The 242,002-nt window shown below is 36.2% G+C and overlaps 14 protein-coding genes across 26 annotated transcripts in view; 12 read left to right on the plus strand and 2 right to left on the minus strand.

The window, feature by feature from the left end:
* Positions 1-17,861, plus strand: part of usp19 (ubiquitin specific peptidase 19) — a 28,704-nt gene extending 10,843 nt beyond the window's left edge. The window contains exons 7-26 of one of the 5 annotated variants that reach the window (XM_051096131.1): positions 1,639-1,795; positions 1,871-1,942; positions 2,039-2,154; positions 2,717-2,934; positions 3,012-3,204; positions 3,292-3,425; positions 4,122-4,280; positions 4,628-4,738; positions 5,008-5,118; positions 5,242-5,343; positions 6,105-6,245; positions 6,330-6,448; positions 6,546-6,689; positions 7,087-7,415; positions 7,498-7,611; positions 7,695-7,911; positions 8,001-8,153; positions 10,353-10,519; positions 10,605-10,780; positions 11,554-12,368. In XM_051096131.1, the coding sequence (XP_050952088.1) occupies positions 1,639-1,795; positions 1,871-1,942; positions 2,039-2,154; positions 2,717-2,934; positions 3,012-3,204; positions 3,292-3,425; positions 4,122-4,280; positions 4,628-4,738; positions 5,008-5,118; positions 5,242-5,343; positions 6,105-6,245; positions 6,330-6,448; positions 6,546-6,689; positions 7,087-7,415; positions 7,498-7,611; positions 7,695-7,911; positions 8,001-8,153; positions 10,353-10,519; positions 10,605-10,780; positions 11,554-11,835 (3,215 nt within the window). In that variant the 3' untranslated portion in view covers positions 11,836-12,368. Of the gene's footprint in view, positions 1-1,638; positions 1,796-1,870; positions 1,943-2,038; positions 2,155-2,710; positions 2,935-3,011; positions 3,205-3,291; positions 3,426-4,121; positions 4,281-4,627; positions 4,739-5,007; positions 5,119-5,241; positions 5,344-6,104; positions 6,246-6,329; positions 6,449-6,545; positions 6,690-7,086; positions 7,416-7,497; positions 7,612-7,694; positions 7,912-8,000; positions 8,154-10,352; positions 10,520-10,604; positions 10,781-11,553; positions 12,369-16,974 lie in introns of those variants that run through there. The other 4 variants (XM_051096130.1, XM_051096132.1, XM_051096134.1 and 1 more) reach the window with 4 other exon arrangements.
* Positions 17,862-19,664: 1,803 nt separating this feature from the next.
* si:dkey-32e6.3 (uncharacterized) lies at positions 19,665-24,520 on the plus strand. The gene is made up of 5 exons (XM_051096383.1): positions 19,665-20,335; positions 22,529-22,923; positions 22,998-23,158; positions 23,241-23,373; positions 23,458-24,520. The coding sequence occupies exons 1-5, from the start codon at positions 20,077-20,079 to the stop codon at positions 23,626-23,628; spliced, it is 1,119 nt and encodes a 372-aa protein (XP_050952340.1). The 5' UTR covers positions 19,665-20,076; the 3' UTR covers positions 23,629-24,520.
* A 512-nt stretch (positions 24,521-25,032) lies between these two features.
* lrrc23 (leucine rich repeat containing 23) lies at positions 25,033-28,276 on the plus strand. 2 transcript variants are annotated; one of them, XM_051096388.1, is made up of 8 exons: positions 25,033-25,141; positions 25,281-25,444; positions 26,386-26,495; positions 26,584-26,846; positions 27,059-27,189; positions 27,271-27,407; positions 27,526-27,724; positions 28,176-28,276. In XM_051096388.1, the coding sequence occupies exons 2-8, from the start codon at positions 25,322-25,324 to the stop codon at positions 28,215-28,217; spliced, it is 1,005 nt and encodes a 334-aa protein (XP_050952345.1). In that variant the 5' UTR covers positions 25,033-25,141; positions 25,281-25,321; the 3' UTR covers positions 28,218-28,276. The 2 variants fall into 2 exon arrangements, with proteins under 2 accessions (XP_050952345.1, XP_050952344.1); XM_051096387.1 differs by lacking the exon at positions 25,033-25,141 and having other exon boundaries at positions 25,157-25,444.
* Positions 28,277-29,903: 1,627 nt separating this feature from the next.
* Positions 29,904-44,024, plus strand: tktb (transketolase b). Its single transcript, XM_051096380.1, has 14 exons — positions 29,904-30,178; positions 33,546-33,663; positions 33,763-33,876; positions 34,148-34,245; positions 37,499-37,690; positions 37,861-37,988; positions 38,094-38,290; positions 38,417-38,581; positions 40,202-40,358; positions 40,450-40,580; positions 42,304-42,387; positions 42,623-42,719; positions 42,927-43,046; positions 43,187-44,024. Exons 1-14 carry the CDS (start codon positions 30,075-30,077, stop codon positions 43,357-43,359), a joined length of 1,878 nt encoding a protein of 625 aa, XP_050952337.1. The 5' UTR covers positions 29,904-30,074; the 3' UTR covers positions 43,360-44,024.
* Positions 44,025-44,928: 904 nt separating this feature from the next.
* tnnc1b (troponin C type 1b (slow)) lies at positions 44,929-46,758 on the minus strand. The gene is made up of 6 exons (XM_051096394.1): positions 46,582-46,758; positions 45,967-45,997; positions 45,697-45,843; positions 45,488-45,602; positions 45,258-45,394; positions 44,929-45,171 (listed from the first exon to the last, which is right to left on the minus strand). The coding sequence occupies exons 1-6, from the start codon at positions 46,603-46,605 to the stop codon at positions 45,140-45,142; spliced, it is 486 nt and encodes a 161-aa protein (XP_050952351.1). The 5' UTR covers positions 46,606-46,758; the 3' UTR covers positions 44,929-45,139.
* A 4,954-nt stretch (positions 46,759-51,712) lies between these two features.
* si:dkey-32e6.6 (extracellular matrix protein 2) lies at positions 51,713-71,858 on the plus strand. Its single transcript, XM_051096381.1, has 9 exons — positions 51,713-52,019; positions 53,527-53,591; positions 53,976-54,408; positions 54,539-54,654; positions 56,385-56,517; positions 57,564-57,721; positions 57,815-57,954; positions 68,246-68,572; positions 71,309-71,858. The coding sequence occupies exons 1-9, from the start codon at positions 51,869-51,871 to the stop codon at positions 71,484-71,486; spliced, it is 1,701 nt and encodes a 566-aa protein (XP_050952338.1). The 5' UTR covers positions 51,713-51,868; the 3' UTR covers positions 71,487-71,858.
* A 9,189-nt stretch (positions 71,859-81,047) lies between these two features.
* On the plus strand, positions 81,048-109,034 carry bgnb (biglycan b). The gene is made up of 8 exons (XM_051096385.1): positions 81,048-81,355; positions 95,481-95,758; positions 100,854-100,966; positions 103,680-103,893; positions 104,021-104,131; positions 104,360-104,453; positions 107,506-107,644; positions 107,722-109,034. The coding sequence occupies exons 2-8, from the start codon at positions 95,512-95,514 to the stop codon at positions 107,917-107,919; spliced, it is 1,116 nt and encodes a 371-aa protein (XP_050952342.1). The 5' UTR covers positions 81,048-81,355; positions 95,481-95,511; the 3' UTR covers positions 107,920-109,034.
* Positions 109,035-110,455: 1,421 nt separating this feature from the next.
* Positions 110,456-128,429, plus strand: b4galt3 (UDP-Gal:betaGlcNAc beta 1,4- galactosyltransferase, polypeptide 3). Its single transcript, XM_051096382.1, has 8 exons — positions 110,456-110,825; positions 111,037-111,113; positions 113,284-113,759; positions 116,092-116,327; positions 116,519-116,709; positions 120,236-120,358; positions 122,180-122,284; positions 124,971-128,429. Exons 3-8 carry the CDS (start codon positions 113,498-113,500, stop codon positions 125,290-125,292), a joined length of 1,239 nt encoding a protein of 412 aa, XP_050952339.1. The 5' UTR covers positions 110,456-110,825; positions 111,037-111,113; positions 113,284-113,497; the 3' UTR covers positions 125,293-128,429.
* A 141-nt stretch (positions 128,430-128,570) lies between these two features.
* cfap126 (cilia and flagella associated protein 126) lies at positions 128,571-147,358 on the minus strand. Of its 2 annotated transcripts, none has more exons than XM_051096390.1 (5): positions 147,261-147,358; positions 130,326-130,388; positions 129,432-129,509; positions 129,125-129,322; positions 128,571-129,038 (listed from the first exon to the last, which is right to left on the minus strand). In XM_051096390.1, the coding sequence occupies exons 1-5, from the start codon at positions 147,294-147,296 to the stop codon at positions 128,781-128,783; spliced, it is 633 nt and encodes a 210-aa protein (XP_050952347.1). In that variant the 5' UTR covers positions 147,297-147,358; the 3' UTR covers positions 128,571-128,780. The 2 variants fall into 2 exon arrangements, with proteins under 2 accessions (XP_050952347.1, XP_050952348.1); XM_051096391.1 differs by lacking the exon at positions 147,261-147,358 and adding an exon at positions 130,495-130,564.
* ccnq (cyclin Q) lies at positions 130,540-138,693 on the plus strand. Its single transcript, XM_051096389.1, has 5 exons — positions 130,540-131,047; positions 131,169-131,352; positions 131,442-131,574; positions 133,092-133,310; positions 138,023-138,693. The coding sequence occupies exons 1-5, from the start codon at positions 130,930-130,932 to the stop codon at positions 138,110-138,112; spliced, it is 744 nt and encodes a 247-aa protein (XP_050952346.1). The 5' UTR covers positions 130,540-130,929; the 3' UTR covers positions 138,113-138,693.
* A 1-nt stretch (position 147,359) lies between the features above and the next one.
* Positions 147,360-221,395, plus strand: atp2b3b (ATPase plasma membrane Ca2+ transporting 3b). Of its 7 annotated transcripts, none has more exons than XM_051096379.1 (23): positions 147,360-147,530; positions 158,698-159,333; positions 172,645-172,842; positions 177,168-177,425; positions 177,682-177,807; positions 182,048-182,173; positions 184,970-185,023; positions 185,362-185,403; positions 185,985-186,149; positions 187,666-187,880; positions 188,103-188,345; positions 188,528-188,769; positions 188,872-189,106; positions 189,189-189,368; positions 189,485-189,572; positions 191,367-191,473; positions 191,739-191,930; positions 194,489-194,702; positions 194,975-195,186; positions 197,675-197,782; positions 200,884-201,066; positions 205,352-205,438; positions 216,407-221,395. In XM_051096379.1, the coding sequence occupies exons 2-23, from the start codon at positions 159,105-159,107 to the stop codon at positions 216,821-216,823; spliced, it is 3,921 nt and encodes a 1,306-aa protein (XP_050952336.1). In that variant the 5' UTR covers positions 147,360-147,530; positions 158,698-159,104; the 3' UTR covers positions 216,824-221,395. The 7 variants fall into 7 exon arrangements, with proteins under 7 accessions (XP_050952336.1, XP_050952332.1, XP_050952329.1 ...); XM_051096375.1 differs by having other exon boundaries at positions 205,352-205,505; positions 216,407-216,565; XM_051096372.1 differs by lacking the exon at positions 205,352-205,438.
* A 4,269-nt stretch (positions 221,396-225,664) lies between these two features.
* LOC127154692 (ninjurin-2) lies at positions 225,665-226,076 on the plus strand. Its single transcript, XM_051096396.1, has 2 exons — positions 225,665-225,857; positions 225,943-226,076. The coding sequence occupies exons 1-2, from the start codon at positions 225,665-225,667 to the stop codon at positions 226,074-226,076; spliced, it is 327 nt and encodes a 108-aa protein (XP_050952353.1).
* A 5,612-nt stretch (positions 226,077-231,688) lies between these two features.
* haus7 (HAUS augmin-like complex, subunit 7) lies at positions 231,689-239,224 on the plus strand. Its single transcript, XM_051096386.1, has 10 exons — positions 231,689-231,780; positions 232,206-232,321; positions 232,424-232,491; positions 235,012-235,073; positions 235,311-235,393; positions 235,515-235,724; positions 235,809-235,914; positions 235,997-236,212; positions 238,577-238,688; positions 238,773-239,224. The coding sequence occupies exons 1-10, from the start codon at positions 231,724-231,726 to the stop codon at positions 238,832-238,834; spliced, it is 1,092 nt and encodes a 363-aa protein (XP_050952343.1). The 5' UTR covers positions 231,689-231,723; the 3' UTR covers positions 238,835-239,224.
* Positions 239,225-240,265: 1,041 nt separating this feature from the next.
* si:dkey-93l1.9 (uncharacterized protein LOC562339 homolog) lies at positions 240,266-240,702 on the plus strand. Its single transcript, XM_051096395.1, has 2 exons — positions 240,266-240,469; positions 240,569-240,702. Exons 1-2 carry the CDS (start codon positions 240,277-240,279, stop codon positions 240,700-240,702), a joined length of 327 nt encoding a protein of 108 aa, XP_050952352.1. The 5' UTR covers positions 240,266-240,276.
* Positions 240,703-242,002: the final 1,300 nt, after the last annotated feature.

Below are 242,002 nucleotides of genomic sequence, written 5' to 3' on the forward strand. Positions count from 1 at the left end.
CCGGGACAGTGTTGCCACCTTGTGGAACAACTGATTACTGCAAAATAACTTTAATGCGCATGTGCGATTTGCCTGTACAAAGTGGTTACAAAAATCGGGTTGTGCGTGGTGTGGCGGGACGAGCAAACAACAGACACAGTGGCCTCGGAGAGGCTTTTATTAAACATAATATAAACAAAAGTGTCCAAAAAGGGGGGAATAAACGTGTCCAAAAATAAATAGGGCATCTGGTGTCCTTGTCGTGCTGGGGGTTCCTTGAAGGAGGGGCAATGTTTGAAAGGGAAGGGTCCAGGTAAGGGGCGAAGTCCGGCGGCTCTAGGGGCGGTGGCTTTGTTCAGCGGCTATGTCCTCCTTGGCTTACGGTACTTCTGGGGGATTCTCATCACAGTGTACTGTTCTAATGACGAAATTTGCGTCATGCACACTGTACACTGTTCCTCACATACGTGTGAGCCATTAGTCAACTAATTGGACATTTATATTAATTTAGTCACATAAATATTTACTTGGGGTGCCATTTATAGCCTATTTCACACTCAAGAGCACAAGTAAAGCTTACCACAAAGCACCGGCAAAAGTAATGACTATGATATTTTAACCATTTAAATTGGTGTTTAATTGTGATTTCACTTTAACTTTTAAGTGTATAATGTTCCTATTTGAGCATAAACAATATCTGACATTTATACACAAGCACTATAGGCGGTTTAGCGAATCACAAAACACTGGGCCAGCTAACCAATCTTATTTCTGAGGGAGGGCTTCTTAAAACCAGGAAATCATTGGAGCGTTCATAGGAGAAGAGACAGAGCGGTGTAGAATAAAGGTAAATTTTGTGGAAAAATAGTTTTTTTAAAAAATGAAACATTAACACATGTTGCACCCCATAATCAAAATCAAGCCTAGGAAAAAAAAAAAAAGTCAACCACCCCTTTAATAATAAACTAGTGTTATCTGGTTATGCTTGAATTACATAATGAGACTTTTTGGTTACGGCTTGAATTGGTTAGATTGAAAGTAGACATTTCAAGCTTTCTATAGATACGTAGCTTATACATTGAATTTTGGTTCTTTTTTTGTGACACACTCCAGTTCACAGAGACTGAAACAGCAGAAATTGCATCCCGTTTGTTTTCTTTACTTTACAAAAGCACAACATTTTGTTGATAAGTGTGCACAAATAAACGTATACCCTTTATGGTTTCAAATGATTTATTATTCTTATCTGTGTGAACAAAAATGACTGCTATTTGTTTCCACTGTTATAAGGATAAAATGCTAGTGCTTGCGCTGGTGCCTCCCTGTCATGCAGTAAGCATGCTAAAAGCTCCCACACTCCACACAAATACTTGGATATGTGCCTTATAGTGCACATTTATCTTGGTTAACATTAGAGCGAGCAGCCATGTGAAGTTGCTACTACTTACATGTTTCATCTTCAAATGATAATCCATATTTGAGGTTGATGAATGATGGAATGGCATTTGGATTTCCTGTCCAATGTACTGTAATTACTTCAAGGACTAGCCATTAACATTCTATCTGTCAGATGTTTTTCTGTTACTAACTGCCTGTTAATTTTTAGTTGACTGAGCGTCGTCTTAATATATTTATTTCTTGTGATTGATGTGTGTTAAGGTCCGGAGCCGATGGTCAACTTGAAGTTAGTGAAGAATGACTCGTATGAGAAAGGGACAGACCTGATGGTTGTTAATGTCTACATGAAAGAGATCTGCCGGCAGACGTCCAGGGTGCTGTTCAGGGAACAAGACTTCACTCTTATCTTCCAGACCAGGTGAGAGAGCCATCCACACACTGTGTCCAGAATAAAATTTTCAACTCTTACACTAATTGTTGAAACTGTCCACAGTGATCCCAACTTTTTGCGCCTTCATCCGGATTGCGGACCAAACACTGTCTTTAAATGGCAGGTTAAACTCAGGTGAGATTTTCTGATGGGCATCCTAATCTCCATTAATTCACTGGTGGTCAAGTGTGTGTTTCTAAAGGTTTTTTCATTGGTCTGCTGATGTTTCAGGAATCTAATTCAGCCAGATCAGTCCAGCTATGCCTTCACTCCGTCCCGCATTGACATCACCCTGAAGAAAAGACACAGTCAGCGCTGGGGGGGTCTGGAGGCACCTGCCACACAAGGTCTGCTGCCTGGATTCTATTTGCTTCTGAGCAGTCTTTAACAACTTACAACTTTGTCTACATTCATGATTCTATATAAAACTCAACATCACTATATAAACAGATTGTCACAGCTCTGGAGTAGCAGCTATATTTGAGAGAAGGCTATGTAGAGCAGTGTGGATCAAGAGCCTGGCACTATCACAAGAACACATTGGCACATTTGGCTCGACCCTGTCTCACATTCATATTGAGTTACTGGATAACTGTAGTCACATTCCTCTTTTTGACCATGCCCTCATTTCAACATGTAAACAAAAACAGTCTGGCTCTTTCCAGAGTAATCATCTCGTGTATGCTTCCTATCAAACGTCAGAGCTCTCTGAAAAGATCAAGCAGTGTCTTGTGACACTGAATAGCTAAAATTCAGCTTTGCAACCAGAAAAAAATACATTTTAAAATATATTTAAAATATATTAAATTGTAATAATATTTCACAGTATTACTACTTTTTAATAATGGTGAGCAGCCGTGAGTTTTGGCTGCTAACCACAAGCTCTATTCTCATCTTTTTAAGGTGCAGTGGGGGGCGCCAAGGTTGCTGTGCCCTCCAGCCCTTCCACGCTCGAAAAGAGCCAGCCAGGAAGCAGCAAGCATGCGCTTCCTGCTAAAGAAGAACCAAGAGTGGGAGAAGAGAAAGCCAAACCCCCTCGAGCCGCAGAGGACTCGGGTCTGGATGCTGTAGCCCCTCGCTCAGTCTCCGAACACATGTCCCTAAAACAGGAACCAGCTGTTGCTACGGTATTAAAAAGTGCATTGTTTGTTTGTCACATATGATCATCTAGTGTTCCATAACTGGTCCTTTTGTCTGTCCACAGCCTAAGCCCACCTGTATGGTGCAGCCCATGACTCACACTCCTCCTGCAGGCAGTGAGAGAGCTGAAGAAGTGGAGGAGAAGAAAGTGTGTCTCCCCGGCTTCACTGGACTGGTCAATCTGGGAAACACTTGCTTTATGAACAGTGTGATCCAGTCCCTCTCCAACACACGGGAGCTCAGGGATTATTTTCATGGTCAGTTGCATTTTAATTGATGAGATTTGCTGCTTTTTCATATGGTTGTGTGTCCGACACAGGTTTTGTGGTGTTTGTTGTTTCCAGATCGGGGGTTTGAGTCAGAGATTAACTGTAATAATCCATTGGGCACCGGTGGACGGTTGGCCATTAGCTTTGCTGTTCTGCTTCGGGCGCTGTGGAAGGGCACTCACCACGCTTTTCAACCCTCCAAATTGAAGGTATCCATCCAGGAACAGAACTATCCTATACCATATCTTCTAGTTTCCCATACACTACCAGTCAAAAGTTTTTGAACAGTAAGATTTCTAATGTTTTTTAAAAAGAATTCTCTTCTGCTTGTCAAGCCTGCATTTATTTGATCCAGAAATAAAGCAAAAGCAGTAATATTGTAAAAAAATGTTACTATTTAAAATGACTGCTTTCTATTTCTATTGAAATTAATGCTTTTATTTAGCAAGGATGCTTTAAATTGCTCAAAAGTGATGATAAAAACATTTATAATGTTATAAAAGATTACTATTTCAGATAAATGCTGTTCTTCTGAACTTTCAATTCATCAAAGAAACATGAAAAAAATTCTACTCAGCTGTTAATCATAATGTTTTTTGAGCAGAAAATCAGAATATTATGATTTCTGAAGGATCATGTGACTGGAGTAATGATGCTACAATTTCAGCTTTAAAATCACAGGAATAAATTACATTTTAAAATATATTCAAATAGAAAGCAGTTATTTTAAATAGTGAAAATTTGACTCTTTTTGTACTTTGGATCAAATAAATACAGGCTTGGTGAGCAGAAGAGACTTCTTAAAAAAAAAAAAAAAAAAAACATTACAAATCTTAAAAACTTTTGACTGGTAATGTATGTAAGTAACCCATAATGACCAGGTGTTGTTTAATTTCTCTTCATAGGCTATAGTTGCTAGTAAGGCCAGTCAGTTTACAGGCTATGCGCAACATGATGCTCAGGAGTTCATGGCTTTCTTGCTGGATGGGCTGCATGAGGACCTGAACCGCATCCAAAACAAACCATATACAGAGACTGTTGACTCAGACGGCCGTCAGGATGAAGTAAGCTCTTGTTTTTGTCTCAAAACATACTGCAAATAGCATGTCCAAAAGTCTGAGACCACACTTTCATTTTGAGATTCAGAAACTTGTTTATATCTGATAATTAACATTGATAATTGGCATTATGTTGTGAAATAAATAGGAAATATTAAAGAATTTGTGACAATTCAGTGTGTGAATTCAACTACCAAGACCAAATGAATAAAGAAAGAAACAGATCTGAAAGTCATGTAAATAAAAAAAAAAACTTTATCAAATTGTTTGTGTTGTGTAAAGTGATAAGTTGCCACAGGAGGCTTTTTCCATGATAATAAATCTGAACGTTGCTCTTGTTTATGGTTTGGCAGGTTGTTGCAGAAGAGGCGTGGCAGAGGCATAAAATGAGGAACGATTCCTTCATTGTTGACCTCTTTCAGGGCCAGTACAAGTCAAAGCTGGTGTGTCCAGTGTGTTCTAAGGTAATACATCAAGAGTTGTGATTCAGATTCATAAAGACAAATTCAAAATTGCCTGTGTGAACAGCACATTTTTGTATTTACATTTTAAAGTAGTTCTGGTAATTTTATGACAATTTACTGGTATTTCTGATTGAAAGGGGCTAATAATACAGGAATTGATACTGATCCAAGTCATCCCTGCTTTAAGCCTTCCATGTGTTCTGAAATGTTTATCACTTTTCAGTATCTCTTAGCAATATGGTTATCTGAGTTTTCTTTCCTTTTTTCAGGTTTCCATAACCTTTGACCCCTTCCTGTACTTGCCTGTCCCCCTACCTCAAAAGCAGAAGGTGCTCACTGTTTTCTATTTCGCAAAAGATCCTCACAAGAAACCAGTCAAGGTACACAACTTTTTGACGTTCCTAAGCAAGCCTGTGCACAAAGGGCTCAGTCTGTTTAGCTTTATTTAGAAGGACATTTTTGTTTATTAATATTAACTAAATCTGAATTATTTGCTTGTGTAGTTTTTAGTCAGTGTGAGTAAAGAGAACTCAAGCACGACCGAAGTACTGGAGTCAATATCTCGCAGTGTGAGGAACAAACCAGAAAACTTGAGGCTGGCAGAGGTATGATGATTCTATTCTGAACACTTCATCTGCTTGTTTTATCCATGTTTTTATCATAATTCCGATTATTTTGGTCAATATTACAGTGTCAATTATTAAGCATTAATCATCATTAATTTATGTAAAAATCTTAAACCTATATATTTAACATTTTGCAAACTATATTCACCATATTACAGTGCCAGTAACTGTAAAGGTATATGACTCTCATCATGGCTAAATTTGAAATTTTCTCCTAAATATTTCTAAAATCTGAATTATATTTCAATTTAAACATTCATTTTTAAATACAGACTAAATGGTATTATATTATCTTGTATTATATAATTTATTTTTAAACTAAAGTTTATCAAATCAAAAGATTTAACCTAGGCTCTCAGGCCAATTCCAATGTTCATTTTTTACATAATTTATTAGTCAGAATTTTGTCTCTTCATAAAAATATCCTTTAAATGTAGGTAATATTTTATAATATTTATAAACAAAAAAATAAAAATATTTTAATTTTAATATCTTAACAATCTTAACAATAAAAAGTGTGCCTTTTTTTCAGCAGTAAGATTGCGAACTGGAATATGCAATAATAGTTGAATCTTGATTATCTAGTTTTCATAATTGTATGAAGCCAAAATCATGACTGAAAATAAAATTTTATTAATCGTCCAGCTATGACGTCCTGTATGAATGTATCGTAATGATTTGTGACATTCATAAATTTTATTCTTCAATAATAGATGTGTTCCCTCAATATTTTCTCTCAGGTGGTGAAGAACAGGTTCCACAGAATCTTCTCACCGTCTCAGTCTTTAGACACGGTGACGTCCAGTGACCTGCTCTTCTGCTTTGAGGTGTTGTCAAAAGATCTTGCCAAAGAGAGAGTGGTGCTCCTGAAAGTCCAACAGGTACACTATTTCCATCACTCTAGGTTGTGTGGATTTTCTTGACTTGAAACAATGTATTGATTGTGTCCATTTATTGGTCTTCAGAGACCTCAGGTTCCAAGCATCCCAATCACAAAGTGCGCTGGCTGCATGAAGCCTCCTGCCTCTGATGACGAGAAGCTCAAGCGCTGTACTCGCTGTTACCGAGTCGGCTACTGCAATCAGTGAGTTTCCATCTGTTTGTTAGAAGTACAAGTTTAGAATTTAGAGACTTTCTTTGCCTTGGCTGTTTGGTGTTAAGTTTCTTCCCTCTAATTGCAGGGCCTGCCAGAGGAACCACTGGCCCAATCACAAGACCACATGCCGGCCCAATGTGGAGAATATTGGACTGCCGTTTTTAATTAGTGTGCCTGAGTCTAGGCTGACTTACACCCGCCTGACACAGCTTCTGGAGGGCTACTCTAGGTATAATTACCTCTTCAGTACACGCGATTTGTGAAATAATTACAAAATGTAACCATCATAGAGTGAAAGCTTATCATTTGTACCTTTTTGACTTGCCAATTCAAGTGATTCTAAACCATTCCAGCACAAGTAGAGGCGAAAGAGAACTCAATTTGGTACTCGGGGCCCTGTCGCGCGCACACAAATACATTCACACGTTTCAGACAACGTGTGAACACTGAGTGGATTCCTCATCCGCATTTGTCTGTAGTTATTATAGCATTTACTTAAAAATTATTTGTTTGTTTGATCGCATGAGCTATTTTATTATTTTAGGTGATTTCAGCAAGTATGCACACAAAAAAGTAAAATCAATAGGAACCATTAGCAATGTGTAAACCTTCATTTCTGTGTGCAGGTATTCTGTCAATGTGTTCCAGCCACCTTTCCAGTCCGGTCGGACGTCTCCAGAGGCCAGCCTGTCCCGTGTTGACCTGACCTCCATGGCGAGCAGCGTCTCAGAGTGTCAGGAGCCAGAGGAGGAGCTGTCATCTGCGGCAGAAGTGGAAAACCAAGCAGAGCAGGCTGACTCTGGCACAACCCCACCAACAGAGACTGCATCTATGATCTCTGCAGCAGGTGGAGACACTCTCTCCAGTGACTCAGGCTGCTGTGAGCTCGCCACCAGCTCTCAAGATTCTTTGGTGGAGAAAGAAACGTCATGTGAAAAGGCTGTTAAACCAGAAGGTGAGTTGATGTGAAGGGCACTGTTTGCTAAAGTTTTTATTTGTTTTAAAGTAATAATCCATTGCTGTTTGTTCTTTTGTAGCTGTAGTGACCGGTTATCAGCAGCCCTCCGAGTCAGCGACTGGAAGTGCATCTCAATTCTTCATCACAGTTTTGGATTCAAGCCAAAAGGAGGACAGAAAACTTGAGGATAAAGGTCAGTAAGTTTTTGGAGGAATGTGTTTTATAAAATGCTTGTGTTGGAGCAGCATATCTTCATCATCCCCATGTCACCTACAGGTGATGCGGTACTGGAGCTGCCTGATGACTGCACGCTGGAGCTGGTGTGGAAAAACAACGAGCGGCAGAAGGAATATGTGCTGGTGCGCTCTAAAGAGCTGGAGTTTGATGATGACCCTGGCTCTGCTACAGAGACATCCAGGGCAGGACACTTCACCTTAGAACAGTGCCTGAACCTCTTTACCAAACCTGAAGTGCTGGCCCCCGAAGAGGCATGGTATGGACAAATGTGTCAGTTTCAGTGTGTGTTGAAATTACATCATAAATGTGATTGGATCACTTATGTCTTCTCTTGTTGTGGTTCAGGTATTGTCCTAAGTGTCAGCAACACAGGGAGGCCTCTAAACAGCTGCTGCTTTGGCGTCTTCCCAACGTGCTCATCATCCAGCTCAAGCGCTTCTCGTTTAGGAGCTTCATATGGAGGGACAAGATTAATGATATGGTTGATTTCCCAGTCAGGTACACTGAACTATACTCTTCTCATTGATGGTTACTGGCACAGGGGTTTAAAAGTGTAGGGTCTGTAAAATGTTTTGTTTTTGTTTTTGTTTTTTTTCACTAAGAATGCATTTTTTAAACAAAAATATAGTAGAAACAGTATTATTGTGAAATGTTACTACAATTTAAAATGACTGTTTTCTATGGTAACACGATATAAATCATATTATGCCACAAAATACTATTTAAATGTGAATCCTGCATGTTCTGTGTCTCTCTGTGAATGAATGGCACAAATGCGCTGTTTAATTTACTACACACATACTGAAGAGAGCGTGACGTTTGCCTCTGTCGCCTCAATATATGAGCACATAAACTCAAACATAATCTCTAGAACTGCTCTTACTTTGTAAGCATGTTGCCTTTTCTTGTCATTTACAAGAATCATTCACAAACAGAAACTTAAAGGTCTTCACAGCAACCCATCAAAATGAAATTTCGGTTTAACTTGAAGAAACTATGACAGAAATACATTATTTAATGTAATGATAGTACTACTACTGCTAATAAAATTATTATTAAAACATTACTTTTAAGGAATATTTACCAGTAAAATTATTTACCACAATTTATTTACAAGAAAAAATGTAAATGCACAACACATTATTTCTGGAAAAAGAAATACAATAATAATAAATTAGTGGTGTTGTTTTTTTTTATTTTTAATTAAAAAAAATATTTAAAGATGCTTTTGATTTATTAAGTTGAATGAAGCCAATAAAATGAAATCCAGAAAATTTATTAGCACAGAATTTGGTAAAAATAAAACTAAATTTGAGAAAGGAAAAATAAAACTTATTTCATAGAGCTTTAGAACTGTAATTTTTGATAAACTTTTAATAAATTGCTGTAAAAAAGTTTTGTGATCTCTATTAGTAAGACATGCTTTGTGATTAAAATAAAATAAAATAAAATTTAGCCATTAAAACGAAAAAAAAACAAAAAAATGGAATTTGGGAAAAAATAAAACGGAATTTGGGAAAAAATATCAGTATTTATTTGAAATAGATATATTTTTAAACAAATGTCTGAACTGTCACTTGATCAATTTAATGTGTTTTTGCTAAAAAGTACTGATTTCTTTTTTCTTTTTCTTTTTTTTTCACTTATTTTAGTATTGAGATTCTAATATAGTTTTTATTAATATATTTAATGTTTTATTTTTTATATTTTCTATTTTCTTTTTTTAAGGCACAAAATGTAACATTTTTTTAATTAAAATATCCAAAATACACTAGAACAGTGTTATATATTTTGCTGACTTGTGTACTTACATTATCCCAAATGTTTCCAAAAATGTTTAAATCCAGAGAAATCGAAATATTAACTAGTGTCCCATCCCTTGTCATTGTGTCGCCTGCCAGTGACGTCATACACCCTCGATACTGAGTTTTATTTTGTAGAAAATATGTAAACACCAAAGACGTTTTATTATGTTATGTTTAATTAGACAGGTAACGAACACCCAGCGTAGTATTACAACAGAACTTTCAACACATTTAAATGTATCTAGTATGATAAAACAGAGCTGCTTTACCCCACATATGCTTGACTGGAAAGAGCAAAAGTGGTCGACTGTGGCATAATAAAAGCTCTGCTGTTTTTCAAGCTGTGTGTCAATTGATCTCTCATTAGCAATCGCTCCAGCAGCTTCGTTTCGCATCCTAGGCTTTCAGCCCCACCCTGCTTTTTACTACAGTGACGTTAATAAATCTTTAAAACATTAGCTCATCCATGAACATCTCTGTCAGAGTCCATCAAATTGCATCAGTTGTGGGGATGAAGACAACAACTCCCATGATTCCACTCTCTGTCATGCCATGATCAAACTATGCCTTTGTTTCTTTGTTTGTTTTAAATATGTGCCCTCTAGTGGCAAAAAATTACATACTGTGCCTTTCAGTTTCAGAAATTTTGTCACTTTTATTATTTTTTTAGGTTCCCAAAGAAGCTGTTCGTAACCTATAGCTGACTCCTTAGTTGTTTAGAACAATTTTTTTACGTAAAGCTGCTTTGTAATGTGCCACTACAAAAATAATCCGATAGTTTAGGTGAAGCAGTATGAACTGTGAACTTGTCATTTAGCTGAGTAGTATTGTTTATTATCCATGTTTTATAATGGATGTTTTACCTAGACTTTTCTGTCCTTTTACTTTTTAGAAACCTGGACCTGAGTAAGTTCTGTATTGGTCATAAGGATGACATCCAGCAGCCCCCCATCTATGATCTCTACGCTGTGATCAACCATTATGGCGGCATGATCGGAGGACACTACACAGCCTATGCTCGTCTTCCCAGCGACAAAAACAGCCAGCGCAGCGACGTCGGTACGAATGAACTCTTCTAGATCAATATCATCTCACCTGATATTGAGGAGCGAAACACCTCACAGTCTGTCACTTATTTTTTCAGGCTGGCGTTTGTTTGATGACAGCACAGTGACAACGGTGGAAGAGAGTCAGGTGGTTACACGTTACGCCTACGTGCTGTTCTACCGCCGCAGGAACTCTCCGGTAGAGAGGCCGTCTCATTTACTGGGGCCCCTTGGCGCCGAATCCTCTGCTGCAACCGGCGGTGCTGCCAGTCAGGTGAGCTCAACACCTTCTCATGTCACTGCAGACCAATGGAAAAACAGTTTAATCTTAGTGGAGCAGATATACTGGTTCATTAAAGTTGCAAGGGATTGGGTAACATTCCTGGTGGATTCTCAACATAAAAAAAGCGGTATTTCTCCATCGTTAATTTTTTAATGAGCTGTCTCACAGAAATGCTCCGACAACATCAGCTGATTATAATTTAATTAGCTGTTTCATGAGAGATTATGTTCTAGAATATAATCACCTTGCGATATCTAACAGAGTCGTGGCAAATAGATGAATCACGAAGCATCATGGGCATTTGATGAATTGTTAGAATTTCTTTGACTTCTTTCTGGTTATTTCTGTTCATAATTTGCACCAAGTTTCTTCACATCTTTCGTTATCGGGTCAGCTGAACGTGACCTTCGTAAAACTTTGAATGCAATCTAGTAACATCAGGGTCTTTAAAAGATTAGAGTGTATGGTCCATCTTTAAAGCTCAAACTGGTGATTTATGGGTCCAAGGAAACATTTTGCCTTTAATTCAGTAGATATATCAGTTTAGATTGTTTCAAAAAGCTATGATTTGAAAACGAAATGCTACTTCTGGACATGAAAAGACCTTTTGGGGTCTTTTGCATGCTATTTTGTGTACCCATCCACCTGAGTGTGTCAAACTGGAGCAGTGAGTTCTCTGGTACTCAGTGTAATTGCTGATCTACGGTGGATTGATGAGGCAAGGCCCTTTCCCAGAAGCTGACACAGGTTTCCGCCAATCGCAGGCGTCTCTGATATGGCAGGAACTGCAGGAGGATGAGGAGGGGCAGCGAGAGGCCTCTTTTCGGAGCCTGTTCCGCCCCGGTCTGCGTGGAAGAAGAGCCAGGACGAGGTCGGAGGAAGAAGAGGAGGGCAGGGGAGGGCATTCTCAACGCAGACGAGACCGCATCTCAGATTACTCTGATGGCGAGCGTCTGAGATATTTCATCATGGGCACTGTGGCGGCTGTCCTAGCCTTGCTGTTCAACCTCATCTATCCTTTGTTATACTGGTCCAACTGGGTTTAATTTACTAGTCACCGCAGCTGCAGACCCTTTAGCAGAAACTAAAGATTTGCACTTTGCGTTTTACTTTGCATTGCACTGTTAGTCATGACTCTTCTCGTGGCAACTTCAATGTTATATAGCTTGGGAGTCTCACAGCCATGCTAGTCAGAATTGTTCTTTTTTTTCATTGTCAAGAATGGTTCATAACACTCAGGAAAAATGTCTTGCATAAATATAAATGTATTTAGTAAATGCATTTAATGGTTGACAAATACGAGCAGTTAGTAGGACACTTTCTTTTTAGCCAGACTTGAGATTTTATTTAAGATGTATGGCCAATTAATAAATCAAAACTTAGATTAGAAATATTTAAGGGATCCAAAACAAAAACCGAAAAATGAAAATTGTCATAATTTGCTTACTGCAGGGTCAGAAATTAACAAGGGCTTGTGGCAAAAATGTCATGAAAATAAACACAAATGCTCCTTAAAAAAACAGTTCACTTCCAGAACAAAAATTTACAGATAATTTACTTACCCCCTTGTCATCCAAGATGTTCATGTCTTTCTTTTTTCAGTCTGGAAAACATTTCAGGATTTTTTCCATAATGTGGACTTCAGTGGTGCCCCCGAGTTTGAACTTTTAAAATGTAGTTTAAATGCGGCTTCAAATGGCTCTAAACAGTCCCAGCCGAGGAAGAATGGTCTTATTTAGCTAAACAGACGGTTATTTTCTCAAATGCTCGTCTTGTCTAAGTCTGTCTCATCTTTTTCCGGTTCAAGACAGTTAAGGTATATCTCAAAACTCCCATCTTATTTTCTTTTCCAGCTTCAAAATCGTCCTACATCACTGTTTTACCTTTTGTGTAAAGGGTGTTTGATCTTTTTGCATGTTCACTTTGCAAACACTAGGTTAGTACTTCTGCAGTGATGTAGGATGATTTTGAAGTTGAAGGAGAAAATTAGATGTTTTTCGACATACTCTAACTGAACTGAAGAAAAAAAAACAGGCAGAAGCTCAGGTAGACCTAGACAAGATGAATGTTTGAGGTTAAAAAATTATATGAATTATTTTTTTATGTTATGTTTTTTTTTTTTTTTTTAAATAACTGATCATTTCGCTAGATAATACCCTACTTCCTCACCTGGGATCATGTAGAGCCCTTTGAAGCTGCATTTAAACTGCATTTTTGAAGTTCAAACTCAGGGGCACCATTGAAGTCCACTTTATGGTTAAAAATCCTGAAATGTTTTCCTCAAAAAACATAATTTCTTTACGACTAAAGAAAGACAGACATGAACATCTTGGATGACAAGGGAGTGAGTACATTATCTGTAAATTTTGTTCTGGAAGTGAACTACTTTAATTTTAAGACAAAGCACAATTAAACAGTGTATTACAGCTGTCACACTTAAAATGAAATGTAAAAATGAAAAGTGTCAATTTGCAGAATTACATTTAGATTCGCTCACACTGCATCAGATTGCATTGGTCAATGAGAGGCGCTTAGATTAGTCAGGGCTGAAAACGCAGCAGCTGTTGATGAGTCTGCACGATCATGAATTCCCTTATCATAAACGACACAGTAGATATGATGAAAATAAAAAAAATAATTTCTTAGTTTCAGTGATTATAACATGAGTTTTTACATAACTTGTGCTAGACTTGGCGCTAACGTCATGGACCGACTTGTTTGGCTGTGAAGCCAGAATGTGACGTGCACAAAACAAATCAAAAACGGTTTATATTGTTTTCTATATCGATATTAATAATCATTATTACAATATAAAGAGCCGTAATCTACAATAATGATTTTTGTCATAATATTGCAGCCCTATGAGCTCCTGGTTTTTACATGTGTAATTTAAATACAATTTTAAACAGTCTATTGATATTGACAATGGTTTAAAAATATTGATTAAAGTAATTGGGTAAATTTAAGTATTTGACATTAAAGACAACATAGTATGATTTTTATAATAATAATAAGGTGGTTATAAAAATTGCCCTCGTGAATGTAAGAAATGCCCTTGGAAATCAATTCCAAATATTGCCCCTTAATGGAAAAATGAATTTCTGACCCTGGCTCAGTGTCATGTTCTTTCAATCCTGTATGGCTTTCTTCTTCTGAACTTAAAAGAAGATATTTTGAAGAATGTTGGTAACAAAACCGTTCTCATTGTTGTGGTATTTTTAGTTCATACAGTGGGAACCAAAGCTGTTTGGTCACCAGTGTTCTTCAAAATATTATCTTTTATGTTCATACAGGTTTAGAAGGACATGAGGGTGAGTAAATGGTGACAGAATTGACATTTTTGGTGGACTATCTTTTTACCATCTGCCAGTCAGCATTGTGTATCAGCTGTAGGTTTTTTAAATAATACTTAAATGCCTCTAAAAACAGCATAATGATAAAATCTGTGGTGACTTTTTTTTTTTTTTTTTTTTTTTTTTTTTCTTTGTAGGTCTGTTATGTTAGATTTAAAGTCAACATGAGTTTAAAGTTTACTGTACTTACTAGGTGTAGATTTCTGGTCTTATAATACATGATTCATGAGTGCATGCTGTTCCCCAAGAAAAAAATTTTTTTTGTTTTGTTTTTTTAAATCTTTGGAATAAAAAAACGTACTTTTGTTAGTTTCAGATGCTGAAGGTAAGGGATAATGTACAACCGCTTTGCATCGGGCTGCTGATAACCCTGTCAGGCTTTATTTTGCGATAACAACCGGCTGGAAGTACATCGTCCTGCTTATTACACGGCTGCTTGCCACAAAACTAAATCGGTAGACACAGATATTTAAACTCAAATATTCCGCAAAGAAAACAGTTGCTAGAAAGTGGCAAGGGTACAGTCATACTACTTATTACATGGCATTTCACCAAACTGTTTTAAAATCTTACCAGTTTATTAGTTATCTTACAATCCAATCCATTGTACAAAAAAATCATTGCAAAATGGCAGCAGCTGCGTTTGTATGAAAAGAAAGATAGCGAGTCTGTGACACCAGGATGACATAATTACATGTTTGTACAGAGATTATTGGTTTGACTTTTAATACATTATTAACCAACCAAAAGCAAAGCTTCCATGAAGAAAAAATGTTCCCAGCAAGCGAATAGTGCCGATTGCAGTTACCCGGATGAGCGTGTGTTAATTAGTTTATACTGGTTATTATTGGGGAATAACATGTCTTGGAATGTGGTGATTGACTAATCAGACTTTAGTATTGAATCAAGTATGGCTAGATGGTGATTTTATGCATTGTTTAGCTAAATCATTCATTCTGACCGCATTCTGTAACACCCACTTTTTGCAGTTTGAAGTCAGGTTCTGTCTTGAAATGTTCTTCCTTCTTCTTCTTCTTCTTCTTCTTGTTTATTATGTCATATAATAGAAGTAAATTTCATGTTGACTTTAAATCTAGATTGGTAGAGTCCTAAACTATATTTTTGTGGAAAATCTTGCTACTTCATCTCACATGTTTGTTGTTCTTTGTTTGTTTTTTAGTTACAATTCTAAGACATTTTGTTGGTTTTATTTACTCATTTTAACCACTAAATGACTCTTCTGTCTTAATGAATGAATCAAAATTGTTTAACCCTCTGGTGTTCTTCATGTTTAGGAGTCACACTCATGGACTTCCCCATCAAAAGAAACCAAACACCTAAAATGATTTTTTTTTTTTTTTTAATAGTAAAATCAATGTTATTATATTTTTGTTCATTTTTTTTTATTATTTACTATTTTGTATTTTTTGTGGGAGTAGTATGGTAATAATTAATATTTATGCAATAATTGATCCATTTTCCCCATTAAGATTATTATTAATTTAATTTCAGGTTGAAATAGAGATAAGGCCTTTCATTACAGTGGGTGATTTATTAATTTTGTTTAACACATTTCCAGAAATTCCAGATGTTCATTAATGTCTGAGTGAGTTTTTGGAGTTTAACGCCTTCATTGCTGTGTCCTTTTTTCCTGTTTTGTGGCTGAAATGTTATTTGAATTGACACACTTGCAGAAACATGCTTTGTTATAGTCATATCAGTTTGTGTGCATGTTTATTTTGTAGTCTTGATGTTTTAGGGTCACCCCTTCATTGCTATGTACTTTTTTCTGCATTGAGTCTGATTTGTAGATTCTACATGCTTCTAAACTTCTGTATTTTTACCAATTTCCCATTCTAATCTATCATTTTTGACCACAAAGGCCACAAGTGACTCAGTTTTTTTTTTTTTTTTAATTGATTACTTGGCATTTTTTAATAATGCTCTCCATTTTATTTAAGTGCCATGAAGGTCACCAAGTTTTTGTACCATTCCGATGAAGTTACAATTTTTAAAATTTCAAAACGTAAAATTCTTATGTCAGAACTGACCAAAGAACACCAGAGGGTTAAAAACTGTTTAACCAGTTAACCTTTTTGTGAGTCAGCAAGGCAGATCAGCTCAGTACTGTACTTCTGTACCCAACAAGGGAAACCAGTGACTTCTTTTCTCCCCTCTACCTTCCACCATCGATTCAAAGCCTAGTTTCACATGTTGTGATTGAGATGAGATCCACATATTGTAAAAATGGTACTTCGGTTTTTGGCTATATGGCAGTTTCAACAGTCTCAGGGATGCTGGTGGGCTATAATGGTTGATTTTTGCCGTCCACACTACAAAGCCTAAAGACATTTGGCTTCTGTGAATGCCTCAGCTCTGGACACCATGACCGAAAAAAATACCATCAGATGTTGTTATTGTACCTCATTAAGGTCATAGGTCAGGATTATGTCAAGATGATGTTTGAAATGATACTGCTTCTAACTGAATGGTAAATGTTTGGGCACAGGACTGCATTATGCATGTATGTTATCATTTAAGCAGTAAATTGAATATGTTTGAGTAAGTGATTTTTATTTAAATATGATCTTAAAATGACAGAATACTCATGTTATTTATGATGCTGCACAATATGTCCCAGCAATAATTGAGACCACTTTAAATGCTGCTCAACTGTAATAGTGCCTGTATCACGCTCTTCATAAACAATAAATAATTCAAGATGACCCTGTCTTCAAATCACTCATTTGAATTAGTTGAATGTTGACGTTCATGACTCCATTCAGAAGATGCATGAAGTTTCTCCCTTTATAACGGTGGTTTATTTTACAGGCTTCTAGCCAGACACTGTTTGGGACAGACCTGGACCCAGACGGACCTCCTCAGTTGAGCACGGAAGTGACCTCTGACATGTTTGCACACTCGGGAGAATGTGCCGCCCCGTCCTACAGCAGCATGGAGGAGGTGGATTGAAACTTGACCCAGTCAGGGAGACTTGCTTCCTCAAAAAAAGAAAAATAAACATTAGTACTTACAAGTGGATCTAGCATGGCAAAGGTGCTCAAATTGTTTTTTTTACATTTGCAATGTGGACATAAAGGCTGGGCGTACATTTCCAGTGCAAAGACTGTTTGGATGCAGTAAGATGATGCTTGAAGACTAATCCTGCACCACATTCACATATAATTCCGCAATTCTGGAAGGTGCACACATTGAAATACACTGTCATAAGAGGAAGCGCACAGATCTCCAAGGGGTTTTTTATGTATATGTAAACATTTTAACACCTAGAAATTATGTAATTCACAACATCACACGGTAGGTTTCTAATACAATGTTTATCTTGCTTGTATTTACACGAGGTGTTCCTTTGGTAAAGTCAATCAGTGAGTGCGATCAACATGGTTGGTTTGGATGCACGGAAGAGTTGTTTGTTTGTTCTCACTGAAAAGTCGCCTGGCCTGATGTGTTTCTCTGTAAAGAGTCTGGAGGTGTTGTGTAAAACTTTTTGCAGGTGTTGTAGGTGAAGTTTTAAGTGTGGACAAGGTTGTTTGGAAGTTGTTGTTTTTTTCTCCCTCACACTCAGGCCATTACTCATCTTGATGTCCTGTTCTTTCTTTCTCAGACAATCCAGTGATTGAAATTCTTTTGTTTTACTCCATGTCGGATCCTGTGGAAATGCAAAAGCTTGATTGATTGAGATGCATGTTGACCTGCAATAGCCCTAGTACTGTGTATCATATACCATCTCTTTTGTTTTTCTAAGTTTTGAGTGGATTGTCCCGTTTCTCCATTCCTTGTTTACGTGTTGGACTGCATAGCAAGCAGGAACTGGGGATTTGATCGTAAGAATGCTGCTGTGAATAAAACAAATGGTTAATATAAATAAAAGCCTTTTTTGCGTAACAACCTTAAATGCTACTGCTGTATGTGCATTTCTCACATGTTCAGTTTAGAAGCAAAATTTTGTAATTAGCAGGTGAACCTCATGAAAACATTCATGTTTCACTCCAAAATCAAAAAGAAATCATTTTACACAAAGAAAATGTGACCTCAAGTGTTCACAGTCACAATTGAATGAATGGGAAAGACTAACAAAGCGAAGTTTTTACATTTGTGTTAGATACATTCTGTTCACCTTATTCTGCGATACCGAAGTAAGGGTATGGGCAGGACTTCCGGTTCATTAGCCGCGAATATCGAGAATAATAACGTCGTGCAGTAAATGGTGAAACTGTTCGCACTACAAACCAGTGTTAATAACATAGACTGTAAAAAAAAACACATGGACGTAGTGTCCGTGACGTCACCCGTAGGTTTCTGAAGAGCATTTTTGAAGCTTTTAGTGGGCGGGAGTCGGCCGTCGCCACCTTGGAATGCGTCATTGCACGTCACTCCCGGATAATCGAAAATGGGCAAATAGGCGGGACGTGGGTGGAGCTGGTTGCTGAAACCACGCCCGCCTAGCGCGACGGTGGTGACAGCAGCGGCAATCCACCTGTCACTTAAGTGGCCACGCCCTAAATTATGCAGAACTTTAAGGCTTAATATAAATTAAACGGATGAGTTATAAAAAATTCACCCCCCTCACAGATGACATGAAGGGCAAAATTAGCGATACAGACCAAAACCACTTTTTCTAAACATATTCTTTTCTGCTGTGAAGTTGGGCATTTTAAAATGGGGAGTCTATGGGATTGACTCCCTTTTGTCTAGCGGCCAGTCGATGAATTGCAGTTTTAGTCACTTCCGTGTTGGTTTCAAGAGGGAGACCAAGAGGTTGCCACTTGGTTAATAATTAAGATAATATATAAAAATTATATGGTAAGACAATTTGCAATGTAAAGTAGCAAAATGAGCTTTTTTTTACAGCTAAATATATCTAGACGCGAATGAGACTGGAAGCCACACCCACACAAATTACAAATGGCCACGCCCACTCTTACGGGAAAAATAAGGTGGATATATTAAACATAATTCTGAACAGACATACACTGAAATGAAGGGGTAAGACTGTCAAATATACTTATATTTTTTGTCAGTTCTTTGCACAACGGCTGCTTGTATTATTTAATGCAGTGTTTATGATGGTTATGTTGCACATTTATTTATTTATTTATTTATTTTTTTGAGACACTAGAGACAAATTACTTGTTAGACTTTACTAACTCTTTAACGAAAATTAACCATGGTTTTATTATAGTAAAAGTGTAGAAACCATGTTTTTTGCCGCATTGACTACCATTTGTATAACCATTGTTTTACTACAAATACCATAGTTAAACTATGGTTAGCAAGACCATTGTTATTTTTTTATTTTATTTATTTATTTATTTTTTGGTCTTATTTGTAGTAAAACCACGGTTCATTTTCGTAAGGGCTTTGAACTCCCGATAACAATTATGTATGATTTCAGTCAAAATTTGTAATGTGGGCCCTGCACTTAATATTTAGTGAATTAATATAATCGTACGAGACAAATATATGACGCATATGTCGATATTCAAGGTTAAAATCAACTTTTTAATAGTCGTCAGGAGGAGAAGGAAGGCAGCGGTAGGTGGCGCTGTCAGTCATCCGTAAAGCGCTGCAGTCCTGCTCTTTCTCGCGATATTTGACACTGACAAGGAAGTCACGCTGTCATTCCTAAAGCCGGTTTTAGAGCTCAGCGTTTTTCAGTCAAACGCTCTTTCTTAAACGAATGCAGTCATAATTGACTGCTGTACAGATCGAGAATGAGAGCGTCACGTGTCAGGCGGTTTTTCCATTGACTGAGATGCGTGTCATCCGCCTAAGTCACATGGAATGTGGACGGATTCACCAGTCATTCAGCGCCAGAGATATTTATCCTCGTCTACACTTAAGTATCTCTGCTTTGGTTATACTTGAATAAGTATAGTTTTAAATATACCTTCATACTGACGTTGTAGCACCATGTATAACTCGGAGAGGATCCCTGAAACAAGTATCGATCAGAGGGAAACTAATGGATGCAGAAACGGCGTGAACTCTGACGGGACAGATCAGTATAAAGACCCCGCTGATTCAATCCCAAGCAGACCTTCCAGAAGAATCGTTCTTCACTTTGATCTCAACAACACAATCCTTGTATCTGACGCAGTCACAAGACAAGGAACTGTAGCTGCTCTTGAATACTTCCTGTCCACGGTGACCTGGGGGCGCATGACAAAAGGTAAGACCACTTACCTGAAGTTAGAGGTTTCAACTTTTACAGACCAGAAACTTTCAAGCCTAAACACTTAAAGACTAAAAAACCTTGACCCTCTAACACCAGATTTTTATTTTTATTTATTTATTCTAAAGTATCACTGTCTTATATTAGCATTCTCTATTTTTTTCTATCTAATTGTTTTTTATTTATTTATTATAAAATAGCACTCTCTAACACTAGCATTCTATATTCTTTCTATTGTATCTACTTGTTTTCTTTTATTTATTATGAAAAAAAATTACCTTCTACTATTAACATTAACATGCTTCTCAACGCCTTGTTCAAGGTCTTGTTTTGTCCAGGTGTACTATTGCAGTGCTCCCTTGGCAGGTCTTCCAGCCGGTTCTGTCAAACCTTTACAATTAATCCAGAACGCGGCTGCAAGATAAATTTTTAATGAGCCGAAAAGAACGCACGTCACATCTTTAAAATAGTTTATCAATTTGCACTGGCTACCAATAGCTGCTCGCATAAAATTCAAGGCATTAATGTTTGCCTACAAAACCACCACTGGCTCTGCACCCCTTTACCTAAATTCATTACTTCAGATTTATGTGCTCTCTAGAAGTGTTCTGCAAGTGAACAGCGCATTATTGTGCCATCCCAAAAAGGCACAAAATCACTTTCACGCACTCTCTGTTCTAATTCTATTGTTTAAAAGAAAAAAAACTTGCCCCTTTTAGACTTGCGCTCTATTCATTTAGCAACTACTTGCATTCTATCTATTTGTTTTTCTTTTTATTTATTATACAATTAACAAAAAGCAAAAAAAAAAAAAATTCTATTGTTTTATTTTTATTATATAATAAAAAACTGAAACACTTGCATATCATTGCTCTTTTTTAATCATTGCTCTTTTGTTGACGCAGATTTTGATTGCTTTTGTCCTCATTTGTAAAAAAAAAAAATCTACTTTGTTTTCTTTTTATTTATTATAAAAAATTACCCTCTAACATTAGCGTTCTCTGTTCTATTTCTATTCTATCTACTTGTTTTCTTTTTATTTATATTTTAAAAAATTACCCTTTAACATTAGCTTTCTCTACTCTTTTTCTATTGTCTACTTGTTTTCTTTTTATTTATTATAAAAAATTACCCTTTAACATTAGCGTTTTCTACTCTTTTTCTATTCTATCTATTAGTTTTCTTTTTATTTATTAGAAAAAATGACCCTCTAACATTAGCATTATCTATTCATTTTCTATTCTATATACTTTTCTTTTTATTTATTATAAAAATTACTCTCTAACGTTAGTATTCTCTACTCTTTTTCTATTTAACTTATTGTTAAAAAATTACCCTCTAACATAAGCGTTCTTCATTCTTCATTCTCTACGCTATTTCTATTCTGTCTGCTTTTATTTATTATTAAAAAAATGCCCTCTAACATTACCGTTCTCCATTCTTTTTCTATTCCATCTACTTGTTTTCTTTTTCTTTTTTTTTTTAAATACCCTTTAGCATTAGCGTTCTCTATTCATTTCTGTTCTATCTACTTGTTTTTTTTATTTATTTAAAAAAATCACCCTGTAACATTAGCATTCTCTACACTTGTTCTATTCTATCTTTTATTTAATATAAAAAATTGCCCTCTAACATTAGCATCCTCTACTCTCTTTTTATATTTTACCTGCTTGTTTTTTCTTTTATTATTTTAAAAATACCCTCAAACATTAGCGTTCTCTAATCTTTTTCTATTCTGTCTACTACTTTTCTTTTTATTTATTATAAACATTACCCTCTAACATTACCGTTCTCTATTCTTTCCTTTTATTTATTACTTAAAAAAAAAAAAACTTGCTACTAGTACTGCATTAGACTAACTAGGACTTGTATATGAGTTTATGTATACATATTTTAAAATTTGTATGACTTTGTGTGTGTATTATTTTGCTTAATTTATATTATTACAATTATAAAATATAGTACAATGCATTATGCTTATAGAAAAGCATGTGTGTTTGTGTAAATATGGGATATATATATATATACATATATATATGTGTGTGTGTGTCTAAAAATAACAAAATGCTATGCATCTTAAAAAGAGTGTTCATTTTTAAATGTTTGCTCTTCTTAATATTGTAGTCCATACAGTGGCTGTTTTAGATCATGACTCAACACCTTTGCTCAGCATCATCTCTCTGTTCACAGGTAAATGGGAATGGCTGTCAGAAGCACCATCTCTGCTCCAGCCTTGTGAGGGCGCCATCACGTACTACTCTCAGTTTGGGCGAGTGGCAGGCTTTACCACCGTAGGCCCAGGCCGACGTTTCCGGAAGGTCCTTGATGACCATCTAGAGCTACTCCGCTGGCCGTCTGACCTACCTGCAGACAAAGAACTTTCTGTTAAAGGAGAAGATGGGAAGCACTATCACTGGATCCTCCCATCCTTCTTCCAGATGCTGCAGGACTTGGCTTCACAAGGTGTGGAGTTCTCCATCCTGTTCCGTACATTTGGCACAGACCTGCCCCGTGTTCTGAATGCTGTCAAGCGTACCATAGAGGAGGGCTCACATCCGCTCTTCCCTGACCTCCCAGCTCTAAAGGTATTTGATATGATAAAGTAGGTTTTTGCTGTCCCAAATAAACCAACCCTCATTAAGACTGTCTACTTTCAAAGCTGAAGGTGAACATGACTCCTGGACGCATTAAGTGCAGCAGTAAAGGCACAACACTGATTCGTGGAGAAGAGCACGTATCCACAAGGGATGGAGAACGGCATGTTTATCAGTATCTGAGCTCTGCTGAAGGTCTGGGTGGCTTCCAAGACCACTTTGACTGGTGAGGAGCCACTTGAAGATCTGAAAACAATGTTTTTTTTTTTATTGTTTATCATTATCAAGCCTTTGTTTTTCCTAAATAGGTGGGCACGGAACACATACTCCATTTTAGGAGGAAAACCGCTCTGGATTGACCCTTTTGACCCTAAAGTTCAGCATATCTTCATTGATGACAACATTCGGCAAAACGATGAGGACACTATTGTCCATCCTAAGGTATTAGATGTATATTTTCTTATCTCCAGATTGACTGTCCCATTTGTTTCACTCATTTCACTGTACACTGACCTGTTTCTGCAGGTGTTTCTGGACCCTGAGGGCTTGCAGACTCGAACAGCCTCCACATCGGAGCTGTATGATCTGTGTCTGGTACAGAACGACCTGCTGAAGGCTATTTCTGAGCCTGGATATTTCACCCGACGCATCCAGATATGCATGGAGAACTATGAGGGGAACATCCAAACGGGATAGCCAGATGAAGCTCATGTTATCCAAGGAAACACAAATTATGCATAAACACAATCCTATGGTGTACGCAGATACGTTCTCTGTTGCAAATTAACATGTTTACCTAATGAAGGATGTTCAGTCCATACATCCGTATTGATATGACCATCGTAGTCAGAGGTCATACTGGGCCCCTGAAGATTTAACAATCATAAACAGCACATGCCATAGTGTATGCACACATTATTATGGTCATAAGCATTGGCAGCTGCCTCCTAGATCTATTTTGTTATATGTGCATGTAAACTGAGGAATGAAGATGGTTCAACCAACCGTATTCTCAGGAACATTCAGGGGTAGTTTTTTAATGTTATTTATTTTTGATGCATTTAAAACAAATGTTGAATTTGTAGACTTTTTTTTGTGCACTGACACTATTAGAGTTTGAAGCTGATACTAACCAAAGCAGAATTTGCTACTGTTTCTTACATGTTAATTGGATTGAGTTTCTTAAAGTTTACATTTATGCGGTTTTACACATTATGTGATTATTTAAATCACATATTGCAGTTACATGCTGAAGTGTCTGCATCCTCCTTTCTAGTTTTAAACTTCTGACATACGACTTCTGGTTTCTAAAACAATGTCTAATCATATTCAGATTTCCCAACAATAATGTGTTCTGATGCCTTTGGAATGCAGTTTCACCACTCTTAATTTTGCATCCATTTCCTCTCATTGTCATTGGAGGATGTTAATCTACTGAAGCTTGTCATTGCACAGTTACTGCTTTTAGTGTGTATTGTTATTTAATGCATTATTTATGATGGATATTTTGAAGTAGGTTAATTTGTTGATTTATTATGGTAGTATTTCCATTTGGAGAGAGTTGCAAAAATAAATTATTTGAACTTTATTGACTGGTCACTGGGCTGTGTTGATTGCCTTTGTATTTACCCTTGTGAAAAAACCAGCATATGCTGGTAGGTATGTTTTGATGCTGGTTTATGCTGGTCTTTAGCTGGTTTAAGCTGGTCCTTTGCTGGTTTTTGCTGGTCATGTTGCTGGTCAAGGACCAGCATAAACCAGCTAAGGACCAGCTTAAACCAGCATCAAAACATACCTACCGGCATATACTGGGTTTTTCACCAGGGTATCGTTTGTTTACATACGTTTGAAACGCTCTTTTCTTACGTATTTTCTTGTTTACGTCTTATTTTATGTCGAAAGAACTTATAATTGGGGATATTGAATAGTTACTAACATTTAGTTTAAAAAAAAAAAGTCATCAAAACAAAAACAAAAGGTAACTTAAGGTCGTAACATGACTGAGGTATTGTTCGCTAGCTTGTCCCCTTATTTCAGGTTTTGTTAATATTTGTAATATAGGCATTTAATTTGGGTATATAATTGATAAATATTCACATAGAAGAGAAATATGAATCATATGCATATGCCACAACATTTATTATGGACATTTAGTACGGAGACGCACGGTGTTACTATGGTAACGGCTATAAACACGATTCAGCGCAAGGTGGGTGACAGAAAATATGTTTAGGTCTACAAGCTGAAGTAAATTCTTTGTTAATTCATTGTTTAAAGTTAGCTAGCGTGCTGATGGTCATGATTGTGAACGAATTGATTCATTTAAACGGCGAATTGTTTGTTTTAAGCTGTTAAAAGCTGATTAACACGTAACCGAGAAAGAAGAAGAATGTCAGACTCTGATGAAGGTGAGATGTTGAAAGCAGAGACCGAGGAAGAGGATGAAGAAGGACAGGGAGAGAGAAATGATCTTGAAAGAAAAGAGAAGGAGATTTCAGGAGAGGAGGATCAGGTAACCCAAATTTACATCAAATAACGTTAACAGCCAACAAGGAAGGTTAATAAAATTTTGTTTTATAATGTATTTTTATTTTATCTTTTTAGGTTATTATATATACAACGTAAACTGAAAATTAAATAAATAAATAAATAATTTTCTCATGCCATTAAAGGGATAGTTCACCCAAAAATGAAAATTCTGTCATTACTCACCCTCAAGTCGTTCCAAACCAACACCTTTATTCATCTTCAGAACACAAATTATTTTTTATGAAATCCGAGAGCTTTCACTTACGAAAATTAACCATGGTTTTACTACAAATGAAACCAAAAAAACATGGTTACTATAGTAAAACAGTGGTAGCCACAAATTAACCATGGCTTTGCTACACTAACCATGGTTTAACCATGGTATTTGTAGTAAAACTGTGGTTATACAAATGGTAAACAATACGCCAAATGAACATGGTTACCACACTTTTACTACAGCAGCACAACTGACACGATCAAGGACCAGAAAGGTATTAAGAACATTGTTAAAATAATACATGTAACGACAGTGATTCAACCTTAATTTTATGAAGCTACGAGAATACTTTTTGTGTGAAAAAAAATAATAAAAAAATAACAACTTTATTCAGCAATCTCTGCCGTGTCAGCTTTGTGCACAAAAGTATTCTTGTAGCTTCATAACACTAAGCTTGAACCACTGATGTCACATGGACTATATTATCAATGTTCTTATTACCTTTCTAGGCCTTGAACATGGTAGTTGTGTTGCTGTCTATGCAGGGCCAGAAAGCTCTCGGATTTCATCAAAAATATCTTAATTTGTGTTCTGAAGTTCTATGGTCTTACGGGTTTGGGATGAGTAAATAATGACAGAATTTTCATTTTTGGTCAAACTATGCCTTTAAGATTGTCCATTATTTTCTTTTTTGACTTTATTGGCAGCTACATCCCTGTCCACTTACCCAGGACATGATGGCGAAAAGCTTGTCCTTATTGTGTCGCACAGAGAACGGTCTGTCTCACGCCTATGTCCGACTTGACCTCAAAAGCAAGTAAGCTTGTTCCACCATACTTCATACACATTTACTGTATCTCAAGTATAAGTTGAACATAACCAAATTTGGTTTTCACCATAAACAGGGGTCTGACAGACATGTCCTTGCTCAGCTCCTTCATCCATCTGCGCTACTTGGACATCTCCTCCAATCATTTATCAGACTTCTCTCCATTGGCTAATCTCACGCAGCTGCTGTGGGTGAAAGGAGATGGTAACCTGCTTCAGAGATTTGAGGGTCAGCCGTTTGGCCAGCTCACTTACCTACAGTGGCTCAGCTTTGCCAACAACCGCCTATTTGTTGTTAAAGGCCTTGGAGGCCCAGCACTGGAAACCCTCAATCTCACTGGTTAGTTAGGTCCATTAAGTAGGTTATTGTACTTTTACAGTGACAGTGAGCTCTTTGTATACTCTTGTACTGACCACATACATGTATTTAGCTGTATGTAACATATGCGATTCAATAATGTGATTAAAAAAATGATGAGCTGGCATTGTCCTCATTTCATTGTAATCTGCACTAGACAATGTTAAGCTTACATTTCATGATATATTTTTTAGGTAATGGTATCCAGACCATGCAGGGCCTGGAATATCACAATCTGACCAGTTTGGTGACCCTTGAGCTAAGAGGAAATTGTTTGGAAACTACAGATGGCTTTTACCTCCCCAATTTACGCCATTTGTATCTGGTATGTTTATTGTAAATAAAAGTACACGATTCTAATTTTCTTTAATAAACTACCATCTTGCACTTTCACCCAACTGTTTAGGCTCAGAACAACATAAAGCGATTGGAGGGTTTGGAGAAGCTAGAGCGTCTCAACACTCTTCACCTCAGAGATAACCAGTTAGAAACACTGGATGGACTCAGTCCCAACATGAAATGTCTACAGTATCTCAACGTCAGGTAACAGAAATACATTAGCACCAAATTTGGCATCTCAGTCTGAAATTGAGTAACCAAATGAGTGTCAGTAAATAGAGTTATATTGCCACTGTCCAATAAACCTCTTTTTTAACTTAAGGGGGAACCTTATATCGTCTATGAGGGCTTTGCGAACTCTAGCAAGCGTGGGGCAAACACTGAAGGCCCTTGTGCTCTTGGACAACCCTTTAGCGAAGACTGACGACTACAGGCTGTATGTGATCTCACATCTCTCTCAGCTGGAGCAACTGGACAAGGATCCCGTCACGGCTGGAGAGAAGTCTGAGGCCCAGGAGAAGGTGCAGAATCTGTTTATGGCATATTGTGTGGTTAAATTGATAGCACCCAAAAATTAAAATTCTGTCATTAATTATTCACCCTCATGTCGTTCCAAATGCATAAGACCTTTGTTCATCTTCAGAACACAATTTAAGATATTTTTTAATGAAAACTGATTTCTTTACGCTCTGATGTCACATGGACTATTTTAACCATGTCCTTACTACCTTTCTGGGCCTTGAACGTGTCAGTTGCATTGCTGTCTATACAGGGTCAGAAAGCTCTCAGATTTAATCAGAAATATCTTAATTTGCGTTCTGAAGATGAATAAAGATCTTACAGGTTTGGAACAACATGAGGGTGAGTAATTAATGACAGAATTTTCATTTTTGGGTGAACTATTTATTTAATCTTCACTGTTTTCGTTTAGGTCTATCAGACAGTATTTTCATTCTAAAACACCTTTTTTAGGAATTTGAAGATGAATATGCTGAAGATCAAGAGGAGAACTGAATAAGCTGTGCTACATTAAATGTACTTGTACATATAATTTTATATTCAATAAACTCTACAAACACAAAAACTCCTAGTTTAATTTCACGTAATATAGTTCCTGGTTTGATCTTTATAGCTGTAGCTGTTGGTAAAAATGATACTGTCTAGTACTTATCACTAGATATGATAACAAGGTTCATTTCACTGTAATCCAACACCTATTGTGAAGAAGACAAGTAAATGTATTTCTTAGTGACCTAATTTAACAAAAGAAAATTGTCGTGTTAAAAGAAACAAGAAAAAAAATGTGAATAGAAACTGGGAGTTTAGACAGCCTTTGTTTACATGTGTTTTATTTTTCTGCAGTGTCACACACACTTTGGTATTCTACCAAGAGATAGCAAGAAATGTCACTTCCTGGTTGTTCATACCCACCCACATTAAAGGGGCAGAGCCACAGTTACAGAGCTACAGCTTTCTTTTGTAAACTGTTAGCCTGATACAGGAAACAATAGTTTGGTTTTTTAATGGGACCACTTATTTAACCTTTAGACAAAATGGTGCATTAAGTAAAAAAGTTTGTGTATGTTTTATGTTGTTGTATCATATTTGATACATTAGGGTTTTATGGCTCATAAGGCCTATAATGAAAATATGGAGCTCACAAACAAGGAGGAAAAAACACAACAGTTATATTCAGAGGCCCAAACTAAACAAAAATGCAATTTTGTGTAGATTTATGTGGCAATAAGGATGAAATTCTGATTGCTTATTATAATGTAAATATCTTTATAACAGTATAGCAAACAACTATATATCTCCCAATAATATATCTTAGTAAGATGACAGCTTAGTTTTATGATCAAAGCTCTGTAGTTTTGTTTGTGAGGGGAAAATATGTAATGCAATACAATGATGATTGAGAGATGTTAAAAATGCATCTGTACATTATTTTCTAAATGAAGAATGTAATACGTATGGATAATCAGGTAAACCTAAGTTGCTTGAAATATAGCAATATAATTATTAATATAAATATTACGTTTACTTAATAAAAAACAATGTAACACTTTACAATAAGGCGTCATTTGTTAACATTAATGTATTAACTAACATGAACGAACAATGAATTTATTACACTATTTGTTATTTTTTAATGTTAGTTAATAAAAATACAGTTGTTTATTATTCAAAGTGCATTAACTAATGTTAAAAAACACAACTTGTGATTTTAATAATGGATTAGTAAATGCTGAAATTAACATTAAGATTAATAAATGCTGTGGAACTATTGTTCATTCTTAGTTAATGTTATGTAATGTAGTTAACTTAAATTAGTGTATCAAATACAATACAGTAGGTTTAAATGGGGTTAAATCACTTCCGCACTTCTTTCCTCAAGACTGTCACGATGACTCGACGAATCATTGATTCAATCAGCTACTCCTTCAGTGATTTTAGCAATCGTAAACATTTAATCATTGTAACAATGTGTGCAAATGAAGATTTTACTTAAGCGTCAAAAACCGAACTCAGTTCTGTCTCACCCTTATCTTATACATGTGAGATTTATTACAACACACAGAGCTCTGTTTGTCTGCGGTCTCTCTCCCGATCTGGCAACTTCTCTTCTGCTGTCCTCTTGCGAAAAGCGTTTCGTCCAATGGTTCGCTTTATCCGATGAGTTGACAGCTGACGTAACGCCTCACTTAAAAGCTACAGCGCACCACGTTACCCGCGTCCCACACCGTGCTCGCCTCTGGTGCTACTGCGTTTATCTTAGCAATTACAGATTAACGTAGTATCAGAAGTGTTTATTTTTCTGAGTTACAGCACTCGCGTTCATTCCATCGCATTTCCCCACACTGCTGAAACATGAGCTATCACAAACCCGACGAGAAAACTCTGCAGGCCTTGAAAGACATCGCTAACAAGCTCAGGATTCACTCCATCAAGGAAACATGCGCTTCAAACTCCGGGTAACATTTTCTGCACTTACTGAAATGCATTCGTAACGTCTTTCTATAATGGTGAACGACAGATTAGCAACTGTATGCGTGCATTTATCTCATTTGTCGTGCAAATGTTCACTTTACGTTTCTGCATAACACGTGAACTTGGCGAGGGGGCCGGGCACATTGCCGTTTCTTATTAGTTTTGAATCATTCGACCTTTTAAGCTATTGTAAGCGAGTCATCAGCCTTGGACTATTAAACGACATTATTTGACAGCTTTTTAGCCCATAGTGGCCTCCAAGCGATGACCAGTGAAAACTGGCTTAGCTCTTATCGCCACTATAATTAGCACGGGTATGAGGGAGTACGTGGTTTTCTATAAACTGTAATTTTAGTAAACTTTCAAATTAACCATCAGGTTTAACTTCTACGTACCACGCGCTGAGCTGCAACTGATTAATTCTGGCAAATGTAAGCGAATTGTTCCTTTGAGTCGGATCTTTTCAGAACGGTTGTTCTGCTGAATCAGTTCACACACTCGATTCAAAAGAAACGACTCCTGACTCGCTGAGTTAATTAACTAACGCTATTATTTCAATGCAAATTATATTTAGATTCTAGACGATTTTTTTAAATCTGTTGAATCATCGACTATCACCCTTTTATACATACTAAACGATATACAAATTTATACATAATAAAAACAACACACATTTTATATATATATATATATATATATATATATATATATATATATATATATATATTATTATTATTATTATTATTATTATTATTTTTATTTATCTTACTTAAGAGCCATTTATATTACAACTAATGGACGTCACAGTAGTCATTTAATGTTGAAAAATATTAAATATAGACAAGTACAAAATGAGAATATACAGTTAAGTACTAATACAATATATATAAAAAAAAATGAGATAGTCATACAAGTAGCGTAAAAGACACATATAGACTTAGTACGTTTCGCTTTACTATTTTTCAACATAAGCACTAACTAAATATAATGTTTCATATCTATCTGGAATAAAAAGTTGGGTAAACCGCGTGATATGTTTACATTTGATTTCGTTGAAACGAGCGCGTAATGCCACGCCGGGTCAAGGCAACGTGATGACGCAATTACGCTGTGCCGCAAAAGGAACTTGTGTGAGCCGGTTCTTTAAAGCGAACTGTTCGAAAGAACCGGTCTGTGAAAGTGATTCGGATTCCCATCACTAATTAATTTATCCTGCGAGGTCGCGACAACGCGCTTCAGCTACAGGATGTCACGTGGAGGTGTGTAGATCTCGTGGTATCCGTTGAGCTGTGGGTTAAAGTGTTGTTAGGCTCCGTTTAGTAAATCAAATCAGAAGCGCGCTTTATTCAAGCATGTGGCGATAAGCAAAGTTCAAATGAAGTTTGTGTGAAAGGAAAGATTTGCTTTGGCGTTACTCAATCTCTGCGCTGAAGTTCTCTTTTGTGAGGCTGACCACTGGATTACCACAGATGGTCATTTCTCAACATGAGCTGAAATAGAAGAGCGGAGTTTCTAAACTTGTAGGGGATACAAAGGCTGGCTTATTAGATGCATTTATTATGTTTTGTAGGGGACACCGATTGTCAGAGGGTTAATTTGTTACAGTTCTCTGCACACGCCCTTGCTGGCATGTAACAATCTTTTATTCATTGGAAATTTTGTAAAGGAATTTTCCTGAGTGTTGAAACTTACCTGATACTATTTGTTTTACTGTTATGACACTTCCTCTTTTTTTCTGTTCCTTCTCATTTCTGTTTGGGTGTTTGATACCAAAGGGTTTTTTTTTTTTTTTTTTTTTCCCTCTTCAATTTCTTTAAACAAGGCAACAAGGAAGTATTGATCATTACTCAGACTTTTGTCTGTACCTTGTACAATCTAATCCATTCTGAAAGTGATCAGTAGAGATTTATTTCTTAACACCTTTTCCGTTTTCTTTATTTCAGCCTAAATGAGTCACTGTGTAGGACAAAGATGGTAATTCATCAGTGGTGTTTTGTTTAGTGGATAATTAGGAATATGCTGAACAATAATGTAAAACTGCATGTATTTCCACTCACAATAAAATTATAACAGTTTTTTTGAACAGGCAGTTTTGTGACTACTCAATTGCATGAGTGCTTTACAAACTTTGAAGGTTGTGTTACTTTAAACCACTTTGGGAACAAACAAACTAACAGTTGTACTGCGTCTTCAATTCTTGTTTATCTTTCAATATTTAGTCTTCTGTATGTTTTAACAGTGTGTTTCGGCTTAATGTTTTGATAGTAACCAGTTATTTTTATTTTTATTTTTTTTAAAGCTTGGTCATTTTGTATGGAAGCCTGTTTTCACTTCGAAATATATATATTAAAAATATATTTTTTCTCAGAATTTTGAGTTTAGATCTGTCAGTTCTCACTTTTATTCTCACTTTTAAGTCACTTCAGATTTGTATGACTTTGTTTCTTCCATATAACACACATTTAAAAAAAAAATGTACCTTTTAAAATAACTTTTCTATTTGAAGATATTTTAAAATGTAATTTGTTCTTAGGACCATTACTCCAGTCACATAATCCTTCAGAAATTATTCTGATTTGATGCTCAAAAACATGTATTATTATTATATTGAAAACAGCTGAGTAGATTTCTTTCAACAGAAAGTTCACAAGAAGAGAATTTATGAAATAGAAATCTTTTGTATCTTTTTATTTCGGATAAATGTTGATCTTTCCATTCATCACAGGATCCTGAAGAAATTTATTCAACTGTTTTAAATATTGATGATAATAATAAAAAAAAATGTTTTTTGAACAGGAAATCATCATATTAGAATGATTTCTGAAGGATCATGTAACACTGAAGTCTGGAGTAATGATGCTGAAAATTTAGCTTTGATCACAGGAATATTAAAATATTAAACATTGTACTTTTTGCTGTACTTTGGATTAAATAAATGCAGGCTTTGTGAGCAGAAGAGACTACTTTAAAAGCATTAAAAACCTTACTGTTCAAAAACTTTTGACTGGTAATGTATGTGTTACGGTTTGAGTCCGTAACCTATTGCACCGATGTGTCTTTATTTGAATATTAGTGGCTACAGCCTTTCTGATCGTTGTATGGCTTGTATATGATGAGTCTGGTTTGGCAGTAGCCAAAGTCATTGATTCTGATAAGGTTTATTACTACAACTCAAACCCCAATGATGACAGTAGCAACTTTTGCCCTTTAGTACCGTTTGCATTCGTGTTCAAGTTTTGAAGTGGAAGATAACCTGCATGTTTGATTGGTCTTTAACATTCAGCATGTTTGAGCTGATGGTTAATGGTTGATGGCTGGATTGATGATACTGATGCGTGTTTCTACTTGCAGACACCCCACCTCATGCTGCAGCGCTGCCGAGCTCATGTCAGTGCTGTTCTTCCACACCATGCGCTACAAAGCCGATGATCCCCGCAACCCCTGTAATGATCGTTTCATCTTGTCCAAGGTGTGCTGTCTTTCTATTAAGTTTTGAGCATACTTGCAATTTTGTTGTCTTAAAGTTTTAGAGATTAAATGTATTCCACACCTCATGTTACTATTTTAGGGCCATGCTGCTCCCATCCTTTATGCTGCCTGGGCAGAGGCTGGATATGTGAAGGAGTCTGAGTTGCTAAACCTGCGTAAGATCGACTCTGACCTGGAGGGTCACCCCACCCCTGTGAGTAAGACCACCCCTGTCACCACATATACACTAGCTTTCAAACTTTCAGTGTGCTTAAAAAAGATTTCCTCTTATCAGTGTTAACAGTTGTGCTGCTTATTTTTATTTGAACATCATTTATTTGAAATGGAAATCTTTAGTAACACAAATTATATTGATATGTATGCATCATTGCTGAATAAAAGTTTTAATCTTGCTGACATAGTGTATCCGCTCTTTCACATAACCATTTATCATGCAGTTAACCTCACTTTTTTGTTTATTTCAGAAACTGGCATTTGTGGATGTGGCGACAGGCTCACTTGGCCAGGGTTTGGGTGCTGCCTGCGGTATGGCGTACACTGGAAAATACTTTGATAAAGCCAGGTACTTACATTCTCCGCATTATTTGGTTCCCTCTTTAAAGAGCAGGTCATGGGTTTTCGAAAAATATCTCTTTTGCAGTTTGTAACGTAGCTATCCTTCAGTGTAAACAGTCTGCAAAGTTGTTAATCAAAGAAGTGCATTAAGCATAAAGATATTGTCTCTCAAAAGAAAGAGTCGACTCAGAATCGCCTTACAGAGTCGTTATATATTTGAATGTTCTGCCTGATCTGCGTCACTGGGTAACATATTAGCACAATCCCCGCCGGCCCACAGAATCCGAACAGTCTGACTTGCCCACAAACACTTCTGCTAGTTACTGTGTTTACATCATGTCGAGAAGATGCTGTGTTCAGCGATACCACAGTAATACAATTCAAACCTTTTGTTTTGCTCCTCATTTTACTGAGGACTGCTTCTCTAATCTTGGCTTTTATCTTTTTTTGGCTTCTAATCTTTTTTAATTTGGACTAACAAGCATCTCCAAACCACAACCTGTAAGTACGATTGATACGTTATGTGTACATTCACAATTGAGTGCATCATTGTGAAATTGCTGTATATTTTGCTGCACCGGCACTTATGGGGATTTTGCAGGGAGTAAAAGATGCGGGAGAGAGAGAAGATCGAGTTAACATTAGTTAGGCTGGTGCGCCTGTGATATAGCTGTTCTGATTAAAGGTTAAGACACAGCACCTTTTTTCTGTTGTTCATTACAGTAGACACATTTTGAATTACAAACTGTATTGTTTCATCCGTTAGTCATGTTAGCACTCGGCTAGTCTCAGCCTCAGACGTCACGCCCACGGAACGTTGGCTAAACGTCTGATGCATATGGTACACTTAACTGGAAACACTTCAGGAATGTCGAAGTCGTCATCTGATTGGTTGAATTTTATCGGATTTCCGGGGGACGCGAGTGTCGCGTTTATTTTCGGTCCGCCGGGAAACAAAGCGCAGACGTGTGATTGCAGAAGAAAAACTGTCGTGTTTACATGAGTGACAATGAGCATTTATCAAGATCAGCTAAACGTAGGATTCTCAAAAGTATGCGAGGTTCACGGCATAGACTGTGTTATACGTGCACGAACAGATCAATGACTTACTGCTTGTTTTCTTCTCCTTCTTTGATTTTCTATGCTGACTGACTTGTTGCACGCCGGTCTGTTGTTGTGGGGACATTTCCACGCCCCGAAACGTGACGCTGAACGAAACGAACTGTGATTGGTTGTTTGACATGTCAGTCAAACGGCCTTATGGGCGGGCCTTGGCCAAAGAAAGCTGCTATGAGTTCCAGACCTTCAGCCGTCAGTCTGAAGGTCTGGCTACGCGAGACTAGCACTCGGCTAACATATCCACCATTATTGTTTTAAGTGTTTACGGTTTAGCAGCTAAACTTTAGCTGTGACCACGATTCGCTTGCATGTTAAGCAATATTTTTTTGTCATTATTTTAAGAACTGATTGGAACACTATAGTATTGTTTTATGTAAAGGTGCATGCTAGGGTTGCCAGGAAAACCAGCTTTCAAGGGAGTCCCTGTTAAAAAAAAAATCACGTTCTGCGGTGTAAAATACATGCTTTTTGTGTGGGTTCCCCTGGTAAATCTGCGTTCCAGGGGTAAATATGTTACCGGCTTCAACTTGTGACATCAAAAATAACCGTGGAGATGGCAACACAGATGGTAGCTTCACTAACTTGCTCAAGTTCCTCTCTTTGTGCTAGTCACCAGGCTTAGCCAACTGACCAATCAGAGCAGAGTCAGCTTATGGAAGGGAGAGGTTTGCAGACCTTAATCTCAGAACTGCTTGAATGAACCGTTTCGAAATCGTGGACAAATGACTCCCATGTATAAATATATATTCTGGGAAAATTACAATGGTTTGTAACACAATATGAGGACATTTAAAAAAAACAAAAACAAAGCAAAAACAAAAAAAAAAAAACACATGACCTGCTCTTTAAATGAAGTTACTCCACAGATTATCTATTTTATGCTATGATCCATTGTAGGTGTGGACGAAATATCGAAATATAAGATTTTGATCATAAGCCATTTTATTTCACAGAAACTTTTTAAAGCAAAAATAACTATCAAAAAAAAATTAAATAAATAAATATTTTATTTTTATTTATTTATTTATTTATTTATTTATTTATTTATTTATTTATTTATTTATTTATTTTAGGTCTTTATATCAAAATTTGATAGCATAGAAATTTCATAATTTTTGTCACCAATGTCAATATCACCAAAAACTAATACTAGCCTAAATTAAAAAAATAAAAAAACTACAGTAGAACAAATAAGAAATGCTACATACACTGTATACAGTAATCAAATGTATAAAAACTCTGGATAGTCTTCACTCTGTAAATTAAATGTATATTTCTTATTAAAGTTTCAAAAGTGATTTTGTCAAGAGCAGTGAGATTCATTTTTGCTGTTGTCTGATTAACATGAATGACAGACAGCAGGAATACTTGACTGCTGTCACTTTAAGAGCTTTATTTAACTGTTGAAGTGTATAAAGTGTTAAACAACTCGGTTCAACGCCCATGCTAAAAATGCACGTAAAAAACTTAAGTGCTCAACTAAGTGGTTAAAATTCTTTTATTGGTTTCAGTTTCTCTTAAAATTTGTTTTGGTTAGACTTTTATATGTTGTTTATTACAAATAATTTTTTTTTTAACAATTTGTCTATTTCTTAAATTTATTTTGGTTGGACATTTATGTTGTTTATAACGAATGTCATTATAATTTGTGATTTATTTCAGAATTTGTATACATACATTTGTACTATAATTTTATAGCTGCTCATAACTTTGCCCCCCCATTATAGATTTTCTGGCGACGGCCCTGAAACTGCGCACACCTTTCTGTCAGTGCTCAGAAACAGTCTCTCAGACAGCACGTGCATATCACTGCTAATTGCATTTCAGTGCATTAAGATCACTTGTTTTTAAACCGCAATGCTTAATGTATGCAAACAATAGGTTTTCGTGACCGAGACGATAGTCCAGTTTGCTACTAGTTGATACATTTCTACTGGTATATCGCCCACCCGTAATCCATTGCTACATTGCTTGTTTACACCAAATTAAACATCTCATACTAGTATGGTTCCTAAACGAGGTTTTGCTCTCAGACCATAGTAATAATTAAATAAGTGTTGGACAGGAAGACTCCAATAATTTCTGCTAATCCTTTGATGCTGCGGTAACTAGATGTCTGTCTTGTCTAATTGTCTCATTAGCTACCGTGTGTACTGCATGCTGGGAGATGGTGAGTGCTCAGAAGGCTCGGTGTGGGAAGCCATGGCTTTTGCCTCCTATTACAAGCTTGACAATCTGGTGGCCATCCTTGATGTGAACCGCCTGGGACAGAGTGAGGCAGCACCACTGCAGCACAGCATGAACATCTACAAGGAGCGCTGCGAGGCCTTTGGGTAGGTCTCACGGCTTTGTTTGAGATGGTTTACTACTTGTACACAGTACATATGATAGCAATTAAATACGGCAAACACTGAGCTTTTAATAAAATATTTTTTTCAATCACAGTCAGTTTTTATCAGATATTTTGTTCAGTCACTAGCATGTAACTAATTTGTTTCTTCAGCTTCAACACTTATGTGGTGGACGGCCATGATGTGGAGGAGCTGTGCAAGGCTTTGTGGCATGCTGAACAAACGAAAGGGAAGCCCACTGCCATCGTAGCCAAAACATTTAAAGGCAAAGGACTCAAAGGTGACTAACTATATCCTATACTGCAAGACGAGCATTACATTAGTGACATCTGTTATGATTGTCATCATTCTCATGGTCTTGTGTTTTTTTTTTTTTTTTGTTCAGGCATTGAGGATCAGGATAACTGGCATGGGAAGCCTATGCCTAAAGACCGTGCGGAAGTGCTTATTAATGATCTCCTGAGCCAGATCCAGTCTCCCAATAAGGCCCTCTACCCTCAGCCACCCAATGAGGATGCTGCTCCAGCAGACCTCACCCCCATCCACCTGCTCACACCTCCAGAATACAAGATTGGAGACAAGGTGATGAACTGACGCTGTAGATGTAGAGTTTTTAAATGGTTCTCTACTTTGAGCAAATGTGTCCTGTCTTCTAAAGTTCCTCAGAAGAAGGGTCTGTAAAGCTTCTGCTTTTGTTTTCCCACTCAGATCTCCACCAGGAAGGCTTACGGTGTAGCCCTGAAGAAGATGGGCGATGCCAGCCCTCGTGTGGTGGCCATGGATGGTGACACCAAGAACTCAACCTTTGCTGAGATCTTTAAGAAGGCCCATCCTGAGCGCTTCATTGAATGCTTCATTGCTGAGCAGAACATGGTGTGTAAATGGATGTTTGTTTTTCTCTACCCCTTTACATTGATAATTAACAAGTCATGATGGTAAAGCAAAAGTATATTGGCTGACAGTGTGTGACAAGTATGTCAGGGATGAATAGGTCTGTATTTGTAGAGCACTTAGTGATAAGTTAAAGGTGTGGTGCACTATTCATAGAGCGCATTGTAAAAACCTGACCTCACCCCGTTAAAATGTCTGTTACTATTCAGTTTTCACTGCCAAGTGCTTACACAATAGGACATGATTTCTCACAATGATAGGGAATTCATTTCTGTGTAAACGTGTGATCATTCTGAGGTCAGTATAATATAGAAAATATTTTAATAAAAATATTTTGTTAAAATACACACTACCAGTATTTTTGAACAATAAGATTTGTAATGGTTTTTTTTTTTTTTTTTTTTTTTTTTTTTTTTTTTTTTTAAGGAATGATCTCACCAATCCTGCATTTATTGTATAAAATATAAGCAGTAATATTGTGAAAGTTTTGCTATTTAAAATAACTGCTTTCTATGTGATTATATTTTAAAATGTAATTTATTCCTGCAATCAAAGCTAAATTTTCAGCATCATTACTCCAGTCTTCAGTGTCATTCAGAAATCATTCTAACATGCTGATTTGCTGCTCAAGATACATTTTATTAATATTATGATCAATATTTAAAACAGTTTTTTTTATATATATATATATATATATATATATATATATATATATATATTTTTTTTTTTTTTTAAGGATTGTTTGAATTGGATAAAGACATTTATAATGACACAAAAGATTTCCATTTCAGATAAATGCTGTTCTTCTGAACTTTCTATTCATCAAAGAAACCTGAAAATTCTACTCATTTGTTTTCAGCGTAATGTTTTTTTGAGCAGTAAATCAGAATTTTAGAATGATTTCTGAAGGATCAAGTAACTGGAGTAATGATGCTAAAAAATTCAGCTTTGAAATTACAGGAATAAATTTGGAAATATTTTGACTATATAAAATTACTTTTCTATTTGAAAATTTTCAAATAGAAAAGTAATTTTATATAGTCAAAATATTTCCAAATTTTACTATTTTTGCTGTGCTTTGGGTCAAATAAATGCAGGCTTGGTGAGCCAAAGAGACTTGTTTAAAAAAAAAAAAAAAAAAAAAAAAAAAACATTAAAAATCTTTAAAAAAAACTTTTGACTGGTAACTTCAAACAGTAAGTAGCCAGGCTGTTGTATTTAGCAATGTATTTTTAATTGTTACTATAAATGTTTAAATATTACTAATTTATGTAAAATGCAAACGATGTTTGGGGTCTTTTTTCCCAGAAACAAATAATGCTTTTATTCAGCAAGGATGTGTTAATCCTCATCATGGTTTCCTTTGCCATCGTAAGAATAAATAACATTTTAAAAACTTATTAAAATAGAAAAGTTATTTAAATTGCCGTGTTTCTTAATATTACATTTTCTTTTAAGTGACACAAACAATAAAAAAAAAAAAGTCTTACTGACCCCAAAGGTTTGAATGGTAGTATTAGTTTATAACTTAATGTTTATATGCATACATTATGAATCATCTAAATATATGTATTAAATGTATTTAATTACCTTGCTATCCAGGTGAGTGTGGCCATTGGTTGTGCTACTCGTGATCGCACGGTTTCATTCGCCAGCACTTTTGCCGCCTTCCTCGCTCGTGCCTATGACCACATCCGTATGGCAGCGATCTCCCAGTCTAACGTCAACCTGGTCGGCTCACACTGTGGTGTTTCCATTGGTAAGGCATTGTGCTGTAAAAAACATGGATTCTTTGCCATTCAACCTGAAATATTTCTTCGAAATGTTTCATAACTTCCTATTTTGTCCAGGTGAGGACGGCCCCTCACAGATGGCACTGGAGGATCTCGCAATGTTCCGCGCTATCCCAACATGCACAGTGTTTTACCCTAGTGATGGAGTGTCTACTGAGAGAGCCGTGGAGCTTGCAGCCAATACAAAGGTGTGGTTTATGGCTTCCACTTGATGGTCTTATACAGGTGCTGGTCAACGAATTAGAATAATTTGAAATAGTGCAATCATTAAATTCTTTGAATGCATTGTTTGTGCAGAAAGAAAATCAGGTGTTCACCGCACCTGTCCTACTCGTTAGAGTAATCACAGAACTCGTTACCTGTAAACAATTTGCTCAGCTGACCTTTCCAAAAGGCCCATTTAGGCCATTTAACTGTGAGATTGTTGTTTCATTGAATTAGAATAAAGGAGAAACCGTTTCATTGAATTAGAATAAATGCTAGAATTTTTGTTTTCTGTGAAGAGTGTTCACTGTGCAGTATAAAGTCAGGGTTGAGTAGAGTTTCTAAGTAGTAAAATCAATCATGGGTAAGCAGCACGACCTCTCAACCGGAATAGTGGCTCAAATTCAAGCCCTTCGCCAACAAGGCTTGAGGCAAACTAAAATTGCTGAGCAGCTCGGCATCAGCCAGTCTTCCGTCTGCAAAGCTCTCAAGAAAAACTGCAGCAAGCGCACCAACTGTTCCGGCGTCCGAAAAACTTCTGCTCGCGACAACAAGCAGCTGAGAAAGATCGCAGTCAGCAACCGGTTCAAGTCCACTTCTGAGCTCACCTACTTGTGGAACAAGCAGACCGGCGCTGACATCTCCAGATCAACCACTTACCGTCGTCTGCGCGAACTCGGCTTCAAATCTCGCGTTCCAGCAGTAAAACCGATGCTGAACAAGAAACAAATGCAGAAACGGCTGAAGTGGGCCAAACAACACGGCGAGTGGACTGCTGAAGACTGGCAGAAAGTGGTCTTCAGTGACGAATCACGCTTCTGCATCTCCTTCGGTGACCAAGGTCCTCGTGTCTGGCGTCGTGGTGGCGAAACCTACAACCACGAGTGCGTGAAAAGATCCGTCAAGTTTCCCCAGAGCATTATGGTCTGGGGATGCATGTCCGCTCGGGGTGTAGGGAAACTCTGCTTCCTCAAGAAGACTGTCAATGCTGCCGTATATCAAGATGTTCTGGAAACGTTCCTGATTCCGACTGTTGAGGAACAGTTCAGCGAAGAAGACTTCATATTTCAACAGGATCTTGCACCGGCTCATGCAGCAAAGTCGACCAAAGATTGGTTCACTAGAAAACAGCTTGAAGTTTTGCCATGGCCGGCCAACTCGCCTGACCTCAATGTCATTGAAAACCTTTGGGCCATCGTCAAGCGGAAAATTCGCGACAGAAAGCCGACTACGCTGGACCAACTGAAGCAGAACATCGCCACTGCCTGGGAAGCTGTGAGTGCGGAAACTTGCGACAAGCTGGTCAAATCGATGCCGCGGAGACTTAAGGCAGTCATACAAGCCAAGGGGGCAGCCACAAAATACTGAGAAAGTGATGATTCTAATTATAATAAAAATTATTCTAATTCAATGAAACGGTTTCTCCTTTATTCTAATTCAATGAAACAACAATCTCACAGTTAAATGGCCTAAATGGGCCTTTTGGAAAGGTCAGCTGAGCAAATTGTTTACAGGTAACGAGTTCTGTGATTACTCTAACGAGTAGGACAGGTGCGGTGAACACCTGATTTTCTTTCTGCACAAACAATGCATTCAAAGAATTTAATGATTGCACTATTTCAAATTATTCTAATTCGTTGACCAGCACCTGTAGATAAAGTCATCATTATTTTGATGACTCATTATATTCTTTGACCGTGCTTTCAGGGTATCTGTTTCATTCGTACCAGCCGACCTGACACTGCAGTCATCTATGATGCTGGAGAGAAATTTGAAGTTGGCAAAGCTAAGGTGAGGAGAATTTAAAAAGACCAGAATGCTCTTTTAATATATATATATTTTTTTTATATATATATATTTTCTGTATTTAGTTACAAACTACAGCAAGGAAGGCTAAATTTGGCATCCACGCAGAACATTGTCAATTTAGTGTAATGCGTTTAGAAATGCAGTGAGCAAATGGGGCCTCCTGTTGGACAGCTGTGAAATGTCTGGTTGTTCTAACAGTTCTCTTTCTGTCCTGTAGGTGGTGCGACAGTCTGACAAAGATCAAGTGACAGTCATTGGCGCTGGAGTAACTCTGCATGAGGCACTTGCAGCACATGACCAACTGGCCAAAGAAGGTTTGTTCACCACCTACTGGCCATAATGGGACATAACATTACATTGCTATTATTATCATTAACAGTACCTCATTAACAGTTTGTGTATGCGTGTAAGTGCATATTATAGCATAGATATTAAAGCTTTGTGTGTCAAAGTTTAACTTTCTTAAACTTTCAAAGCTGTTATTGTCTTTAAACAATTTAATATATTTTCTATTTTCCCAGGTGTGAACATTCGGGTTATTGACCCATTCACCATTAAGCCCCTGGATGCCTCCACTATTGTGGCAAGTGCTCGTGCCACAGGAGGAAGAGTGATCACTGTAGAGGACCACTACAAAGAGGGTGAGATGTTTGTATTTACTAAAATACCATCAAGATTAAAGGGGAAGGCTAGCTTTTTTTCCCCCTTCCTGTTGCTTGCTATCTTTACTCCCTTGTGCTGTGAGAGGTATTTTATTTTGGTTCCTGTGCTGTCATTGTAGGTGGTCTGGGCGAGGCCGTCTTGTCTGCAGTGGGTGAAGAGCCTGGCATCGTCGTGCACCGGGTGGCCGTAACCCGTGTGCCTCAGAGCGGCAAACCGCAGGAGCTTCTGGACATGTTTGGCATCAGTGCCAAATGTATCGTTGCTGCCGTCAAGCGTACTTTCGCCAACTGAAACTCTTTGAACCACCCTGAGCTACACCCTTCCTCTTTCTCCACTCCTAACCCAGACCCTAAAGACAAGCTCACCCACACATCTTTATCATTCCAGCACCTCTCGGCTTGAGGATGTACCTAACTTCATAGTGTGTGAAAATACTCTAACGTGTGCACTGTAGTCTATACAATATCGCCCATAGCTCAGAAGTGTTTTCATTTTGCATCATCATCATCAGTTTTGATTTCTTGAGAGCTTTAAATGCTGCAATAATAGTGGTTTTTAAAAGCTCGGAAGTGTGTATTAGATCAGTTGCACTTTTCTGAATATCATTAAAACGATCATTTCACATTGTCATTTCATCTTTTCCCTATCCTTTGGCTTTGTGTGCTTCCTGTCATAATTACAAACCAGTATCATGAGATAAATTGACGATAGCTGTGATGGTGCTTTCAGGGAGTATCAAAGTATATATCTGTATTTTTTTTTTTTTTTTTACTGCTGTTGCATAAGCTATTGGACAACCCAATTTTGAAAAAAGTTGGTACATGAATGGTTTGGTTTTGGTGACTTGGAGTGTATCTCATGTTACTGAGACACCCTCACTGTTGTTGCTTGTGTAAACCAGTTTTCACTGAATTTGATGTAATGTGTTAATAAATTTAACTGCCCATCCAATATGACTAATTTCTTCTTGGTATCCATCTTATTTTTCCTGTAAAGCAGGCATGGCCATTTAAAAATCTATGGCTTCCAGTCTCATCTGCGTCCAGCTTTTTTAGCTGTACAAAACTTTGTTTGTTTGGTTTGCTGCATAATATTGCAAATTGGTGTGCCTTTCCATATTACTTTAATGTAGTATCTTAATTATGAACTCACTGGTTTGTAGTGCAAACAGTTTTACCTATTACTGCACATTATTCTCCTTAGTTTCCTATAGTGGCTAATTAACCGGAAATCTCGCCCATAGGCTTTCCTCCACGTTGAAGAGTAAGGTGGATAGCTGTATTATATATGAATGAGTTGGTTTTTCCTTTTATTTTTTTATGTAAATGGAGATATGTGACATCCTTAGTCTGTATTATGGAGAGCTTGTTTTCTTTAGCTTGGAAAGTGAAATGTTCACTATTTCTTGTCCGTCAACAAAATCTTACACAGCCAAGTGTCCTAAACAGATGCCGTGCTTACTTTGTTTCTTCTTGGCAGGTAAATGTGTTATAGAAATCGGGAGCTAGTTGTCAACCCTGGTGAAAAAACCAGCATATGCTGGTAGGTAGGTTTTGATGCTGGTTTAAGCTGGTTCATGCTGGTCCTTGACCAGCAACATGACCAGCAAAAACCAGCAAAGGACCAGCTTAAACCAGCATCAAAACATACCTAACCAGCATATGCTGGTTTTTTCACCAGGGAAGTGTGGTGGGAAAATTGCTAATGTCAATTACAACGCTTTATGTTTGTTACTGTCTAGGAGTGGCTACAGTAATAGAAAACCTCAAACTTATAAAGTCAAAAAACCCAATCTGTTTTCAATAGGATTTCAAAACAAAAAAGATAGGTGGTAGAAAGAAAAACGTGCAACTTTGTACAGAAAATGTGTTTACTTAAGCACAAATAACATTACTATTCTGGGCAGCAGTACATGAAACCAGTTACCAAATTACAGAAATATATGAAATACAGATCATTTTCTGTGCTTCCCAAGTGAGTGTCCATGTGGTGACGTCAGAGAGATGGTTTGCGTCAGGGAATGAAATGACAGGTTTCTTTTCGCGGTCTTTTGGATATATAGGCGGGATTTTTACTCAACGCCCTTCATGAACTCCAAGAACTCTGTTGGTTTTAAGAGTAGTATACAGTTAAGTGCATTCTTTGAGTGAATATTCACAAATATAACATGTTTTTGAGCGTGACTTTACCGTCGTAATCAATCTTGCCGTCGTTGTTTTTATCTCCGTCCTTCATGAGTTCCTCAATGTCGTCCTCAGTGATGGCCTCACCTGTCGACTCCAGCATGTTCTTCAGCTCGTCTAAATCAATGTAACCATCTCCATTCCTTAAAGAGACAAGGATAAAACATATCTAGTATAGTAGGTAATGTGATATACACTATGCCACAGTATGTTTTGAGAAGAAACCCAGTTCATACTTATCAAACATGCGAAAGACTTCAGCCAGCTCCTCTTCTGATTTTCCTTTGCTCTCCTCTTTCATGCAGCGCACCATCATGACCAAGAACTCATCAAAGTCCACTGTCCCGCTTCCTACAACCCACAGAGACCAATTATCAAATGCCTATTTATACAATAAACTACGCATGAATATAAAAGATATACAGCTATCTAATATTCAACATACCATCTTCATCTACTTCATCTACCATTTCCTGCAGCTCTTCTTGAGTGGGGTTCTGGCCCAGCATCCTCATCACCTTGCCCAACTCCTTAGTGCTGATACAGCCATCCTCAGCGTCCTGCACGAAGATGTCGAACGCGGCGCGGAACTCTGCCAGGTACAGTCAGGTAGCATTGCAAACATTTTATAAGTTTATAAGAGAACTGACACTGTGTTACATCACAGTACATGCAGCTATGTGTTCAAACTGATAGGTTAAAAAGAGAAACTTACCATTTTTCTGTTCTTCTGTCAAGTTCTCTACCTGTTAGGTAGAAAACAGAGCTCAAAGCTTTGCACCAGTTGACTTTGAACTAAAAATACAGTATGTTGTAAGACTTAACAGCATGTCATTCGACAGAGACTGACCAAGATCTATTCTTTACAGGAATGACAGCTGTCATTCGCGTAATGTTCTTCAGACACCAGACACCCTCTGCCCCATTGCTAAATGCTTTAGCCTCAGTGACTATGACCCTTCTCTGTTTCACCACCTATTACGGGATATGCTAAATTTAAATTTTACATTTATTTTGTTGCTCATTTTTTGAACAAATCCATTTTAATGGTGTGTCCTGTTCCCCTCAGAAGGGCCCCAAACTTGCTGTCCCGTCTCCCATTTATTGATTTAACCTTGAGAGCTAACTACGACAGTGCACAGATTGATTTCTCTGGTTGATTATTAGTTATAATGCTGAAATCTGTCATTTACAGAGAAAGGAAATGGTCAAGGATGGGTTAGCTTTTAATTTAACAGTTATTAATTTATCATTTAGCATACAGGGTCACTGTCCATTCAGGCAGCCTGAGTGGAATCAAATGCTGATAATTACTGCACTCATAACTTACCGCTGCTTTATATACATCATCCATGGCTGTCCTGGGTTTGAGGTTTTCTTTTTGAAATTAAACTGTAAACTCCTCACAGGTAATCCAGCACTGAAGCCCACCCAGCACTCCTCTCTTCACAGCAGACACAGGACGAAGAGTCCCAGGGCCACCTGCCTTGGCCTTTATTGCTGGAATGGCTGGCCCCAGAAAAGACAAAGACTTTTGTCACTCCCCTTTCCTATCTAAGAGAGCAAGGGATGGGTGAAAAAGGAAAGGGAGCGGGACAGAAAGGGGTTAGAGATGGTATAGGCTATAAATAGAGGAGGAATGTCAGAGACAACAGGCAGGAGAACTCGAGTTATGACAATAAGTCCTTGGCACTGGTCTCCCCCTGGCAGCCTGAGCAACAGCCCCATATCAAGTGCTAAACTTATCCACCGGTCACCTGCATTTGCCAATCACTGATGAGCAGTATCACGACTGCATTCTTGCAGCAGGCAGTGGTCTTATGTGTGTGTAGGAAATTACTATAATTAAAGAGGCCAATAGCACTTCTTGTTATTAAATCTTAACCAATGTTTGGGGTTGTTGAACTGACTGACTAAACATTAATAATTCCTTTGGTCAAAGAACCACATTGAAAATATGGGTGTGGATAACCAAAACTTCCCAGTGCCACTTTCCCAATGTGGTTCTTTTTAAAATTTGTGGAAAGTGTTTGAACAAAAGATGTTATGAGGTAAAAAGAATAGGAGATATTTTAAAAAATCAAGTGTTTATTTCTTTCTAGGGCTTTTTGTGCAGATGTTCTTGCTTGCATTGAAGCTCAAGGTGACCATTAGTTTTTGCACAAACTTAAGACTTCAATGGACCTTAACTGAATTAAATTAAATGTACTTTGTTGAAAAAATTAACATATGGTTAGGTGTGTTTTGAAGCATGGCGGCTGGTTTGAGCTGGTCCTTAGTTGGTTATGAGCTGGTTATAAGCTGGTCCTGAGCAGGAGCTAGTTTTTTGGGACTAGCACATGACTAGCTTAAACCAGCCCACTACCAGTCAAAAGTTTTTGAACAATAAGATTTGTAATGTTTTTTAAAGAAGTCTCTTCTGCTCACCAAGCCTGCATTTATTTGATACAAAGTCCAGCAAAAACAGTAAAAGTCTGAAATATTTTTGCTTTTTCTATTTAAATATATTTGTTATTTAAAATTATAAAATGTGATTTATTCCTGTGATTTCAAAGCTCCAGTCACATGATCCTTCAGAAATCATTCTAATATTCTGATTTGCTGCTCAAAAAACATTTTATTATTATAATCATGTTGAAAACAGCTGAGTAGATTTCTTTGATAAATAGATAAATTCAAAAGAACAGCATTTATCTGAAATAGAAGTCTTTTGTAACATTATATATGTCTTTATCATCACTTTTGATCAAATTAAAGCTTCGTTACTAAATAAAAGTATTAATTTCTATAATTTCTTTCCTAAAAAAATAAAAATTATACTGACTCCAAACTTTTGAATGGTGTAGTGTATTATGTTACAAAAGCTTTATATTTCAGATAAATGCTGATGTTTGGATCTTTCTATTCATCAAAGAATCCTGAAAATAATGTACTCAACTGTTTTAAATACGGATAATAATAATAATAATAATAATAATAATAAATGTTTCTTGAACAGCATGTTAGAATAATTTTTGAAGGATCATGTGACTCTGCAGACTGGAGTAATGATGCTGAAAATTTAGGCTTGAAATTACAGGAATAAATTACATTTTAAAATAAATTCAAATAGAAAGCAGTTATCTTAAATAGTAAAAATATTACACAATATTACTGCTTTTGCTGTATTTTGGATCAAACAAATGCAGGCTTGGTGAGCAGAAGAGACTTCTTTAAAAAACATTAAAAATCTTACTGTTTAAAAACTTTTGACTGGTAGTGTTTATCCATAAATTATTTCCTCATGTCCATTGTACATAAAAGGAATCATACGTTTTTTGCTCAACTGTTTTAGAAGGAATTCTGAATGAAAGATCAGGAGAAACATTTAATCATTCCAGTCCTAATATAAACAGCTGCTTCACTGCGGCATCTCTGCACCACAAGTTCATCTATATTGTTTTATAATTACGTCTAAAGAAGAGAACCTGGCGCTCAAGTCTTGTGCTTGAGCTACATGACAACATTTGAAAACTTATTTTGTGAAATATTACATCAGTTCCTAATTGTAAGTGACGTCAATTTCTGATCTATTTGTGTTTGGAACAGTCTTATAATTCAGAATCATTTGGAATATTTATGTTTCTACAAATCAGTCAGTATATCAAAATCAGACTGCATCAGTTATCATAGTAGGCCACATGCAGCATGAAAGCATAAAGCATCAACTAATGCTACTGTTGCTGACATCACAATGATACACTATGCTATTCTGGATCCTGCTGACCTAAATTAAGAACCACCAACTAGCCATGAACCTTTCCTTAAAAGACTATTAGAGTAAGAGATTACAAAGCACACACACGTACAATTCATAGACAAATAGCAGTATAATTTTGTATGGAAGCATAAGAATTGGGTTTATTTAGCTAAGCTTCTTTTCTTGCTTGATGATCTGATGCATTTTCCTCTGCCCATGTTCTCAGCAACTCTCTCCATGACCAGCATAAACTGACCGCAACCAGCTCATCCTGAGAACATTTAACAGCTGAGACACTGAGGTTCAGAGGGCGTGTGCGTGACAGAACAATGAGGACAAGTGGGGTTGGACAGGTCAGAAGAGCACACTCACGCCAATGTTTTACTACAGACAGACATTTGTATGAGGAGCAGCAGTCTGGTAACGTGGTTTTGCCAGATAGCATAAAATTACAGATTCTGTCTCACTCTTACCCACAGTTTGTTTGGATAGTAATACAGGGTCATCCGTTTAAAAAGGGCTTTGGTTGTCAAGGGAGAATTTTAGAAAAAGACATTTTAGAAATGAGTAGCCTACATTTTGTGCAAGTGCATATTGAGTTACTGTTTAATTAATTCTGGAAATAATTGATTTTCCTAGTAAATTCTATTTTTTTTTTTAATTTACATGTTTGAAATGAAAGGCATTTAAATAGTCTATAATTTTAGTGGTTTATACACTACCAGTCAAAAGATTTTGAACTAAGATTTTTAGGAGTCTCTTCTGCTTACCAAGCCTGCATTTATTTGGTCCAAAGTACAGCAAAAACAGCACCATTTTAAAATACTTTTACTATTTAAAATAACTGTTTTCTAATATATTTTAAAATGTAATTTATTCCTGTGATTTCAAAGCTGAATTTTTAGCATCATTATTCCAGTCACATGATCCTTCAGAAATCATTCTAATATTCTGATTTGCTGTTCAAAAACCTTTTTTAATTATGTTGAAAACAGCTTAGTAAATTTTTTTAGGTTTCTTTGATGAATAGAAAGTTCAGAAGAACAGCATTTATCTGAAATATTTTGAAACATCATAAATGTTCACATTTGGTAAATTTTAAAGCATCCTTGCTAAATAAAAGTATAAATTTCTATAATTATGCTGGCTCCAAGCTTTTGAATGGTATAGTGTATAATGTTACAAAAGCTTTATTTCAGATAAATGCTGATGTTTGGATCTTTATATTCATCAAAGAATCCTGAAAAAAATTACTTAACTGTTGATAATAATAATAACAATAATAATAATAAATGTTTCTTTAACAACAAATGAGCAAATCAAATGATTTCTGAAGGATCATATGACACTGAAGAGTAATGATGCTGAAAATTTAGCTTTGATCACAGGAATAAATTCCATTTTAAAATATATTCAAATAGAAATCAGCTGTTGAAAATAGAAATTATATTTCATAATATTACTGCTTTTGCTGTGTTTTGGATCAAATAAATGCAGGCTTGGTGAGCCTTCTTTAAAAACATTAAAAATCTTACATTAAAAAAATTTTGACTGGTAGTTTATATTATATAATATTTCATACATTTAATATAAAAATGTACATTTTTATAAATATTTTATACATAAAATTGAAATAAAATGTAAAATAAAATGTTTAATTTTGACTCTTTGTATTTTTTAATTCTTTAATAATTCTATAATAGTATACATTCAAATCTGTAATGATATCTGATATCTAATGCAAATCAGATCAAAACTTTTAAGAAATCTGAAAAAGAGGTATGAAGATGACTCAAGGTGTGCACGTACAAAAATCTGCCTCCTGTGTCAACATACACAGTTATTGCCCATTTTGTATCCCATGTTGTCTGAGCAAATTTAAACAGAGTTGCAAGGCGATATCTCGTTCTGCTGTGATACTTTATGGTGTGAATGTAAATGCAAACAAACTCTGCCTATACAATGTGACCCTGAGAGCTTTTCCATTTGTATGTGTCTGTGAGACTCTCGTCCAACCATAACTCTGGCTTTTTTTAAACATCCCTCTTTCCTCCCCCACAGATTTCTCAAATCTCTTATTTCACACTAATGAGTGAAATTAAAAAGATAGTGTTTACAGAAGTTTTATACATAACAGTATTTGAACACTGGTAAACTTAAAGCTTAAAATGTATGAATGTCATTGGTCTAGAAAACAAAATCACAAACTTTGAAATTATCGAATGCAATGACATTTTGGAATTTTAAATGTGATACTATATATAAATCAACCTATAATCTCCATAAACAAGAGGAGTGTGTAACTGTATGCTTTAAAAAAAAAACACATTGCATTTGTCTGTATGCCTGTCTGCCTCCATCTGTTTGTTTTATGAGTTAGAGAACCATGTCTTTCTCTTTTGGCAAGGTCTTTTTCTTTTTCTTACATACGTGCTAATGGCAGCATGCCAGGCAGGAACATGTTGAGGACGAGACGTGGAGCCGGAGAGAGATCTCTGTACGGGTCAGTCAGGCTGCTCGCTCGCTGCCCTCTTGTTTGGATAACGCTCTCATTTGTCCATCTCAAGTGCTACAAGGTGTGAACACTGTGTCATTGTGGCATGACGTGACTGACATTGACCATCATTCCTCTGTCTCTCTCTCTCCCAAACTCTAGTGTTTGTTGGCACAGCCGTTGACTTTATAAGGAGGAGTTGATATTTTTGTGAACTCCTGGCAGTGAAGGTCCTCGCACACGTCTAACCATGTACTGTGATCTCCTCCCTGTTTTCTCCTCCTCCTCCTCCTTCTCCCTGCTAACTAAGAGGGAATTTAAGAGGGCAGCTAGAGGTGAGCCTGCAGGTACACGGTGAGCGTCCGAACAGATCGGATCAGAATCATGCAGGCTCTTTTGGTGTTTTGCGTGTGCTTAGGAGCTTTGTCTGTGAAAGGAAACATCCTGAATGACCTGAATTCACTTTTCACATTTTCACCTGAGACTGATGTTTCACCCTCACAGCATCAACTGGTGGATTCTTCATCAGCATCAAGTGAGTAGATCAGTAATGATAGTAATTGTGATTTTAGAAAGCAGTGACAGAGAATGCAATCTAATAATGGTCAGACAAAACCATATAGGTTTTTATATAGGTCTTTATAGGTGTCTGTTATACTTTGCTCTTGTTCAGATTGTTTATTAAAGTTCTAAACTAAATTTACAGAGAATCAAAGGAAATTTGGAAAGAAAGAAATAGAGGTTAAAGCAACTACCTTTACAGTGTTTAAATAGAGTGTGTCACAAAATAGAAAAATAGAAAAAATCCTTTAAATATTTGGAAATGTGTGTGTTTGTGTGTGTGTTTGCATCTATAGTGACCTTTTAAATTATTTGAACACTTAATGACAAATCATTTAAAAAAAGGATGGATTGTATTGGATTATGGTTAACAAAATGTGACCCTGGACTACAAAACCAGTCATAAGCGGCAATTTTTTGAAATTGAGATTTATACATCATGTGAAAGCTAAATAAATAAGCTTTCCATTGATGTATGGAATCTGAGGATGCAAAAAAAATCAAAATATTGAGAATATCGCCTTTAAAGTTGTGAAGTAAAGCTCTTGAAGTCCTTAGAAATGCAATTAAGTTTTGATATATTTATGGTATGAAATTAGCAAAATAATGGAACATGATCTGTACTTAATATCCTAATGATTTTTGGCATAAAAGAAAAAACGATAATTTTGACCCATACAGTGTATTGTTGGCTATTGCTACGAATATACCCGTGCTACTTATGACTGGTCTTGTGTTCTAGGGTCACAAATATGAAAACAGATGGCTTTGTATTTATTTATTTATTTCACATTTTTTAATAACATGGTGTCAGAGATAATTTTTAAAGTTATTGTAGTTCTCAAGAGCAACAGCAGGTAGTTATTCACATTAACTATGAAAATGATCCACTATACATTAGATTACACAATACAATACAATACAATACAATACATTGGCGTTCAAAAGTTTGGGGTCGATAAAAATATTTTTGAAAAAAGTTTTTTATTTATTTGCTTAAAAATACAGCAAAAAAGTAATATTGTGAAATATTATTATAGTGTCGTATAACTGTTTTCTATTTAAATATATTTTATAGTGTAATGTATTCCTGTGTTGGCAAAGCTGAATTTAGAGCAGCCATTACTCTAGTCTTTAGTGTCACATGATCTTTCAGAAATAATTTTAATATGCTGATTGGTGATAAATTCTAAATATTATAATAGTTTAATTTACAATGTTAAAAACAGTTGTGCTGTTTAATATTTTTTGGAAAATCTTTTATTTGAAATACATATTTTTTTTTGTAACTTGTAAAAGTTTAATTGTGTCGCTGATTCGTTTAATGCATTTAATGCTTAATAAAAACATTAACTTATTTAAAAACTAAACATTTGAACAGTAGTGTGTGTATAGCTTCTTCTGTCAACAGTGCAGTTCACACGTGGTTCTGAATTCACAAATTTTGTTCATATTGTGTTGAATCATGTCTGCATTTGCAGGTGAAAAGAGAACCAATGAAGCACAAAGTACAGGGCAAGTAAGCGACACTGCCACAGATACACAGGTGAGTTTGTAATTCCAACCAATCAGGTTTCTTACATCAAATAGTTTGGTGAAATAAATGGAAAACAGTAAATATTGAATTCATGACCATACATGTTATATAGTAACGCTTGTTTGCTGTACAAGCTTCCACTGTTGTTACAGTGGAATAAGTATGTGTATTCTGGCAGTCCAAGATAGCACAACCATACCATAAATGCTAATTATAAGTCTATTTTTTCTTCCCGCCGTAATGCTCAACCTCTCATTTTCCACCTCCTTTATTCCTGTCTGTACTATTTGTCCACTATATTTAGTTTGTTTAGTTTGTTGAACGTGTTTCTGGTCATTCCTGTGTCGCTAATGGTCTTGATTCCTGCTGTGTTCTCTCTGTGTGTCCCATCAGTCAGTTATGGGGCGAGCCGAGGCTGTGTGGGTGGAGCTTAATGCTGTGTTAGAGAGATGGGGCGGAACAGCAGGGAAATTAAGCACAATCTTGAGGGAACTCAAAGAGGAGAAAAAACGCCTCTTGGACCAAGGGGAAGAGCAGAAGGTAAAGAAAAAGGTGGAGGAGGAGGAGGATGAAGATGAAGAAGATGATGATGATGAGGAAGAAGAAGAAGAAGAGGAGGAGGAGGAAGAAGAAGAAGAAGAAGAAGAAGAGGGGAAGGAGGAAGAGGGAAATGAAGAAGAGGAAAATGATGCATCTAACAGCACCTCGACCCAAGACTTACCAGAAGGCTGCCAAGTGGGAGAAAGTCGAGTATCCTGCAAGCATATTGGCTTGTCCGAGCTGCCAGTCATCACAAACCTGGAAGTCACCATACTTGAACTGCCTGGTAAGGGTCTGGAAAAGCTGAAAGATCCAACATAAGTATATGCATCACTGAGGCACTCTATAATTTAAGTTGGCTGTATCTTGTAATAAGCACAGCTGTTCGACATTTTAACCAATGTGCTGTCTTACAGGGAATAACTTGACAAGCATTCCTCCTAGTGGTTTTTCTGGACTGCCAGATCTTGAAGAGCTTGACCTAAGTTTGAACAAGCTGGACGATTCCTCTTTCGGCCTAAGTCTCTTCATGGTACTGGCATTTTTTTATCCCTTCAATTACACCAGTTATATGCCCCTATAATCTCTAAAGAGCATGTACTGTACATCAAATCTAAAAATAATTCCATCCTAGTCAGGACCTTTAAGAAGATGCAAATTAAAAGTTTCAAATTATAACTGCTAACTATAAGTCTAGCCAAGTCCGGATTTCTCAGTTGGAGACCTTGAGAAGAGACCAAACACACCACTCCCAAAGCAAACTCAGCAGCATGAAAATAGGAACCACAGTCTGGCCAGTGGAAAAGGCCACTGTCTTCTTTGGACAGTCTGTGAAATGTCAGTGAAATTAGCACAAAGCGTAAATGCTCTTTGATGAGGGACATGAGTGCAATTCTCATTTATGTGGTTCCACAAATGAGAAGTAGCTCAAGTCAGGCAGGTCTGATAGTCTGATGCAGCAGGGTACATGTACATTTGAGGTCAAAAGTTTACATACACCTTGCAGAATCTGCAAAATGTTACCAAAATAAGAGGGATCATACAAAATTCATGTTATTTTTTATTTAGTACTGACTGAATAAAATATTTCACATGAAAGACAATTACATATAGTCCACGTGAGAAAATAATAGTTGAATTTATAAAAATGACCCCATTCAAAAGTTTGCATACACTCGATTCAATACTGTGTTTTTTTCTTTTTTGTTTAATGATAGTTGTTCATGAGTCCCTTGTTTGTCCTGAACAGTTAAACTGCCTGCTGTTCTTCAGAAAAATCCTTTAGGTTCCATAAATTCTTTGTTTTTTTTTTTCAGCATTTTTATGTATTTGAGCTCTTTCCAACAATGACTGTATGATTTTGAGATCCATCTTTTCACACTGAGGACAATTAAGGGAATCATATGCGACTATTACAGAAGGTTTAAATGCTTACTGATGCTCCAGAAGGAAATGCGATGTATTAAGAGTCAACAGAGAAAACTTTTGAATTTGAAGATCAGGGTAAATTTAACTTATTTTGTCTTCTGGGAAACATGTAACTGTAGCTTCTGAAGGGCAGTACTAAATTAAGCAAATATGTTATTTAGGTAAAATAAGAAAAATGTACAGCCCTGGCTCTTAATGCATCGTGTTTCCTTCTGAAGCATCAGTGAGTGTTTGAGCCTTCTGTAATAGTTGCATATGAGTCCCTCAGTTGTCCTCAGTGTGACAGGATGGATCTCAAAATCATACAGTCATTGTTGGAAAGGGTTCAAATACACAAAAATGCTGAAAAACCACATAGTTTTTCTGAAGAACAGCAGGTAGTTTAACTGTTCAGGACAAACAAGGGACTCAAGAACAACTATCACTAAACAAACAAAAAAACATCTGTGGATCATTCAGGTAACAACACTGTATTAAGAATCAAGGTGTGTAAACATTTAAACAGAATCATTTTTATAAATTCAGCTATTATTTTCTCTTGTGGACTATATGTAAACTTATTTTATGTTAAATATCTTATTCAAGTCAGTACTAAATAAAAAATAACATGCAATTTGTATGATCCCTCTTATTTTGGTAAAATAATTCACATTTTGCAGATTCTGCAAAGTGTATGTAAATGTCCTAAAATGAAAATAACTGGACAAACATGTGCAGTTGAGGCTTTTTATTTGGTGGTAGGCACAGTGGAAACATTTCTGTGTTAACATTCACTAAGCCCAAAACAGACAAAGTCCCAAGTAGACAAGCCTTTTTTTTCTGCTCTTTTAACAGAATCTGACAAAGCTGAAGATTCTGAAACTTGATGGAAATGATCTTACAGCAGTCCCCGACTTGCCGTCCTCTTTGGAGGATCTAAAGATAAACAACAATAAAATAAACCAACTGGCTTCACACAGCTTCAAAGGTTTGTATTGTTTTCATGCCAGCTGCACAAACATGAGTTTATTTAAGGCTTTGGATTGTAATTCACATACCATTCCTCATTAAAAATATTTTCAGACAGTACTTTTGAAAAAGATGTTTGAAATTATACTCACAGGAGACATAATATAGTTTAATTTCAGTAGCTGAATAAAAGCTCTTTTATTACAAATATTGAGATCACATGACCATCCGAATATTACTGGCTTTAACTCGCTAACATTTTTGGTCACAAGATACACCTAAAGGCTGGAATATACTGCAGATTTTTTACCCTGATTTACAGTATGGACAAGTTGACACTAGTTGCCTAAGGTCTATAGTATATGATGCCTAGATTTTTTTTTCATCTCACTATTTGCAGAGTTGGTCTGTTCATATTTCTGTTCAAATCTGTTCAGATTTTAAAAGTTATGTAGTATATTTCAGCCTTAAATGTGACCCTTGACCACAAAACCAGTCATAAGGGTTAAATTGAGATTTATACACCATATGAAAGCTGAATAAATAAGCTTACCTTTGATGTTTTGTTTGTTAGGATAGAACAATATTTGGTCGAGATACAACAGTTTGAAAATCTGGAAGAATGCAAAAAAAAATCAAAATATTGAGAAAATCACCTTTAAAGTTGTCCAAATGAAGTTCTTAGCACTGCATATTACTAATCAGAAATTAAGTTTTAATACATTTACGGTATGAAATGTACAAAATATCTTCATGTCACATTATCTTTACTTAATATCCTAATTATTTTTGGCATAAAAGAAAAATCGATAATTTTAACCCATACAATGTATTGGTGTCTACTGCTACTAATATACCTGGGCTACTTTCGACTGGCTTTGTGGTCCAGGGTCACAAATAAATCAAGACTGACTGATCATTTGAACAATATTTTTAACAACTGAAAACATTTGTTGTGTTTTGTTACTTCCACACCACTAGGTGTCAGGATAAGTCTAGAATATACAGAAATAAACTGAAATTACTTAAACTGAAGTAACTAATAACACTTTTTGTTTTCTGCAGGCATGACTAACCTAAAAGTCTTGGAGCTGACAGGAAACATGCTCTATGAGAGCAGCATTGCACCCTGGGCTTTCAAACCTCTGAAGGCACTCAAGGTTTTACGACTGGATAAAAACAGATTCAGTGTTATCCCAGCCGGCTTGCCCCCATCTATAGAGGTCAGTTCTGTAACCCGGCCAATGCTCCAGTCACTTGCTTCCCTGTATAGGTTTATGGTATTTATATTTTGATATGTCTTGGTGTATTTGCAGGAGCTGAGTTTGCAGGAAAATCAAATAGTGGAAGTCCAGGGAAGGCTTTTGGATAAATGTGCTCATCTGAGGGTGTTAGATCTCAGTCGCAATCACCTAAAAGAGAACAGCTTCTACCCTGAGGCCTGGATCAAACTGCCGTGAGTCTCACATGCACTTTTTGTACATTACATCTATAAAATGTATTATATTACTATATTAGTACACTTTATAGCTAAGCTTATTGCTTCTGGAATGGTATTCTGCTTTTTATTTTGTTATGAACTTAAAATATAATATTTAATATATGCAAGATTTTTTTTTTCTAAATATGTCTTTTATGCTCATCAAAGTTCGATTATTTGATCACAAATACAGAAATAAATGTAATACTATGAAATATTACAATTTAAAATGTCAATTTTCTATTTTAATATATTTATTTAACATTACTCCAGTTTTCAGAGTCAAACAATCCTATAGAAATCATTCTAATGTGCTAGTTTATTATCAGTGTTGGAAACTGTGTTGTGCTTAATATTTTTTTTGGAACCTCTGATACATTTTTCAGGATTCTTTGATGAATAAACGGTTAAAAAGAACAGATTTTATTTAAAATAGAAATCTTTTCTAACAAGTCCCTGCTATCACTTTTTATCAATTTAACACATCCTTGATGAATAAATGTATTCATTTCTTTTAAAGAAAGAAAGAAAAGAAAGAAAAAATTCACTGACCCCAAACTTTGAACGGTAGTGTATGTTGTTAAAAAAAAGATATTTGAATTTGAAAAATAATTTGTAATAATTTGAAATAAATGCTGTTCTTTTTAATGTTTTATTAATCAAAGAGTCTTGAAAAAGTATCATAGGTTCCAAAAAAAATATTAATCAGCACAACAGTTTCCAACATTGATAAAAAAAGTAATAAATCGGCATATTAGAATGATTTCTGAAAGATCATGTGACACTGAAGACTGGAGTAATGATGCTGAAAATTCAGCTTTGCATCACAGGAATAGATTATATTTCAAATTGCAATAATATTTCACGATATTACAGTTTTTTCTGTATTTTTAATCAAATAAATGCAGCCACGATGAGCAGAAAAGCCTTTTTTAAAAAACATAAAAAATCGTACTGATCCCAAACTTCTGAATGGTAGTGTATATAGATTATCAAATTAATCAAATCATTATTTCTATTTTTTTAAATCTGTTTTTTTTTTGTTTAAATATAAAAATATGTAGTGCAAGATTTAACATAAACACTAAAAAACAGACATCTGTATATTGAGATTTCTATATAAAATATTTCATTCAATAAATTGTAATACATTTTAAATGTATATAAATATATAAATGATAAGTGTATAAATAAATAATACACACAAACACACACATAAAGTCCCTTGGTACATTTCCCCGTTAGCCACTAGATGGTGCACAAAAGACATGTTGACACGTTGAGAGCGGCCTTAACCACCTTGTTGCTAAATGTGCTGTGGCACAACACAATTCCAGGAACCTGTGTGTTCGTCATCATCAGAATGAGTTGAAGGAGGGTGATCATTTATTCTGGACTTGCTGTCAGCCTGCATCTGCCTCATAGTTTCGATTCTACCGGAGTAGATGTGCTTCTCCAAGGTCTCACATCACTCATCCTCAGGACCGTGTTATACGGGAGGCAGAAGCGACAGAGAGCCCACTCATCACTCACTCTGCCCTTTACCCTGTCACACACATTGAGTGATGGAGCGAAGTTAGAAAAACAAGCCAGAGAACACACATACCATATCTCAGCTGTTTGGAAATCCAGACTTAATTTCTTGAGTAATAAAGAATTTGTCCAGGGTCGTATATAGAGAATTACTAGGGTCTATTTTGTAATTAGGCATAAGCTCGCTCATGGATAACAGTTTGCACTTGTGTTGCGGCGAATGCAGATGTTTGGCTGGCCGCTGATTAGCCAAATGGAGCGGTTTACAGCACTGGTTATGGCTTGGCTGTGCGATGGTGCATGTGTGGGGTATGATTCATAAAGGGGTGACTGTGATGCTCAAGCATTCCTGCAGAGAGACATTTTGTTGATTTCATTTTGTAGAGCTACAAACTACAGATATGTGGTTAGCAACATCCATAGTTCTACTCAAAGCTAAAAAACCCCAGAAAAGATGCAGAAACAAACAGTAATCAGTAGTTTATTCAATAAAGGAGACCAAAAATTTAAATCCAGTCATTTACTCAACCTCCTCTTGTTTCAGACCTGAAGAAGATACATATTTTAAGAAACCTCAACGACCACTGGTCGTGATTTAGCGTTCTATTACAATGAATGTGAAATAGAGCTTTCTAAAAGGACAAAAGCACCACAGCATTAACATAAAAGCAACCTGCGTGACTTACACTTAAGTATTCTGATGTCATACAATAGCTTTATGTGAGAAACAGACCAAAGTGAATTAAAATGAGACGTTCCATTATAGCTTTCTCTGCTTCATAAGCTTTTTGTCTTCCCCCCCCCCACCATTCCCTCTCTCACACTGACTCTCATACCATCAGCAAATCATACTAATACATTATTCATCTCTAACATCTTTTACTCATTTTCTTTTCTTGCAGTTGCAAATCTTTTTGAAACGGTGCCATTCAAAGCTGGTTTGCAGGAATTCCTAATTCTCTTTCTTTCTCTCATCTGCATTACCAAAAAAGCGGACATTATCACTGGAACGGTTTCCATGGCTGTTGCACTGTTTACTTTCCAGCTGCCTTTTTAAGCTAACCTGTAATTAGCCGCAGTGAGCGTAAGTGAGCTTTGATCAGCCATCAGCTCAACTTTACAGGCTCTTTATTTTAAAAATAATGTCACATTGTCACCAAATTGCTGCTGTTAATTGTTACTATAGTTGCGTGTGTGTGCACGCTTTCACGTGTGTGATCCTGTGATCTACCCAAACACTGCAGCACCATGCTATTATCTCAGCTCAAATCTGTGAACCTCCCCGAGTTAAGGCAAGACTTTTACTGTCTGCTTTAATTTCTTCAGCCTTTATGAGTGCCTGTCAGCCCAAATAATGTCCAAATCGGCACCATGGACCCACTGTAATTCCCAGCTCCCATAACACCTCGTCAGCACTCCATTTCTCAGACTTTCTCTCATCTAGCAGCCCATATACATACATACATACATAAAGACAATATTTACCTGGATCTTATGTGTGATCCGTGTGATTTCCAGCTGAGACAGTTGGCTCAAAAAAACATCTGTGGTCCAGAGATGGCAAATTGCGTACTTCTGTGGGGTCGTGTGCCAGAACTGCTGTTGAAATGATTGGAAATGCTAACAGCTGACTATTACTGACCCTCAGCATATAAACAAAGTCACTTCCTATTAATAAACTCTTTTCCTTTTCTCTCCGTATTTGTTTCTGCATATAGACATATGCTTTAGCTTCTGTTCGGTGCCTTTATGACCTTGTTGCACCTTGAAAGTTTTGCTCGCGTGGACTTTCAATGGAGTGAGGTCTCTCGAATTATCTTAAAGATATCTTAAAGGTGCACTAAGCAATTTTTGCAAAACAATGTTGATATTTGAAAGCACCAAAACAAACGCGTCCATACCCCAACAGGACCTCGCCCATATTTTGTCCTCATTTTGGACCTAAAAAAAATGACTGTTTTCTTGATCCCGCTCCCGCTGAATTTTGGGCCATTATTGCCTGCTCACGCAATCATTATAATATTGATTATAATTTTCATTATAGACACTATTGTAAGTCTTGTTTGAATGAGTGGCTATTCACTTTAAATTTCGCACTCACTCTGTATAATGGGAGCACATCTTACAAGATCAGATATGAACACATTATCTGTTGAACTGCAAATTGAACGCTCTCTTCTCTCTATCATTACAAGACACACCACTTACTGCTGATTGGCTACAACTGTGTTTTGGGACTCGGTTTGGCACTGTGGTCAAAAGCTTTTGTCAGAAATTGCTTAGTGCACTTTTAATTTGTGTTTTGAAAGACCAGAATTTTAATTTTTGTTTGAACTGACTGCTTATACATTTTATGTGTATATTAATGTCTTCACCTCCTTGCGCTCTGTCCTTCTTTTTTAAAGTAGTGCCAGGGCTATAAAATCTAATTACAGTTTTCTGTTTCAATGAACAACCTTCATGGTTTATTTCTCTTAGAGGGGCAGAAGAACTCAGGGCTTAAAGTTTTCCATCGCTACTACGGATTTCCATCAGTTGGAAAAAATGAGGGGAAAAGAAACATGTAGCGCATTGTCATTGTTCTGCCAGCACACCAAAAATCATCTCCGGCACTGCTGCAGCTTCTCAGTGACAACATAGTGACACCGCTCGCATCATTCACAGTTTAGTAATTAGTAGAGAACACTTAGCAGAACTTGAATTTGGGTGCTGATGTTAGTAACAATTCTACTCATTCTCTGAGGTTCCACGCTTATAAACAAGACGTTAATATTAAGTGACTTACAGTGTCTGACTATAACACTGCTACCTGATTTTACTCTATTTCATAGACGAAAATACTTCCAAATAAAGTAACGTGAGCCACTGCGTATCTCTAAAAGCAAAGATAAAAATGCGTTTTTGAATGAATCTAGTGAGTCAGTGATTCAAGATTACCCATTCATAAAGATAGTCACTTGCTTCATTGTTGAATTAATCAGCCGTTCAAACAAATCAATTGAATGAATGATTCAGTGATAAAATCAGTGACTTGCCATCACCTGCTGGCAGATTTAGTTAAATTTTTAACGTATAATTTTAGTTATTTAAAATATTTAATACTTCTATATTCAAAATGTTGTATTTAAAACATTAATCTCAACATGAATTTATAAATTTAATTGCACTCGTGCCACCTCTGAGCCTCATTAAACGTCATAAAATGTACCTACAAGCCACTTTTGTGTTCTTCTGTGCCACCTCTGTACAAATCAATTTTTAGCAATACTAATTTCATATGATTGGTAATGTATTTGTCTTATTCTACTTCTTATTATATTGTTTTAATTAGATATTTTAAAAAGCTTAAAAACATAAATTTTTTAAATTTGAAATGGATTATGAGAGGCTACTTTTAATAAAATTAGAAAAATGCCCCTGTAAGTCACTTTAAGGATTCAAATATTGCCTTCATATTACTAAGACTAATTTTTGATCAGAATTTTTAAATTATTGATCAGAAGGTGCTACTAAATTTTTGAAATTAGGAGGACAAGTGCTCCTAATTACAAGAAGAAAAACTGTTCTTAAACTGGGTGTGTGACAGGTATGGCTGTGGAATGGGGTTTGGCTGAGGAAGATTTTTTTTCTCTTTAACCCCTAAGAACTGCTAATCAGACTTAGAAGTTTCTTAAAAAGTGACCTAACGTCTGCAATATGCAATCAAATGTCATGGCAATCTGTGCAACTTTGGGTTGAAGGACCGTGGTGCTCTGTGTGTTCATAAGCCGGTGTGTTTATATAGGTGCGCAAATTTTTGTACAGTGTGTGAGCATTGACGCCACAGGCCCCCTGTCATCTGGAGGGTTGTTTTGGTTCTTGGGGTGAAGAACAGGGTGTGCTGGGAGAGGGCTCCTCTGCAGGCCAATGACCTGAGACTGAGGATTTTGATGGATGTGAGGACAGTGTTGATGCGCTAGCTGGACTGAGCTTACGGGAATAAGGCAGGGGGGTGAAACAGAGGACACGCGCTGCTTGTTTTCTTACACTGGGAGACAAAAACTCAAGTTAGTGTGGTTTCACCATGAGTTTAAAATTCTCATTTCATAATGAGTTATATAAAGAGTCTCTGCTTTAGGAGACATCCAAGAACCAGCATTTGTGCAGATATGAAGAGACGCACACACATACACGTAAATGCTGATCACTCTTTTAAAGTGTGAAAAAAATACTTAAAACCTGTCCTCTGAATATTGTGAGGAAAAGAGCATGAATTGTGGCGCCACAGCTGGAGATGGTTACGCCATTGCTTGCTCTTGCTAGTTCAAATCATATTGCCCTGAATGAAGGGGCTGAGTTTAGCTGTGCCTGGGTCTCCCGCATACATGATATAACATGAGATCCAACGAAATGCGCCTTGTCGTGACAGTGGTCTTCCTGTCCTGCATGCCAGGTTACGTAAGGGCGGTTGTGCAACGCTGGCATCGGTGTGCCTGTGGACATGTGGTGGCAGCTCTCTGCTCTCTGCTTTTCATTATGGGAGAGCTCCCTGAGGATGCCCACCGTTATTGACTTGTCGGTGGGGGGAATCTGTGTGGGAACAATGTCAGTATGTAAATCTGACTCAGACATCAGAAGCCAATAATGATGAAACTGCTTTATTGTGTTCTAGAATTATGTCATTTTTTATTTATTTGTTTTTACCAAATCCCTATTTTATGGCCAAGTATGAATCTCATCAAGTTAGTGGTTTTAAGCATTTAACATTTATTCTAAAACATGGATGGAACGATAACTGGTTTAACGATAAAATGATAAAATTCCCCACGGTTAGTATTACCATTTCATATTTTAATTATCATTAAAACCGTATTCATTTACCGCGATTTGAACAACTCAGGGTAAATAAATACTATCCAACATAAAGCAGAGTTTAAATAATGGTCTCATGTGCGCACAGCACGCATGGCGAAAAACTGCACACACGCTGAATGGAAATGTAAGTCTCTGTAAATCCACTCTCTGACACTAGGTGGTGCTTATGGACAAGCGGAATTACAGCTGTTTCCTGTAAGCTCCGTGGACAAAGCAGCACTGCGATTTGGAACACTACTTTTTTAGGTATTACATGGAGCGAAGATGAAAACAAAATTCCATTAAATCCTTTCTGAAGAAAGTCAGAAACTTCAGAGGTACATTCATTTAATTAGTTCATAAATTCATTTGTATACTTCCCTCAGGACCCTTTTGACACCTCAGTTTTTGTCTGGCCAAAAAACAAAACAAAATTGAATTTGCATACCCTGCTGTAAGTTTTGACCGGTTGATGAAAAACAAGCTTGTGTGGATTCTACACATTTAAACAATTCAGATAAGGTATGTAGAATTATTTATGGAGCAGATAAATTATATATAATAGTTTATTAATCAGTTATCATTTTGACTTAACCCTTTTCTATATGTAAAGACTGAAATGTGAGGTTTACCATTTTATGAAACCTTTGCAAAGCTATATTTGAACATTTCAAAAATGTTATTAGATAAACAGTTGTCAGTCATGTTTTCATTTAAAATCCAGGCATCATTGGCAATGTCATTTTATTAGTTTTTTGTTGATTTTAAACATACAACTTGGTGGATCGATTTATGTGTCAGTACTTTTTGAATATTTCCAGTACATTTTAACAACACCTTGATAATACTGATAACTGTAATCATTTTAGTCACTATAATCTTGATAAGAAATTTTTGTACTTTTACATCCCTATTCCAAAATAATAACTCAAGGAAGTAACAATTTAAACAGTATATTATATTTGTGAACTTATGTTCAGCTGTTCTTTTTAATAGTTAAATTTGAACTATTTTTGAATTTTTCAGGTCATCAGTCTTCAGAGCTCTGTAAATACTGGTCACAGACACAGAGATTTACTTTAAATTTCACCAAGCTGATTACTCACTAAAAATTCCCACAGATCATGTTTTCATTGCATTTGAAGTCTTATTTTGATGTAACAAAGTGGTTATATCTAAGTGTGTTTACTTTTAAAGTTGTTTACTTCCTTTTCTAAATTAGACTTCTCATTAACTCTAGGGCTGCCATCGACTACAGATTTTTCTGGTCGACTAGTAGTCATTTTAAGCATTAGTCGACTAGTAGTCACACGTTTATTAATAAACCATATTAATCAGAATAATGAGCCTTTAATTGCCTACATAGCCTAATAAGCGCTCAAGCCTGCATTAATGTTTTAATAATAGTTGATAAACTAGTGCTTTTGGCTTAAGAGATGAAGTCGGTGACGCAGACTCGTCATCTCCACAGTAGTGGATGCGCCTGTATGCATGTTTCATATGGATTACATCTGAGAATATTTGTTTTCCATTTGAATTTGGTTTATTTGAAAGTAGACATTTCTATAGGCTAGATATATTTTTCAAGTCAGTATGGCAAGTATACACAGAGTTTGGAAATTTCATGCTCAAATTCACAGAGGCTGAGATCTAGAAACCGCATCCTGTTTGCTTTCATTATTTTACTAAAGCGCAGTGTTTCGTTGTTATTGTGAGTGCACATAAATAAACGTAGAGTCTTTACAGAGTCGAAAGATGTATTATTCTTATCTGTATGACCAAAAATGACAGAGTATTTTAAGAGCAAGTGAGCACACTGGCGCCTCCATCTGTCATGCCATGAGTGCGCCGCTGTTCAGCTGCACAGACACTTGAATAGTGCACATTTTTCTAGGTTAACAATAAATTGAGCGGCCACATAAGTTGCTACTACATTTGCCAAATTTTAGGTCGATGAATGGTAGGTGAGCGTTTGGATGTCCTGCCCGATATAGCTGTTAATCATCTGTCCGTCACGGACTGCATAAATTCGCCACTTCCTGTGGAATTTTTTTTATCTGCGACTAAGCGATTAATAAAATTTTGGTCAACCAAGCCTCTTCTCATTGACTAATGTTTAGTGACTATCAGGGGGTAGCCCTAATTAACATTATATTGTTCATTCAGACTGATTTGCGAATGCGGAACAGGCATGAACACGAGGCGGGATTTATCACATGAAACAATCATAGACGAACATAACCAGTCATATCCAATCATATCGCACATTTTTTTTCTGTGTATAAAAGTGTGGGTACGTGGGTCTTTTTGGCTGTAAATTATTGCGTTGGCTCTCTTGTGACAGTGGTCCGTTGCACACGTGCATATTAAAACATTTATGGATTTATTTAACAACCCAACTGTTGATGAAAATCTCTTAAAGAGAGGGAAAAATTCCCTCTATTTATTAGCATTAACACTTCCAACATTTCCAAAAAGAAGGAACGTCATGCACCTACTTATTTGTTTTTTAAGGGTCACCAGTGGCAGTCTTGACCCACTTTGTGGCCCTAGGGAAGACGGATCAAATTTGTACATTTTCCAAATATCTGACACAGCGTTTTAGACTAACACTTTTGCCTAAATGAATTATGCAACTTCATAAATTAGTAAATAAGTTTGGAGGGTTGCATTTTAAAATGCACTTGTCTCAAAAAACAGTTTGACAATTTGTGATAAATAAATAATGAATCTGACACTGTTCAAAGCAGTTTTTCTTAGTATTCAGACGCTTTCTAAAATATACATTGAGGTGATACCAATAATTGCTTTATTTTATTTTAAACTAGAACTAAACATAATGGTTCAAGCTCTTTTCTGAAACTCTGCCAGCTACATTCACCAGATTGATATTCAGTCTGCAACATCTGAAGTCTCATCTCTCATCTCAAGGTCAGTATCAGAGCATGTTGGGTGAATGAAATCCACATGAAGGTCACTGTAGCTTTTGATGTAATAATAACAGTCGTTGCCATACGAGACCCTTATTCCTCCTCAGCTCACTGGTGGACTGGGCAGCCGTCAGTGTTACGGAGACAGAGGAAATGTGCTCCTGACTCCTGCTGAGACGAGCATTGTAAACTTACACCAGCTGCCTCCTCCAGAACCCTCTTGGAAAACACAAAAGTCTCTCTTACACTAGCATGACTTTTAGGACATTCTCTCACTCGCTCAAAATCTTCCACCCCCAAACCCCCCTTGTGCTTTCACAGAACATATACACACACACAAATACACTTAACCGAAGTTGACGCACAGGCTTTTTTGGCTCTAGCTGTCTTGTGCTGGGTTAATGACCTGCCATGGGGCCCGTTCTTCGTGCAAACACTGCAGAAAACTTCACAAGCTCCCACAGCACATGAGAGAAACCCACTACATATGATGCAACCAATGTATACTAACCATCAAAAATGCTCTACCATGGTTTACACAAATACAAGTTTTAAAGACACGCTTAGGCAAGCGTGAAATTCCCATGGTCCATGCTGGTACAGACTGGTTAGAATAAGTGTGTCTGGTAACGTTCACTTTTTAAATCCATTCGCCAAAAAGATTTGTTCGGATTTGTCTACTGATATTCTCACTTCATAACATTCTGAATTATGAAGTTGTCAAAAGTATATTAATTCACAAAAGACTTACATTACTTACAGTAGCACAGGCTTTGGTATCAAAAATTGAAATCTTTTCACAGAAATCTAACTTTTTGGTATTGCAATAACCTCATTTCCAGCAAAAATAATTATGTTGTAATGTTAAATGACTTATTACTCATATTGTGATATAAGAGTTTGGTCATATTACCCACTCCTGATACACTCCATGATGTAACAACACAACCTCCGTCTGTCTGTTTTCTCAGGAAGCTGGAAACTCTTGACCTGTCCCATAACCAGATGGCAGTGGTGCCCTCAGATCTACCCAAGGGTTTGCGCCAACTCTCCCTGCAGCACAATCACATTCACTCCATTCCTCCATACTCATTGAGTCACCTCCGCCCAGGCTTACAGATCCTACACCTCTCCCACAACCTGTTAGAAGAGTACGGTGTGCTGGGGAAGTCATTTCGTGGTGTTTATCAAACTCTGGTTGAGTTACACTTGGACAACAACAGGTTTGAGAGGGTGCCACACAATATGCGCCATTTCAAGAACCTCAAGCTACTGCGTCTAGACCACAATCGTATAAGGTATGTACACTTAAGTTCTGTTCCTTAACACCATGGTGAGATATCAAAATAATAAACAGTTTTGCCAGATCAAGTAAGAGTGGTATGTTTTAAAGGTGACATATCATAAAAATCTGACTTTTTTCATATTTAAGTGCTATAATCGGTTCCCTGGTGTATCTACCAAACCAGATAACATGAAAAAGAGCAACCCAGTAAATTTTTTTGATAAGCCTTTCTCTGCAAGCTTGTGAAAAAATGAGCCACTGACATAGAAAGGGGATCTTATTTATAATAATATCGCCCCTTAATCTGCACGTTTCCACCCACGGTGCCGCTGTTCTGTTTTCACAAGCGACAACGGTGTACCAGTTATAACACCATGGCGAAAGTTCAAGCAAAGCATGCTAAGTGCTCTGTCGTTGCCTGCACAGATGAGCACAGAACACTATTTAGAGTCTCAGACTTAGAGGAGACAAGAGAGCAGTGGATTTATAGATTTATTTATTTGTATATTAAGCTGCTGTTGCACAGATGTAATATAAACAAGCGATTTCTTTCCCAGCTGTTTACCTTCACAGACATAACTGTTTTTATAACTTGTGTGTATTTTTAACATAAACTTGAGTGTATTTGACCATTTAAGCGCAACAAGACATGAAAGAGAATTTATGGTGTGTTCACCAAGATACATACATACAAAATCAATGCAAAGACGCAAATTTGAGGCAAAGAGTCGAATTAGCATCAGACGATGCGAATGATGCAAAATGCGTAACGCATTTGTCTCGAACACGCGATATTCGCCTCAAACATGAGTGAAAAATTGGCTAATGAGGCGTTCTCAATCAGTGAAGAGCTTATTGACACGTCCGGTTGTAACAGAAAATGGAAGAGAGCATTATTGTAGCCTGAAATTTATGATATAGGTATCTGGAACATAGAAAACAATTAAATCAATTGTAGTGGTAGTTGTATTTTATTAGCATGGCTACAGAGAGCTGCTGTCAACAAAAAAAATAATAATGTCAGCATATATACAATAGTAAAATGTAACACACATATTAATGCAGAATTAATACTCATCCGCCTCTGGATGGTGCTGTGAGGACATGTCGGCGTTTGGCTTTCCAGCGTGTTTGGGACTTCCACAACAGGTACAAAGCAGCATAGTTATCGCCACCATGGTTGATTGTGCAAGTGGCGCGAAAAACATCCCACGAGTAATCTAGAGCGAGCGACGCGATGCGCATATTCTTTCGCACTTGGTGTGAACACGCCATTAGTGCAGTACATGTCATTTGACAGCCGCTTTCTGTGCGCATGCTTCGGATACGTGCGCTCAGAAAACCGTATATCAGAAGTTTAAACTAATTTGGTTTAAAACGCATAATTTCAGTGCGATAGACATTAAAACCAAACAGATGTTTTTTGGCAGAGTATCTGAGTATGAGCTATAAAGGCACAGTTCTGTTCTGGAAAGGGGGCGGGGAGCAGCAGCTCATTTGCATTTAAAGAGACATGCACGAAAACAGCGTGTTATTGCTTCCACTCAAAATAGACATATTCAAAATGATTTAATAAATGATCTGTGAGGTATTTTGAGCTGAAGCTTTACAGACACATTCTGGGGACACCTGAGACTTATATTACAATATTGAAAAAGGGACATAATAGGTCATACTGTGAATGTTGTACAACATTATTCTTTAGAATAATCTTTGCATATGTTTGACTGCCTTAAAATGCCATCTAGTAAGTCATAGTGTTTAGATTCTACATGCCCATGAATGCAACCTCCACGTTCGAAACTCTCTCAGATTTACGTCAGCAATCATATCTCAGCTCCTACTTTATCCTGTTATTTCTTGAAATCCCCATTCCCTTTAGATTTTTTTTTGTTCCTCCTGCTCAGACTCTGCTCAGCTAATTTTCTTTGATCTTCTTTTAAACATTCTCTCTCATTTATTACTCACAAATTTCATTCTTTTTCTTTTGTGTTAGTTTGCATTTCAAAGGCGTAAAGGCTTAAGCTTGTCTGTACCCGCAGACTATAGTGCAACCAATATGGCAGCTGATGCAGTGAGAGCACCAAGCTCAAGAGTGAACTACATGAACTGCACTAATTAAAATATTTGTGGGCTTGCTTTAAGGTCTGCCAGTAATTACAAAGATGCATATCTCTACTCTCTAAACTGCTCTTGAATTAGTAAGGTCTAAAAACAGTCTTTAGAATCATTAACTACACTGCAGACGTTTTCTGATTAAGCATTTCTGTCCTGTTTTTAAATATATTAACATTTATAAAACAATGATACTTGAAGGGGAAAAGTTAAAGGGATAGTTTACCAAAAAATGAAAATTCTGTCGTTAATTACTCACCCTCCCGTTGTTCCAAACCCGCAAGACCGTCAGTCATCTTCGGAGAATAAATTTATTTATTTATTATTTATTTTCAATGAAATCTGAGAGCTTTCTAACCCTGCATTGACAGCAACACAGCTGACACGTTCAGGGCCCAGAAAGGTAGTAAGGACGTCGATAAAATAGTGATTTTATGAAGCTATGAGAATAATATTAGTGCAACTTTTTTCAAAAATTTCTTTGTTGTGGTACACATTTTGTTTTTAGATTTTTTTTAAAGTTTAAAAAAATAATCTTTTATAAAAACATTACAAAAGGAATGATTATGAAAATGTTATATCCCTACAATAAATGGTGTGATAGTGAATAACATGTATGGCTTTGTGTTTTCAGCTCTGTCCCAGTGAAATCAGTCTGTAAGGTCAAAAGGACTGAGGATTCTCCCCTGACAACTGTCCATTTAGAGTACAACTACATCAACGTGAATAAAATCCCTCGTGCTGCTTTCTCCTGTATTCGGGATTCCAGCGGGATCATACTGGAGCCGCAGACCCAAACACAGGGCTACTAAACAGCTACAGAAACATCACCCTGTCACTTCACTGCCTCCCCTCTGTGTCTCCTGTCAGTCAATCTCGGACTGAATACTGTAAACACCATGTCCATTAGATCTATTAATCGTGTGCATGCTTCTTCTTGAAATGCACATCTGGGTCATGTTCAGCAACTTGTAGCATAAAATACATTATTTTTTTCTTCTTGTATGTAATAAACATTCCACTTGTAAGCTAATGAAACAAGCGGGCTCAGAAATGCCTTTCACAATATTCATTTAGACTTTGGTGCATCTGTAACGATTTTATTATGTTATAATTTTTATTTATAATTGTATTATTTTAAATCTTAATATTCTGCTGTCATATTAAAACCAAGTCATGTCTAATGCTTTAATTTGAATTCATTTATTTTAACATTAAATGCAAGAGTAAGTAGATGTTTTAGTAATGTAATCCTAAATGTACGCAATATGTCTGTCAGACATGAAACCAAAGCTCACAGCCCAGGTAGGTGCAGCTAAAACAAAAATTGCAGTCTGAGGGGTACAGTATGTGACTCTTTATTATCCATGACTTTCAGGACACACTGCAGGATTTTTGAAGCCTCATGTGAACAGCTGGAGGCCTCTGAGCAGAGATGATGTTTTGAATGGCAAGGTAATGAGATAGAACTTATGAGCTGTGATGTCTGCTGAGTTCAGGTGTGAATGACGCCCACAGCTCTGAACAGGGCCCCTCTGTGCTCATTCAGCAGCACAGCCTCTGGGTAAGAACGGGTTACTTCAGTGCGATTTACATAAGTACCTCGGATTTCTCCTAACCAAGAAATCTATCAAAGCGTAAAGCGCCTCAAGATGAGTTTCTTTAAGCATCTTGCATTTCTAAATGATTTACATCAAGCTGTGGATGCCCCCAGTGACCTTGACTGATCGTTCAAAGGCAAGCTGATGGCATGACACATTTAGTTTGAAATGCATTACACTGAAGGCATTTGGGCCTGTTTAAAGTCCTTTAAAACAGACCAATCGCTGGCCATCTTGGTAATGTCTTTGGGCAGCTATAATCTACTTGAACAGTCTCCGAAAGGGGACATCGGATGGCCATTTTCCACAAGTTAGTATGATTCTTTAGGGTCTTCATGAAATGTCTGCATCATACTTTGATTAAAAATTTCTCGGTTATGTAAAACACTTGATTCTTAGTACTGTGTTGTTACTTGCATGATCCACAGCTGTTTTTTTGTTTAGTGATAGTTGTTAATGAGTCGCTTGTTAGTCCTGAACAGTTAAACTGCCTGCTGTTCTTCATAAAAATCCTTCAGATCTCACAAATCCTTTTGTTTTTCAGCATTTTTGTGTATTTGAACTCTTTCCAACAATCACTATATGATCTTTTCACACTGAGACTCATAACGCAACTATTACATAAGGTTCAAATGCTCACTGATGCTCCTGAGGGAAACACAATGCAAGAGTATTTTTTTCATTTAGTACTGCCCTTCAGAAGCTACAGAAAATACTTGTTTCCCAGAAGACAAAATAAGCTAAATTTACCCTGACTTCAGATTCCAAAAGTTTTCACTCCCGGCTCTTAATGCATCATATTTCCCTCTGGAGCATCAGTTAGTGTTTGAACGTTCTGTAATAGTTGCATATGAGTCCCTCACTTGTCCTCTGTGTGAAAAGATGGATCTCACAATCATATAGTCATTGTTGGAAAGGGTTCAAGTACACAAAAATGTTTCAAAACCAAATAATTTGTGGGACCTAAAAGATTTTTTTTCTGAAAACAAGCAAGGGACTCATGGACAACTATCACTAAACAAAAACGCTGTGGATCATTCAGGTAACAAGACAGTATTAAGAATCAAGTGTATGTAAACTTTCAAATGGTAATTTTTATCATTTCAACTATTATTTTCTCTTGTGGACTATATGTAAACATATTTTTGTGTGAAAGATCTTACACTCTTAAAAATAAAGGTGCTTTAAAAGGTTCTACACAGCGATGCCACAGAAGAACCATTTTTGGTTCCACAAAGAACCATATCTTTCTTATCTTTTCAAAGATAAAGAACCTTCTTTTGCTACAAAGAACCTTTTGTGAAACACAAAGGTTCTTTAGATGTTACAGGTTCTTTATGGAACCATTTAGACAAGAAACGTTCTTCTATGGCAGTGCGAAGCACCTTTATTTTTAAGAATGTATTCAGGTCAGTACTAAATAAAAATAACATGCATTTTGTATGATCCCTCTTATTTTTGTAGATTCTGCAAGGTGTATGTAAACTTATGACCGCTACTGTTGTGCATTGTATATCACTGACTAGAAGATCGTAGATAAACAAAGACGATATATTCACATCTTGTGAACAGTGACCCCATCAACATCTTGAGATCAAAAGAGCAGCTGGACATTCCAAATAGGGCATGCAAGCAAAAAAAAAAAAAAAAAAAAAAAGTAACATGATTTAAAAGATCACACAAGTTGGTCTCAAATGTTTCGTTGCCTGACTCAGGACAGCAGGAAAGGCAGCAGGGCTTCTGTGTGCTGTTGAAAGATAATGGCTCTGAGGTTCAAATGTGCATGATTCCTGGTGATCATTTTCCTGGAGGAGAGGTTGAATAACAGTGTGAATGGTCTGTTTGCAAAACACAATGCCTGTATTCTGTATTCTTGCAGCCACGCAAGGGGAAAAAATATTGTTATCGATATTGGGGCCAAACAGAAAGACATGAGCTAAGGGCCTGTGATCCTCTCCAGCACATCAAGACCACAGAAACCCTGGTGTCCTTCCAGCTTTGTTAACAAAATGACTTCTTAGTGCTTGACGTTCTTTGTCCTGACATTTTATTAGCAAGCATTAATGAAAAACATGCACAGTAATCAAAACAGCCTTAGCCTTTTAGGATGCTAAAGCCTTCCTGTCTTTAAGAAAGCCTGTGTAATTTGTAGCATGCTCACACACAGTCCTGCGCTTGCTGTAAACTACACTGTAGGTCAATTATTATTATTGTTTGCTTTTCAAGTCTTCTTAGGCGGCTATTTATAGACTCTTCTCCTCCTCATGAACAGTCCTTATAATCTGACAGCAAGTAGACTTATGACAGAAGTTTCAAGAGTCTAGTAATCCTACTTGTCTCGTACTTAGAGAACATAATTCATCTCCCATTAGTCACTGCACACACACACATCACACTTAATGCTTTAATTAGCAAGTACTGCTTAGAAGACACTGGTCCACAAAACTCACAGAAGCGCTACTTTATCAAAGCTAATATTGACTGGGCCTTGAACGTGTTAGTTGCGTTGCTGTCTATGCAGGGTCAGAAAGCTCTCGGATTTCATTAAAATATCTTAATTTGTGTTCCAAAGATGAACGAAGGTCTTACAGGTTAGGAACGAAATGAGGGTGAGTAATTAATGACAGAATTTTCATTTTTGGGTGAACTATCCCTTTAAGATCTATTTAGATGCTGCACACATGTGTGAAACATTCTTATATCCTAATCTGACAACTTTCCAGTGCACCATCAGGATTAAAAAGCTATCCTAGAGCAAAAACACATACATCTGGAAATCTTTTGAAGCCACACAATAAGCAGTGCGGCTCACAATGTCTATTGTAACAAAAAGTACAACAAACTGACTCTTTCTCTAACTCCCAGCTGAGCATGTAATCACACATTACCTCTAAGCACCACTGAGTTGGCCAGTGCAATTGGTTATCCGATCTGCACGCAGAATAACCGCGATTTGACATAATTGTGCAGTCATTTTGAAAACAGTGCACCACTGTCTAAGAAAGTGGCTACCGCAACTAACAAAATTCATGGCGCTCATGGTCCTGCAGGGTTTTCAGATGACATCTGAGCAATTTTAGCTTGGGGGTACAAATTTAAATGAAACAAAATGTAGTTTATTCTTAAAGGAGAAGTTCATTTCCAGAATAAAAATTTCTTGATAATAATACTCGCCCTCATTCTTTCTTCAGTCGGAAAGAAATTAAGGTTTTTGAAGAAAACGTTCCATATAGTGGACGTCAATGGTGACCGAGGAGTTGAAGGTCCAAACTGCAGTTTCAATGCAGCTTCAAAGGGCTCTACATGATCCCAGCGTAGAAATAAGGGTTTTATCTATCAAAACGATCAGTCATTTTCTAAAAAAAATGAAAACTGATATACCTTTTAACCACAAATGCTCATCTTGCACTAGCTCTGCAATGTACTATCTACGACTTCACGCATTATGTAATCATGTTGGAAAATTCATGCACGAAAAACTTCATCTTATGTTCACCTCCAACCAATGTTTTAATGTTTTTTTGTTTTTTGTTTTTTGTAAAGGGCATTTGACTTTCTTTATACATTCGCTTTGTGAACACTGGGTTGGTACTTCCGCCTACGTCACGCGTGATCTTTCCAACGTGATTATGTGATGTGTGAGGTCGGGCTGGTACAAAATGAACATTTGTTGTTAAAAAGTATATACATTTGTATTGTTTCAAGGAAATGGTCGTCCATTTCACTAGATAAGGCCGTTATTTCTCGGCTGGGATCGTGTAGAGCCCTTTGAAGCTTCATTGAAACCTTTAACCTGTTTTAACCACCATTGAAGTCCACTATTTTGAGAAAAATCCTGGAATGTTTTCCTCAAAAACCTTCATTTCTTTTTAACTGAAATAAGAAAGACATAAACATCTTGGAAGACATGGGGGTGAGTAAATTCTGAACATCTTCAGTGGTGCCTCTCCAAAATGCAGTTTAAATGCAGCTTCAAATGGCTCTAAACGATCCCAGATGAGGAAGAAGGGTCTTATCTAGCGAAACGATTGGTCATTTTCAAAGCAAATAGACAATTTATATACTTTATAACCTCAAATGCTCATCTTGTCTCATCTCTGCGATGCGCAGTCTTTGTAATCCGGTCAGTACAGTTAGGATATGTCGAAAAACTCCCATCTCGTTTTCTTCTTCAACGTCAAAATTTGTCCTACATCGCTGTTTTTTTTGTTTTTTTTGTAAAGGGCATTTGATCTTCCTTGCATGTTCACTTTGTAAACACTGGGTCAGTACTTCTGCAGCGATGTAGAATGACTTTGAAGTTGGGGAAGAAAACGATATGGGAGTTTTTCAACATACCCCAACTGTATTGAAAAACAGGATTCACACAGAGAATAGACAAGACGAGAGTTTGAGGTTAAAAAGTATATAAAATGTCAGTTTGTTTTGAAAATGACCAATCGTTCTAGATAAGCCCCTTCTTCCTAGTTTCATACAATCACTGCGGGTGACCATTTGTATGGTGGTATAACTGATCAAAAAAAACATTGTCGACTGGACTCATTAATTAGATGGCATAAGATGTGACTGGCTTAGATTCCTCCGCATGAGAACAAGAGCCCTGAGGATGCGTTTTTTCAACCCAGAGGAGACCCGTCTTATCCTTCATATCCTCTTTGGCCCACAGACAAGCACTGTTCTTTCTTTATTCAGCCTCAAGCTGTTTTCACATGTAAAGAGTGCTCTTCCATGGAAGGCAAAGCTGGTCTTCACACATCCTCACAGACATGCAAAAACATATCATAATCTCTGATTAATTTTCTGTCTGATAAGTCAGTTACTTGTATTTAGAAGAAAAACATTTTGTCAGTTGGATGAATTCCACAATTTAAAAATGTAAAGTTCAAACTCAAACAGATGTTGCTCATCAATAGTTCATTTAAAAAAGAAAATTATTGCTAAAAACTTAGACTAAGTCATGGGGAAAAAATGAGAAATGTTGCTTTTGTGAATACATGCGGTATGAAATAAACACAATATGAGGTGGCCGGATAAACAATGTTTCAGTGCTTTTTGGAAGAACGCAAAAATTCTGATAGCAAATGCAATATGCATATAATTTTTTCTCATCTTATATGCTTTTAATCATCATGTCCATTTAGTGGCTGTTCATAGATATACTATGAAATCAACCAGAAGACATAACAATGTCAAATTTACCATCCTTCCCATAGACACTGCATTAGGAACACCTTCGCATTAGCGTGCGAGGGTGATATAATACAAAGTATAGTGTTATAAATGCAGATACTTTTTTTTAAAAAATTAAATTTTAAAAAACCTGAGGATTTACGATGCTGATGACTGTTGAAATGCATCATCACAGTCTTGTGAAAAGGATCCATTGACAGCTGTACTCTTTGTACTGCAATCCAAATTCAAAATATTGTACCTCTCACCCCCTCCTAATCTGACGATACACTCAGGCAGGTTGCCAGATTGAGCACATGCAAAAGGAAGGAGCGCAGTTGACCTTTTGCAAATGGCTTGATTGACAGGCGATCTGACCAATCATAAAGCTGAATCCACCATTTTTCCGACAAACAAATCAGACAGGAGATTCACAATTTGAAAAATTGTGTGTATTGACGTCTTTCCGCGGTTGAAATAAAATATGTTCTGATGTTCATTCATGTTTATTTTGTGCTTTAAGTAAATAAAAAAATAACAGTCCACAAATCAATTGATGTGGCAATACAGTGGCAGTGGGCAGAGTCACACATATCAAAACACAACAGACATTCAGACACAGAGCACATTTTCAAAGCAGAATAACTGGCTGTAGGATTATTTTTCAGAGAAACTAGTATGTGCATGTTTCCTAAATATTACATACAGCATCTTTAACTTTATAAGTGTAAGAAACACTCTGTCCATCTGTGTTGTCCTCTTTCTGCCCTTGTCCTGTGACAGCAACTTCCTGTGTTTGTTGTTAGAGGAGCAGGAAGGGGGTAGCGTCCCATAAACCCCCCTACTGGACAGTGAACTCAAGCTCGGGGCATTCCGTTACAACGAGTGAAGAGAGAATGGAAAGAGTGAGAAACAAGAAAGCAAACAGTGTTCACGGTACAAGATTATGCACAGACATGTTCCTTACATCATTGCATTGCATTCATCCACAGTGTAGTTTTGCTGACCAGCTTCATATAAAGTAGTAGGATCACACGAAAAAGGGGAAAGATGAAGGCGGACGAGAAAGCGGACAGTCCATCATACTAAAAGATCCGTACATGATGGAGCAGATGGGGCGAAATTTCAGCTGTCACTTAAACTATGAAAAGTATCCGTACTGACATTGTAGCTCTTGTTTTAAAAATACAATTAGTGCCCTTTAGCATAAGGAGCGTGTTTTCCCTGATCGTCTTCAGAAAATCTACCAGTTTCTGTTCTCATTCCTCCAGCTGCAGTCAGTGAGTGGATGCTGGCAGTAGAATTAGCTAAATGCTGAAATGAATAACCGTACAGGTTGCCAATGGTAAATAGGAAACAGACCTGAAACACAGCATCATCATGAGCTAAACTGTGCTTTCTATAGCTCAGCATTACGTGAATTAAAAGAGCATATCCATAAATCATGATGAAGAAAAATAGTACTCTACATATTAGATTATGCAGCTCTCTACTGTCTAACGTAAGGGTACATTTTAATGTAATCACAATGTCCCCTTTCAGCCTAACGTCCTGCCTGCAGCTTTCTCTGTGCATCTGAGTGCATCTCTTTATTGCTACACTAGACCGTCTCCTCAGGAAGTGCTATACTTATGAAGCCACAACTATGTGTATCTCCACAACCTCAAACATGGAAGTAAAATACAAGTTACACTGAGTAACAGTGTTAGAGAGCTGATCAAACTGGACAAAGTATAAAAAGAGAAATAGCTGAGAAAACACAAAAAAGAGAGAAGTTTGACTCTTTGACATGTTTATAAGAATATACTTTTTTTTAAGGCTTCAAGCGTGTACACTGTAAAAAACAATTTGTTGAGTCAACTTAAAATAATTTGTAACCTGGCTGCCTTAAAATTTTAAGTTCAGTCAACTCAAAAAAAGTTTATTCAACTTGAAATGTTAAATTATACTAAGTGATAACTTAGATATTTGAGTTGAATCAACTTAAAATTTTAACGCAGCTGGGTTACTTACCCATTAAGTTTAGCAAACACAAATATCTAAGTTGTTACTTAGTACAACTTAACATTTCAAGTTGACTAAACTTCTTTGAGTTGACAAATTATTTTAAGCTGACTCAACAAATTGTGTTTTTTATTTTTTACAGTGTAGCGCTGAAACCCTATTGTAATTGTTAGAATGGCCAAGGATCAGCAATCGCCACGTAAAACTGATCAACCAGACCAAACCATAAGTCGTAGAAACTTGAAGCTTGGAGGGATGGTCTACTAAATCACCAAGGGTCGCCCCAATCAGCCTGCTACAGCCAGGGGTGCTACAGCGGTCAAAAGTACAAAATCGTTTGTAACTCCTAAAGTGTTCTTTGCAGGCTCAAGTGTCTTGTGTTGCTGAAATCCTTAGTTCATGCCAGCCCTACTTTTGCGAACTAGTCCTAGGTTTTTCATCTGAACAGAACCAAATCAGTGCAGGAAGTTTCTCTGGAGAGTGAATGTAAATTATTATCAAAAAAAGTCGAAAAAAGCTTTCGACTCTCCATCGCAAAGGGACGCCAAAATGTTCTAAAGGAGCAGGGCCACCTTAACTAAAATAGCTATAACTTTTGAGATATCTTCGCCAGACGCACAATGCGTATACAAGAGATGAATCTGAGGACACACGAAAAAAGCTGTGAAGCTTAGCGACTTGGTGGTCGCATTTTTCAACGGCGTAAATGATTGTATATTGCACAGTTTTTCACACATAAGCAGGTTATTCATATTATACGACTGACCTCCTTGTTCCGAACAACTTTGCCTCTAGAACCACTGCTGTCAATCAATCCGTTAGTTAAATAATTGAGAAGATACTTTTGCAAACTAGTCCTGTGTTTTTCACTCAATCTGAACTATCTAGGTCAATAATTATAAAAAAAATTTATATATATGTATATAGTACATTTTCCCTTCATCAGCTTGTTGAAAGAGCCAACCTTTTGCTCTCAACTTCAAAGACATAGGTTTTGACAAGCAAAACTTATTTTAACACCTAATGATTCATTTAATCTTGGATGAATTTCAGGCACCTTTAGGTGCTACATTCCTCAAAGTTAAAACTGTCTAAATAATAAGTATCTGTGCCCACAAAACATCCTCTTGATCTATAACAATTTGACTGTAAATTAAGACAAGCTCCAGTGATTGATTATAATTAAAATGATCAAATTAAAACGGTTTTGTTAATTGTACAACTGTACAATGGTAAAAATAGCACAAACAGAAGCCTAGGCTATATTTTGCTAACTGATAAACAACATATTTTCGTCATTTTTTTATTTGGTGAAGTTTCCATTTCAAATAAATAAAACTTAATAGTAAAATTAATACCTGAAAGTACAAGTATAGCAACATTAATTCAGTGTGATTACAAAAACTAGCGAATGTTTTTTGCTGGAAACTTGACAGTCACCATGGTGACATTTTTGTCAGGGCGTCAAAGCGGGAATTTGATATCCACTCTCTGACAAACAGCTTCATTTGCTTGACTGCGCTTTTAAACGTGTAGAAACTCATTAAATCACGGAACTTTAACCATGTCAGAAATCGTTTTATTAACGTGTTGTGCAATAAGACACACTAGTGAGTGCGCATCACTGTATGAGAGCGGCCGGTTGGTTGAAGTTGTGGCATTAACTGTTCAACCCACCCAAACCCGCGCGTCTGTGTGCGCCCATTTTCTCCGCGTGTAAACCAGTCCAGCTCTCCGCCTCACTGACAGATACAGGCTTGATGACCCGTGGGAGTTAGTTAGGATAGTTACAACTAGGAGACCAAGTCACGCCGAAGAGAACACATGCTTTAAAGCACAAGTAACAAACACTGAAGGTAAATACGGTCGTGGGCGCTCAGTGTGGAAATATTGCAGCCCAAATTAAGGTAAGTGTTTTTTTTAATTATTATTATTATTCATTCATTTTCTAGCTACTTACCCATTTTTGATAGTTTGCATGCTGAACCTTTGTTTGCATATATTTAAAGTTTCTGCTTAAGCTTTAGTGAGCATTAAAACTTATGAAACCAAAACCTTGTGAAACCTTCTCAGTTTAGATTTATGCATGTGCAAACTTGTTGCTCTCTGTTTATTCAGATGCAGAGAGGAAAGAGTTGTGCAGATATTGGTGTGCTAAATGATAACCTGTGTTTGGGTGGTTAAAGAATTAAGTTTAAATCCGCAAAAGAGTTTGTTTTAGTTTATGAAGAAATACACAAAATGTCAAAAAATAAGTAAAGGAAAAAAATATAAAAATAAACAATTTATTAAATAGTTTACTCACATGAACCTATATTTTCAGATAGATAAGTAGACAGACAGATAGATAGATAGATGCTGAAAATGTTAGAATGTTAGAAATTAGAATTGCCACTAAAAGAATCAAACTGATAAGCAGACAGGATAAGAAAAATATAAAACAACACTGTCTAATTCTAAGTATGTTCATTAAACTACCACGTTAAAAAAAAATAGGTCCATGATACCCCTATAAAAATCCTGTCCTTTTCTGTCAGATTTAGAATAATGTTTTATAATTTATTTACAGTAAGTTTGATTTGATTGTTTCATTTTTCTTCACGTTTGAGAGCACAAATCTATTTAATTTCCCCTCACTATCGTAGAATTGTCTACATATAAAATTGTGGAAATGGGCAGTATCTTTAAAAAAAAAAAAAACACTCAATATAACTCTTTAACAACCAGCTCTGTTGATCAGGTCTGCCTTCACTCTTTGTTGTGCCAGTCGCCACATTCAAGCAGAGCAGTAATAGACATTGCCAGGCAGAAGCTTTTTTTAGGGACTGAAGTTAACAAATTACAGTCAAGCCAGCAGTTAATTCCTGCCAAGTGCGCACAGAGCCCAGAACCACCCAATGGTTTGTCAGGGGAGAAAGTGAGAGAGAGAAAAGTAAGTAGCCTATACATGTGCATGCAACAGACGCAATCATCAATTTAGATGTTTGACTTTATTCGTGAGAAGACATCATTGGAAATCTTCATATATTTGATTGGTGATGTCAGACTTATATTGGCTGTTGAACAGTGAAAGCAAATGTATCATTAGTCTCCCAATCAGACCACATTTAATATGTCAAAGCTGTTGTTATGAAAGAAATTCTTCTTTTTAATTAATGTGACAAACCACAGATTCACTGAGGTCATGTGAGTTCACTGGCTCCCACGGTTAGTGCAGCAAACCGAACAACTTCCTCCTCCCAACTTTGGTATGTCAGTTAGAAAATGCCATAATTTAACTCTCAACATTCAGCTTCTCATGGTCAAGGCATTTTTGATTAACAATCCCACTCAAAGATCTAGAAAAAATATTTGGTTGTTATGTTTTTTCTAAAGTAGTGTTTCCTAGAATTTTTGTCTTATCCCCACAGCTCCGGAAACCAGAAATACTGTGGGTAAATAGCAAACTCGCTTATGCTGCGTTCCATTTACCTAAAAAGTCGGATGTTGGAGCTGGGAATGACGTCACACCCGAGTTGACCGCATTCCAGTGCACAAGTCAGAAAACCAAGACAGACACTTCAGTTGTTAGCAATATCAGTTAATAAAAACTCATAAAAAACAGTATTGTTCATAGATAATGCTGAAGTATCATGTCCACAAATAGTAGATGGATAGTACTGTGTGTACTGAGTTTTTTGGGAACAAAAGTGTCCAAGTCTACTGTTTCACTTAAAGTTAATGCACTGAGAAGCTATTTTGGATTCTAAAAGTCAGGGTTTACGCAGAGATTCTGAGTTCCTATATTTGGAACTCAGTATTTCTTTCTTTTAAGTACAAATAGAACGCACCATTAGTACCACATATTCTGCTGTGAGTGTTATCAGTGCACATTTGTGGAGCTTAAATGCATTACGCACATTATGTGTTCATTCCATTGAAAGGAAAAGAATGATGATTAAGCTCAATTAGCACCTTATTTTACAGTCCTGTTCCTCATGTACATACTATGTACTTATTGTAGTAATTACAGTAACTAGGTAACAACTAGGAACTAACCCTAAACCTACCCTTAAACCTAACCTCCCCTATGTAGTTACCTTATATTACCAGTACTTTCTTAGATATATATACACTGTAAATACATGTACTGTAAAACAAAGTGCAACAGATATTTTAATAAAGCAGTGTCACACTTAGCTTTTTAGACACTGTCTAGGGCTGTCCCTTAATAGTCAACTAACAATTGGTTGACAAGAATTGGCTTTGTCGACCAAAATTTTATTAGCCGCTTAGTTGCAGAAAAAAAACACAGGAAGTGGCGAAGTATGGGCAGGACATCCAAATGCTCACCTATCATTCATCCTTGCTCATATTCATCCATCTCAAATATGGCTTTTCATCTGAAAGATGTAAGTAGTAGCAACTTTACATGGCAGCTCAATCTAATGTTAACGTAGCAAATTGTGCGCTATAGAAGAGTCTGTGCGGAGTGTGGAAGCTGAACAATAGCGCACTTACTGCGCCGGTGTGATCACTGTTCTTAAAATAGTCATTTTTGGTCATACAGATAAAAGTAATACAACTTTCGAATCTGTAAAGACTGTTTATTTGTGTGCACTCACAATAACAACAAAACGTGCTTTTGTAAAATAATGAAAGCAAACAGGATGTGCTTTCTGCCGTCTCGGTCTCTGTGAACGTGAGCACGTCACTTTGAAACTCTGTGTATACTTGCCTCACAGACATGAAAAATATTTATAGAGAGTGAAATGTCTACTTTTAAATGAACTCAAATAAAAATAAATTCAAATAAAAAACAAATAGAAAGCACTAGTTTATCAATAAATTATTAAAACGTTAATGCAGTTTACTTGCTGTTTTTCCCTGACACATTCATAGTTGTAATATCTGCCGGTGCGCTGTGGCAAGCTTTTTTTGTGTGCCCTTGAGCGCTTATTAGGCTATGTAGGCAATTAGAGGCTCATTATTATGATTTATATGGTTTATTAATAAACATGCAACTAATAGTCAACTAATGCTTTAAATGAACGACTACTAGTCGACCAGAAAAATCTTTAGTCGATGACAGCCCTACTGTCTACTTTGTCGGTTTTTGCTATGCCAACATGGTGATGCTTTGTTCCTAAATGAAACGCTAAATCGTTTGAATTAATGAGTCCTTAACTCACTCATGAAAACTGTCACTAGTCACTTTCTGTCAGCTATATAATATTGTATAATAATACTGTATAATGATTTAACCAGCAGAAAGAGTCACTGACAAATCCTCAGCACTAATGCACACTGTCAGTCTGTATACAACCCAAATTCCAGAAAGGTTGGGAAGTTTTGTGAAATGCCATAAAATCAAGAATATGTTATCTGCTCATTCTCTTTAACCGTTGACTAAAGTGAAAAGAAAAATGTCCAATGTTTTCAGTGCCGAACTTTAAATTTTATTTTGTAAATATAACAAAATTTTGATTTTCATGGCTGCAACACATTCCAAAAACATTGGGACAGAGGCAAAATAAAAGAAGTGAGAAGGTTAGAGAATATCCAAATTAAACTGTTATAAAACAGTTCACAGTAAGCAGGTGAAATGGAAATAGGTGAGGATATCATGTTTTGGTATAAAAGGAGTCTTTGCAAGCGAAGTTGGATCATGCCTCTTCACTTTGTAGCAAATTACAAATTACAAAGAATTTAGGTCTTTTACCAACTATTACATTGTGAAAAGATTCAGGGAATCCAGAGAAATGTCTGTCTATGTAGGGCAAGGCAAGATACCTCAGGTGAATGTGCATGACCTTTGAGCCCTCAGATGGCATTGCATAAGAAACCGTCATGCTTCGGTGTTAAATATAGCCACATGGGCTCAGGAGTACTTCGGAAAATTGCTTTCACTTAACACATTCTGCAGATGCATCAATAAATGCAACTTGAATTTCTGTTACTCTAGCAAAAGCTATATATCAATTCTATGCAGTGATGCCATGGGGTTTTCTGGGCCAGAGCTCATCTCAGATAGTCAAAAAGATGATGGAAGTGTGTGCTGTGGTCAGATGAGTCCACATTTCAGCTTGTTTCTGGGAAAAATGTACATCAAGCTCTCAGACCAAAGGGACCATCCAGACTTTTATCAGCGACAGATGCAAACGCAAACGAGACGCCTGCAGTCCAGATCTGTCTTCTATTGAAAATGTATGACCAGTCATGAAAAGGAGAATCAGACGACGACGATCACAGACTGCTGAGCATCTGAAGCCAGATTAGACAATTTTTCTTGCAAAACTCAAAGTATTAGTATTCTCAATTCCCAAACAATTAAACATTGTAATTAAAAGGAAAGTTGATGTGGCACAGTGTTAAACATCTGTCCCATCTCTTTTTGGAGCGTGTTTCAGCCATAAAAAAAAAACATAATTTGGTTATATTTACAAATTAAAATTAAAAGTTGGCCTCTGAAACCACTGGAATTTTTTTCTTTGTACTTTATTCAATTAAATAAAGGTTAAAGAGAATGAACAGTTAACATATTCTTGATTTTATGGCATTTCATGAAACGTCCCAAGTTTTCTGGAATTGGGGTTGTATAATACACAGGCACAAACAATTGATACAAAAAAGTGAAAAGTAGAGATCAACCGATATATCGATTTACCGTTATTTTGCCGATATTTAAGGTTTCGCCATAAACAGTTATCAGTTTTGATATCGGATTCACAGATAAACGGCGTCATCTTGTGGGTGTTTTGAGAATTGTGGGCAGGATCGCAATTGATATGACTCCTGTCCTTTTTTTATTTTCTCCATTTGAAAACATTAGACATTCTACATTTATTTTGCTTGTTAGTGTTGCAGCTGATGCTTTTTATAATTAAAATATTTTAGTGTTGTAATATGAAGATTAAATTTAACATGAAAGACTGCTAATTTTCAACACTTTTTTAAAGATGACAGTAAATATATATCGGTTCTGCATATCGGTTATCGGGCACATAAACATGCAAATTATTGGTATCGGTAATAAAAAAAATCAATATCAGTCGATCACTAGTGAAAAGTCCTAGTGTTGTTGATCTTTGTATCAGCACTCTTCCCATATCATGATATTAGTGTTTCTTTTTTTTTTAATCAGCCTTTGGATATTGAATTTAAGATGACTTTTGCCATTGTCTAATCTTAATGCAGAGGATCAGTGCAAGAATAAAGCAAATATTTAACAATGCTGATTGTAAAGGTTTATTTTAGTTTTTTATCATTCAAATAAACTTTTTTTCTTTATCAAATTAAAAAAAAAATAATAGTTGAATATATTCTGTTGAACATTATAGTGTGATCTATTAATTCTTTGACATTGACAAAAACAATTGATTTTTAAATACAGGCCATTTACTGGTTGTTGGCCATAATGTAAAAAAATATATTTTTAGGAACCGGTTGTACAAAAAAATATATATATATATATATATATATTGATTTTGATAATAGGCCTTAATCAGGTCAGATACTCTATTGAATTTAGCACAGATGAAAAAAAGACTGTTAGAAATTGAGGTAACACTTTATTTTAAAGACTAGTAGCTTATTAGCACGCATATTACTAGCATATTGGCTGTTTATTAGAACTTATTAGGCACATATTAATGCTTTATTCTGCATGACTGTATTCAAAATCCCTTAACCTGATCCAATACTTAACAACTACCTTACTAACTATTAAAAAGCAGCAAATTACGAGTTTACTGAGGGAAAACTTGTAGTTAATAGTGAATATGTGTTTCCTATTCTGAAGTGTTACTGGGATAGATTTACGCTCTAAGGTTCTTTTTTTCACAACTCACAACTTTCAAACTGTTTTATTCACCTTATTTTTCATAAGAGTGGGCGCAGACATTTGTTAATTTTAAGGGTGTGGCTTCCACGTCCAGCTATTTTTAGCTGTACAAAACAGCTCATTTTGCTGCTTAATATTGCAAATTGGTGTGTCTTACCATATTATTTTAATGTATTATCTTAAATATGAACACAGTGGTTTGTAGTGCAAACAGTTTTTTATTCTTCTCTTTATTTCCCTATAGCAGATAATGTCCCGGAAGTTCTGCCAAGTTTTGTCCACTGTAAGGTTTTTTTTTTATTTTTTTTTGAGAAAGATATTTTTTCAGCTGAACAGTCTGTATGTTTGTTAAACAACAGTACAAGCCATTCAACGCACTGTACTTCTGTCCCATTATTTTTTATCACTTTCATAATCTGAATATGGTACTACCCTGTCTAAGGTCTATTGAATTTTAGTATCCCTTATAGATTTAACAAAGCCACAGTCGAAACTTTTCTAAATGACAACAGCCTAGTTATGAAACAAATCTCTGTTCTGTATGCTTTTTAACAAAACATCCTGTGAAAAGGTCAGGAACAGATGTTGATGAGCACTCTTTCATATTTCTGCACTCTGATGTTTTTCTTGTGATGTTCTCTCAGATGTTTTATCTCTTGTTTTATTTATAGATTTTATCTCACTGTATAACTCAATGGCAGACATGCCATAGCCTTGGCTTTTAGCTTTTCAACCTTAACTCTATAAGTGAGTCTTAAAGATGTACAAATCAGACTTAAACACATGCCTCACAGTGTGGAGGGAAATTCCATTTTTGGCTAATGTGTAAGTATTGTGTTCTATTATTATTATTACAGTAATCATGGGAAACATGCTGCAGTTTTCAGAGAGATCTCTGTGTGGGCACTGCTCAGTCTCTGTCATTTCTGGAGAGGCGTCTGCTGTGTGCTCTATTATTAAAATCTGACATTTAGTTAATTGCTGTCTGTCTTTTTTCAGAAATACCAGACTAGGTGGAGATTTAGACAGAAATTAATTGTTTTAATGAAGAGAAAAGACATGTATTGATGCACAAGATCAAAATATGAAAGAGCAGTGTTTCATAAGCTTATTAGTTAAATAGAAAATAAAAGAAAAAAACTAAGTCAGCTTAAAATAATTTGTTACCCTGCTGCCTTAAAATTTTAAGTTCAGTCAACTCAAATAAGTTTAGTCAACTTGAAATGTTAAGTTGTACTAAGTAACAACTTAGATATTTGTGTTTGTTAAACTTAACAGATGGGTAAGTAACCCAGCTGCCTTAAAATTTTAAGTTGAATCAACTCAAATATCTAAGTTGTCACTTAATATAACTTAACATTTCAAGTTGAATACATTTTTAGTTGACTGAACTTAAAATATTAAGGCAGCCGGGTAACAAATTATTTTAAGTTGACTCAACAAATTGTTTTTTACAGTGTACACTAGCATTCACAAGTTTAGGCTTAGTGTTTCTTGGGGTTTTTATTGCAAAGAAATTCATACTTTTTTCAGCAATGATGCATTCAATTGACCAAAAGTGACAGTAAAACATTTCTAATGTAACAATAGTATCATGCTTCTAGAATGATATTAAGCAATATTAGCTGTTTTCAGCAAAAAAAAAATTTAAGTCATTTCAACTTAATATAATTTGTTACCCTGCTGCCTTACAATTTTTAGTCAACTTGAAATTTTAAGTTACTTAATAATAGTTTAAGTGACAACTGGAATGTTTTAGTTGACTAAACAAAAAAATTTAAGGCAGCAGGGTAACAAATTATTTTAAGTTGAAACAACTATTTTTTTGTTACAGTGTTGATAATAAGAAATGTTTCCCGAGCATCAAATTAACATGTTAGAATGATTTCTGAAGAATCATGTGACACTGAAGACTTCTGCTTACCGTCACAAACATAAATTGCAATTTGAAATATATTACAACATAAAACACAATATTTCACAAAATGACTATATTTTTGATCAAATAAATAAAAACCCCAAACTTTTGAACAGTAGTGTCCATTTTGATTAAAAAACTGTGGTCAGGCCGGAGAACATTTGTTAGTACAAGTAAAAATCTGTACTTCTGGTCCAAATGGACCAGGATAAAACAGCTGGTCTTTATTCAGACGTACAGTACATCGTCTTGGCTAAGACTAAGAGAATACAGCACTTTCACTTTCACCTTACTTCTGTCCGCACGTGCTTTCTCATCTCTACCTCCACTCTCTCTTAATTTCTCTCACATGTTCATGACTTTAGGACTAACTGACATTTTGAGTGATAGAAATAGCTGTCTGCGTTCCACATTGAGAAGTATGTGCTGTGTAATTATCACCAGAAGTGGTTGTTATGTCTAGTCCGTACCATTCCTCAAATCTCCATTCTGGAGAGGACTGTGTCTTTAGACTGGATTGATAAGTGCTGTGAGCTTTGGATTGTCCACTGACATGTTTGGCTAAGGCTGTGGGATAAGATTATCTTTGTATCAGCTAATGTTTGTATGTTTTTGTCAAAGGCATCAAGATGTATGTGGCTTTTGCTTAACTGGCTGCTTTTATATAGGCACCGTTTGGGAAGTGTATTTACTAACAAGTGTGCGTGACTCAAGTCTTTAGTATGTAAGTCTCACTAAATTATAGGTCACAATTATGGCTCTGGTTCATTTTGAATCAGACTTTACCAAAAAAATGACTCTTTGGTGAGGAAGAGTCTAATCAGTGACTAAATGGATAAGTGATTTACTCTACAGTGAGACTGATGCTGTTGATGGTGACCGGTTCTTAAAGGGGTCATTGGATGCATATTTTCCACAAGTTTATATGATTCTTTAGGGTCTTAATGAAAAGTCTATAACATACTTTGGTTAAAATTTCTCAATAGTGTAAAACAACACCCTTTTTACCTTGTCAAAAACAGCTCTGTTCACAGCGACCCATTTTGGTGCATGTCTCTTTAAATGATAACACCCCGCCCTTATTTTCCTTGGGGTGACGAGCAGTTCTCTGAGGCTGCATTCGTCACAGGACTTGCTAACTAGCACATTATTAGGAAAGGCGAGTAGCAAACATTCATAAGAAAAAAACAAAAAAAAAAAACCATATACTCACTTCGGGAGTAGGCCTAAATGATGACCGCCATGTTCATTATTACATCCAAAAAAAACCTCCTCAATGGCTTAGGAGACATTCTTGTCTACTCCAGCTCTGGCGTCAAAACAATGGCGGACTGTTTACAGCTCACTCAGGGCAGGTGTATGCTAAAACACCAGTGTCAGACAATAAACATGGGAGGGGCCTGCCAAAACTACGTTACTCCACCAAGAATCAGTGAAGGGATTTTCTCTTGGTCTGGGAAAGTGGTTATGATTGATGGGGATTTAAAAAAAAAGTCACTCCATTCAAAGTAAATGAGAGACATTGACGCCCTGTGTGAATGCACTGTTACCTTGTCAGCTCTGTCCACAGTGACCCGTTTTGGTGCATGGCTCTTTAAATGATAATGAACTACTGCTCACCCCACCTCTTCTTCTGTCTGAAGAAAATAAAAACTCTTGTTGACTTTTACATCCAACTACAAAACACCTGCATTGCGTAGAGAAAATGGCAGACAGTGTACAACTGACTGAGGGCAGAAATATGCTAATATGGCACAGTTGCAGGCGGCGCCTGAGCAGTATGATGTCATACTGCTCAGAAAATCAAAACGGCTTAATAATTGACAGTTTAGGTTTTTTGGGGATTGCAAAAAAAAGGAGTGAATGGCTTTTTTTATTATTGTAGAGTGGTTGTGTCAACACACTGCTAAGACACATTTATATGCAAACACCATGTAAAAGTGATTTTTGCATCTAATGTCCACTTTAATGTTTAAATAACCATAAAAAGTCTTCTTAGAACATATAGAAAACTGGATGTTCTGAATGTAAAAGGGGACATCAGATGTCCACTTTCACAAGTTGGTATGATTCCTGAGGGTCTTCATGAAATGTCTGCAACATACTTTGGTAAAATTCTTCAGTGGTTGTGTAAAACAACACCTTTTTACCTGGTCAAAAACAGCTCTGTTCACAGTCAATCTGTTTCGGTGCATGTCTCTTTAAATGATAATGAGCTACTGCTCACTTCACCTCTCTCTTCCGTGAGATGTGTCGACACATGACACGGGAATATATCTGTATATCAGTGGTTCCCAACCACATTCACCGAAGCCCCCCAACACTGCACATTTTGCATCTCTCCTTTGTCTGAGACACACATTTCAGGTCTTGGAGTCTCTACTAATGAGCTGGTGATCTGAATCAGGTGTGATTAATTAAGGTGACATTGAAAACATGCAGTGTTGGGGGGCCTCCAGGAACGTGGTTGGGAACCATTGCTGTAAATGGGTTGGAGGTGGTCTTATTCAAATAGTTGGCAATCTACGTGGAAACCGGCTGCAAATTGAAACAGCTCGCTGGATAACGCACTTTTCGACTCAGACAGCCCATAACAAACTGGCTGTGTGTTTTCTTTTTAGCTTTTTTGACATGCCAGAAACTATACGCAAAAAAGGGAAAATTTCATCCGATGTCCACTTTAGAAAAACATTTAGAAATAACAGGAACTTAATAGGAACATTAGAAAAACATTTATATTTTTGTTAGCTGGGATGGCTTGTGTGCTGCCTTGGTGGCTTACACTGGCACACATTTTAACAAAATGAATGTTTTCCCAAATAGATTCTAAGACACTTTCTGTTGCATTTATGACAAATTTGTGGTGCCCAGTATATCTGTATTTAGCACTCCAAACAGCACGTACAACCGTATTCTGCGGATATACAAACACAACTACTGAGATCCCACTCAAGACACCTTGTTTTGTTGAGCAGCTTCTAATTAAAGAGTTTCTGCTTGGAAGTGCTGAGCGCAACAGTACTTTATCTCATAAAAACGGCACATATACTTACCAGTATTATGGTGCTTGTGTACATAAATAACGCATATAGTTTTCAAACTCTTCCATGAAGAGCAGGATGCAAGGACTTGTGTGTAATTGTGCCTCAGCCCTCTCCCCGCATTTCTCTGGCCAGTCCAAACCGGACCTTTTTTGGGGAGCACAGTATAATTTAGTCGCTATTTTTATAAATGGGTACATTTTCTTCCCTGTTTGCTTTTATTCCAGGTCAGTGGCATAAAAAACGTCTGTCGCTTTCCCACGTGTTTGACTTTAAAGTGAAAGATGGGCAGACGATATGAGAGGAGCACACATAGATGTTGGCATGCCAGGATGAAGAATGGGATTCCATTGGATACTTTAGGCTTTAATGCGTACCTTGGATGAACTGATATTTAGCAAGTGTTTGGATCGGCTACATATGGTCAGCTCTGGGAACTGTCAGCCACCGTGACAAATTTTTAATGTAAATGTCTATTTGTAGTAATTTCAAAGATCTTTTCTTGCCTCAGACCTAGACAACAAGTGTGAATGTTCACAGAAGATGATTGAGGAGTAGCCAAGGGGAACGGCAGAAGCATCCATGCTCATTACTCAGTTAATGACACAGGCACTGTGTGAAATGGCAGACATAAAGGACTCAACGGACACATTTACATGAGCAACATTTGTGTGGGATCCTTCTAAGCTTAGGAGTCTTTACTGTGAGTTTGCTATGCATAAATAGGAACTGGGGCTACTTTTTTGACACATCTCCTTCAGTTGTTCGTTTGTGACTGACAAATGTATTATATTATGCCATTATTTAGGGATAGTTCACCCAGAAATGAAAATTCTGTCATTAAAGGAAAAGTCCACTTCCAAAACAAAGATTCACATATAATGTACTCACCCCCTTGTCATCCAAGAACATGAGATGGGGGGTTTTTCGACGAACTGTCACGAACCGGAAGAGAGGTCGGGAAGAGTAAGACAAGATGATCGTTTGACAAAAAGTATATAAATTGTATTATTTTTATGAAAATAACCGATCGTTATGCTAGATAAGACCGTTCTTTCTTGGCTAGGATTGTTTACAACCGCATTTGGGATCATTTGAAGCCACATTTAAACTACATTTTGGAAGTTCAAAATCGGGGCACCATAGCAGTAAAATGCTGAAATGTTTTCCTCAAAAAACATGATTTCTTTACGACTGAAGAAAGAAAGATATGAAGGGGGTGAGTACATTATATGTGAATCTCTGTTTTGGAAGTGGACTTCTCCTTTAATTACTCAACCTCATGTTGTTCCCAACCCGTAAGACCTTCGTTCATCTTTAGAACACAAATTAAGATATTTTTGATGAAATCCGAGGACTTTCTGACCATGCATAGACAGCAAGTCCTAGAATGGTAGTAAGGCCATCAGAAGAGGAGAAATTGTTGAATAAAGTCATCTTTTTTTTTCTTTGTGCATAAAAAATATTCTTGTAGCTTCATAACATTACGGTTAAATTACTGATGTCACGTTGATTATTTTAATGGTGTCTTCACTACCTTTCTGGGCCTTGAATGTGGTAGTTGCGTTTCTGTCTATGCAGGGTCAGAAAGCTTTGGGATTTCATCAAAAATATCTTATTTTGTGTTCTGAAGATGAATGAAGGTCTTACGGGTTTGGAACAACATGTAATTTATGACAGAATTTTCATTTGTGGGTGAAAACTATCCCTTCATAAAGTTAAAGGGAGGTCTTCTTGGATTCATAGAATTGAAAATAATTTATATAAAATATATAATAATCTTAGTTGTATCTTAGTGTTTTTTCTTAAAGTTAAGGATAAACACAAAAAACAGAGTTTAGGAAACTTAAATTAACTTTCATGTAAAAATGTTCCTGTAGGTTGTTTATTTTCATTTGATTGAGTATTCGGGGTTTGAATGCTTATAATGTTGACTTATAATGTTGTTGAGGGAACATTTTTGAATGTGGCAGTAAATTTTGATGGAAAGACATTAAGTTTCTCTCTTGGGACACATGACATTATCTGACATCTGGCTCCTCTCGCTCATCCACATGTGTTTCTTCCCAGCATGTATAGGGAATACTATGGATTAAAGTGTTGCGGCTCACTTGTAAAGACAATCATCTATGATGGCAGTGAGATTAACTGAATTTTTTCCCCAGCTGGTTGGATTTAAAGGATAATTGTAATGTTATGTTGCTTGAGTTTGTGCCATGAGATATCACATTTAGTCTGAGGTATTAGGAACGTGCATGATTCAGGGTTAAAGTTCAGGATGCACAGTGTAGATTTGGGTTTAGAACAGGTGTTGGCTTTAATTTTAGGCTTTGGTCAGATCAGGTTCAACACACGGGCCAAGGTTAAGTCAGGAACTGACAGGTGGGGGGTGGGGGGGGGTGACTGAATAGGGTTTGCGGTTTAGGTTACAGGCCCATTTTTAAGGTATCAGCAGCGAGGTCCCCAGATCCTTAACCACATCTTAGCCCTGAAATGTCTGGTGACGTCACAACACTCAGCTGGAAGACATTGAGAAATGACATCATGAGTGGCTCCCCACCCTTTTAGTCACATACAAACAGAGACTGTCAGAAATATCCCCTCCTACCTCCTTCCTGTCTAATGAATGGCTTGTTTTAAGATATGTTTTAAGAAGGTCAGTTTGAGTTTTTCCACCACCGCACACCGTCTGACCAGACCTGTTCTACAGACACAGGCTCACCGCTTGTCCCTTTAGTTTGCCCTTTGCTTATTTTTTTTTAAATGTCAGCAGATGATACCAAAAGATAAACTAAAAGTTTGTTCTCATTTATATGTTTTTAACATTAGACTTATTTATGCGCTTTTACTTTTAGTACTGTTACTTTTGAGTAATGTTTTCACATGTCCATGTCAAAGCTTTTAGTGTTTCTCAGGGACGGCATGTCCAGTGCTGAATGATGTATTCATATTCAGATGGCAATGGTACAATATCCTCCCGAACCCCAAATAACAACCTAGTTCCATCCTGTTCCTTTGAAGTACGTTGTGAAAACTGTCTTAATTATTACAAACAGAGCTGAGGAAATGGGTTGCGGGCTGAACTTGAAGAGAGGACGTAAAGTTTTATTAAGTAACTACATTGTCCTTTGCGTAATAAACACATTCAGCTCCAAGGAAAGTAAAGACCTTGCATTTATAAAGGTTTATGACAATAACACACAGAAAAGACTATGTTATGTCAAATTAAATTTTGTCTCCTTCTCATGCAGGTCTGTGTGTGTAAGCCTCTGTATCTCTGCGATGGTCTCCTGCCGCTCTCTCCTGCTTCTGCTGCTCAGTGTCTGCAGCCTGACTGCTCCCTTACTGGCTCTGCCCTTTGAGCAGAGAGGATTCTGGGACTTTGCTATGGATGGAGAAGTGGGAGATCTGAAGACGGTGATGATGAGAGATGAAGAGGGTTCGGCTATGGAGGAGCTGCCGCCGGATGTGTTCTTATGCCCCTTTGGTTGCCAGTGCCAGCTCAGTGTGGTGCAATGCTCAGACCTAAGTGAGTATCTTTTAACTGTCTATCTATGTACAGTTGAAGCCAAAAGTTTACATACACCTTGCAGAATCTGCAAAATGTTAATTATTTTACCAAAATAAGAGGGATCATACAAAATGCATGTTATTTTTTATTTAGTACTGACATGAATAAGATATTTCACATAAAAGACCTTTTCATATAGTCCACAGGAGAAAATAATGACCCCATTCAAAAGTTTACATACACTTGATTCTTGATATTGTGTTGTTACCTTAATGATCCACAGCTGTGGGTTTTTTTGTTTTTTTTTTATATTTGTTCAAGTCCCAATTTGTACAAGTCCCTTGTCCTGAGCAGTTAGACTGCCTGCTGTTCTTCAGAAAACTCCTTCAGGTCCCACAAATTCTTTGGTTTTTCATCATTTTTGTGTATTTGAACCCTTTCCAACAATGGCTGTGTGATTTTGAGATCCATCTTTTCATGCTGAGGACAACTGAGGGACTCATATGCAACTATTACAGAAGGTTCAAATGCTCACTGATGCTCCAGAAGGAAAAACTATACATTAAGAGCTGGGGGGGTGAAAACTTTTGAATTTGTAGATCGGTTTAAATTTAACTTATTTTGTCTTCTGGAAAACATGTAAGTACCTTCTGTAGCTTCTGAAGAGCAGTACTAAATGAAAAAAATATGATATTTAGACAAAATAAGAAAAATGTACACATCCTCATTCTATTCAAAAGTTTTCACCCCCTTAATGCATCGTGTTTCCTTCTGGAGCATCAGTGAGAGTTTGAACCTTCTGTAATTGTTTCATATGTGTCCTCAGTTGTCCTCAGGGTGAAAAGATGGATCTTAAAATCATACAGTTATTGTTGGAAAGAATTCAAATACACAAAAATGCTGAAAAAACAAAGAATTTGTGGGTCCTGAAGGATTTTTCTGAAGGACAGCTGGCAGTTTAACTGTTCAGGACAAACAAGAGACTCATGAACGACTATTACTAAACAAACAAACAAACAAAAAAAGCTGTGGATCATTCAGGTAAAAACACAGTATTAAGAATCAAGTGTATGTAAACTTTTGAACGGGTTGTACTAAATAAAAAAATAACATGCATTTTGTATGATCCCTCTTATTTTGGTACAATAATTAACATTTTGCAGATTCTGACATTTGACTTCATCAGAATCTTTAAATATTTAAAGCAGCCAATGACAAAACAGCAACTCACACTTAAAACTACAATAAAAGGAGGGATTCTGTTGGTGTGGGCCCTAATATAGTCAGTGTTACAGTTATCTTCTAATATATATCTAGTATATAATATTGTTCTTTGTTTGAATAGGCCAATAAACATTCAAATATGTACATTAACTGTACAATAAATCATCAGATCTTTAAAATGTTTCAATTCCATATCAAAAGCATCTTACTGAGACTGTTTGACATTCCACGTCCAAACAGACAATCGTCTGTGAACATGACTGTTTGTTGTAGTTTAGTCTCTAAGAAAACTGGAGCCTGAATGGGAAACAATGAAAAATGTCTGTGTAATTTTCCATTAAACTGTAGGAGTGGTTCTGTGTTGTTTTTATGACACACACAGGATGTTTTACAGGAAGACCGTGTGAGAGAGATAGACAGAAAAAGTGAAAAGGAATGTGAGAGGGAAAAAGAGGTAATGAAGATTTGTAAGTCTTTGATAAGTGTTTGTTGATTTCAGAAGGCCGGAAATAGTCTTGTGTTGTGTCTTGTCAGCAGTACATCCACAAAAGTGATGGGACTAAAAGTTGAGGGTTTGGATAGGGGCCACTTCATTTTATTGTAATTGCTTCTAGATGCTCTTGTTTTCTTTTCCACAGATAGGAAATAACAGAGTTACAATCAAAGAGGAAACTTTCATAGTGGGGGGTAACAAATTACAAGTAATGCGTTACGTAATCAGATAACTTTTTACAAGTAACTAGTGAACTAGTGAAGTAATGCATTACTTTTTCATTTACAAGAAAATATCTGAGTTACTTTTCCAAATGTGTTTTCTCATCTCATTGACTGACAGCTTTTCTGTTTCCATGTTGAGAGAAATTGAGAGTTGTGCAGAGGCATTGTTTGTGCTGTGTGAACATGATGTTATTGTTGGTCTAATCTAGACTAAATGTGATCATGCATTTATTCATCTCACTTGTGCAAAAACAGATTCAGTATTCCTCAAAATGAATAAAAACCGCAAAATCCCAGTGAAATGTGCTGCTGACATTTAATGATTCAATTTAGCCATGCCAATAAACAAAAATGACCTTAAACATAAGATTTGTTTTTCTTTCTTTTTTATTGCTGAAGAGTGTTGAACTTTCTTCTCCTACGCTTCATGCAATCCAGAATGACAGCGTAGCTAAAAGGTTCGTTTGAGCTGTGACCTCTACCATACAGAAGTGAATTTCCTTTGGCCTGAGGCTTATTCATTTCACTTTTGGTGCAAAAGGCTTTTACTTTTACGATTGATAAGACCCTTATTTTTCGGCTGGGATCATGTAGAGTCCTTTGAAGCTGCATTGAAACTGCAGTTTGGACCTTCAACCTGTTGATTCCCATTGAAGTGCAATATATGGAGAAAAATCCTGGACTATTTTCCTTAAAAACCTTAATTTCTTTTTGACTGAAAAAAGAAAGACATGAACATCTTGGATGACATGGGAGTGAGTAAATTATCAGGAACTTTTTATTCTGGAAGTGAACTAATCCTTTAATGCTTTTTTGGGTTGTGGCGCAATATTGTAATGCATTACTTTTAAAGGTAACTTTCCCCAACACTAGAAACTTTACTGTTAACTAAACTGAAGTTTAAACTATTTACAATCACCTTGTGGGAACTTTTTTTGTCATTCAGGTAAATGTTATGCTTTTCAGCGATCATTCAATTTTCAATTCTAAATAAATAAACTGTGGATGGACAAACATGTACAACAATTACATAAACACAAAACAAACAAACTAACCACCATGCGTGTGTGCACCCATAAAGCAGATGCCGGAGCTCGCCTTTTTAGTATGTGGGAAAGTGAGAAGGCCTGGGTTAGATGTAGGCTCCAGAAATTGAATAAAGCCTGACAAAATTTGGCCAGTTTGTGTATTTTTCTTGTGCGTGGCACCAGCAGCACTCATTGAAGCTCCGCTGTAACCCTATAGTCATACTTACAAATACATGCTCTTTCATTCTCCAGCCAAGATTGACCAAGTTATGATCCTCATAGAACATTTACAGCCATTGAACTGACAGAAGCAGCAAGAACTTTAGAATTTAGAGCTTATTATTTTAATTATATGTATTCCTTTTTAGTTAGTGCATGTCTGACTGTGTTTGCATATGTGCATGAATGCTCTATGCCATGTGTTTTGGTCTTTGCAAGTGTTTTTGTTTTCGCAAATGTCATTGCATCTTTGTTTATGCTTGTGGATTCAATATAAAAATCAAAAAATACAACCCTCGCTTTAGGCGGTCCTTTCTATGCTTTCTCCCTGCGATGAAGGTTTGCTCGTAATACACTGATCCATTCACTGCGCTCTTTTATTTTCTTTCGTATCTGGAAGTTATTCTGCCATGCAGGCTGTAATTGAATTGATGGTGATGTTTATTCATAACAGATGTCCATAACTGTGTGTATATATTTAGGTGGTTATGTGCCTTCATCATAAAATATGTTCCTATTAAGGGGTGTAGATGTGTGCAGAGCTGTGGTTGGGGGGCCGTGATGAGCTGGGCTCTGGGGTTTGGCATTGTGTTTGTCAGCGGTCGGCTGGTTAAAGTCGCTGAGCACTTGTCGGTTTGAGTGGCAGGTGGGCAGAAGGCTTGGAAGGAGAACAGGAAATATTTTCAAGAGCTCACAGTATCTTAAAATGGCTTAAACTTAATGATTTCTTTTGTGTGCAAACCCTTCAAAAATGATTTGAATCCTTACAAATTAAGTCTGTTTATATTAAAATAGTCTAACCTTTATTTTATGAAGCTACAAGAATACTTTTTGTGCGCAAACAAAACAAAAACAATGACTTTATTCAGTTTGTACTCTTCTGTGTCAGTCTTCGACGTGCTTTATAAAACTAAGGTTGAACCACTGATGTCAAATGGACTATTTTAATGATGTCCTTACTACCTTTCTGGGTCTTGAACGTGTCAGTTGCATTGCTGTCTATGCTCTTGAAAACTCTTGGATTTTATATCCTAATTTGTGTTCTGAAAATGAACAAGTTGTATGGGTTTGGAACGACATGAGGGTGAGTAATTAATGACAGAATTTTCATTTCTGAGTGAACTATCCCTTTAAGGTATCCAGAAGTTGTTTTTGTCACAAATGAAAAATGTCAGAATGATTTTCTGTGGTAACTGAAGGCAGGCTGCTGTCTGTAGAGATTAAGGTTTTATTATTTAACCCAAATACATCAATATATTCCTTTGATATGCTTAATATTTCAGTGATTTTACTGTTCGCTCCTGTTGGAAGCTAGACGCCTTGGCAGTTGGTTCTCAAGAACATTATAAATGGCCGGAGAAGAACAGAGGTTGAACCCAGCTTAGTATAAATTATTGGGCTCTGCTGGAAGTCATCATGAATCATTGGCCTGATTTAGAATCTTGGACACTTCACTGCTGAAACAGACACAATGCTGGATGTGTTCTTTGATGTGGTTCTGCTGGAGTTTACATATAGTTTTGTGATGTGGTCCATGTGTAGCAAAACAACCTAAATGATTTTTAAAGTGGCCGTTTAAAGTGCTGGCAGAACATCCTCAGGTCACTCTAATATAAAGATACACTGATGCAAATATAAACCTGACACGGAATTGAAAATGCACAATAAGCACGTAGTTGGCCACAATAACTGGTTTATATCTAACTAATAGCTTGTCATAAACATCCTGTAATTGTTCAGATTTTCAATTGTGTTCACTATTTAATTCTGTTATATTGATGTCAAATAAAAAGCCCTGTCATGGGGAAATCCAGACCAGATGGTGAGCTAATGGCCCCCTCTGTGCAGACGTTTGTATACAGATCTGTATGCTCTATATCCTACAAGCTTTAAATTAGCTGTAAACATTTTGTCTCCATGTTTAGGTTTGATTGCAGTACCCAAGGAAATTCCCAAAGACACCAAACTCCTGGATCTACAGAACAACCGCATCACAGAACTGAAGGAGAATGACTTCAAAGGACTTACAAACCTCTATGTAAGACACCGATACTGATCAAAGAAATGAGAACTAGAAAGGGTGAAGGTGGCTCAAAGAAAAGCAATCAACTCTACTCTCAGTTAATAATGAGATAAGTGAGAATATATAGATGAGGCTGAATGTAAAATAAAGTGCAAGTTATGTAAAATAGAATTTTCCCCAAAACATATTATTCAGATGGGAAAGTTCATAAAACTGAATGTCTGGATGGTTTCTTGTGCTGTTCACTGATGTGTGCCTTATAGGGGCCCGTTTCCGCATCTGAATAAAAATTATAAAAAAAGGTAATTGCGACTTTTTATCTCGCAGTTCTGACTTTTTTCTCACAACTGTGAGATATAAACTCGCAATTCTGAGAAATAAAGTTGCAGTTCTGAGAAATAAACTCTCAATTCTGACTTTTTTCTTAAAATTGAGAGTTTATATCTAGCAATTTTGACTTTATAACATGCAATTACAAGTTATTTAGATTTGTTAGATTCAGAGAACATATCAGTCATTTTTTCCCTCAAAATTGAACTTTACAACTCACAATTGTGAGCTTATATCTCAATTATGAGAAAAAAGTCAGAATTGCAAGACATGAACTAGCATTTGCAAGAAAAAGTCAGAAGTGTGAGTTTTATCTCGCAATTCTGACTTTATAACACAGTTCTGAGAAAAATAATTGCAAGATATAAACTAAATTCTGATTGTGAGTTTACATTTCTCAATTCTGACTTTTTTTCTCAGAATTGCATGATATGAACTTGCAATTCTGAGAAAAAAAGTCAGAATTTTGCAATTCTGACTTTATAATTGCAAGTGTGAGTTTATATTACAATTCTGAGAAAAATTGTGACATATGAACTCAATTATAAGAAAAAGTCAATTGTGAGATACAAACTCTCTGTTAATTTTTCAGAATTGCGAGTTTATATAACGCAGTTCTGACTTTATAACTCGCATTTGTGAGCTTATGTCTCAATTATGAGAGTCACAATTGTGAGTTTATATTTCTCAACTCTGATTTTTTTCTCAGAATTGCATAATATGAACTCGCAATTGAGAAACTCTGATTTTAGAATTTGAAATTGCAAGTTTATATCACATTTCTGAGAAAAAAAGTCAGAATTGCACTGTAAAAAATGACCGTAAATTTAACGGTAAAAGACTGTAAAAATGCTACAGTGAAATCCTGTTAAATGGTTAATGGTAAATTCCCCTACTATATACGGTGAAAAACTATAATTTACTATAGTAATTTTACGGTACTATACCGTTTTTTGAAGTGAAAATGAATGTAAAATTTACAGTGAATAACAGTAAACTGACATTCCCAGAATTGCCTGCATTACATTTCAATTTTGATTGATTTTTTTTTTGTTGAAATAACTACGTTTAATCTTTTATGTTTTTTCTTATCAGTTTTGTACATTAGGGTTGTATGTTACATCTAATGTTGTTAAATGAATGTTTATTGCATTATTTCAGTTTCATATGTGTTACCATGATGGTGTTTAGTGTTTGTGTAAATGACACTGTGCACCTTCTATATATGTTAATTTTTTAAAGCTGCTTGTGATGGGCTTTGGTTTATCATGTGACTTTCTCTTCACCACCTGCTTTTGGTGGTTATCAAGTGTATTACAAAGGTACAAAACAAATTTCAGTACTTCAGTATGTTGGTTAATCAATATGTTGGTTCATCAGTAAATGAAATTACGGTATTTCAATGTAAATTTAAGTAAAACCTAATCCTGCTACCACAGGATTACAGGATTTTTTTACAGTGTGTGGTATAAACTCTCAATTGTGAGTTTATGTAAGGCAATTCTGACTTTATAACTCGCAGTTGTAAGCTTATATCTCAATTATGAGAAAAAAGAGTCAGAATTGTGAGATACAAATTTAGATTTGTAAGAAAAAAAGTCTTTGTGAAGTCTTTAAAAGAGTTTATATCTCTCAATTCTGACTTCATTCCTCAGAGTTGTGAATTTATATCACGCAGTTCTGACTTTCTATTTATATCTCTCAATTCTGAGAAAAAAGTTGCAATAACTTTTTTTTTTTACTCAGTGGCAGAAACATGCGGGCTTCCATACGTGCCAGTTTCACAGCTTGATTCTTTTGGTTTTTTATTCGCCATTGGCTGATGCAGCCCATCAAGCTCCATGTTAGCTAAATATGTCGCTGTTTACTTTAATGCTGTGGATGTAGATGGACATTTAGATTGAATATTTACATTTTAACATTAATATTTAAGTTTCTTATTTTATATATTTTACATAAGAAACAGCAAGACAAGCATGTTTTGGCTAACTCTTGAAAAATCGGTCTCTCATTTGCAGCACGCAGTACTTTACGCTTGGCACTCGGTGCAAAACAGCCTGACAGGATGTTCAAACAGTTCAAGTCTCTGAAGAAGAATGCTCCTGTAGTTTGGGAAACACACGCCGTTGCCAAACTGAATGTTTTAGTTCCCTTCTTAGAAGTCATATTATCCCCAATATTTATCCCTAATATTTACTCAGCCTTTCTCACCAAACACAATATTTGACATGGCTTGTAAAAGAAAAAAAAAAAAAAAGAACATGACATTAAGTTATAACATCATTTATAAGTCATTTGTTTTTGTGTACATATTTAATGCTCATGGTCAAGCTGTTATCAATCATCTTTTCATGACTTTCCACGAAGCAAATGCTAACGTCTTCCTGTCTCCCTCCAGGCTTTGTCACTGGTCAACAACATGATCTCCAAAGTCCACCCGCGAACCTTCACACCCCTCCTACACTTAAAAAAGCTTTATTTTTCCCGTAACCTCCTGACAGTGGTACCCAAGAACCTTCCCCCATCCCTGGTGGAGCTGCGTATTCATGAGAACCGTATTAAGAAGGTTGCAGAAGGAACGTTCTCTGGTCTGGGCAGCATGAACTGCATTGGTTTGTATGCGCGCTCGCCATTATGTGGTATAGAGGTTACAGTCTGACCAAACCATTTCCTTTTTTAGATGGAGCCTGCTGGTTTTTGTGATGGGATATTCTGTCTGATGTTGAATGCTTCTTATAGAGATGGGCGGAAACCCTATTCAGAACAGCGGCTTTGAGCCCGGCGCTTTTAAAGGCCTGAAACTCAACTACCTGCGCGTCTCTGAGTCCAAACTCACTGGAATACCGAAAGGTGATTCTTTAGAATAATCATAAAAGTCATTAAAGACTGTCAAATGATAGCCTCGTATTCACTTTCAAAAAGAACATTTGGATAATACTGTTCAATTTCTCACTTGAGTGAGCTTTAGCAATCTCCTTGGTCATAAATCACAATTTGCATGAGTTTTAATGTAATATTAAGAGCAGAGACGTGGTGCTACTTCCAATTATATAATGATGAATGTTCCTCTCCTCCTAGACCTCCCTGACAGTCTTCATGAGCTCCACTTGGACAATAACCAGATCCAAGCCATCGAACTGGAGGACCTGAGCCGCTATAAACACCTGTACAGGTGAAGCCACTCATGACTCTCCTGCATGCCAACACACAACATGCCTTTTCTCAGCCTATGGGCTCTCTATAAAGCAACAGCGCCACCTGGTGAATGAAATTTTAATGATGTGAAAATTAACAAAACAGACAAAATTAATTCAGTATAATTTTATACAAAACATTTAAACTTGTTAGCAATCAAAGGAGATTTTAGACCCTTTCTTTGTCATCTCATCCTCCTGAAAATCTATTATTCTGTGAAATCTCTTTATTTTTACTGAAAACAACTGCAGTTCACCTGGAGTCAAGTATTTTCCTCTCAATTTCACAAATATCTCAACTGCCAGTCTCAGAAGTGTTGTTAATTATAACTATTATGCTGACAAAAGCTTGCAATGAAACAGTATTTTTAAATGAAATAAAACTAACAACTTTTTTAGTAAATTCTAGAAGGGATTCGAGTAAATTCTAGTGATTAGTAGAGTTGGGGTGCTTGAACTCAGACCGCAGTTGTGAATAAACTTAAACTTGGACGCTCTCGGGTGGACTTGTACTCGAATTTGACACATACTTGGACATTTTGGACTTTTCAGAATACTGTCCAAAACAAAACATGTAACATGAAAGATAAAAGATTAAGTAACAACATAAAATTAAGATAACAACACAAAACATCTCCCACCCCAACTCAACTGGTTAAAGGATAAGTTGACTTCCAGATAAAAACTTGCTTACCCCTATGCCATCCAAGATGTTCATGTCTTTCTTTTTTCAGTCGAAAAAAAATATGGTTTTTGAGGAAAACATTCCAGGATTTTTCTCCATATAGTGGACTTCAATGGGAATTAGTGGGTTGAAGGTCCAAATTGCAGTTTCAGTGCAGCTTCAAAGGGCTCTACACAATCCCAGCGAAGGAATAAGGGTCTTATTTAGCAAAACAATCTGTCATTTTCAAAAAAAATTTAAAAAGTGGATATACTTTTTAACCATAAATGCTCGTCTTGCAGTAGCTCTGCGGTGTGCGTCTACGACTTCACACATTACATAATCACGTTGGAAAAGTCACGTGTGGTTAGTTCTACGTCTGTGTACTTTGGTTCAAAAAGGTAGGGCGAAATCTCATTCTTTCCTCCAATTTCAAAATCATCCAACATCGTTGTTTTAACATTTTTTGTATAGGGCGTCACATGTGACCTTTCCAGTATGATCACGTAGTGCATGAGGTTGTTATTTGTTGTTTAAAAGTTTATACATTTTAAGAAAATGACACTAGATAAGAATCTTATTCCTCATCTGGGATTGTGTAGAGCGCTTCGAAGATGCACTGAAACTGCAATCTAGACCTTAAACCTGCTGATCCCCATTGAAGTGCACTATATGTAGAAAAATCCTGTAATGTTTTCCTCAAAAACCTTCATTTCTTTGCAACTGAAGAAAGAAAGACATGAACATCCTGGATCACATGGGGGTGAGTTAATTATCAGAAAATTTTAATTTTGGAAGTGAACTAATCCTTTAATGACTTGGACTCAGACTTAGACTCAGATACTAGTAATTAGAGACAGTGGGATTGTCTGATGTAACACAATGTAATGCATGCAATACAACCACTATTGGTTGATATGATTGGTCTGAAATCACAGTAACAAACCAGCATTCAGCAGTCAACTTAAGCCATGGAACAAAAGACAACAAAAAACTAATTCTCATTTGGTCAATCCAACTGGCCTTAAAGGGGTCATCGGATGCCCATTTTTCACAAGTTGATGTGATTCTTCAGGGTCTTAATGAAAAGTCTATAACATACTTTGGTTAAAAATTCTTAATGGTAGTTTAAAACAACACCCTTTTTACCTTGCCAAAATCAGCTCTGCAAAAATCATCTCATTCTGGTCGAGGCTGCTTTAAATGCAAATGAGCTTTGCTCGCTCCGCCCCTCTCTTCTCTCTGTGGAGAGACGAGCCTGTTTACTTTAGCCGCATTTAGCTGCTAAACTTGCTAACTAGCACATTATTAGGAAAGGCGATCGCAAAGTTTCTTAAAAAAAAACTTGAGTGAAGCTGGATCACGAACGATTCATGCAAACATAGACGGATATATGTAGATCGGGAGGCGCATTCCCTTCACAAACAAACGTTATCTGCTGCATCTTCAGCGGCTCAGATGTCGGGAGTAAATGACAACCACTACATTCATTATTACATCCAGCAACACAACACCTCACAACACCAGAGATATTCTTGTCTAATCCCTGCTCTGGCATCGAAACAAAGAGGTTGGACTGTTACAGCTGATCTGAGGTAAAACGCTTATGTCAATCAACTATGGTGGGAGCGGCCTCTGTTGATGTGACGCCACAACGACAGGCATCTGAGAATGGCTCGATTTGAAAAAGGGAATGTTATTTTTACAGATGAATTACAAACCACTGCATGGATTTTTATCATTATAGGGTAGATTTGTACAGACATTGCCAACACATTAATGTTCAAAAAACATGTAAAAGTGAACTTAGCATCTGGTGACCCCTTTAAACAAAATGTGTTTATTTAAAAAATTATATGCCATGAATTTGCTAACTTGGGCAAATCCAGTGACAAGTTCTTCTCCTGTGTGGGCCATCCAACAGTGCTGAATCATAGATGCCCTAGAGATGCCAGAGTGAAATTTACTGCTAAATATAACTGCAATGGCACATTTCAATGTCAGCAAGTACTGCAGCTGTTTTGATATAATTTTGCAAATAACTTTCATCATTTTATTGGTATTTATATATGTACTACACAATTTGTAAGTTATATGAGATGAAAACAATAAGGAATTTAAATAAAAATATTTAAATAATAACCCTGGTATTGTTCTAACTCATGCAAATCTCTTTTTCCTGAAAAGTCCTGAATTTGCTGGATTTTTATAGTGCGGTTTGTCCTGTGGGGCTGCATTTGACCCAATGTCTGTTCACAGCATTTCCAGTCTATTGTGTTTCCACCTCACTAGATGTCTGTCACAATGTGTGCGGCCCGTCTACTGTCAGTCGCTTATTCATTGTTATGCTTGTCCTTGTTTGCCAGATTGGGTCTGGGTTTCAACCACATCCGAATGATTGAGAACGGCAGCCTATCATACATCCCTAATCTCAGAGAACTGCATTTGGAAAACAACCGGCTGACCCGCATCCCCATGGGACTGGCAGACATGAAGTATCTGCAGGTGCGAGATATCAAACTGATGAACAAAAAGCGTCCCATTCTCACATGCACGATCACTGATTTTTGCCTCTTTTTCAGGTGGTCTACCTTCATTCCAACAACATAAGTCGAGTGGATGTTAATGACTTCTGCCCTAGAGGTTTCGGCATGAAGAGGAGCTTTTATAACGGCATTAGCCTTTATGGCAACCCGGTTAACTACTGGGAGGTGCAGCCTGCCACCTTTCGCTGCGTTGGCGACCGTTTGGCCATTCATTTCGGAAACTATAAGAAATAGGGACTGGATGAAAAGACAGATTTGGGGACAAATAACAATGCTGGAAATGAAACAAAACAGAAAAAAACTTGGAGAAAGTGGGCCAAAATGGTGTCAACAAACAGTGTTTGCAAATAATTCCTTATTACGTATCTATGGATGTATTTGTTTATGAAGTCTAAGGGTTCACACAAAGGATGTTAACTATAATGATAAAGATGTAGTTTTAAGAATGGAATCACTATCAGACCACTTTTTTTCAGCTAATGAACAATACAAATATTGACAGCCAATCAGAATCCACATTTTAAAGAGCTTGAGCATTTAAAGGGGCAGGCGACAAAACTGCAGCGTGCTCATAATGAACATAACATTATAGCTATCGTTATCTTTATAGTTACCATTCTTGATTTGAACAGGCCTGAAAGAACAAAGAAAGGCGCAATAAAAATAAACACAACTGGCTTTATTAACAAAACCATAAACCATTTACAGTCAAGTCTTACCATTATCAGTACACTTTTTAAGGGCTCTTTGTTCGCTTGGCATTTTTTTATACTAGTATTATTGATATGTACTGTTATATTGTTATTATTATATATTAGTTTATGTATTATTACTAGAGAAGTTTGGATTGGATGTTGAAATGGGAAGGTTGAATCTAGGTGTTCAATTCATGGTGCTTATAATAAGTGTATCTGTGTTGTTTGTAAAAAAATGTTGCTTTCTTTTTTCTCTTTTTGTTGTGTCATTGCCTTGCTTCAGGGGTCTTATTGTTGTGGGAGTACTTTAGGGCAATGGAGGAACTTTACACAGACACAGTATAATTATGTTGTCGAGTTACATTCAGCCAAATGCCTCGTGTTTTTACCCAGCCCTTTTGGGTTCGAGGCTGATTCAGAAAAGGATTGTAATGTTATGTTGTTTTGCACAGTTTCTCTTTGAATTCCAAATCTATTCTTTGTAGCATTGTTTCTCTAATGTTTTCTTTGGCAGTGACCCTGCATGCATTTAGGCTGCAGTGCTGCACGCTACTGCATGTCCCAATAAAATATCTTTCAGCTTGACTTCAGGAGCAGAAGTGGCATACCATCATGGTTTGAAAGCTGTGACTAATAAAACTTGAGTTAACACGAGTTTGACGAGTCCAGTGAAATAAAACATCTGCAGTGCTCTTCTTGTTAAACAAGAACGTCTCCCCGTTTCTCAATAAAGCCAAATACTGATTGATTGCATTATCAAGCACAGTTCTACTTGTTGCAAACTATGTCAAAGAAACTCTAGGTTTTATACCTAAAAATAAAATACAAACTTATTAAAACAGTGTGGGAGATGTATTTATGTATCTGAGTACTTCTTTAAGCAAGTAAGCCTGTGGGTGAGTAAGCCCGGATGCGTGGCCATGTTGGAGATACTCAGATGTAAACAACAGCATTGATCGCACAGTTAATGTACAACTGAATTTGTTGTTCTGCTAATTTATGCTGTCTAAACCATAGAAAACATGTGTGGAAGCTGCTAAATCAATTAGAGAAAGGCTTAGTAAGCAGGAAAGGGTGCAATATTTTGACTAACTAAAGTTAATAGGTGGTAAAGATACATACAAGCAGTATTAATTAAGATATTAGCCTAATATTTCGCCAACCTGACCGGAAATGATAAGAACAAACACGAATGTTGCCAAGATTCTTGCCCTGGATATCCTGGTTCAGTTGGGCCAACCACAAATGTGTTTTTTGCACACTTCCCTGGTAAAAAAAACCAGCATGTGCTGGTAGGTATGTTTTGATGCTGGTTTAAGCTGGTCCTTTGCTGGTTTATGCTGGTCCTTGACTAGCAACATGACCAGCATAAACCAGCATCAAAACATACCTAACCAGCATCCCAGCATCAAACTATTTCAGCAGCAATAATTTGCTAAATTTGCAGTTCCTTTCAGTTCATTGATATTGTTTACATTCAGAGCCGCCAATATGACCGATTGATGACACGTGGTGAAAACACTCTATTGGGAAATAACAAGAAAAATAATAAACGGTAAAAATGTATGCACTACAAACCAGTGTGTTCATAATTAAGATAATACATTAAAATAATACGGTAAGACACTACAATTTGCAATATCAAGCAGTAAAATGAGCTCTTTGTACAGCTAAAAAAACTGGAGGCACTTACTGGAGGAAAAAGGTGGATGGACTATGTAAATAATAACATTTAATTTCATTAAATTTCATCCTTGCTAGCTATTTCATGGTCAACTGTAGGTGGTAAATTGGAAAGTGGAAGGATTTTAAGAATATCAGCAACTTTCCCCCCCCCATTTTCATTTTCTCAGTTGGTTTGAGCCCAATCACCTCAGCTCTATTATTATAAAAACATTTTTTGTAAGCACAGGTTAGATTAAATGCGTTTTGCTGAACGCAAACAATTTCACAGACGTCATAAGTCACGTTATAAAATCACTATAATTCACAATCAAAACGCGGATGACCTTATAATCCACATGATTACACGCCATGTCCCATTTTCATCAACTTTATAGCCTGTATCGTCATCACAAAATTGTCTGGCGTATGAAAACCGCCTCTAGTATTAAACCTGTCGTGCCTTTTCTCACTAGTAGGCAGCGCTGTAATTTTAACACAGGTATTTTAGGGCTTTTATTGTAACAGCGTCAAAGAATGCCCGTCGATAGCGCGTCACCGCATCAAACATGTCTGTCAGCAGGTCTCTGCCATGAGCGTCTGACGCGCTCGGGAAGCGTTTCACCACCGCGTTCCGCGACGCGCTCAATGCGACTGCGGATATCACACGCTCGTTCGTACGCCATAGAGGAATGATTATCCACAATCGAGTAATTAATATTAAACAAAGGCCTAGTTATCGACAGCTGCTGGAGCCTGATTTAAAGCGTCGCTGTGGTCCGGGTGAGTCAGATGAAACGCTTGACCTGATGTGTTGAAAGTATTCATTATGTTGACGATTCTTTCGCAATAACGGCTCTTTGTCGTCGCTGCGTGTGTGTTTGCTTAATAAATACATTTCAGTTTTATCGCAGCTTGTGCAAAAGATGAGCTGGATTATAAATAAGCAGGAAATCCTGTTGATAATCAGTCCAGAACTATCTGTCTCCTCAAGGTGCACGATGTTTTGTGATGGACAGGATGAAGAGGACAGTGCTCTGTCAGTGCTGTGTTTATGACCAGTCAGCACAGGTACTCATATGAAATACCACTGTTATTGACTAATAATTCACTAATTCCTGTTGTGCAACACATTTTCATTTCTACATGTTTTAATATAATAGCATACTGTACTGTTTTTAAACGTAGAGATAATAGTTGGCTTCTAGTTTGGGTATATGTTGCCATTCTTGCAATGTATGAGTGTTCCCCTTAAGAAAATTAACCATGGTTTTACTACAGATAAACCAAAAAGCCATGGTTGATGTAGTTAAACCATCCTGTGGTAACCACAAATTAATAAGGGGTTTGCTACACTAACCATAGTTTAACCATGGTATTTGCAGTAAAACTGTGGTTATATAAATCATCAGTTTGCCAAGAAAACATCGTTACTACACTTTTACTGTAATAAAACATAACATAAAAATGGTTAATTTTCATAAGGGTTTATACACATTTAAATATAATAATAATAAAAATGTTTTTTTCCCCTACTATGTTCTTGGGAATTCATCTTTTTTGGTATTATTTTTATTTTTATTTATTATTGTTATTATTAGTACTAGTAGTAGTATTAGTATTATTATTAGAATTAGTATTATTTAAGGTATTATGCTGTGTAACCAGTGCTAAGCATTGTTCTTGGGAATTCGTCTGGAAATTCAATTATTATTATTATTTTTTTACGTTTTAATCTTTTTTTTTTTTTAGTATAATTATTTTTATTATTGTTATTAGTAGTAGTAGTAGTGGTATTCTGCTGTGTAACCAGTGCTGGGTAGTAACTAATTACATGTAATCTGGATTATGTAATCAGATTCTAAAAATTAAGTATTCGTAATTACAGTATATTACATTTTAAAATGCTCATAATCCAATTACAGGTACTTTTTTTATGAATTACATGATTACAGATTACTCACACAATGGCAGTAAATTATTCATAATTTATTGATTTTTCCCTAATTCTTTTTTTGTCATAACATTTTCCTCTCTAAAAATCCTACTGTGTGACAAAGCATTTAGCTTTGACTAGGCAAGTAAACAAATAAAATATTGATGTTTTTAGTGGTTAAGTATTATAGTAATAGTAATAATTTTACAATTCAACCCAGTTCTTACATTAATTCATTAATTTTTACTATTTAAAATAACTGTTTTCTATTTAAATATATTTTAAAATGTAATTTATGTCTGTGTCTGTGAACAAATCTTAATTTTCAGCATCATTACTGTGTCTTCGGTGTCACATGATCCTTCAGAAATCATACTAATATGCTGATTTGCTGTTCAAGAAACATTTATTATTATTAGTAATATTTAAAACAGTTGAGTACTTTTTGTTTTTGGAAAGATCAAAAGATCAGCATTTATCTGAAATAAAAAGCTTTCGTAACACTATACATTATACCATTCAAAAGCTTGGAATCTATCTATCTATATATATATATCTATGTATATATATATTGGGGGGATTATAGAAATTAATACTTTTATTTAGCAAGGATGCTTTAAATTGATCAAAAGTGATGATAAAGACATTTATAATGTTACAGAAGACTTCTATTTTAGATAAATGCTGTTCTTCTGAACTTTCTATTCATCAAAGAAACCTGAAAAAATTATATTAATAATAATAATAATAATAAATGTTTTTGAGCAGCAAATCAGAATATTAGAATGATTTCTATAGGTTTATGTGATTGGAGTAGCAATGCTAAAAATGCAGCTTTGAAATCACAGTAATAAATTACATTATAAAATATATTCAAATAGAAAACAGTTATTTTAAATAGTAAAAATATATTTCAAAATGTTACTGTTTGTGCCGTACTTTGGATCAAATAAATGCAGGCTTGGTGAGCAGAAGATACTTCTTTTAAAAACAATTAAATGTTTAATTGTAAGAATAAATAAGTTAAAAAGATAAAAAGTATTCTGAACATAATCTAGAAAGTAGCCAGAAAACATCAAACATCAGAGTAACCTAGATTACATTACTACAATTTTCATCATGTAATCTTTAATCAGTAATGGATTACAATTTGTAACAGGATTGACCCAAAAAGTGTGTGGTCTTTGCTGATTTCAGCTGAGATCTGGCATTGATCCTGGGCACACTGGCGCTTTAAAGTTCTCCTTTGTAGTTAGATGTGATGGATCTGTCACTATTGATTTTTGTGTTCCTCTGTTTTTCCAGTGACTCCCACTCATGCCACAGATGTCCTTCCCTTAGCTCACTGAGCTAACTTTATTTCTTCTCGTCACCCCTGTTATCCTTTCACTCTTTCCCCTCTCATGCCTCTTGCTCCGTCTTCACTCGATCTCTCTTCTCTGATCTCTCCCTTGTCCATCCCTCCCTTTGACTTTCCCATCCCTTCCTCTGTCACCCCTGCTCTGTGTCGGATGTCATAATGATGTGCTGCGGTCGAGCACTGGACTCCCCCTGCACTCTAGCTCTGTTGGTGGGCTTCCAGTTTGCGTTTGTCCTCTACTTCTCCCTGGGAGGCTTTCGTGGCCTAGTGTCTGTTTTGGTTCATTCCACTGAGCCTGAGATCGACTACTCTCGACCGCATGACGTCTACACCAACCTCACCTCTCTGCTGCTCCACCACCCAGGACCCAGTGGACCAGAACAGCAGCTCAAGGAGTGTATACTGCCCTCTCCACTGCTGGGTAGATATAAATCCACACTGAAGTTCTTAAGACATTGATCAGTCATTGGATTTGTTCATTTACTTTGTCGGTTTTTAAATGTAATGTACCAAACGCATGTTAATGAAATTAGTCCACCCAAAAATGAAGATTTTGTCATTAGTTACTCTCACTTTTATCCTTCCAAACCAGTGTTACTTCCACTCTTTTGTGGGTCACAAAAAGAGATATTTTGAAGTAATACTATCTGCATGTTTTTACATGCAGTTACAATGAAAGCAGATTGGCAATTTCAAGCTTCAAAAAAAGACATAAAAGCACCAAAAAGACATAAAAGAAGTCAATTTCACACATAGACTGAATTACACGCCATCTGAAATTAAAGATTTTGCTGATGCTAGTTATTTTAATTTTATGGTCAAAAATGACATATTAGTGTATAAATAAATTAAAAACTAAAAAAGACACACTTTCAGGTCCATGTGTCTTTTAAAATACATTAAAATAAAGTATATTAAAATACTATATTTACAGTTTTTAGACAAGGGGATAATGTTAGTTGTTTTTTCACAAAATCAAAATTAAGTGAACATGGGAGTCAATTTTAAATCATATTTTTATTTTGGTTTGAATAGATGTTGCCATTTTTGACATTTCCAAGTGTGCTGTGCACTTATAAATAATACAAAATGCAGTTTAAGACATATTTCAGATATTTCTTATTATTTTCTTTATTAAAGTTTTAACTTAAAAAAAAGCTTTTTTTGCAGTTGTTTATGAATAAATAAATAAAGCCTAAAAACTAAAATCTGTGGTTTTGAATGCTGCAAGTGAATTTAGACATCCATACTTGGAGTGAAATAATCAATTAATTAAACAGTTTTAAATGTCATTTTTTATTTTATAATGATTCATTAATTTATTATTACTAATTTTTTTTTAATTAATTTATTACTACTTTTAAAAAACTTGAATTACATTGATTAAACAGTGATTTATTTATTTTCATTTCTGTTTCAATTATTAAATTGATAACTTTAACATTTTATTTTTAACTGTTGTGCTTAGTGCTCCATATATACATAACATTGATATCAAGTTATTAGTGTTTTAAAGATTGAAGATTTAAAGTTTTAAAAATGTTTTCCAGATTTTCCAGATTGCACAAAAAGCCTAGGACTAGTTTGCAAAATTAGGTCTTTTACATCTTCTCAATCATTTAATAGATGGTTTGATTGACAGCAGTGGTTCTAGAGGCAAAGTCGTTCGGAATAAGGGGGTCTATCATATGATAAGAATATTGTGTGTATCTGTAAAAAAAACTGCACCATGTACAATCATTTACGGCCTTGAAAAATGCGATATAACCCCCCAGTGGCCAATTTATCTAACATTTTTCACAGACCTTAATGCCCACGAGTCAAACGGGCTCACTGAGTTTCGTTCCGATGGACCTCCGCTAACCTTGTCTAATATTTGCTCAATCATTGGCCAATGTTGGCCCTGTTTTTTGAGATATGCAAATGTCCATATAGACACTTGTGGAACTGTGGACCAAGATCGTGCATTTCAATTTTTTATGTTAATCGTCCTCAAGCTCCAAGTTTTTTTCCATTTGACCTCAGATTGACCTTTTACATAAATGTACAGAGTGTGGAGAAGATATCTCATTCCATTCAAAATTTACAGCTGTTTTGGTAAAAGTGTTAACTTTCCAAAAATCTTTTTCACTGCACTGGTTTGGTTTCGATCGAAAAAGCTAGGACTAGTTCGCAAAAGTAGTATTTTCAAAAAATCCAAAATACCTGAAAATTTCGCCGGTGATGTTTGAATCTGAGGCATGCGTTTTGTCCGGTGTGAGCCAAGTATTCCAACGGCATAAGACACTTGAGTCTGCGACTAGTGGTTTTAAAGTTCGGAGTGATTTCATACTTTTGATTGCTGTAGTGCCCCCATCTGGCCGATTGGGGTGAGCCTTGGTGACGTTGTAGGCAGTGTGAGTACTACCGTCCCTCCAACTTTCAAGTCTCCACGACTTGCGGTTTGGTCTGCCCCATCAGTTTTATGTGGAGATTGCTGATCTTTGGCCATTCTGACAATTCAAGCGCTACACATTTGAAACCCTAAACATTCTCTGATATTGTGCACTAACTGATATTGTCCAATATATTGTGCATCCCTACTCAGAAATTCTCTACAAAAAGGAATAAAGTCACACAGGTTTGGAACAACATAACGGTGATTAAATAATGGCAGAATTTACATTTTTAGAGAAACTACTCCTTTAATTTGGTGTTGTAGAACAGATTTTATACAAGAAGTGCATATGTGCTCTCCTCCTGCTGTCTGCCAGTGGGTCCCGTTTCTGTCCACCTCTCCTCACCCCCCTCCCTGGAGAAGATAAAAGAGAAGAACCCCTTGGTGACCTTAGGGGGTCATTACCGCCCACCAGACTGTGAGCCACGGCACCACACAGCCATCGTGGTCCCCTACCGGAACCGCCAGACCCACCTCCGCGCCCTCCTCTACCATCTGCACCCTTTTTTGCAGCGGCAGCAGGTCCACTATGGCATTTACATTGTGCACCAGGTCTGTTGGTCGTTGTTACGCTGACTTGTCACATCTATTGTACAGAAAAAAATTCTAGCAGTAATTAGAGGATGTAGCTGGGACGAAGGGTAAACATAGCGCATAGCTTATTGTCAAGCTATATTAGTGTTCTATTCTTGCCGAAGAATGCATTTGTGTACACTTGATTTCCTCATAGTCTGTGTTATCAGTCAGGGAACTCCACGTTTAACCGAGCGAAGTTGCTGAATGTTGGAGTGCGGGAGGCGCTGAAAGAAGAGGACTGGAGCTGTATTTTCCTGCATGATGTTGACCTGCTACCGGAGAATGACCACAATACCTACACCTGCCACCCTCAGTACCCTACACACCTCTCCGTAGCTATGGACAAGTTCAGATACAGGTACCCTACCCACTATGACTGGATTTAAAGGATTAGTTCACTTCCAGAATAAAAACTTCCTGATTTACTCACCCCATATCATCCAAAATGTTCATGTCTGTCTTTCATCAGTCAAAAGGAAATTAAGGTTTTTGAGGAAAGGACTTTTCTCCGTATAATGGACTTCAATGGGGATCAACAGGTTGATGGTCCAATTGCAGTTTCAGTGCAGCTTCAAAGGGCTCTGCACAATCCCAGCCAAGGAATAACGGTCTTATCTAGCGAAATGATCAATCATTTTCTAAAAAAAAATGAGCATTTATATACTTTTTAACCACAAATGTTCATCTTGCACTAGCTTGACCTTACGCATTACGTAGTCACGTTGGAAAGGTCACGCGTGACGTAAGCAGAAGTTCCAACCCAGTGTTTACAAAGCAAACGCGCAAAGAAAGTCAAACGCCGTTTACAAAAAAAGGTAAAACAACGATGTTGAACGATTCTGTTGAAGTTGGAGGACAAAATGAGAGTTTTTTGCCTACCCTAACTTTTTGAACAGAAGTACATAGACGAACAACTAACCACGCGTGACCTTTCCAACATGATTACGTAATGTGTGAAGTGTAGCTAGAGCAGAGCAAGCATTTGTGGTTAAGCATTTGCTAGATAAGACCCTTATTCCTCGGCTGGGATCGTGTAGAGCCCTTTGAAGCTGCAATGAAACTGCAATTTGGATCTTTGACCCGTTGATCCCCACTGAAGTCCACTATAAGGACCTTAATTTCTTTTCGACTGAAGAAAAAAAGACATGGACATCTTGAATGACAAGGGGGTGAGTACATTATCAGAAAATTTATATTCTTGGAAGCGAACTAATCAAAACAAGCGATTTAAACATAAAAAGAAAAGAACAACAATAGTTCATTTAAAAACAGTTTTTACATTGTGAAGAATTGATAGATCTTCTAAAACTCCTAGAAACAAAAAGTTCATCCTTTTCACGCATGGTAAAATAGACCATGTAGTTAATTTATTATTAGTGCTGACACAGGTATACACAGTAACTCATTGCACTGGTCCTCTAAATTGACATTCAGGTCTGCACATTTCGGGTCACAGAGTCTGCATTTCTGTATTTTGCAGCCACAATGTCCACCTAGATATAAACATTCACTGAGAACAGAAAGATTGCGGAGAAAACAACCCATATATTCGGTCCACCAAGGCTGAGGACAACATCAGAACCTCTCTGTGATGAATCCACTGAAGGCTGTAAAGCATTCAGACACGACTCGCTGAGTTAGTCCTTGGGCAGAAATACAGAGAAAAGTACGTAGAAAGATACATAGCAGCAGCTCATCTAGCTATCACTCAAACTTTAATGAATAGTACTAAAGAATTTAGAACAGGTGTTAGGAGTACAAGGGCTCTCTGGAGGGCAGGTTGAATCAGCAGTCAAAGTTACACTACTGCTCTATTCTTTAAAACTTTCCATTCATCATTTATTCGGTATCATGATCGTGATAAATCCACATCGTTTTATGAATATTTTGGACTATGGGGAGTGCCATTATTTTGATAATATAAAATGATTGTACTCGGTGAGCTACTACTCTCAGAAAATAAAATACTTATACAGTGCCACATTGTCTGGCTTTTGGTTGTAATTTTTAGTCGAAGGGCAACAAAAGAAGTGATGTAAGTCTACGTCTGCTTTCCTAGCGATAATAAGAGGAGAAAAGAATGGGAAGATGTCTGTGGATGAATAAATCTTCTAAAGACCAGCGTCTTTGTTCTTTCAACTTTAACTCTGATGCCTTTGCGGCTCTTAGTAGACCACAGCTACTGAAAGAGCTTACAAATGGCGAAGACAAGAAATGCTAGATGCCATCCTGGCAGGATGTAAACATGTCAACTCTTGTCATGACGCTGCAGCCACTAAAGCAGTTTCTCATTGCGGATTTGCACTTGATATCTGGGCCTTTAGGCTCCTTGTGGGGAAAATCGATGGAATGACATTGGTTTAAGCATACGCTTAATATCCATCAGCACCTGTAAGCTCTTTCAGTAGCTGTGGTCATTGTATCAGTATTTTATTTTCTTAATTGTGTTGCGGTAAAAATAGCAACAGGTAGCGCCAGTAGCTCACCAAATGTAGCCATTTTACATCAAAATAATGGCGCCCCCATAGTCCAAAATATGTATAAAATTATTAGGATTTTTAAGAATAATATACATCTTTCATGGGTTTTCTACTACATATTTAAGTAGGATACATTATTTACATTATATTAAGCCATACAAGTCTTAATACCCAGGGTTCCCTTTAAAACCAGTTACATAAAATTGAACACAGTATTAATATTTGTACTGCTCAAAATTAATGTTTGGCAACCTTTAAAAAATAAGTCAAGAAAAAGATTAATATATTATGTTTTCTGTTGTATACTGCACATTTTGCCAGTTGTAGCAGGTCATATGGTTATTCAGTGCATAGAAAAAATGTGCTTACTATACAGTGTACATACTATATACTTCATAAATGTTAGTGTGGAAGTCGGAAGTGACGGAATTATGGTGACACAAATTTAAACAGCATTCTTTGATAATTTATAAGAGGTCACAATAATTGTTTTTCATATCAGTCGATATCGATAATTATCAGGATAAATATCAAATTTTATTTCTTTCAAGTTTAAAGGCTACAGTGTGAAAGTTGTAAAAATCAGACAGTTAAATGTGGCTTGTAAACAACACGTATTTAACACGTGAAAAGTAAAAGTAACGCGTTAAGTACATATATTCAACGTTTTCAACGTTTTTTTTAGCAAATTTTTCATAAAACTGCTATTTAAATATATTATTTCTATAGGCTATGCAAAAAAAGAAAAGAAAAAAAGACAAAATAAGTATTCTGAATAAGCTGATATGTATCATGTTAAATGGTGGTAGCTTAGTCTATGAATGGTACATCCCCCTAAGCTCACAGAAATGGTTTGACCCAAGTCTTCAGCATCCAATGACACTGACCCGTTCAAACAGATTTTAAAGGTGTATTTCATGCATATTTAACACGTGAAATACACATGCTTAACGTGCTAATTTTTCATGTGTAAATGACACGTATTTCATGTGTTTAACGCGTTGTTGAGGCGTTGAAATTCATGTGTTTTTGGCCCTTTTGGCTTTCCAAACTGTGCTGCCATTGGAACTTTGATCCGAGCGGGTAACTTTGACTAGCGCTCATTCGTTCCGCCTTTGCTACTTAAACATTATATTGAACATTTATCAAACTCTTGTTATTGCTTATTGAGGAAATTCATATCGCGTGACAATTATCGTTATCGATTTATCACCCAGCCCCAAGGTCCCGGTTTTCTGTCCATCCGTACAGATTGCTGTAATGATGTTAAGCAGAGGTACAGACGAACATTAAACTGCAGGGGAAGCTGTGACACTTCAGATGGAATGATTGATGAAGGGTAGTAGAGACAGATGACCTTATTCTTCTGTGCCTCACCAAATCACTGCTCTGATTCCTTTGCAGGCTTCCATACTCACAATACTTTGGAGGGGTGTCTGCTGTGACTCCAGAGCAGTACCTCAAGATGAACGGCTTTCCGAATCAGTATTGGGGCTGGGGAGGAGAGGACGATGACATCGCAGCTCGGTGAGGATGGCAGAATACAGCTTGAGTTATTTCAACATAACGGAATGTGGTAGAGATCAAAGTAACTGGCACGTTGACATCAGAAATGCATCCTGTTAAGCATTTGTGTTGCACGTCTGTCATCTCTTCATCAGCAGTTTGTTCTCAGTTCACATCTTCATTGGTCTCTTGTCATGATTCTCATTTTCACTGCATCCGTCTATCCCTCATGCCCTCCCCCGCATAGCCACAGGAGGGACCAGTAAGTACATGCATGAATCACTAGACTGGATTCAAGGCTTCCAACTATTTAAGTGTCAGTACTCTTTAGTGATTGCCTTTTTATTCTATAATAAATTTAAGTAATTTTGTTTCTGTGATATAAACTTGCTGTAGAGGATTAAAAGTTGTTGAAGCCTTGAAACCAGAATGAGTCAGGTGTAGTGGATTATTAGTCTTGTTGAGGATTTGAATCACTTTTTCTTTACAGTTAGTTCTGTCTTAAAGGGATAGTTCACACAAAAAGGAAAATTCAGCCATTAATTACTCACCCTCATGTCGTTCCAAACCTGTGAGACCTTTGTTCATCTTCGGAACACAAATTAAGATGAAATCTGAGAGTTTTCTGACCCTGCATAGACACTTTCAAGGCCTGGAAAGGTAGTAAGGACCTCAATTAAAATAGTCCATGTGACATCAGTGGTTCAACCTAAATGTTATGAGGCTATGAGAACACTATCATAAAATTATGGTTGAACCACTGATGTCATATGGACTATTTTAACCATGTCCTTACTTGTTACAGGTTTGGAACAACATGAGGGTGATTAGTGACAGAATTTACATTTTTGGGTGAACTATCCCTTTAATTGTCCTTAGCATAGGATTGAGCATCATGAGGAATCTAATGAATCTGGTTCTAATTCCTCATTAGCAGTTCCGTTAATGATTCTTTCAGAATTCTTTTTTTAAAAATTAATATATTTAAAAATTCTGAATCAGACTACACTGGTCTGCACTGTATGTGTTTGATTCATGCTCATATTAGTCATTTGTTGGACTGGTTGAGGTATATGTATTTGATTCAGTAAATGACTCATAATGGAATCATTTGGTGGAGACCAACATACTTCATAACTGAATCATTTGGTCAAGAATCAATTGGCTATTTTTTGAATAAGAACTAAGTCCCGACGTCAACGTCTTTTACAAAGCAGAACCTCTGAGTCCATCAGTGTTTCTTCTTTACTTTCTTACTATTTAATATGCCTACATGATTTGAATTTGCCCTGAGTGAGATTTCAGGGTACAGATCAAATCTAGTCCCAGACGAAAAGTATTTTTACTGGAGATAATCCAGGACCCGGCTTTTTGTGTTTTGGGAAATCTGACATTACATTCTTGGAGAACATTTTGAAGGGCATATCAGCTCATGGTGATTTTGAAAACCTGACTGTCGCATAATTAACCGTCGGTATCCTTGCCTGCCTCAGATGACTCACATGGCTGAACCAGAGGCAAGAACCCAAAGTTTTAAGTATTTGAAAGCTGGATTAAGCTCTCTAACTTTAGATGAACCTTTTGAGGGTTTTGAATTGTGGCTAGAACCTTTTTACATAAAAATCCTCAACAACAGTAGTTTTTTAGTAGGTTTTTTATAGCCAGTTCTCATCCATCTGGCCCACCTTGCGGACTCTGCTGTAAATCGTTTTCCTGCTGTGCTCTGTGCTGCTCTTTCTTTTGTCTCTGTCCGTTTGATAATTCATAGCATCCTTTTTCAGTTTTTTTTTTCCTTTTTCTTATATGTTATTATTTCTACTTGCCCTGTGGTTTTGTCTTTAGAGTCCGTCTCTCTGGGATGAAGATCATGCGCCCCCCTTTGGCCATTGGGCATTATAAGATGATCAAACATAAAGGAGATCAGGGTAATGAGCAGAACCCAAGAAGGTAAAGTCGCATGCCAAAATATATTATAAATTTTGCAACTAGGGTTGCAGCGGGATGGAAAGTTTCTGGTAAATTTCCAGAAAATTTTCCACCCTTTCACAACCCTAGTTGGTATAATCGTAAAAATAAAGGTTCCAAAAGGGGGTTTTCGCAGCAATGCCGTAAGACAACCATTTCTGATTTCTTCAGTGAACCTTTAAGTGAACAGTTATTAAAAGATCCATTATTTTTAGTATGAAAAACAATTTAATCATTTTTCCACTGTAAGAACCTTTTGTCCATCGAAAAGGTTCTTCATATGGAATCATAAGGGGTTTTTGCGTTGGAGGAACCTTTTCACTTTTGGCAGAAGTTCACGCTTTTTGGTGTGTTTGCACCGGAGGAACTAGGAACATTTAGTTCTAGGAACTATATTTGCTGGAACTAAATTAGTTCCTACTTCAGAGTAGGGTCTAAAACAATTCTATAGGAACTATCAATGACGTAAGTGTACACTGATTGGCCGAACGCATACGAAACACCAGCTACCTGCCATAAAAAGTGTGTAAAAATATTTACTCCATGAACATAGAAAACAGCGATAATAGCAGCATTTAGCTACCTGTTGTCTACAGCATTGTGTTCTTTTCTCAGGTTTGCTGATATGTAACACTGTTGTCTTACGAGATTTAGTCAGATTTTCATGCTCTTTCAATCACGTAATTTGTGCATTTTACATTCCATCTACTATATCACGAAATCTGCGACACAACACAAACAGCTTTGCTTTTTTAAAACATTTAAAAAAAAAAAACATTTCACAAACATCAGATTTGCCAAGTTCGTGGTTTTCCGGCAGAATTGGGCTACTTTACCACTGTTGCCGCGGGTTGTTGTTCATGTCTGCAGGTTGAAGTGACCCCAATAACGTTATATTTAGCCCCTGAAATGCAAATTTTACTAGGGGAAGCCTGCCGAAAAAAACTGTATTTTACCCCCCAGAATGCAATTTTTTTTTTTTTTTAAGGAGGACCCCCTCAAAACGTGATTTGACTACTTTTGAGTAGCAGTTGGCAAACTTGATGAACATGGAAAATGGTGATAATAATAGCATTTAGCTACCTGTTGTCTGCAGCATTGTGTTTTTTTCTCAGGCTCGATGATATGTAACACTGCAAGTTGTCTTACAAGGTTTAGTCAGATTTTCGTGCTCTTAAATCGTGCATAAATGTCGCGAATAAAGACGTCACTCTTAAACACTTCAGAGTTCCTGCTGCCGGGAGAACGTCACGTGGGGGGGATTCGGTTTTCTAGTAACCACCATGCCGGTTAGTTCCTATACATGAGTTCATAAAACTACGTGATGTGAAAGAGCCTATAGGGGGCTTTTCTATCTGAGGAACCTTTCCATAGTTCCTAGAACTATTGACTGAATGTCTGTATTCTTTGTTCGCACCGCAGGAACTACTAATGTATTTAGTTCTAGGAACTACATTTGGGGGAACTAAATTAGCTCATACTTCAGAGTAGGGTCTAAAACAGTTCTATATAAACTACCAGTGACATACCCTGTCAGTGAACACTGATTGGCCAAACACATACGAAACACCAGCTACCTGGCATTTTTAAAAAGCCATGTAAAAATATTTACTCCACGAACATGGAAATCAGCGATAATAATGGCATTCAGCCATTATTTGTCTACAGTGTTGTGTTCTTTTCTCAGCCTCGATGATATGTAAACTTGCAAGTTTTCGTAGGAGATTTAATCAGATTTTCGTGCTCTTTTAATTTGCGTAAATTGTGCATTTACATTCCATCTCCGTTATCAGAAAACCCACGACACACAACAAAAACAGCTCCAATCACGGCATCCTCCATTCATCGGTTTAAATGCCATGAATAAAGACGTTACTGTCGGAAGCTTTAGAGTTACTGCTGCTAGTGTGAATGCAACCAGGAAAACGTCCCGAGAGGGATATTGGTTCTCTAGGAACCATCATGCTGGCTAGTTCCTACAACTGAGTTCTTACAACTACACAGTGTAAAACGTCTATAAGGGGCTCTTACACCGGAGGAGTTCCTAGAACATAGTTCCTAGAACTATTGGCGGAAGTTCCCGCTTTTGGGCGTGTCCGCACCTCAGAACCTAGGAACGTATTTAGTTCTAGGAACTCATTTGGGGGAACTAAATTAGCTCCTACTTAAAAGTAGGGTCTAAAACAGTTCTATAGGAACAATGAGTGGCGTAAGTGTATGCTGATTGGCCAAATGCATAAGAAACACCAGCTACCTTGCATTTTTAAAAAGCGAAGTAAAAATATTTTTAATATAAAAATCTCCATTATCACAAAACCCACGGCACACAACAAAAACAGCTCTGATCACAGCGTCTTCCATTCACCGGTTGTTGACATTTGTAAATTGCACAAATAAAGACGGCACTCTCAGCCGCTTCAGAGTTCCTGCTGCCGGTGTGAATGCAACCAAAAAAAATGTCCTGAGGGGGAAATTGGTTTTCTAGGAACCACCATGCTGCCTAGTTCTTAGAACTGAGTTCTTAGAGCTACACAGTGCAAAAGTGCCTGTAGATGCCAATAAAGAACCTTTATTTTTAAGAGCATAGAGAATAGATAGATTTATTATTTAATCCATTTGTGCATTATGTTTATTGAATCAGATTATCTTCATGGATTCATTCTTGTAGGTTTGACCTGCTGAAGCGCACAAGGCTGAACTGGCGCTCAGATGGACTGAACTCGCTGACTTATGAGCTCCTGTCCAAAGAGTTGGAGCCATTGTACACAAATTTGTCTGTCAACATTGGGGATGATCCACACCGTCCCCCTGCGAAGGCTCCACCCCGGAAGTCAGAGCCTCAACCCACTCCAACTAATAAAGTGAAGACTGAAAAAGTGGGTGTGGTCATCAATCATAATGCCACAAGAGTGGAGCCCACCCATTTGAAGGCCAGTAATGAAAGTTCAAATGTTGTTCAAAAAGCTCCTTTGAACCAAGAAATGGGATGATACTGATAATCAAGTATCCCAGACAATTCACAGGATGCATATTGGAGGGAATACCAGTTTGCTCTTTATTTTATATCGTGAAGCATTGCTACTCTAGGCAAATAAGTTCATTCCACTGAAAGTCGACTGAAACTGCACGGCCGCCTCTGAATGTTGTTCAGCTGCTGACAGGATGACGTTTGCACAAGTCTGAAGATCTCGTTTCGATGTAGGAGAGTGGGCCGAGTTGTAAACGCTCTCGAAAGTGACCTATCGACGTAACTGTGCAAGTCCTCTGTGTTTTTGAGCCGACCTGCTGCCAGCTGCTGCTCTTCACCCCACTGTGTGGGTCTGTTTTTCTGTGCCTTTTCTTGCCCTTAAACCAGTCTCTTATCAACATGCCATGACTCAGTTGAAAGCATTATTACTGCACACCACTGTTATTGATATTACAGTTGAATGCTCATTCCACGTTTATCTGTTTTTCTCTTCTTTTAATATCTAGTCAGCACACACTGCTTTGTGATCTAGTGCTTGAGCAGACGTGTATCACTGTGGTCTATTTTTGGTCTTACTGTACAAACTTAGAAAGGTGTGATCTTTGATAGTGAGCACTGGATTATTTTCTCTTTTAGCTGCTCGGATACCTATTAATAGTTTATGATAGTGTAAAAGAGTTTAATTATTTTAGGTATTGTGTGGTGCCTTTGTTGGATTCCATTTTGGTTGTAGACAATCATTGGGTAAGCATAACATGACAAAAAATATATTTATTTATAGTATTTACAGACTTTTATTTGAATTCAGGAATATGTTTCTGTTAAATAGATTTGATTGTTGAAGGTGTTTAAGATGCTAGTTGATATTTTAAGATTTTATAAACATTAAACCATTAGTGGGTAATTTTATGCTTAGTAATAGAGCAAGAATATTATTTTTTAGTCAGAGATATAAGTTGTATCACCATCATGGCACTTTTTAGGTATAAACTGCACATACAATCCTCGAGTATAAGCTACATTTGAAGAACAAATATCAGCGACAGACATTTTTCTTTTCAAGTTCTTTTGAAATAAAAATAGCATTGCACATTATATTAGCAGGTCCACTGACTTTTTTCTCTCTCCCACAATGCAAACTACAGACCGTTAAAGGATTAGTTCACATCCACAATAAAAAAAATGTCCTGAGAATGTACTCGCCCCCATGTCATCCAAGATGTTAATGTCTTTCTTTCTTCAGTTGAAAAGAAATGAAGGTTTTTGAGGAGAACATTCCAGGACTTTTTGCCATATAGTGGACTTCAATGGTGGCAAATGGGTTGAAGGTCCAAATTGCAGTTTCAATGCAGCTTCAAAGGGCTCCACACAATCCCGTCCCAGGAATATTGGTCTAATCTAGCGAACTGTCATTTTCTAAAAAAAATACACATTTATACATTTCTTAACCACAAATGCTCATCTTGCACTAGCTCTGCAATGTACATGAGCGTCTTCGCACATTACTTAATCACGTTGGAAGAAAATCGAATTTTCTTCAACTTCAAAATCGTCCGACATATTTGTTTTACCTTTTTTTGTAAAGGGTGTTTGACATTCTTTGCAGGTTTGCTTTGTAAACACTGGGTTGATACTTCCATCTACGTAACATGTGACCTTTCCAACGTGACTACGTAATGCGTGAAGATGAGCTAGTGCAAAATGAGCAGTTGTGGTAAAAAAAATATATAAATTGTAATTTTGTTTAGAAAATGACTGATCGTTTTGTTAAATAAGGCCCTCGTTTCTCGTCTGGGATCGTGTAGAGCCCTTTGAAGCTGCATTGAAACTGCAATTTGGACCTTCAACACATCGATCCCCATTTAAGTCCACTATATGGAGAGTGAGTAAATAATCAGGATTTTTTTATTCTTAAAGTGAACTAATCATTTAATAAAAAATTATAATTTGCTGTAAGTGGTAGTCTGAAGGTGCTCATTGAGAATCCATCCCATCATGTGACATGGTGCATATCTCACTGTATGTACAACATATTTCAAATCTAGATATACATTTCAAAGAGGCTGTTTAAATGATGTATTCTGGTTTTGATACGCAATTCTAAGTGTTACAGACTCATCAGAATAAAAACATGGTGTTTTACTTCATGCCTTTGTATTAAAACTACAAAAAGTCTACAAAAAGTGTAACTTTTTGTAAATAATTCAAGATAGTATTCTGAGATGCATGTGGCAGATGAATATATTTCATCCTAGCATATTTGCAAGACCCTTGTATACGGTATACATATTAAATAAAGTACATAGTTTTCTATCAGATACAGTATTTGGCATTAGTGTTAAACTACTGTGCCTAATAGTCTCTAACTTGAGAACGTAATTACATCTGATATTAACTGTTTTAGACGTGACACTCTGTAAAGAGTGGTAAGATTTTGAGGACTGTGTTGATTTTTTTTGTCATGTCATTTATGGTCAAACACTGTTGATTTGAATGTGTATTTGAATGTGTTTACTTTTGGCTATGATGACTGTTGGTTATATAAATATATATATAACGGAGACTCTGAAGCTGCATTTTGACTTGTGTCTGAGTTACATTGGAGTTTGCCACAGATATGCGTGATTAGTTATTTTGTTGAATAAACACAATGACAACACTGTACCATTGTGATTTACCCATGCAGCTGTTTATTGTATGTTTATCAAGAGAGAGTGGAAAAATGTTAAAACAAGGGTCTTAATCTTTAGGACCCGTGACTGATTTAGAGGGACTCTTAAAGGGATAGTTCACACAAAAATGTAAATTCTCATGTCATTCCAAACCTGTATGACTTTTCTTTGTTCTGCATATTTTAAAGAATGTTGGTAAACGCACAGATTTGGTGACAGAGACAGTTTTCGTAAATATTTTATGTGACAACAGAATAAAGAAAGTCAGGTTTGAAACAACATGAGGGTGAATAAGTGATGACAGGGGTGAACTATCCCTCACCTTCAGTTCCCCAAGCATTCAGTGTCTGCTCACAAAATCACTCATTGGCTTCCAAGCACCAAAAACATAAACCGATGACTAGTGAATCAAGCTGATGTTGTGTCCTAGGGGGCCTACAGGTGTGTCAGTGTATTATTGAGCAAATAAAGAAAAAAATATTTAAAATCTCCTACCCTGTTTTTATCTTTTCCAAAAATCGCAGATATTAAGGTACTATGATGTATTTTCTGGCAATACCTGACCTTGCATTCAATATTTCATCTAAGCAGATTCCATTACAAAAGCCATTTAGTAAAACTAATCAGCTTTAGCTTCACTGAAACAATTCAGTTAATGTGTTCTGAAACACACACACATAATAGTATGCACAAATAGAAAGCACAGTTATAAATCAATTGAACACAAAAATAATATCTGTAAAGTAGAAGTGTTTTTCGAAGAAGTGTTACACTTACGTAATGCCATTTCATGGAACAACTTTTATAACCACCCATGCAAGGGATCTGATTAATGGTGTTATTTCTGCTGAGATGCTGGTCTGCTGTTCTGGGTTGGTGGTCTTAACTCGGCTTGGCTTTCCTGAGTGGCTGGTCTGGATGCAGCCTGTTGGCTGTGGTGACTTCCTGGTCTAGATTGGGTTTGGTTTTCATAAAGGTTTCCTGGATTAGACTGGTCTTGGCTTTGCTGTGATTTGGGCTTCTCTGGTTCGTTTTGGTCGGGGTCACTCACTGCCATTTTTGACTCTTCTGCAGGCTGGTCCACATTTATGTTTTCCTGTAAGGATATTTTTTAGTCAGAATTCACAAAAACAATGACATCTTACAACATAGCATTGTAAGTAGGAGATATTAAATACCCACCGCATTGTTAACAGTTCTATTTGTATCCTGGCTGCCACCAGGGTCCTCATGAGTCTGGTTTGTGGCAAATTTCATCTGTCCCCAGGTCCTGAGGCGATCCTGGCCCTCTCGTGAACGGGCAGTGGGGTTTATGGAAGCAGGAGGGATATACCGAGGTAAATCCCATGTGCCTTGGAATCCTGGCCATGCACTTCCATGCTAATAATAAAATCATTTATAAATAGTAAAATGAAGCTGCTGCAAAACGTTTTAAGCTTTGTAATCGCATTTAAATTTCATGCAAGTCATGCAAATCATCAAAACAAACCTTTGTTCTCACACTAGGTAGAAGGTGGCCACGGTCTGTGGCTATAAATGTAGTGTGGCCTTCTGCTGCTGATGGCCTCTTGAGGAGCAAAAAGTAAATAGACCAAACACAAGTATTTTGAAATTTGAACTAGGCAATTATTCTCTCCACCCAGTGCAATTTGAATAACTGCGTCATTTAAATGAAAATGACTCAAAGGTGGCCAATAATTGAATTTTCCTTTCTTTCCCTTTCTTCTTTTTTAAAAAAGTAACACATTTATAATGTTTGCACATTCCATTGTGCACTGTTTGACTAATGTGCGTGCTTTTGTGCCGGCAAGTTTAACGTCTAATGGAAATGCTCGGTAACAGTACAATGTACACCACAGTTCAAAATTTTGGTTTAGCAAAATTGTTTTTGAAAGAAATAAATTCTATTATTTAGCAAGGATGTATTAAATTAGTCAGAAGTGACCGTAAATATCCACCTTTTTCTTCAAGTATGCCTATGGCTGAGACTTGAGGGATTATTATTATAAATAATGAGAAGAATAACAACGTGAGGTAAATGACAAAACTGTCTAATACAAACCAGTGTGTTCATAATTAAGAAATACATTAAAATAACATGGTGGGACACATCAATTTGCACTAACAAACAGCAAAGCTAGCTGTTTTGTACAGCTAAAAACAGTTGGACACAGATGGGACCGAAAGCCAAACCCATAAAATTTACAATTGGCCTCGGCGGTTCTTACGGGAAGAAAAAGGTGGATATTTATACAATAATGCTACAAAGGAGTGAAATGAATGCTGTTCTTTTGCAAACTTTTTTGCTTAAACGATTAAATTGACGTTTATTCTAGCTCTAGCGATTTTACCAAAGGGACTGACTGCGTTAACGTTACGTTACCTCTTTGAATCGTTTTGGTATGGTCCAATTCTGCAGCTTTTGCGACTTGAAGGCACTTTCATACTGCAGAAAACATCATAAATATACTTAATACGTCAACGTTATTCGATTAAACAATAACAAAATAAGTAAATAAAACACCTTGGTAGAATAATTACAATTTACGGACCTGGTTTGCAGAATAACTAGTCGACATCTTTCCACTCGACTTTGTATTGGCAGCGGTCTCCTAGCCACCACTGAAAATAATACTTTCAAATCAGTAGTTCAGTTTTTAATGTTCTTTGACTCTTTAAAATAACTCCTTGTCAAAGTGTCAACTCTTATATTATATGTTATATAATAGTTATATTAAAAAAAATAACTATTTCCCTTTCGCTCAGCGTACAGTGGTATCTTCCCGTACGTGGGGGGCGCTGGAGACCAATTGACCTCTACGTTGCACGATGAACGATCCGCTGAAGAAAAGTCACAAGCTCTCTGCACAGTGTTGTATTAGAACAACGGACTTCTATAAATGGAGTAGTTGTTAAGTACAGAATGCATACAAACAGTAAGTGTAAATTGACTAACACTCTGTAACCATTTTGCTGCAAGCCGTAAAATGAGCACGCAGGCGTCAACATCTGGATCTGTCAATGAGGCGAGAGGCAGAAGTAGTGCTGAAGATGTGGAAGACTCCAGAACACACTTCAGAGTCTGTCGGTTTATCATCGAGACTGGTATTTGCAATTATTCTGACATTGTAGACATGTGTTTTTAATCCCTTTAACTGGATGCATTGCAGCTGCTTGCTAGTTTATTCTCTGATCCCATGTGCATCCCTGTTTTCCGCATGTGTAGGAGTGAAGTTAGGCATGAGATCTGTGCCCATGGCTACAGCATGTGTGCTGTATCACAGGTTCTTCCAGTCTGCCAGTCTGCAGGTGTATGAGCCTTACCTAGTGGCTATGTCTGCCATCTACCTCGCAGGCAAAGTAGAAGAGCAGCATCTCAGGACAAGAGATATCATCAATGTCTGTCACAGGTATATAAGGGGGGATATGAAGTAGCAGTTTAGTTCTCAAATGGTTCTCATGTAAAGTAGATAATTTCCTCTGTTTTTCATCGATCCAGGTATTTTCACCCAGAGAGTGAACCACTGGAACTGGATGGGAAGTTCTGGGAGTTGAGAGACAGTATAGTACAATGTGAGCTGCTCATTCTACGACAGCTCAACTTCCAAGTGTGCTTTGAGCATCCACACAAGGTAATGCATACAATAAGTAATATATCTGTTGTCCACAGAAAAGTTGTATAGGTTTTAAACAACATTGGGTGAGTAACTGATGACAGAATTTTCATTATTAATGACTGGCAGTGAATATTTTGCATGTAGTGTTTGCAAAAAGCCTGTATAATATATGCTGTGCCTTGTGTGCAAAACAATATAATATAAAATTATTTAAAGCAAACAAATTTACAAATTTACAGTGAAAGATCTACTTTTGTGAATTTAAATGCTCACATTATAAATATAACAGTAAATGTTATAGTAGGTTTTTTCCCTACAGACTTTTTTACTTTAAAGCAGGGTTATTATCGTAAACTTAAACTATTCTACTTCATTTTTATTAACATTAAAATGTGTTTAAATCTAAATATTTGATAGAAACCTGCTGATGCTTTGGCTGCTAACTGAAATAAATTTAAGCTGAAGCACTAAAATTAGTAACTGGAAATAAATAAAACTGATAAGAAAATACTAATAAATGGAAAAAATATACACTACCACTATTTTTTTTATGTTTTTGAACAAGTCTCTACTGCTCACCAAGCCTGCATTTATTTAATCCAAAACAGCAAAAACAGTACAATTTTTAAATATTTTCAACATTTAAAATAACTGCTTTCTATTTGAATATATTTTAAAAAGTAATTTATTCCTGTGATTTTTAAAGTTGAATTTTTAGCATCATTACTGCAGTCACATGATCCTTCAGAAATCATTCTAATATTCTGTTTTGCTGCTCATAAAACATGTATTATTATTATTATTATTATTGTTGAAAACAGCTGAGTTGTTTTTTTTTTTTGTTTTTTTTGATAAATATAAAGTTCAGAAGAACAGTGTTTAACTGAAATGGAAATCTTTTGTAGTATTATAAATGTCTTTATCATCACTTTTTTTTTTTTAATCAGTTTAAAGCATCCATGCTAAATTAAAATATTAATTTCTATACCCTTCCCCTTTAACTGTTTTAAATATTGATAATAATAATAAAAAATGTTTCTTGAGCAGCAAGACTGGAGTAATGATGCTGAAAATAAATTACATTTATTTATTTTAATATATATATATATATATATATATATATATATATATTTTAAACAGGAAACAGTTATTTTAGATAGTAAAAATAATTCTGTTTTTGCTGTACATTGGATCAAATAAATGCAGGCTTGGTGAGAGAAAAGATTTTAAAAAACATTCAAAATCTTACTGTTCAAAAACTTTTGACTGGTAATGTATAACTAATAAAATTACTAAAAATGAAAATGAAAACTATAGAATAAAACTGAAAGCTAATGCAAAATATAAATATGGTATGCAAATACTGTAATACTGCTTTAAAGTGAGGCTCTTTATGCACAGTGCCTAGAATCAATTTATTTTCATTCTCAATTGTTAACACTCACACTCTCATCTTTGTACCTTCTCTATCTAATGGTGTCCAAACTTTGTGTTTTGCTCCATCTAACAAACTTTATTTTGCTGTGTCCCAGTACCTGCTGCACTACCTGCTATCAGTGAGGAGTCTTTTAAATCGCCACGCCTGGTCTCGGACCCCCATCGCAGAGACGGCCCTGGCTGTATTAAAAGACAGTTACCATGGCTCTGTGTGTGTCCGCCGTGAGCCCCAACACCTTGCCCTCACCTCCCTCTATCTTGCTCTTCAGACGTATGGAGTGGAGCTCCCCAGAGGAGAACTGGAGTGGTGGCAGGTAGGAGTTTTTTCTTTACAGTTTCATGTAGAGAAAAACATAAAATGTCCAGGCAGCATTCGGATCATGCTGTGTGTGCATTGAGTCACCGAGACTGAACGTTGACTAGTTTGAGTCTCACCGGTGCCAGAGCCGGATCAGGCATCAATAGAGCCACGATTGCAGTAACCTTTAGAGTGCGGGAAGTAGTTCCCATGGCAATAAGGGCACCTAATGGCTGCTGCCGGGTCTGAGAGAAATAACATTGTCTTTCACACAAGTTGTGTTCCCTTGGTGATACTCTAAAGTCATATTTAAAAAGAATCATGTATTTCAAATAACTCTTAAAACCTCTTGCTTTGGCTTCCGTTTCCTAGAATTCTGTCAAGTGCCATCACAAGAATTCAATATACTTATTCTGACATATTTAGCCTGAAGACTATGATTCATTTTTCTAGTCATTTGTTGTAGCTTTTTAGGCAAGAAGGGATGATCTGACTGACATGTAAAGAGACCAACCTCAGTTTTGTTTTGTTTTGTTTTATAAGGTTTTTTTGAGTGGGTGTATCTGACATATGGCAAAATAATGGTGTGGAAAATCTATTCAGATCATTTTGTGGCAGTGTCTGGTATTGGTGTCTACAACATGGAAAAAGAGTGCTTTTTTTTGTTTTGTCTAGACTTTGTTTCCAAGTGGGCTGCTAAAAACCTGTCTGCAATATATATTGATGATCATATTTATGACTTTTTAATGTTGGTCTGATAAATAAAATAGGCTGATCAATAAATTATAGCCATATGATGGTCTACCTATTCATGAACACAAATAAAATAAATATTACTATATTTATTTCAAACTTATTATTAAATACATTCTAAAAATATCAGAGTATCTAAAGTGTTTTTATATTTAGTTATTGTTTTTATATATTTTAAAGTATTTTTATACATGGCACACAGGCATTTTTAGTTACATTTGTTAAAGCTGTGTTTTCTATTTTACATTTCTTCAAAAAAATAAAAAATAAATAAATGTTGGCAATAACATTGTATTTCTACTTCCAGTATAGTAAAAACCTTCAACTTGTTAAATAATTGAGACCTGGAGGTTGTTTTCTGCAGTTGTATTTCACTGTATATGATGTTTGGTGTCATTTGACACATGTAGAGATCTGGATTGATACCAGAATATTGGCCCATACATTGGCTACAGCTTATGAATGCAAAAATATATAAATTAGTGCTGTCAAAATTAGCCACTACATTTTTCCAGTTTAACAGCATTAAAAATATGTAACTTAGGGGTAACTCGCAACTGCTGCTTCTGTCTCCTTTTTCTTGACAAGAAGTGCATTTATTTAGATGCAGAAAGCATCTACGACAAATGAAATGAGAGACTTTTCAGATGCGCACTGTAACTTCACTTCAGCGGCAGGCACTTATCAAACAAGTGTGGGAAAGGTATAGGTGACAAGGGAGCTTCAGTAGAACAACAGTGAACTGCGGTCATGTTGTCAGGCCATATGTCAGTAAAAACAATATTTCCAGTCCTGTCAGCCTTTAGTTGCACGTACAAACATGGTGGCGTGCACTGTAGCCTGTATCATTTTTAATTACAGTGTGTATGAAACTACGAGCATGTGTGTCAGATCTGCGCAAGGTTCAGCAACGGCAGCTCTTAAAATAATAGCAGCCAAGTAACCTAATAACCCAGCTTCTGTGATGAATCAAAGAACAAAAAAAAGGTGAAATCAATAACTTTTGTAGCTTTAGGGATTCATCTATATTTAATTTAGTATTTAGTGTTTGATAACTTTATTCAGTTTCTGTGTATTTCCTTCTTGCTGAAGGGCACAGGTAAATAAAGGGGTTTATGTGAATATTATTTTAAGTTCACTTAAATTAGAAGTTGAGTAAGTCTATTAAATGTTAGAATTGATAGGTCTCAATTATACTGTAATGTTGAATGTCTATAAATAGGAAAAAAAGAACAATTTCCTGATGACATCAGTAATATTGGTGTCGGTGATGCTCACCTTCAGGTATAAAAATAATATTTGAAAAATATAAAAGATAAACTGTCATTGTTTTTCACATTAATTTAAAGACTAAATATGAAATTATTGCAATCTAGAAGTATATTTAAAAACGTTAATGTTAGATGGGATTAATTTCAGAAAAAAATGTGCGATTATTAAGTTAAAAAAAAAATACAGTAGTGGCCAAAAGTGATGTCTGGCCTAGGAAAATGGACATCTTCGCTTTTATCAAACATTTTATTATTAAGGATTTGTTTTGCCTGATATTTATATATATCACATATCACATGATGTCACATGAGCGGCAAGAGCAATATGACAGGAGTGCTGATTTTTTCCCGATCTTTCACAAGCTTAAATGTGATTTTTATACAACAGTTCAGTAAATAAGAAGTTGATATATATTATGTTTTTACTCAGTTTTGCAGAGAACATATTACCTTTGAAGCCATAGCAGAATTGTTGTGCGTCTCAGAGCAACACAGCTGTGTTTAGTTTCTGAATGAATCAACGTTTTGAATGAAACGTGTGAACCAATGATTCAAAGGCCCATTCATAAAGAGAATGAATCAGCCATTTTAACGAATCGAAGAAATTTACCGCCACCTGCTGGCAGATTTAGTTTCTTATTTAGAGTATGATTTCATAAAAAAATAAAAAAAAATAAAATAGGGATAGTTCACCCCAGGGATAGTTCACCCCAAAAATGTTTTTTTTTTTTGTGGTATTTTGAAGACTGTTGATAACAGCTGTTTTGGTTACCAATGACTTTTACTGTATAAACAAAAAATGGTTTTTCTCAAATTATCTTCTTTTATGTTTCATTGTTTACGTTAAACCATTACAGCCTAAATGTTTATGTGTAATACATTTTACGCTTGAATCAAATATTTCTTTCTAAAGCTACTGTTTGCAATGTCTACTTGCTACTTTCTCATTTAACACAATAATAGCTTTAAATAATCTTTTGTGGGTATTTTCACGGCCAAATTTAGTTTGCGATTAATTAGATTAATTAATTGAAATATCATGTAATTAATTAGATTACAAATTTAAATCAAATCAGACAGCCCTAGTGATAACACAATAAAACATGACAAATTGTGTCATACAAAAAAATGACGTATTATATTTACGGGTGTGACGAGACACGAGATTGGGTTCACGAGAACGAGACGAGACGAGATTTTTAAACATTTTTTATGAAATCCTCAATGATTAAATGTGTAAGGAAAATAGTCTTTTATTCAACTGAAAAAGACAAAATGCAAAAAAAAATGTAGGTGCATTTGAACTTTATAAAATTAAACTTTCATTTTAATGAATTATATGCAGTAAAAAAAGCAACATTTAAACAAGAGCTGGATAAATTGAGAATCCTAGTTGTTTTTAATAAATTAACACGATTTTGGAGAAAAAAAGATTAGAAAACTAAACAAAATAACATAATTTACTAGTGGTTCTGACAAACTGTTTATTGCTTAAATATTTTAAAAACATGTAATTATAAAAAAAAAAAAAAAAAACATTCAATGGAGGAGTCAGTGTCTCACTTCATTTTTTGACTATTGAAATCTCCTGAATGAATGATTCAATGACATACTTTTTTTAAACGGGCAGTTGTCGCCACCTTCTGGCGGAAGAGGATAAGCCTTACAATACATACATAAGTGTTATACTTTCGTTTTGATCGCTACTGTACACAATAAGTGTTTATACCCAAACTATAAACTTTTATCCCAGTACTTCTATTATTTAAATGTCTGTAACATAGAAATAATGACGATAATGTGGTTGAAAATACTGTTTGTGTTGCTCTTTCTGCGTTCACATTTACCCCGACCCTCTGAATCATTAACATGGGCAGCGACAAAACCTGCTTCTCACGCTCCACTGACACTCGCGATGTGAAACAGTCGTAATAGACATAGATAAATCGTTGTCATTTAGGAATAAGATTGTGTGGGTGTTTGAATCAAGAACTCGACATTTTAAAGATTAATCGTGCAGCTCTAATGTAAACACTGCAAAACATTTTGTGAGGATATGGCCACGAGATCTCACCTTTTTTGTTTTTCTATGCCTTTTTTTTCTATGCCTAGTATAGATTATATTCCGTGATATTCTGTAATTTGCTTTCCAAATAATAGTTGTTTTTTTTTTCTTTCTCACAGTATATTTTGATCTTGTAGGGTCATTGAAAGCATTTTGAGAAATATCCTCTCCAGACACAACTACTGTATAATTATTGGTTATTATTAAATATAATAATCATCACATTATCAAAATTTCCATATCGGGGCATCCTTGGGTAGCATGTATCCTATAGGCATGTCATCTAGGGTTGAAACTAGCAGAATTTAGGCTTTTGGTGCTTTTATGCAATACAAATGTATATCTACTTCATTGAATGCACCATTTTCATTCGTCTTTCTCTTGCCTTTGGGTTTCCTGTTTACAATGACCTATTTTAAATGGAAATTTGAGGTAAAAATTTAGCCACCGCAAGTCCTCTTAGAGGAAATTGAAATAGGAGGCTGTTGTTTTCACTAGACTGCAAGAGAACACATCTACAAGAGACTGGACTCTATTATTAGTTGCCTCAGAACTAATATTTAGTTGTCATCTCCGATATAGCTTGCAGGTGGACCCAAGTCTGGGATCTGCATTGATGTTTTGCTTGTTTCCCTGCAGGTTGTTTGTGCAGACATCACCAAGGCTCAGATCGAGACCATCATGAGTGAATTACTGCAGCTCTATGACATGGAGGCCAAGTGTACCTGAGAGACAAAGAACGAAACGGGTACTAAAACACTGACACGGAAACCAACACCTTCGGCTGTACATGTTCCTCAGAGACATTTTGTGACTGCCTACGATGATCTTAACACATGCGTTGAACCCTTTTTCTCCTGATGTTGTGATGTAACCTAATGAGCTCTACTTATTAATTACATCACAGAACGTGAAGGTTTATAAAGGCTCTTCAAGAATGATGAGGGGAATTTAGATATATATAGGAACAGGCTTTGTAAGTGGCGGTATGAAAACCAGACTTTAGCCACACCACATCAATCAATTCCCAGCCACCGACCTACTTTCTTCTCCTACCTTGTGCTATTTTTCCCCCTAAAGAGGGGGAGAGATATTACAAAAGAGATGGAATAGCTGGTTGAAGGAAGAACGAAACAAAAGAAGAGCCATCCTGTCCCCAGAGCTAAATTCTGAGGTAAACGGCTAGATCTGAGCCGTTTCTTTTATATTTTCTAATTTAATTACTCTCCTCCTCTCCCTACAGAACTTGTCCCGGTAGGCTTCTTTATGCAACTCCTTAAAGCAGTATTACTGTATGCTGTAAAAACAGACTTCTATTTCAAACTTCAAAAACAACACTTCGCTGACGTAAACTTTTCACATTCTTAGCTAAAGATGAACATGGACTGACAGGTTCATTCTGAGTCTATATTTAAAAATGTCATTTCTAATAAACATTTTTTTGCACAAATGCTTTTTTGAAGCAGCATCTGTAAATAGTCTTTCTTTGTAGTTTTTTTTTTTTTTCCATCTATGATGTTCTACTTGAAATTTCTGGATCTAGTTAGGTCAGGACATCGCTCTAGAGTGGATCTTAATAAGTTACTATGGCAACTGCTATTGTGGAGGGAGCCTTTGAAACATACAAATGTGAGACTCCATTATAGCACACCTGTCAAGCTCAGCACATCAAATAATTGCAGTCGGCGAAATGTACTAATTTAGTCATTATTTACCAAATCAGTCATTGCTAACATGTTAAACAGCTGTTTCCCCTGTAGCCAACTGAATTGTGTTGACCGCTGACTGCAACTGCTGTTTTAAGAGTTCCCTTGGCATCAGATTTCAGTCATTTAGATCCTGAAAAAAAAAAACCTAGATAGATTATAAAATCAGTATCATTTAGGAATAATGTCTTTAATCACTACTGAATGTTACATTACAGTTGTTTGCAAAGTTTATTATATGGTTAAATTTGTTTGTTTGTTTTTATTATTTATTCATAAACTAATTTTTAATGTGTAATATTATTAATGTATTATATTATATATTATATTATAATGTATAATATTATTAATGTTTTATATATAATGTATTATATAACTAATAATATATTGAACAAACATTAATCATCTAAATTTTTACATATTTAACCTAGATTAATGAATGCTGTAAAAAGTATTGTTTTTTGTTAGTTCATGATAGTTAATTAACTAATTTACTAAAAAAAAATTGTAAAATGTTGGTTATTTTACATTTCACCGTAGCGTTTAGAGCTAGGGTTAATTGATTATCGGCCTGTTTTTTTTTCAGGGCCAACGTTAAGAATTTTTATGGTTATCGGTACCGGCATTTAAAGAATGTTTGTCAGAGCACTTGTTATTCTTAATTTTGAGATTAATTTTCATCTTTACACCAGATATATATCGGGTCAAAATATTGGTTATCGGTCTTGGTCTGTAATTATCGATATCAGTATTGCCCTAAAAAACAAACTTCGGTCAACCCCTATTTAGGGAAATGCAGATGGATGAATTTCCTTTGTGGTAAGCCGTTTTATGGATTACATTTTGGGAAAATATGTAAACATTTCTGCATCAGATTTCAGTCATTTAGATTCTGAAAAAAACCTAGATGGATTATGAAATCAAACAAATTTACGGTTAAATTTGTTAACATTAGGTATCATGATTTTTTTGCCTTTATATTAATTAATGTTAATTTCTACATATACTAACACATTTTAATGCATAATAGGATGTATTAAATAACTAATAATATATTGAACAGACATTAATAAACAACAGTTTTTACATATTTAACCTTGATTAAATAATGCTGTAGAAAGTATTGTTTATTGTTAGTACATGATACTTAACTAATTCACTAAAAAACCTTATGTTGGTTATTTTACATTTTACGCTATCGTTTAGAGCTAGGCTCAACCGATTATCAGCCTGGCTGATTTTGGGACTGATATTAAGCATTTTTATGGTTATCGATATTGGCATTTAAAGAATGTTAGTCAGAGCACTTGTTATTCTTAATTTTGACATTAATTTGCATCTTTACACCAGACATATATATCGGGTCAAAATATCGGTTATCAGTCTTGATCTGTAATTATCGGTATCAGTATCAGCCCTGGAAAACACACTTCGGTCGACCCCTATTTAGGGCAATGTAGATGGATGAATTTCCTTTGTGGAAAGCAGTTTTATGGATTATATTTAGGAAAAATATTTAAACATTCCTGCATCAGTCATTTAGATCCTGAAAAATGCTAGATGGATTATAAAACCAATATTATTTAGAAATAGTGTATTTAATCACTACTGAATATTACAGTTGTTTGCAAAATTTATTATATGGTTAAATTTGTTAACATTAAGTATCATGATTGTTTTTGCATTTATTCATATTGATTAATGTTCATTTCTACATATACTAACACTTTTATTGTGTTATAGACTTAATGTATAATAGGATGTATTATATCACTAATAATATATTGAACAAACATTAATAATCAAGTTTTTACATATTTAACCTTGATTAATTAATGCTGTAAAAGTATTGTTTAGTGTTTGTTCATGATACTTAACTAATTTACTAAAAAAACGTATTGTAAAATGCTGGTTATTTTAAATTTCACTGTATCGTTTAGAGCTATGGTCACCCGATTATCGACCTGGCTAATTTTCGGGGCTGATATGAAGCATGAAGTTATCGGTATCTGCATTTAAAAGATGTTTGTGTCAGAGCCCTTGTTATTCTTAGCTTTGACATTAATTTACATCTGTACACCAGACATATATCGGGATAAAATATTGGTATCGGCATTGGCCCTGAAAAACATATATTGGTCGACCCCTATTTAGGGCAATGCAGATGAATGAATTTCCTTTGGGGTGAGCAGTTTTATGGATTACATTTGAGAAAAATATCTAAACATTCCTGCATCAGATTTCAGTCATTTAGATCTCGGAAAAAAACTAGATGGATTATAAAATCAATATTATTTAGAAGTAGTATATTTAATCACTACTGAATATTACAGTTGTTTGCGAAATTTATTATATAGTTAAATTTGTTAACATTAGGTATCATGATTGTTTTTGCATTTATTCATATTGATTAATGTTAATTTCTACATATACTAACACATTTTAATGTATAATAGGATGTATTGAATAACTAATATATTGAACAAACGTTAATCAAGTTTTTACATATTTAACCTAGATTAATTAATGCTGTAAAAAGTATTGTTTAGTGTTTGTTAATGATACTTCACAAATTTACTAAAAAAACCAACGTACTGTAAAATGTTGGTTATTTCAAATTTCACCGTATCATTTAGAGCTATGGTCACCCGATTATCGGCCTGGCTGATTTTTGGGGCTGATATTAAGCATTTTTATGGTTATTGGTATCTGCATTTAAAAAATGTTTGTGTCAGAGCCCTTGTTATTCTTCATAAATTTTCATCTTTACATTACACATATATATCGGGTCAAAGTATCGGTTATGGGTCTTGATCTGTAATCATCTTATCAGCATTGGCCCTGAAAACACACATCAGTTGACCCCTATTTAAGCCAGTGCAGATGGATGAATTTCCTTGTGGTAAGCAATTTTATGGATTATATTTGGGGAAAATATGTAAAGGTTCCTGCATCAGATTCCTGTCATTTAGATCCTGAAAAAAAAGCTAGATGGATTATAAAATCAGTATTATTTAGAAATAGTGTATTTAATCACTACTGAATATTACAGTTGTTTGCCAAATTTATTATATAGTTAAATTTGTTAACATTAGGTTCATAATTTTTTTTTCATTCATATTGATTTAATTTCTACATAAACTAACACATTTTTAATGTATAATAGGATGTATTATATATTTAATAATATACATTAATAACATTAATAATCAACAGTTTTTACATATTTAACCTGAAGTAATAAATACTGTAAAAAATCTTCATTGTTAGTTCATGATACTTAATTATCTATACCTACATATTGTAAAATGTAGGTTATTTTACATTCCGCCCTATTGTTTAGAGCTAGGGTCGACCGATTATCGGCGTGGCCGATTTTCATGTCCGATATTAAGCATTTTTATGGTTATCGGTATCTTGTTTTTGTTCTTCATTTTGACATTCATTTCTTTACACCAGACATAAATATCGGGTCAAAATATCGGTTACCGGTCTTGATCTGTAATTATCAGTATGGGCCCTGAAAAACACACCGGTCACCCTATTTAGGGCAATGCGAATGGGTGAATTTTGGATTATTGGATTATATTTGGGAAAAATATCTAAACATTCCTGCCCTCTCTCTCCCTCTCCTTGTCACACGCACACAGTTACGTAGACACAAACACACACACATCTCTCAGCAGGCAGGCCCTAATGCTGGGCATCATGAATTATGGAGAGGGTACATGTGCAGCCGGATTCTCTTCCATCAATAAAACATCAGCATGGCCCTCACTATGGGATAGAGTGCTGGGAATAGGAAGGATGGGATTGATTGTGACTCTAACCTTACTCTCTTTGCCATCTCTCTTGGTTCTCTACTTTCAATCTGTGTCCCCCATTCCTAGATTTTGTCCTGTGTTAAAGCAAGCCTCTTTGTTGCATTCTTGGCTCTGTGCTTCTCTTTCATGGTGTCCATCGCATAGTCTTTAATCTCTTTCTCGTTCCTGTCCTTTCTCCTCACTGCCTCACATTACAGATCACTCCGAACTGTTTTCTCCCATTCAGGGTTTCTGTATTAATATTCCTTTCTTACATTTTCATCTAATGGTGCTGGATGATGTATGTTTTTTCATAATTCTTGGCCTTTTTTAATACACTGTCACAACTGATTTGCAAAAAACTATAGGAGTCACAGACTAAACAAGATTTAACATGACAAAAACCATGCAAAGTCTGTATGGTTTTTGTCCACACAATAAAAGTCAATTTAGTCCAGTGCTTTTTTGGAACCCCATTGACTTTCATTGTATGGACCAAAGCTGTTCTTCACAATATATGCTTTTGTGTTTTGCTTAAGAAATTGAGTCATACAGGTTTGCAGCAACATGAAGGGTGAGTAAATTATGCCATTTTTCATTTTTGGTTGAACGAGCCATTCAACCTGCAAATCACTGTACAGGCATCCTCAAGCCAGAACAATTGTTTTGCGTCATCTCTCAAACTGTTCCGTTTCTTTGGTACACCATCCAACCTGCAAACAACCCAGTCCCCACTTAGAATAATCCCTGTCTATTTTGGTATACACCGTGCTCCCATTTTGGAAGTATTACAATATCTGTTGCCGACCAAAGATGCAGCGTTTTTCTGTTCTTGACTCCAGAACTCCTGCCAGAGTTGGGAGTGCAGCCAAATCAATCAACTCTCAGAGAAGCAAACTATTGATGTTCAATTCAGAGAGTGCTTAAGAAAAGCTAAATGAAAGTGTTGTAATGTATCTTTTTGTATTTACAGCATAATGAGAAATGGAAAAAAGTGGATTAAGAAACAAGAGTAGTTACAGGTAAAAATTAGAGTGGAAATGGGATGATTAGCCAAGGCATCATTGAAGGGTTAGTTCGCCCAAAAATAAAAATTGTCATAATTTACTTAGCCTCATATTGTCTCAAACCTTACAAACCTACAGACTTACTTTCGTCTGTGAAATGTAATATATTTTATAAGTGATGCAGTTTGTTTTTGTCCTCATAATGAAGGTCAGTGAGGTCTAGTTTTGCTCTAAACCACACTGACTTTTCATTGTATGAACAAAAACAGTTCTTCTGTGTTCCACTGAAGAAAAAAAGCACATGTTTGGAACAACATCTCTTTAAATGGGTAGTGCACTGAAAATGAAAATTCTCTCATTAATTCCAAACTCGTAAGACCTTCGGTTGAACCACTGCTGTTTTACTACCTTTCTGGCCCTTGAACAAGTCAGTTGTGTTGCTGTCTATGCAGGGTCAGAAAGCTCTTGAATTTAATCAATGTGTTCTGAAGATGAACGAAGGTCTTACAGATTTGGAACAACATGAGGGTAGTAATTAATGACAGAATATGAATTTTTGGGTGAATTGTCCTTTTAAATACTGGACTTAACATGTTTTCTGCACAACCACTCTGCTGAAATAGTTGTGCAATGGTGAATGGTTCAAATCTAATCTCCATCCTGGAATAGAGAGCCTTTAGATGCAACGACATTCATGTTGAATCCTGGAGATGTGGGTTGGAGTTCACAGACATGGAACGGTTTCACTCGGGTAGCTTTTGGATGGAGTTCCTCAGTAAAGCGGTGAGATGTAACACGCGATTGGGCGGATTGCGTTTTGACTGACAGCGAGGCTCCATCTGTTGGGTTGGGCTCCAAGGCCGGGATGCACTACCTGCAGGGCTAATGCACGGTTGCTCCCAGAGGGACAGCCATCTCCTAAACCCTCACCTCTGAATTATAGATACAACTCCTCATCTGAAACTTTCTCTTTACTTTCCCGGACGTGCCTCACAAATATTTCAGTGTGAGCAGTCTCGTGTGCACAAGTAGGGAAGAAAAATGCGGTGTTCAAGAGTGAGGCATGCAAAATCAGCCTGTGCATGCATGCATTTTTTGCATGTTGATTGCAAGGACAACCAGTCTTAGTCTTAGGAGTATATTGCAGAAGATTACCAAAAGCTGTCATTCAAATCTTGGTATTTCCCTCTGTGTTTTCGAGTTAACGTGAACATCTGCTGAAGAGCGTTTAGTGCCTGTGTGTATGTGTGTTTGCATATGAAGGCTTCAGGAGAGGCCCACTTGAGCACTCGTCAGCACATAAAAGCTTTTTCTCGCTGGTCTGAGAGGCCTCCTGCATTAGGGCTATTAGATTTGAGCCCTGTATGCTTGGAGACAGCTAGAAGATTACACCTGTGTGGGTGTTATAGGGTGTCTGAATTTATGAATCGAAAACACAACTGGAAAGTGAGACGTACAGGGACACCAAAAGGATTATAGTCCAGATTTGAATCAAACGCACATGATAGAGGAACTGCTCCTTAGCTGTTTGCTGCTTTGAAGCAAAATTGCATTTGCATAGTTTGCCATTCGATGCATATTTTATCTATCTATCGTTCTACTTATAATTTTATCTATCTATCTATCTCTCTATTGTTCTATTGTTCTGTCATTCTATCTATTGTTCTGTTGTTCTACTTATTCTATATTTCTATCTGTCGATCTATTGTTCTGTCATTCAGTCGAACTATCTATCCATCTGTCGTTCTATCATTCTATCGTTCTACTTATTCTATATCTATCTATCATCTATCGATCGTTCTTTCTGTCATTCTATCATTCTATCATTTGTCTATCTATCTATCATCTATCTATCTATCCAACTATCTATCTATCATTCTTTCTGTCTTTCTACTTATCTATACCGTTGTAACATTCTACTTTATCTATCTATCTTTTTCTATTGTTCTATCTGTCATTCTACCTAAAGTTCTATGTATCTATTGTATCTTTCTATGCAATAAAAGGAAAATATATATGGAGAAATTTATACACACATTTTTTTAGTAATTATACATATTTGAATTTATATATATATACACTATATATGTGACCCTGGACCACAAAACCAGTCACAGGTGTAAATTTCTCATCTGAATAAATAAGCTTTCCGTTGATGTATGGTTTGTTAGGAAAGAACAATATTTGGCCGAGATGCAACTATTTGAAAATCTGGAATCTGATGGTGCAAAAAATCAAAATATTGAGAAAATCGCCTTTAAAGTAGTTCAAATGAAGTTCATAGCAATACATATTACTAATCAAAAATTAAGTTTTGATACATTTACGGTGGGAAATTTACAAAATATCTTAATGGAACATGATCTTTACTTAACATCCTAATGATTTTTGAAAGAAAAATCGATAAATTTGACCCATCCAATGTATTTTTGGCAATTACTACAAATAAACCTGTGCAACATAAGACTGGTTTTGTCATCCAGGGTCACATATTGTTATATCTAACCATCTATGGGGTATATATTATATGTGCCCTACATGAACTTTTATTTATTTTCTTTGTTAGTGGACAAAGTACTTAAATATTTATTTATTAAAATATATACAGTTACATAAACTCAATAGTGACATCATCATGTTAATAAACTCCTCAAGGACAAGTGTTTCCTTTGTGTTTTTACGTTTACTTTGTATTTAACTTTATGTATTAAGTCAATAAACCCTTAGTTAAGTTATATTTTTTAAATGTATATTTGTGGAAATATAAACAACACCTTTCAGTTTTGTGACCTTGAGCACTAGTCATCCCTGCAACCATCAACCTTGTTATGTTTTTGCATATGTAATTATGTTTTACATTAATTTACATAATTTAGCTTAAGATGGCACGTTTCTTAGCACTTAAGACATTCGCTCTTTCATAGAATATTTACACATTTTAAATAAATTACTTTAAAAAATAGGCTAAATGGCACCTGTTTCATGGAATGACATAACGCACCTATCCGTCCTGTTCTTGCATTAACTCGGAGGTTTGAACTCGGCGCATGTGGCATGTTGTGTGAGCTGACGTGATCGCACTGTAACGGAGCAGAGTAGGAGGGATTTGAGGGTGGGGAGAGAGAGAAAGAGAGAGTGAGTGAGTGAGTGAGTCCCCCCCGCCCCCCGCCTCCTCCTTTCCGTCCTCTCCATCCGCGCGCATAGCAGCCCGCGCGGATGCTGCGTCCACGGTCCTCAGCGCGCAGCTCAGCGAGGGGGCTCTCATCACACATCGCATATAAAATCCAAATACCGCATCACCACGCTTTACCACCTCTTTGATTTACACGTTCAGGAAGAAGCGTAAACGCAAACAAAATACCTTTGCCTCTTTTGATCCATTGGTCGGGACAGTCATCTCCAAACGATGTCTCCATCTCTAATTTTTTCCTCTGCGGAACCTCCATCTAACCAGGCAACAACTGCACTATTTTAGGATCCATCATCTCCATCCGTAGTAAACACACTGCTGAACACCTGGGTGATAAAGGACGACATGATAACAGCTACTTTGTGAATCCAGCCGCTCGTGTTTCTCCAGGATATTCCCTTTTCCCAACAAACCGCGGCAATGTCCTTGGAGCATGGCCTGGTGAGTATCTGATATTTACACCAATCAGGATGTGTTTGCCATGGTAACAGTTGGCAGTTCGTTATCATTAACGTCCGCTCTCTGTCATACTGCTAAATTGTCGCTGCATGTTTTTCTAATGCAGACCTCTTTGTCATGTAGCTGTCAAGCAGGTTAAAACTACTGCATTGAAGCCTTAATTGTCTATTAGTTACCTAATTATTCACAATTGCACGTTTTCTCATCTCTGAGGTGTTTTGTTGACTATTTACCACCGCTTGTCCTTTTGATCGTGTCGGACCGTATGACTTCCCAGGATGTTCTGACATATTCCCGCACCGAAAATGTATCTGGTATTATCATTTTGTCACAAAATCAACAAAACCCACATTCGTTTAGCTTATAAACGAGTTGTTTGTGCCTAACATGTCTGTGAGCGTGTGTATCTCGCTTTAGTACCCACACTGGTCACCTTGCGGAGGGGCATTGCGCTTGTTCCGGATGCGAGTGGCGCACCATCCTCTCACAAGCAGCATCTTCGCGCTATTAATTCAATTAACATCGCTAGCAGCTCACAAGACTCAAGATATGCGTTTTGTTTGTAACTCTTCGAGCTGTCACACTTGTTTTTTGCGTGAGGACCGGTCGCCCTCTGAAGGTGACCAGTAAAGGTCATTTTATCGTGGAAAACAGCGCGATGGGAAACACACCTGACTGATGGAGCGCGTTGAGGGAACTTCACCGTCTGAGTTGCTCAAGGTGCTCCGCTTTCATTTTCCTTGGCAACCGGGCGGACTTTTTTTCTCCTTCCTGCTGCAAGGTGTGCGAGTATGCTGGGTGTGGGACGAGGAGAGGAGGGGTAGTTGTAGTCTCGCATGGCTCAGACAGCCCGGTGACCGTGTATGAGTCCGTAAATCTATACTCGACTCTGATTGGCCATTTACGTATGACCGTCAAAAGCAGGATCCCAGTTCTGGGGGTTTACATAATTTCAGAGAGACTGAGACTGTTACACTGCTGTGTGGAGACTGAAGTGACGTTTCAAGCAGATGTGAAAAACGCTTGTCACTACTGGCTGAACTGTTTTTGTGTTCCTTTTTAAACAAATTGATGTTTGTAGAGCAGCATTTGATTCTCAGGCTAATCAATATGTCAGGCTTCTTTGTGTTTGTGTGTTTGTCTGCTCAATTTAAAAGAGGGCCAGACAGAGTTGTAAATTGCGCCGGCCAGTGAATTGTACCATCATCAGTTTAACCAATTACAAATGACCTACAGGGGTGAAATCAATCTCCTGACACCATCCTCCTTAGGTGACAATGGAATGGACTTAAGTCTTAGTGTAAGAATATGAAGAATTTACAAGACCTTTTTTTTCTTTTTTGGACAATTTTAGATCTCACTTATTTGACTGGTGATTATGCTAATAAGTGTTAAATGGCAAATTCTTAAGCTTCATTTTATATGCAACATTACACAATCTTTTCTACATGAAAAACGTACTTGGTGTGTAATAAAAATTATATACTTTAAATATGTGACCATGGACCACAAAACTAGTCATAAGCAGCATGGGTATATTTGTAGCAATAGCCAACCATACATTGTATGGGTCAAAATTATTGATTTTTCTTTTATGGCAAAAATCATATATTAACTAAAGATCATGTTCCATGAAGATATTTTGTACATTTCCTACCGTAAGTATAGTAATATGCATTGCTAAGAACTTAAGGCGATTTTTTTCAATATTTTTATTTTTTTATTATTATTATAATTTTTTTTTTGCAACCTCAAATTCCAGATTTTCATATAGTCGTATCCTGTGTAAATCTCATTTTTGAAAAATTGACTCTTAAGACTGGATTTGTGGTCCAGGGTCACATATCTGTCCTATATATATATATATATATATATATTTATATTTATATATATTTATATATATTCCAATGTACTTTTCCTTTACTTATAAAGACTGTGATGTTAAATAGGCATACATTTAAGTTTTACAACCCACCCTAGCAGTGTGGTATGCAGTTTTAAAAGCATTTTTTTATACTTGACATTAATTTACAGTTTAGTTTATGGATGAGTAGTGGATTTCTCAACTACTTCAACCAGAGAAATGTGAAAATATTATATTAAACCTTCACACACAAATCAATGAGTTACAAATATTTAAACAATGTATGGCTGTAGATTTTCTCATTGAACATTACAGCGTCAGTTCTTGCTTTGGTGTTGCGAATTAAGGCAGTTTCTTGGCTCTGCTTTTGTAAGTAACTTTATATCTGTTAGTGTTTAAATGCTTGGAAACTTTACAGGAGGAGGAAGGAGTTGGTGTTGCTCCAGTTCCCTGTCCAGGTTGCCCCAGTTTGAATGCTGTTGTTGCAGCAATAAGGAAAGTTGACCTAGAAGATGTCTGGGCAAAACTGCAGCCGCAGTCAGTCTCGTATGGATAAAAATGTATGCAAGAGTTAGTTAAACATTATTTAATTCGATATTTAAAAATGTGTTTATAATATTATATTTTTAACTGGAAGAGCATAGAAAGCCAACTGTGATGTCCAAAGGACAAGGACTGAATATCAATATACATGTATGTACATGCATACAACAATGATGCTTTCAGCAGAGCATGCAGAGATGCGTCTTGACACATGAATGGCAGAGCTGATGCTGAGTTAGATAACATGTATAGAACAGGGCATGGTGAAAACAAGTGACCCATGGGATGGCGGTTGGTTACATTTCATCTCCATGAGATAAAAATGTCTCCAGCCTGTTTGCAACACATAAATAGAACAAGAATCATCTCATCCTTGTGCATTCGGTCAACATCGCACAAATGTCTGGGCCTTGAGCAGGTATTTAGAATCGAAGCCGAGCAGCTTATGTTACTCCCTACAGGCTCTTACGCCAATGCAGTCCATGTCTCGCTTTGAAAGCCTGAAACCAGTGTAACGAATACAGGCCACTGCAGTGAAGGTGGATGGGAGGAGGTAAAAATGGAAGAGCAAAGAACAGATGGACAAAGAGAATAAGATTGAGGATAATGGAGTGCGTGTGGAGGGGGTTGGAATCCTATGAACTTATAAAGAGAGAAGGTAATGTTCACTTATGGTAGCATGCGCTGAGTGGTTTTGTGCCCACATGAGAAGATAAGGGACCCGTAATCATAAATGCGGTAATTCAAGCAGGTTTTGTTGTTGGGGAATGCGCATAAAAAAAGTTCAGGAATCACCAATGAGCCTAGCAAGCTAATATCACATCACAGCTGTTGCAGCTACAGCTAGTATGTGTGTTCAGGCTCCGTAAGTGTTATGTCAAATGAGTATGTGGATGAATGACAGAATGAACAAACAAAAAAAGTTCAGAGTCATTGTGACCCAAAGCTTTTTTCTTCCAGTAAGTTGCTGCCTTTTCTTAATTATTAGCTTATAGCATATTCCAGAGGGAGTGCTATGTCCTACTCCGTCAGTTTTGGCAAAATCACCTTTTTCTCTTATTCAGTATGACAGCACCTTCATTACCGCCACTGTGTTTGATCCCGTTAGTAAAGCCTTGTCAGCAGCAGGCCTGAAGGCCTCTGTGCTGTATTTACCCTTGTCACTGAGACACTACATAAACAGGGAGCTCATGGGAAGGGGAGTTTATTTTCTGCTCTTTAGAAAAAACAAAAAACTACCGGCTGACAATTAGATGAGTCTTGTAAAGTGTAGCTGAATTTGTCATTCTGCGGAAATAACTCAAGCGATGTCTGTCCGCTCACATTAAAGCAGCATAGGGCTGAACTGATTCTTTTTTTCTTTTCTTTTCCTTTATTCCCTTTATATAATTTCTCTTTGTTCCATTTTTAGAAAGCGAACAGAAGGACATTTTTTTCTGATTAAAGAAACTCACTGACAGTAAATTAGTGTCGTGGATGTCATTTGTTAAAGTGACAGTTGACCAAAAAATGAAAGTTTGGCAACAGTTGCTTACTTTTAAGACTTTTTCTTGTGTGGAACAAATAAAAAGAGATTGTCCAAAATGCTGTCTTTCATACAGTGCCACTGGAAAAGGGGACAGAGACAGCTTTGGTCCCCATTCACTTTTAATGTGTGAAAAAGAGCAGCTCGCACGATATGCTAAATATCTCCTTTTGAGTTCCACAGTGCACTGAAAAAAATTAATTCAGATATAATTTACCCACACTCATTTCATTCCACTCCCATAAGACTTGCTTTCTTGCATGAAGCAGAAAAAAAAGATATTTAGCAGGTTGTCCAAGCTGGGTTTTTTCATACAGTACAACTGGATTGAGACCAGAGACTGTTTTGGTCCCCATTCGCTTTTATTGTGTTGAAAAGAGCAGCTTGCACAATATGCTAAATATCTCTTTTTGTGTTCCATGCAAGAGCAAAGAATCACAGTGCACCAAAAAATTTAATTCTGACGTACTGTAATTTACTCACGCTCATGTCTTTTCATACCAGGGGTGGTAAACTCCGGTCTTGGAGAGCCGCAGCCCTGCAGAGTTCAGCTCCAACCCTAATTAAAACTCACCTGCCTGTTGCTTTCTAGTAACCCTTCAGACCTTGATTAGCTTGTTCAGGTGCGTTTGATTAGGGTTGAAGCAAAACTATGCAGGGCTGTGGCTCTCCAGTACCGATGTTCGCCACCCCTCTTTCATACTCATAAGAATTACTTTTTTGCATGGAGCAGGAAAAAAAAAAAAAAAAAAAGATATTTGGCAGATTGTCCAAAGCTGCTCTTTTTCATACAGTGAAACTGAATTGGCACAAGGAGACCTTTTTATTCCTCATTCATGTTCATTATATGGAAAAGAATGGCTCGCACAACATGCTAAACATCTGGTTTTGTGTTCAATGCAAGAACAAAGAATCACAGTGCACCAAAAATAAATAAATAAATACATTTATTTAATTCATTAATAATTCATTCTGACATAATTTACTCACATTAATATCATTCCACAACCACAGACTTACTCTCTTGCATGGACCAAAAAAAAAAAAAAAAAGATATTTGGAAGATTGTCCAAGCTGCTCTTTTCCATACAGTGAAACTGAATGGGGGTAAGAGTTAGTTTTGGTCCCCATTCACTTTCATTGGAAACGAGCAGCTTGCACAACATGCTAAATATCTCATTTTTTTGTCCCATGTAAAAACAACAATCACAGTGCATCAAAGAATTTTAATTCTGATACAAATTACTCACTCTCATGTTATTCCACACCCAATAGGGCTTGCTTTCCTGCATGGAACAAAAAAAAAAAAAAAAAAAAAAAAAAAGATATTTAGCAGATTGTCCAAGCTACTCTTTTCCCATATATAGTGAAACTGAGTAGGGACAAGAGACAGTTTTGGTCCTCATTCACTTTCATTGTAAGGAAAAGAGCAGCTTGCACAACATGCTAAATATCTCGTTTTGTGTTCAATGCAAGAGCAAAGAATCACAGTGCACCAAAAAAAAACAAAAAAAAAAAAAAAAAAATTGGTTCTGACGTCATTTACTCACCCTTATGTCATTACACACCCATAAGACTTATTTTCTTGCGTAAAAATAAAAATTTAGCAGATTGTTCAAGCTGCTCTTTTCTATACAGTGAAACCGAATGGGGACAAGAGACAGTTTTGGACCTCAATCATGTTCATTGTATGAAAAAGAGCAGCTTGCACAACATGCTAAATATCTCGTTTTGTGTTTAATGCAAGAGCAAAAATCACAGTGCACCAAAAAAACATGTAAAAAATAAATTAGTTCTGACATAATTTACTCACCCTTATGTCATTACACACCCATAAGACTTACTTTCTTGCGTGAAGCAAAAATAAATGAATAAAAAAAAAGCTTGCACAACATGCTAAATATCTCGTTATGTGTTTAATGCAAGAGCAAAAAATCGCAGTGCACCAAAAAAAAAAAAAAAAAAAAAAAAAATAAATAAATAAGTTCTGACATAATTTACTTACCCTCATGTCATTACACACCCATAAGACTTACTTTCTTGCATGAAGCAAAAAAAACCTTTTCTGTACAGTGAAACTGAATGGGGACAAGAGACAGTTTTGGACCTCATTCATGTTCACTGTATGAAAAAGAGCAGCTTGCACAAGATGCTAAATATCTCATTTTGTGTTTAATAATGCAAGAACAAAGAATCACAGTGCACCAAAAACAACAACAAAAAAAAAAAAAAATCTGACATAGTTTACTCACCCTCATGTCACTCCACATCCATAAGACTTACTTTCTTGAGTTGAGCAAAAACATGTTCATTATATGAAAAAGAGCAGTTTGCACAACATGCTAAATATGTCTTTTTGTGTTCCATGAAAGAACAAAGAATTCTGACATAATTTACTCACCGTCATGTCATTCCAAACCTGTAAGATTGTCTTTGTTGAACACAAATATAGATATGTAGCAGATTGTGCAAGCTGCTCTTTTCCATACAGTGAAACTGGATGAAAACCAAAACTGTCTCCACTTTCACTGTATAAGCAGCTTGCGCAATATGCTAAATATCTCCTTTTGTGAGTCATACAAGTTTGGAACAACATGAGCGTGAGTAGAGGACAGAATTTTCATTTTTTGGGTGAATTATCCCTTTAAGACATTTCATGTCTGTTCGGTTTGTTTATATCCTAAAAGCTTCTTTCCTTGAGGCCTATTTTAATCTGCCTCGGTCACAATAGTCTCATACAACTGGTGTTCATATTTGTTTTTATTTGGTAGGTGTTGAGGGAATATGTCTTTTTTTTCCCATGGAAACTGTCATGCCTTGTTAAACAAGCCATGTCAGCTGACGTCTGAACGCGAGTGGACGGAAGTGCGGCTAAATTACTTTCCTCCGTGGTTGGGGTATGCGTTCAGACTCTGTCAGTGGCCTGTCTTTGTAATAAGAGTGAAGTGAGCAGCACACTGACTCATCGACCCTTGCTTGCTTTTTTATTTATTTTTTCATGCTGCAGACATCTTGATTTTGAATGTTGCCAGTTAACAAAATAATCTCCTGCATTGTTTCACAGTGGCAGATCACTGGCTCCCGGTGTGATAGACTGGTGTGGGCCTTATTTAATGTTCGAATATGGGTTAGAGTTTCTTTTAGCTTTAGGGGTTGTTTGTGTGTGTGTGTGTCTGCGCTCGTGAGTGGGTGTGAGCGTGAGTACTTCTCTGTTGGTTACTTAGACACATTACATAAGGCGCTGAACAATTTATGTAATGCTGGCCCTCTGTCTCTCCCTTTTAACTTTAGCAGATTGGGTTGGGTCATGGTAGTCAGGGACGGTCTGGGCAAGGCAGACCTGGGAAAGCTCAGTACACTATCAACAGTGTCTTACCGAATGGCACTAGAGCACACTTGCTGAAAGGTTTGGGAAAACACGGATCAATATGAATATTCAGCATAATCTCCAGACCATCTGCCTGCTGCACACTGAACATAACTGCACGGTTAAGCAGTCTCTCGGTGAGGGAAATCTGGGGCTGCATAGACCCGCAAGTGAATGTGTCTGATGCCAGCAAGTGGCCTCAAAAGATGCAAATTATAATTATAATGAAAAGTCTGATTTCATATCTGACATGTGACCAGGCCCAGGTAAAATCTGCTGCAATCTTATTGGCTGGCTGTCATGTTCAGAGGCTACCATATTGATGCAATGATTGCTTTTGATTTGCAATGTTAGTGGCATTATACTTATACTTATTGCAGTTAGTTGATTCATGTCCATTTTTACAGTTTTTCTGTATACACTAAAAAAACATTTAGTATCAATAATATATATATATTTAAGAAAAAAAACACTTTTATTGAGCAAGGACCATTAAATTGATCAAAAATGGCAGTAAAGAGAAATATACAATTCCAAAAGATTCCTATTTAAAAAAAATGCTGTTCTTTTGAACTTTCAAATTACTGGAGTAATGATTGCCAAAAATCAAAATCAAATAAAATGTTAAAATATATCAAAATTTAAAACAATTATTTGAAATGGTATTATCAGTTTTTCTTTTTTTTTAAACTGTATTTTTAAATTCAGCCTTGGTGAGAATAAGATACTTTTTTCAATTTAACAGTGATTATTAATTTTGGATGGACAGAAAGGCTTTTGTTATCTGTACAACCATTAGCGAAGGAGACAGTCTCACCACAATAACCTTTTTAAAAAAAAACTTTTTTTAGATGACCCCTGGCTCTTAACATAAAAATTGAACTGTACAAGCCACTCAAGACTTTATTTTCCCATCTAAGTATGTGGTTCTTGTCCGCAATAAGCAATGAAGACCAGACTTTTTGCTTTTTCCTGTTTGGGTACATGAGACTACCACACTCTCAAATTGATATATGCTCATATGTAATACGTTTTTGGATAATTTGCTTTCAGCTACAGATAAGAGTATGGTACACTCAGCTCCATTAACACATTTTACTATTTTCAGATCAATTCCTCTGATCTTCCACCAAACCTAATGCAGAAGAATGTCCATAGATTCTGTTTGGGCCTGCATGTGACTTCTGATTATCTCTTGACTGTGCAGAACCTTCTTGTTGTGCACTTAAGCAGTGCACCAAAGCAGAAGAGAGGAGGGGGAAAGGAAGGCTGGGGTTAGTTAGTGAGTCAGCATGAGAACGATGACACCCTCTATGTCACTCCTGCACATTACCGGCCCTGTCTGCCTACACACATACTCACACAGCACGCTGCATACCCTAGACTCATGTATATTTTTACATTAACAATGTAATCAATATTCTATTTATTAAAGCCATGTATGAATTTCATCAAGTTAGTGTTTTTAAGCACTCTTCATTTATTCCAAAATAATGACTCAAGGCAGTAACAATTTAAACTACATATTTTATTTGTGACATTATGTTCAGCTATTGCTTTTAATGCTTAACTTTTAACTATTTTTAAATTTTTTGGATCATCAGTCATCAAAGCTCAGTAAATATTGGTCACAGACATGGAGATTTGCTTTAAATTGCTCACTAAAAACTCCCACAGATCATCTTTTTATGCCATTCCAAGTCTTATTTTGACGTAACAAAATGGATATAAGTATGTGAATTGTTTACTTACTTTTTAAAATTAGTCTTCCCATAATGCCGTTATATTGTTCATTCAGACTAATTTGCAAATGCAGAATGCAAATAAACACAAGAGGCGGGATTTATTGCATGAACCAATCACAGCCGAACATAACCAGTCATATCCAGTCATATGGCAATGAAGGCATTGCCTTCTCTCACGTGATTTTTTTCCCCATTCATTGTCAATTACCCCGCGCCAAACTCACCGCATGCTTTAGGGGGTCTGTTAAAACAGAACTTTTACCTTTAACTTTACCTGTAACTTTACCTGCTGGTAGGGCTGGGTGATATGGCAAATAAATCTCCAAAAAAAATCTCAATTTTTTTCAGAATGTCTGACCGATTCTCTATTTTTTTTATTTATTTTTTTATTTTTTTTACGATTTTTAACTAGTCAACTTGAAAATGTAACTACAACATGATTAAAGTAACGTTTTCTTTATTAACCCTCTACTTAAAGAAAATTCTATTCCAAGCACACCATAATGTAAATGTTAAACAAACCACTTGTTCGATATCAGAAAAGATGTATGAACTACAGCTACATCTTGTATAAACTTGTCTTGTACATATTATATGTTAAGAAATAATACGAGGAAAATGCTTTAAAAATATCTCAAAAGGTAATTCAAATTCAAAATGACTGAAGGTATAACACCAGTAGACTATTATTAACTATAAATGTTCTGTAAAAACAATGAACAGCAGCTTTCAACCTGTCATGATGATGCAAGCATGAAATATCAGACATACAGTAGTACTGTAGTTCTTCACAAGTTTTTATTCAATTGCACTGCTTTTCCATTGTTTTTTCTATGTGAACATGGACGCGTGTGACTGTTGCACTCGCATCTCTTACAGTGATACTCTCATGCATGAAACGACATTATATAAATGCGGTGCTCAAGTTAAAAGAAGTTCACTCCCATCTTCTTGCATGTTTTTCCTATTCCACTGCCTGCGTTGCATCTTTGTCAACACAAAAACGCATTGTTGTGTGAATGGCGCCTAGCGATTTCGTTTACTGTTATCATTGGCATAGTGTCAAGGTGTCTAATTCTAACGTTTGGTAATATTTCTATTCAAAACAGCGATTCCTAAATTGAAAAAAATAAATTATTTAGAATGTTTCTTTAGAAAACAAGTGCTTTATACACGTCTTAACGTTATATTTTGTAATATTGGCGTTGTTTTATTTTTGTATTACAAATTTTTTCTCATCCCATATTTTGAAGAGGCACTGCCTCCCTTGCCTCATTGGAGGCATCGCCCCTGAGATATGTATATATATGTGACTTTCCTAGATTTTGCAGTCAGCCAGTCATATTAGACCTTGCCAGACTGTGAAAGTTCTTTCCAGTTTTCTGTGCTGTATGCATCAGACCCACAGTGAACGGACCGTGGGTGGTCTGTGGGCGTGCCGTCTGAGGCTGAGACTGTCATCTAAGAGAACATAGGGACATATACAGAGGCATGCTGGGAGATAGAAAAGAGAAACAGAGAAAGATAAAGTAAGAAGATGATGGCATTAGGGCCAAAATTATAGAGATACAGAGGAAACTCTGTGTTAACGTAGAAGTGTTTGTGAGCAAGTGTGAACAAGAAGCAAGTGTATATGTGTGTGTGTCAGGGTATAGCGAGGCCGAAGGAGCTTTGTGGGAGTCAGAGGCATCTGTAGGTTTCCATGGCAACTATGGGCCAATGCAGTGGTCTGGATCGCTAGAGATACAGTATATGTTATATGCATCACCATCTGTGAGAGCACACATTCCTCATACTGTACGTCCGGGGATTTTAGTCGTGTCGCGCTCGAAATGGACTGACCTGTCCGTTTAGCATAATTAATATCACGAAGAACTGTCTAATACCTCATTAATGAGAGTAAGGCAAGTGTGTGACTCAATTAAAACACAAAAGACCTTTGAATTGAGGTGAAAATGTGCTGATACGTTTGAAAGCATTAGCTCGGAGCCGTCTGACTGCACGCTCGCTCCATCTCTTAAGGAATGCCCACTGTACTCTGAGTTGCTGCCCACACGAGCACTTTGAAGACTGTAATGTGTTATTCTGTCTGTGTGTCTCTGCAGGCTTCCTCACCAATCCCATCATCCCGCACCCTTTGAATCCTAACGCATCAGTGCTGCAGATCTACACAATATCTCGCTTGGTTTTGCGCCCCCTTTGCTCTCGTTCTCTGCGTCCTGATGGATTGGAAGCGGCCCGATCCCTCGTTCTGTTGACCCTGGGGGTTGAGGGGGTTGAGTGGAGAGGACAGGATTTCTCTAAATACGCTAAAAGTGTCCGGCCGTCGTTGTCCTGATTTCCTCCTCTGATGGAGAGTTAGAAGAACGGGAGGAACTACCGGGGAGGGAGAGGAGTGGAGGAGCAAATTCGAAACCAAAAAACTCAAGCCAAGATCATCACTAATACTGACCTCGTGTTGCTGAAAGTCATATAGATCAAACATCGTGGACCCAACACCCTAAGACTCAAGATGTCCACCACGGCGACCATGGGTGAGATGGCGAACAGCGCAGTGGAGTTTTACCCCAAGCGGGGTGGAGGAGGCGCAGAAGCCAACCATGCTGGAGACTTTGGGGTGACGTTGGATGAGCTCCGGTCCCTGATGGAGCTGAGAGGAGCCGAGGCCTTGCAGAAAATTCAGGACAGCTATGGAGATGTAGAAGGCCTATGCCAGAGACTCAAGTCTTCCACTAGCGATGGTGAGAGAAATGTTTTGCTTTTCTGTCTTGATCCCGCGTTGATATCTCATTTAGTCCCTACACTCTTAAAAGTAAGGTTTCAGTGAACCTTTCAGTGAAGCCAATTTTTCTTAGTGTACAGAACATTTTAAAAATCTAAGTATCTCATTCCCCTTTAAGAATTCTTTAGCAGAATCAAATGGTTCCGTAGATGTTAAAGGTTCTTCATAGAACCATAGATGCCAATAAAGTATCTTTATTTTTAAGAGTGTAACTCGTTATTCCTCATGAGATGTAGTGCATAGTTCATCCAAAAATGAAAAATCTGTCATTAATTACTCAACCCCATGTCGTTCCAAACCTGTAAGACCTTTGTTCATCTTCGGAAAACACATTTTAATATATTTTTGATGAAATATGAGAACTTTCTGACCCTCCATAGACAGCAACGCAACGCAACTGCCAAGTTCAAGGCCCAGAAAGATAGTTAGGTACTCTTGTGAAGGCACATCGAAGGCTGACAGGGAGGAGAAGAAATTGCTGAGTAAAAGTGTTCTCGTAGCTTCATAGTAACATTACAGTTAAACCAATGTCAAATGGACTATTTTAATGATGTCCTTATGACCTTTCTGGTCCTTGAATGTATCAGTTGCATTGCTGTCTATGCAGGGTCAGAAATCTTGTGTATTTCATCAAAAATATCTTAATTTACATTCTGAAAATGAACAAGGTCTTAAAGGTTTGGAACGACAAGAGGGTGAGTAAGTAATGACAGAATTTTCATTTCTGTCTAAACTATCCCTTTAAATACTACTTTATACCCCAAATATTTTCCTTTCTTTCCTCCTTTCTCTTGATTTCTCTCTCACCTCTTCACACTACTTGTCCACCACCTCTTTCTCTGTCTCACTCGGCCAACTTCCCACTCTGGGTGCACGCGTCGTGTTGGGTTGCTAGGCGACGGCGCTGTCGGCGGTGAGGTGGGTGTAGAGAGAGGGGTTACTGGGTAAACAGAGTTGGAGAGACTCACTCACTAGAGTCAGTGACTCGAAAGGTCCCCGCAGTGATCACAATTCTTGGCATATCCATCCATCCTCTTCTGACTCGCAATTGAATGTGTTGCTGTGATGCTTTATACGCCATGATGATGACTGCTGATGAGAATTTAGATAGCGGTGGAGATAATGCTCAGTCATGAGAAACTGATAAACTCCATAAAACTCAAATTGAATTCTACTGATTGGGAGTATTTATAGATTTATGATAAAGCTGTTGCTTAGGGTTCTTATGGTTCTTTCGTTTTGCTGATATCATAAGCTTACAATTATTTTCATGTTACAGCTAATATTATTACTTTTTGTTATTAGACTTTCTTATATGTTATTCATTTTTACATTTTAATTTAGATTTTTTTTAATAATACAAATTACATCTTGGCATCAAACTATGAAAAACTGGCTTTAAATTGGCAAAATTACTTTAAATGTAAAAATAAGGGAAATAAGTATGAACAATTAAATATCCAATACTGACGATACCAACTACAGTTTTATGCAAAGGTTTGGGAACCCCTTGCAGAATCTGTGAAAATGTGAATAATTTTAACAAAATAAAGAGAGATCATACAAAATGCATGTTATTTTTTATTTAGCACAGTCCTGAGTAAGGTATTTTACATTAAAGATGTTTACATGTAGTCCACAAGACAAAAAAAAAATGACAAAAAAGTTTAGGAACCTTTGTTTCTTAATACTGTGTGTGGTCACCTGGATGATCTACGACTGTTTTTGTGATGGTTGTTCATGAGTCCCTTGTTTGTTCTGAACAGTTAAGCTGAGCACTGTTCTTCAGTCCTCCAGGTCCTGCAGATTCTAAAGTTTTCCAGTCTACTGCATATATGAACCCTTTCCAGCAGTGACTGTATGATTTTGAGATCCGTCTTTTCACACTGAAGACAACTGAGGGACTCAAACACAACTAGTAAAAAAGGTTTAAACATTCACTGATGCTCTAGAAGGAAACATTAAGAGCTGGGGGGGTGAAAACTTTTTGAATTTGAAGATCAATGTCAATTATACTTACTTACGGGAAACATGCAAGTATCTTTTGTTGCTTCCGAAGGACAGTACTAAATGAAAAAAAAAGATATTTCAACAAAATTAGAAAAATGTTAAAATCTTCATCCCGTTCAAAAGTTTTCACCCCATAACTCTTAATGCATCATGTTTTCTTCTGGAGCATCAGTGAGTGTTTGAACCTTTTTAATAGTTGTGTTTGAGTCCCTCAGTTGTCCTCTGTGTGAAAAGATGCATCTCAAAACCATACAGTCACTGCTGGAATGGGTTCAAATATGTAAAAGTTGCTGTAAAACTGAAGAATCTGCAGTACCCGAAGAAGTTTTTAAACAAGGTCATAAAAAAAAAAAACAGTCGTAGATCATCCAGGTAACCACGCACAGTATTAAGAACCAAGGTATTTTTTTTGTATTGTGGACTATTATGTGTTAGTACTGTCCTGAGTAAGATATTTTTATAAATATCTTACTCAGCACAGTACTGTTAAAAAAATAACATGCATTTTGTATGATCTCTTTTATTTTGTTAAAATTATTCACATTTGCACAGATTCTGCAAGGGGTTTCCAAACTTTTGCAATAAAAACTCTGTATGGTACAGCAATGTGCATTACTACCTTCCTTATGAACATGTTGTATGTAACTTTATATGAAAATATTTTTAGGCTTTATAGAGCACATAAAAATGAAGAATTGATATCTGAAAATTAGCAGAGGAAAGTTTTATTGCTCAGAGGTTGCTTTTTCACAGCTCATTAAAGTATTAGATTTTTCTTTAGGAGAAATGTGAAATGTTGTCTTAGTAAAAGTAGAGCTGTAAAATTAATGTGGATAGTTCAGATAATTTGGTCTTGAAAAAATGAATAAGAAATCTTTAGTCTGAAATCTCTGACTTTCAGTATTTTGGCAGTTCTCAACAGAAACTTTGATCTCTTCTAAAGAACTTCACAAATGTGAGGTTTCTAAACAAATGCTTTAATTTGCTTATCATTTAACCTCATTGGAGTTAAAGGAGCTTCAGAGATACTGTAGAGAAGTGTGTCATGTGTGATTTTTTTTTTTTTTTTTATTCCAGGATGTCAGTGAAGGTGAATGCCTACCGTGCAAATTTTTGCTCAGTGGTTCTAGTACTGCATCCTGCTGTTGTGTAATGAGTGCCTCACCCCCCACAACCCCTTTAAGGCCCCAAACATACTCTTAGAACGTATGCAAACATTGACCCAAATGTTTAGCCAACAGACTGAAACTCACTGTACACACACGCATGCTTAAAAATGACTATAACACTAGGAAACCACAAGGGGGCGATAGAGTTACCTTTAAATATGGATGTTATTTTCAGGTTTCTCCACATGTAGCTATAAACATATTGACATGCTAAGTTCGATTCTTTTCAAACTGATGCTGTTCATGAGAGAAGTTGACCTGAAGGAAAAAGCGGACAATAGAAGAAAACAGCTAGGATAATGCTTATTATAGCGTCCCTTGTGGCCACACTGAGAATGCAGTGCATAGTTATATTGTGTCAAGATTATGAATGGACTCTATGCATGCTGACTTCCCAAATATTCCCCCTAAAATCTCAGTGCTGCACGAGCTTCCAGTATAGCAGTGATTCTCATAACATTTTAGTTTAACATTTTTAGTAATGGATTCCAGAAGTAGTTTTAAGTGATGGTGGATCGTTTTAGTATTTCTTTGTCCTTGTCCTCAGTTCTATACGCTGAACTGCACCAGAAGTTGCAATGACCACTGAGGCTAAATTCGGACATCAAGGTGCATAGAGTCCATTGCAATCTAACACATTTTTGAACACAGTGATGCGTGAAATTAAGCTTGCGTAGCTTAAAGCATTTGCGTCCTAAAATATTTCCTCAACTGATTGGAAGACCATAAATGGTAGCAGATTAGAAGTGTAAAAATGCCCAATTTCGATTTGTTATTTTTTGCACCTAATAATCAAATTCTCACCATCAGTGCCAATAAGCAGGAAGCCATGTTTTTGTGTGAGTCTTATGAACTTTATTCTTTTGAAGAGAGCAGAAAGTAAAAAAGTGTCATATTAAATAAGCGTATTACTTAATGCGTCTTTGCCGACTGGAAAGTTTTTCATTTTTGCTCGAGTTCAGAAAGTTCAGAATGAAAAAAGTGCAAGAATCTGTTATTTTATTGATGAAAAGACATTTTCTTAAAAGGATAGTTCACCCATAAACGAAAATTCTGTCATCAGTTACTCACCCTCCTGTTGTTCCAAACCCAATCTTCCAGAAGACAAATGAATATATTTTTAATGAAACCTGAGAGATTTCTGTTCCTCCAAGTTGAATACATTTAGGGTGCGATTTGTGAAAAAGCAGAGGGGGGATGCTTTTGAAAACTTTTTTCTCTCCATAGGCAGAGGTTGACCCAGTGGCATACCGGATGGGCACGCAGAGCATGCACTGCGGAGGCCTCTGCGTTTCAGGGCGCCCCGCGATAACCTCTCTGTGCTGAGTTGTGTCATATAACATGTCGACGACAGCCAGAGATATTGTCAAAAGCATCAAATATTGGCAATATTAAGAGAATTTAGCATTTCCAGTTAACATAGGCCTGTTACATTCTTCTTATTATTAGGCCTGTTATTATTATAACTAGGCTGTTTATTATTAAATTACAATTAGGCTAATTTGCTCCACAATCATTTCATAGCGCAATATCACTGTATGACGGGCTGTGAGGATATTAGCTTACTATTGAAAAATCTCTTTTAAAACAGGTCTAGTAATGTATACAATAAATTATAGGTCTATAACTGAAATGAACACTGCAGTCTTCAATGAAAGTTAAGAGCAGTTTTATTATATGCACCAATTTTCAAAAACAAAATATGTTTCTTGTCATGTTTTTCACTATACGGCACCACAAGAGAAATATTAAGGGAATAATTTAAGACAGTTATATACCGTTATCATCACAGTTTGAAGTAGATTAGCCTCTCGTCGTCTCGGCGCCGTTAATGCAGCGTTAGAAAGTGGCGTCAGTTTTTTAGTTTCACTTTCTGTTTAGTGAATTGACTGAGGTTAAGACGTCCACTTGCGCAAAGTTTGCACGTTGCTTGTGTGATATCCATTAGCTCTCCTTCATGTTTAAAACAGAAATATTACCCATATTGCGACGTCAACAAAACATGTATCATAAATTTTGTGATTCAGAACGGGACTTCAAAGCGTGGAACACAAATTTTTTGATTTAGATCGGGACTTAGGAGCGGGTTTGCGCAATGTTTTTTATTCAAAAAATGATGAACAGATTTACGTAGAGCATGAACATAAAGCATATCAATTATGTGACCCTGGTCTTAAGTAGCACGGGTATATTTGTAGCAATAGCCAAAAATACATTGTATGTGTCAAAATGATCAATTTTTTCATTTATGCCAAAAATCATTAGGATATTAAGTAAAGATCATGTTCCACGAAGATATTTTATACATTTTCTACTGTAAATATGTCGAAACTTCATTTTTGATTAGTAATATACATTCCTAAGAATTCCATTTGGACAACTTTAAAGGCGATTTTCTCAAAATTTAGATTTTCAAATAGTTGTATCTCTGACAAATATTGTCCTATCCTAACAAACCACACATCAAGGGAAAGCTTATTTTTTTAGATTAAAATAATAAAAAAAAACGTACCCTTATGACTGGTTTTATGGTCCAAGGTCACATATGGTAAACGGATACTCATATGTGCTTGCTTGATGCAAGAGAACCAATGAGGTTTGATTTTCCTGTGTCAAGAAAGTATGATTGAGCTTCTTTGTTTACCATAATTGATGAACTCAATGCATGTGCATAGCTCAGTGTTTAGATGTGAATAAAATCCTTAATAAATCTGTTCGTCATATGGATTAAAGCACTCAATTGGATTTTTGGTTTCATGGTCTCTCAATGGATACCTTCATTTATGTTTTGAAACGACATGATGGTGAGTAAATAAAGACAGAATTTTCATCTTTAAGAAAACTATACCTTTAAGTAAGCATTTTGCAGTGACAGACTGATATATGGTTGTTAGAAAATCAGATGTTAAAAACCCCTTTGAGGAGATAAACCTAAAATTAAATAATACAAAAGGTTTTAAAAACCTCCAGACCTCTCGTGGTGTCATGGTTGAGAAGACGTGAAAGCTTTCAGTTCAGCTTTATATATGGAGATGGCTAACAGCTGTCATCAGGGACTGCTCTGTTGACAGGTGATAACAAAACCTGATGCTCCTGATCCTAATAGTCATACAATAAGTGGAGTTTGCCTCTAAGTGCAAGTGGAAGCAGAACTAATCCGGTTACATGGCCATGACAAAGCAGAGACAACAGCAGAGGAGAGGAAACCAGAGGGGGCGGAGATGAAGTGACGCTGAATAAGGCTGACACTGTGAAGATGAGGCCCTGAAAATGGAAGTCCATTAGTGTCTCTCCCTCCTCTCCAGCAATGCGTTTCAGCCGAGCTTCATAGTGCGGACCGCAGATCCACGGGTCTCAGCTTGCTGCTATAAACACTATTTTCAGTGCAGGGTGTGAACGTATCAATCTATCAGCCTGAACATACACAGATACCTGTTCTGCTGCAGCAGGACATGGAGATTCGAGAGCAATGGGGGTGGAGGGAGGAAAGAGAATGAGAAAGCGAAAGAGAGAGAGAGAGAGGGAGGTTAGGAAGGAACGGAAGGAGAGAGAAGGAATTCTGGTACAGCTTGCCGCATTGTCAAGGACACACCAAGGGGAGATGGCGAGAGAGAGAGAGTGAGTGAGTGAGCGGGGTGGGGGGAGAAGGAGGTGGGGTGTTCGAAAAGCAAGAGATTCTTTAAAGCGTATAGATGCGGGCATGGCTACTCAGCAGTTTTTCTTAAAGGAACAGTTCATCCATAAATGGAATTCCGGTCTTCATTTACTCAGCCTGCTGTTGTTTCAAACCTGTATGACTTATCTTTTTTGTGTTGAACACAAAAGGAGAAGTTTTGCAGATGTGCTGATTGCTCTGTTTTTCATGCAGATTCAATATCTAGAGTCCGGAACTTTAAAGGGAGAGTTCACCAAAAAATTAAAATTCCGTTATTTAGTACTCACCCTCATATCATTCCAAACCCATAAGATGACTGATCATCTTCAGAACACAAATCAAGATATTTTTGAAATCCGAGAGTTTTCTGACCCTCCATTGGCAGCAATTTAACTGAAATGTTCCCAGACCCAGAAACATAGTAAGAAGAACATTGTTAAAATAGTCCATGTTACATTTTTCTGCTTGTAAACAAGGCACAGCGCATGGTACTCTTGATAATGGCAGAGGATGGTGATGCAGAAGAGAAGAATTGTTGAATTAATTAAGTAAAATAGATCAGTCTGAATGAATTGTTGCTGGGTGATATACCGGTTCAAATAGTAAACCGATTTGACTTACACACACAATGTAAATTTTTGAAGTGGCTAACCAGGTAAACAGCATAAAAGATTTTCTTTCAACTAGTAGTTGTTCATTTTAAGCATTAGTCAACTATTAGTCGCACATTTATTAATAAACCATATAAATCATAATAATGAGCCTTTAAATGCTTATATAGTCTAGTAATAATATATCCTCAAGCGCACGCAAAAAAAGGCTTGCCACAGCACACTGGCAGATATAATAATTATGAATGTGTCAGTGAAGAACAGCAAGGAGACTGCATTAACGTTTTAATAATTTATTGATAAACTAGCGCTTTGTTTGTTTTTGGCTTAAGAGATGAAGTCGGCGACACTGACTCATTAGCTCCGCAGTAGTGATGTGCCTGTATGCATGTTTCATACAGATTACATAATCTGAGAACATTTGTTTTCTATTTGAATTGGTTCATTTAAAAGTAGACATTTCACTCTCTATAGATATATTTTTGATGTCAGTAGGGCAAGTATATATAGAGTTTCGAAGTTTCCTACTCAAGTTCACAAAGACTGAGATGGCAGAAAGCGCATCGTGTTTGCTTTCATTATTTTACAAAAGCGCAACATTTCGTTGTTATTCGGAGTGCACCCAAATTTTAAGAGCAAGTGACTGAGTCATCTGTCATCTGTCACGCTACTGTTCAGCTTCCACACTCCGCACACGACACTTCACTAGCATGCTACTACATGCATCTTTCAGATGAAAAGCCATATTTGAGGTCGATGAATGATAGGTTACCGTTTGGATGTCCTGCCCGGTGTACTACATTACCACATAGACCAACCAATAACGTTCTGTCCGCCACAGACTGCATGACTTCGCCACTTCCTGTGTATTTTTTTCCCCTGCGACTAAGCGACTAATAAAATTTTGGTCGACCAAGCCTCTTCTCGTTGACTAATGGTTAGTCGACAAGCCCTGTTTGGAGACATTTTAGAACTATTAATAACACACAACTTATTCTTTAACTGAAAGTTTGATGAGAAGCTGAAGTGCAGGCTTATTGCTGCTGTTGCAAAAGCGCCATCTGCAGTCAGAAAATGAATTTGTGTTTTCATTCAGCCAGTCTGCTGTTTTTTGTTTTGTGCAGATATGTTTATGTAGCATAATTTCACAAAGCTAAGGATCATTCTGTTTTTGCTTTAAATTACATTTAAATGTAGCATGTTTGTTTGGTTTGTAATTAAAATGCAGTGGTTCTGCAACTGTTTCACTCATTCTGTTTCATATAAAGGCACAATCTGGGAAAATTGTGATAAAATGTGAAACTGCCAGAATTTTGATCATTTGAATCATTAAGTTTACTGAGAAAATCTGACTCAAGAAAACAGGTCCTGCACAATCTCCATAGATTTAATTTAGTATCCAATCATTTGGACTGGTTTTGTGAACCAATCAGTCAATTCACTGAAAAGATCTGATTAAAAAAAACAATCACTTCACAAATCAGACATACTGTAGCAGCTTTTCTCACCAATGTACCAAGGAGAGCTAGGAGGAATATTTTCAATGAGTAATTGAAAATCATACAACTTCAAAAGACTTGGAGTACAGCGCACGATTTGTATAGATACTTTTATGGTTCTTTCTGTGTCCTTGTTGAAGGTCCCCATTCATTCAAAAATGTCTACATTTCTGTGCAAAACATCTCTTTTTGTGTTCCACAGTAGATAGAAATTAACACAGGTTTGGAATGACAGGAAGATGAGTCAATAGCCGAATTTTCTGTAAAACTTTACAATAAGGTCATTAGATAACATGTACTAACAACAAACAATATATTTCTTAAAGCATTTATTAATCTTCATTAAATTTAGCTAATTAAAAACAGTTACATTAAATTGCATGAATTACATATTAGTCCATGTTAACTAATGTAGCTAATGTTAATAAATAGAGCCTTGTTGTAAAGTGTTGTTATTTTTAGGTGCACTGTTCCTTTAAAACCTAGCATGAGTTTGTCGTCTTCATTCATCTTCTGTCCTTCCTGACTCTCTCTCTCTCTTTGTCTTTCATTCATACGTCCACTTCTCATCTAGAGTGTTGTATAATCATGCATCAGTAATGGTAATAGCAAGGTTTAGTGCTGAGTGTTAGTACGGAGTGACTGTGATCAGTGTACAGTATAACCCTCAGGAGCTCTCACCAGCAGTCGGCCTGATGCTCTGACTCAGTGGCGGTATACATACCAGCCCATACATTCCTCCTTTTTCCACTTAAAGTATTTTCTGGTTGGATTGTCCTGTCCTTATCCGTCCCTGAAGCATGTTCACTGCACACTCATAGACTGACGTCAATAGTGCTCCATTCAGCTGAGCTGTAATGCTGGGCTTCACTCTGGGTGACTCTACTGACTTCAACACTGACTGAAAACATCATGAATTTGCTCTCAGGCTCTAAAAGACTTAGTGTCTGCAAAAACAGCTTCCACAGCAGACCAATCAAAAATCTATTATAAGGCTCACGCGGACCGCACCAAATCAGTGACATCATCTGTAGCTGGGCGAAAAGGTGCCCGAAGACAGGAAGTTGAAGAGCGGCACGATTTGTGCTTGATGTCTTCATCGCCATGGAAACTGCACAAATCTATGAAAGAGTGAAAGAGAGAGTAAGAGAAAGACTGAAAGACATAGATGGCTGGGAAAAGGGGAAGGGGGGGCACATTAAACGCAATGTGTCTCGTGTCTCCATATCCATTTCTCTTCATCCTTCTTGTCTTCTCTCGGCCCCCTCGTTCTATATAGGAGCCCTTTGAGATGAGCAGAAACATGCCATTAATTATTTACATCAGAAATTCAATATATGTGGCTTAGTCTGACTCACATCGCTTCTTACTTTGGAACAATCTGTTTTAACAAATCGATACATTCTAATACATTAAGCTTGGGTCATTATGGTCACTTGGTTAAGTTTTATTGTATCGTACACACGTGCAATATATTGTGTGGGTCTGAGTGACCTTCATTTGAATCTTTGAGATTGTAAGATGGCTAAATGTGTTGTTTAAATGCGTGGTGATAATAGGAAAGGGAAGCAGTGCATATGCTATTAAAGGTGTCAGTTAGCTCCATGGTGTATTTTAAGCGTGTGTGTGTGCTTTTGTGTGAAATAGTATTGGAGTTGTTCACTGCAGGATTTGTTTTCATTGGGTTGACTATAAATGACTTTACTAGTTCAGTTTAGTATTTGCATAACTGTAACCTAAACAAGTTATTATTAACCTCTTGCAAATAGTCAGAAACTAAGTTTACTTTTTACACATTAGTTGCATCTTTACCTGCTACATGTGTTTGTGTGTTTAGTGACAACTGGCCTATAAAATGCTAGTTAAAGGAATAGTTCACCAAAAAAATTTAAATTCTGTTATTAATTACTCACCCTCATTTCATTCCAAACCTGTATAAGCTTCATTCTTCTTCAGAACACAAATGAAGATATTTTTGATGAAATCCAAGAGCTTGTTCTGACCCTGCATAGACAGCAATTGTCGCAAACGCAACTGACATGTTCAAGGCCCAGAAAGGTAATGACATCGATAAAATAGTCCATGTGACTAAAGGTTCAACCTTAATTTTAGGAAACTATGAGAATACTTTTTGAAAGAAATTCTTGAATAAAGTCAATATTGTTGTTTTTTTTGCGCACAAAAATCTTACAAAATAACATTACGGTTGAACCACTGATGGACTGTTTTAATGATGTCTTTACTAACTTTCTGAGTCTTGAACGCGGCAGTTGCGCTGCTGTCTACGCAGGGTCAGAAAGCTTTTAGATTTCATCAAAAACATCTTAATTTGTGCCTTGGAGACAAACAAAGGTCTCACAGATTTGTAACAACATGAGGGTGAGTAATTAATGACAGAATTTTCATTTTTGGGTGAACTATCCCTTTAGTAAGTTTGGAAAACCTTTTCTGAAACCTTGAATTTTGGGAACCTGTCCTGTAGTTTAAATAGTAGAGCATGACGCTAGCAACACCAAGGTTATGGGTTTGATTTCCTGGGAAAGCAAGAGCTGATAAAATGTAAATGTGTACCTTGAATGCAACGTAAGCCGTTTCGGATAAAAATGTCTGCCAAAATGCATTAATATAAATGCAAAGCACCCTTAGACTACATGACATAAACCGAGATGTCGAAGCTGTATCGAGGAATGGGAACAACATGGATATCCATGAACGCATTCTACTAAATAGGAATTCAGACAGCTACTTATTCACATATTAGCAAGCTTGGTGGCTACAATAGCTTATTTTTTTTAGGCTTTCTGTACACACTATCCATGTCCAATGCAATATTCGAAGGCCCCCTATCCAGTCATAGAATATCAAACATGTTGTTTTCAACACATATTGTTTTCATCTGTCCTGTGTCTCTTAGCAACGAGGCGCATGTTTCTGCATGTCTTGTGTTACATATTTTAATTTTAGTGTTGCAAGTAGCTTAGTAAAACACGTACAACATTACAATGTACCCTAGACTTAAATGGAATGAAGATAATAACATTTTTATAATACATATCTCAGAGTGCTGGACGGTTTCAACAAAGATCTGTGTCACAGCTTTTTTAAGATCCTGGGCCTTTACATGAGTCAGAGTTCACGGAAAAGTTCCAGAACCACTGCATTTCAATCAAACGATCCAAACCAACATGCTAAATATAGTATGAGCCATTTTTCATGTAAATTAGAATGTATAATTTCAAAATCTGAAGCAAAACAGAACAGTCTGACCTTAGCTTTGTGAAATTATACTACATGAAACATCTGCGCAAAACAGTGATACAGCGTTTCCTTGACTATTGCTGTAAACAAAACAGCGCTACTTTTAAAAACTACATTAATATGCATTGTATGGAGGTAAGATGGAACGAAAATAACTTTTAAACTTTTCTGAAGACAGTAAGAGATACCTCAGAGATACATTCAAATAAACCACCAATTCAGTATTTAGGATTAGATTTTCTTCCAATATTTTGCAGTTGTGATCTTGCTCAGTCTGATACAGTATTTTCTCCTCTTTGCGTTTGTCTTCAGTCTCTGGCTTCTGTTAACGGCCGTTTATAGTTGGTTTTTATTTGGCCAGTTAAACAATTAGTTTTATTAATAGTTCTCTAATCATTAGTCTGAACTGTATGCAGTTAACAGGGATTTCCTCTCAATTTACAAGGCTGTGAATATAAATATAAATAAATTTATATTTAACAACTTAGTTGTAAAAAAAAATAATTTTGTTAATTGAAATTAGACCTTTTTTCTGTATTTTATACAAACTACACTGTATTTCTACACTCTAGAAAAATCTTCATTAAAATTTCAGTGTTGACATTCAGATATCCCCTTTCATTTTTTTTTTAACAAATCACACCCTGACTGTGTATCTTCATCATTAGGATTCAAGGATTTAAGGATTTATCCATATTAAGAATTTCTCAGTAAAACTTTATAGCACCCTTGTCAAAAGGCATAGTTTGGCCAAAAATCCAATGTCTTTGCCAAAAGACATTAGGGCTAAAGCCATTAAAACCCAAATTGCGTCAAGAGCCAGACTGCAGATAGCAAACACAAGCATTTCATTCTTAATGACTGTTTAAAAACAATATGTACGGCATTGGACGAAGCCAAATGCACAGGATGTTTCGAACCTTAACAGGAAAGTCCCAGACTCTGAGATGAGAGAGGCACACTAAGTTCCTTAATGGTACTTCCTACTCATTGCCCTGGGGGTGAGGGCACCCACGCATTACAAAAATTGTGATGACCTCTGTTTGACTGTTCTGCATTTCCTTTCAGGTTTGTCAGACAACCCGACAGATCTGGAGAAGCGCAGACAGGCATTTGGACAAAACTTCATCCCCCCGAAAAAGCCCAAGACCTTCCTTCAGCTGGTGTGGGAGGCATTACAAGACGTCACCCTCATCATCCTGGAGATTGCAGCCATCATCTCCCTCGGCCTGTCCTTCTATCAGCCACCCGGACACGAGAGCGAAGGTGAGAGAGAGAGAGAGAGGACAGCTAGACAGGGATGTTTGAGGGATGAGGTGTGTAGAGGAAGGGAGTTAAAGGGATGGTGTGGGGCGAGGGAGGAGGGAATGACGGATAGAGAGTGGGAGGGAAGAGAGAGAGAACTGAATCAAGGGAGTGTGGGAGGAAAAAGGTGAGAATGAAGGTGAGAAAATGGAGTGAGAAAAGAGGATGTCAAGCAGGAATGCAGAGAAAGAGAAAACGAGTTTAGGGGTGCTTGGGAAAAATAAACAGTAAAACATATAGCTTTGTGGCAAAGAATTCGGAAAGTTTTATACAATTGCATATTGAGTTCTGCATAGGGAAGGGATAATGTATAACCAGCCCAGCGTTACTGCAAAATAAACCCTGGCAGGGTGATCAAATTTCTGAGTCCATTTTTAATATCGCCAGCAGTAGTGCACATTATCCCATTAATTACATGGCTATTTACTAACATTATATACTGATTAGAATGGAATTTTTAATTTTTTTTTTCTTGTATCTACCAGCAAGACAAGCACTGCAACAGTACTACAACATTAATTCATTTAATAACATTAATCTGCAGTTCAAGTCATTTTTTTCTATAGTTAGACAGCTAACATATTTAGCTACAATGTAAAAAGTCTTTTTCTGTTTTAAGGTTTTCTCATCTAGTTCTTTTGTCTCTTTCTAGTTTGTTGTTATTGCAAGTGATATTTTTGTTTTCTTGCTTTAACTGGGGACTTCTGAGCATCTAGTCATCCATCAAATGTTTTATGCTCTCTATACACTACTTTTCAAAAGTTTTTTATGTTCAGCAAAGCTGCATTTATTTGATCAATAATACAGCAGAAACAGCAGTGTTTGTGCTCCAGAAACATTTTTATTATTTATGGTGAAAAGATTCTGCTTTCTATATTTGTGGAAATATTTTTGTAGATTTTTTTTTTCTTTTTAGATTCTTTAAGATATCATGATAACATACTATGTTTTACAGACGTTGACATTAGCATTACTTTAATGTCTTTCGATTTAGGGGTGGGCGATATGTCCAAATCTTACATCACGATGAGTAATTTTATTTCACGAAAACAATGTATATAACAATATAGTTATTTTTGCTTTAATAAGGTCTATATGGTATCAAAGTTTTGATAGAAATTCAAATTCTTGTCACCAGTGTCAGCATCACTAAAAAAACTAATATTTGCCTAAATTAAAAAAATAAATAAATACAAAAAATACTCAAGCTCACTGAAGACAAGTAAACAGTCAGCAGTTACATAAGAAATAGAAACTAATTGCAAGCAATATGACCAAAAAAACTACTGTAGAACAAATTCATAAAAAATGCCACAGACTTTGTAATTAGTAATTCAATGTGTAAAAACACTGCATATTCTTCACTGTGTAAATCAAATATATATTTCTTCTCATTAAAGTTACAAAAGTGATTTAGTCATGAGCAGTGAGAAATTTTCTCTCTTTTGTTGTTTGATTAACATTAATGACAGACAGCGGGAATATTAGACTGCTGTCATTTTAAGAGCTGCCCAGATCCAATATACTGTTACACTTTTTTTCTTTCTCAGCTGGTTGCTTTCACTTAAGACCTGAATTACTATTTACGAGTGTATTTATAAAGTGGCAAAAATAATGAGTTCTCTTTCACTGTTGATTGTTTCAACATCTTAAAATCACTTGTTTTTAAACTGCAAGGTTTAAAAATTAGTGCAAACAATGATATTCATGACCACGTAGTACAGCAACATCACATAAGCCTGTAACCGCAATTAAGATGATCACTACTGGGTCCGCACTGATAGCCTTGTGGGCAGCGTGCCGACATACAGTGCCGTTGCGCTATGGGCATCCCGAGTTCAAATCCTGGCTTGATGACCTTCCTGCCCCCTTCTCTCTCTCCCACTTCGCTACCTGTCAGCAATGATCTGTCCTATTGCAATAAAGGCAAAAAGGCCAAAAATAATCTTAAAAAAAGAAAATCACCAGTTAATTGTGTCTACTGGTATATCGCCCACCCCTATTTCGATTAATTTTTTATTTAAAATAGAAAACTTTTCTAACATTCCAAATGGCTTTTACTGTCATTTTAATCATTTTAATTGCTAAGTTAACTTTAGAATTAATGTGTATATATATTAAAAATTATAAAAATGTATTATTAATAAATATAGCTGCAAGCAGTGATTACGGGGGTTCAAGTGCTTAAGGCATTTTAGCATAAAAGGAAAAAGACATTAACCACCTAAATCAATGATTTGGGAAAATCCAGGTAATTTACCATAGAAATATGATGTTTTTTTATGTTTATGACTGTTATAGCACCAGCTGTGGTCCGATCCTCTTAAAACTATGCATGCTTGTTTAGAATCACCTGTCACATGTGCTCAGCAGGTTTCGTGAAGTTTTGAGTTTTTCTTTAGGCTTTATAGGATTTTGGGTAAATTTGGACAGGCCCTTTTTTTAAACGACCCCATTATAGCTTCCCAAAGAATAAATTTCAACATTTTTTGTTTTGATAACTATTGGCCTAGAGAGTCCACAGAATTGTACTGCAGTGTTTTTTTCCAGATTGAGTGTAAAACCTAGGACTAGTTCGAAGAAGAAGGTTTTTTACATCTTCTCAGTCATTTAACAAATGATTTGATTGACAGCAGTGGTTCTAGAGGCAAAGTTGTCTGGAATGAGGAGTTTTATCTGATGATATGAATATTGTGTGTATGTGCGAAAAAACAAAATTTCTTTCAAATTTCTCTCAGATCTTTGGGGCCGTGAGTCGAACAGCCTCGTCGGCTTCCGTGTTCTGAGTTTGGCGGAGATATCTCATTACATTCAGGAGTTATAGGCATTTTACTAAAAGTGGCCCTGCCCCTTTCAAATGTTTTGGTGTCCCTTTGCGTCAGCGAGACGAACGCTTAGCTTTTTTTGATAATTATTGATATGCACTCTCAAGAGAGTCTTTCTGCACTGGTTTGATTCCGACTGGGTGAAAAACCTAAGACTAGTTCACAAAAGTACGTTTTTCAAAAAATGCGAAATATTGAAAATTTTGTAGTTGTAGTGTACAAGTCCTGTGCAGTAGCCAGAAGGATTTTGAGCCATTCCTTTCGCAGAACAGTGGCCAGGTCACTATGTGATGTTGGTGTATGAAAACATTTCCTGACTCGCTCCTCCAAAACACCCCAAAGTGGCTCAATAATATTCAGATCTGGTGACTGTGCAGGCCATAGGAGATGTTTAACTTTACTTTCATGTTCATCAAATCACTCTTGTCACCAGTCTTGCTGTGTGTATTGGTGCATTATCATCCTAATACACGGCACCACCTTCAGGGTACAATGTTTGAGCTATTGGGTGCACAAAGTCAACCTTCACACTCTGCTCTTATTGGTGGAATGTGCGATCAGTAAAGACTGGCCACCAGGCTGCATAAATATAGCCATGAAACCTCCAACACTATATTGGCCAGTGTTTCAGTTTCATTGTCCAACCCCTGTAGTTATTTATGTAGTTATTGTGTAGTTTTGGAGTTATGAGCGATTTTGTGCTTTTGTTCGCTGTAGCGCCCCATCGGCCTGATGGGGGCTCTACAGTGAACAAAAGCACAAAATTGCTCATAACTCCAAAATTACAGCCTTGGTCACGTTGATGGCAGTGTGAGTACTACCATCCCTCCAAGTTTCAAGTCTCTACAACATATCCCCTACGCTCTACGCTTCAGCCCCTAATAATAAGCGCACAAGCTCATCAGTCAGCTTATCTTTCTGAGTTGCAAGAAGACGGCAAACTTGCATTGGTATGAAACGAGACACAGACCAAATTGCAAATCAAAAGACATTAAAGAAATGTTTATCTCAGTATCTGAAAAATGAGTGTTATCATGATATCTTAGTCTAGCTAATCAAAGAGCTTTTCTTAACTAGATTGTGCTATGCTAGTTAGCTTGCTAATAGAAAACAAAGTATTTGTCCATTTTTTTGCTTATGTAATATCATGTTGTTTGAAAGGTATTTTATGCCTTTAATGTGGTTTAAATGACATTAATTAGCATATTTCAATGTTAAATAAATACACATAAAGTGATGTTCTGTCATTTCTAATTAGGCACCAAAAAGAGTGCCCATTAATCTCATCCCAGCTATGGGGTCCAAGTCCCAGATAGCACATGTACGTCTCCAAGATGCCTGTAAAGTATGCTTCATCTGCAAAGCCTCTGCTTCCAGCATCAAAAAGCATCAACTGCAATTGATCAATCAGAATCAAGTATTCCAGACGCCCATGTAATAATGAACTTCTAACCTCTGCAGGTTGTGGAAATGTGTCAGGAGGAGCTGAAGACGAGGGGGAGGCAGAGGCAGGATGGATCGAAGGTGCAGCCATCCTACTATCCGTCATTTGTGTGGTGCTGGTGACGGCTTTCAACGACTGGAGTAAAGAGAAACAGTTCCGGGGACTGCAGAGCCGCATTGAGCTGGAGCAGCGATTTGCTGTAGTGCGCAATGGAAACGTCATCCAGATCCCCGTCGCCGAGATGGTGGTTGGGGACATGGCCCAGGTCAAATACGGTCAGTTTCCTGTTATGCTGAACCTGGAGAATGGAATAAATGCTGAGATTAGGCTTAACTCATTTAATATGAGGAAGGTGTGGATTAACACAGGGGTATTTTTAGAGTAATTTTCACATTTCCACAAACTCATTTGTTCATAATGTACCCTGTGCAATATAGCATTATTGGTGGAAACAGTGAATGCTTCTTAGGATTAACGATGCTCTACTGATCACGGGATATTTATTTGTCCCACTTTTGTTTCCTCTCTCAGGTGACCTCCTACCTGCTGATGGGGTCCTGATTCAGGGAAATGACCTGAAAATCGACGAAAGCTCTTTAACCGGTGAATCAGACCACGTGCGGAAGTCAGCCGACAAGGACCCCATGCTTCTCTCTGGTAAGCACGTGTACATGTGTGGATCATACAGTAGATGTATGACATGAACATCTTGGATAACAAGGGGGTGAGTAAGTTATCAGGACATTTTTGTTCTGGAAGTGAAACTTTACTTTAAACAGATACTTCACCCACCCACACACACACAAAGTTATGTTAGCGTTTTAAAATTATATTTATGTTCCATATGCAATCCCTAACAAAATCACCATTCTAGAATGATTGCTTCTTCCCAAATATACCTATTGAAGTGTCTAGTGACAAAATTAGTTTTTTCCAATATTGTGCAGCCCTAGTTCCGACGAGATCTCAAAATAAAGTTGAACCAAATACATCACCATTCCTGATGCACATCCTAAAGAGAGATGCAATTTTTTTATTTATATTTAAACACTGTCAGTCCAAAAATCTCTTGTAACCTTAAAGCAACAGATCATATTAGGTAGGAAGTTAAGCACTCCATACGTCTGAAATCTTAGAATCCCCTCTGGTGCGAGTCACTTTAATTTAACAATGAATTTTAAGTTTAATTGTAACTCAGTCCAGTGAGCTTCCCAACTCCACCTGGAGGGGGTGACCCACATTATTTAAGCCAGTCATAAAAATCAGAAATGCTTTATATCTGTGAAAATTTGGACTTTGGAGAGAGGAGTTTTGGAAAGCGGTCAGTGTGGTGGGAATTAACAAAATGGCTTAAGTTAGCAAAGCACCTAAAATTGCTGACAGCACCTTTAAGATTCAAAGCACTGTCTTAAAGGAGAAGTCCACTTCCAGAACAAAAATGTACAGATAACATACTCACCCCCTTGTCATCCAAGATGTTCATGTCTTTCTTTCTTCAGTCATAAAGAAATTGTTTTTTGAGGGAAACATTTCAGGAATGTTCTCCATATAATGGAACGCTATGGTGCCCCGATTTTGAAATTCCAAAATGCAGTTTAAATGCGGCTTCAAATGATCCCAAATGCAGTTGTAAACGATCCCAGCCGAGGAAGAAGGATCTTATCTAACAAAACGATCGGTTATTTTCATTTTAAAAATACAATTTAAATACTTTTTGATCTCAAAAGCTCATCTTGTCTTGCTCTGCCTGAACTCTGTGTATTCTGACTCAAGACAGTTAGGGTATGTCGAAAAACTCCAATCGTATTTTCTCCCTCAACTCCCTCCCTCAAGCCACATTTAAACTGCATTTTGGAGGCACCATAGAAGTCCACTGTATGGAGAAAAATGCTGAAATGTTTTCCTCGAAAAACATAAATTTCTTTACGATTAAAGAAAGAAAGACATGAACATTTTGGATGACAAGGGAGTGAGTACATTATCTGTACATTTTTGTTCTGGAAAGTGAACTTCTCCTTTAAGGCCTGTTCACACCAAGGATGATAATGATAACTATACCTATAAAGTGTTCATAATCTCCTAAATGATTGTTTAAAAGTCCATAACACAACTGTAACAATCTCTGGTATCATTTTAAGGACATCTTTTTCTGGCTCATTAAGGATAAAAACATTGAAAGTCAATCAGAATCCACTGACATTAAATAGCTTGAGCATTTAAAGTGTCAGGCAGCATACAGTAACTGCAGCACTTATAATAAACAGAATGTCATTGTCTGTATGTGTGAATGTTAAAATAGTTATGCTCATACACTACCGGATTTTTAATGTTTTTTAAAAAGTGAAAGAAGTCTTTTCTGCTCTCCAAGCCTGCATTTATTTGACCCAAAGTACAGCAAAAACAGTAAAATTCTGAAATATTTTTACTATTTAAAATAACTGTTTTCTATTTGAATATATTTTAAAATGTAATTTATTCCTGTGATTTTGAAGCAAAATTTTTAGCTTCATTACTCCAGTCACATGATCCTTTAGAAATCATTCTAATATTCTGATTTGCTGCTCAAAAACGTGTATTATTATTATTATGTTGAAAACAGCTGAGTAGGATTTTTTTAGGTTTCTTTGATGAATAGAAAGTTCAGAAGAACAGTATTTATCTTTAATAGAAATCTTTTGTAACATTATAAATGTCTTTATCATCACTTTTGATCAATTTAAAGCACCCTTGCTAAATAAAAGTATTAATTTCTATAATTTCTTTCCAAAAAATAAAAATACACACTGACTCCAAGCTTTTGAATGGTATAGTGTATAATGTTACAAAAGCATTTTATTTCAGATAAATGCTGATCTTTGGATCTTTCTATTCGTCAAAGAATCCTGAAAAAATGTACTCAACTTTTTTTAAATATTGATAATAATAATAAAGGTTTCTTGATCAGCAAATCAGCATATTAAAATGATTTCTGACACTGAAGACTGGAGTAATGATGCTGAAAATTTAGCTTTGACCACAGGAATAAATTGCATTTTAAATTATATTTAAATAGAAAAGAGCTTTAAATAGTAAAAATATTTTCAAAATGTTAGTGTTTTTGCAGTATTTTGGATCAAATAAATGCACGCTTGCTGAGCAGAAGAGAATTCTTTAAAAAACAATAAAAATCTTACTGTTCAAAAACTTTTGACTGGTAGTGAAGTTACCTGTATAGGTATCATTCTTAGTGTGAATGGGCCTTTATGCTAGTAGCAAAAACGTACTATGCATTAATGGTGCTAAAGTTAAATCGTTGATTAAACGTTGATGCCCATCACTCTCCTTAAGAGACTGGTCAGCCTTTCTTGAAAGTGTCTGAAGTAGTTTTGTATTCTCCTCCTGGCTGCCCTCCTTCAGCTGTCAGTCAGCAGCATAAAGCACTCGGAGCGTCCGCATTCTGTGTGTCAGAATAACTGAGATGCTGCAGTGGCATCCAGATGTTGTTAATTAGATCTGCGAATCTCTGTTTCCTGCTGTGAGCACTGGTGCATGCCCTCTCCCTTCCTCCATGCTATTCTTAGACACTTGGGATGATAACTCCATTCCCTTTATGAGGCTGTCCTGCTCTACTGATGATATTATTGAATAATATCCCAATGATATTTTTGTGAAGTTGATGTGTGGAGGCTGTTGTTGTGTGCAGTCTGGAGGCATATGCTAATGGTGAACTGCAGCAAGCCAGGCTGTCTGCATTTGTAGATAAGTAGTCAAAGTTGTAAAAGGAATAGTTGAGAAAATGTGAAAATAATTACAGAAATATGAGCCGCAACTACTGTTATAACAACTGTCTATGGTAGCGCTACTTTGTTTAGCCAATTTGAATTTGGGCACTAAATGTAAAATGTCTTATTCAGCCAAAATTTTTTTATTATTATTATTATTATCATCATTATTATTATAGAAATTGGTCATTTTCTTGTAAAGCAGTTTTGAACTGAAAAAAATATTTTAAATTATTATTATTATTATTATTATAGAAATTGGTCATTTTCTTGTAAAGTGGGTTTGAACTTTGAAACAACACTATTTAAATTAAACTATTATTGTTATTATAATAATAATTATTATTATAATAGAAATTGGTTATTTTCTTGTAAAGTGGAGTTGAACTTAAGTTAAATACTAATTAAATTAAATTACACTATTTAAATATATTAAACTATTCTATTTAAACTACATCACACTATTTAAATTATATTAAATTATTATTATTATTATTATTATAGAAATTTGTCATTTTCTTGTAAAAATGAATGTGTTTGAACTCTGAAAAAAACACTATTTAAATTAAATAATAATAATTATTATTATTCTCAATGTCACTTTACAAGAAAATTACAATTATTTCATTTTTTTAAATTAATTTAGACATTGTTATTATTATAGAAATTGTTGTTACTTCTTGTAAAATGAACTTGAGCTTTGAAAAAAAAATCTATTTTACATAAAACATATGATTACTAAGCACTAGGTCACTTTACAAGAAAATGAAAAATTATTTAAATGTATTGTTTTTAAACATTTAGACATTATAGATATATTTACTGACATATAAAATGCATGATTTTACTCCTACATGTAGGTTTATATTGACTCCTAATATGATGTGACAATCTTTGAAATGGAAGGGTAGGACGTAATTTATTGATGCTGCAGTGCGTGCTGGGAGGTCACAAATCAGCCACATTGTTCAACAGGAAATTATTTATTTACACTAGTTCTATGAGGCTAGTTGGGAAAACCTTTGCAGAATTTTTGTGGGGTTTCCATGTATGCTGCACTAAAATATCGATCATTTATGTCTACATTGTGTCTTTTCCTAAATCTGTGTGTCTATCTCTCAACCTTTCCCTCTCAGGTACCCATGTGATGGAGGGATCAGGCAGGATGCTGGTGACCGCAGTTGGAGTCAACTCTCAGAGTGGCATCATATTCACTCTGCTGGGAGCTGGGGAAGGGGAGGAGGAGAAGAAAGAGAAGAAAGGTAGGTGTAAGAAGGAAGAGCATCAAACGCCAAGCAAAACACACCGTAATGCTCAGAGAAAATGCTGAGGCTAGTGTAGGATGTGGTGAGAATGTCTGCACACGTTGTGAGTAGCACTAGCAGACAGTAGAGAATGGAGAGAGGGGGTGGGAGATCCTTACATAAGAGCGAGATGGGTTGAAGATGAATGGAGGACCAGTGGGCTCGGAGCCTGCAGGAATATTTATGAATGGTAAGACGAGCAAGAGAGACAAGCAGAGCTCCACTGCTGCAAACTTTATGGCCCATGTCATGGCTAATTTAACCTGCAGCCAACAGAGAGGAGACTGGAGAGAAGGGAATAGAGAAGGATTAGGAGTTATATTGGAAGAGGCTGATTAATTATTCAGAGAAAGGGAACGAAAGAGAGAAACAGAGAGAGAGAGAGCAAAGGTTGGATGTGGGTGGATGAAGGATGAAGTGGCGCCATGTTCTGTTACTGTCCCACTGAATCGCTCTATATGTGTCATCAGCCACCCAACGGACTTAGAGCTGCCTCACAATCACAGCTGAATTGTCTTTTTTGCTTTTGCAAATGTGATTTGTAATATTTCTACATCTTTTCTGATATAATAGTTGTGGATTAGCAGAATACACAAATGACAAATAAAGTCAACAAACCTTTATATTCAGCATTTAAAGTTTAGTTTAGTTTAGTTCACCCAAAAATTAAAATTCAGTCAAAAATTACTCACCCTCATGTTGTTCCAAACCTGTAAGAGCTTTGTTCATCTTCGGAACACAAATTTGATGCAGTGTTTTTGATTAAATACAAGGGCTTTCTGACCCTGCATGCGTCATGGTTCTCCCGTGAACGCTGACACAGAAAAGAAGAAATTCTTGAACATATCATTATTTTTGTTTTCTTTGCACACAAAAAGTATTCTCGTAGCTTCACAAAATTAACATTGAACCACTGATGTCACATGGACTATTTTAATGATGTCCTTACTACCTTTCTGGGTCTTGAACGTGTCAGTTGCGTTGCTGTCTATGCAGGGTCACAAGGCTCTCGGATTTCATCAAAAATATCTTAATTTGTGTTCTGAAAATGGGTTTGGAGTGACATGAGTGTCAGTAATTAATGACTGATTTTTTTTTTTTTTTACACACACTATCCCTTTAAGATTTGAAGTTAAAATCCACATGAATGCATGAGGGATAGTGTATATTTAGTTTTTTCACCCTTCAAAGCTTTTTGCATCTCAGTTAAGAGGAGGCCATAAAAACTACATGTACAACAATTAGGGCTATCAATAAATTAATAAAATAAAATGAATAAAATAATTACTCAGTGTGTTAATTAATCGCAATAATGTTTTTATCATTTTTTGTAGTTGTTTTTAAATATGTGTATGTAAGCTAAATTAATTAGACTAAATTAAAATGAGAAATGTTGGCTTTACAGCTAGCTGAAATAAAAGTTTTTATAATATTTTATTTCATTTAATTTTTATTTATTTTATTTTATTTTTATTTAACCTTTATTTGTTTATTTATTCATTCTAGCTCCAGCTTTTGTTTTATTTAATTTAACTGTGGCTGCGTTTCCATTACCCTTCAAACTGTGCAAATTGAAATTGCAAATTGAAAATATGCCTAATGGAAAAGCGTCAATTGCGCAAAAAAACCCATATATCGCAAAATATGTTTTTACGTTCGCATGAGGTAGTTTTTCAGGCAATTTGAAAAAGGATTATTTTGCAAAAAACTGCAATGGAAACGTTTTTTTTTCGCATTTACAGGTCACATGGCATATGTAAAAAGCGATGTGATCTTTCTTCAGTGTAACTCCAAGAAACACTTTATACGTGACCACTCTCACTCCCTGCCGTTAAGGCTTAGACCATTTACTCTGACACAGCCACCAGAGCTGATCGTGGCCACTCTAGTCAATGCTTGTGTTCACGCCAGCTGTGCTACACACGTTTGAAGCAGCTCTCCGCGCTCCTTCTATAAAGATATACACATATGCCTCCTTCAATTAAATATAGCCAAAATCCATCAAATCTTACAGAAATCTGTTGCCATGACTTATCGCGAGAGGAAAAAATTTGTGTTTTAGTCGCATAACATTGGTTAATGGAAACAGCCATTAATATATTAATATATCGCCAAAATTTAGCGCAAATCTGTAATGGAAACATGTCTCATAATAACTCTGTTGCGTATATAAATATTTGCTGAGCAAAAACTCAGAATGATGGTAATTCACACGTTATATAACAGTAACTTATTGACTAGATTAATATATTCTTTATAAGTAGATTCTTTGTGTGCTTTTATTTTTTATTTAGTATTTTTTATTTAGTTGCTCTGTGTTTTACCATTTTTTTTCTGCATCTTGCACCATAACTGCTGCATTTAAGGACACTTGAAATGTTAATCTCACATAGCTTGTGAATCTGTTGATAATTAATCATGCTAAATTAACTAGATGACTAATTTAACTAGAATGATGACAGCCCAAATAACTGTTACACAAGAATTAGAAAACAATCTTTTACATGAGGCAGAATCATCTTGCAGGAACGTCACACTGCAGGACACTAATGAAGTACTGTCAGTACTTGTAATTTCATATTAACAACCTTGTATAGCACATGCAGTTTTGGCTTTTTTCAGTTTCCCTTAATACCACATGATCATCATTAATTTCTCTTTTTTTCTCACCTCTACCACCACTCAATCCTAACAATTTCCCACGATCCCCCTCCTCCACACCTGCACTATCCCTTTGTTTCGCTATCCAATCAGAGGACAGTAGTTACTCACTAACAACTATGGCCAAACCGAGTGGCATCACCAATGGTACGTAATGCACAGCCCTGTTGTTTTGAGTCCACTGGATTTGCAGAACACTTTCAGCATAGATGAAGTGTCTACAGTCAGCACTAAATAACCCCAGAATTGTGGTGCAGCGCATTCACAGGTTTAACATGTCATAGTTTAAGAGCTCAGCTCAATGTGTGTGCCGTATGTTTGCGTTTGTGTGTCTGTTTCCATAGTTCTGTGCGCTCTCATTTTCCCCACTCAAGAACACTGTGTGCCCTGTCTCTCATTCTGTCTCTGTCTGTCGCTTTTTATTCCCTTGTTTCCCCTCTATCTCTCTCTCTCTCTTTCTCTCTCTCTGTCTTTCTCTCTCACAGGCAAGCAGCCAGAGGCAGCTGTGGAGACCAATCAGAATAAAGGTACCACAGGGATAGTAGAGTAGATGAATGGAGCGAATGAGGGGTTAATTATTTTCTTGTTGTGGAAAATTTCTGTGGACTCCTCAGCTACGCTGTTGCTATATCAGGATAGCAACTGGAAATATAAGCACTAATACCATGTATGCACACAGCCACATACATAAAGAGGCAGAAGCACACTCTTTGTGTAGCATCACACACGGTTGCTCGACGACATACATGACGACCGCTTCCTTGCGTAGTTCATTGTAACCGTAGTGCACTGTTTCTGGTGTTAAGGAAAAGCACCCAAACACATTTTGCTGAATAGTGCCAGCTCTGTACAACTCGAGAACTTGTTGTGGTCTGACTCTCAGTGTTTATGCTGTGCGTGTCCACATTTGTCTTGCTTTCCTTCGTTGTGTGTCCAGTGAATGTGTGTACGCCACTTTGAGCGTAAACCTCTGATGTGTGGCATGAAGGTATTCAGAGCTTTGAATGAGTCTCGTTAATGCCGGAGGCCTCTCACGATGCCTCTGAGTTGTGACACGACAGATTTGATGTCCATATGTAGTGACGCTAACTCATGTCCCGCCCACCAGCCAAAAAGCAGGATGGAGCCGTTGCCATGGAGATGCAGCCTCTGAAGAGTGCGGAGGGCGGAGAAGTGGAGGAGAGAGAGAAGAAAAAAGCCAATGTGCCCAAGAAGGAGAAGTCTGTACTGCAGGGCAAACTAACCAAACTGGCTGTACAGATTGGCAAAGCAGGTGCGTGGGACTTCATGTGGCCAATTACGAGGTGATGTCATATGGAAAGATAAATCACCTCACTCTGACACACTTACACACTGCTGTGCTCATCCTATTGTCTGTTATTTATATCCTCACACAAAGTTATATTCTGTTTTGCAGAATGTTACTTAAAGCTAAGTGTGACAGTATTCTGTTACTTCTTAAAAAAATAACTATTTGTGCTAGATTTTTATAAAAAGTAACAGTTTAAATTACTTTTGAGCTTATTGTTAACTGAAAGGAAGCACTTGATAATTGTGTTACATCGTCACTTTTTATGGATTGTAACGTATTGCGTTGTAACATATTCTCTCAATAAATTGAGTGGAAGTGCTCAATAATTGTATTGCATTGTTACTATGGAAAGTAACATTAAATTTTGTGCCACATTTTCCCACTGAGAATGAAATTGTGTTAATTGTGTTACATTGTTACTTTTTATGAAAGGTGTTACTTTTGTTACATATTTGTTACTTTTTATGGTTTATTTTCTCAGTGTTAACTCAAAGGAAGTACCAGCTAATTGTGTTACATTGTTATCTTTCATGGAATGTAACACACTGTGTTCTTCTGTTACATACTCTCACCAGTAATGGAGTGCAAGTCCTGATTAATTGTTAGTTTTAATGGAAAGTAACATCTTACATGTGTTACATTTTTACCATATTAACTCAAAGGAAGTACCACATAATTTTGTTACAATGTTATTTTTCATTGAATGTAACACATTGTGTTCCTTGTTATATATTCTTACCAGTAATGGAGTGTAAGTGCTGATTAATTGTGTTTTTATACTTTTTATGAAAAGTAATGTTACATGTTGTGATACATTTTGTCACTGTTAGCTGAGAGGAAGTACCATCTAATTGTGTTACGTCGTTATTTTTCAAGGAATGTAACACGTTGTGTTACTTGTTACATATTTTCACCAGTAATGGGTGTAAGGCCTGATTAATTGTGTTACTTTTTATGGAAAGTAACATGTTACATGTTGTGCTACATATTGTCAGTTAACTATGAGGAAGAACCAGCTAATTGTGTTTCATGAAGTGTAACATTAATTTTACATGTTCTCACCATTATTGAGAGGAAGTGCTAACTAATGAATTTGCTACTTGTTATGGAAATTAATGTGTTAAGTTACTTTTGTGCTACGTTTTCACACTCACACTCACTGAAAGTAAAAAAAAATTAAATTAATTTTTTTGTGACAGGTATGGTAACCTATATTTACAATTTGTTTGACTTTCGGGTTACAAGTCCAACTTTCTAACCATTAGGCCACAACATTGTAATATTGTTACTTTTTATGAAAATTGACCTAAATTATACCCCTATTTTTATTTTAGAAAAAAAAAAATTATTAGAAATAAATCAGATATGCTGTAATTTTGATAAGTAGTACATCACTTTATTTATATTCAATCGATTGACTATAGATTGATCTGCAAGTATCCTGAAGATTATGTATTATGTGCTCTTGTTTTTGTAGGTCTTGTGATGTCAGCCATTACAGTTATCATCCTGGTGCTGTACTTTGTGATCGAGACATTTGTGGTGGAAGGGCGAAGCTGGTTGCCTGAGTGCACGCCCATCTACGTGCAGTATTTTGTCAAATTCTTTATCATTGGTGTGACTGTGCTGGTGGTTGCCGTGCCTGAGGGTCTTCCCCTTGCTGTTACCATCTCCCTGGCCTATTCAGTTAAGGTGAGAGAGAACAGGTGCACTGTGCATGTGAGTGTGTGTGTGTGTGTGTGTGTGTGTAAACAGCAAATCAAATGTATTGTGAAGTAACACATTACATAAGCAAATTTGAACACAATAAACACATTTTTCTCTGGATGTTTATTCATGTAATATTTTCATCATATTTTGCTTTTGTCAGCATTGTTTTTTCACCACCCAAATCTTCTATTGTTGTTAATTCAGAAAATGATGAAGGACAATAACCTAGTGCGTCACCTGGATGCCTGTGAGACAATGGGCAACGCCACTGCCATCTGCTCAGACAAGACCGGCACACTTACCACCAACCGCATGACTGTAGTGCAAGCCTACGTCAATGACCAGCACTTCCGTGAGATCCCAGACCCCAGCCAGATCAACCCCAACACCCTAGAGATGATTATCAATGCCATATCTATCAACTGCGCCTATACCTCCAAAATCTTGGTGAGAACTTCTTTAAATCCAGCCTCAGCTAGTTTTAGTTGGTTGAGCCCTGGCTGAAATGCTGAAAAGGTCTAGAATTTACTGTTGTGCTGGCTTGTCAAATATAAATAGAAACTTTTCCAATCCAATTCTTTCCATTTTCTCTCCTCCGTGTCCTATGCTTCATTTCACTTTTCGTTCAGCCACCGGATGTGGAAGGTGGTCTGCCCAAGCAGGTTGGTAATAAGACAGAGTGTGGTCTGCTCGGCTTCCTGCTGGACTTGAAAAGAGACTACGTCCCTGTGAGAGAGCAGATCCCAGAAGAGAAGCTCTACAAAGTCTACACGTTCAACTCTGTACGCAAGTCCATGAGCACTGTGGTGCAGATGCCGGATGGAAGTTTCCGGCTCTACAGCAAAGGAGCCTCTGAGATCCTTCTGAAAAAGTTAGTAAACCACAACGGGATCTAGGAGTTAAAACCATCAATTGTTTGTTGGTTGTCATTAAACACCTCGTTTTGTCATTCCTGCTTTCTCTTGCACCTCAGGTGTTCCGCAATACTTGGTGCCAATGGTGAAGCACGAAGCTTCAAGCCACGGGACCGAGATGAGATGGTGAAGAAAGTGATCGAGCCCATGGCGTGTGAAGGCCTGCGAACCATTTGCATCGGTTATCGTGATCTTCCCGGCGACCCTGAGCCTGACTGGGAAAATGAAGCTGAAATTGTCACCGATCTGACCTGCATCGCAGTCGTCGGGATTGAAGATCCCGTTCGACCTGAGGTACAGTATGCAGTTAGAACATGTTTCCTGTATCTTCAGAATGTGTTTTCCCTTGTCAGGCATTTCTCTACTCCTCCCGCAGGTCCCTGAAGCCATTCGCAAGTGTCAGAGGGCAGGCATAACTGTGCGCATGGTCACCGGCGACAACATCAACACAGCACGAGCTATTGCTGCCAAGTGTGGCATCATTCAGCCCGGGGATGACTTTCTGTGCCTGGAGGGTAAAGACTTCAACCGAAGAATCAGGAATGAGAAAGGAGAGGTTCGTGAAAACTGGATCTCAGACTTCTCAGCACCAAACCAATACAGACTAAAGTGAATCATGGATGTCTGTGTTCTGTGTACGTGCATGTGTGTGTGTTTGTGTTCGTGTTATAGATTGAGCAGGAGAGGATTGATAAGATCTGGCCCAAGCTCAGAGTCCTTGCACGTTCCTCCCCCACGGACAAACACACTCTTGTAAAAGGTGGGATGCTCTTTCCACTCATCATTGACAAACCTAGACTCGCTTGTATCTTATTGTACACTACCATGTATGGTATGGGAGTTACGTAGTGTCCAAAACTGTCAAACTTACACTACCAGTCAAACGTTTTTTTGACAGTAGGTTTTTTAATGATTTTTAAAGAAGTCTCTTCTGCCAAGCCTGCATTTATTTGATCCAAAATACAGCAAAAGCAGTAATATTGTGAAATATTTTTACTATTTAAAATAACTGCTTTCTGTTTAAATATATTTTAAAATGTAATTTATTCCTGTAATTTTAAAGCTGAATTTTCAGCATCATTACTCCAGTCTTCAGTGTCACATGATCCTTCAGAAATCATTCTAATATGCAGATTTGCTTTTCAAGAAACATTTGCTATTATTATTATTATCAATTTTTAAAACAGTTGAGTACATTTTTTTCAGGATTCTTTGATGAATAGAAAGATCCAAAGATTTATCTGAAATAAAATGCTTTTGTAACATTATACACTATACCATTCAAAAGCTTGGAGTCCGTATCATTTTTTTTTTAAATAAAAAAGAAATTATAGAATAAATACTTTTATTTAGCAAGGATGCTTTAAATTGATCAGAGATGATGATAACGACATTTATGATGTTATAAAAGATTTCTGTTTCAGATAAATGTTGTTCTTCTGAACTTTCTATTCATTAAAGAAACCTGAAAAAATTATACTCAGCTGTTTTCAACATAATAATAATAATAAATGTTTTTTTGAGCAGCAAATCAGAATATTAGAATGATTTCTGATGGATCATGTGACTGGAGTAATGATGCTAAAAATTCTTATTTGAAATCACAGGAATAAATTACATTTTAAAATATAATTAATGCAATTAAAATATAATTTTTTAATATTTGACTGTTTTTGTTATACTTTGGAGCTAATAAATACTGGCTTGGTGAACAGAAGAGACTTTAAAAATAAAAAAAAACATTACAAATCTTATGTTAAAAAACTTTTGACTGGTAGTTTATATTATATATATATTTTATACATATATTTTAAATCGTTTTTTACTCAACATTTTTAAATGTAATTTTTAATCACATTTTTTGTAGATTTTTTTTTTATTTAAAGTTGTAACCCTTTGACTGCAGCCCTACACACTTTAGATCAAACAGACATCTAGATTAAAATATTGTAAAACCATCAGAAAGTTCTCTTATGCTCACCAAAGATGCATTTGTTGATCAAAAATTCAGTAAAACGTTAATATTGTAATATATTATTAGAATTTTAAATGACCATTTCTGTTCAATATATTTTAAAACGTAATTTATTGCTGTGATGTAAAGTTGAATTTTCAGCAGCCATTACTTCAGTCTTTAGTGTCACATAATCCTTCAGAAATCATTCAAATATGCTGATTTAGTGCTCAAGAAACATGTTTTATTAATGTTAAAAACACTGTGCTGCATAATATTTTTGTGCAAACTGTGATGCATTTTTTAAGGATTCTCTCATCCATTTATTAACAATATAATCTATAATATATCTATATATAATACAGCTTTTATAACATTAGAAATGTATTTACTGTCAGTTTTGATTAGTTTAGTGTATCTTTGCTGAATAAAAGTATTTCTTAAAAAAAAAATGCATACTGGTAAAACATATAGTACATATATAACATATAGTCAGTTGAATGAATTTCTGTTCTGTGGTGACAGTAGTTGTATTCAGTGATTGGTCAAGGTTATGTGCTAGCTGGTAATTGTTTGCTGGGTGATGATGCTATTGTGTAGGCATCATTGACAGCACTGTGCTGGAGCAGAGACAGGTGGTGGCCGTGACTGGTGATGGGACCAATGACGGGCCGGCTCTCAAGAAGGCAGATGTGGGCTTTGCAATGGTAAGCATATCTGACGAACACTTCCCTCTAATCTATTCATATATTCGTCCTTCCATCCAAGAGGTAGTTAAGAGATGAGTAATGCTTAGAGATGAATATTGATTTATTAGAAGCTCTACTTATATCATGTTCCCCCAATAAGGGTGTATAATAACACAGGAGAATAAAAGCCAAGGAATAAAAGCCACTTTTCTCCAATGAAACTGACTTTGATGCATGCGTTGCCTAAATCTCTCACTCTTTCTGTCTCTCTTGCCGTCTCCAGGGTATAGCAGGCACTGATGTAGCTAAAGAAGCCTCTGACATCATCCTGACCGATGATAACTTCTCCAGCATTGTGAAGGCTGTCATGTGGGGGAGAAATGTGTATGACAGCATCTCTAAGTTCCTGCAGTTTCAGCTTACTGTCAATGTAGTGGCCGTCATCGTAGCTTTCACCGGGGCCTGCATTACACAGGTAGAGCACACAATCAAGACACTGTTATTTTTAGTTTTATTAATATGATATTATAGTATTTGGGGATTTTATTTTTAGTTTTCATTTTCATTTTAGTTTCAGTGATTTTGTAATGTGTCATTTTCATATTTTTTTAAAAAAGATTTCTGTTTAGCTTTAATTTTATTTCAGTTTTAGTAATTTATTGCTTCAACTATATTTATTTATTATTTTTTTAATTTAAAGTTTTAATATAATATTTGTAATTTATTTAATGCTTTATTTCAATAACGTAAAATGATTTGTATTCATATTCAATTATAGTATTTATTAGTTTTCATTTTAAATTCAGTTTTAGTGATTTTGCGTTGTGTCAGTTTTGACATAAAAAATTCTATAAAGCTTTAATTCATTTTATTTTAATTTTAGTAATTTATTACTTCAACTTAGTTTATTTATTTGTTCAAGTTTTATGTAGTATTTGCAATTTATTTCATTTCATTTTTACTTCAATAACTGAAAATATTTGTATTATTATGCTATTATAGTATTTATTAATATTTTGATTGTTTATTTTTACTTTTCATTTTAATTTTAGTGATTTTGTGATCTGTCATTTTTATCTTTTTTTATTTTTTATTTATTTTATTTCTATATACTTTTAAATAATTAATTTTATTTCAGTTTTAGGTATTTTTTTAGCTTTAACTTAAACTTATTTATTCCTTTTTAAGTTCTTTATTACGTTTTTATGTAATATTTGCAATTTATTTTATTTCATCTTTATTTCAATAACTAAAAAAATATTAATATGCTATTATACTATTTATTAATATTTTGAGATTTTATTTTTCATTTTCGTTTTAGTTTTAGTGATTTTGTGATTTATCAGTTGTGTTATTTTTTATAAAATATTTCTATATAGCTTTGATAAATTTTATTTCAGTTTTAGTTTTAGTAATTTATTGCTTCAGCTTAAACTTATGTTTTTGTTTAAGTTTTTATGTAATATTTGTAATTTATTTTATTTAATCTTTATTTCAATAACTGAAAATGATTTTTATTTATATTATTATAGTATTTATTAAGATTTTGAGGTTTTATTTTTGGTTTTCATTTTAGTTTTAGTGATTTTTGTGATTTGCCGGTTTTATCATTTTTAAAAAAGCTATATATATATATATATATATATATACAGCTTTAATTAATTTTATTTCAGTTTTAGTTTTTGTACTTTATTGCTTCACCTTAACATTTTCTTAACAATATTTATTATTTAATATTTATTCTTTTTTTCAAGTTCAAGCTTTTATGTAATATTTGTAATTTATTTTATTTAATCTTTATATCAAAAACTGTTTAATTATTAATTTAATTTATTAATATGCTGTTTTAGTATTTATTAATATTTTGAGGTTTTATTTTTATTTTTCATTTTAATTTTAGTTTTAGTGACTGATTTGTCAGTTTTATCATTTTTAAAAATATTTCTATATAGCTTTAAATAATTGTATTTAAATTTTAGGTTTAGTAATTTATTGCTTCAACTTATTTATTCTTTTTATGTAATTTAATAATACATTTGTAATTTATTTTATTTCATCTTTATTTTAATAACAGAAAATGATTTGTAATATTTTTTTAGCTAACAATAACAACACTGACTCACACACAAGTTAAGCTCAGTCGACAGCATTTGTGGTTTAGCGTTGATTACCTCAAAAAATAATATTTAATTTTCTCAAAAATTCAGATTGTGCTGATGCACTTGCAACTGAGCCAATTTTTGGAGGATTTAAAAGAAATGAGAAGCTTATACTTTCATAAAAGCACTTGCAGTCATTTTTCTGTTAAAACATGTAATTTTGGGGACTCGTCATTTTTAGAGTTTTAGGTGTCAGGTTGTCATGGCAATGAATTGGATAACTTTGCACAGAGAAGGTTAGTAAGTATTTTTCACACTATAATCACATTAACACATATTGTTTACATTTTAAGGCTATTCTGTTGTAACAGAGAGTATTTTAACATTGGCTCATTCATTTCCATTGTAAGTGCCTATGAATATCCCACATATTTGCTCCTTTTTTAACAAAGTTGAAATGAACTTTTGTGGTAATCAACATTATGTCACAAGTGATGTCAACTGAGCTTAACGTACTGAATGTGGAATTTTCCTTTAGAATTCACCTGCATGACTTGATTCTTTTCTTAATTCTTTTATAGCTCCGGTAGCAGTTAATACTTCATTTACAAATGCAAATTATTTGCATTAACTGATAAGAGAAGGCAAGGGCAACTCACTCACTTCAAACATTGCGTCCCCCCAAATCTCCTCAGATCAGTGTCGTTTGTCTTAGCCCGTAGCGTTGCAGTAAGTGTGAGACGGCCACTCTACATCGCTGATAGCTCTGTGTCATGCAGGTTAGGAGAACAGACTGCATTGCACCTCTCAAAGAAAGCTGTAATTAAACCAACCACTGAGCCCCCTGCTGGAGACTGCTGCTACTGCACACACTTCACTGGCCCAGAGCATAGTTCAGTACCTTCATCAGTAATCCCAGTGTGTTTGTGTGTAGGACTCTCCGCTAAAAGCAGTACAGATGTTGTGGGTCAATCTGATCATGGATACATTTGCTTCTTTGGCTCTTGCCACTGAGCCGCCCACCGAAGCTCTGCTGCTTAGGAAACCCTACGGCCGCAACAACCCCCTCATCTCGCTCACGATGATGAAGAACATCCTGGGTCATGGAGTCTATCAGCTCGTCATCATCTTCACCCTGCTGTTTGTCGGTAGGACAGAGTTCAAGAATCAATATGTGTTGTTTTGCATTATTTATAAGATGAATAATACAGGAATAATAAGGATGAAACTCTACCGAAACAGCTTAAAGCTCAGATATGTTACGTATATTTACATATTCATATAGCAGATGCTTTGAGAGTGGGAGCAGTACTACAGTGACTGGTCTAAAGGGAAAACAATAAGTGCATATTGAGTGCACCTTTAAAAGTTTTAAGAACAGTTTAATTTTGTACGCCTTCATCTCTTTTATCCTACCAAGGAGAGAAAATCTTCAACATCGACAGCGGCCGTGACGCCCCCCTACACTCCCCGCCGTCAGAACACTACACCATCATCTTCAACACCTTTGTCCTGATGCAGCTCTTCAACGAGATCAACGCTCGCAAGATTCACGGCGAAAGGAACGTGTTTGACGGCATCTTCGCGAACCCTATCTTCTGCAGCATTGTTCTGGGAACATTTGGAGTGCAGGTCAGAGATACTGTTTGCATTGTGCTCTATGAGCAGTATGGCTGAAACCAGGGTTTGAAAATTAGGAGAAGTTCACTCCCAGAACAAAAATTAACAGATAATTTACACCCTTGTCATCCAAGATGTTCATGTCTTTCTTTCTTCAGTCATAAAGAATGTTTTTTGAGGCAAACATTTCAGGATTTCTCTCCATATAGTGGACTTCAATGGTGCCAGTGAGTTTGAACTTCCAAAATGCAGTTTAAATGCGGCTTCAGGGCTCTAAACGATCCCAGACGAGGAAGAAGGGTCTTATCTAGCGAAACGATTGGTTATTTTCTTAAAAAAATGGCAGTTAATATACTTTTTAACCTCAAATGCTCGTCTTGTCTAGCTCTGCGTGAACTCTGTACATTCCGGGTCAATACAGTTAGGGTATGTCGAAAAACTCCTGTCTTATTTTCTACTTTATTTATTAAGTTTAAAATTGTCCTACATCGCTGCAGAAGTACCGACCCAGTTTACAAAGTGAATGGGCAAGGAGGGCCAAACACCCTTTACAAAAAAGGTAGAACAGCGATGTAGGATGATTTTAAAGTTGGAGGAGCATTTGAGGTCAAAAAGTATATAAATTGTAATTTTTTTTAGAAATTAACTAATTGTTTTGCTAGATAAGACCCTTCTTCCTCGGCTGAAAACAGTAATATGCATTTTGGAAGTTCGAATTCAGGGCACCATAGCAGTCCATTATATGGAGACAAATCCTGAAATGTTTTCCTCAAAAAACATAATTTCTTTACGACTGAAGACATGAACATCTTGGCTGACAAGGGAGTGAGTACATTATCTGTAAATTGTTGTTCTGGAAGTGGACTTCTCCTTTAATTCAAGGAAAAAAAAAACTGCAAACAAGATGATAAAAACTATATACTGTAAAAGTTTAAAATATAATAGTTGTATATAATAGTAAATATTATAAATATTAAATATTATAAAATGTAATAGTAAATATTAGTATAACTAGTCTTTATATCTTATGCAATTAAATTCTCAAAGATATTAATCTTGTTTAAAAGATGTTTACATTTTTTCAAAAGGAAAACAACACAAAAATTCTGATTAAATAGTGTATTAATAAACTAATACACAAGGGGTGAGAGATATGCAGAACATTGATGCGATTCAAATTCTGCAGAAATCTGGACAATCTGCTCTTCATGGCTGCATTCAGCTATTAGGTCACCAGTCAATTTTTTATGTTCAAAAATAAAATTTGTTCTCTGAATGACTAATTTGCTGTTTAAAACTCCTCACATAAACATCTACATGTATAAAGTTTATACAGTTTGGAACAATGTTTAGCATCCGTGGTGTGAAAATAATCGGTGCAACACGCTGGCAGAGTAGACGAGGCTTGAGAGAGTTGTGAGTGAGGGCGTGGATGCAGCCTCTGCCGTGTTGCCAGATCAAGCTATTATAAGCGTCTTTGGACTTGTCTTTTCCACTTAATATGACACCTTAGAAAATTAGTTCAGGCAATAATTTAATAAAAAACAAAGTAAATCTTACATTGGTACTCAATTCAAGTTTGTCGAAGTTAAAGCGTAAATGTAACCTTTATGAAATAATGTAAAAGCTACTCAACTTTTCTGATACTGGTGTTCCCATCATGCACTGGGGTATGAATAATTAATAAGGTTGTTGTTTTTTTTGCTGTTTTCCAGCTGCATTTACACAGTTTCATCATTGCTTTTGTTGTTAGATTAAGTAAATTGTGATTTTGTTACATCTGGAATTCATTTTCTACTCAAAATGACACATTCATACTTAAATATGAATGTATTGTGTTAAAAATTACTCAAACTTTTGCTGGTCAAGCTAAAGTTACTTATTTTCTTTGTTTAATGTACTTAACTCGGGTATGTAGATTTTACTTAATTCTATATGTTAAGTTACATATGATTATGCAATATTTACTTATTTTCTTTGTGAATGTTAAGAATAAATTTAACAAAATTCAATATTAAAACATTAAAAAATTAACTATTTAAACATATATGTATTTATATATATGCACATACACACTTTGTTAATGCTTGCAGTTAGAAATAATTATTACTTTTAATTATTACTTATTACTTACTACGTAAAACGTATTACTTTCTTAAATTAATGTTCTTTCCCAAACCAGTCTGGCTGTAGGTGGGATTTGCGCTTAACTGGTTTGGGGGGAAAGAAACTCATGTTGTTTTAAACCTGTATGAAGTTCTTTCTTCAGTAGATCATAAAAGATATTTTGAAGAATGTTGATAACCATACAGTCTTGTTACCTTTGACTTCCATTGTGTTTTTTGACCATACAATGAAAGTTAACAGAATCCAAAGCTGTTTGGTTACCAACATACTTCAAAATATTTTTTTTACATTCCACAGGAATTCATGCATTTCTGCTGCGCTAAGTAAGCTGGGGTTGACTGTGTTTGCTTGTTTTCTGTTGATGTGTGTGCAGATTGTGATTGTGCAGTTTGGGGGCAAGCCCTTCAGCTGTGCCCCTCTCAATGTGGAGCAGTGGCTGTGGTGCCTCTTCGTGGGAGTTGGAGAACTGCTGTGGGGTCAGGTAGGAGAGCAAGAGGCACAAAGAACGAATAAAGAAAACATCAAAAATTGTGGGACTGAAGGTGTCAATTATTTCGTCAAGTTTAAGATTTTTCAAAATTCATACACATATGATCCAATTAATTGTTTGATGTTTGGACATTATGAAATGATTGCATTAGCTGATAGCTGTGTTAGATTGCCTATTGAAAGCAAGTGGTTATTCTGAAAAAAAAGAAAAATTATTTTAAAAAATGTTCATTGTTTTGTGTACATCTAATTTACTTTCCTTTGCAATTGTATTATACAGTACACAACATAGCCACAAGCATGTAAACACACAAACTCCACACCCAACTGTGCCATATGCAATTATTTTAAACCAATGTCCATTAATTGGGAGTTAGTCCTCCTTTTATTGCTACAACAGCTTCTACTCTTCAGGGAAGGCTTTTTTCTACTAGATTTTGGAACACAGCTGTGTGAATTTGCTCCCATTAAGACACAAGAGCATCAGTGAGGTCAGGCACTGATGTTGGGTAATGAGGTCTGGCTCATCCCAAATTCATCCCATGGGTGTTCAGTTGGGTTCAAGCTCTTCCACGCCAGACTCAGTACAGCATTTTATTGGTGGACAAGCTCTTTGGTTCTCATCCTACTGTGAATATTTGTCAGTGGATGTATGATCGATTTTATCCATCTGGAAGTCTAAATTGGTGTAGCCAAAATAAACAGCCCTGCTAGGTGCTAAAAGTGATTTTTAATAGAGTGCTATTTAGACAATATCCCCATTGCTTGACAGACCACAGATTCATTGTTTAACCGCTTAAAGCTGAGGTACTTTCTGCCTGCCAGTCATTTTGCATATTCGTGCTAGAGAAGTCCAAATATGAGCAGCAGGAAGCTGAGAGCTTGGTGGATGAACTGGGTCATGCAAGTTAGGCACAATTCTAGCTTCATAAGCATTTTATTTTTCAGCTTTGTTTTGCAAGAATGTTATCTTGCTGCTGCCACTTTCTGATGTCTCAGCTGTATCTTTATAGGGCGGGGTTTTGGGAAGAGGGGGTGTGGCTAGTTCCACAGCTAAATCTGATAGAATGGCAGTACTTTTTAATCTTCTCTTTTTTTGCCCATATTGTACAGTATATACTGTAAATCAAGCACTGCTCACCATCATACAGTATCAGTCGTTTATGGAAGCCAGTTTCCGCCACTGAATAAAAAATGTAAAAAAGATATTGTGACTTTTTATCTCAAAATTCTCATTTTTATTGCAGTTGCAAGTTTACATCTCACAATTCTTTTTTTTCCTCAGAATTGTGAGATATAAACTTGCAATTGTGAGTTATAAAGTCAAAATTGTGGGATATACACTCGTAATTCTGAGGGTTTTTTACTCACAATTGCAGATTTGTATCTCACAATTCTGAGAAAAGTCAGAATTGTGAGACATAAACTTGCAATTGTGAGTTATAAAGTCAGAACTGTGGGATATAAACTCATAATTCTATTTTTCTCGCTATTGTAAGTTTATATCTCGTAATTGTGACTCTTCTCACAATTCTGACTTTTTTTTCTCAGAATTGCAAGATATAAACTCGCATTTGTGAGTTATAAAGTCAGAATTGTGGGATATAAACTTGCAATGCTGTCTATTTTTCTCACAATTGCAAATTTATATCTTGTAATTCTGATTCTTTTCTCGCAAGTCTGACTTTTTTCTCAGAATTGTGAGATATAAACTTGATATAAACTCATATTCCTGACTATTTTTCTACAAATTACAAGTTTATATTTTACAATTCTGACTCTTCTCACAATTCTGACTTTTTTCTCAGAATTGTGAGATATAAACTTGCAATTGTAAGTTACAAAGTCAGAATTGTGGGATATAAACTCATAATTCTATTTTTCTCACTATTGCAAGTTTATATCTCGTGACTCTTCTCTGACTCTTTTCTTGAAATTCTGACTCTTTCTTGAAATTCTGACATTTTTTCTCAGAATTGTGAGATATAAACTTGCAGTTGTGAGTTATAAAGTCAGAATTATGGGATATAAACTCGTAATTCTGACTATTTTTCTTGGGGAAAAAAGGGGGAAAAATTCAGAGGGGATAAAAAGGGTGATATTCTCTCAGAATTGCAAATTTATTTCTCTCAATTCTCACTTAATACCTCGCAATTTTGTGTTATAAAGTCAGAATTGTGAGATATAAACTTGCAGTTCTAAGAAAAATGTAAGAATTGCGAGTTTAAATATTTAAATTCTGACTTTATTTCTCAGAATTGCGAGATATAAACTTGCAATTGTGAGTTATAAAGTCAGAATTGTGGGATGTAAACTCGTAATTCTGTTTTGCTCGCTATTGCAAGTTTATATCTCGTAATTCTGACTTTTTTCTCAGAATTGTGAGATATAAACTCGGAATTGTGAGATATAAAGTCAGAATTGTGGGATATAAACCCATAATTCTGTCAATTTTTCTTGCAATTGCAAGTTTATATCTCGCAATTCTGACTCTTCTCACAATTCTGACAATTTTTCTCAGAATTGCGAGATATAAACTCACAATTGTGAGTAATAAAGTCAGAATTGGATATAAACTTGTAATTGTGACTATTTTTGGGGGGGAAAGGGGGAAAAAAATTCAGAGGGTATAAAAAGGCTGATATTTTCTCAGAATTGCAAATTTATGTCTCTCAATTCTCAATTAATACCTTGCAATTTTGTGTTATAAAGTCAGAATTGTGAGATATAAACTTGCAATTCTGAGAAAAATGTAAGAATTGCGAGTTTAAATATTTAAATTCTGACTTTATTTCTCAGAATTGCGAGGTATATCACGCAGTTCTAACTTTAATTGACAATTTCAAGTTTATTCCATGCAATTCCAAAAAAAAAAAAAAAAAAAAAAAGCGTAAGAATTGTGATTTTATATCTCCCAATTCTAAGACAAAAATTCAGAAGTTTGTGTCACACATTTCTGAGGAAAAAAGTCAAAAGAATTGTTAGGTAAAAAGTTGGTATTACCATTTTTAATTTTTTTTTATTCATTGGTGGAAACGGGCTTCCGTAGTTATTCCACTCCTTGTCTTAAACGAATTTTTCTTTTCATCTCAGGTGATCGCCACAGTGCCCACTAGTCACCTAAAGTGTCTGAAGGAGGCGGGCCATGGGCCAGGGACCGACGAGATGACGGAGGACGAGCTGGCCGAGGACGAGGAAGAGATAGACCACGCTGAGAGAGAGCTACGCAGGGGGCAGATCCTCTGGTTTAGAGGCCTTAACCGTATCCAGACTCAGGTGCTGTGCATGAGACCCCTTACCTGTGACCAATCAATCCCTCTGGTAGAACTAGTTAGAGCACTAATCACGTAAGATGGTTTTCACAGACAGTAGAACTTATGTCTCCTCAAAGAATGCTGCTTTTCCTTTCGTTTCCTCCTCTTCTCTCCCCGCTCTCTCTAGACCTTCTCTGAATCACCAACATTAGTTCATCCTTTCCTCCTCTCCTTTGCTACTCTATCTCTGTCTCTGCTTTCCACTGTTGGGACCCTGCACTAAATGCATATATATTTCCCCCAACAAGAATCTATAACATTACCTCCCCCTCTTCCCATGCTCAGAGCTCTGTTTTGTCACTCTATTATGTAACTCGAGTCCTTTAAAGTCCTAATTTATTGCTTAGTAACTCATTTGGCTCAGAGTCACAGCACAGAAATCAGTCGCTGCATGGGACTTGAGAATGTTGCTCCTCAGACTTGATAGAGCTTGAACGATTTGATGACGATCTAAACAATGTTTGACTCTGGGGATGCAGAAATATTAAAAAATCTGGTCGATATGATAAGCTGCTAATTATTTTCATGTTTTGGCTGATGTGAAAAGTCTATATTATGTTGTTAAAATCAATTTTAAAAATGACTAAAACTAAAATCAATCATTTTAAATTCATATTGTATCAGAAGTTTGGGGTCAGTAAATGTTTTTATGTATTGTAAGTATTTTATGCTTACCAAGGCTTGCATTAATTTAATAAAAAATACAGTAAAAACAGTAATATTGTCAGAAATTACTGTTATTATTTAAAATAGATTGTTTGATTTAACATATTTTAAAATGTAACTTATTCCTGTGATGCAAAGCTGAGTTTTCAGCATCATTACTCCAATCTTTAGCGTCACGTAATCCTTAAGAAATCATTCTAATATGCTGACTCATGCTCAAGAAACAAATATTATTATCAATGTTAAAAACATTTGCGGTGTTTATTTTTGTAGAAACGTAATACATTTTTTCCAGGATTCTTTTGACATTTTAATTATCTTTACTGTCATTTTGATTCATTTAATTTACCTTGCTGAATAAAAGAGTTCATTTCTTTCAGGAAAAAATAATAACTCACCCCAAACTTTTGAACACTAGTGTATCTGCTGATGTAATCAAATAAACCTCTAATATCTACTTTCATGGTACTGATTTATAGTGCATCCCTATCTTACACCTCAAGGCTTGTAATATTATCATAAATGTGCCTACATTTGTTACAATATAGGGCGAGAAGACTATATTAGAAGTAGTTATTACTTTGATTTGATCTGTATATATGTAATCAACCAAATGTGTATTATATTATCTTGTTTCTCTGTCCATTTTCTGTTCACTGTCTCTTTCTCTCTACAATTTTAATGGAAAGTCAGCTTACAGGTTTTTTTTCTTTTTTTTGGATTGTTGAAGTAATTTGATTTGAGTCCAATGCTAAATTAATTTCCTTGAGTAGAACAGAATTGCACTTACGCTAATCATAATTCTCAGTCTGGACTCCATCCCTGACTTTAAGCGAGATTTTTCTCTCTTTATGTGCTTGGGTTTGCTTTGAATTGTTGGTGTGCTGGTTGTGCTGGAAGGAAACGAAGTATCATGGTGTGTGGTGCACTTGTGAGTTGTTAGTGTTACTTGTGTTTCCTGAGCCAAACTGCGCTAGGTACATATATGACATTAAGGGTCAGCATGCATAGAGAAGGTCTGTTGTGGTGCCTGTTGGTTTATGTAACTTACTGTAACTTTAGAAAGAGCTAGAACGTTCTCAAAGCACGTGCATGCATGATGTAGCACTTCCTCTTTTGGCCATGTTCTTGCCAATATACACCATCAGTGAGCAGACTTGATGGGATAGTAGAGCATTATATAGACATTTTTTAAAATTTGGAGTGCCCGGTATGGATTGCTGAAGTGCTTGTAAAGCTCCTTACAAGGTTTCCATCGATTCCCTAACTGCTCGACACTGAGTAGGCAAAACACGACGCACATTATAGCGGCTGGCCTCATATCATCAGTCAGCCTAATCTAATCACGGCTTTCATCCTGCGTGGCTCCACTGAGGAGAGCGCCTCCATTTCTCAGAGTTGTGTTTTTGACACAGGGTATTTGCAGATTAATTATCGATGAGGTCTTATGCAAGATGATTGCATATTCTTACGGCATTTCCCATTTCCGTTTGGCCTGGATCAACTTGTTCTTAAGGGCTGCATGCAAAATTGATTCAGCGCACAAAGTGAGTTTCAGAGAAGTGAAACATTTGGGGTGGTGTGGTTGCAGAGGCATCCATTTGTTGTGTTAGCTTTTATTATGAAGTGAATTTGTGCGGTCTGTTTGATCTTTTAACAAAGCCATTTAGAGACAAAAGAATACTGCAGTGACATACGCACTCTATTTGTGGTAAAACAGAACGGAATTCTGATAAATGTTACCATGGACCACAAAACCAGTCATAAGGGTCTATTTTTGGAAATTGAGATTTATTCATTATCTGGAGGCTGAATAAATAAGCTTTCCATTGATTCATGGTTTGTTAGGATAGGTCAATACATGTTCGCGATACAACTATTTGAAAATCTTGAATCTGAGGGTGCAAAAAATCAAAATATTGAGAAAATCGCCTTTAAAATGTTCAAATGAAGTTCTTAGCAATGCATATTACTAATCAAAAATTACGTTTTGATACATTTATGGTAGGAAATTTACAAAATATCTTAATGGAACATGATCTTTACTTAAAGGCACAATGTGTAAGATTTTTTTGATTAAAATATCCAAAAACCACTAGAACAGTGTTATATATTTTGCTGAATTGTGTACTTACGTTATCCCAAATGTTTTGAAGAATGTTTAAATCCGGAGAAATAATAAATTTTAACTAGTATAACAGACCGTGTCTTTGCGTCGCCTGTCAGTGACATCAAACACCCTCGATTTTCGTTTTATCTTATTTTAGGAAACATGGAAACCCCAAAGACACTTTAATATGTTATGCATTTTTTTAGACAGGTGATGAACGCACAGAGTAGCATTATAACAGAACTTTCAACACACTCAAATGTATCTAGTATGATAAAACAGTGATGTTTTACCTCACATACACATGACTGGAAGAAGCGGAAGCGGTCGACTGTGGCATAATAAAAGCTCAGTTGCTTTCGAGCCGTGTAATGCGCTCGTCCTTCATACTGCTTCATACAACAGTGACTTTAATAAGCCTTTAATATATTAGCTCATCCATGAACATGATTTCTGCCCGAGTCCTTTCGGATTGCATCAGCCATGGGGGGGTGAAGACTACAACTCCCATGATTCCACACTTAATCATGGCGTCATCAAACAACGCCTTTGGTTCTTTGTTTGTTTTAAATATGCGCCCTCTAGCAGCAAAAACGTACATATTGTGCCTTTAATATCCTAATGATTTTTGGCATAAAAAAAATCGATAATTTTTAATACAATGTATTTTTTATCTATTGCTACAAATACCGGGTGCTACTTACAACTGGTTTTGTGGTTCAGGGTCACAAATTAACTGACGTGTTTCTGAAGTGAATATGGAATGCCATTTGCAGCCAATTTGTTTCTTCTTCAGTCAGTGTGATATTCAGGACTTGATTTTTTTATTGGAGAATGCCTGAATAGTGGAAAGTGATCTTGATGTGACAAGTCTTGGTGGTCAGCGATAAGCTGTTTTAGTTATTTTGACGAATGATTATAAAGACTTTTATGTTCTTTATGTTATGTACCAATAAATCAGACCCAGACCATGTACTAAGCAAGACAATTAATTGGGTCAGCTATGATTTCAACATGACTTCATTATGATCCTGGTTGCAGAAGGAGTAGTTTACCCAAAAATGAAGATTGTGTAATCATGTTGTTTTATGTATAACTTTCCTCCTTCTGTGGAACACAAAGAGAAATTCTTAAGAACAATTACATCGGTTCCCACATTTCTACATTGTCTGTAAAGCCCTAAAAAGGACAAAAAAACATGTGCTTTATTCCAAGTAGCCACTGTGTAAACAAAAATAACATTTTTGTTTTCCACAGCAAATGGTTTTAGAATGACATTAGGAGGAATAAATAATGACCGAATTTTCATTTCTGGGTGATGTACAAGATGTACAACATAGCTTTGTTTTCTCCTACCGGGTGAGGTATCACAAGCATATTTTCTCCTCGCTCTGCTGCCTCCTTGTTGCTCTTTCTCTCTCTTTCTTGCTCTGAAGTGTGTATATGATGTGGTTCTCTCTCTCTCCTGCAGATGGAGGTAGTGAGTACGTTCAAGAGAAGTGGTTCGTTTCAGGGTGCAGTGAGACGTCGATCCTCAGTGCTCAGCCAGCTCCATGACGTAACCAATATTTCTACCCCCACTCATGTAGTTCTCTCCACTGCCAATGCAAGCGCCGCTCCCGGGAGTGAGTTCCCTGCTTTCCCTACCTGTGTCAGACACAACACTCTCACACACTCACGAAACATGAAAACGCTTACAAACGCACTCACACACGCACAGAGCATTCCTCCTCACACACAGCAGCACATGCAACACCCCACCGTGTGTGCCGTGGTACTTCTGTTCTGTATCTGAAACCTTCTCTGTAGTCGTCTCTCTGTGGTTGAGTGGCTCTTTGCAAGATGGCCTGTCTGGCTTTGACTGATCCTCTATGGGCCGCTGTTTGTGTCTCCTCCCCGAGTCCCTCCTCTCCTTCTCTCGATTTCTGTGTGCTGTCTTGCTGTGTCGGGCCTTTTCTCTTGCTGTTGGGTTCTTCTTTGTTGTCTGAAGGTGTTGGTTTTGTTTTCAAATCCCTGTTTCTCGATAAGCCATTCTCTGTCTTCTCTCTGTCCAAAACGAAACCTATGACCTGCAACAGAATGTAGGTTAATGTTAAGTGCACGGCAAAAAAAATATCTTTCTTTTTTTAAAGCTGAAGTGGTTGTTTTTTTGAATTTTAGAATTTTAGAATTGCAAAAAACTATGGTAGATCAGATTTCATTGGTTGGATAAACAGATAGTCCCGCCCCAAATCCAATTCCATTGGTTGAGACAATGTTGTTTTAATTGCACCACAGAGAAACACTTTTTAGATAAATCAACCTACAAATGGCTATGGATATTTTAGACTGTAATAGGATTTTATCATAAAAAATGACACTTCAGCTTTAAAGTAGTATATAGTTTATATACATTTGGACAACAGAATATGTCATACAAGACATAACTGTATATTAAATAGTTTAATAATTGCATTAAATATTTGAATAATTGCTTTTACTATACATTTTCTTTTTAATTATGTCTGAACACTGCAAGAAAAACCTGTATTTAAACCTGAGAGAATACAGAGAGAAGATGGCACTCACTTATTTTCCGAGAGGCTTCTGTTGTCAAGCGTGGTTTGCTAAAAAGATGATGGTTTTCAGTAAGCAGAGGTACTCAATGTGCTGCACTGCTATGGCTTTTGAGCCTACACTGGGGTAAACCTTCGAGTATAAGCCCTATAAGGTTCTTTTCCCTCTGAAAGGTTCTCTCTGTCTCTCTCTCTCTCTTTTTTTCATTCTCTTTCCCTCTGTTACTTTTTTTCCAGATAATGCATCTTGTAATTTCCATCATGAGACTGTGTGAAAGCATCCTCTAATGTCTCTCTGCAACTGACTGCGTCTCCCTTCCACAGATCCTCACAGTCTTTTTCTCTGTTCCATGGTTCACATGGTTCATGGCTTAAATCTATTTTTACATGTTTCCTGTTCTCTCCTCTAAAGGCATCTTCTAAACTCTTCTAAACTAACAGTCTTTCATTTTTCTATCAAACGTAGTACATTAGCATATGTCTAGATATCAGGAATCAAAACAAGGGTTCAAAACAAGTTCAGCTCTATTGATAGCATCTGTGTCATGCTATTGAAAATAATATCAGCTTGTCTGTCAGTTTAAAAAAACAAGCAAAGATGCTGTCAATTGAGTCAAAAGTTAAAAGTCTGTCCTAAAAATACATTTACTAACTCTCACGCCATTCCAAATGTGTATGACTTTCTTTTGTCTGTGGAACATGAAATCAGATGTTTTGAAGAATGTTTATGCTGCTCTTTCATACAGTGAGAGTGGATGGTGACCAAGTGCTTCATTCAAAGCACCATAAAAGTATCATACACACTATTTAAAGGGGTTATATGATGTGCTTTCATGTTTTCCCTTGTCTTTGGAGTGTTGTTCGTGCATATATAAGATCTGCACAGATTAAAGTCTTAAACCCAAAGAGATAATCTTTATAAAAGTTAAGACTCAGCCACACTTCCTAAAATGGCTCATTCAAACATGCCCCCACATATCTACATCACCTACAATGCAGGCTGTGCATACTATACACTCTTAAAAATAAAGGTGCTTTAAAAGGTTCTTCACAGTGATGCCATAGAAGAACCATTTTTGGTTCCACAAAGAACCATTCAGTCAAAGGTTCTTTATGGAACTGTGTAAACAAAAAAGGTTCTTCTATGGCATTGTGAAGCATCTTTATTTTTAAGAGTGTAAATTCTTTTTTGCAAGGACAGTCTGGCACAGTTCTGACTCACAGCCTGTAAGTACATTTTCATATTTAAAGAATTTGCGAGTTTTAAGGAGTGTAGAGTATTGCTTGTTTGTTGTTTCTATAATCACAAATGCAGACATCGTGTTGTTTATGCGGCACGATGCAACGCAGCGCATAAAAAAAACAGTATGAGTCATTATAATCACTAATTATGTCCTCACTGGATGCAACAAATGCCTCATTTATAATAGGTTTTATTGTTTTTGTCTCATCACGCTGGGACACGACATCACAACATGGTTAGGGGTGTAACATTTCTGTCATAGGCTTGAGGTATTCGGCCAATCACAACACACCAGATATCTGGCTAATCAGAGCACACTGCGCTTTTCAGAACGATGAGCTTTGTAAAAATTGACACGTTTCAGAAAGGAGCAACAATAATGTACAGTATGTTGAAAATATAGTGTTTTTTGAACCTCAAACCGCGTAAACATATTGCATTACACCAAATATACAAAATAATGTTCTTTTTACAAACATCATATAACCCTTTTAAACAGCTTTGTGTGAGGAGCAGACCAACATTTAAGATGTTACACACTGAAAATACTGAAACAAAACAAAACCTTCTATGGTCACCATTCACTTTAATTGTATGCAAGTTTGGGCTTGGACTTTGGATTTAGCTATAAATATCTGCTTTCATGTTCCACCTAAGAAATAAAGTCATGCAGGTTTGGAACAACAATGATGGTAAATGATAATTTAATAATTATTATTAAAGAATAATAATTACAAGAGGGTGAACTATTCTTTTAACTTGTTTTGAACCCACAACAGTGCTTTAAGGGGACTGTTCACCCAAAAATGAAAATTCTGTCGTTAGTTACTCACCCTCGTGTCGTTCCAAACTCGTAAGACCTTTGTTTATCTTCAGAACACAAATTAGGATAATTTTGATGAAATCTGAGAGCTTTCAGACCCTGCATAGACAGCAACACAACTACCAAGAACATCATTAAAATAGTCCATGTGACATCAGTGGTTCAACCTTAATTTTATGAAGTTACAAGAATACTTTCTGTGAACAAAGAAAACAAAAATAATTACTTTATTCAACAGTTTCTGGGCCTTGAACATGTCAGTTGTGTTGCTGTCTATGCAGGGTCAGAAAGCTCTCAGATTTCATCAAAAATATCTTAATTTGTGTTTCGAAGACGAATGAAGGTCTTACAGGTTTGGAACGACATGAGGGTGAATAATTAATGACAGAATTTTCATTTTTGAGTGAACTATCCCTTTAATACATCCTGATAGCACTTTAATAGAGATTTTAAGAATGTGTATTATAAGTTTTCTTTCTGGAAAAAGTGGACTAACTACATTTTTATCAGTACTTCAAGATTTTTTCTTCATCTCTGTGGTATTTTTTGTTTCAGGCTAGAAATGTTAATTACGACTACCATATATCATTGCGGCTCTGTGATGTTCTTCATGTGTATCTGTACATTTTTCATCACATTTTTTCACCTGTGCTTATATGGGTGAAATGTGCCACTCGACTCACTCTAGTCTTCTTTTTCAGCCCTATACATATCATTTTTGTTGTTTTTCTCACGCTAAATTTTCTTTGGCTTTGACTGAGATCATGCTGTCTACCTCATGTCAGGAATCAGACTGCAGAAACATTTAGTAGATGTTAGTGTGCCTAAATGTAGTATTTTTATTCATTTATGATGTATATATTTATACATCATCTGAAAATATCTTTGAAAACATTTCATGCCAGCAATGTAGCTCTTTAGTGAAGAAAACACTATATTTAGATCAATCATTCATCACAGCCCTCCAAAAATGTTTTTTATTTTCCTCACAGCTGTCTCAAACACAAATGTTTGTTTTAGAGATATTTGACAGATCTAAGGATCAAGTTTGTTTTCATTTTAGGTTTTGTAAAATGGGTGCACATTGCAACCCAGAGGTTGAGAAGAGACGCACTGCTGCCACTGATAGATTCATGTTTATCTCACTCATTTGCTCAAACATTTGCCTTGTACGGTAATGGTCCACTGCTCAACACAGATGCTCCCTATCAGTAAAAGAGTCAGTGGAATATATTTGCTCAAAGCGGAAAGGTCCAAGCGACGCTAATTTATTAAAGCTTTCCTAGCTTTGATTACAACCATCTGATAAAAATAATCATATTCATAGTCTGTGTCACTGTGTGAATTCTGCCATCAGATTATACAGTGCATTTTATAAAGTGCATTGCTAAATGTGTAATATTGTATAATATCACCATAGTTAAATTATTCAAGATGCAGATATGTGAGATAAATCATAAATTATGGAAAAGAGAACTAAACTTGCAATGTGGAGAAAAATGTAGATCATTTCAGTATAATTTTGAGTTTAATTGCATTAATTGGACAAAATTCACTAAATGGAGAGAATTGCACTGTATAATTCACCGCATTTACAGTCACTTCTAAATATAAATTGTCAAATTAAAAACAGGAGTTAGATATATTAATAATTCACTCTTATTTTTAACCAGCTTCATTATTTACTCATTATAAAGAGTGAAAATAGGTCCATGTCCAGCGATTACCCTTTAACAGTCTTCCTGCGTCAACCTTTCTGAATGCATTCATACAAATTCAACATGATATCATTATTTCATCACTGCTTTGTTAACTACTTCCTCTCCTTTCCTGCATCTTATCACTTTGTCTGCTTCAAGTCTTTCTGTGTAGCTCTATTTTCATTTCAGACATCTTTGGGAAATATTTGTTGAGTAAAGACGTCTTTTTTGGTTTTTGGTTTTAATGATAAAGTTTTTCCATCAAGCTTTTTTCTTTGAAGGACAGCGTGGGGGAGACAGTGGATAGTAATCTGGCATGCAAACATCCAGAGAGTAAAAAAAACCTCAAAAAATTCCCAAATGTGGGCGATATACTCGAACGTTTACCTGTATCCATGCAAAAAAAAAAAAAAAAAAACAGAAAGAAAGAAACTCAAAGAACAAAAATGAAAACAAACAGTTTCTCGATTGAGATCTGCATGACTTTTTCTCAACAAACAGGCTCTTTGGAAAAACAGATAAGCACTTAACCAAATGCTTGACCGTCCCTTCCTGTTTGTTTTGTCTCTTGTAAATTCTTTCTTGGTCATTTTAGCTTCTTTTCCTTTGCTGGGTGAGTGTTGAAATGTGGGTAGGGGTGGGCGGCACCGGCCTGTGGCCACAGCAAAGGATTGCGCTCTCAAATCTCCTTCCTTCTGAATATATACACACGAGAGACGCGTGTGTATATGTGCTCCAGCCGCATTTGAGTTACTCTTACAGCATGAGCCTGACTGCTTACCATCACGCATTCAAGTTTTTGAGTTTGACCTCGACTTTCATTGTTTCTGTTCCTGTGCCACGACTACGAGACAGCTGCACTGGAATGAGCGTTTTGCTTTCTGATCGGTTCCCGTGCTCCTTCTTCTTTTTCTCTGCATATAGACTAAGGCAGATCTCATCAGCACTCTTCAGCTCTTCTTCTCTGTGTGTCATCTGCACTCGACTGCTCTGCTGCATGCCAAAAGATGCTCGCACTCTCTCTGTCTCTCTCTCTCTCACTGAATGTGCTTTTCCACACCTCTCTAAACATCTACAACTGAATCTGTCATCCGAACAGTAATCCAGAATAGCCAGATAAAACCTAAATTCAATTCCAGGCCTATGATACTGTACAAAGGTGTGATCCATTTGTGCTGATAAGGTGACTTTTGCAGAAACCAGAGATGCTGTGACCTTGTTTATTGTGCCTGCTCTGTTCTTGTCAGTGTGATAGTGCTTGTTAAGGTCTTCTGTCACAGCGGTTGGTGTCATGTAATCAATGGCTCAGTGCCAGGAAGTGACTAGTCTCAGAGAAGTCATCATCATCCGTCTAGATGATGTCTCTGGAAATTTTATAACTTATCCTCTGGCAGTCAATGTAATCTGAGCCTGTGGAGCAATTTATCATATAGGCCTGCTAGAGCAGACTCACATCTGTAGATCATTTGCATGTGTTTCTTCAACTGTGCACTTTTAAGTCATAGGAGTATATATATATATATATATATATATAAAAACAACTAAAAGCTAAAACCTTTATAGGGTACAACATGGCTAGAGGCACACCAAAAGTGTATTATTTTGTTTAAAAATCTTATAAATGTATGAGGTGGCAAGAGGGGCATTTTAACCCACACACAGGGTAAAAGGCTCACCAGCAAGACAAACAGTACTGATGCAAATAAAATAGCTAAAGTATATAATAGCTAAAAATAGCTAATTTTGTTTTTGTTTTTTAAGAATGTCTAAGTTAATACTTGTTCAAAACAATCACTTTAGCAACGTTTGTACTATTTTCTTTGATAAATAAAATAATTCATTTTTGTTCAATAAATATACTGTCATTAAAATATATTAAAATAAAACATATTTTAAAATACAGAAACAAAATCATTTTAAAATGTAAAGATTCTGAAAGCATTGAAGGAGATCCTATAATTTAATGTTGATTTACAGTAGTGACAACAAATAATATTATATTAAATGATAAAATTAATAGCATGTTTTTAAATGTGATGGTTTCATTCTAAACATGGTGATTATCTTTAAGATGGACACCCAACACAATGACAAAGTCATGTCAACAAATAGAAAGTCAGCCTTCTGTTAATTTTCATGTTAATTATTGTGCCTTTTAGCGGCAGGGGTGCTTTTTACCCCCAAATATTATACTTTTTCATATTCTTTCATTATTTAAACACTGTTGCTTTAATTATCTGAAACAAAACTGAAAATCATTAAGACCTTTGTCTCAACACTGTAAAAAATAAATTTGTTGAGTCAACCTAAAATAAGTTACCTGGCTGCCTTAAAATGTTAAGTTTAGTCAACACAAATATCTAAGTTGTCACTTAGTACAACTTAACATTTCAAGTTGACTAAACTTATTTGAGTTGACTAAATTTAAAATTTTAAGGCAGCCAGGTAACAAATTATTTTAAGTTGACTCAACAAATGATTTTTACAGTGAAGATATATTTAATAATTTTAGCGATTCTCATTTGCTACTTAAATCTACAACATTTTTTAAAAAATATTCAAATATTAGATCAAGGAAGCACAGAAATGACTTAGCGCTGCTGCCTGCAATCGCGTCAAGCATCAGCCAAAATTGCATGTGTATCTTGAAAAGCGGATGTTTTGGAAAGTGCTACGGCACATTTAAGCCATAGTGGTTTAGAGGAAAATAATAAACAATAATAAACAAAGGTGCCTTTTACCCTATATGAAGGTCACATTAAAAGGTTTTCAAACTATAATTACATCCTAAAATATTATTTTTTTTAAATAATCATAATACATTTAATAATTTTTATTGTAAAAAAAAAATTAATTTTAGATTTTTTACACAAATGACTGTTTCTTGTTTGTGCCATACATTTACTGCAAAAAAGGAAAAAACGCTTGTGAGCAGAATATTTTTATTGTAAATAATTTCTAATCAAGTTGTAATTTTGTCAACTTATCCTAAAAAATGCTAACTTATTATTCAGTTTAGGATACATAAAATGCTAGCTATGAAATTAAAGATTGAAGTTAAAATAATAAGATAACTGGTCATTTTGTTCCGTTTTACACAATGTCATTTTTACCACAGTATGTTCATGCATACTCAAAATATCACAAAATAGAGAATTCTACTTCCTGTATGATCCATGTACAGTATATCTGTTGTTGGATATTGTTATAAGTACAACTGAAGTTAAATTATACTAGTGAGAATGTAAAAAGTAGCGTTGTCAAATCGATTAATCGTGATTAATCGCATCCAAAATATGTTTGTATATATTTAATAAATACTGACACATAATGTATGTGTGTGTGTGTGTGTATGAATTATATTATTCATCAATATAAACGACAAATAAATTTGTGGATTGATTGATTTACATGAACACATCGCGATTCACTCTTGAATCAATTCTGAGCTTAGTTTTTAATAGCAGATGGCACTTTAGAAACCGTTTTCTGTTTGTGTCCAGTTTCTTACACACACACCACCTAAAACTTAAATAATCATTCATAAAGTTTAAAAAGGTTGAAGTGAATTACAAGAGTGTTTACAAGTGGGCTGTTTACATTAATCTTAAAATGTTTAAAATGTTTTTACAATATGAAATAATATTTTTTATTTAAACATACTTTAAAATAGAATTTATTCCTGTGATGAAAAGCTGAATTTTTATCAGCTGTTACTCCAGTCTTAAGTGTCACATGATCCTTCAGAAATCATTCTAATACGCGGATTTATTATTAGAATGATCAGGGTTGGATAATATCAACAGTTGTGCTGCCAAATATTTTTTGGAACCTGTGATTTTTTTTTTTTTTTTTTTCAGGATTCTTTCATGAATAACAAGTTTAAAAAGTACAGTGTTTATTCAAAATATAAATATTTTATAACAATGTAAATTATTTATTATTAACTTTTAATAAACTTTTAATTATTAACTTAATACATCCTTGGTGAATAAAAGTATTAATTTCTTAAAAAAAAACAATAAAAATGTACTGACCCCAAACTTTTGAACGGTAGTGTATATATTTAGTTATACACAGAACAAACATGTAACAAACTTTTATTTTGGATGCGATTAATTATTTTGGAGTTGATTAATCAATTTGTTTCTGGAAGTGCCCATAATTGAAGAAACACACATATGCAAACTGGAATAAAACTCATTTTGCTGATCAGAAAGACACATAAAATCATAGATAAGATTACAGATCATTTGATATTTAACACCTCAGCTACAGTATATCTTCTTAGCTTATGACCTATTTTCACTCATTGGCATTAACTGACATCATTGGCTGATGGCCTCACTACGCATGTTGTCTCCATGGCTTTTGTTATGACATCACAATCACATTACTAGAGTGCCATTGCTTCATTGTTACTACACTCCTGAATGCTGCAAGTACAATTGAGGAGAATGTCATAACTCCTCCAATAACTGCATAGTGCATTACTGTGGCTCCGTCCTGCCAACCGGACCCCCAGTCATGCATTTGTCTATTCATAAAATCCCTTTGCTTAGCTGTGTTGCAGATTCTTACCCACTGTTTCTTCCATTGGCTGTGTGTCTATGTGTGTATCAAGACATCCTCCTTTGTTTCTCTTTTCCTCTGTGTCACTACCTCAGTCTTCACCACTAATAAGTCGATAAACACACATGGCATATTGGCTTTTCGTTTGGTACTTTGTGCTTCCATTCGTCTCTTTGTTTGAGGCCTGGTCTGTTTTCTGTTTTGAGCTTATGAGAATGTTCATCACCTTTAATTTTGAGTGACAACTGTGAACTGACAGCTTGGGTCCATTTCTTGTGTCTTAGATTGGGTTTTATTTTGTTTGTCATTTGTCTTTCTTTGAGAAACTCTTAAGATCTGGTTGTGCAGCTTTAGTATAAAGCCTTATTTAGATTCTAAATAATGAATGTGCATTGTGTAATTTCTGCAGCATAAAAACTAAAACAGAATTGCATCCTGTTTGTTTGAGAAGCCCATCATTGGCTAAACCAGTGACCAGGGGCATCACGCACTGGTGGATGACCAAAGGAAAGAAAATTATTAGCTTTGGTTACAAATCTCAACCGCCTTTTGCCTATTTTTGCTCCACCAATCGCTCCAAATAAAGCCACAGCAGAATTAACTGTTGTGTCTTCAAGCAATAAATAATAGTGCCATTTCATTCCCAAACAAATTAGTGTGATTGAATGGAGTGGGTGAATGAATGATTAAATTAATTATAACGTCTAGGTTACTCTCGTAACCCTCGTTCCCTGAAGTAACGGAGACGTTACGTCGACTGACATCATGCGGTCTCACTTGGGAGCCCATGACGTCAGTCGACCTAACGTCGAACATGACTGACTGAGGGGGAATGTCTAGGTTACTCTTTGAAGCTGCATTTACACTGCATAGAAGTCCACTATATGGAGAAAATTCTTGAAATGTTTTTCTCAAAAAAAATTATTTCCTTCGACTGAAGAAAGAAAGACATGAACATCTTGGATGACAAGGGGGTCAGTAAATTATCTGTAAATGTTTGTTCTGGAAGTGAACTACTCCTTTAAGGGTTCACATTAAATCTGAAGCATACTTTGGGTTTAAGTGTTCACATTAAAAACTAAAGCATACTTCGGATTTAAACATTCACATTAAATCTGAAGCATAATTTGGGTTTAAGTGTTCACATCGAAACTGAGGTATACTTTCAGTTTAAACGTTAACATCAAATTTGAGGCATACTTTCAGCTTAATCATTCACATCAAAACTAAAGCATACTTTGGGCTTAAGTGTTCACATTAAAACTGAAGCATACTTTTGGCTTAAGCGTTGCATCAAAACTTTCTGTGACTAGAAATTACACATTGCACCTTTAAGTACCAAATTAAAATTATTACTGCACCTACCCTAATAAAAACAAAACAAACAACAACAAAAAAAAACAGACAGATCCAATGCACATTTTTGCAGCAACCTGATCTTGAGCTGTCTGTGCATTGTAAGGCATGTTCAGAACAGGTTCTACAGTGTTTCAGGTCTTTTCTGTCACACAAGTACTGAGAGATTTCTTTGCTCCCACCCTCCTCTGTCTCAACCCCTCTCCCTGTCCTCACTTCTCCCACTCTGTTTTCTCTCTGTCCTCCTCTGTGCCTCGTCCCCTCTGTTCCCATGTAGATGCGGGTGGTGAAAGCGTTCCGTAGCTCCCTTTATGACGGAATCGAGAAACCCGCGTCCAGGAATTCCATCCACAACTTCATGGCGCACCCAGAGTTTCTCATCAACGACTTCATCCACAACATCCCGCTGATCGACGACACCGACATTGACGACGAATCGGAGTGGTCGAGGCACAACCACCACTTGCATCCGGCCTTCCGAAAGCCCCCTCCTCCTCCGGTCCAGCATCCGCAGCGTACCCACCCACCGCCCCGTCCCTACCGCCAGTACAGCCTCCCCGCCACGCCTAACCGCAACAACAACGCCATCGAGAGCGGCGTCTACCACCTGAACCTCCCCACAGGCCCAGACGGCCACTGGACAACCCCCTCTCGACAGCTGTACCCCCTCCTCGCCCTGGAGACCTCTCTATGACTGACCACGCTCCAGAGGACGAGACCCTAAGAACTTTGAGGATGTGGACCTGTGCGGGTCAGGCTGGTGGGGGAGGCTCCTACGGACACGTTGTAGGTGGTTGACCCCCAACACTAAGACAGGGTCATCCCATTACAATCATTCGCCCACTACCACCATCCACCGGAAGCACTATCACTCCTCATGTCTCAACAACAACATCCCCACAGACACCTCTCTCTCACCGTGTGGAGAGGAGGCCAGTCTGCTGCGTGTCTGCAGTTCCTTTGGACTGACCTGAGAAGGTGAGGAATCCAGACTCAATGGATTTTAGCGACTCTTTAGTGCTGGTGACTATTGACTTCTCAGAATGCAAAGGAATACGTTCCCTACGGGTGGAGTAGGGGTCCATTCACTTTACTTTTTATTGGTGTTACTAAACTCAATATTATTATTATCATGTTTGACTTCTTACTATCGCCACCGTCATCCCGAGTGCTCGGATTATCATTGCGGTATCACAGACTTTTATTACTCTGAGTAATGCTTTATGGATTAGCTTTAAAACATTGTATTTATTTATTTATTATTTATTTATTTATTCATTTATTTATTGTGATCACCAAGATTTTTATTTTTTTTTTCATTTTCACTTTGTCTATCTCTCTCTCTCTGTGTCTGTGTGTGTGTTGTGTCTGTCCTAAGAGCATAAAAAAGCAAGAAAAAAGAAGTACTAACAAAGCAAAGATAATATTAATTTGAAGCTTAGACTAATTCAATTATAATGCGTCTGCTAATAACAAAAAGAAGACTAAAATGTTGCCGCACCATTGTTTTACAGCATTTTGTGTAAAAAAAAAAGTATTCTATTATTTGAGGGCAATTTGTAGCTTCACTCTAAGTGAGAGTAAGCATTTTTAAACACAAAAATCATGACATCTTAAACATTTACACAACATGTTCATGTTTAAAATATGCTACAGGGTAGAGGATTTGGGCAATCCCATCACAGTGATTCAGTGGTCGTAGGTGGGATTTCGGGTGGTTTTCCATCTCAGCAGTGGCAATCAGCCTTACGACAAAATGGCCTTGTTAATATGTCTTACCTTGTTCAAAGTATCTGAAATTGGATTTATGAAATAGGATTTCAGTGGGTTTGCCCAGACTCGACATTTAATGGTGTCTTATATTTCTTTCACATAAAAGCCATTGAAATTCATGTTGTGCAGATGACACCAACAAATGCATCAACCCTTTAAACATGCTCAAGTAATTCTATTCGCTCAGTACATGCATATCTGCTGGCCCTTTAAATACATTCGCACTCACATTTGCTTTCCTCATGTGTGTGGAATATTTATCAGATTGTGAATATCTGCAGACTGTGGTCACCAGGGTAGGGAATCCATCTTATACTGCCACACCATAGTTGAAAATATCAAAGATGCTAAAGATGGACAATCCGTGAGGGTATCATTACTTTTGCACAATATCGAGGTTCGCTGTCTGGTGGACTTTGATAGACACACTGTCTGCCTATTGGTCCATACATAGACAACATGTTTGCACAGATCAGTAATCCCTATTATATATGTAAAGACATGCATGATTCTCCATGTCAGATGATAGTGTGTTTGATTCAGTTACATTCCATTGACTTTCCACTGATCAGTCGTACCATCCAGGGTTACCTCGTTCAACACCCTATAATCTTCTGGAACGATTACGATCATACTGCTACAGTCGATACATTGCAACCTAATACAATCATTTTGGGGAATGAGACCGGCACTTATGCAACAGACTGCCCTGCCCACAGCTCTGTGAAATACGCTTCACGACATGTACATATGGATCTCGAAAAAAACCTTTATCTGTATAGAATACTTTTCTAGATTGTCCAGTTCAAAGAAACTGGCGAATATCGAAAGCAGACAATGCAAGCATGAGCGTCACTAGATCATGTCATTGCATTGGTCGGTTGTGTCTTTGCGGAGCATGTTGATATCATATCGCTCGTCATTGTTTGACTTCACTTTCGTCTGTCGATGCTTCACTGTGGCTCTTAAGCAGTTGGTGGACACACGTTTCTCCTCCCAGCGCATCTGTGCTGTCATTAATGTGCTAGAGTCCATGCTGATGTTCTCCTCCTGATACACTGCCGTCTGTGGCGTGGAGCCTGGAGGTGGAGCAGTGTCGCACTGCCAATCTGACTACTTGATACGTTGCTTAAAATGGGTTGACTCGTTCTACGACTAGCAGAACTCTTTGTCGTTGGATCTTTAAATGGAAACCCATTTTTAAAGGAATATTCTGGGTTCAGTGCCTGCTTTTCTTTAAAAATAAATACAGCATACAGCAAAGCTTACAATGGAAGTGAATGGGCTAATCCTTAAACATTGAAAATACTCATTGTTTCAATAGTGTGGCCACAAGATGTAAATAGTATGAATGTCAACACGAATTTGGTGTGGGGGAAAAATTACTCACTAACCTTTTCTGTGTAGAATTAAATTCAAATGTAAGCTACATCTTTTTTCATAACGATGCTACAGCGTAGACCATAAAACTCTAAAATGATTGTAAAAATGATTGTTTAATCTGCTTTATGGCTCAAATAATACACATTTTAACAATATAATTAATTAAGTGCAATTTTATGATTATAACTCAGTTTCCTTTAAAAACCATTCAATTTCATTGTAAGTGCCTCGTCGCAACCTTGATTTTTCAACCTCATCAATAATATTATCAATAATTGTCTCTAATTTAAAAAAAAAATAAAATACTTAACACCGTGTCTACATCGGACGTGAGCTTTGACAAACTAAAGATAATAGGTGATAAAGATACATAGGAGCAGTATTAATTAAGATTATCCTTATATTTCACCTACCTGACAGGAAATGATAAGAACAAACACGAATGTTGTCAAGATTCTTGCCCTGGAAATCCTGGTTCAGTTTGGCCAACCACAAATGCCTTTGTTCCTCAGTTTTTTGCATTCTTCTCCTTGATTTGTTATAACTTTTGCCAGTATAAAGTACTCCAAATGTTTTTCCCGACTAGTACAGCCCAAAACATGACAATAATGACCATTTTCAGCAGCAATAATCAGCACTTTCGTTCGGCTCAGCGGCATTGTTTAGGCCCTATGTCCCGTGCCGCCAATATATCCAGTTGTTGACGTGTCCTGAAAACACTATTATAATCAGTGATACTACACTGGATTTGGCACGCCGCGACTCCACACGACAAATCTTCGACGGTAAACTGATGGCTTGTTCTATTTATGACGTACTGACACAAAGTTCAAATAATTTTTAAAGGTCACGGTTGCTTTGTCGCGCCCAGTGTAGACAGACTGTTGAGGCGCGGTGCGAAACGACAAGTGTCGCGTCCGGTGTAAACACAGTGTAAAAGTTTTTGTTGTTGTTGTGAACCCGGAATATTCCTTCAAGCAAAACGGTGTTATATCTGCATGAGTGTGTCCAACCTTTCGCTGGGTTCGATCAGGCTCAGACAGTTCCAGTGGAGTCTCTAATGTCGAGAGCGCTGGCAGGTCTCACAGACTGAACCCATTTAAAGGCCCAGACACAATCAGCGGGCTGAAGTGGTGGTCAGGGAGGATAGGTCAGTGAACCTGCTATACCATAATAAAGAAATATTTCCTAACCTTATCTTATCCTCAGCAAAGCTTAACTACCAAAATAGGCCTCAAGCTATGCTCGTCTCTGAATAATTTTTAAATCTAACTATATCTAAGACGTATACCCCAACCATTGAACTCTCCAGACAGTGATGATATATATTACAGTGGCATATGTATGGTATCCCTCCTCTCCACCACAACAGACAGCCACTTTATCGAGACTCCTGATAGAGTGTCAAATATATATACGCATATATATATTTAAAAAAAAAAAAGAAAACAGATAATCCAAAACTCCATCGTCTGCCTTCATTTTGTTCCATTCTGTTGTAGAAAAATCACGCAAGGTAAGGTGAAAAAAATTTAATGTGAAAAAGAGTAAATAATATACTATATTTAATATAAAGTTATAAATTATTGTACAACTGCACCATCACTGTACATTTTGCCAAAATGTGCACATGTGCATCTTTTGTTTACGATTTAAGCACATTTTTTTGTTTTATTCTATTGTCTCTTCCTCTTTCTTTCTCCTTTTGCTTTTTTGTAAAGAATTAAAATTGAACAGCTTGTACATTATTATGATTATTATTATGATTATTATTATTATTATTGTCTTTTTCCATCAGTGCTCTTTTAGCTGATGGAAAAAACAGTTGCACATTCTCCTGAACATACACTTACTGCTCTACAATGGAAAAAAAAACAAAAAAGAGAAAAAAAAATTAAACTATTAAATATATTAATAATTACCTGCCTGTTACTTAAGAGAAAAAAGTATCTATCTATGATGAAAGAACACAGCTGTATACTGTAGACTAAACTGTATGGAAATCTAAGAATTTAATGGGAAAATAAGTCAACACTTTTTGTCTGTATAAAAAATCAAATCAAAGTATTCTACAATAATAACTTTGACCAGTGTCTGTGGTTGTGTTTCATTGTGTGCCTGTGATTATTTCTTCTTCCTGTTGACATTGCGTTACATACTGCCAGAACACCTCTTATATTGGAAAGATAAAGTTATTTGGGGATTGGCAACAAGGTGTCTAGCAGTTTTGCATTAGATATCATATTATCAGACTTCATTTTCTGAGCATTGTTCCAGTACCAGTATCCTTTTGTTAAAGAAGGAAACAGCCCTGATTCTGAAGAAGAATTGCTGCTTTCCTTAGTTTTATTTGCATAATGAAATCTGGTCCTCATTGTAGGATATTCTGGCCAGGAACTTTCCACTTAGATGGGAAGAGATGCTAAAGGACTATAGTTTTTTATGTGCTAATGGGAGACAAAGCTGAATGTTACTGTCTTGCTGCCCCTGATGGAGCTCTGCTTAATAAGAATTTATAATATTTAATATTTAATGCCATAGAATTAGAGGTGACCTTAAGATGTTTCAGGATATGCTGGATGAATTGTCATGGAGTGAGGTAAGTTGGTGTTTATATATCAAGAAGGTCACGATGGCTGAAGCCTGAATATATACAATTATAGCTCAAGTTAAAATTATAAAAATTATATAAAAAGATAATTACAAAAGATAAAACAAATTGTTTTCTATTATTATGCTTATGGGTTTTGTTAGAAATTATGAGAGAAGAAATTGTTTTTTGAGGATAACTTCTCAGGATTTTTCTTCATATAATGGACTGATAAGGTGCCCCGAGTTTGAATATCCAAAATGCAGTTGAATCCGGCTTCAAACGATCCGAAATGCGGTTGTAAACATTCCCAGCCGAGGAGGAATATCTTATCTATCGAAACGATCTGTTATTTTCATTAAAATAATACAACTGATATACTTTTTAATGTCAAACGCTCGTCTGGTCTTTCTTTCCCTGAACGCTGTGTACTCTAGCTCATGACAGTTAGGGTATGTCGAAAAACTCTGATTGTACTTTCTCCCTCAATTTCAAAATCGTCCTATATCGCTGTTTTACCTTTTTTATTAAGGGTGTTTGATCTTCTTTGCATGTTCATTTTGCAAAGACTGGGTCGGAACATCTGCAGTGATTTAGGATGATTTTGAAATGATTTTTGAAGTTAGGGAGAGGGAGAAATTACGGTCAGAGTTTTTCGACATACCCTAACTGTCTTCAGCTAAAATACACCGTCCAGGGAGAGTAAGACCAGAGATGAGTTTGACATTAAGAAGTATATAAATTGTATTATTTTTATTAAAATAACTGATCGTTTTGATCGATAAGACCCTTCTTCCTCAGCTGGGATCATTTACAACCGCATTTGGGATCGTTTGAAGCCGCATTTAAACTGCATTTTGGAAGTTCGGGGCACCATACCAGTCCATTATATGGAGAAAAATCCTGAAATGTTTTCCTCAAAAAACAATTTCTTTACGACTGAAGAAAGAAAGTCACGAACATCTTGGATGACAAGGGGGTGAGTACATTATCTGTAAATTGTTGTTCTGGAAGTGGACTAATCCTTTAAGGAAGATGCATTTTAAAATATGTAGATGTGACTGTGTGACAAAATACACGAGTAATCAGTAAGTAAACAAGACAGGCTTGAACAACATTAAATGAAAAGCCTGTAATTAATCAGAGGAATGTGACTTATTGACATATTATGACGTAACTGAACTACTGAAAGAGTCCTTGAACCAATCACAGTGACTTTTTTTAGTGACAGGATTTAAAAGATTCGCGGCACTGGGACGAATTTACAGTCAACACCACTACTGCCAACAATTATAACCAACGTAGCAGAGCTGAAGGGGCAAGCTGTTGTTTATGTGTCAGTGTAGAAATCTTTCTTTCTCACAGGTTGATTTTTATTATTATTTTATTTTATTTTATTTATTTAATTTTTTTTTGTTTTTTTTTTTTTTTTTTGTATCATTACTTAGGGAGCTCCTCGAATACTTTTTTTTTTTTTTTTTAAATAATCCTATCAAGCGAAAATCTTCTAAGTTTAGCATCCGACTCTATGGAGGACAACCGACTTTACAATGAAGCAGGAAGAGCAGAGGTAAAGCTTTTTGCTGATTAATACTTTTGATTCAGTAAACGGACACAGTTCAGTTTCAAAATATGTGACCCTGGACCACAAAACCAGTCATAAGTGTCAATTTTTCGAAATTGAGCTTTATACATCATCTGAAAGCTGAATAAATAAGCTTTCCATCGATGTATAGTTTGTTAGGATAGAACAATATTTAGCCGAGATACAACTATTTCAGTATGTGGAATCTGAGGGTGCAAAAAAAATCTAAATATTGAGAAAATCGCCTTTAAAGTTGTCCAAATTAAGTTCTTTGCATTGCATATTACTAATCAAATATTAAGTTTTGATATATTTACAGTAGGAAATTTACAAAATATCTTCATGGAACATGATCTTTACTTAATTTCCTAATGATTTTTGGCATAAAAGAAAAATCTACAATTTTGATCCACACAGTGTATTTTTGGCTATTGCTACAAATAAACCCCAGCGACTTAAGACTGGTTTTGTGGTCCAGGGTCACATATATCCTTTTAACGCTATAGGACGATAATGAATGGAGAAGTTGTACTGTGTTATTTATCTTAAAATGATAACTATGTTTTATATTCTGTATTCGTTCTTATCAGTTTTATTTACAGGTTCATCGTTTAGCAGGCTAGACTGTCAGTTTTACAAAATGTTGTAATAAACATCTATTGCAGTACATTTGACATGTGAAAGAGGAATTAAACCAGTTCTGTTTTATAAGAATATAAATAGCATATTAGGGAGTGGATGTATTGGCTGCTTTCATAGAACATTTGGGTTTGAAAGAACTGAAGAACACCCTTCATCACCACCCCAAACTGCTATGTTGACTGACACATTAACTACAGGCTCACCCTGGCAATGTTATTGTTTCCATCTTTTGTATACCAATACAGAGTTATTATCCTTAATTCATATATCAGTCTCTTGACTATTCAGGAGCAACAGCATGAACATTTAAAAGAAATGTAAACCTGGTAAAACTTCACAATAAGGTTAGTTAACATGAATTAAGAATGAACAATACTTCTACAGCATTTATAAATCTTAGTTAATGTTCAGCACTTACTAATCCATTATTAAAATCACAAGTTGTGTTTGTTATCATTAGTTAATGCACTGTGAACTAACATGAACAATCAATGAGCGACTGTACTATTAACATTAACAAAGATTAATAAATACTGTCATAAATGTATTGTTCATTATTCGTTCATGTTAATACATTAACTAATGTTAACAGAAGACACCTTATTGTAAAGTGTTACTGAAAACAAATATCTAAGGGTCTTTGACATTATAAATGATGTGGTAAGAAGTAATCATGCACACCATATGTTGCTTTTTTGATTATGCATACAGTATTATACAACACATATATGCATAAACTTGAATGTATAAGTTCAAATATTCTAAAATAACCCTAAACAATCAAGATGTGACAATTTTGATGTCCAGCTCAATTTACATAGAAATGTTTGAGCACAATCATATTACACATATTGCCTATATTTAACACTCATCTTCTGTTTAAGGTCTCAATTAGTCAGTTTTATAACTCCAAAAATATATCTTACATGTAATTTGTGGGCAGATTGGTGGTCATCATATAAAATTGTATGTTTTCATAATATTACTGAAATGTGAACTTAATTAAGTAGGATTAGAATCTCAGAACATTATGTTTGGCTTATTGGTGAAATTTGTGCACTTTAAAGTAATTTTGTTTAATTAAGACATGTATGGGCCATTACAGAATTGGTACAAACTTGTTATTGATTAAAATCATTATTGATTTACCTCTGAAAACTTTTTAATAAAATATAAAAAATATATATTTACAAGGAAGATGTAAGCAAAATCTTAATAGGTCAATATAACCCTTCTAATTAAATTATATATTACTGTGTTTCGGTAGTGACAAATTTGGGGAGAGGAAAAATGTTCAAAACTTTCTGAAAATACAACATGAGAATTAACTGCACAATTACTAGAAATGTGTACCTTGGATATTATACAATTTACATACATACAAAATTTGTGGAAAAAGACTTTTTTTCACACTTTGAACCAATTTTGTACAATGGCCCATATATTATTGATTTGTAGGGAATATAGATGATGTTTAATGTTTACAGTGTTCACCAGTGGACTTTTTTGTGTTGACTCCCTGCCAGGCTCCTGAGGCAGGGAATACACAGCCTAAATTCAACATGAATCATTACGCTACTAAGAAGAGTGCGGCACAGAGCATGTTGGATGTGGCTCTTCTGATGGCGAACTCCTCTCAGCTGAAGACAGTGCTGCATTATGGATTGCAGCATCGCTTTTATACTGCTCTAATCGCTCTGATCTCACTGTCCATCTCACTGCAGGTCATTGTTGGCCTCCTGCTCATCTTCATTGGTTAGTTTACACTAATGTCTGTTATGAAGCCTCCAGTGTCGTTTCATTGTCGTCACACTGATGTGTTTTCTCTTCCTCTATTCAGTGAAGTATGACTTGAATGATGTAAAGAAACAACCGAGGCTTACCAAAATGAATGACGCAGCAACTATATTTGTGTTCTTTACTGTTCTTATCAACATCTTCATCACAGCATTGGGATTTGAGTCTGGAGGGTGAGCAGAGTAACAGCAGTCTCATTAGAATATAGATTTATTCTCATTCTTGTTTTTCCAAATTTATTTTCCATTGTTAATTGAGGTAATGCCTCAATAAGAAGTCTGTGAGCATCTCTCCCTTCTTTATTCTCACTTTGGAATAACTCTCAGACTGTACTAACTTCACATCTCATCGCCTTGTTCCAGGGGCAGTGAAATATTTGAAACTCCACTCGCTCAGACCAGATCTTTAAATTACACTGATGTTGTATAAGAACTGCTCACACGATTGTATCAGCACTCAACCTGCCTTACATGTCATCAACGTGTATTTACCAAACAACCGGGAAGTTTCTAGTATGCCTAGTAAATGCTTGATTAGCTGGTTCAGGTGTCTAATTGGGTTGGAGCTAAAACTCTGCAGGACACCGGCCCTCCAGGACCGAGTTTTGGGAACCCCTGCAATAGAGATTATAGTAAAATGTTTGTGATTTTTTTTTCTCTTGTTTATTGCATCTTTAAAGCAACACTACTGAAAACCTTACTGAAATAAAACATTTTAATTCATTGAATCAATCTGTTTTATATAGTACATTCGACATTTCATTTGTTCCAGTAAAATGTTTGGGATTTATTAATAAATCAGTTTGCATATCATCTAAGATAAAGTATAAAAAAAAAAGTTGGGGGATGTTTAATAATACAAACACATACATATACAGAGCTGGGTAGAATACTTACAAATTTGAATCCATTACTGATTCCAAATTACATGACAAAAATTGTGGTTAGTAATGTAATTCATTAAATTACACAGTTCAGGTAATATAATTAGACTACTTTTTGATTACTTTTGACTTAACTTGTTTATCACATTGATTTAAATAGAACAATAGTGTACCATATTGGTATAAGAATACAACAAGTAAGAAAATATATTCCATTTGTTGTAATTAACAACATAATGTGCAGTAAACATTACCTCAAGGTTTCCCAAACTCGGGTTCACAAAATTATTCATTTTATATAAACATGAATCAAAATTAGACTAAAAAATATATATATATATTTTTTTTTTTACCTGCGTGTGATGTGACCATTAACCAATGTCAGAGAACCAATCGACATGAAAATGTGATAACTATTAAATATTTATTATAAAATCTCAGGGGAACTTTAAATATATTAATATATTATTCTTTAAATATAAAGCGGTTCAAAAAAAGATTGGAAATAATTTGGGATTGCATTACATGTAAATAAGAAATAATGCGGATTTGTGCATTTTAATGAGTTTTGAAAGACTAAAACTTTCCAAAGACATAGTAATAGATGGTCATAGATGCAGTGCTGAAACACCTGAAATGATTTTTGTAAATCCAGTGGTCAAATGCTGTGTAGACAACTGACTACTGCCAGCTGGCCTTTATATGAATGTCCATAAAACTTGAAGAATTTCTGAGTGTATATAAGCAGTAGGCTATTTCAAAAAGGAACTTATAAAATGTGGAAAAGGAGGAATTAGGGAATCAGTCAATTATGAATAATTTATTGCAACTGTGAGAATTATACGTAATCATGTAATCAATAAAACAGTAACTGTACCCTGATTGCACACGTACATTTCAGAGACGTCTATTTGATGTCTGCATTTACATCTGCAATACGTCTATTGGACGTTTCCTATCAGATGTCAAATAGATGCCTATTAGATGTCTTTAAGATGTTTATAACTTAGAATGTATGTAAAACTGACATCTTACAGACATCTGCCAGACGTTTGTGCACAGCAGATGCTTTCCAGATTAAGAGATCCTTAACAGACATCTTGCAGATATTTGAATAAAGCAATAAGCCCCAAGAAGCTGTGGTTTACAGTGAATTTATAACAGCTAAGGGGCATTGTTAGCAACCATTTCTATTGGCCGCTATACGTAAGCTGTCTGCCATATTGTAATGTCAACTTGACGTCATTCACCATAGTACTCAGTGAATATTCGAAATGCCACAATCCTGCACAGCCGTTGGTCTGCAAACCTATAGTATGGTGAATGACCTCAAGTTGACCGTTCCAAGATAGCGGACGCATGGGAGCAGTCAAATGGGGCATCTATTCATATGTATGCCTAAAATCCGCTTAGCTGTTAAAAAATTCACTGTAAACCAGGGCTTCACAGGGCTTACTGCTTTTATAAAACGGTTATTCCATTTACGTAGTAAGGTTTCACAAAATAAAACAAAGCAAATAAAGTGTAATGATTTTAATAAAAACAGTATTCTTCCACCAAACAATGTAGTTCAGCAGAAACGGTTGTGGTTGTAACAAAGTGGTTGCCAAGCAACACACAGAAGTAAACAAAGGTGTATGTTTGTAGAGTAATTTACAACAGTTTCAAAAGTGGCTCAACCAATCAGAATTAAGGACCGGAACTATCCGTTATATAATAAAACAATAGGTCCCAAGAAGCCGTGGTTTACAGTGAATTTATAACAGCTAATGGGCGTTGTTAGGCACAATGCGAAGCGGATTCACTGGAACCTTGACTTCATGGGGCTTATTGCTTTTATAAAATGGTTATTACCGTTGTTATATAACGTAATTACCGATACCGTTGTGGTTGCAACAAAGTGGTTGCCGAGCAACACACAAATGTAAACAAAGCCATATGTTTGTTGAGTAATTTGTCTTAGAACACAGCTCAACCAATCAGAATCAAGGACTGGAAATTTAGTCTAATTACAAGTACTCAATTTTTGGAATCTGATTACCTAATCCAGATTACTTGTAATCAGTTACTACCCAGCTCTGTATGTACATAAGGTGCGTTCACGCCATGTTGGAATTCCCGTAATTACGAGATTCCAAGTTGTAAAAAGCGTTCAAGTTCTCATAGAACTCGTAATTACAACTTGTGAACTGGGAGTCTTCTGAGAGCTACGACTTGTACCACATGACCGCTGTACCACCTGACCAACGTAGGCTTTGTTTAGGCGTTGATAGTTTTGCCATAGAAAATCATAATTCCGAGTCTGAGCATGTGAACAGCTTCAAATAGACGTAACATACTGTCATCTCGAACTTATGGTAATTACGATATGGCGTGACATAATGCATAATACATTCATAATACATTCATACATACCTGACATAAGAAATAAAAGACTCACACTTTTTGCCTTACTGAATCACCAAACAAATATAATCAAACCCCAATTATTATAATTGTTATTATATCAGGGGCGGATGTACCGGGGTGGCACAGGGTGGCAACTGCCACCCTAAGAAAAAGCTGTGCCACCCCAGAATTATCACAGAATAAAATATAAATGTAAGCAGTGTTTCATGAGCTACTTTTCAGCCACGGCGACGGCAGCATAACGCAAAATAATGCCAAACACGCCTTTCATTGAACTGTGCACGATGGTTGCACGTGCACGCAGTGTGCCCAGTGCAGTAGGATTCATTAACAAATGACTCTTATGAACCGATTCTTTTTGAGTCAAAAACACAAAGCGCGGCCAAGTTCATGTAATATAACTGATTTTAGTTGGCCCGTTTTCCCCAAACCATTAATTAAAAAATACACATTTCTCAAAAAAGTATAACAATGAGTAAGTTAAACATTAGGTAGCAAAACTTATGACACACTAATCAGATTTTTTTACTGTACTGTATTGTGGTGCATACCAAGTTCATATACAATTCTTTGGTATTTGAACTTTTCTAGTGCTTTCATCTACTGCAAGATTACTTTAGTTCATAGTAGATTACTAAAGTTCATTGCTGAATTATACATCTGTATCTGTAATTTAAATTATGTTGCATACTGTGATACACATTGAGCTGCAAAAATAATTCCTGAATCGTAATACGTTTTTTTTGTTATAGTATTATTGATCTCTCAGATTGCCATCTGTGTATTAGAATTGTAAGCATTTAAGAACACGTGTGATAACTAGATTGAAAAGTTTGAAAAGACAAATTTATGCTGGTTTGTCTTAAAGTCTTGTTTAGAAAAGAAATAGTTTGGTCAGTTAGATCCTTCAGAAATCATTCTAATATGCTGATTTGCTGTTCAAGAAACATTTAATATTATCAATATTTAAAACAGATGAGTACTTTTTTAAGGATTCTCTGATTAATACAAAGATCTAAAGATTAATATGTATCTTAAATAAAAAGCTTTTGTAACATTATACACTATACCATTTATCTTGAACTCAGTATAATTATTATAGATTATAGAATTTAATATTTTTATTTAGCAGGGATGCTTTAAATTGATGAAAAGTGATGATAAAGACTATTATAATGCTACAGAAGATTTCTATTTCAGATAAATGCTGTTCTTCAGAACTTTCTATTAATCAGAAACCTGAAAAAATTATACTCAGCTGTTTTCAACATAATAATAAATGTTTTTGAGCAGAAAATTAGAATATTAGAATGATTTCTGAAGGATCATGTGACTGCAAAACTTATGACACACTAATCAGATTTTTTTACTGTACTGTATTGTGGTGCATACCAAGTTCATATACAGTTCTTTGGTATTTGAACTTTTCTAGTGCTTTCATCTACTGCAAGATTACTTTAGTTCATAGTAGATTACTAAAGTTCATTGCTGAATTATACATCTGTATCTGTAATTTAAATTATGTTGCATACTGTAATACACATTGAGCTGCAAAAATAATTCCTGAATCCTAATATGTTTTTTTTTTTTTTTTTTTTTTTTTTTTTTTTTGTAATAGTGTTATTGATCTCATGAGTGTTCACTGGGAAGTAAAGTCATTTGTGTATTAGAATTGTGTGTAAGCATTTAAGAACACCTGTGATAACTAGACTGAAAAGTTTAAAAAGACAAATTTATGCTGGTTTGTCTTAAAGTCTTGTTTCAAAAACAAATAGTTTGGTCAGTTAGATGTTCTGGATGTTTGCTAAAGTGTTGGTAGTTGGTTGCTAGGATATTCTAGGTGGTTGCTAGGCTCTTGCTATGCAGATTTTGGGGTGTTGCTGGAGTATATGGTTGATAGTGTGTTGTGTGGGTGATTACAGACCGCTGTTAATAACAGAAAATCAAACATGGTTTGATCCAGTTTCACTGCTTTTATACTATTGTATTTCTTTCTAATGTTAGGAAATTCAAAAGTTTTTTTGTTGCTCTTAAACTTGCACTTAAATGTGATTTATACTGTCTAAGTAGCCTATGTAATTTTAATAGCATTGCATGTCTTTACTGATACAAGCTCAGAAACATTTATAACCTGTTGAAGTTTTTTATGTTATGTATTGACTTGGTGCCATGATTGATATTGAAAAGTAGTTTATTTTCATTTTAAACAGTATAGATGATTACTTAATTTGTACTTTATTTGTGAACACAACTGTGTATAAATCTCCTAAAACTATGCAATGGGGGTTTGCTTTGGTGTTGCCACCCCTCAAAGGCCCCGTACCACTCCCTTGCCACCCTAAAAAATATTTTCTACATCCGCCCCTGGTTATTATAATGCGCAAGGTAAATATTATAATCATAATCAGTCCTACCCAGTGTATTGTATCCTGCACGGATTGTGTTTCGTTGTAATATGCGCGTGGCCGCTGGAGGTCGCTGTAACCATAGATAACCGCTGGCGCTGAATGACACTGACGCAGGAAAAACAACATGGCGGGTAATTCAAAAGAGCAGCTGTTGTCTATGCGTGTTTACAGCAACCTTCAGGTAGTTTACACATCTTCATAGACACACCACAAATCGTAAAGACACGTTTAATCATTTTCCGATGTTTCGCGAACTTAAAACGGGCTGTTTTGAATTTGTAGTAGTGTTTTGTGTCTAATGAGCTACTAGCTGCTAGTTTCGGAGCTAACAGCTGTGTGTGTAGTTAACATATCAGACATTTTAAGATATTACCTGCTGTCCACAATTTAGGACACCACTTGTGTAATAGAAAAATACAGTACTTGATTTAATTTATGTTTTAGTTATCGTTTTTCTGTCAGGCTCAGTGTATGCTGTATATGAACACTGTCTGATTAGCGAGTTGTTTAATGCGTCACTGACAGTCTAAATATAAGAAACCGAACCAAAGTGTAAGTGTAACAATAACCAGATCGGCTGTTTAACCTGTAATTGTGACTGCTCAGAGTCTGGGCTGTCCTCTGGTGGATGGGCTGTACCTGCGGGAGGCAGACAGTGTACAGGAGCTCCTCTGCTCACCGTCATTACACAGGACTGATATACTCAAGTGGATTTGCGCCAGGTCTGGTGCTTGATTGACTATTAAACATGAATGTAATGATGCTAAATGTGTACTTAGCAAATCTGTATGCTAAAACGTCTTTCTGTGTTTGTTTTCACAAAGCATCTGTCCATCCCTGAAGGAGAAGTTTTCCACAATTAAAGCAACTCAGAATGAGGATTTAGTTAAAGGTAAGTCTTTGCATCAAAACAATAAAAGATTTAAATTTGAAGCTTTAAATATATCATTTCCCCCCTACATTAGAAGAATGAGTCTTGTTTAATTCTATTTTTCTGTTTGACATTTCATAATCATACATTTTTACCATGATTTACAGAAAACACACTAAATGCCGTTCAGTGTAATAATAATTTAGGTAACACTTTAGAATAGGGTACACTTATTCACTATTAACTATGACTTTTCCCTCAATAAATTCCTGATTTGCTGCTTATATATACTTAGTAAGGTAGTTGTTAAGTTTAGGTATTAGATAGGATTAGGGATGTAGAATAAGGTCATGTAGAATAAGGCATTAATATGTGCTTAATTAGTACTGATAAATGGCTATTATTCTAGTTATCTGCATGCTAGTAAGCAACTAGTTAAGAAACGGTAAAATAAAGTGTTACCATAATTGATATACCAAAAAAATCAAAGTGCATTTGTAACAAGACTCATTAGGTGACGTTAAAAGACTCTATATAAGAATCACTAATAGTAATTTAATTAAAATAAAATTGTAATAACTATTTTTATGTATTTTAATAAGTAAAGATTAGAATAAGTTGTTTCATTCTTGCATAAATATACACTTCCAGTCAAAGGATCTTTAATTTTTTTTTTAAAGAAGTCTCCTTTGCTCACCAAGCCTGCATTTATTTGATCCAAAGTACAGTAAACAGTACAAAGTGAACAGTACAATTTTGAAATATTTTCTATTTGAATATATTTTAAAAAGTAATTTATTCCTGTGATCAAAGCTAAGTTTATAGCATCATTACTCCAGTCTTCAGTGTCACATGATCCTTCAGAAATCATTCTGATATGCTGATTTGCTGTTCAAGAAACATTTATTATTATCAATATTTAAAACAGATGAGTACTTTTTTTAAGGATTCTCTGATGAATAGAAAGATCTAAAGATTAATATGTATCTGAAATAAAAAGCTTATTATACACTATACCATTTAGCTTGAAGTCAGTATAATTATTATAGATTATAGAATTTAATATTTTTATTTAGCAGGGATGCTTTAAATTGATGAAAAGTGATGATAAAGACTATTATAATGCTACAGAAGTTTTCTGTTTCAGATAAATGCTGTTCTTCTGAACTTTCTATTAATCAGAAACCTGAAAAAATTATTTTCTTATATACTGTTCAAAAACTATTAGGGGTGTGACCAGACACTTATCCCACGAGACGAGACGAGACACGAGACTGGGTTCACAAGAACGAGATTTTAACCTTTTTTTAAAAAATGATAAAATATATAGGGAAAATATAGTCTTATATAGTCTTTTACTCAACTGAAAAAGACAAAATGCAAAAAAAAAAAATGGAGGTGCATTTTGAGCTTTATGAAATTAAACTTCCATTTTAATGAATTATATGCAGTAATAAACAACATTTACACAAGAGCTTCACAATTCTGGATAAATTGAGAATCCCAGTTTTAAAAAAATTGGAGACCATGATTCTCTCACGATTCTGGAGAAAAAAGATTGGAAAACTAAACAAAATAAAATTTACTAGTGGTTCTGACAAAATGTTCATTGCTTAAGTGTTTTAAAAACATATATTAATTAAAAAAAAAAAATAATGAAGGAGTCAGTGTCTCAATTCATTTAGACTTGTTTTTATTATTGGAATCTCCTGAATAAATGGTTAAATTACATACTTTTTTTAAACGGGCAGTTGTCGCCACCTCCTGGCGGAAGAGGATAACCCTTACAATACATACAAGTGTTAAAGGAACACTCCACTTTTTTTGAAAATAGGCTAATTTTACCAACTCCCCTAAAGTTCAGTCGGCTGAATGGATGAGCCTATTTTCAAAAAAGTGTTTTCCTTTAAGATACTTTCGTTGTGATCAATACTGTAGACAACACGTGTTTATACCCAAACTATAACTTTTTATCCCAGTACTTCTGTAATTTAAATGTCTGTAACACAGAAATAATGATTATAATGTGGTTGAAAAGACTGTTTGTGTTGCTGTTTCTGGATCAGCAGCAGTATGAATGCTGATTTCAATGTTTTTAACACCTGTTACATCATAAGCGTCAGTGGAGCGTGAGCAGTGCGTGTTTTGTCGCTTCCCATATCAGTAAATGACAGCGTTCACATCGGAAGCGTAATGATGGCTGATCCTTGATTTATTAACAGGGGCAGCGACAAAACTTGCTTCTCACGCTCCACTGACATTCGCAATGTGAAACAGTCATAATAGACATAGCTAAGTCGTTGTCATTCAGGAATAAGACTGCGTGGGTGTTTGAATCGAGATCTCGATCTTTTAAGGATTAATCGTGCAGCTCTAATGGTAAAAATGTTTTGCAAAGATGTCACGAGATCTTGCGAGATCCGACTAGTTACTATGATATTTATTTATTTGCAAAGATCAACAAAAGCTTGGTCTACTCTTTCAAATTGTTTTGTTATTTTCTTATGCTTATTGTTTTGTTGTCCTTTCTCTCGCACACAGAACTCACACGGTTCAGTCATGAAATGATGTTATGTAAGGCTAACGACAAGGATTTAATCAAGGTATGAAGTTGTACAATGTTGGTCTTTATACTGACAAGTGCATATTGTGTAGAGATTACCGTGAAATGTTTTTGAGAATTTTATCTTTTCAGTTTCACTTGCATCTTTAGCAAAATACAGAACATGTTTGGGATGGATTGATACTTGGTTAAGAATAGCTGTTCTTATCTAATCATTTTAAATGCATTAAGTAAAACGGAATTATTCATCTGTCCTGTTGCGTCTGTTATATTTCAGGGTCTTGCACCACCATTGCGGCAACTGAGGTTTCTGGAGCAGCTTCTAATGGTCATTCAAACAGACTCCTCCATAAACTCTAGGTATGTGACTTTTGCAGATTTCTGTGACATTGATTAAACATCAGCCTTGAGCCAGGCACTCAGGCCTAAAATAATTAAATGTGGTCTTGTTTCTGTGTTGTTTATTTTCATGGACATCCAGGCAGAACTCATCCTCTGGTGATAACAGTATAAAGAGTGATGATCTTCTTGGGGAGCTGATGTTTCAGGATCACTTATCTGACCTGGATATGCTCCAGAATCCGGTCTGCAACCCGTGGACTGCACATATACGTGAATATCTGATACGCACACAGTCAGCTCACAACAAAATAAATGGGAACCACAGTAAACCCAGCAATTCCATAAGCAGGTCTGTATGATTGTTATGCACCCATGTACGCTTTTTTTCCCAGACTGTTGTCTTTAACACGGTTGTTATTTACCTGCATTGAAGGAGTGATCAACATTCCCGATTAGGAAGTCATGGAGATGAAAGCCTGACAGAGGCCATGGCGCTGCTGCAGTCTACCCAGAGCACATTAGATGAGCTTCACAAAGAGGTGAGACCACCATATGCTCTTTTACACATCTGATTTGGTGGGTTTTTATTTCCATAAAAGCGTGATTCTCTCTGTTCCTCAGTGTGAGTTCCTGCAGTCAGAATCATCAGGTTCTGCAGCTGTTCTCTCCCCCTGTGCACTGAAAGTGGCCATCTCAGACATGTCCCAGCTCATGACGGCTTTCGGACACATCTACAACACAGACTTTAAGGCCTACTGCCAGAGAACTCCTCCAGCCCTCAATTCTGGTGCTAGTGTGTTTCAGTCTGTACATCAGCTCCTGCACACCTGTAATATGGTAATATGGCATATGTAATATGGCATCCTACGTTATTTATCTGCAATCAGTTAAAGGGATAGTTCACCCAAAAATTAAATTTGCCGTTAAAGGATTAGTTCACTCCAGAATTAAAATTTGCTGATATTTTACTTACCCTTATGTCATCCAAGATGTTCATGTCTTTCATTCTTCAGTTGAAAAGAAATTAAAGTTTTTGAAGAAAGCATTCCAGATTTTTCTCCATATAGTGGACCTCAATGGGAGCCAGTGGGTTGATGGTCCAAATTGTAGTTTTAATGCAGCTTCGAAGGGCTCTAAAAATAAATAAATAAATAAATAAAAGCATACTTTTTAAACACAAATGCTCGTCTTGCACTAGCTCAACTTTACATAATCATGTTGGAAAGGCTGTGCGTGATGTAGGTGGAACTACCAACCCAGTGTGTACAAAGCAAACGTTCAAAAAATTCAAACGCCCTTTAAAAGGTAAAACAACGATGTCTGATGATTTTCAAGTAGGAGGAGAAAATGAGATGGAGTTTTTCTCCCTACCCTACCTTTTTAAACTGAAGTACACAGACCAAGAACTAACCATGTGTGACCTTTCCAACATAATTACTTAATGTGTGAAGTCATAGATGCGCGTTGTATTGCTACTGTAAGACGAGCATGTGTTTAAAAAGTTTTCGCATTTTTAATTTTTAGAAAATGACCAATCGTTTAAATAGACAAGACCCTTAGAGCCCTTTGAAGCTGCATTGAAACTAAAATTTGGATTTTCAACCCACTGGCTCCCATTGAGGTCCACTATATGGAGAAAAATCCCGGAATGTTTTCCTCAAAAACCTCAATTTCCTTTCGACTGAAGAAAGAAAGACGTAAACATCTTGGATGACATTAGGGTGAGTGAATTATCTGGAAATTTTAATTCAGGTGTGAACTAACCCTTTAATTTACTCACCCTCAGGCTATCCAAGATGTAGGTGACTGTTTTATTTAGTAGAACAGTAAAGTTGTTTTTTTTTTTTGTTTTTTTGTTTTTTTTTTTTTTAGTTGAAACCATGGTCCTTCCTTGCATAAGGCTTTATGTAAGTCCGTGGCGTCACTTTGAGAGTCAAAAAAAATATCAGAGAGAGCAAAAATAATACTCTTGACTCCTGTCAATATATTAATGTCTTATGAAGCAAAATCATCAGCCTGTGCAAAAAACCTTTCTGCAACATTATTACCTGTAATCCATTTCAAGTTTGCCTGTTTTTGTAGAAGCAAATGCAAAGTTTCTTGTTTTGGGGAAAGCAATAGTTTTCCGCGAGAATGCAACAGTGTCTCTAAGAAACAAAATGATTTTGCAAGTGAACACAGCATTTTTGGGGAAAAACAGTACTTTTGTGAAAGCATGCAAAAGTTTTGTTAGCAAGTAGTTCATTTCTCTAAGGAACAAAATACTTTTACGGGAAAACCAAATGTTTTGTGAGCCAGTGCCAAGTTGCTCTAGTGAACGCAAAACTTTTGTGAGAGAATGCAAATGTTTTGTAAGCAAACGCTCATATTTTATCACCATGTCCACGTAGGGCCTTCATAAATATATGAAGAAAGTATCCAGCCATGTAATATGGAAAATATAAGATGAGAGGTGCGATATTGATGAGAACGGCTGCAGCCATGGGCGCCCACCCATGCATCACGTCTTTTTGGTGAAGCATGAAATCACCCAATTGACTCAGTCACCCCCTACAGCCCAGATTTGGTACCCAGACAGTTCTAGCTTTTCCCAAAACTAAAATCACCTTTAAAAGAAAGAGATGAGATTTGTGTCCCTGGACCACAAAACCAGTCATTAGTAGCACAGGTATATTTGTAGCAATAGCCAATAACACATTTTATGGGTCAAAATGATCAACTTTTCTTTTATGCCACAAATCATTAGGATATTAAGTAAAGATCCTGTTCCATGAAGATATTTTGTAAATTTCCTTCTGTAAATATATCAAAACTTAATTTTTGATTAGTTATATGCAGTGCTAAGAACTTCATTTAGACAACTTTAAAAGCAGTTTTCTCAGTATTTAGATTTTTTTTCTCAGATTCCAGACTTTCAAATAGTTGTGTCTCAGCCAAATATTGTCCTATCCTAACAAACCATACATCAGTGGAAAGCTTATTTATTCAGCTTTCAGTGGTTGTATAAATCTCAGTTTCAAAAATTTGACCCTTATGACTGGTTTTGTGGTCCATTTTAAGAAAATGTGACAAGGCAGCTGAAGGTGATTCCAACAAAGGATTTTGTAGAGTGTTTTGATATTACATAGCTAGATATTTTCCCTCGTATATATTTGCATATTCAAATACAAATGTTTTGCGTATTCTTCATTAATGTTTCAGGAGCTGGAGGCTCTTAAGCAGCTGTCTGAAACCTCGTCGTCTCTCACACAAACAGTGCAACAGCTGCAGACAGATAAGCAGTACTGGTCTAAAGGAGAGAAGCACACACTACGTGAGTGTTTTCTTGGATGTGTTCGATTTGAATGAAAATTCTTACACAAACTTCTAAATAACATAACTTGTTTTGTTTTTTTAGCCAAACAGTTGGAGGAACTAAAGAACAGATATGTGGCTTTTCTCTCCCTTCACCAATCATAACCTCAAGGACTAAGCAGAAATCTACAACCTGCAGCTTGATTTTTAATTTGTAAAAGGCATGAGGTGCCAGATGTAACCAATCAGACCACTTCCTTACATGACCAGGACTGATTCTGTAGCACTTTGTGATTTATAACACCACTATGTCATGCACTCTTGTGCAGATTTATACTAGGAATCAATAAATTCCCATTCCAAGACATTGATCAATACATATTCCACTTATAAAACCGCATTTTAATAGAATACTCCTAACAGCTATAAACTATAATCCACTTTCTGTTGTATTAACATGTTCAGTAACACAAGTCTGTCTTTCACTGCCAATGTTTGATTTGCAGTCATATGTCATGATGTGTTTTTTTTTTAAATAAAGACTCGCCTTATAGAAACAGGTTTTTTTTTTTTTCCAATTATAGATACTTCACATTTGTGTAAACTTAAGAAGTAACGTTATGGTTTGTTCACACGTTGGTGACACTAATGGGAGGGTCTATGTCTCAGTGTTTAAAAGCATCATCTTTTGCAGCAAGCCAGGAATTTTAGCGTAAAACACTTCTCAGGCTGAGCTGATATGTTTTTGAGTTTCCTGTAAACATTTCTGTTGCTAAACAAAACCCGAAGCCAATGGAAAATCAATCCCTCAATCAACAAGGAGAGGTGAGTAATAGATTGTTTCTAGAATCGATCTATCTAGAATAGATCGCTTTCTAATCTCGTTCATATTTGTTTGTTAAACTGCACAATGTTCCAAAAGCATTTTAGCTCACAGATAACATTTTGTGACTCTATCCACCTAATTATTTCCATAAAAGTGGGCGCAGCCATTTGTAAAATTTATGGGTCTGGCTTCTAGTCTCATCCGCGTCCAGCTGTTTTTAGCTGTACAAAACGGTTTGTTTTGCTGCTTGATATTTCAAATTGGTGTGTCTTACCGTATTATTATTATTTTTTTAATATATTTTAATGTAGTTATGAACACACTGGTGTGTTATGCAAACAGTTTTTCCATTTACTGTTGTTATTCTTCTCGTTATTTCCTTCTAGCAGCTAATGAACCGGAAGTCTCGCCCATAGGCTTACTTCCACTTTGTTCATTATCTGGCTATTGCATGCAAGCAGACTATCCACAATAGCACCTAAGTGATGCTCATACTTCTGTAGAAAGGTTCTTCAGCTGTGTGTACAAGCAGTGCTGTGTGAATTTTCATATTTGCTTAAGCTTTCAGTGAAGGTCCTCACTTGAGAAATTGAGTTTTTTCAGCTCAAACATGCCACAGTTTTTTTTTTTCCTGAAGACGTTGTGCTTGTTAACTTTTGTTTTACACTCATTACTATTCTATTTTCTAATTTCATGTTCTTGAGTGGACACTGAATGTTAAGATATTATATTCACTCCCTGTCAGGCTCCTGATGCAGGGAATACACAGCGTCGCTTCAACATGAATCATTACGCTACTAAGAAGAGTGCAGCGCAGAGCATGTTGGATGTGGCTCTTTTGATGGCGAACTCCTCCCAGCTGAAGACAGTGCTGCATTCTGGATCACATCACCACTTCTATACTCTTCTAATCGCTCTGATCACGCTGTCCATCTCACTGCAGGTCATTGTTGGTCTCTTGCTCATCTTCATTGGTTAGTTATTATTCTGAAAGAATTTTGTCTATTCAAGTTCTATTAATCTTCTGTAATGGCATTTATGTAACAATGTGTTTTTTTTCTTGTTCCCTTCAGTGAAGTATGACCTGAATGATGTTAAGATGCAGCCGAGGCTGAACACAATGAATAATATGGCCACTGTTTTTGTGTTCTTTACTGTTCTTATCAACATCATCATCACAGCATTGGGATTCGAGTCTGGAGGGTGAGTCTCGTAAGTGTATAGATTAAATGACATTATTTTCCAGACTTCATGTCAAATTGTAATGTTTTCATAAATACAATTTACATTTTTTTTAGTATTTTTGTCTAGACATTTATCCACACTATTTTCTCCATAAGAGCGGGTCCATTTGTAAATTTTATGGGTCTGGCTTCCGGTCTCATCTGCGCCCAGCTATTTTTAGCTGTACAAAACAGCTCATTTTGCTTCTTAATATTGCAAAATGGTGTGTCCTAACATTATTTTAATGTTTTATCTTAATTATGAACACATTAGCAAACAGTCCGTTTAATGCACGTTGTTATTCTTGTTATTTCCCTATAGTGGATAATAAACTAAAAGTCTCGCCCATAGGCTTACTTCAGCGTTGAAGAATACACTCTTAAAAATAAAGGTGCTTCACGATGCCATAGAAGAACCTTTTTTTCTCTAAATGGTTCCATAAAGAACCTTTGTTTCACAAAAGGTTCTTTGTGGTGAAAGAAGGTTCTTCAGATTATAAAAAGGTAAGAAAGAGATGGTTCTTTAAAGAACCTTTGACTGAATCAAAATTTGGTTCTTCTATGGCATCACTGTGAAGAACCTTTTAAAGCACCTTCCTTTTTAAGAGTGTAAGATGGATACTTTAGTCTTTACAGTACATTAATTATATTGTAATACTGTATGGTACTGACTTTACATCTTTTCTGTTTTAGAAACAGCATTTGATACTGCAATCCCCTCTGAATAATACACAAGGACTGCTCACGCAAGACGTTTTATTATATATGCTTTTACCAAACCTGTACGTTGCCACCATTCACTGTAAGTCTAAGTTTTTCTGCCTTCCATTTGAGCCATACAGATATTATCATGTATAGTTCCTTATATTTTTTATGGATACCTTCACTCTCTAATATAGCTGTAGAAATGTAGAAAATTTGATGTTCTTCAAACTGGATTTTCTAAGATGAATTTTTTGTATGTAGACATTGTAATGTAGACATTTGCTGTCCCTCTCCTAGAGCGTCTAAACCAAGGGGTCCCCAATCCTGTTCCTGGAGATCTACCTTCCTGCGGAGTTTAGTTCCAACTCTGATCAAACACACCTGTATGAAATTATCAAGTGCTCCTTCAGGTCCCAATGGAGGGTATGCATTGACATCACTTTCCCGCCAAGACACACCCACTCAGCCAGACTGAGAGCCCAAAGAGCCTTCAGCATGAATGGATTTAACAGGGAAGATGCAAAAATGTGAGTAAAACAAATGATAATCAGTTGAAACTAAAGGTTTCTGAACTTAATA

The sequence above is a fragment of the Labeo rohita genome, chromosome 23 (assembly GCF_022985175.1).
Source record: "Labeo rohita strain BAU-BD-2019 chromosome 23, IGBB_LRoh.1.0, whole genome shotgun sequence".
In the NCBI taxonomy this organism is placed as follows: Eukaryota; Metazoa; Chordata; class Actinopteri; order Cypriniformes; family Cyprinidae; genus Labeo; species Labeo rohita.

Excerpts from the sequence above, each read along its gene's own strand:
- si:dkey-32e6.3 (XM_051096383.1), top strand. The coding sequence starts at position 20,077 with ATGTATAACTCGGAGAGGATCCCTGAAACAAGTATCGATCAGAGGGAA. Across the intron at positions 20,336-22,528 it reads CTGGGGGCGCATGACAAAAG|GTAAATGGGAATGGCTGTCA; the intron begins GTAAGACCACTT and ends CTCTGTTCACAG. Across the intron at positions 23,374-23,457 it reads ACACTATTGTCCATCCTAAG|GTGTTTCTGGACCCTGAGGG; the intron begins GTATTAGATGTA and ends CTGTTTCTGCAG.
- lrrc23 (XM_051096388.1), top strand. The coding sequence starts at position 25,322 with ATGTCAGACTCTGATGAAGGTGAGATGTTGAAAGCAGAGACCGAGGAA. Across the intron at positions 25,445-26,385 it reads TTTCAGGAGAGGAGGATCAG|CTACATCCCTGTCCACTTAC; the intron begins GTAACCCAAATT and ends CTTTATTGGCAG. Across the intron at positions 26,496-26,583 it reads CGACTTGACCTCAAAAGCAA|GGGTCTGACAGACATGTCCT; the intron begins GTAAGCTTGTTC and ends CACCATAAACAG.
- tktb (XM_051096380.1), top strand. The coding sequence starts at position 30,075 with ATGAGCTATCACAAACCCGACGAGAAAACTCTGCAGGCCTTGAAAGAC. Across the intron at positions 37,691-37,860 it reads GAGCGCTGCGAGGCCTTTGG|CTTCAACACTTATGTGGTGG; the intron begins GTAGGTCTCACG and ends TTGTTTCTTCAG. Across the intron at positions 38,291-38,416 it reads AATACAAGATTGGAGACAAG|ATCTCCACCAGGAAGGCTTA; the intron begins GTGATGAACTGA and ends TTTCCCACTCAG.
- tnnc1b (XM_051096394.1), bottom strand. The coding sequence starts at position 46,605 with ATGGATGATGTATATAAAGCAGCG. Across the intron at positions 45,844-45,966 it reads GACAGAAGAACAGAAAAATG|AGTTCCGCGCCGCGTTCGAC; the intron begins GTAAGTTTCTCT and ends TGTACCTGGCAG. Across the intron at positions 45,395-45,487 it reads GTCTTTCGCATGTTTGATAA|GAATGGAGATGGTTACATTG; the intron begins GTATGAACTGGG and ends TGTCTCTTTAAG.
- si:dkey-32e6.6 (XM_051096381.1), top strand. The coding sequence starts at position 51,869 with ATGCAGGCTCTTTTGGTGTTTTGCGTGTGCTTAGGAGCTTTGTCTGTG. Across the intron at positions 52,020-53,526 it reads GGATTCTTCATCAGCATCAA|GTGAAAAGAGAACCAATGAA; the intron begins GTGAGTAGATCA and ends CTGCATTTGCAG. Across the intron at positions 68,573-71,308 it reads CTAGACCACAATCGTATAAG|CTCTGTCCCAGTGAAATCAG; the intron begins GTATGTACACTT and ends TTGTGTTTTCAG.
- bgnb (XM_051096385.1), top strand. The coding sequence starts at position 95,512 with ATGGTCTCCTGCCGCTCTCTCCTGCTTCTGCTGCTCAGTGTCTGCAGC. Across the intron at positions 95,759-100,853 it reads GGTGCAATGCTCAGACCTAA|GTTTGATTGCAGTACCCAAG; the intron begins GTGAGTATCTTT and ends CTCCATGTTTAG. Across the intron at positions 107,645-107,721 it reads CAGACATGAAGTATCTGCAG|GTGGTCTACCTTCATTCCAA; the intron begins GTGCGAGATATC and ends CCTCTTTTTCAG.
- b4galt3 (XM_051096382.1), top strand. The coding sequence starts at position 113,498 with ATGATGTGCTGCGGTCGAGCACTGGACTCCCCCTGCACTCTAGCTCTG. Across the intron at positions 116,710-120,235 it reads ATGGACAAGTTCAGATACAG|GCTTCCATACTCACAATACT; the intron begins GTACCCTACCCA and ends ATTCCTTTGCAG. Across the intron at positions 120,359-122,179 it reads GACGATGACATCGCAGCTCG|AGTCCGTCTCTCTGGGATGA; the intron begins GTGAGGATGGCA and ends TTTTGTCTTTAG.
- ccnq (XM_051096389.1), top strand. The coding sequence starts at position 130,930 with ATGAGCACGCAGGCGTCAACATCTGGATCTGTCAATGAGGCGAGAGGC. Across the intron at positions 131,048-131,168 it reads TCGGTTTATCATCGAGACTG|GAGTGAAGTTAGGCATGAGA; the intron begins GTATTTGCAATT and ends CCGCATGTGTAG. Across the intron at positions 131,575-133,091 it reads GCTTTGAGCATCCACACAAG|TACCTGCTGCACTACCTGCT; the intron begins GTAATGCATACA and ends GCTGTGTCCCAG.
- cfap126 (XM_051096390.1), bottom strand. The coding sequence starts at position 147,296 with ATGACTGTCCCGACCAATGGATCAAAAGAGGCAAAG. Across the intron at positions 129,323-129,431 it reads TACCTAGTGTGAGAACAAAG|CATGGAAGTGCATGGCCAGG; the intron begins GTTTGTTTTGAT and ends TTTTATTATTAG. Across the intron at positions 129,039-129,124 it reads ATAGAACTGTTAACAATGCG|GAAAACATAAATGTGGACCA; the intron begins GTGGGTATTTAA and ends ATATCCTTACAG.
- atp2b3b (XM_051096379.1), top strand. The coding sequence starts at position 159,105 with ATGTCCACCACGGCGACCATGGGTGAGATGGCGAACAGCGCAGTGGAG. Across the intron at positions 185,404-185,984 it reads GGAGACCAATCAGAATAAAG|CCAAAAAGCAGGATGGAGCC; the intron begins GTACCACAGGGA and ends CCCGCCCACCAG. Across the intron at positions 187,881-188,102 it reads CCCTGGCCTATTCAGTTAAG|AAAATGATGAAGGACAATAA; the intron begins GTGAGAGAGAAC and ends TTGTTAATTCAG.
- LOC127154692 (XM_051096396.1), top strand. The coding sequence starts at position 225,665 with ATGAATCATTACGCTACTAAGAAGAGTGCGGCACAGAGCATGTTGGAT. Across the intron at positions 225,858-225,942 it reads CCTCCTGCTCATCTTCATTG|TGAAGTATGACTTGAATGAT; the intron begins GTTAGTTTACAC and ends TCCTCTATTCAG.
- haus7 (XM_051096386.1), top strand. The coding sequence starts at position 231,724 with ATGGCGGGTAATTCAAAAGAGCAGCTGTTGTCTATGCGTGTTTACAGC. Across the intron at positions 232,492-235,011 it reads GAATGAGGATTTAGTTAAAG|AACTCACACGGTTCAGTCAT; the intron begins GTAAGTCTTTGC and ends TCTCGCACACAG. Across the intron at positions 236,213-238,576 it reads TCCTGCACACCTGTAATATG|GAGCTGGAGGCTCTTAAGCA; the intron begins GTAATATGGCAT and ends TTAATGTTTCAG.
- si:dkey-93l1.9 (XM_051096395.1), top strand. The coding sequence starts at position 240,277 with ATGAATCATTACGCTACTAAGAAGAGTGCAGCGCAGAGCATGTTGGAT. Across the intron at positions 240,470-240,568 it reads TCTCTTGCTCATCTTCATTG|TGAAGTATGACCTGAATGAT; the intron begins GTTAGTTATTAT and ends TGTTCCCTTCAG.